This window comes from Psittacula echo (assembly GCF_963264785.1).
Source record: "Psittacula echo genome assembly, chromosome: 8".
Taxonomy (NCBI): Eukaryota; Metazoa; Chordata; class Aves; order Psittaciformes; family Psittacidae; genus Psittacula; species Psittacula echo.
The window spans coordinates 23,102,495-23,346,596 of NC_137744.1; the positions used below are offsets into that span (position 1 = coordinate 23,102,495).

The window sequence follows — 244,102 nt, forward strand, 5'->3', positions numbered from 1 at the left end:
TGGCTCCCTCAGCATCTCCAGGGTTTCCAGTCCAGGGAATTGTAACAGCTCATTTATCCCAGGGGGTTTAAATGGATGCTTTTCTGTGATGGAGCTATAGGCTCATGATTGCAGAGGTGCATTCAAGTCTCTAATTCAGTGTGCAGCATTGAAAATTGTAGAGATTTTAAATAATTCATCACTGGACTTCAATATATTCAGCCATTCAAATTGGGAATCTGGGATACTGTTCTGCAGAGAGTGAGTGTGTGCCATGAGCAGAGGTTAGCTCTGCCCCTGTGTCCATGCAGAGGGGTTCGGACAAATTAAGCCAGAGGAAGTGACTGGCAGCAAAAGATACAGGAAAATCTGTGGCACATAATAATGTTGTGAGAGCCTCCATGCAGCTGTGGGCTGGGTGATGCTGGTACATGGTCCAGCAGGATGCAGGCTAGGAGACTGAATTAGCAAGAAGCATCGCCTGGGATTGTGTGGTTAGAGCCAAATGCGTGGTCAAGGTAAAGTCTTTGGGCTCAAACCCATGAACTGCCGGTGCCTGGGGACTGTATCTGTCTGTTGCTCCCTGTTCTGTATGTGGATTGCAAACTACTGCATGCAGTGAGATGCTCTTGTTCTTTGTTGTGTCCTGCTGGTGACTGACACAAACACACCCATCAGCAGACATAGCAGCAGCAATGGACTCTGTCACAGTTGGTAGAGACCCGAGGTTCAGAAGGTTCCCAAACCCACTGCAGTGGTGCTGAGTCCCACTGCGAAAGGGGTGGCGGTTTAGAAATATGGACCCGTAGCCTCATTTTATAGCTACACAGTTTCTGATCAGGACCTGCCTCTCCTTTCTTGACCCAAAGGTAGACCTTGAGAAGATGCTCCAGCAGTGGGGAACTGGGAGGGAGCTACATGTAGAATCCACAGGCGATGGGCTCCGCTCAGTGTGTTGAAAGCTATCCCAGCCACAAAGTACACTGGAACCTTTCTTCCAAGTTATTTATTTAAATAATAAACAGGTTATTTATGGGAAATGCTGCTGTTCAGGAGGGGGTTGATTCTGCAGGGTCTCAACACCTATTCACCTCCACAGAAGCAGGAAGCACTCAGAACCTCTCCTAAGATCCCCACGCATTGCACAGGGTGGAAACCTTTAGTGTCCCTCTTAGTTTTATGCATTATAGTCACATTATAAAGAAGTCCTGCAGAACATTCAATTACTTAGTGCACAATTATAATCATATTTGTATATCTATAAGTAGGTCACCATTCTCTTAGGTTAATCAATTATAATGGCATTCACACCAGTTTCTCTCATAAATCACTGGCTTTTAGTGTATCCAGTGAGATAATGGAGGAAAACCATCTAATTTGGGTCTAACCAGAATGAAATGGGAACGTGCATAATTTGCTTCTACGAAGTGTATCTAATGTTCTCTACATCTGTATTTATTTGTGCTGTTTCATGCTGCATGTTGCCTAAGAGGCAAAAAAAACACAGAGGTTGCTGCACTTAAAACTAAATGACCCGGAGTAATACAATTTATCTGCATTTATTTTGCATTGTTCATCATGGCAGATATTTTAATAACCCACTTCTGATGGCTGATGCACTGATTACCAATCACACAGACATTTGAGGCCCAACAGCAAGACTGTTTGGTGTGCTGCAGGAATATTAGGGAGAGCTGTTTTGCCATGTAAAGCAAGCAGTTAAGTGGAGATGGAGGACTTTGCTCAGGCTGGAGGCCACAAAAGCTCTAGGACATAGCTGGATGCCACCAAATCGTGAACATCTGCTGAGCAACTGCCAGTGTCGCTGCTTTAATGCCTACATTAAAGGCACTTCTGCAGCTTTCAGGCAACTTGGTGAATGGGATAAATCATAACTGAACGGCTCCTCTTTTCTGCCCACTGGGTGCCATGGTGCTGTTGTCAGAGATGGGTGGAAGATCCCTGTGCCACCTTCAGTGGTGGCCTAGGGCTGGCTCAAGGGGAGTAGGATGTATGTGGGAAAGTACAGAGCAAGACCTAGACTAGTGCTACCAGATCTGGTTCATCCCAGTTTAACTGGAGAAACTGGAGAGGAGGGATATGGAGACATTAAGGGGCTTGGGATGCCTGCTTTGGCTGATGCAAGGCTTTGGCTGATGGGCCAACTAACCCCAGGGGGGCTGCAGGGGCTTGCCTTGTGTGGAGTTACTGAATCCTCTGGACATGAATTATTTGTTAGAGCTGTTCAGCCTGCAGAAGAGAAGCTGCGTCGAGACCTCAGAGCAGTTCCAGTGTCTGAAGGGGGCTACAAGGATGCTGGAGAGGGGCTCTTCATCAGGGACTGCAGTGATAGGACAAGGGGTGATGGGTTCAAACTGAAACAGCAGAAGTTCAGGTTAGATCTAAGGAAGAAGCTCTTTACTGTGAAGGTGGTGAGGCGCTGGCACAGGTCCTGCAGGGACGTGGAGCTTGCACCATTGCAGTGAGCCATATGGTGAGTACAGCTCAGCCTGGCTCCAGAGCAGAGCTGCTCCAGCCCTCGCAGCATCTCCATGGCCTCCTCTGCCCTCGCTCCAGCAGCTCCACGTCCCTCTTGTGCTGCTGCCCCAGAGCTGGATCAGGGCTGCAGGGGGGGTATCCCCAGAGCACAGCAGAGGGGTGGCAGTGAGATGCTGTTTTGGCAGCATCCCTCTTGCCCCCCCATGCTCAGTGTGGGTCACAGGAAGGGCCAGCACAGCCTCAGCTGCTCGGCTCCTCTCCAGAGAAGCATTTGTGAGGATTTATGTGTGTCAGGCTCCTATTTTAGGAGGGAAACGTGTCAGTAGATCATAAATGTTGCAAGTGATTTATGTTGGCTGGTTTGGGTACCTCAGCCCCAGGAGCAGACAAATTGTGGGTTTTATGTTTTATTTACACTTTCAGGGAATTTAGTGTCTTTGGAAAGCACTGGGCCTGCATCCCAGAGGGAAGCTGACTCCCAGTGGGATGGATAACCCCAGGCAGCTCCCCCTCACAGGGTGCTGTGGGAGGTGTTGAAAACCAACTTATTTCTTAAGTTATTTTATGTCTGAGTAGATGGTTTTAATCCATTTCTATTTGTATGGGAGTTGGGAAGTCCAACACATCTGCAGTGACAGCAGAGAGCACAATAGAGGGTTTAGCTGAGTTTTAGGTACGCAGAAGAGTTAAATTAATTAACAGTAATCTCTTTAAAACGTATGGCAGAGTAACACCAGTGTAGTCTGTCCAAAGGTTCTTTGGGACTTAATAGAGACCTGAGAGTCATTAATAATGTAATAACCCATGGTTAAGCTGATAGTATCAGCCAGTTGGCGGGTAGAGTTTGGATTTTGCGAAGAGGATCCTTTGTGTTTCCTGTGTGGAGTCTGTCTGCAAGAGGTGCTTAAAGTCCCTGAAATTCCCATGTGGATCACGGGTGTAATCACTATTATTGTATTATAATGCCTGCAGGCTTAGAGCAGGTACAGTTGCAAGGGACAACAGAGTGTTTTAAGAACAGATAGTTAACTCCTTAGCTTATAAGCACCTATCTAAGCTCTGTTCAATTAATGAAACACGACTGAAGCAAAACGGATTGGTACCAACCAAAGCACTGCACTTTAAGCTCCTCTAATTATGCAATAAGATAATGTCCACCAGAAATAATTTTTAATTAGCTTAATTTAGGCATAGAGGGGAAAAAACAGCATTATATTTCTAGTTCTGGAGCACCTAAAATGACCTCAAGGGACGGGGGGAGTGAAAATCAATTGAATGTTGTGCGTGTCCTCACGTCTGCTCTTCCCTGCAGGACGTCAGCAAATCCCTGTGGGTTTGGGCTCCTGGATTTGCTGGCAAGAGGTGGTTTGGGGGGGCTCTGGGTGCAGGGGGCACTGCACGGGGGTGCCCTTGGTTCTCCCCACCACTCATTTCCAGCCCCAACTGCCTGCAGTCTCTCTGGCTCCACTGTCAGGAGGTGGAAACATGCTGGCTAGAATAGGGACTTTTGTTCTGTTCCGGTTTGTTTTCCTCTTTCCTTTTCCCTATTCACACATGTAAAGGCCAAACCAGACCATTAAGTCCAACTAATCCTACATCCTGCATGACAAAGGCCATCCCGCCCATCCCCTAATTCCTCAATACCATGGCTGACCATGACCGTGTGATTATATCCCCTCCTGTAAACGTGCGGAGAGCCTCTGTGTGCTCCAGACACAGAGCAGGACCCCACTGAAAACACCCAGCCTTGATTTAAAGACTAAGCAGTGGATGATTTATCACATCCCTCATGAAACCACTCCAATGCATAATTACGCTTACAGTCAAATAAGTCATTTGGCCTGAAAGCATGGGGAGCCGTACACAAAGCGCCTGGTGTACAGTTGTGTTGGGTTATGAGGCAAGGGGTCCGACACCATCACTTTTATGTCTTTTCAGGGAAGAAACAAGGATATCTGAACCATTTGCACAACATAGAAGCTCTCCAGCCCTTGCCTGGAAAAGGCAGGAGGTTTGCTGGGGAAGCTGTGCAGAGAGGGAGCAATAAAGAAAAGAGGGTTTTACAATGCAAGGTCGAATGGGAAACTTTTATTGGAGGGGTTTGGCCAGCTCCTAATCCCATGGGGGAAAGGAGGAGGAATTTGAATGTGGTGTTTTTCCCTGTTGGAAGGTCAAAGTCATTCCACGCAACTGCAAAGCAACATAAGAGACATACACTTACTCCTCTGTGGTGGCTGTCAAAAATGGAGGAGTTTTGTAGTCCCAAACAGTACATTTCATCAAAGCCCTGCAGGTAAAAATGATCTGCTGGCTTGAAATGTATCTTAATGAGCAGAATGCAGCCAATGGAACAGGGTGCAGCTGAAAGTGACAGATGGGATCATTTAAAGTTTGATTCTTTGCATGAAAGAAAACAGTATTTGCTTTTCCTAAGTTATTTTTCCTGTGGTTGTTGGTGTTCTGCACAGTGTCACAGCCTCCCATTGGCAGTCCCTGGTCTCTGGCAGGTTAACTTATCCAGGGTCTCTCAAATGCAGAGTTAGAGGTTGCTCCTGGAACTCCTCAGCTCGCATAAACCCATGGAGCTCATCCAACATCCCATGGCAAATAGTGATTGTCTCCTTGGCCAAGAAACCTTTTGGTAGCTAAGGACTGGAAGCAAAGACATGACAGTTTATAACCCAATAGTGCTTTAAGCTTTTAGTTATTGGAGAGTGATGGCGAATTGTTCCCAAAAATGTGTAATGTGTTGGGGAAGTGCTTTTTGGTGGGGCAGGGTGAGTAATCCTGGGTTTAATGCTCGGCAGGTTCAAGCAGAACGTGTCCTGCATCAGGGTTCCCCATAGGGATGGCTGCAGCAGACTCTGCTTTGGGAGCTCTGTCTCTAAGGCTGGAATCTAAGCCTGAAGCTGTCCAGGGCCAGTCCTCTAAAAATGCAATCAGGCATCGGTCAGGCAGGTTGAGAGAGTGTTTGAAATGTTTGTTCCAGAGTGTTTTCAGACACAACTGCAGGAATTTATCACTGCTGTATCACTTGGGACCGAGGCAAGTCCATAAAAGCTCTATGCAGTTGAAGGATGCATTTCCCTATAGGAGATCTGCTGAATTGATGCTGAGAGGTGTCCTTAATGTGTAGGACCATATTGTTATGTGCTGCTTATCTTTAATGGCGGAAGATGAGCAGGAAAAGGAGTGCAATCGGCCCTGTGCATTAAACCAGCTGTCACTGCTGTAGTAAAAATTACCTGTGCAAAGAGAGGGTAATCTGGTGGTTGCACCACATCCAGGTACAACAGCACGTACAGACCACGGTAGTGGACCCTGCCACCCATGCTGGGGCAGGAACAGAAGCATTAACCCTCTCTCCTCTACCCACTTGTTTTCTGATGAGATCCATTAGCAGTTAACAAAGGTTCAAGAAACAAAAGGGGTGATCTGTAGGTTCTCTTGTTTAAGCAGTGTTGGACTAGATTTTACCATCTAAACAGCAAATGTTGCGCTGTGCAGCCCTCAGCCTGGAGGATGAAGAGCTCATGCTAGCATCGGATCACAGAATCATGGAATGGTTTGGGTTGAAGGGACCTTAAAGCTCCTCCAGCTCCAACCCCTGCCACGGACAGGGACCCCTTCCACTAGAGCAGCTTGCTCCAAGCCCCTGTGTCCAACCTGGCCTTGAACACTGCCAGGGATGGGGCAGCCACAGCTTCTCTGGGCACCCTGTGCCAGCGCCTCAGCACCCTCACAGGGAAGAGCTTCTGCCTTAGGTCTAACCTGAACTTCCCCTGTTTCAGTTTGAATCCGTCACCCCTTGTCCTACCGCTACAGCTCCTGATGAAGAGTCCCTCTCTGGTATCCAAATCTGCCCATTAGATGGGTGAGGGGAAACTGAGGCTGTGGTGGGGCTGCTGCTGGTCCCCAACCATCCCTTCCAGGGTTCTGCAGCATCCTAAACCTACTCTAAAGCAGTGAGCAGCAGGCTTGGACAACAGTGAGGCCAGTCCATGCTGCTCAGCCCTTCCTGGCTGAAGGGATGCTCTCATCACAGAGTGGGTACCTGTAAACCCGCCTCTCCTGTTCAAGGCAATGATGGATCCAGGCAGGAAACGTGAACTGCATGTGTACTCCCTGCCACGCAGCTCCGTGTCAGCTGGGAAGAGAAGAAAGGGATTGCAAGGAATTTCTTCAGCTGTATTCCAGCAGCAGATTAAAATAGCTGCTACTATTTTAATCTGGCAAAGTGGCAGCTAAGGCACATGCGGGACTGGCAGCGTCTCCCACAAAGCTGGGATTCAAAGAGCAGCCTGTGCCTTTAGTAATGCAAATGCTGGGCTGGCCCTCAGCCCTGGCCCCACACCAAGTCACCCCACGGCTAGAATTTAGGATCAGGAGACATAAAATCATACTGCCCTGTTCTTCCTTTACTCATCGTGAAGGGGTGTGATGCTGTTTCACTGGATGGCAAGATTGCTCCCTGAAGATCCATCAGCCCTGCTGCTCTGGAGCCTGTGGGAAGAAGCTGCCCTCCAAGCTTCTCTTATTATTATTACTGTTATTATGTTTCTTTTCACTTCGCCTTCATTTATTTTCATTCATTTTATAAAATGAGGTAATTGCGTAAACTCATCTGTGGAAATTTAAGACCTTTTCCTGTGATGTTCTGGGTTTTCTCCTGTATCTGATCCCCTCTCGCACAGGTGAATCCCACAAGACTGTTGCCTGAATTCAGCACCAATTTAAATAAGCAAATATTTATACAGCATCCCCGAGGTGCTGTGTACACAGGAGGACACCAAATTAAGTTAAATCGATATTAACTGCTCTAGGATTGAAGAAGGTCCAGGCAAAAGGATGGGACCAGTTTAACAAAATCTATTTAAAACCCAGTGTAATTAAACTGGAATAAGTTCACTGTGAAGGGCAGATTTCACCTTTCAGATTCCTTGAGTGTCTTTGGAGGAAATCCCACTGTGTTTGTTCCACGCAGGACTACAGGAAACATTATTTTCCTCTTGGTTTTAAGAAGATGCAAAAAATAGGTGTACTACTCATTTAACAGCCCTTCTCTAAGTTATCTAACTTAGCTTTTTACCTACCTTTAACTGGGCAAACGCTGCAGGCTTTGTTCTAAAGTAGGTCAGATATACCAGGTTTGCATCTTGGAATCGGACACAAAAAGTACCTTGGACCATATGGCCTACAGACCTGGCTTTGCTGGCTCACACCCTTTCTAATTCCTCTTAATCTGCTCATAAGCCCCCTCCAAAAGGGTGCTTCACACACCTCATCACTAATCTCTTTCAATGCCTGGTTGCCCTGTGGATCTAATGCCAGATGGCATTAATATACCCATCGCTGTAATTATTCAGACAAGCAAACAGGGGCAGGAGCAGTCTCAACTTCTTGCTTTTCCCGGTGATTCAGGGGCATACTTGAAAGGGCCCTTTCATCCCCATGGATCCTGTTCCCTGGAGTTGTCCCAGACTGTCCTCATCAAAAGGGAATTTGATGTTTCAGCAGTTTCTCAGCCAATTTCATGCTGGGATAAGAATCAGTGGTGATGGGACAGCATCATTTATCCCTGATTATTGCCCAGAAGCTTGGTACACATCCAGATGCCAGCCCCACACCGGGTCCTCGTGGAAAACCTTTCACAGGATTGCGCTCTTTGTGTGAAACGGGAATACTGCTGATACCTTGCAATCTGAAAGCAAGCCTGCCTTTTGTCTGGCTGCAACTGATGGTGAGCATCCAAGATATCCTGCAATGAACAGCCTGGGTGGATGGTTTCTGATGCCACGTGTTAGGTAGGAGGTGCTTCTGAAAGCTCCTTGCACCGTACAAGTACTGAGCAAGTACCTCCCACCAAGTCCATCTTCCCATATGTGATTTCTATGAAGTTTATTTAGCTATCCGTCAGCAGCAAAATGAAACTGTAATGGATTATCTTGCAGCGGATCCCTTGAGTTTCCAGGTATTTGGCTCAAGCTTTGAAATGTTGCCCAGTTTATCACACACAAAAAGAGCTCTGGGCAATGTATTCAGGAAGGTAAGATCGCTCCATCAGTTCAATAGCCGGAAAAACACAAAGGTGCTTTTGGACATCTCAGGTTCTCCAAGACCCTTTGTGTTATCCAGAGTGAGACTTCATGCTCCTATCAAGTGCTCTTGGTGTTAGGAGTGGGTGGCAGTGATGCCATAGTGACAAGAAGCAAGGCTTTGATGCCCACATTACAAAGAATATGCAAACTTATATAATTCCTTTGATTAGCTGCTCTCTGATATGTCAGGTCCATGAATAATCAAGCCTCATTTTCTAATTAGTTTTAGTCATCACCCTGCTGCTCCATGCCTTTGCTCATTTGCATACCCTTTCTCTAGTGAAGGGCCTTATTCTGTGTGGTGCTGGTGGGGCTTCTGCCCTCTCCCATCATAGCAGTTCTTTGGTACTTTGCTGGCCATTACCTTGCTCTCAGTCCTGCTTCTCCTCCCGTGCAGTGACCAGCTCATTCCTCTATGCTTTTACACTCAGTTTCTAAGCCCTGTTTCCCCAGGGAACTATCAAAGCCCTGGGTTTGCACATGTCTTATGGAAGTGGTAGAGCGAGGTACTTCTGGGACACAGGAGGACAAGGCTGGAGCTGCAGCGCCATCGCTTTGAGGACCCACAATGGGAAGAGTGGGTTTGAATGCTCTGGCCACAAACCTATTCAGCCGAGAGACAACTCCACAAAGGCAAGCTGCGGCAGTTGGGCTGGTGGCAGTTGCGTTTGCTATTTTAATGAATATGCTATTTTCACGACCCAGGAGGCTTTTCTGTAGTTATTTCATTTATCTTCTCCCCCTTCCTGCACAGGTACTATAAGAAGAACCACATTGTGAGGAGATACAGCAAAGGTGATGGCTCATTTGCATTTATTTTAATCAAGTTATTCTAATTGTGCTATTGTGCAAATATGGTTTCCCCTCTCATTTAAAGAGGATCTCATCCTCCCAGCAGCAGTCAGGGCTACCCCAGCCCTGGCCAGGGCTGCTTCAGCCCAGTCCTTCCTCTGCTGCTGCCGGTGCTCTGCAGAGCAGCAGACACTGGGAGCTTACTCTGGTTGAAATGACAAGAAACCTCAATCCTTTCAGTGAGCTGGAGGCATTAGTGCCTAAGAAAGCTCAGGTTTACACACTGACAGCCCGCTTACCTCCAAGCTGATGTGTGTTTTCTCTTTGATAGGGCTAAGCAGTCACCATTTACCAGTCAAATGCAGAGGTCAAATTCAGCTGCTGTGGAAACAAAGGTATTCAGAAAACATACAGGGATGTGAGGATCAGTCTTGCACAAAGAGCTAACAATAGTTTCCTAAAGCTGCAAAGATCAACTTAGGGTTTGAAGCACCAGGCATTGTATTGATTTGCCTCTGGGCAAATACCTGGTGCTTTCGCACGCAAACCCCAGCCTTTCTGAACGTTTCAGTGTGAAAATAAGGGGAGTCAGCCCGAGATGAGAACCTGCACCAGCTCAGCTGGACCCTGCTGTCGCATCCACAGCAACAGAAGGGGCTGGGACTGGAGACGCTGTGCTTGGGGGGGGGGGCAGCTGCAGAAGGGACCAGCTGGTGGGTGAGGATGCTGCGAGGTGGAAGAGGAGCAGTGATTTATATCAACGTGCTCATCCTCTGTGTCAGCACAGAAGGGTGCTGTGGGAATAGGGACTGTGTGTTTGGGGTGTGGGGGATACTCTGTGTTGGGAGGAAGGCAGAGGTTTTGTTGCACTGGCTTTACTCAGCGGTTTTGCTCAACCTCAACCCAAACCAGCTGCCACGCCAGCCACCGAAACTTGTTCATGCTGTAAAACCTTAACAGCTCTGTTCTGTCCCACTTTCATCTCATTCGGGGAGACTTTCATTTCTTTAGTGCCTGAGCGCATGTTTTGTGTCCCTGGATGAAAGCCAGGGAGCATCATTTACATACTGTGGGTGAGAAGGCAGCAGACTGGAGCCCATCACTCATCAGTGAAAGGATGATCATTGTTTAGCCCATTCCAAAGTAATGGCTCTGCTGGGAACATCAACCCAGTATGCATCATGTCTTTTATGGTATATATTAATTTAGTGTAGACATTAGGCCATCGTTATTTTCTCCTTTTAATTCCCATGTATTAGCATTCAGGATTGGTTTTAACCCAGCACACATCTTTGTCATTTCATAATGTAAAATAAATAACGCTGGAGGCAAACATCTCTATTTTTTTTATATCAACAACTGTGGGAAAGTGATGGGTATAAAGCACAGAAACATCTTTATAATTTTAAGGCTCAAGTTTCAGAACACAGCATTTTCATTAAATGGTGCAATCCATTCATTTTGGAGCTACGGATATAAACAGAAGCAAATTAACTCGGTAGCTCTCATGCCTAGAATCTCTGTGATAAAACCAGCTATTATTGGGAGTGTAAATGTTTACCAAATATTAGAGACAACCCTAAAAAAACCCTAGGAAAGACAGGATAGGCTGCTCAAGGATGAAAGCCATAAAGACATCTCCTCCCAGCACAGCATGTACTTGGTGAAATTGCCTACAGTGAATTGCTGTGAGAGGAGGAGAAAGAAGCTAATTCTTTATTTTTTTCCCCTTTTTTTATGATGGATAAAGGTCTAGGAAAGTGTTTTCAAATGATTCTCTTCGCTGTTTGCTGTGCGTATTAGAAAACACAGCTCTGGGTGGAATGGCCCATGGCAGGATGCAGCACGTCTGTGTAATGTCTGCAGCTGAGCACACCATTGAGTGCATCAGTTAAACTGGGGGCAGCCAAACCCCAACTCCTGGCACAGCTGCTTTACTTGGAAAGCCAGAAGGACACAACCTGCAGCACTGTGTCCAGCTCGGGATCCTCAGTACCGGAAAGACATGGACCTGTTGGAGAGGGTCTGGAGAAGGACCACAGAAGTGATCCGGGGCTGGAGCACCTCTGCTATGAGGAAAGGCTGAGGGAGTTGGGGTTGTTCAGCTGGAGACTGGGGGAGATCTTACTGTGGCCTTTCAGTTCTTAAAAGGGCCTATAAGAAAGATGGGGAGAGACTTTTTAGCAGGGCCTGTTGTGACAGGACAAGGGGTGATGGGTTTAAACTAAAAGAGGGAGATTTGATCTTAAAGGTCTTTTTCAACCTAATTGATTCTATGATTCAGGCTGGATCACAGGAAAAAATTCTTTACAGCAAGGGTGGTAAAACACTGGCACAGGCTGCTCGGACAGGTGGTGGATGCGCCATCCCAGGAGACATTCCAGGCCAGGCTGGATGTGTTTCTGGACAACCCCGTCTAGTTGAAGATGTCCCTGCTCACTGCAGGGGTTGGACTGGGTGAGCTTTGAAGGTTCCTTCCAACCCAAACCCTTCTGTGATTCTACGACACCAGGGATGGCTGAAAACCTCCTTTAGTCAGTAACCTCTAGTTTGCTTTTCTAAAGTCACTTGCAAGGCTGCAGCTCTCCCAGGCATCAACTGCCACAGCATCAGTTGCTCCCCAAGGGAAAAAGGCAAACCCCTGGCTCTCTTGCTGTGCTCTTGCTGGGTGGCACATGGTGAGCACAGCGGGGTGAGCACCAGTGTGACACTGGTGTGCCAGGCCTCATTGACAACACACCAGGAGCTGGAGGGCTAAATGTAATTTGCATATAAATATACAAATGACTTTAATCAGAGATAAGCCCATAGAGCCCTTGCTATTAGTATTTACAGAACACTTGCTTTGTGCAGAGGGGCTTCAAAATATGCTGAGACAGCACATGTGAACCACAGAATTATCAGGCTTGGAAGGGACCTTGAGGTCATCCAGTCCAACTGCTGCCAAGGCAGAGCCACCCAGAGCAGGTCACACAGGAACGTGTCCCATGGTGGGTTTGGGATGTCTCCAGAGAGGGAGACTCCACAACCCCCCTGAGCAGCCTGTTCAGTGCTCTGACACACTCAGTGCAAAGAAGTTCTTCCTTGTGTTGAGGTGAAACTTGTGGTGGTTTAGTTCATGGCCACTGCTCCTCATCCTATTGCTGGGCACCACAGAAGAGTCTGGCACCATCCTCCTGGCACCCGCCTCTGAGATGCTGATCTGCATTGATGGGATCTGCTCTGCTCCAGACTAACCAGGCCCAGCTCCCACCATCTCTCCTCATAAGAGAGATGCTCCAGACCCCTGAGCATCCCTGTGGCCTCCGCTGGACCCTCTCCAGTAGTTCCTTGCTTGTCTTGTACTGAGGAGCCCAGAACCGGACACAGTGCTCCGCAGGTGGCCTCAGCAGAGTTGAGCAAGGGGGCAGGATCACCTCCCTTGCCCTGCTGCCACACTGCTCCCAATGCACCCCATGTATTTGTCACCTGAATGAACTGAAACCTCTTGGGGTGTCAAGAAAAACACCTGATACACTCAACCCCCCAAACCCCGGTGCTGATGTGTGTGGAAAGCACAGCTTGGTGCATAGGACATCAGTGATCGTGGACAGTGCCATGAATGGAGCGTGCCTCAGCACCGCACGTCTGTCCTGGTCCACGGCTGGAGCGCGGGACTGTGCAGAGCCGGTCCCGGTCCATGGCTGGAGGGCAGGGCTCTGCAGAGCCGGTTCCGGTCCATGAGCGCGGGGCTCTGCGGAGCCGGTCCATGGCTGGAACGTGGGACTGCAGAGACGGTCCCGGTCCATAAGCGCGGGGCTGTGCAGAACCGGTTCCGGTCCGTGGCTGCAGCGCGGGGCTCTGCGGAGCCGGTCCCAGTCCCGCAGCACCGCACCCCCCACGTGCCGATCGCGCCACCGACACCGGAAAACCCCCGGTGTGGGCGTGGCCCGGCGCGGGGGGCGTGTCCGGGGCGTGCCGGCGCGGGGGCTGCCGGGAAGGGCCGGCGGCGGCGGCGGCGGGGCGATGGCGGCGGAGCGCGGCCGGGGCGGTCAGCGGCGGCGGCTGTGGCTGTGAGCGGTGGCGGCGATGCGCGGCGCTCCCGGCGAGCATGGAGGACCGGTCCCACAAGGTGCTGCTGGCGCTGGTGATGCTCTTCCTCTTCGCCGTGATTGTGCTGCAGTACGTGTGCCCGGGCACCGAGTGCCAGCTCCTGCGGCTCCGCGCGCTCAGCCCCGCCGCCGCCGCCGACCCGTACCGGGCGGAGGACGAGACGCCGGCGCGGTTTGTTCCCCGTTTCAATTTCTCCGCCGGAGACTTGCTGCGGCGGGTGGACTTCAATATCAAAGGGGACGACCTGATCGTGTTCCTGCACATCCAGAAGACGGGCGGCACCACGTTCGGCCGGCACTTGGTCCGCAACATCCAGCTGGAGCAGCCCTGCGAGTGCCGCGCCGGGCAGAAGAAGTGTACCTGCCACCGGCCCGGCAAGCGGGAGACATGGCTCTTCTCCCGCTTCTCCACCGGCTGGAGCTGCGGGCTGCACGCCGACTGGACCGAGCTCACCAACTGCGTGCCCTCCGTGGTGGACAGCAAGAAGGAGGTGCGGCTCCGGCCCTCCAGGTGAGGCCGTGCGGGGGGAACCGGGCCTTTCCCCCGAGGGGGGCTTCCCGTGGACCCTCCCTCCGCTCCCCCTGCGGCGGGACGGGCGATGGACACGGCTGGCGCGGTGGTGGCGGGGATGATGCTGCGGTGTGCGGGGTAGGACGTGAGCCCCGCAGGTACGGGGCTGCAGGGGCGGGGCGGCAGCCAGGGCACCCCCTGCTCTGCCGCGAATGAGGAGTTCTAAACGATGTCCCACGGGCTGTCGCGATTGTAACTGCAGGTGGGGAAAGACCCGAGTGACAGAGCCCGGTGACACCGGACAGGCCTGGCAGCCCCATGGCTCGGCGGCCCCCGGCTTTTGTCCGGCTCATCCAGAGGCGAGGGTCCTCCCGGACCCCTGCCGTCCGCCCCAGAGCTTCTCCATCTCCAGCAGGTACTGAGCTCCCCGGGTTTGCCGGGAATTAACATTGGTTTTGGGAGTGTTCATGAGCCTCTGCGTCTTGTTCCACTTGAAGTTTAGCTTACCTTGCAAAGTAAAGGTTAATCTTGTGGCTGAATTCCCTGCAACATTGGCATTGTCCTTCAGCCCTAACCTTGTTTACTTTGTGTTTGCGTTTTGGGTTGTAGTGACACCGCATCCCTGCACCTTGCTTTTGCAGTTACTGACCTCGCCCGGCCATAGCTGGGTGGTTGCCTGAATGCTGCCCCTGCCTTTCTAAAGCCCTTCCCCTGGGCAGCGAGAAGCCGCTGGCTCTGCTCCTGGAGCTGTTTGGTTACAGCCTGCCTTCAGTTGCAACAGAGCGAGCCGCTTGTCCGCGGCATTGCACGCAGAGGTACCCTGCAACAGAGGTTTAGTGTCTTTTCATACTGCTTCGCTGGGAAATGCGAAACTAGGATATCACTCCTACTGCACCGTTAGACTGATGGCAGGTCCCCTTACAATGAGGGGACTGTGATATATCATGCTATCTGAAGTCAAGTCTAAGCACAGATTCACTTGAAATAGGAAGCAATTTCTTTCTAGAATTCCTTTTATATAGTGTGACACTACACTGCCATCTAGTAGAAAAATGGTTCACGTCATTATCTGCCTGTAGCCCAGCAGCAGCGCTTGGAGACTTGGCTATTGTGATTCCTGCTCTTTTGTTTCCCTGACTGCTTCAAAATTTCATCATCTCCTTTTTGTGACATCCCATTTGCAAACATCGGGAAATGATTCCAGCCCCCTTTGGGTCTATTAGCTTCCTGTTTTCAGGCTGCCGAGCCTTGCAGGCTCCGGTGTTTATTTTACCTGTCCTATAAATATGTTGTTTGTCAGCAGAAATGGAAATTGCATAACGTGCACTCTCTTTGCGGAGCAGCTTCAGGTGATCCTTCTTTCTCTTCCCTCAGAGGTGGGCCTGGCCTGCAGAGTTGTAGCTGTGGAGCAGGGATTTCCTTCCTTCCCCAGGGACAGGTCATCTGTGTCTGTGCTCAGGCTTAGTTGTGTCTGGAAGAACGGGAGACTCCTTGTCCTGAACCCACCACCTTAGGCAGGAGGGAGCGCCCGGCTTGGAGAGCTGAGATTTCAGTCTGTACCTTTCGGCTTTGTGGTTTTTGGTGTGTGTTCTCAAAACCTGCTTTTCTGAGTCAAAATAGAAGAGCTGTGAGTACCTGTCCAGGAGTTCAGAGCAATGCTTCCTTGTCCAGCCGATGATGTATGTTGTCAAAGCCAGCTTCTGAGAGGTCACTGGGACTTGTGACTTGGGACTGAAGCCAGGAGAGAGGAAGCTGTGATTATTCTGTGTTCGGTAGAGGTCTGCTTTCCCAAAGGCTTCAGAATGATGTTATATTTTTAATAACCTAATTACACAGCTTGCTTGTTCTCCAAATAATGCCTTGACAAGCAGTTATTTGAACTGCAGCTTCTAAATGTTGAAAAGTACAGGAAGAGAAGAAGTTCTTAAATGCACAGTGGCCCTTCAAGTCTTCCTGCCCGTTGTCATACCTTGACTTTAATTTTGTGATCCTGATTCAGCAACATTCAGCTGACAACTAATTAATTAGAACCTATTCCTAGAGCCAGGCACAGGTGCTAATGTGGACAGAGAATAGATGCTTCCAGAGCAGGTGTGGGATGTAGGGGGTCTGAGTGGAGTAGCTGTGCGATGAGGAGGCCTGAGTGGAGACCAGTGGGGCCAGCCCCAGCTCCAGCAGTGGGGTTCTGGGAGGACCATGCTGTGTGTGTTGCTGTTGAGCTACACAATGCAGTCTGTAGGTACTGGCTTGGGGCTGTGTAGCCTTGTCTGATAATAGCCAAATCAGTGGTGGTTGTGCCAGCAAACTTTTTAGCTTGTACCTGTGTGTTTGCAGGAGTTTGCCTTGTGGGGCATGGAGAGCCTACTTGTCAGATTGCTGTTAGCTGGGGCCTTCTGTCTGATTGAGAGTTGAGCCTTTGTTAGGCTGGAGAATCCCCTGGCCTGGACCTTGTGATGCTCAGCACTAGGTACAGAGCATCACCTTGGTAGTATCTGGAGGATATGCTCATAAAGAACCCTGTTGCCTGCAGCATTTATCCTCCAGTTTGTGCTCTTCATCTCATCCCTGGTTTGGGTCTGTCTCTGTTTGGAAGTTGCAGGCTTGAAGGGCAGATTCCTTCACTGGAGCAGTAGAAACACTCAGGATGACTGTTGTGATACTTGTTTTGGATTTAACCTGGTGATGTTTTCCTGAATATGAAAGCATATAGGTTCCCAAAACTTGCTTTCCTTTGTAGTAGTGGCTTTTGTTCCTTATAAAACAGCTAAATAGTTCTCCCTCTCCTCCTTTAGTCCTTCCTTTCCTAGAGGGGCATGAATCTCCGAGTGTGGGGAGAGGGATTTATTGGTTTTGCCTCCTTGGGGCCCATCTGGGTGTACTGTATGCTCCCGTTCCTGCTTGTCTACTGTTGCACCAGTGCTGCTCACCCCTGGGCATCTAGAAGCCTTAGGAGAGAAGGTGCAGCATAGCTTATGCATTGATTGCTCTGGCTTTGCTGCTTGGGAGGTTGGTGGAATGTGCTGATGGTGGTGGCAGAAAGGAGAGGTTTGTCTGGGCTGCTTGGCATCAATGGTGAGAAAGGAGAAATGTGCCTTTTCCTAGTCATGAGTGACTGACTTGGGTCACTTGATTGATTGTGGAAGCCTCAAAGCTCTTGGCACACTAAACGGAGGCAGCGTCCAAAGGAATTGTGCATGAGAGCATCACAGAACCGAGGTTTCACTTGGCTCTGGCTAATTATTATGGGGAGTATCTACTGAACTTGTCTATAGCAATAAATCCAATGGCACCATTGCAAGAAACAAAAGGCCTTGGGGTTAGACTGGAAAATGTAATGAGACATGGGAGCAGATACAGATACTTACGTTCTGAAGTGGTGTCTTGCCTTTTAACCTTGTTGGGTGAGAGAGTTGGCTGTGGGTAAAGGTCCGGCTGTATTTGGGGTCCCCCCGGCTAGTGTTAAATGGAAGTGATGCTCTCTGTTGAGAGTTTGTGGAGGAGCCCCTGGAGCCAGGAGGTCTGAGAGTGGAAGAAATCTTATGCTGCTGGTACAGCCCTGTTGGACCAGGACCAGGGATGGTGCTTACTGGTTTTTGGGAGGTCTGATGCTGGCACCATGTTGTTGTAATGTGGGACAGAAGCCCCTGGTGATGCATGGGTGTTCTCGTCTTGTCCCTGCATGTTAGTTAAACTCTTCCAAGTTAAGCCTTATGAAAATCTGAAGAAAAGATGCATTAAGACATTTCCCGGCAAACTGGAAGCATTTACTGTGTGTGGCTCTGTTGGTTGAACAGGTTAAGCCTCATGCTTTTGGAAGCGTGGTGCTATTTGCATCTGCAGATCTCGTCTGCTGTATTGCTGAGATGAAGTTAGTTTTCCCCCCGCCAGCCCTCATAGTGTTCTGCTTTGTATCGATAGCTGCAGAGGTGCTGATAACACAACAGTGCTTTGGCTGCTGCTGAGCAGCACTCCCCAGCATTAAGCCACATCCAGCCTGGCCTTGAACACTGCCAGGGATGGGGCAGCCACAGCTTCTCTGGGCACCCTGTGCCAGCGCCTCAGCTCCCTCACAGGGAAGAGCTTCTGCCTAAGAGCTCATCTCAGTCCCCCTGCTGGCAGGTTAAAGCCATTCCCCTTGGCCTGGCCCTGTATATCCTTATAAAAAGCCCCTCTCTGGATTTTTGCAGGCAGGAGAGCTGCTGCACCCCAAGGCTTGAGGTGCATAATAAAGGCTTTGGCAGGAGGTGGACAATTTAAACCCTCTGGATGTGCTGGTGGAGCAGACACCATTTCCAAGGATGGAGTCCCCCAGCCTGGCCAGAGGGGATGCTCAGGGCAGGGAGGGCACTGTGACTGCTGCAGGGTGAGGGATGCAGTGGGAAAACCTAGAGAGCAAAAATAGGGGTGTTGAGGGGAAGGGCAGGGGATTATCTTCATGGATACAAATGGTTCCTTCACCTAACTCCATTACAGGGCCTGACCTTGAAAGTCTTGGTTCTGAACTTCAGCTCGTGGTTCTTTAAGTGTGGACGATAGGACTTGTAAAGCTCTTTAAATTGATATCGCTGCTTTTGCCGATAAAGTGTTGGACTTCTTAAAGGGATTAAAAAAAATCACTTTTCAAATTAGGTCTCTGCAGTTCTCCTTTAAATCTTTAATACAGCACAAATGAACTTTGGGTTATTTAAAAGTGTATGTTTCCTACTGCCTTTTACTTTGCATGTGGAGGATTTTTCCTGTGGGTAGAGAGATGTTAATTGTTGCAAGAATAAATCCCAGTGATCACAGTAGAGCAAGAAATGAGGGACAGACGTTATCCCTTGCACTGTTTATTCCCGCGCGTTGGTCCTCTCTAAAGAAGAGAGTGGGAATGCGAGCACCGTGGCATGGTGCTGTTGTACTGAGACGTGATTACCTTTTCTTCAAAAGGTGCCTTTCTGCTATGTCTTTTCTGGGAATTTATAAATATTAAAATGAACCTGTAAGTACATGCTTTAACTGCATCAAAATAGCCACAGATTGTGCCTTGTGATCCCTCTTTGTTGGTTTATAACCTTTAGTAAAGGTTATTAAAGACACTCAGAAGTCAGGCACTGCCAATAGGTGACTTCTTTTTGTTGAAAGGCAGGGTTTTAAGTTGAACAAGTTGAGCATCAGTTCCGAGGCGTATTAACTGACGTTAATTTGTACCTCATTTATTTAACCTGAATTGTCAGGAATCATGTTCTCTACTGATGTAAATGGTGGCAAAAAGGACTTATTAGTAGATTTGATTGCTTTTTAAATTTAACTAGCAGAGATGCGCTGGCATGCCTGAGAGAATCGGTCTGTTTCTTGTGAACAGTTCAGTGCCTAATGAATCACTTCAATGTACTTTTCTGAAGGAAAGCAGAGCAATTTAAATGTGCAATGCATTGATTTACCTCAAATGGATTAGGCCTCTGTGTGCAGTCCTTTGCATTAATTTCCTTTCTCCACAACTGTAATAATAAAGGCAGCGTTTCTGTTATGGCTTCAGCCCAAATTAGCTCCCGTAACTTGCTAGAAAGCAAAATAATTAATATGTGGCTGAAAATGGGCTGCAGGAATGGATCGTTCTGAGAGGACATGGGTCGCGGGAAGTGCCGCCGGGTTCAGGATGCTGCTGGGAGCTGTGCCGAGGGCAGGAGCATGGCTGGGACCCGGCAGTGGCTGGCTGCATGCCCTGTCCTCCCTCTACCTCTGATGGAGTGTGAGGAGGAGAAGAATGTGTCTGACCTACTGATGATTTATTTCTGGACTTTATTTGGAGGGGGAGGAAAAAGTCTTTGTGATTTGGGCAACTTTGGTTTTTTTTTTTTGTTAATTCTTTTTTTGGATGTAGCCAGGTTTGTGCATTAGGATGTCTGAGGAAACAACACTGAGGTCTGTAACTGCAGCAGATTCGAGCATCTTTTATCACTGTAGCAACTTTTCAGTCCCCTCTTCCTTTCCCTGTGACATCCAGTCTGCAGTGCTGGGCTGGCTCTGTCCTTGCAGAGCAGCCAGGACACAAAACTGGGTAATTCCTTATTTAACCACTTAGCCGCAGAAATGGCACCAGGCTTTGTTTCACTCTCTGGGTATTACTGTGGCCGAGCAGCCTTTTTTGGAATTACCCTTGTAGGCTTCTTACATACTTGTGAGGATTAATTTCCCTATCCCTTCTCAACCAGTGAATTCCCATCGCTGGGCAGCTGTCTGCCCAGATGTAAACCTGCAGGGAAGCCAAGCGATGGAGCATCCCCAGCCGCTGCCTTCCTCCCTCGGGAGCTCATTTCCCTGCTCCCAGTTTGGGGCTGCTTGCCTGATGGATGGAAGCAAAACTGACGAGGGCAGGGATGGCATTTTCACATGGGAGGATGAAGGCAGTACGGTGACGGGGATGGGGAGGCAGTGCTTCTCCTGCCTCCTTCCTCCTCTTCATCTTCCTTGGCAGCTGGGACCGGAGCGTGGATCATTGTTTGTGATTGATTTGCTGATGCTGGCAGTTGCACGCTGTGTTCTGGGGCTAACAGGGTAGCACCGAATTATTCAGGCGTTAGTGAAACGAATCACATTTGTGATGAGTAATAAGTAGCAGACTTTGGTATTTATGAATAATTAACACAGTAAAGTTTTTCTTGGACGTGAAGAAATGATTTAATTTCTACTGTGAACGCTCTGTAAAATTAATGAAAGATTAACTTTGCATTTGCTAATATGAGCCTGGGAAGCCAAAGCAATCTCTTTTTCTGTGTTTCAGTTTATACTGCTGATGTAAACAGGGAATGTGTGATTCCTTCAATGGATTTTCCCTGTGTGGGACCTGTGTTTAACAGAGTGGGATGTTTTCTGATGGAATAAAAGGTCTATTGGTAAACACTTCACTCGCTGACGTGAGTTTCCATCCACTCACATTATCTCTGAGTGGGTACCGAGTGTATGTGTATAACAAGAAAATGGCTATTAATGAGTGGCAATTAGGACCAGCTTTATTTTTCTTCTCTGACTCAGATTTCTTCCTCATAGTTTTAAAGAGAGAATCCATTTACGATATTGCTTATATACAGCTTGGAGTGTAATCTCCATTTATTTAGTCTTGGAGGAAAGAAAATCATTAGTCTTTAGAGACCTATAAATCATAAGATTCATTTGGGGTGAGACTCAAACCATGTTACTCCTTGGTTTTCAGCTGCTTATCCAGCTCTAAAGGAGCCAAACTTCTGATGTGATATAGCTAAATATATACAGCTATGAGGGAGATGATCTTGCAGCATTAAATGATTTTGCACATTTCCATGAAAGCATGAGGACAGCTCTGCCTTTTGTGAGATCCTTGTACCAAATGCTCCTCATTTCCCATAATCAAAAGGACTGTGAAGTTTTGATGCTTTTTCGAGCTCCAAGTTGCTGGATGAGCAGTTCTTCCTTCGCTCCATTTTGTGTTGGGTTATATGAAAACATTGGAGTCTGAGTTTGAACTGTTTCAGTAAATGCCCAAATCAAGTGACCAAAGCACTCGCAGTGACCGGTTTTCTCCAGCTTCCTTGCGTCCAAAGGAAAGCAACTGTTTTATTAACCCGTGTCTATTAAGGAAAACAGCATTTCCATGGTCAAAGCCGGAGAAGCTGCTTTTGAGAGTTGCTTTTTCAGGGTAACTGAGGGGAGAGCATTTCCTTTGGCCTGTGGGAAAGCTGCTCCCTGGAGCAATCCCAAGCCACTCGGAAGTTGGAAACTGGTTTAGTTTTGGTTTGGTTTTTGTCGTGTGGGTTCCGAGGAGGGTATTGGGAATGTGCTTTTGTGTCCTGCTGGAGAAACACGTACCAGGTACTGACTTCTTCCCTTCTTTGGCAGCAGCTAACTCATCCTGACAGGGGAGATGCTGCTGGAGTCGTCCTCCCACAGTACTCATTGCCCAGGGGGGGACTTAAATGGGGCTGGATGTGGGTGAAGGCATCTGTCTACGTGATGCTCCCAGAGGAGTGTCAGGCTTTGCTCTTCCTGGAACTGATGTCACCAAGTGTGGATGGTGAGGAAGATGCCTGTGTGGCTCCTGCCTCTCACTGAGCTGTTTGTTTTTCTGTGGGGGTGTTGAATTCAATCAGTACAGTGGTAGCATGGAGAAGTAAGACTAAAGTGCTCAAGGAAATGTCAGACATAACAGGATGCGTCTGCCTGATGATAGCTGAGTGACTTGCAAAAACATAAATGGCATTAAATTAGGCTTTAACTCCTTCAGTTCTTGTGTGCTGCAAATCAGTCCCTGGTAAGAGATAAAGCTTTAGTGCTGGCATGATCTCCCTGTGACATTTTCTCTTTTCCTAACTGTGCTTTTGTCAGGGCAGGTGTACCTATGTGAACAACGTTCCTTGTCTACAAGCATGGAGAAGTGCATTGGACCTGAGGTTTGGTACAATGCAGCTTTTGGGAAAATCTGCCCTAAATATTTAATGTATTTATTGGGACATTGAATTGAAGGTGCATAACTGAGAACAGGGCGGATATTTGTGGGGAAGGATTGGAAAAAGGTTGCCCATCACTAGGTTTAAGATGTGTGCAAACGATGTCTTGTCAAGCCTGAATTCTTATTGTATGAACAAAAGTACTTAAATCTATTGCTTAAGCATATACTTAGGGTGTTTAAATGTACTGCAAAGCACTTTGCAGAAGAGGGGTCAGTCTAATGGTGTGAGCACCTTTTGTTAGCCTGTGGTATGAAGTTTCCTGCTGTGCAGAGCTGGGATTTCATGTGTCTTTGCTTTTGATCGTGTTTTCCCTGCTCTACTTGTCCTTTCCTTACAACCTGGAACTAGTCAGTGCTGTAGCTGTGTGTGTGCTCCAACACGAGCAGAGGGTGTAGGGGCTGGAGACTTGCTGAGAGGTGAAAAATGAGATTCTCTGTTACAGGAACCCAAGACCTAGAGAGCAGCTTTGGGTAAGTTGATGCATCCCTGGGACAGTGTCTGTCCTGGCTCGTATGGCAGGTTTGGGTTGGGGACCTGGGGAACCAGAAGCAGCGTCTCTTTCAGACTGCATAACAGCCAGGCCTCTGCAGGAGAAGGCTGTGGGAACCAGTGAGTTTCCTGGGTGGGTTTGGTTTGGATGTAGGGAAAAAGGGGGGGTTAGATGTCTTTTCCACCAGCACTGGGAAAGCGAACCCAAAAGACCAGCGCCATCTGACCTGAATCTGGACCTCCCGTCGGACAATCCCCTTTATAAAATTGGTCAGTATATCAGGCAGCACAGAGGGAGAAACCCAAACACACAGAAAGGATTTAGGAATAGCAGAGCTCATGGTGAGATAAAAACTTCTCAGAACCCGGATTATGGAAGGATCTGGCTATTCCTAACCTATATAAGCAGATTCTCTGTTGACTGCAGTGGCTTGGCAGTCGCTGAGGATTTGATTGGGTGCTTAGCCCATCCTGCTGCTCTCCCACATACAGCTCGGGTCCGGAAATTGAGGTTTAAGGGTGATGACAACTTGTGTATTAAGTGTTGCAAATTATCTGTGCTTTGGAAACTGCAGATATGGGCTTTCGTAGGCAATCTAAGGCTCTCTTCTTTCTTGTCTGAAAGGCTGGTTTTGCTTTTCCTGCCATGGAATTAGCAGGACAGTTTTGCTTCTGCTTTTGCTCACCTATCACCTGAAGTGATGAAGGTGAATTGCTTCCTGCAGTAAACCTGTGTATTTGTGGCAGTGTGAAGTACAGGATCTTAATTTAGTTCTTCCCTTAAAGTATAAATATTTGATGTCCTATATAACATTCTATCAAGATAAGTGGAATTCTGGTCTCTTTACTCCTGTGATCAGAAGTCTTTAAAGGATACTTGTATGTCTCAGTACATACTGGAATCCCAGTACTTGCTGCCTACAACAGAGGGTCGGTTGGTTAAACCCAAGACCTAGCTTCTGGTGATGATGGATATTCAAACTGAAGTCTGCTCATTGACAGAAACTAAAAGAAGCTGTGAAGCAAGTTGCTCTCTTTGGCATAGCCAGACTGCTTCCTGGGGACTCTCACCTCTCAGCTTACCTAGAACCTGTTTCCTTAATGAGGACAGCTTTGGGGTGGAAACCTCATCTCCTCCCTGCAAGCACGGAGCAGGTAGAAGTCACTGGACATGTGAGCATTTGCAGATGGCTTTTTCTGTCTAGGGCTGCATCTCTTCCAGTGTGGCAAAGCGCTTTGGTTGTGGCAGGGAACTGACTTCATTTCCTATGGAGAGGGAAAGCGGGTGTCTGGGCTGTGATGCCAAGGCAGCAATTGCAGTTGTGGGCTGCCAGAAGTCATTGCCTTTTTGTATTTATGGGAGTTTGTGTTGGGCTCTGTTACAGGATTTGGGAGAAGCGCTGTCTTTTGAAAGTGGGTTGTGGTAGGATTTATAAATGCTGAAGAGCATTCCGTTTACCAAGGGCATGACCTGTGCTGGTGTAAGTGGTCCTAAAACGTGCAGTGTGCTAGCCAGTGGGAGCCAGTTTGGGATGTTTGGAGAAGGGGGGAGCAAAACAGGTTTTTTAGCTCCTATGGACAACACGCTTTTACTTTACAAGTTGTTTCTCATCTTCACTTGAGCAGCTGAGATGAAACATCCCTTTCTGTTGAGAACAAAAGCAGAAGCCTTCTTCACTTTAATGCAGGTACCGGGACTGGGATGTGCTGCAGCCACTCATTGCATGGCTTGGCTTTGGTCCCTGGCTGTGGTGTTGGAGTGCGCACTGCAGCTCAGGAAGGGGTTTGAAGTCCCTGGTCTAGACTGACGCCTGTCCCTGGCCCAGAGCAAGTGAACATCACTCCAGCAGCACCATCAGCTCTTCAGGGTCACCTCCAGCAGTCACAGAGAGGAATGGCAGGAGCCTGCCTCTTCCCTCCCCTGTTTAAAGACTGGGACTCTCTTACTGGTCTGTATTTTCTATAGGTGTTCTGTGTTAGCCAAGAGCAGCCTTTCTGCAAGCTCCGCTGCTCCGTGGGCTGGGAGTATGGTGAGGATGTGCCTAGCAGAGATTTTGTGGTGAAATCGGTTGTTGCTGCACTTGAACACTAACCTGAGGGGGTTTTTCCTCTCTCTGTCTTTAAACAAGCTATTTTTTTTCCCCACTAATGGAAAATTTCGACTTGTCCTCCACTTAACCACAGTTGAGGCTTTTTCCAGGAAAGCAGAATGAATCAGGAACCCTTCCCTCTTCTGCTGCTTTGTGTGCTAAGCTAATTGTGTTATTTTTATTGTGGGTTTTGATTGCATAAAGGCCCCCCTTCTGTCCCCACCAAACTGGCACTGTTTTCCAGATGAGAGGACAGACAAGATCAGGTGATGCTTCTACCTCCAGGGCTGTGTTATCCCCAGACCTTCAGAGTTTGGAAATCATGGATTTAGAAGATGATGAAGCTGAACAAGGGCAGACAGACACTTCCTGCAGCACAGCACTTTAGTATGGGCTGAGGGGTTTCCATTCAACTCACAGAACCCCAGCCCGGTTTGTGTTGGAAGGGACCTTAAAGCTCCTCCAGCTCCAACCCCTGCCACGGGCAGGGACCCCTTCCACTAGAGCAGCTTGCTCCAAGCCCCTGTGTCCAACCTGGCCTTGAACACTGCCAGGGATGGGGCAGCCACAGCTTCTCTGGGCACCCTGTGCCAGCGCCTCAGCACCCTCACAGGGAAGAGCTTCTGCCTAAGAGCTCATCTCAGTCTCCCCTCGGGCAGGTTCAAGCCATTCCCCTTGTCCTGTCCCTACAGGCCCTTATCCAAAGCCCCTCTCCAGGTTTCCTGCAGCCCCTTCAGGCACTGGAGCTGCTCTAAGGTCTCCCCTTAAGGAGCCCTCTGTTTTCTAGGCTGAACACAAATAATGTGTAGGATGAGCATGCAGGAGCACAAAGACAACTCAGATCTTACCGTCTGACGCAGGGAAAGGCAGCTGCCAGGCAGCCTCCTTGGTGCTGCTCAGCTCCCTTGCTGCTGCTCTCTTCTTGCAGCTCCAGCACTGGAGAAGTCCTAGAGGTTTGTTCTTGGTTGTTTCACCTTTCACATAGACTAGATCCTCTCTAGGTTGGTGTCTTGAAGCATAGCTTTGAAAATCAAATAGCAAATGACTGCACTCTAATGGATGTTACTGCACTAAACGTTGTATTATAGAAGTCACTGTGGTTAAGTGGAGTATCTCTGAAATCTTGGTAAAAACAAGATGTTTGTGTTCCCCTCTAATTTTTGTGGAGAGCCATTTAGATATTTTCCAGATTAGGGCATAATGGAACTGCTAGCTATAAATGTTCAGAGGAATCCATTACACATGGTGATTTAGTGGTTAGTCGCAATTACTTCGGAGCCACAGTGTCACATTTAACACCAGCCTTCAAAACCATGTATTGTTAAATCTGGGCGTCCTTCCTGCGAGATGCTCCTCCAGGCTCCCAGAGAAGGAAAAGACATTTTGTACAGCAAGATACAAAGGCAATTTGAGGAGACCGGCTGATGCTGGAGGAAGGACTCGGTGTAAGTAGAGGTAGCGAAGGATGGAGCTCGAGCAGGACAGTCCATATGCTGCCAGCCTGGGTCCTGCTCCTGCTTGGGACAGCAAAGAGCTGGTCTGGTCGAGATCTAGACTGGTGGTTTTGTTAGTGGAGATGTTCCTGCAGGTTCACTGAAGGCACCCTCAGCTCTAGAGCTGTAGCCCATAATTAGAGCCACTTCTGCATAACAGAAGTGTTAGCAGCGATTTTCGCTTACACATAGGCACCTGCTTTACCCACAGCCTGTGAGCAGAGGCTGGTACCCCTGTCTAGCTTCTAAACCACCACATTTTCCCTGCGATGCCTACCTGCTCGCTGTAGTTGGCTGCCCATTCCCATATCTGATCCAGTGGGAGCGATGTGCTGCACTTGAGCTGCACCTCCTGGGGTGGAAGTTACTGCTCTCGACTGAATGACCCGTGTTTTGCTGGGTTGTGTTTGCTGAGCAAAGGCTTTATGCCCTGCAGGGCTGTGTGTTTCCTTGTTCTCAGCTTGTGAGTTGAAAGCGAGTTCATCTTCAGGCTCCTGTAGCACTCTGCGTCACAGGTTTTTAAGCCCAGGGTGGAGGTTGTCAGAATGGAGTGTGTAAACCTGGGATTTAGAGGATGAGTGAGTAACTCCCATTAAATTTGTGTGTCTTTGGAGACTCAGAACAAGATTTGGATTGAGGGATGAGCACATGTGGTTGGACATCCCAGAGCTCCTCCGTTGTCTTTATTGTCTGAGCATATTTGTTTCTGCAGTGGTTGGTGTTAGAGGTGCCTGCAGGATACCTGGAAGTGCTTCACTGCCAATATTTTAATAGCCGTGATTTGATAATGCATTTAAAAAAGAACATTATTTGGGATTGCTGAGGCTGGGCCTTGGGTTGGTTTTCTTCTTGATACCTGGAGAAAATATTGGATTCTAGGTGAATGCAGACTTGAAGGTGTCAGTGCCCTGATCAATAGCTGAGTTTACCAGTAAAGCTTTGTAAAACATCTAGGAATTTATAGCTAATTCAGGTCAGGAACTCCCCCTTCTCACCAGCTGCTCAGAAATGGGAGCAGTTTAAAGCCTGTGTAACCCACAGATCATCTAACCCTTCCATCCCCTTTGGTTTAGAATGGTCCTTTCATTCCTGCGCGCAAGATAGGCTTTTAGAAGAGGTGATGTTGGAGGACTTCAATTTCGTGTTGAAATCAGAGTTTTCTGGGAGCTGCAGCATAGCAGCGAGGTTGCCGGGAGCTTGAACTGCCTGGGGAAGGAATCTGGACTTGTCTGTCGTGCCTCCGGCAGCTCATAATATCATAGAATCAACTGGGTTGGAAAAGACCTTTAAGATCATCAAATCCAACCATTCCCCAGCACTGCCAAGGTCACAGGGACCACCTGGACATTTTCAGTGCCCTCCAGATGCCTCCAGGAGCAAGCCAAGGGTGAGGGCACTGGAGCTGGTGCAGGGTCTTGTTTTAGCTGTCATCGTTAGCAACATGCTGGGCTTTGTTTTGGGGATGCGAGAGCATTTTGTGATCTCCAAAGCATTCTGTAGAGCAGCAGTGTATAGCAGTGATAGTGCATAAACCAGATCTGTAGTATTGCTTTCTCAGTGTATTTTCTTGATGTTTTCTTCGAAACTAATTCCTCTTGGCGTCTCGAATGAGCACATGCATCACTGCCAACATTTCCTTAAAATCAGATCTGGTACTTACAGTTTTTTACCATTGCTTTTAAAGGACTATTTTAACTTTTCCAGTAGGCTCTGTTCATCCCGCTCTGATGACTTCCCTGTGTAATTGCTTTAGTATTGCACTGCATTCTGCTTTCACGTTTTAATTGGCAATCAGATCATGCTTATGGTGGAGGAGAGAGGGAATGTCACTATGGAACTGGAGGCAGAGATTTGGACCACTGTGTTTTCATTTAATGGGGAAAGTACCTCATACTTCTCTATAAACTGTACCTCCCACAACAACAAATGCTGCCTGCTGAAATGAAGTCTGTCAGATGTATGATGCACACTTCAACTCTCTTTTTAAAGCGCAGTATATTGGGGCATTGATGGTGACTAGTGAAGACTTGGTGCTGTGCACAGCTGAGGAGGAGGGTTGGTGTGGGTACCACAGTAGGGATGTGGTCAGAGGAGCCTTTCCTCCTCTGGTTCCCAGTGGGTTGGGTGAGGAGGGTCTCACCTTGGCTAATGGGCTGTTCTGTGCCCTCTTCTGTGCCCATGGGCTTTGCATGGCAAACTGGTCAACCTGATATTAACACTGCAGTGAGATGAGTATGATCAAGATGATTTCAAGGTTAAAGCTTCTTCGCAGTGGGTTGGGATGCCCCCTCTGCACTTATATTCCCCAATGGATGCTTAGATGCAGCTTTCATGTATTTGTTTTGCACTGGGAGATGGCACAGTGTAGAGATGCACCTAAAACCAGGCAGCAAAACTGCCCATGCTTCTGCCAACTGCATAGAACCCCAGCCTGGTTTGTGTCGAAGGGACCTTAAAGCTCCTCCAGCTCCAACCCCTGCCACGGGCAGGGACCCCTTCCACTGGAGCAGCTTGCTCCAAGCCCCTGTGTCCAACCTGGCCTTGAACACTGCCAGGGATGGGGCAGCCACAGCTTCTCTGGGCACCCTGTGCCAGCGCCTCAGCACCCTCACAGGGAAGAGCTTCTGCCTAAGAGCTCATCTCAGTCTCCCCTCAGGCAGGTTCTTGCCCTGGGTCCTGTTTAAACCACCCAGCCAATTCTGTTAGCAGATGAACACTTCAGCTCTGCTCAGTTAATGTATAAATAGCTTTTGATACAGGAGTTTAGCCTGCGCAAATGCCATAATGTCTTGTCTGTGATGGTTCCTGCACTTAATATTTTAGGGTTCTTAGGGTATGGCACAGACTACTATTGATTGCTTCTCACAGGTGCCTGTAGTTAGCATAAAACAGGAATGCACAACTTGTGCTGTGAGCACTTATTTATAGATATCTTGGAGCATCCAAGGAGCCTTGGAGGGCACAGTTTGGGTCCTTCTGTGTGAGGATCTGTCCTCATGACATCCTAGTACCTGAATCAGGGAGGTCAGAGCAAATCCTCTAGTCCTTCCTCATCAGGAAGCACCTCTGGAGCTGGCTGCAGCGGAAAGGAGGCACAAAGGAACAGCAAAGCCACTTTTGCCTAACAACTGAGAGTCTCATCCTTCCCAGGCATTGTCACTTGGAGGTCACATTGATGCAAATATGCTGTGCCGTGTGCGGGGAGAGCATCCATCCTTCCTGCCACTTCCCCCTTTTGATATGCGTGCTGCACAGCCCTGGAATTCAACTTCATCAGAGGGAGGAATGTTTGTACCGAGATTGGCTGATGTATTTATTTTACCCAGCATTAATTTATAAACTCTGTCTCTACCTGGAGAAGTTTGAATAGCGTTAGAAACCCAGTGTATGGCAGATACTGATGGAATTTGATCTGGGAAGCTGGATGGAGAATTCAGATTGGAATTGCAAGGCTGCCTGTGGTCCTGTAGGAGCTGCAGTTGGGAACGTTGTGTCCCCTGGAATAATGCAGCCTAATTGGGATTTCATTTTTTATTTACTACAGGTATCCATGTTTTATTTGCTACAGGCATCCAAAACATGCTTAACACAGCATCTGTGTATGTCTTAATGGTTTACAGGTGGTAACAATAAAAGTGCTTTCTTAGAAAAAAAGCATAAATTTAGTTGCTAAGCTGTAGGATGTTTCATAAAACCATAGAATTATCCCCTAATGTGACCCATGGAAATGAAAATGGAATTCCCACCCAGCAGCTGGGATTGTGGATTTTCATATCTGTGATGCATAAGACTTTCAGCACACGTTAGGACCCAACTGATGAAACCATTCCCATGTGAATGTGTCCTGCGGGCCGATGTCTAAGACATGGTCAAGCTCCTTAGGGCCATCCTGCAAACACGAGCAGAGCTGCTGCTTGGAGAATTTCCTTGTGACGTTCAGAGTGCTGGGGTTTTCCTCCAAGGGCAGCTTAGGGAACAAACGGAGATCCTTTCCTGAAGTACTGATAAGGTTTGTGATTGGAATTGATTGCGATGCAGGCCTCTTTGAGGGCAAGGGGTGTTTGTATGGAATGCTAATTGTGTTTTTCTGTGTTACTCCCAGAGGTGCATTGCTTGGTGCAGCTGCCTCTAGGATTTTGGAATCTTTGGGGAAGGGACTGGTCTGATTTTGGTTGGTTTGCTTTCCTAGCTCTTCCCCACTATGTGCTAAAGGGGTCTTGTAACCTGACTGGATGCAGCTCATGGATGAAAGAAGGCAGCTAGAGGGAGAGAGGAAGAAGTGACGAGGTATTTCACGCTGCAGTTGAAGTGGATGATTTTGCTGACGGGTGAGGTGACAGGAGGCCATCTGCTTGCTCCTTTCCAGTTGACCTCAGCTTTGTTCTTGATGGGTTTCTCTTAGAGTCCATCAGAGTCATCAGAGGAGCATTTATGGAGAGGGAAGACCTTCCCTACAAACCAATTCACAGGAGGTTACTCCTTTGTCTTCTGCCTTGCCCTCCTTGTACCTGGTTGCTAAAGCCACTCTTGCATCATCTGTCGTTATCCCGGAGCAAACGTTAATGGACGCAGCGTGTCTGTACTGCTGACGCAGCCAGAGGGTCCTTGAAAGCAGGCAGTGACAGTGCAGAGCTGGCATTTTCCACTGGCTCTGCTCATTCATTAAGGTCACATGCTCCAGCTATTAGTTTGGCCATTGCTTTTCATCATTAAGCAGGCACTGAAACGCCAGGAAAGGGGACATGAGTCCTCCCCTCCACAGAGCATCACTGTGAGACCCTGGTGATGGTGGCAGGGTGCTGTTGAGCTGTGGGCAGGCCAGCCTGTTGATGGAGCAGTATCATTTCCTGTTCCAAATGAGAGAATTTGGTTTAGGTGGCAGGAAATCATAAGAAATTGATGCATGCTGGAGTGTTTGCTTGATCTTGCGAAGGGTCTGCTAAAGTAGAGGCTTGCAAGAGAGCAAGGTGTTCCTAGCCAAACTTGCAAGATGTGTGCTGGTGATGCTGAGAAGCAGGTTTTGGTATTTCAAAGCATGTAATCATTGCCTTGCTTTAAAAGAAAAAACTAAAGAGGGATTTAATCTAGACTTACTGCTCAAATCTGGGGTTGGAACTAGATGATCTTAAGGTCCTTTCCAACCCAAACTGTTCTATGATTGTATGATATTCCAGTGCAGGCTACGTCACCTCCGCGATTGTCTAGACAGGTTCCTCCGTGTCCCTGTGAAGCAAGCTCATTATTTATTTATAGCTATTTATTATAATAAATGTGATTGCCTGCAGTAAGATGCTAACTCGACTGAGTCATGTTTCAGATCACACAGCTGTGTTGGTTGGGTCTTCAGGATAAATAACACATTTGCAGCTGCACCATGGAGCAGCCTCTGACTCGCAGGGGGCTCCCATAGATGCTGTTCCTGGGAGAGGCACGAGGGGAGGAAATGCTCAGGTTTGGAGAGGAGGAGGTGTCCTTCAAGCCTTCACAGTGCCTGCCCTTGGATGATGTCCTTGTGGAGTGCAGGAGCTATGGAGCTTGCTGTCATTGCTGACTTCAGCAGAGCTAAGGAGGTATCCCAGGTGCTGCATTTAAATGCTTTTAATAGTTAGGAAGCATCCAGTCCGTATCCAGAACCAGAGGTTTTATGGATTTGGTGTGTCACCACAGGGATCATGTTCTCTGCCACAGGCCCACTGACTTTGGTAGAGTTATTTATGATTTGCCTGTGAGACTGTGATGAAAATTGGGGGGGGGGGGGGGTGTTGGTCTTTTGTTTTACCCTTTCCCTAGAGTTCTGTTGTGCAGAATGAGCTTGTCGGCACCCCAACAGCTCTGCTTTACTGGGAGACACCAGAAGCTTGCAGGTACCTGACTTCAGTCCCAACTGATGACTTCCTTTTTGACCAGTTACCCAAACCCTGGGGTCCTTTGAGAGGGCTGAGGGGACACTGACAGTGAAGCCAGAGATGTGTGTCCTGTCTTCAACACAGACCCAAGCCTTATGCAGAAGGCAACCTTTGTACACTGCCAAGGAACAGTGGACAGTTTATCTAGTGGTGTATTTTAGAATCCTGCCACTCAGAATGCATGCGTGGTGGATCTGTTTTGGTAAGGTTGATCTGATGGCAACATATGGCCAAAGCGGTTGAGCTTGGCTAGATGGATGTTTTCTTTCCTATAGAACCTAATTGGATGAAAGTGTGAAAGAACATTAAGTTAGGTGTTTTATGCAATTACTTGAAGGAGTTGAAGTTGGTTGTTCCCTGTAGCATTTGATAGAATACACGGAGGCCAGAAGGAATGAATAATTTACTTCTCGACTGTCAGCTGTGGTGGAAAGAGGAGGTGAAGCTGGATTTGTGATTTGCAGATCTGTTCATCAGCACCGGAACTTGTCAAAGCATCATTTCAGCTTGTGAATTTTAGTGAGGTGTTGACTCCAAAGGAAATCATGAAGGTTTGTGGAAGGAGAGCAAAACAGTGGTTTACAGCGAGTGCTTTAGAGCTTGATGCTTCTTTTTCTTAAGGAAGATTTCCTAGAACCTGCTGCTGTTCGGAAGTGAACGCGCTCTTGCTCCTGTAATGGCTGCCTCGTTGCAGAAGTTGAGGTTTAATCACGCACCATCAGATTCTATTTTCAAATTTAGAGTTAAAACAGCCTTTCAGGCTGAAGTTAACCCGCTCGCTTTCATTTCAGTGCACCGAGTGGCAGGTAGTGATTGTGCGTGCTGGGTTTCTCTCATTAACATGAATAGGTTGGTATTGCAGCCTCTGCCAGAGCACGAATAATTAAGGGGTGCTTCAAGTGTGACTTTAAACAAAGAAATAGAGATTCCAAGGAATTGCACGCAGTGGGGGGATGAGTGTCTTGCAGCAGAGACCAGGTAAATGACTGAGCGAGTCCAGATCAGCTGATAGTCAAACATAAAGCCTTTTCAAGCTTGTTAGCTAATCTCATCCATAAAACTAACTGCCTATTCTTCATGGATGTTAACCCGCTTATACTAATGTTTTAAGGTAAAAAGCCTACAAAAGGGGAGAAGTTACATTTGAAAAGGAATAATACATGAGCCTTTCTGCTGTAATTAAGCAGACCCATGGGCTGATTCAGACACGATGTTCCCTGTGTACAGCTGGTTATGATCAGTCACCGCTGTTGAATGTGGCTCACCTGCTGCATCCTAAGTGAGCTGTTGGGATGGAGACTTCCAGATTTCTATGCCAGCATGTGTATTTTACTGTTAAAAAAAGCAGTGGAGTCTTGGGATCCAGCTGTTCTTCCCATTGCTTTTGGAAGGGTACAACATGGAGGTGCTTGTGGACACCTCAAAGCACTCTTACGAGTGTTCTTGTATAAGGAGGGAAGCTGTTTTCGGCATGCTTTTCTTTAATGTTATGGCGGGGCTTGCTATGGGAGAAAGCCCAGATGTTGGCTCTCATAGGAATCAAGTCCCTGGCAGTGTTCAAGGCCAGGTTGGACACAGGGGCTTGGAGCAAGCTGCTCCAGTGGAAGGGGTCCCTGCCCGTGGCAGGGGTTGGAGCTGGAGAAGCTTTAAGGTCCCTTCCAACCCAAACCAGGCTGGGGTTCTATGCATGATTGGCTTCCTTGGGTTATGGATGTTGTGAGTAGATTAGAGGTGGGAGTCAACTCTTCTTAGCAAGACTAGGAGATGGCAGTCAGAAAAGTGTGGAAAGGGCCCTGAATCTGAAGCAAAACAGCTGGTTTGGTAGAGAAGCAGGGATGAAGGAATACATGGATGAAGGAATACATACATGGATGGAGGCACAGCTGAGGTTGCTGGCTAGGAGAAGGACCTTTCTTCTCAGCTTTCTGAGTGGGTATCAGCAGGGCAAGATGTCTTTGTCAAGGTCAAGGAATGTGCTGTAATTGAGTTGTGAGATGAGGGGCCCCTGGGTGGGAGCTGCTGCATGTGGCTGGGTAGAAAAGGCTGCTCTTGAAATGTGATGCAGAAGGAATCAGCAAACCTTTGATAGAGCCTGGCTGCCAGGATCTCCAGTGGTTTGTTAAAAGCGTATTTGATGAGTGCATAGAGATGAAGGGAAGATGGGGAGACAGATGGGAAGGCAGCTGGAGAGACAGGCGCTGCGAGCCTGGGAGAGAGGTGTGTGCAGGGCAAGGGGAGCACAGGGTGGCCAGGGGGTCACAGGCATGTGCTCTGCATTGTGGTGATGGACCTGGAGGACTGATGCGCTGCACTGCTGGAAGGAACAAAATCCCAAGTGCTTTTCTGCCTTAGAGGATGCAGGGAGCTTGTACAGAGAGCTGGGAGAAAGGCAAGGGCTACACAATGAGGAGAACTTGGCCCATTGCTGGTCTTCTGCTTGTTCCCTCCCACCGGTTTGCTGAATTCCAGGAGGGTTTTAACAAGGGAGGAAGGAGATACGGGATCATTTGCTTTGCAGCTGCTTTCTGGTAGCTGTGGCTGCAGTTGAGGTGGGTGGGTGCTGGGAGAAGGAGGATTTAACAGAGAGATGCTCCTTGGAAAGCCAAATCAACCTCCTGGGTGGAACCAGCTCTTCCTCCCCATGTCCTGCTTTCAACCTCTGATTAAACTTCTCTCATTTTCAGGAGGGGGCGACTTCTCAAAGAGGTTGATGGTGTGTTACTGACACCACTTGGAGTGGGTGTTTCTGCTGTTTCCTTTATCAGTGCTATTGAGATGGAGCTTTTCTGTGGTTTCCTTTCTGAAGGTCTGCATAGGAGTCGTAGGAGCAGGGGAATTGTTCACTGCTTTGCTGCTAGTTTACCCTGGTGCATCTTCATGCAATTGCTACTTGGCAGGATCTTCAATATGTATAATCTCTCAAAGAAGTATTCTTGAGTTGGAGGTGAAAAGCTGCAGTAGTAATTTGGGGGGATGCGTTTCTCCCTTCTGCATCCTTTTTTGTTGCTGCTGTTAAGATCAATGTTGAATAAGTGCTCTTTTGAAAAGATTGATGTTGAGGTGGCCAGAAACAGTCAACAGCAGACAGCAGTTGAAGCAGTCCTGACATGGCTGGGCAGAGGAAGGTGAGCATCCATCATGCTCTCAGTCCATTAGAAAGATAATGTTTGAGGAAATTAAAGCATGCTGCGGAGTTGCTCGGGGGTTCTTTCCCATGACCGTGCATATGTTCATGCTTTATTTGCAATTACTCTGCTGTTACATATGTTTGGCTCCTAGCAAGCACGTGAAAATCTAATATCAGGCTCAAACTGTGCCTCCTTTATTTATAAACAGCTTTTCTTTTACATGATGCTGATAGAGCATGCGGCAGAGACATCTTGTGATAGACTATTTCAGGATAAGGTGCCAAAAATGAAGAGGAAACATTTCATGTGATTAAACAACTGAGACGTTCTGACAGATGTTTGCCTGACAGAGTTTGCTGGAGAAGCAGTGCTGCTCAGATCCGGTTGGTGCTTGTATGTGGCTTTGTGCCTTGGATGCAGGAGAGGCATTCACAGCTGCTGGCTTGCGCAGCCCTATAGGACCCCTTCCCCTATCTGTGGGCTTCGTGGTGTGCATCAGACAGTGCCTCCGGGTGCATTTCATACAGTCACGGAATGGTTCGTGTTGGAAGGGACCTTAAAGCTCATCCAGTTCCGAACTTCCAGGGACACCTTCCACAAGAACCAGCCCAGCTCTCTCAGCCTGGCTCCAGCCCTCACAGCATCCCTATGGCCTCCACTGGACTCGCTCCAACAGCTCCACGTCCCTCTTGTGTTGTTGGATGCAGGACTGCAGGGGGGTCACCCCAGACTTGCTTTTGGATCTCTGGCTCGTGGTTCTGTGTTTCTTCTTGTACTTCAGGACATTCGTGCTGGTTTCAGTGAAGGCTTTTGACATACACCTTGCCAAAAGAAAATCACAGCGAAGGTCCTCTTGCCTTTGGCTTTATATCCGTCCACTTTAAATCGCAACCAGATGTTTCTGTGCTTTCAGGCAGTTTTTGTTGGGGCTTTGACAATTTTTGAGTATTAAGATAGCTTTAATTTGAAATTTGAATTCAAGATAATACAGCTGGGACTTGGAAAGGTGCAGTTGGTTATTGCTTATTCGCATAGAAGTGGTAGAAAGGCCCTAAATATTTTGAGTTTGTATTTAGAAAAGAGATAGAAATGCATTCAGACCTGTTCGAGCTGCTCTGTTGTGTATTTCTTTTTTTTCTCAGATTAGCAGAGCAGGATGGACCCTTTTGTGGTACGTAATCAAGTTGGAAACTTGTTTTGAGTCAGACTGTAAAGGTGTAATCCCCTTCAGGGATTATGGTGCGCTTTGCATATTGCCTCCAAGTGCTTATCTGAGGATTCAATGGATGCTTTAAGCCTGCTGCAATCTATAGCACTTTGGAAAGCATTCATTCATAAAAACAGGTTTTAACAGCAGCTTTGCGAAGACCTGAAGGAATGCAAGAATGAGGAACGTCATCAATTGTCCGGGAAGACATCGTGATTCTGGCATCTGCAGTGATGAAATATGACTGCACCTACCTCGTGTGCTGCACAGCTGGGGCTTAGCTCACCCCAGAAAGCAGCAGCAGGGTGATTTATTTCAAGAACAACTGTGAGCTCCTGAAGGTGCAGAACTTGGGCAGTTCTCACTCGAGTTTGCCCCCTTATATTGTGCAGATTTGGAAATAGGGTGAGTTTAGAACCAGAATACCCAGGGATTGCATCCCACGAGTGAGTCAAACAATGGAGTTTTCTCCTCCCCCAGCCTGTGCCTCCCTCTCCTCAGGAGCCCGAGCAGTATTAGCTCTCCATAGACTCCCGCTGCGTCCTTCTGTTAAGCCATCTCCCCGGCTCATTGCGTGCCCTGGCAGGAGTCAGTGCACCACTAAAAGAAGGAAGAAAGGGTGTATGTGTCATCCTGGAGTCTGCCAGCAACCTGAGCCTGGATTTTGCTGCAGGAGCACTAAGGTGAAGTCGTACACCAGCAGCGTGTGCCAGGGATGCTCCTGTCCAGGAGGCAGAGCTGTTCTCTTGTGGCCCTGTTAAGTTGCCAACTGCATTGACACAGCAGAGTTCAACGCGTGTGATGCTGCCTGCACATCTGCCCGGTCAGACTGCAGACCTGTTCAGCCCTGAAAGCAGATGTTTGGGGACAAGTATGAAAATTAATCCTGATCTTCTCCCTTCTTTGCTTGACAGAAGTCAGCAACCCAGTGTAAGCTGTAAGGCATTGCTGAAGTGCCTTTTGATACGTGTCTATTGGCAACTGTCTGATTTTCATCAATGGGACTCGATATTTTAGCAATGAATGGTGAGATTGTGAGTCCTTGCTTTCCTAGGCCAACTCTCTGCTTGTAAGCAGCTAGTTCTGTTGAGTAAACCAATCATGGTTTGCCAATAAATCTTATTTAGGTAACAAAAGGCAATGTGTTGCATTAAATCTATTTAGTCTTGTTTGCATGGGGTGGAAGGTAGTTCCTTCTACATCTTACTTGTGCTTAAGAGGATTAGATGTGGCTCTGCAAAGGTGCAGGCAGGATGATGGGGAGCCGGGAAGGTGGGACAGCATATGCTTGTAGCATTGCTTATGCCATAAGCATTGATATAAAAGAAGTCTCTGTCTTTATCCCGCTGTGCTTATGTTGAAGGAAGCACATTTGTTCCTTTGACTCGGTTGTGGGAGAATGCTAAATTATTGCTTCATCTTACAAAGGCATTTGGTGCTCAGAGGGGCGAGATAACATAAAGGCTAAACAAGTGTAAAAGATTTAAGCTTTTCTAATTTATGGCACAGTGCTCCCAGGGGGATATTGCTCACAAAGACCTGCAGCATCTTTTCCTATTGAATGAACAGATTAATGATGGCAAATTCTGCCGTGTTAGGGACGTGTGTGAGGCCACTCCTCGTGGTTGGCCGGAGGAAATACTTCAACTGGAAGAAGCCACCGTTTCCTTGCGGCTGCTTTGGATTCTGCTTTTCCAGTTGAGAGAGCAGGGTCTTTTTCGGGAATAGTTTTGGAAAATATTTAATTAAGCGGCTCTAATGAGGGACCGTTATAACTGCAGATGGAATTATTGTTATCATCATTTTAGCTGTTAACATTTTAAGGGCAGTTGTTCACAAACTGTTCAGTAATTAGGGCCCAATTCACTGTGGAAAAATCAGAGCTGAGCTGCTGCAGCAAGTGTAACATGGAAAGGAAGTCATCATTCCCGGGATGGGCAGTGGACACGTGGATGCATCGCTTTTCCATAACATTGACTGCCTTCGGTGCAGGCTACAGAGGTTGAGATCCTGGAGTGATGTGGGTTGCTGTGGTCTATGTGTGATAGGCTTCTTTGCCATCAGGAGTACAGTGAGATTATGTCACGGTCCTTTAATTGCACAGAGCAGAAGTTTGGGACAGAGCTATGGAAACTTGGTCTTGTGGCACAGCTGCTCTAATGGTCATAGTCTCCGGGAATTCTGTGAACGTAGTGGTGTCATTGCATTAATGGCCAGGTGAGCCTCTTAACCTCAGAGGAAATTAAACAGCAAGAGGAGGGGAAAAGCACAAGTTGCCTTTCTGTTCTTGGCGAGAAGCAGCACCTTACGCAGCGGGATGCAGATTGTTTCTAGTTAAGGAATGTCTTAAAATGCAGCTCTGCAGGGTTGCTCAGCTGCAGCTATAGTTAGAGCTGCGGCTATAGATAGCATTACATTTATTTAAGTGCTAATAAAGTGGAGTTTGGCTTTTCCTCCAAGAGTTACTTTAGAACAAGTCTGAGTTGTTGCGCAGCTTTGTGCACCTCAGGTTAAAGCTCCTTCACAGTACTTAGGCTGGGCAGGTTAATGTGGAGCTCTGTTGGTGTTCGATAAAGCAAGTGCTTTGCTTCTTCAGCATCCCCTTCCATGGCAGTGGGTTGGAACTAGATGAGCTTTAAGGTCCTTTGCAACCCAAGCCATTCTGTGATTAGAGCACAGGCTGTTGAGCAGTAAATCCTCTTTCTAAGCCAGGGACGTGATGAATGTACAGTGCTGGATGTGCAGAGGCCAGGTTAAGAGCTTTCACTCAAGAATGGGGCTTGGTGGCAGCACAGAAGGGGCTCTGGGAAATGTTTGATGCCACATCTAAGCCCTGAGACTCTTAACATTCCTGTATGTTCGCTTCAACTTAAGTAAATATCTTCTCAAATTGAATAACTTCTATTGGATCTGGGCAAGCCATTTCCTAGTTATCAAGTGGTTTGATCGTGGCAGGGAACATGGTAGGAAATCATTAGTGGCCTCAGAAGAGGTGCTGCCAAATGGCCATGGTAGTGATGGGATATCACAGCATCCCTATCCAGTGAGTCAGTGGGAAGATGTGGTCCTTTGTTCCCTTTTGGAAAGTGGGCCTAGGGGTTAGGGTCAGGGACCCTAGGCAGGTTTCTGGCTTAAGAGCTGGCTTCCCACAAGACCCTGCTGTTCTACAGAGCAGCTTTCCCATTTTACATGTAGCAACCATGGATAAAATAGAAATCTGGTGTGGCCCCATGTTGCAGCTGTGGGAAGAGCCAGGTAGTGAAGTGTGCTGTAGGTTTGGTCTGGAAAACGGTGTTTTTCTAAGGGCAAGGAAAGTTCATGTCTCATGCCACGAACAGGAGCTTGTGGTGTACCTTGGGCCACTGCAGAGACAGGATTAATGATGCCTTCGGAGACCTGTGAGCCAGCCAAGGGGCATGTGCTGGGGTATGGTGGAAGTTGGTACTGCTCTGCTTCCTCGCAGGCTCATTCCTGGCGCTGTACAACCTGGGTCAGTAGCATTTCCAGTCCAGGGAGTAGCTGTCCATATCCTGGAGCTAAAATCGTATTGCTTTGGCTTTGAGATGGAGCTGGGACAGGTAGAACGGCACCCCAGTGAGCACTGCATCTTCTCACTGAATGGGCAAACTGTTGTTCCTTGGGCATCCCTCAAGCAAAGGGTGGTCTGAAGGTGCTTTTGGGAGGGTTTGAACCTCAGCTCCTCAACAAAACATGATGAATCACGTACGTGCTCTGCCTCAGTTTCTCCCTCTTGTGCGTAGAAAGATCTGCTTTTTGCCTTCTCTGTGTCAGGTACAAGCAGACCTGCAGTGCTGAGATTGCAGCTCGGAGAAGCTGATGCCTATTCCCATTCTCACCCTGCTACCAAAGGAATTTATGATAACGAAAATATTTCTTGTGCAAAGTGCAGTACCATCGAGCAATAAACCCCTGTAATTGCTGCAGGAGTATTCCATATTAACCCAAACTATCAATTAGAGTTTGCATAGAGGTTTGCCAGATGAAAAAAGGTGGTGCTTTCATGTGAAAAAATATTCATTATCTTCTTTCAAACACACCTTAATTGCCAACATCAAAGTTATTAATTAAGCAATATGTCTTGCAAAACTGGATGGGCTTATCCAGTGTGTGTGCAGTGTGGTAGGAAAGGAGCCTTCCGGATCTAGCAAGGGAGAGCTGTTCAGGTGAATCTGTTCCGTATCCCTGTGTACTTGAGGCATTTGTATTTCTCTGCTGGCTGTGGTCTCCTGCCTTGGATAAAATTCAATTTTAAGAGTGCAGGTTGAGACCTGGAAATTGAATTTTTAGGCTGTGGTAACTCAGTCCTTGCTCAGAAACGGCTCTTCTGGATAATGTGGTTGGTCAGCATCATATCTAATTAGTGCAAGGAGAATCTCGCATCACCTCTCTTGTGTATCAGATGCTTGTTGTTTTCCTTTTGTTTTTACTTCCCCCTCCTTTGGAGATCAAGATGAGCTCGAGCTCTTCCCTGTGAGGGTGCTGAGGCGCTGGCACAGGGTGCCCAGAGAAGCTGTGGCTGCCCCATCCCTGGCAGTGCTCAAGGCCAGGTTGGACACAGGGGCTTGGAGCAAGCTGCTCCAGTGGAAGGGGTCCCTGCCCGTGGCAGGGGTTGGAGCTGGAGGAGCTTTAAGGTCCCTTCCAACACAGACCAGGCTGGGATTCTGTGGTTCGGTAACCAAAATGAACGGTGAAAGCTATCACAGGGAATAGTCCTCACGGTCCCAGGGTCCTCAGTACGGCAGCACTGGTGGGTCTCCAGCTCACGCTGTGCCAACTGCACCTTCTCCTCTGGGCACCTCAGTGCACCCTCAGAGGGCAGAAATTCCTCATGTGGTTAAAAGCCCTTTTTGTGCTTTACCCTGATTTTGTTACAGGTGTGAACTTGCCATGAAAACAGTGAATATCTTTTTTCCTCCCCTATATGCTTTTAGAGAGTATGAGGTTCTGTTTCCCACTAGCTCTGGAGGAAGCCATACCTCTAAAGCATTTTGCCTCTTCAATTTGCAAAGACATCTTTATTGTCCTTGGTGGATCATAAAGGCTGCTTTCCAGGGGGGATGTTTACTGTATAAGCTAATGAAGACATCATTGCTTTCCATGGCACCTCGTAGCTTGTTCTGCAGGAAGAGTGCTTGACTCCTTATGGCTGTATTTGAACTTCTTTAAGTGTGTGTTTCTGTGCGTTCCATTCAGGTTGTTAATGGTGAAGTTGAGGGATCAAAGGCAGCGCTGTGGAAGCTGGCAGGGCTTGCTTGCAGCGGGCAGGGAGGATGCCTGGGAGCTCCATTTACTCTCCAGGTTTTCTTCCAATATCGTGTGCATCACTTCAAATTAGACATTTAATAATGAAACCTTTTTCTGGGGGTGAGATTTCCTCTCCCTCATCTCAGTGCGAGGAGGAAGAGTGTTCCCAATTACACTTTTATGACTATAGATTTTCCACTTCGTGTTCTCAGGAGCAGGGAAACATGATTAATGTAGAAGATTGTCAAACAGCATTAATCACTGTTGATTTCTTATCGATTCCTGCCCTCCCCTGTACTCACAGAGCCGGTGTGCTTGCACTGGCCGCTCAACTTCTGTGCAGTGAATAAAACATTACACCTTTACTGATGCCCTCTGGCCCTGTGGTTTGGAGAGCCAGGGAGCTGCTCATCTGGGATTATTGGGAGCCTTTAGTCACAGCAGAGAAATAATGGGACGGCAGGATAAGCGTATTCCATTTGACGCCATTGCGTTGCTGTTACGTGCTCTCAACTATGCACGCAGGACAAGTGGTTTTACATCTAATGTGTGTCTTCAGCCAGGGTGGCCTTTGTGAGACAAAAATGACATAAGGTGAACAAACTGCTTATTAAGGTAAGACAATGAAGGCCCAATTTTAAAAGGTTAAGATGTACTAGAAAGTATCAGTGCATCCTCCAAGTCATTAATGCTATACAGAATGCACAGCGTGTGGTATTTTGAAAGGCCACTGTAACCTTTTCAAGCATGAAGCATGCTAAAAGGAATCTATTTCCTTACTGCTTTGAAAAGGGAAATCAGTCTTTAAAAGCTTCAGTTTTTATTTGTTTAAAAAGAAACCTTTCCTTGATGCAAAAAGAGAGGGAGGCTCCTTAAAGCGAAGTGAGCAGTGAGCTGTCTGCTGCAAAGGAGGAGTCCTGCACATCCGTAAGTGATGTTTGGTGTGAAATTTGGGGTTTTTTAAGAGAAAAACCATCTTACTGTTACGGTTTTTCCCCAAAGCCCTTACCTGGATTTTGAACTTGGCACAAGCTTGTTTTGTCTCTGTTCAAACCAGCAAAACGCGGTGGGTGGACAAGGGTTGTGGTGTGGGATCCCTGTGCATCCACGTGCAGCATTAGCAGTGAGGAGGAGACTGCAGAGCAGAGGAGCAGGAGGCAGCTTCAACCTGCTGCAAGTGATGTCCTGGGTTGTCATATCCCAAGTATTGGAATGGCAGATAGAGGTGAATGCGTTTGGAGGTCTTGTGTTCAGTTTGAGGGTGAAAAAAGGAGGGGAGAGGAGGAATCCAACAGGCAAGTTTTCAGGCAGACGAGCTGCAAAGACCTGCAAAAGGGTTTGTGTATTCCTGAAAGCTTGTCTGGTATTCTGAGTTAGATTGTTTGGTCTTACCTAAAGGCTGACAGCTCCCTGCAGAGCAAGCCTTGCTGTCCTGTGCTGTCATGCAGCAGCACCACTGCTCCTGCTCGACAGGTCACTGTGCCTCAGAACCCATCACTTCTCATTACCTGCCAGTGCCTGAGAGCAGAGCAGCCTTCCCTCTGCCCTGCGGATGCTGCAGCGCTGTGGCCAGCCCCTCAGTGCTTTGGGGGCACAGTAGTACCTGAACAGACAGCAAGTGGTTGGCCTGCTGCCCCACAGCAGGTCTGTTAAGGTGGGTTGGGCAGGACCATACTTTGTGCTGTGCGAGTCCAGTTGTGCCTCCTCTTGTTTGTATGGCACAACTTGAGGACTGTTTTCTGGGGGGTATTCCTGTGCCTGCTTTGTGTTTGCAACTCCATTTAACAGAGAAGGTTGTGAAGCCTCTTCAGACTCGAGGAAGCCCCCGAGTTGCCTTTTGCTCAAGTCAACTTGCCTGTTGGATGGCATCACTGGTTGAAGCAGCTGGGCTTTGCAGCAAGCATCTTGCTTCTGGTGCTGAGAAGGCCTTCACGAAACAAGTTAACCAGATGCAAGTTTTGATTTAAGCCCACTGGGAAGTATTCCTAAGAGACCATCTTGCCGTAAGTTAAATATGAACACTATGAAAGAACAATGTAAGTGCTGCTCGGAGTCTGTCCTTGGCATCTGTTAACTAAATGGCCTCTTCAAATACACACTACAGCTCCAGTTCCACTTAGCTGAGGCAAAGCTCCTAATTGCAAGGTGCTTTTTGCTCCTGACTCTTCAGCCTTTGACTCTTGCGGTGTCGGTGGAATTGAAGAGCAGGGCTTTACAGGCAGTGCTGCTGCTTGTGAATCCTGAAAGCTGCTCAGGAAAAGGAGAGGGTTTGTGTGTGGAGGGAAGAGATGAATTCAAATATTCTATCTTGTTTTGAACGCAGGGAAAGAAAGTCCTTATGTTAGGATGATCTCATTCAGCGAGCGTCTGAAGGCTGGGTGAGTGACGTGCCGTGTGCTGGGGGTTGCAGTACGTGTGGCATGGGAGCAGGCTGGTTTGCTTTCCTGAGGGGATAGGGGAGATTTTGGTCTCCCTAGGGTTTGTCCAAGTGTGGGGTTAGATTCACAAAGTGGGTTGTGCCGTTGTCACCCATGTGGCTCCTTCCAGACGTTGCAGCTCCATTGCCCACCTCAAGTTCCCATTTTCCTGAAAACCAATGGCAATTTCAGTGACCTATTTGGGACCCCTGTGGGATTGCTCCCGATGTGACACATTCAGTGATGGGATCGTAAAAGGGGAGTCTAGAACATGCAAGGAAAGGGACAAAGCAAGGATCTTGGCAGCTCACCAGCCTCACTATCTTTCTTGGCTGAGGCTTGCAAGCATCAAGTTGCACTCCTGTGTGGAGGAACAGTGGTTTAATGTTTGATAGTGATCAGATCAGGAGGAGAGCAGAGCACCAGGCATCCGACAGGTTGTCAAACCTGTCACTTCCCAGCCTTTTCTTCCCCTTGACAAGGTTAGCCACTGACTGACAAGGGTATTGCTTTGCCAGGATAGCAGCAGAGCCTTTAGGAGGAGGAAAAAACGCTTTCAGAAATGAGTTCAGCTGCTTTCCGCGTATCGGAACATCTCTGCGCAGAGCTGCATTCTCAGATGTGCCTTTGCAGTGACTTTGAGTCTTTTCCTTTCTCCAATTCCCCGTTACTGGAAAAACAAGAGCAGACAGCACCTTTTTCCCAGGCTGCAGTCTCTTGTTGTGCGAGACGTGGTTGAGCTGCAAGCAAGGGTCTGCAGCATCCTAGGTGATGACTTCTGGAGTGGGGTGAACATCTGCAGCCTGAGGTCTAGGTACACCCAGCCACGCAAATAACGCCTTTGGTGATGTTGGTGTTCCAGATGAGGAGACTTCAGGAAGGGATGAGTCTTGTGGCTGGACTGGAGAGGTTTCTCGCTTGATCCCTTCCTTCCCATGCCCCCCCATACCTCTCTCTGTCAGCATCCTAAAGGGGTGAAAGTGCCACGGTCTGTCCATGTGTTTGGTGTGTACAGTGCTGGCTGCTGTATTGGTAAAAACAGTTCTAGCTAAATAGGTATTTTAACACGCATTTGGTACTCCCTCACCGAGTGCTTGATTCTGTGTGCCCTCCATGTTTGCTGCCAAAGGAGAATCTCTTTTCCCAAACCATGGCCAACCTCAGTCCTATTAAGGCTGTAGGTTTCCAAACCCTTACTGGAGTCTGCATTCACTGTAGGAGTAGAAGGATGTTTGTTAATCCTTTCCCCATGATGCACTTTATACTACCTTGGGTCAGGTGTCGTTTTCTCACTTTTGAATCAAAATCATAAAGATGATCATCATGAGGCATAAAAAAGTTAACACACTCTTATCTGTTTTAATTTGGTTTGAATGATGCCATCTGCTTTTCTGCGGTGGGTAGTTGGAGGAGGAGGATGTACCAGTTGGGAACTGCAGAAACAAAACAATAGGGTATTTCTGGTGGCTGATGGATTGTTGTTTTATCTTTCTTGTTTCTTTTAAACATGCTCAGTCATGAGTGAGGAAGCAAAAATCAATGTTGGGGAGAAACAAACAAAGAAGAAGAATTGAATTATCAAATTAGTTTGGGTAAAGATCACAAGTGAAGAACTTGATAAAGCGGATGTTAAGTGAGCAAGCCTTGTCCCTGTAGGTCCTGTGTACGGAGTTCATGCATCAGCAGGTCAGAGCTCTGAGCTCTAATTGTAGTCTGGTTTCAATACCAAATTGCCAGGTAGTTGTAGCCATGTGTGCTGTTGTAAGATAGGTTAGCTGCACCGATTTCCCTTTGTGGGGTAGTTTATACTTGCACCCTTTGTTGGTTCCTTGGGAGGATGAAGGGATGAAGGCTGCTCACCTGCCCCTCTGCTGTGGGAAATGCTGCTGGGATGAAACTGATGTTACTGCCTACCCAAGTGAAATAACCAGCTTTGGAGGCTGAGAGGATACTGGGCTCTGGAAGGTGTTTGCCATGAAGCTGGGTAACGTCTTTGTGAGTGTGGAAAGCACAAACATTTCAGTGAGGGTCCTGGTGTCTCAGTGTTTCGGAACTAAAAGCTCCCATGTTCTTGATGACTAAATGATCTAAGAGACTTCAGTTAGGAAAAAGGAAAAAGCCATATTTCATCCTTTGACACGGTGTTGTATATCTGCTATATGTCTTCAGAATGTATGAAGACATTCTTTGACCTCCACAAATATCAGAGGTCCTTACAGTTGCTTTAAGGTCACTTGAATAACCCCATCGAATAATATGCTGGCATTGCCTTTGACAGATAGCCTGGAGATTTGCTCACTGAAGCCAGTCTTCAGAGCCACGGTGTCTTGGTAGCAAAGACTGTAATAAAATTGTTTGGTTCAAAACAGATCATTCTTCATTTTGACTCGTAATCAATAACTGTCTGTGGCTGGTGTCGCCTCGGACTCTGTCTCATGGCGACTTGGTGTGCAGTGAAGTCCTCTATGCTAATCTATTGCTATAAATAAAGATACTTCTCTGTGAGGACTTCTGCATCCTTCTTAGGCTGTAGAGAGCTAGGAGCTGAGAGAGGAGCCCTTGTTGTGTAGGGGCTAGATAGACATTGATTACTTTGATTCTGGATCTGCTTTTTCCGGAAGAGACACAGGGTTTAGTATATTTAGCTGTTCAAGATTACCGTGTCTTTGGCAAATGTCTTTGCGTTCCTCGAGGCTGAACAAACCAAGAGCCACAGGGTTTCTGGGAGATGTGCATGAAAGACAAGTTGTGACCAACCCATTTTGCTCATGATAGAGTAACAGTGTGCATGGGGCTTGTGCCCACAACCAGGGATCCTGAGTGGGTTGAGCCCCAGTGCCCATCTTTGGGTCAGTTCTTGGTGGGTGCACAGGGATGGGGTCTGGGAGGAGGGTAAGCCTGTAGCAGTGCTTCCTTGCCCCCTCTGCTTGACAGGACCATGTGTCACAGTGAAATGCTGGTTGGCGATGAGGCCTTATTTAGGGACGTGGTTAAGCAGCACAGGAGTCCGGCTGGTCCCACATGTCCCGGTTTAGGAGTGCAGATGCCAGGATGGAGCTGTGGGCAGAGCATCCTGGTTGAAACTTGAGGCTGGTGTGGAATTCTGCTGACTTAAAACTTGCTCTGCTCTGCTGGAGCGCTGGGATTGGGTTTTTAAAGGATTCTTGCAGAGGGATCTGTATCTGGGTGTCTGAGGGAAAGGCTGGTGGCACAGTGGGAGGATATTGAGTTACTTGGAGCTGCTGTGGGATGCAGTGTCTCTGGAGCAAGCAAGTCTATTTATATGAACAGCCGACGGTGGGTGTGTGAAAGCTCTGGGGCTTCTGCGCTAGGTGCTGTCTGTGCTGATGTGAAACAGCAGATGGGTGCTGGGGAGGTCAGAAATGCTCTGCGTTCCCAAACTGGGGCTGGACGTCCTACCTGTTGCATTTGCCATCACGTTACTAACTCCTGCTGCAGCACGTGCAGGATGAGGCATAGCTGCAGTATCTTTAACACCATGGTACCCCCTTGGAGATGCAGAGCCGTGATGAGCAGTAGGAAAAGGGATGCAGGGCTGTGGTGTGGGGGGGTTCCTGCAGCCGTGCTCCCTTAAAACTGTCTTAAAACTTCTGTCAGGGATTGCCCGGGAAGCAGAGGGGGTCGAACACAGCCCAGCAATGGGAGATGCCGTGTGCCAGCACGGTGGCTGTGCACGGCTGAGCTCCAGGAGAGCAGGGGGAGCAGCGCGTTGGTGGCTGCTGCTGGATGATGATGAATATGAAACAGGAGCAGGAGAACATGGATCTAACTCAGTGCCTGCCCACACTGCTTCAGACCATGCCTTACAGAGCATTTCTCTCAATCAGCTGAAGCTGCCTCTGCTCCACTGCTTTCCCCACTGCGGCTGGGTGGTGCACCAGGAGGGGACTCAATGCAGGGGGAAAACAGTGGAGCTGGGACAGTGTGGCCATGGAACTCCATTCCCTAGAGAGAGATGCTTCCTAAAGTGCGTCCACAGGGGCACAGCAAGACCATGGCACATTTTGAGTCAGAGGTGGCACTCTGAAACCAGCCGAGAGCAGGTTTTGGTTTTATACTGGCTTTTGCTGCTGTTGGAATGCTTCTTCCTTTATATGAATTGTCTTAGGATAGAGGAGAGGCTTCAGGCTGGTGTGTTGAGGTGTCCTGGCTCTGCACGGTTATTTTACAATGTGGGGTGATGGTCCAAAATGTGCAGCTTTGGAGTCTCTCTCCCTTTGGCTATCAGCTTAAATTGCATAGCTGGCAGTAAATGCTGCCAAAATGTCATGTAGATGAAGCAGCTTCCTAAGAGCTTTAGTGCCACCACCTTTCCCAACCCCTGCAATTACAGTTTAATTCAATATTTCATTGGAGTTTTCAAATAATTTTAAATTAATAGGGACCAGATTGTAGGGGGGAGAGCTGGCATCGCTCTCTGTTTGCTTACAGAGTCTTCTGCACTGCAGATACCCGATCAATACACACAGCTGGGAAACCAGGGTTGCTCCGAGGACAGTTGATTCCTGATATAGTGAGAAACCGGAGCCCAGCCAGAGCTTAAAAACAGGTCCCAAGGGAGCTGCAAGGAGGGGGTGTTACACATGGAGGGGGAGGTGAGGGGAGGGAAAGCAGAAAGAAAAGCGCTGTTTTAGTTCCCCCCTTCGTTTAGGAATGTCCTTAACAAGCAGCAAAGCAGTTGCCACAAAAACCCCTCTGCTGTGGTGCCTGGCTTCAGGCTTTGGAGTTGTTGTGAGCAGGCACATAGCAGTGTCTGGGGGACAGCTTCAGTTTGGGTGCTTGAGGTAGGCATGAGGTGTGCGGTTGGTTCTGTGTTTGGAGAAGTCCTTGTGCATCCACAGGAGCTGTGGGCAGCTTCCCCTCTTCCTCATCCACCACAATGGCTCTGTCCGGCTGTGACATCTTTAGCTTAAAAACCACCTCCTTGCCACGGGGGCTGTGTTCTTTCTGATACCAGGGGCTGGCTGGGATCTGGGTATGGCTTGAGGCTGGGTGGCCAGCTTCCCAGGCAGTCCTTGAGCAATGGGCAGGAAAAGGGTGGCAACAATCCCACCAACTCCTCCAGAGGCAGGATTTCACCCCTTTAGCTTAGAAGCAATCAGGTGAGGAAAGCACAGCGAGGATGGGCAGGCTTGCATCAGGCCTCTTACCTGTGTTAGGCTTGACTTAAACCACTGGGTTTAGCCATGGTTTAGATCAGCAAGCAGCAGCCCCAGTTTAAATAATTGACTGAATCTTGGGTTTTTTGCATTTTTATTTATTAAACCGATTCTCATGGGCTGACAGCCATAAAATATGGAAGAGTGGCTGGGTTGCATCAGGTTTGGTGTTCCTTCTTTCTTAGCTGGGAAATACTCAGGGTCCGTGCATACATACGAAGTTGTATAGATCTGTTATGTGTGTTAGGATTTGCAGTGTTCTTGATATATTAATTACTGTTGTTTTCCGTGTGACTTTGTCTCAAACTCTCTTTGGAAAGAAGCTGGAATTTGATTACCGTGCACGAAATAGCATTTTCAAAGCTCTATTGAAATATAATTATGCGGAGTGTATCAGATGCACACAAGAAATACTGTCCTTTGTGATAGGACCGCTCTGCTAATGAGAAAGCTTAGAACGTGAATAATTTGGACTGATGGCCTGTTTGTGCCATGCTGCTGTAAACCTGAGTAGTGGATTAGTAAATCTGAGAGAGCTGGGCTGGGGCAGCCTGGAGAAGAGAAGGCTCCTGAAGGGGAGACCTGAGAGCAGCTCCAGTGCCTAAAGGGGCTGCAGGAAACCTGGAGAGGGGCTTGGGACAAGGGCCTGTAGGGACAGGCCAAGGGGAATGGCTTGAACCTCCCAGAGGGGAGACTGAGATGAGCTCTTAGGTAGGTCCTTTCCAACACAAACCATTCTATGACTCTGTGATTTCGTTGTTCGTAAGCAAGAAAACCCAAACAAGTTCCCCGCTTCAGCTAATTCCAGGTAGTTCTTAAGTGTGAGAGGATGAAGCTGTTTTAAAAGCCTGGGTTTTTCAGTGATACGTCCCTGCAGGGTGCATCTGCTGAGCTCCTGCCTGCATGAGCTCACGTCAGTGGCTTGAATGATGTAAAACTTTTGTCACCAAACCTTTAATAAAGACATTTTCTCATTATCTTTTATGTACTAAAATTTGCAGTTATTGCATTCATGGTGGAGCCCCACTGGAACATTTGTTTCCCAGACCAAGCGCAGGCTTTTAACCGCTGAAAGTATTTCTAATAAATTCACTTTTGGGCAGCTGGGGGAAAAGCAAGCTTATATTAATGATTTGTTATCTTGCAAAGTCAGTTATGGAGACACCATCATCAAAATGTGTAAAAACAAACTGCATTTTGAGCTTTTACTAAGGGCAAGATGACAAATCAATGTTTCTTTAAGACTGAAAGACAGCACCTCTGGTTGTGAGAGTGAAGAACTGGCCATCTCTGGGCTGCTGTGGTTTCTGATACAGGAGGAAAATGCATAAAGTTCATTCAAAAGGGAGAATATTATGTTTTCATCCTATCTCTAAGCAGTTTCATTAACTTCTCACAATCTGTAGAAACAATAACTGTGACTTTGAGGTCAGAATTGGGTTTAACTTCTGTCGGAATAAGACAACTAGTTCTACGTTGATGTGGCTTGACATTAAGCCTGACATTGCCCATAGTATTCAGAAACCTGGCAATGTGATTAATGATTTAATGCTGACTTTACGTAGAAGCTTTCTTAATATTTAATCAAGTTAAACAGAGCTTCAGTCATTTCCTTTTATGGCTTCATTTTCCACCCTGACATGGGCACTTTGCAGGCAGTGGTGATGCAAGGCCAATGCGAGCTGGTGAAAGGGCACCTCTTGCTCCTGAGAGCTGCCAAGTCCTGGTCCTCCTGCAGTTTGATTGAGCAAATCTGATCTTTGATCTCCATCACCATTAGAGATGCCCCAGTTTGTGTGGCCCTTTCTGTGTCTGCTTTGCCTCATTGGTCCTTTCAGCTGCTCCTCCCTGGATGCTTCCTACCTTGATGGTACCTTTGTGATACCTTATTTGCACTGCAGCTGATCCATCCCCGTTTTCCCCCCTCATTCGCTCCATTTATTTGAGGTCTCTCATGACTACTCAAATCATAGAATCACGGAATGGTTTGGGTTGGAAAGGACTAAAGATCATCCAGTTTCAACCCGCTGCCATGGGCAGGGACACCTCAAATCCACATGAGATGTTTTAAATCAATCTTTTTCAAACTTCCAAGTTAGATGGAGTTTTATCCACTTTTATTGATTATTTATTGATTTTTATTCGCTTTTATTGATGGGTAGGAGTATTAAAACGTGCTGTTTACAGTTGTTAGCATTCCTGCTCTAAATTTGTTATTACACTTGCTGAACAGGCAGGCACACTCCGAGCTCACACTGTGGCTTAGCACACGTCCGTCTGCATGTATTTTTATGTTGGGATCGGCAAATGCCATGGCTCATGTTTACTATGAGCTGCTTATCTTGGATGGGCACCAAGCTGCATTTGCATGGAGGTTGGAATTTCATTAATACAGAAACGTGGGCTTAATTATTTGTTTCTAATTGATGCAAAGTCGTTAGTGTGCTAGATGCCTTTACAAAAGTGTTTAACAATTAGATTCTGCTGATTTCCTAAGCAAAGGAATGATGGGATCAGAGAGGTCACTGGAGTCACTTTTCAAGGGACGTGGGTGCCAAGCCCTATTTGTTCCAGCTACGTGAGGACTGTAGAGTACTCCTGTGCCATTGGTCCCAGTGCTGGGTGCCTGACTGAGTTTTAGGATGCTCATAAAAATCCACTGAGCTCCTTTTGACATTAGTTGGATCTAAGATAGCTTTTAATGTTTGTGGTTCATGCTAGGTGCCCAAAATGACTGGCCCTAGACAAGACTGAGGGGTTTGTGTGTTTGACAGGGATGGAGGCCAGGCTCCTCTGATGGCTTTCTTGGTGTCTGCTACATAGAATTCATGCGCTTGTCAATTAGGCAGCAGACTTTAAAACTTGACCTACAATTAGCACCGTAGAATCCCAGCCTGGTTTGCGTTGGAAGGGACCTTAAAGCTCCTCCAGCTCCAACCCCTGCCACTCGCAGGGACACCTTCCACTGGAGCAGCTTGCTCCAAGCCCCTGTGTCCAACCTGGCCTTGAACACTGCCAGGGATGGGGCAGCCACAGCTTCTCTGGGCACCCTGTGCCAGCACCTCAGCACTCTCATAGCATTATATATTATATAATGTATGTTATATATATTGCTTAACTTATGAGCAGCCAAAAAGTTCCCCGTTTGGAACTGATTCTTTGGTGGATATTCACATTTCAATATGAAACAGAATTTGAACTTGATTTTCCTCCCAGAGCTGCAGCTTGCAGTGGCCTTGGGGTAGCTGCTGTCTGAATGGATTCTCGCCTACATGGTGCAAAAAAGGTGTGTTTTTGAACTGAAGGCTCTCAGACAGTGGGGTGGACTTCCCTGGTATCCCCATGCTCACTGTGTTTGCATCCATACACCATGGCACAACAGGATGTAGCTGAGAAAAGAGCTGGAGCGGAGCATCAGATGCTTTAATATTCTACCTCTGACTGAAACAACCTCCCTGTGTGGGAGATAATAAACATTTCTTGTCTCTTAAGGGAAAAATCATGCACAGACAGAGACAAGCACATATAAATAATTTACAAAGCTGTAAAACACTGTAAATAACAAGCCTTCCTGAATAATGAATTAACCCAAGTGCTGATTCATAGGTAAATATCTCTTGTAAAGCAGAATTCTCATAGATTTTTACAGCTTAGTTAATATTCCCGTGTACTTTATTAAGGCTGTTCAGGTGAAGTGTCCTGGTAGTCACATATATCACTCTGGAAGTGAGACGGGGTGATTGCGGGCTGCAGTGCTGGCGGCAAGCCTGGCATCCCTCCGTACTGAGGATGCGGAGCCTTGCTGGGTCTGGGCTGCCTTTTGTTAGCTGGGCTTTTCTTTCCCTCTCAAGCAGGCAGGAGGAATTTTGATGTGGCCAAAGAATTGGAGAGTTACAGGGAGGAAGGAGTCTCAGAGAATCTCTTTTCTTTTTCCTAGTGATAAATAATGCATTTGTTCTACTTTGGCTGTGCTCGAGACATGGTGAGATTTCTCCATGCCTTCGAGGGCAGGGAAAGCAGCAGAGCTGCTGGGCTGGGATTGCTACCTGCCAATTCCCAGCCCTTCCATGAACACGGCATCCTTCCTGGCTGTGATGACTGCGTATCCTTAACCCCTCTTGTCAGCCACTCAGGAAGAAACTAGACGTGACATTTGCTTCCCTTGTGCTGCTTCATCCCCCTCTTGCCCCTCTTTCTCAGATGAGCCTTAAGAAATAAAAACAGTTGCTAAGCTACCGGATAGGGAACGTCGCAGTGGTTTTTTGCAGTCCTGGTATTAATGTGCTTTTCGGAGCACCAGGGAAGTGGGAAGGGCTCTCTCATAGCTTGAATTGTTTGTCAGTTAAAGCGCTGTACTCCTAATGCAGATGATATTGAATGTGTCAGTTTAATTTATGCCCATATAGATGGGGGCTTTTCTCCCTCCCCTTCCTGTTACTCCTGTTTAACGTAGGCTGATGGGGGGAAAAAAGAGTATTATCTGCTTTCTTTTTCATCTGTTTTGGGGCATGTCAGTTGTCAAACGTGTTGCTGCTTTGTTTTATTTCTGGTAGCTTAAATAATTGCTTTCATAAAAGATAACTAGATTTCTTTCATCTGGAAGTGCTTTAGTTGTAAATTGCATTTTCTGTTCAAGTATAGATGTCAACAGTGATTTTCAGCAGCAGTGTACAGGGAAGGTGTCTGTGGCAAGGGTGCATCTTTAAGGTTGAAGAGAATACTTTATGAATGAGATTTCTTCCAGGACAATGTGCGTGGGGTATCCACTGTGCTGCTCAGGTGATTTTAGGGTGTTTCCTTCTAAAGACATGGGCATTTTGTTCAATGTGCAAGGCTTTTGTATAAAAGAGGTCCCACACCAGTGTGACTCTAGAGCTGGGATATGCCAGCATGAAAAGTATTTCCACCCCTTAAATGCTCTCAACTCTCAATTCTGGCCTGCATTAAGCACCTTTCCCTGTAAGAGGAGAGTAGATCCTGACAGGTTCATTGCAGGAGAGGACACTCCTGCCCTTTCCTCTTCTAGGTAGCTGAGGATGGGATCATCGTAGAATGGTTTGTGTTGGAAGGGACCTGAAAGCTCCTCCAGCTCCAACTCTTGCCATGGGCAGGGACCCCTTCCACTGGAGCAGCTTGCTCCAAGCCCCTGTGTCCAACCTGGCCTTGAACACTGCCAGGGATGGGGCAGCCACAGCTTCTCTGGGCACCCTGTGCCAGCACCTCAGCACCCTCACAGGGAAGAGCTTCTGCCTAAGAGCTCGTCTCAGTCTCCCCTCGGGCAGGTTCAAGCCATTCCCCTTGGCCTGTCCCTACAGGCCCTTGTCCAAAGCCCCTCTCCGGGTTTCTTTTCGGTCCCCGTATTACATTATTCTATACCTGAGTTTAAATCTAGTTTCCATGAGCGTAGCTCTTCCATGTTAGCATTAAAGAAATGCATCTGATGTTAAAAACCAGCCAGTGTGGGGAGGGGCACGTTTTATATGGGTTATAGTGGAAGTAAATGTGAAGTAGCACGATATTCTGGGTTCCCATTTCCTTTGCCTGTCAGAACACCCCACGCAGCCCTTGCCGCTCCTGGGTGCTGTATTTAATTAAATGAGCCATCAATTCTGCTCTGCAGCGTGCTCACTGCCGCTGCTTCGTTCCTCCGTGCCCAGGGAACAAGGGAACACACTAATTGGTCACACACAGCTCTCCTCGTGCTGCCATCGGACCCCAATTAATGCAGCGAGTTGGTGCTCGCGCAGCGTTTCCCTTGTTGCCCTTCTGCCAGGAAGAAGCTGCTGGATCTTCATGCTTAAAAAGTCATCTAAAAAGTCTCAGCGAATTACTGGGTATGTCGCTTGAAGGAGGGGGGGCAGTGAGGCTCATGGGGAAGTGTAGGTTTTCATGTGTTAAAGATGTTTTTGCAGTCAGGCTGGCTGGAGGATGTCAGTGAAGCTCCGTGAGGCTTCAAGGCGCAGCAGTGGACATCATTTACAATGCAAAATGCGCCTTTTTTCTGTTTGAAAGACTGACAGAGCTGAATTTGGAGGAAAGAAAAGTGTGAAATGAGTTCTCTCACGTTTGTAGCTTGTTGATACTTAAGTTCTTCGTGTTTAAGGGAATATAAAAGTGCTGCTGTAGTGCTCTGCTTTTTTTTTTGCCCATGAAGCATTTTCCTTTATTCCTCTTGTTCTGTATAGAGGGATTTACTGGAGGCTGAGGAAAACTTTCTGTTGTAAGGAAAAGAGAAAGGATAACTACTGTGAAGACTTCCAAATTGCTGTGGAAAAACATAAGAGCAAAATACTATCTCATGAAAGGTTATGTATATAATATAACTATACATACAAATAAATATATATTATATATAACATACATTATATACAATATAATACTATATTATATATAATATAATATATAATATAAAATATTATATATAAATAGATAATATAAATATATTTTTATATAAGAGATAGAATGTATGATAAGAAATTATAGTAATTATAATATTCATTATTTTATATTATATATGTTTTATATTTTTATATATATATATGAATCAGAACTGTCAATTGGGTATATTTATATTTCCATATAAAGAATAATGTGCCGGGAGCTCAGCTGGGGTCTGACTTTGCCCCAGCCCCAGCTGTGTAAGACCCATCATGCAATGCTCCCCGGGAAGTGTCCCACAGAGATGGAAAAATGCAAACAGTAAAGACCAAGGCATTAGTGGAAAATCCTATTTAAAGCTTTGTTCCCATCACTCTCTATTTACTCACTGTCTGAGCAAAGAAGTAATCTTCTGTTTTCCAATGGAAGCACCGGACTGTGAGCAACTCTTCTGGCATTATCTCTTCCATGGAAAGCCTTTGAGGCCTTTTGCCTTCTCCCCTTGGGGATGTTCATGGTGGTTCCCTCTGCACAGTGGCTGCAGGTTGGGCTGAGAGATACCTGTTGTGGTTTAACCCCAGCCAGTAACTCAGCACCAACTGCCACTTGCTCATTCCCCTGCTTCCTCCCTACCCAGGCGGCATGAGGAGAGAAGCAAAAGAATGTAAACCCACGGTTGAGATAAGGACAGTTCAAAGTACAGCGTAATGCTGCTACTGCTACTACTACTAATAATGATAAGGGAGATAACGAGGAGGGAGAACATAAAACTAAAACGGGAAAGGGAAAACAAACCCTGACCAGCAGTGATGTCCAATAGATTTGCTCAGCACCCACTGACCGATGCCCAGCAGAACCCGAGTAGTGATCGGTGTCTTCCAGCTGACTCCCCCCAGTTTCTATGCTGGGCATGATGTACTGTGGTATGGAGCATCCCTTTGGATAGTGTGGGTCAGGTGTCCTGTCTCTACCCCCTCCCGGCTTCTTGTGCCCCTCCTCACTTGCAGAGCATGAGACTGAACAGTCCTTGATCAGGGCAAGTGGTACCAAACAGCAGCTGAACCCCTGATGTGTTACCAGTGTTGTTCCCAGATTGAAGCCAAGCACAGCACTGCGCCAGCTACTAGGGAGAACATTAACTCCATCCCAGCTGAACCTGTGGGAGGTGGTTCCAGATGACTCCTCATCATTACGGGTGCTCAGAGTTTGTATGAGCTCAAAGACTGGACAAATTCACCCTGGGATGCTGGGCTAGGGGGATCTTTGGCCTAAGCAAGTATCACAGTGCTTATATTTTATAGAGGCCTTGTGCTGAAACCAGCTGTGCTTCCCTGCATCCTGCTGTGGGAGAGGCAAGCTGTGCCTTCAGTGGTGTGCAGCTTCCCAGGCAAAGCCAGGGATAACAAGAGGTGCATTTGTGGTGTTTCAGCGATGCTCTGCGGTCGTGGTGGGGTCTGTCCCTGGCACATCCATCCCAACAGGATTTCATTGAGGATGCTGGTGCTGGGTTTACAAGCGTAGTGTGGAGCTCTTGCACAGTGCTTTTTGTCTGGAGTTCCAGTAGTTATGTTCCTGGAAAAGAGTGCATCCAAGTTCTTTGGCGGCGGTAAAGTAAGTTCAGAAACTTGCTGTGGTTTGAACTGGGTTGATGACAGAGCCAGGCTTCCATACCTTGTGATTTGATTCCCCTCAAGTGTATTGGAATTGAATGTCTTATAAGCAAAATCTGTTATTACTGCTGATGGATGAGAGGTTAAGAGACAAGGAAAGGCTGACAGCTAGAACTGAAAGGGTCAGCAATTGAGAGGTACAGTTGGGTGGAAAAGCTAAGTGTTGCTCTAGGCTTAAGCGTCAACAGGTCAGCAGGTCAAATGGTCTCACAAGATCCTTTAGCCCTGTCTTCTCTCATTTTCTGCTGGAGGTTGCTTCTGCCTCTAATGAGGGGCTTTGCTCCCTGGGTGAGCTCCGGTCTAGGCTCATTTCTGTACTGCGTGCTCTTGCCCTCTGAAGGTGATAAACAGCAAAAGTTACCTGTCAAGAACCTTAGCAACCAGAAGTAAAGATGAAAGGGGTGAAGAGAGGCAGGGTCTTTTCTTTGAGGCTTCAGACACTTTTTCAGCTCCGTGTGCTCTGAAATCTCCACTCTGATACCAGTTCAGCCAGTGCAAATGAGGAGCTGCTTCACATGCAGTTCATCCACCCTTGGTGCTCAAAGAGCTGTGGACTAAAGATGTAGCTATGGTGTTGCTGGGGCTGTTGTAGGTTGGGCATGTGCAAAAGCTGTTTGTGGCTTTTTGATGTCACTGGGGAATGGGCATGGGAGGATCAAGCTGTTGCAGGGGCAGCCATGAATACAGGACAGGGGCACAGACTGGAGGTCTTGGAGCCTCTTTCCAAAAGGAAGCAGAAGTATCCAAGTCATAGAATCACAGGGTGGTTTGTGTTGGATCTTAAAGCTCATCCAGTTCCAAACCCCTGTGCCCAACCTGGCCAGAGATGGGGCAGCCACAGCTTCTCTGGGCAAAGGCCCTCAGTTGAGTAATGTTTCCACAGAGGGCTGCATTTGACCCCGGGTGTTATGCTGTCTCCTGCTTCTTGTGTTAAATGAAACAAGTGGACATCACTTTGTTTGGTCTTTATCATGACAAAGAATGAGTTTTCATCTCTGTTCTTGTGGCTTCCACGTAGACTCTTCACCAGGAACTCACAGGGCAAATACTTTGCTGAAGTGTCAGAAAATCAGTGGCATAAGGTCCTGCTGCTTGGACACCCTGGCACTTGTCCTACAGAAGGGGGTATGTGGAATGGAAGGGGAGAAGGAGGGAGAGCACATCTCTTCACATCACTTCTTGATTCTGGCTTCAGAGCTTGATGGCTCCTTTCTCTCGATCATGGGATAATGAAGAACTGTGCTGGGAAGCAGCCTGATGTACAGATGTGCTGATAGATGTGACAATCCATGGGAACCCCCTACACCGGCTTTCCACATGGAGTTTATTAAAGTTAACCTTGTTTAATGACCTTATATTGCAACTGACTTTAGAAGGATTAATGTGTTGTCTGGAGCCTCCTCAGCATTGTTCTTTATCTGCAGAGAAGCAGATGCATCATCTGCTAGCAAGGCTCCAAACCTGAAGCTGAATGCTTATGAGTAGCGTATTGCTGTGGGGATGGGCTGGCCAGAAATACATTTTGGTTAGAAACGGAGAGGTTGAAATGTTCCTCAGAGCGAGCGGTTGTTCACAGCCTTCTGGGGAAGCAAATCCTGACTATTTCCAGGATAGAGCTTGATTGGTCTTAGGGGGCAGGGATGGAGCCACGCAGCTGCCTGGGAGAGAGCTCAGTATACGAGGCTGTTTCCAGGCTGGTGGCCCAGGCTTGCTACAGCATCCAGGGGCAGAATGAGAAAGAAACAGGAGGTTCTTAAGGACAATGAGGTAATTACCCCTTTAGTTGTGTATCATGGCTTGGCTTTGGATGCTGCTGAGGGCGAGTGTGGGAGGCAGCCCCAGCCAAGGGTGCTGCCTAGGGCTCTGCCTGCACCTCACAAACCCCACCAAGCCTCTTCTTTCCTAATCCAACAGTGGGTGCAAGGGGAAGCTGAGCAGAAAACTCATTTGAATACCACAATGAACCTGCTTCTGATTTGCATCATTTTTAAAGGAGTTTCTAAGACTTTCCCAAATCCTCTTGATGTTGTTCCTGACTTTTTTCACTAATTTGACACCCTGGGATGTTGTTTTACATTTCGGTTTAGTGTCTAATCACAGCAAATGATAGCTGGCTGTACGTGCTGGCTTTGCATTCTTGCATCTTGTTTATGTTCATCTGCACTAAGGGCCAGCACTCACCGTGGCTGCCCAATTTATTTCTCTCCACAGCAGCAGTGATTTCCAGTACTCCAGAGCTTCATTACCATCTGCAGGAAACTAAATCCAGGGTTATCTTATTTGAGCTTTATGACTTCTCGATGTACCACGTTATTTATTTATTGAAGGTTTATTAAACCTGTCCAAGAAAGCAGCCCTTCAGAAGTGTGTGATGTGCAGCTTAGGAAGAAAACTTTGAGATTTAAGGAGCTTGCATTATGAATGTCCCAAGTATTTGATTTCTGCCCTGAGATATATGGAGGAGTTGAGCTGTTGGAGCCAATGCCTTCATTCTTGATGTTAGTGGCGAGCATGTTTTCAGAGAGGGATGAGCACAGGTTTCTCCTAGTGGTTCTCCTTGGTGTTTTTGAGGTCTCCCTTCGACATTTGGATTTTACCCTGTTACCTCTCAAAACCTCCCTTTACTGATGATTAGAAGATAAAGATTTGTCCCCCCGCCATGGTTTGATCAATATCCATTTTACGAGTCACTCTTCCTGCAGGCAGCTTTTGGCTGGGGGTTTATTAACTGAAAGACTATTTCTTAATTCCAAACACACTTACGGTGATCAGAACAACACCTCCAGGTATGTTATAGGCTTGTTAGCACAACCTGTTGGTTTATGTTGTAAAACCTCTTCTTGGATAAAAATCCCCATGAGGTGGGTTTCTGCTGTAATTATTTCCTTCCAAAGGAGATGGTCCTGTGGCACTAGGCTTGCCTGGGAGAGCTGCAGGCTGGCAAGTGACTTTGAGAAAGCAAATTGAGATGAGGCTTCTGATTACAGGAGGTTTTCACCCATCCCTGGTGTCACAGAATCATAGTCACAGAATGGTTGGTGTTGGAGGGGACCTTCAAAGCTCATCCAGTTCCAACCCCCTGCGATGATCAGGGACATCTCCAACTCAACCAGGTTGCTCAGAACCACATCCAGCCTGGCCCTGGATGTCTCCAGGGACGGGGCATCCACCACCTCTGGGCAACCTGGGTCAGTGTTTTACCACCCTCATTGTAAAGCATTTTCTCCTCACATCCAGCCTCAATCTCCCTTTTTTAGTTTAAATCCATCACCCCTCATCCTGTCACAACAGGCCCTGCTGAAAGGTCCCTCCCCATCTTCCTTATAGGCTCCTTTTAAGAACTGAAAGGCTGCAATAGAGTCTCCCTGAAGCCCTCTCTTCTCCATCTGAACAACCCCAGCTTGAGGGCTGTTGTACGTAGATGTTTCCTTTCTTTCTCATAATCTATTAAGTAAATAGCAATTTGAGCACTGAATAATGCTGCTTTCAGAAGAAGCCTGCAGCATCTTCCTCCTCTGCAGGGAAAATGCTGTCAAATATTCCAGTGAATGAGTTTATTTTGGTGCTTTGGAAAATTACTTGGGCGGTGGCTGTTGGGGGGGTTGTGCTGGTGTGAATGGGTGTCTTGTGAAGCCTCTTGAGATGGCAGCACAGAGACTGATGCCCCTGTGTCTGGACAGCGGCTGTGGGAATGGTCCCACTCTCCTGTCACATCATCCTGGGCTGGAAACACAGGTGATTGGGAGGAGCTGGGGACAAACCTCCTAAGGAAGAGGGGGATGAGCAGCGTGCTTAGACCTCAGGGATGGGCTTTCACATCCCCATCTGGATGTATAGTTCCTGTTGGAGCTAGTGCATAGAATCCCAGGCTGGTTTGAGTTGGGAGGGAGCTTAAAGCTCCTCCAGCTCCAACCCCTGCCACGGGCAGGGACACCTTCCACTGGAGCAGCTTGCTCCAAGCCCCTGTGTCCAACCTGGCCTTGAGCACTGCCAGGGATGGGGCAGCCACAATAAGGTGTTGTGCTTGCGTTGCCTTGTTAGAGAAGCCCCCAGCTTCTTTCCTCTGTAAAATAACCAGCCATTTATGAAGGATTAGTGAGGGCTTTTAATTTAGCACAAATAATTGGATTAATTTGGAATTTGCTTCCTGTTGGGTTTAGGTTAGCCAGTACAAACAGCTGGAGCTCAACTTCAGCCTGCTCTGCGTGTATGAAGAGCCGGATGGAGCTGTTTCAGGGGCTGCCAGCCACTGCTGATCCAGCAACAACTGATTTGTGTGGGTCAATAGTGGGTGGTTAGGGATGATAAACACGTTGTTCCTTGAGGCATACAACCTCTGGGTGCACTTTCTCTTCATACCTAATCACTGATGATAATACGTATTTATATTACTCAGGTTCTGTAATATTTTCACGTTTGTCAGTTTGAACTCCTAAAGAGAAATGCCATGAATTTTGGTGGCATTAAGGATATTGCCCAGAAATTTGCTATTGGAGGGGATTGAAGGAGAGTGGGAGAAGTGCTGGATGTCGACGATTCCCATCATCCTGCCATGGCCCCGGATGTCAGAAGCAGGAGGGGATTTCTTTGCTGTGTGGGCACAGCCATCACCCCAGACATTACCATGCAGGAGCAGACAGGCTTGTTCCGTAGCACCGGAGACGTGGTGCGTTCATTAGCGGTCTGTTCATGGCTATCTCGTCTCTTTGCTGGAATCTTTCCTCTTCTAAAACTTACATCTGCTTGAAGGGACTTGTTGGGTCCTTTGTAGTACCACTGGGCTGCTAATTTTTTCCAAGCGGCTTCGAAGCGCTGCCTTGAACAGTCTTATTTGCAGTCAGCATTTGTCCTAGGGAGGGATTTGTACAATGGGCGCTTTGTAAAACCAGTCAGTGTGTGGAACATCTTAGGTTTCTTTAAATCTTTGTGATGCACCGCTTCATTTGGGTGGTTTTTTTTCCTCTTATCATTCCTGTTTAAGGGTTTGTGAACTGATCCCTTTATTTTCAGAAGAGAATACCAAATAAACAGTGATTAGCATGAAATATGACTCATGGCTTCCTAAAAGATGTGCTTTACAACTGGTAAACAGTTGTAATTGCTGTTAGATGAAAGTAGCAAATTGAATGCATTCTCGTAATAATTATGGAGATAGATAGATTATTCTTGCTCTCAAATCTAATTGGGATTAGTCTCATGTTCAGTTCCCCTTGTAGAGGATGATCTGTATGAAAGTTAAATGTAGTTAGAAATGTGTTTGTAAAAGCTTCTCTCCAAAGGCCGGGGAAGCCTCTGTGGTGTGTTTCTGCTGAGGGCAATGTATGGATATGTATGGAATGTAATATTCTAAGGATGTGGAGTGAGTGGTGTTACAGCTCTGCTGGGATGGTGCCGGGCTACTGAGGGCTTTGGTTGCAGAAGACCTTAAATGTGAGCCTCTGAAAAGTCGTGAAAGCTCTTCCATTTCTGCCAGAGACACAGCTGAGAAGGAGGGGTTGGGGGGGCATTTTGAGGATATCATCGTGGAATCCCAGCCTGGTTTGTGTTGGAAGGGACCTGAAAGCTCCTCCAGCTCCAACCCCTGCCACGGGCAGGGACCCCTTCCACTGGAGCAGCTTGCTCCAAGCCCCTGTGTCCAACCTGGCCTTGAGCACTGCCAGGGATGGGGCAGCCACAGCTTCTCTGGGCACCCTGTGCCAGCACCTCAGCACCCTCACAGGGAAGAGCTTCTGCCTAAGAGCTCATCTCAGTCTCCCCTCTGGCAGGTTCAAGCCATTCCCCTTGGCCTGTCCCTACAGGCCCTTGTCCCAAGCCCCTCTCCAGGTTTCCTGCAGCCCCTTTAGGTATTGGAAGACTAAATAAGAAACCTTAAAATGTAGTACTGAGTAATTCATTACAGAAAATGTGTATTTTTGTTAATGCAGCTGCATACTATTTCATAAATCATTGGTTCCTTTGAATCCAGTTAAATCTTGGGGAATAGCCTAAGGTACTCACACAGTGTGGGCATGCATCCATCAGCATCTCTGCGGTGGGGGGGGTCTGTCCAAGAGGTGTATTCAAGAGAAGCATTGGGTCTGTTCACACTTGGCCTTTGGGCAGGACTTGTGGCTTTTCAGAGCACGAGGGTTGGCTGGGGCTGGGATGCCCCATGCCACCCATGAGGGGATGTGCCATGGGTGGGCCTTTGGGTTACCTCCATCTCCCAGCGCTGGCAGCACCCAGCTTCTTGCTTTGCAGTGCCAGGCAGTGGCCGGAGGCTCTGCAGTCAGCTTCTTAACAAGGAAATGATTTTAAAAGAGCCAGTTTTGTAGCTAAACTTAGTACACTTGGATGTCATCCAGCAACCGCAGCAATAATGCAGGAAATACAACTGGTTTAAAGTACATTAAATCTGCAGGTTGGCTCATGGGAGCTGAGCCCTCGCAGACAAAGCATAGGTGAAAAGCACTAACTCGTGTTGTGTGTGTGTATGGGATGGTTCATCGTTTGCAAATAAACATCCAAGTGGGGGGAAACAAAGAGTAAAGCAAACCATCAAATTGCAATGTCACAGGAATGTGTTCTTGGCAAGAGCTCTTTCGGTTCTGAACTGGAATTCTTACTCAAATGTGAGCTGTAAAATATACCAAAGGAAAAGGGGAAAAAAAAAAAAGCCTGTTTTAGTTAAACAAAAGCAATGGATTCAGCATTTACTGGAGGCAGATTTTGAAGGGAAACTCAGCCTGAAACTAGCACAGGAATCCTAATTAGTGCGTTTTCCTAACAATAGCATCGTCTTTCCAAATGAGCAGAGGCACATAAATGAGGAGTTTTTCGCAGAGTGATGTGTTGGGTTTGAGGCACAGTTTGATGAATTGGCTGTTACAGTGTTCCCTAAAGTATGTCTTGATGTGGATTTCCAGATTTCGCCTTCTTAAGTACATGTATGACAATCCCTGAATGGTTTGGGTCGAAGGGGTACAGGGAAGAGCTTCTGCCTAAGAGCTCATCTCAGTCTCCCCTCGGGCAGGTTCAAGCCATTCCCCTTGCCCTGTCCCTACAGGCCCTTGTCCCAAGCCCCTCTCCAGGTTTCCTGCAGCCCCTTTAGGCACTGGAGCTGCTCTCAGGTCTCCCCTTCAGGAGCCTTCTCTTCTCCAGGCTGCCCCAGCCCAGCTCTCTCAGCCTGGCTCCAGAGCAGAGCTGCTCCAGCCCTCGCAGCAGCTCCATGGCCTCCTCTGCACTCGCTCCAGCAGCTCCATGTCCCTCTTGTGCTGCTGCCCCAGAGCTGGATCAGGGCTGCAGGGGGGGCCAATCCAGAGCGCAGCAGAGGGGCAGGATCCCCTCCCTGAGCTGCTGCTCATGCTCTGGGGATGCTGCACTGATGAGCACTGATTTACCTGAGTGTGCAAAAATAGCAGCAGCTGGGCTCAAAGTCGTAGCAGGCAGATGATTCATGTTTGGGAAGGTTATTTGTATCAGCATACATAATGTTTTTCATAGAGAAAACACCTCAGAGCCATTGGTCATTTCTGAATGTGGCTATTAATAGAGGTCTGAATGTATACTTTCTTAAAAACATCAACAAAAACCCCACCACTAACTCCCAAAGAAGCAACCCCTCAGCCCAGCTCCAACGTTGACAGGCTTGAGCTGAATGCAGTCTTTCAGATTGATTTAAGCAAACAGTGTGCAGCTTTGCTGTATGCTTTTCGTGGTGCTGAGATGGGGCACTGCTTTTTAATTAAACAGTGATGCAGCAGGAGAATAGATGGATATATTTCTAGGCCAGCTCAAACCGTGTAAATCTGCATCTTGTGCAGATTTAGGTGTCTTATTTTCAGTATCAACTGTGGGCTATTCTGGCGTTTATGGTTTTCTAAGTTTTCATAGAGCTGATGGGTCAGGATCAGAAATTGGGTCAACAAGGGGATGTCAGCAGTAGGCAGAGGCTGAAGACAAGGAGGTAGATGAAGCTTGCTCCTAGTTTAAGACTACTTGTTGCAGCCTGGGCTGTTGGTGGGGATTTGGAACACGTCAATACCAGCCAGGCTGTAGTCTTCTGTAGTATCCTGGTAGCCAAACTGGGGAGATGGATGGACTGTCAGGTGGAGAGGAGAGTTGTTAAAGGTTCTGTTTGAGTTGATGTTCACTGGGGGATGGATACAGGGACCGTTTCGCATCTCTGTGCTAATACGATGGAGATGTTTTGCATTGCCATGGTTATAGAGACGATGGAGGCGGGGAATGTTCTGTTCCTTTTGTCCTGGAGATCCAATTGCTTCAATTACCTTTGTCAGCTTTGCTAACAGGTACAGAGAGAACATTTGCTAGTTTGTCTGTTTGAAGTTAGGGAATTGTTTGGGAGCTGGGAACAAAGAGGGGGTTGGTAATGGTGGTGATGCATATCCCTCCTCCAGCTCCTTCTCACAGCCTTGGAGGGATAAAATCAAGCAGCAGAGACCCAGGCCGAGACTCTGCAACCCAGGAGGAGCAGGATCCCATCTTCAATGTGGGAATATGTACATTGACTTCTGGAGCAGTTTGCAGTGAGCAGATCCTGTGTCAAACTGCAGCTTTACACAGCTTTCATTAAGGCAGTGTGAAGTGCAAGTATGATGGCTATAAACTGACAGAAGGGAGATTTAGGTTAGATACAAGGCAGAAGTTCTTCCCTGTGAGGGTCCCCAGGTTGGACACAGGGGCTTGGAGCAAGCTGCTCCAGTGGAAGGTGTCCCTGCCCGTGGCAGGGGTTGGAGCTGGAGGAGCTTTAAGGTCCCTTCCGACACAAACCAGGCTGGGATTCTGTGCTTTTAAAAGGTTGTGATTTGTGCTTTGCCAGCCTTCAAATTCAGCTGCCTCAAAGGATGCTTAATCTGTCCTCTGCTATTAATAACTTCCCCAGTTGCAGCTGTTGCCTCTGTGGTTTCTGTGGGGTGACACAGGCTGGGGTTTGCTGCTGTTTCATTTTCTTTTTGGCCTGTGGTCACATTGTGGCAGGAGCAATGGTTATCAGCTAAGTGTAAGTAACATCCCTTCTTGCTCCAGACCCAATTTTCCAGGCGAAGACGATTGCCGTTGGTGGAGCTGGGGTTTGGAAAGGATGCTGGCGGATAGGCGCTGGCGTGGGTGCTATCTCAAAGAGCCTGTCTTGTCTGAATGTGCTCTACCTACCATAGGGATGAGGACAGGGGAGAGGTAGCTTCTCAGTGAAGGTATCTTGCTGATGCTTATGCAGATGCTGCTGCTGCAGTCTTTTAAGGCCTGAGTTTCTAACGTTTGTTCCAGGCACCAGAAAAATTTGGATAGAGCAGGACATGGGTGGAAGTGCTTGGACAGGTCCTTCAGCATGTTATTGGAAGTCTGGCTTTTCTGTTGATGGGTTTCCATGCAGGCAGGTGGTTGCTGAAGCAGAAGGGAAGGAAAAGAAGGGGTTGACTGCCTAACTGATGTTAGTTGCAAATTAGGGACCTCATTCTGTACGTTCAGCTTTGGGCTGGGCTTGACTTCTGCTTTTCTGACACAGCTTTTCTGTGTCCAGAAGGAGACCCCACAGCAGTGGTTTCCCATTAAAGCATTTTCATTTAGATAAAAAACAGTTTGCTTGCTTAAAAGTCAAGGTTTTGCTCCCTGTGGAGATGCCTGTTAACTGGTTACAAGATAATACATGGTGGAGGCGTGCTAAATAGCTGTAATACAGTAAATGCTGCGGCTGTAATTGAACCGCACCAAGAGTCACCTGCTTTAAAGTTATTAATGAGTTTGAACTATTTATAAAAGAAGGAATAGTGTGAAGAGGGAGGGCTTGTTTGGTGTTTGGTGTAAAGCCCTTTTAAGGTCTTGGAGCATGATTTGATGTTGTCTATTCTGACAATGCAAAGTCAACATGGGGCAGCACCATGGATCTGGCACTCAAGCTTCTGAGTAAAGCATCTGGCACCGGCAGAGCCCAGCATCCATCATCATCTGAGCATCCTTCTCTTCCTTCTCACTCTGTAGGAGGACACACAGCCTTTGGCCATCCCATGCCATGCTCAGATGGCCCCAGGTGGCTGGTGCAGGGTGGCCCTGTGTTCCAGTGGCTGTGGGAGCATCTCTGGTGTACGGGTGTGCTTCCACCTTTTGCAGCCTGAAGGAGTTGGGAGGGAGGCATTAAGAAATGCCTCTTCATGTCCAGAACTTACTGGTGACACTTGACCAAGAAAAGAATTAACAGGTAACAGTCGCATAGCGTAGGTCAGAGTTGGCTTCTGAATGGGAAAGCAAAGGGATGAAAGAACAGTGGTATGGATCAGATTCCAGGGGAATTAAATAGACTGCTGTCGGTGTTCTCAGATGTGGTTTGATCTTGAAGAACTAAAACAGATCTTCATCATTTTAAACCAATTTCATGCTCTGGCAGTTCTACCCAATTCTGTCACCTCAGCACCACGGGTCGCAAATGGGACCTGTGCAGAAGCTGAGGCATTACTGCACATACCCTTCCTGCACTCAGCCCCCTGCATTCTCCAGAGCTCTGAAGGCCAGAAGAAGTTTCTTTTGATGTCCCCAAACTTGAGACCTTAAATTGGGCCGTTTAAAAGATGGCAGTGTCTTATAAATGATGTATTGGAGCAAAAATAGAGACTGCTTGTCTGACTTCAGGGATTTAACTGTGAGGCTGTGACCTCTAGAGGCTAAAAATGAGCAAACATCTTTCCATCATTCTCCGCTCCGGCAGCAGTGTGTTCTGGGGGTGACACATTTCCATGGCATCTCGTGCGCTCTTGCTTCGCACGGTGATTCCTCTAGATCTGGAAATGTAATTATAGCACACTGTAGATTTTTCACTTCTGGCAAGATTATTAGCACTGGACAGCTTGTTGGCAGGGGTAGTTTTTATAACTGGTCTTAAACTAATGTCTTAAGTAATGGACATCTAGGCTCTGGAGTACTTGTGCCTGACTCAGTAATACTTGTGCCTAAAATACCGCATTGATTTGGGGGTTTGCACATGTGTATTTAAGTGCATGTTACGTTAGATTTCACTTTAACTCCTGCTACTGCAGTGGGGCTGTTTCTGGGATGCAGTCCCACGGCTGATGGCATTCCAGGATGGGGGAAGCAGAGAATAGCTTCTGTAGTCAAAAGCACCATGCCCAGCGTGGCTTAGCTGGGGAAAGAAGCCACTAGGTAATACACCCTAAATAAACCAGCAAAGTGGTCTTGATGGAGTTTGAAGCTCCTGGAGTTTGCAGTATAACATTGTGGAGTTTCTCAAGCGGTGTGTAGTTTAATGTCTGGATCTTTTCGGTTGTTTTCTCTCTGTTATCAAGGTGTAAATGGGACACCCCATGCTCACCCAGCAGTGAACAGAGGAATTGCTAAATAGGGTCACAGCCGCAGTGCTTCAGAGGAAGGTGTGGATAGACCATAGCCTAAACCAAGGAGGATAAGTCACAGGCAAGGTCTGAAAGCACATTCTTTGTTGCCAAGAACGTTGGATTTTAAGGCAATGCCAGAGATGCTGGTGATGCCCACCAGTGGCACATCCTCCTCTCAGACCTGCTGACATCCCTGCCTCCCCTCTGCCTGCAGTTCCACTGTAACCTTCACATGCTGCAAGGGGGAAAAGGATGTATTATTTTAGGGCTGTGGTTGCTCCTGGCTGACCTTGTTGCTGCCATTACCCAGTGTGCTAAGGACTGAGCATGATGCCTTTGAATGGACCCTGAGGCTGCATTCAGTCTGCTCTCTTTGCAAAGGGGAAGGTGATAGAAGGGACTCTGTGCCCTGGAGAAGCAGGGACTTAATTTTCAGTCGCTCTTCTGTTTCAGTGTGTGCAGCCCCTTTCCCTTGTGAGATGGGAAAGGACCTCTTCCTCCTAGGGGAGATCTGGGGTTCATAAGAAACCCAGTGTTATAGAAGCCCAGACTGGTTTGTTTTGGAGATTGTGACTCTGGGGTGTAGGGAGCAGGACTTGGGTGGCACAGCACACATCCTCCTTGAAACAAAGACTTCTCTTGCATAAGCAGTGCTGCGTTTGCCCTGTTGCTTCCTTGGGCCCCTGTTCTAGCAGATGGCTGTGCTTTATCATCTGGTAATTGTCTAGGAATGGTGGTGTTGATTTGGCGAGTGTTTTTTCTTCTCTTCCCTTGATTTATGCTCATGAACCTCTTTTGCTGTCTGTTTCTTCTCTTTGTTAATGATCTTAGCCTTTTGTTATCAGTCTATTTTAAGGCTTAAATTGTTCCGTGTGCCACGGTGGGAGTTTCACAGAGCATTGCAGCATGCTGCTATTTTCTCGACTCCCTTAGCTGAGATACAGAGCATGATCTTGCACTTCCATCTGCAGCCCCTGGCACGCTGGAGTGCAGGTCCCCTCCCCAGTGGGGCAAGCAGAGCTTTTCCAATGCAAGGGCTTGCTGCACAGTTTGCAGAGGGCTGCGTGGATCACAGGGGTGCTCTTGGAATAAGTGGGAATTATGGACTGAGCAGGTTTAGGAGAATTGGAACCCCCTAATGAACATCCCGATAGCTCTGTGATACTGTGTTGCCATAGAAACGTGGTTCCCACAGCACCTCATCCTCGGAGTTGTGCCAATACTCTCTCCTACTTCACCAAGTTGTAGAGCTGTTTCAAGCAGCTGAGAGCCCTTGGCTGGAGTGCCGTGGGGGTTTTCCATGCACGTTAGCAAAGCTAACACCCAGCTGGCCTGAAGTTAGCAGCCAACACAGGGGAAACCTCTGGGTGCTTCCACTATGGGGCACTGGGGCTTTTGGACAAGGGCTTGTAGGGACAGGCCAAGGGGAATGGCTTGAACCTGCCAGAGGGGAGACTGAGATGAGCTCTTAGGCAGAAGCTCTTCCCTGTGAGGGTGCTGAGGCGCTGGCCCAGGGTGCCCAGAGAAGCTGTGGCTGCCCCATCCCTGGCAGTGCTCAAGGCCAGGTTGGACACAGGGGCTTGGAGCAAGCTGCTCCAGTGGAAGGTGTCCCTGCCCGTGGCAGGGGTTGGAGCTGGAGGAGCTTTGAGGTCCCTTCAACACAAACCAGTCTGGGGTTCTGTGAGTGCAGGTGCAGTGCAGCGAGGGCTGGGACCCCCCTGGGTGTTGCTGGTCCCCCCTGAGTGCAAGGTGGGCTGCTCGTGATGTGGGCTTGTGGACGGCTCCTTTGGTTCCTGGGACTACAAGGGGCACAGCTCATCCATGGTCACGGTGACGCAGTGCCCATGACTCAGAGCATCAGTGGCTGTCATCATTATCGCTGTGTGCAGACAAGGCTGGGCATTTTCTCTGTGCAAGTGCACCTATGGAGAGATGCAGCTTTTAATTTTCCAGGCCGTGCTAAAGTCATGCTGTTTTCCCACACCCTTCCTTGCTTCCCTGCCTCCGTTCAGGCTCAGCACGAGCGATCGATGGAGGAAGCAGCATGCAGCCCCGTGACAAAGGGGAGCATCAGCAGTTTGTGAAACGTGCTCCAAGTGCGATATTCAGCCTCCCAAAATAAACCGGGAGGCAAAGCAGCGAGAGAGCACAGCCCCATCCATACATCTGAGGAGAATCAAACCGCTGCCTGGCGAGGCTGCGGAGGGGCTCAGCACCACAGGAGCGGTGCCGAGCACCCAGGGCGCCTCTTTCTTCCCGAAAACCAAAACAACCCCCCCATAGACCCCTATGCTACAGGGACTTAATTAAGCAGCAGCATGTGGTTCTTGAGCTTCTTGATGATAACCACGTGCCGGATGATGGGATGTAGCAGAGCTTTTCTCATGTCTGTACTAGTATTGTGCTGCGAGGATGAGACTGGCATTGAAAACAGTCCTCCTGGTTAACACAAGGAGTGGAGCGCGCTGGGTTCTTGTGTATGAAATTAAACATTGATGTAAAATGCTTGCAAGACAGGTAATTAATAACGTTAGAAACTAATTAACTGGAAGTCCCGTGTACCTGATGACGCCTACGTGAGCAGACTTGATGTGCACATCGCTCTGGATGTGGTGGAGAGGTCTTGGAGAAGTGTTCTCTTGTGGGCTTCTGCTCCCTGGGGACAGCCCGAAGCAGGGACTTGGTGCCATTCCAGGCTTGGGGTGACCCTCCTCTTCCTCACCTGGAAACGTGCAGGTGAGCAAACTAACAAATAAGTATGTGCTTCCGTGTTTTCCCATCCGAGAGACAGGGATCCAGTGGGAACCGGCAGCTGGGGATGAGGATGCAAGGCTCAGACTCAGCCTGTTAATGAGATGGTGCTGCCTCAGCCTGTGCTCCCTTGTGCCCAGACCACGTCGAGTGACGTCTGCCAGTGCCAAGCTCTGCCTCGAGTCTAATGAGCACTGAGCCCTTCCCCAGCACAGGGATTCTTCCACTTCTCCCATGTTCCTGCCTCCATCCAGCAGCAGCAGCACAAGGGTGGACACGGGTGTTCCGAGGTAGAGGTTTCAGTGACCCCTTGCCCTAACAGCACCCCGTAGTCCCCATAGTCTGTTCCTGGAGAGTTACTGCCTTGTTTCTCCATTGGGATCAGCACTGGTCAACTCGGGATGGATTTTGGGGGGAAGAAAAGCCTGAAGTTGGCAGCTCTGCAGTCCAGCTGTGCTGTGTCCCTTGCTATTTGGCAGCGTGGTTTAAAGACCAAGCCTAAAGGCTTGGATGTGGGCTTTTGGAGATGCTGTGGATTGGCAGTAGGGAGGTGGAGGGAATGGGCATCGTGCTCAGGCTGTGGGATTTGGGCACATTGCTGCAGGAGGGTGGCAGAAAGGGCTGTTCCCCACCATCCTGGCTGCAGGTCCAGTGTGTGGAACAAAGATGCTTCAGATGGAGGTGCTGCCTTTACTGCAATGCCCTTCAATCTGAGCACGTGGGAATCCATGATGTAAGAGAGCCAGAGACCTCAAATCAGTGAGACTATGGGGAAAAGCTTAAAGGGGGAAAAGTGTAAGAGCGAGTTGTGTGTCTGCTTGCCTGGTGTGGGATGCTCTTCCAGCCAGGGGGGTTACCACAGGCTCCAGTATGGAGCAACTGCTTGGAAGTGCTGTGGGTGAGACCCTTTGGTGCTTTGTCTTGCTCTTGTAGCAGAAATTATTACTAAATCAACCCCCTATTGAACTCTTATGTGAAATCCAGCACACAATAAAATGGTTTATTTATTCTTTTAACCCAGGCTCGCTGCAGTAGTGCTGGGTTTGTACATAAATGACGTGAAATGCAGTGCTGAGCCAGAGGCTCTGCAAACAGCCCGGCTCGCCCTGGCCTCTGCCGGTGGGTGAGCTGCCTCGGGCACACTGTGGTATGGGAGCAGGGTCGAGCTCTGTGTGTGGTGTCAGGACCAGAAGTGCTGTTGTGTCTCTGTCCCTTGTCACTGTGCTTCCTTCAGGAGCTCAGGATCTACCACAGTGCTAAACCCCCTTTCCCTTCCCAAGAGCATTCCTTGTCCGCTCTGGAATAGGAGAGCAAGATGCAAAGGGTTTGAAGAGTAAAATGCTACTTGGCAACACATCTTTGCCCACTTTGCAGGTGAAAAAGGCATGCTAAAAGAAGGAAAGCAAGTCACTGATGCTGCGTGCCGGGTTGGATGGGGCTGGGAGCAAGCTGCTTGAGTGGAAGGTGTCCCTGCCTGTGGCAGGGGTTTGGAACTGGATGAGTTCTAAGGTCCCTTCCAACCCAAACCACTCTGTGATGCTGTGATTCTGTGCCACTGCTCTGTTCATGGGCAGTCAGGGGCAATGGCCCCGTGATGGGTTCGAATAGCGGGAATGTCTGGAGCTGGTGGGACCAAGCTCAGACCCTGCACTGACGTGGATTCGGGTGGTTGTACAGAGCGCTGAGGACGGAGGCGTTGCCTGCAGCGTGGCACTTTGCTTGTCGGCACTGCATTAATTGTAGTTGTTTAATGTGGTGATTAGTGTTGTTTGTTCAGATGTCTAATGTAGCAATTAGCCTCGTCAGGGTGTTCACTGATAGGTTACGAGTGCTTTCTTCCTGCCAAGAAGTGCTCTGCATCTCCAGCCTCCCCTCCCGGCTCTCCTTGGGTGTGCAGTGCTCCTGCACCTCTCACAGGCGCAGAGCTGTGTTCATGCAAGGGGACCTGCTGGCAGAGGGATGCTGCTGGGCAGCCGTTCAGTCAGAACCCACGTTGTCCCTGGTGCTGTCTCCACATCAGCTCCTGGAGACCGTGTCATTGTCCTGGCAGTGCCCTGCATGGCTTGACCTGTGTTGGTTTGTCTGATGCTTTGGTTGAACCTCAGCCTCCCAGCAGGGATGAAGTGGGGCCACATGTGATGTGCCACATGTCCTTAGCTGCTGTGAAACCATCACGGATGTGTTATCTGGGATCATGTCCCTTGATTAAGACCCTAGGAAAGGAGGCGAAGTACATCCCCTGGTGTTGAGAAAGAAAGCTATTGATTTTCCTTCCAGTGAGTGAGATCGGTTTCTGGGGTTTGATGGATGACAAGTTGAAGTGTAACATAATCCCCAAGCTGTGAGGGTTTGGTGTCATCTTATTCCCAAAGCTATTATCTTTGGCAGGCTGCTGGTTATCGCTCCATAGTGCTGCCCTGCTCCAGTGGGGAGGGAAGCATCCCAACAGCAGCTTGGTAATGGGTTGTTTAATTAGCAGAACGCTCAAATGCAAGCATCAGATTAAAAGGCTGGGGCCGAGAAGTGCTGTGGCTCCCAGGGAAGGGAAGGATGCACTGGAGTACAGCTGCTTGCTGTCCTGGAGGCTGTTCTGGGCTGTAGCTGGTGCCGGGCAGTGATGCCTTTTGGCTGCACTTAGTTCTCCACATGAGCTGAAGATGGGGAGCACTGGGAGGCCCAGGGGAGAGTTTGTGGGTACTGAGCCCCTGCAGAGGCAGCTCTGTATTTGTGGCTCCTGCCATGTGGCTGATGCACATCTTCACTCAGGATGCTTTCTGTGGAAGAAGGCACCAGAGAGTTGCTTCCAAGCCGGGTGAACTCTGGTGGGGACAGTTTCCCCCAGTTCATTTGAAAAACAGACCCTTCAGGCAAAGTTGTTTCTCAGACCTGCTAGCTTTACCAGGAAAGGAGGTGAGCTTTTCCTGCTCGTGAAAGTAAAGTGAAGAAGAAAAACAGCTGCCGGCGGTAAGCTCGTGTCATGGGAAAGCAAAACGTAAAGGTGCAGGAGACGATGCTGCAGCGGATGTGTGCCAGGCATCCCTCCGTGTCCAGCAGGCCCGGGGAAAGGGTTGCTACCTCTTCACCTCCAAAAAGCACCATCCTTTGAGGAGGGTGAAGCAGTTCTGATGCTGACAAACCCACCAGGGACGTGCTGAGAGCTGCTGCCTGTCGGCTGGAGATTGACAGAGCCAGATCAGCTCCATGTTGGTTGCTGCTGCACGCCCAGAGGCTGGGAGCTTCAAAGTGAATTATGCAAGGGCTGCACATCCATGCCAGGAGGGTGGCTGATGAAGAAGCCTCCTTCCACCCCCTCTCTGGCAGCCCTTAAGGCAAGAGCCGAGCTGGCTGTAGAAGCACTAATTCAGCCCTGAGGGCAGCAGTGCTGTGGCCAGCAACAACAGCTTGGCTGGATATGCTTGAGTGGAAACACAGAAGTGTAAGAGACCAAGGGAAAACATGGCACACCAAGATGCGTTCTCACTGTTGTGTCAGGCTGCCTCTCCCTGAGGGGGTTTCTTGGTCTTCCTTCCCGTGCCTGCACATGTTCCCACGCGTGTGCCCATCCACCAATACTGTGTGCTGTTACTGCAAGGCTGCTCTTTCATCAGTCTGCTCTATAAAATCTCAGTGTTTCTCCTAAGGATGGGAGAAGCCTGTAAAGGGCATCTGAAGCAGGGGGTTCGGATGTCCTCCAGTGGTCTTTTGCCCTGGGCTGTTCCCAGGATGTTCATGGGATTGTAGGATCAACCAGGTTGGAAAAGCCCTTTCAGCTCATCCAGTCCAATCCTTATCCCAGCCCTGCCAAGGCCACCACTACCCCATGGCGCTGAGGCCTCGTCTCCATGGGCTGTGAACACTTGCAGGGACGGTGCCTGCAGCCCTGCCCTGGGCAGCCTGTTCCAATGCCTGAGCACCCTCTGGGGCAGGAATTGTTCCTCAGCTCCATCTAAACCTGCCCTGGTGCAGCTTGAGGCCGGTTCCTCTTGTCCCATCTCTTGTTCCTTGGGAGCAGAGCCCAGCCCCTCCTGGCTCCATCCTCCTGTCAGGCACTTGTAGGGAGCGATCAGGTCCCCCCTGAGCCTTCTCTTCTCCAGACTGAACCCCCCAGGTCCCTCAGCCCTTCCCCATCACACTGTGCTCCAGGCCCTGCACCAGCTCCGTTGCCCTTCTCTGGCCCCGCTCCAGCCCCTCAATGTCTCTCTCACAGTGAGGGGCCCAGAGCTGAACACAGTGGGATTGTCCTGCAGAACCAGGAGCAACAGGCTCCAGAAGCACTGCAGCGAACCCACATCTGCGGCGGTTCCCGGTGCACCCTGATAAGCTCTTTTGATTTCCTAGTGAATTATTTAAAATGCAGGACTGGCAAACAGAAGCCTGGCTGGGTTTGTTGTGTGCGCAGGCTAGATTAGAGCAGGAAGCTTCATTACAATGAGCTTAGAAGTCTTCAAAGGCTTTGGATGTATTTTCCCCTTCGTTGATAAGCAGTATTGATTTCAGCAGCCTGCGATGCCATGGCCACAGGAGTGTGATGCTCCTGCGGACCCAGAATTGGGCATTAGCACAGAGTTGTGCACTTACCGTTGAGCAAACTGGGTTGTTTCCCACAGGCTGTTAATTCACTTGGGGGAGAGAGAATTCAGGAAATGTTTAAAGGGGGGATTTATACTTTTCTATGCCAGGTAAGCCCATCAGAGCTGCTGCATCGCACTGCTGCCCCTCATGCTGGCTGCCAGAGTGCTGCTCACCTCAGTGCACAGTAAAGCAGGTTCTCTCAAACCTACTCCTATAAGAAAGCCCTCCCCACACACAGGGAGTGACCTTGTGGTCTCTGTGCTGGCAAAGATGCTGTCAGTAACATGCTGTTTCCAATGAGGTCTGTCTTCTTTTTAAAGCATAGCATGTTATCACATATTGTGGTGCTGCAAGGGCAGAGAAAGAATGTATTCCTTCTGGTAACTGGCCAACTAAATGCAGGATTTTGCTATTTGGGAAAATGGGTTGGGCATCCTGCTACTGAGATGGGCATCCTGCCTGGGTTGGGTGTCCAGGTATCAGTGACAGAAGAGAATATGATGGTCGAACAAGGGTTAGGAAAGATCATAGAATCCTAGAATGGTTTGTGCTGGAAGGGACCTTAAAGCTCCTCCAGCTCCAACCCTGCCACGGGCAGGGACACCTTCCACTGGAGCAGCTTGCTCCAAGCCCCTGCGTCCAACCTGGCCTTGAACACTGCCAGGGATGGGGCAGCCACAGCTTCTCTGGGCACCCTGGGCCAGCGCCTCAGCACCCTCACAGGGAAGAGCTTCTGCCTTAGATTTAACCTGAACTTCTCCTGTTTCAGTTTGAGCCCATCACCCTTTGCCCTATCACTACTGTCCCTGATGAAGAGTCTCTCTCTCTGGCATCCAAATGGGGAAGATGGGGAAGGAAGCGCTTCCCTGGCCTGCATGGGCTCTTGACATAATTAGGGCAGGCAGCTGGTGGTTTTGAGCTCATGGTACGGAATGAACCAGGCTGATCAAAGCAGTGGTTCTAAATGTTGCCATTATGCTGATTTATGTGCAAAGATCTCTCCTAATCAACTTTTCCCGTGTCGTATCAGTGATGCTCACCCAGATTCAGTGTTACAGCCAGGCACTGTTCAAGGCTGGAGTCTGTGTGCCTGGACACTAAGACAGACATCTCCTGTGGTCCACACATGTTGCCTCTGCTGCTTGCCCCCTTGTGCTTCTGTACTTTTATCAGAAGCAAAATAACAAGATAAAGGTTTTTAAAAGAGAGAATGTTCCGGTTTCTTTGCTGCAGAATTTGCTTCCATTTCGCTGTGATCCAGAAGTTGTCCAGAAAAATACGGCTAAAATAAGGAAGACCCAATAATACTGGGTCATAAATACCTGCTCATGCACATCTGGATGGTGTTTACTGCAGCATGGAGAGCTGTGGGAGCGTTGTCATATGGGTTATGATCTACCCAGAGCTGGGATTGCAGGAACATGTTGGGAGGTACCTGATGATCCTTTGTTAATGGGTCTGGCCAAGTTGAAATTCAGCCTCTTGTTTAATTGAGCTCTTGGACTATTCTCAGAGAGGTTTGAGTTCTAGGAGAATTTAAGCTTAAATTGCACTACAATTTGCATGAGTAATAATGTGTGTATGATGCTGCACGTAGCAGCAGCCATGACCTGAGCTCACAGGGAGCAGCTTCTCCCTGTGAAACAGGTTTGACTGAAACATTAAAATCACAAGAATGAGGGAGCTTTTTGTATCTTGAGCTTTTTGGATGTGCTTTGATCACATTGAATTTTTGGTTTCTTCCTTATTGTTCACTTCCAGAATGACAAAGACCCAAATGTTTTATAACTGGAAAGCCAGATGCCAAAAGCTGAAGCTATAAGAATATAAACCATTGTGAGTTGTGTCATAAAGCCCCATGAACGTCAATGCTGATTCCTGGAGGCTTGGTTTTCTTCTTACTTAAATCCAAATTAACCCCAGTTCAGCTGCTTTAAGCTGGCCCTGAATTGGGTTGTTTCAGTCCTGTGTGGGCTCTCATGCAGAGAGGTTTGAAAAGGCCACTCTCTTGGATGCAGTCATCTTCATCCCAGTCTCCCTGGCACTGATCTTGCCCTTCTGCCACTCAGAGATCCAGCTTTGGAGTTCCACCACTGGTTTTTGCTTAATTCAAAGTTGACCTCACCAGTGTGCGATCTGGAATGAGAAGCACAGGCACTTCATGGTCACTAAAGCTTTCATATTGTCCATAGCCTTTCTCAATGCTTTTAGCTTACCTTTGCACTCTTGTAACTTAGGTGCAGGTGGAGGGGATTAGTGACCTTTTCCTTCTCTCCCCTCAGCTGGTTTGCTCTTTGGAGTGGAGTTGTGAATAGTTCTGTTCTCGGTCTGCTAGTAAGTCTCAGCGAGAGGTGATGATTAAATAGAATTATGATGATGATTCAAGTGGTGACAGCAGACCCTGCGCATGATGGCAGAGATCTGTAGCAGCTGTTTTGTACCTGTAATGTGCTAAATCAAAAGAAATAATAAGGAGCAGTTGGCCAGGTTGGATGGGGCTTGGAGCAAGCTGCTCTAGTGGAAGACATCCCTGCCTGTGGCAGGGGTTTGGACCTGGATGAGCTTTAAGGTCCCTTGAACACAAACCAGGCTGTGGTTGTGTGATTTGAAGGTGAGCTGGCTGAAGCCAAGAGACCCTGAAGTCCTCGCAGCCTTTTGGTGCCCTTCAGATTGGCAGGAAAGAGGGAGGCTTGGGGAGCAGAGGTTCAGGTCAGGTTGCAGGGAGCTGAGGGACAATAACTGGTTACAGCCTCACCTTTAGAGAACTTTGTCTTCTGTTTCTGGCTGGTGTGTACCAAAGCCCCTGCTTCAAAGTCCATTCTTATTCACAAATGCTGACATGTTTGAATGAATGGTGCAGTGCAGTTGCTATAAATAAGTGGTGTCAATAAGAGGCTTTAGCACATGAAAGGCTCATTGATGGGAGCCAGCACTCATAATGGCTCTGCAGGTTCCTTCAGAAGGCTGTGGGACACAGGAGAAGAATCAGGCTTGTGATCTCTTGTGAGAACTTTTTGATCTTGGTGGTGGTGCTTGCTCTGTGCAGGATTGGAAAGAGGGAAAATAATAGAGAAACCGGTTATTATTCTTCTTGTGAAAGGATGGGGGAGGACCAGTGGAGGTGGCTCTAATAAACTGATGTTTTATGGGAACGTTTTTCTGTCTTAAGCTCTCTCCTGCGGCTGCAGGAACCCACAGCTGTCGATCCAAATCAGTCCTCTCAGCTATCTGCTTGGCACCCTGTGCCTGCAATCCTCTCTCTGCTTTTATCTGCACAAGTAAAGTAGCAGCAGCTATTCCAACCCCGTGCCCGCATCCCTCGCCTGTGGCTCTTGGGGGTAGATGTATGACACACCTCATACCAGAAGATAAATGTTCTAATAACAGATTCTGAGTGTCTGCCTCTCCGGGCATGGCAGGGAAGTTCTGAGTTTAATAAAAGCAGCACAGCCTCTGCCTTACTGTGGCCCTACTGAAACTTGGGAGGCTCAGTAGGAGAGTAGAGCACTGTGTTGGCTTTAGAGGGCCTCTGCGGAAAGGGTCCCACAGGAAGATGCTCTTCATGGGCACTTTTGCTGTCCCTTGGAGCTTCTTCCCGCTCTTGGTTGAGGGTGGCTATAGCTCAGCATCATTGCAGAATCAGACCTTACTTGGATCTGGATGCTGCAACTTGTCTGAGATGACTGGCTCGAACTGTGTGGCATGAAGGTGGACCTCACTTGGCCCTGTGCTTCAGGGCAGGCAGGTTTGGGGAGGGAAGGGACCAGCGCGTGGCATACGGGCTGGTTGCACAATATGCTGTGGGTGAAGCCAGGGGCCTGCTTTCAACCAGACATCCTTCCACAGGCATATCTTACTGATGTGTTTGTTGGGAATAAGTCAACTTCTATTGCTGGGAGCTCAAAGGAATTGGACAGATTGTCTCCAAAGGAGAAAGTCTCTTCCTGAGCAATCTCCCAGGCTTCTGTTGGGTTTTGGCTGGCTGCAGGTCTGTCCCCATGCCTGCAGAAGCACCAGAGGCTGCCTTAGCTAGAGAAACAAATAGCTTGTACAAGGCATTGGCTTGAATTTGGAGGATGTTTCCTGTGGGTACAATGAACTTCCTCCTACGTGCAGTTGATGAGGATGTAGTTTACTTTCATGTCTGTCACCAGGCCAGATGGAAGGCTTGATGGTGGTGCTTGGGCTCTCCAACTGGAAGGCAGGCGCTCCCGTACCTGCCATTTCTAGGGATACCCTCCTCCGTAAAAATGCTGTTGGCATAGAGACAGATTTCCTTAATGAGGAAACTGGTCCCTTCCCCAGGCTGGGTTCTATTCCTGGTTACACCAAAGCAATTTGGCTTCGAATTAAGGAGAGACCGGCTGTTTTGGGGCTTTGTGGCTTGGCTGTCAGCACTGTCCATGGATGGGTATAACGCGCCTCTCACCACTGCTGGATGATAGCGGGGAGCAGGCAGGCTCTTGTCCCTTCTCTATGGTGGCTGTGTTAGTTCTGTTTTTTCCTGGGCCACCATTGTACATCCTGCTTCACTATTGCTTGTGCTTATTTTTTCCCCTGGCTTTTATTTTCGAGTCACTGGGGCTATGATGATGGCTGTTTTCCTTCCCCCCGCTGTAATAATTGGTACTTCAGGAGCAGTGGAATAGGCAGCCCGGCCTTCCTGCTGGACTGCTTAATGCATTTTAATTTAATTAATTAAATTGGCCATTTTGGTTACGTCACAGCCAAGGCACAGGAAGCCAGGACCTGGAGTGGAGCAGGCTGATGCAGCTCGCAGCACTCAGCCTTTTAGTGCTATATAAAACCTTTTGTTAGAGGTACCTGGTTCTGGTTTTCCCCTCTGGAGTGGCTCCATTAAGGCTGTAGCTCCGTGGTGGGGCTGGGGCCGGTGTTCCTGTTCTGTACATTGGCTGTTTGCTTGTTCTTTTGACAGGCTCCTGAATGGAAAATGATCCTGCAGCAGTGATGGGTTCAGCTTTCAGAAGGTGATATTTGAGCTCAGCATCGCCAGTGCTGTGTTGCTGGATGCTGGGATCACAGGGATCTTGCATTTATAGAGTCGTGGGTTTGGGTTGGAAGGGACCCTAAAGCTCACCCAGCTCCAACCCCTGCCACAGGCAGGGACACCTTACACTGGAGCAGCTTGCTCCAAGCCCCTGTGTCCAACCTGGCCTTGAATACCCCAGCTTGCTGCAGGGTGAGGCGATGGAGAGCACAACATGTAGCTTGCGTAGTTTATTAAAGCTTTGAGATAAAGGATCAACCTTCAATTTAACTTTAAAATAGGATTCTCGAGAACTGTTGGGGCTGGATTCACCAAGTGATGCTGCATAATTCATTGCTGATTTTTATCACACCATTTAAGCATAATGGTGAGCGCAGGAGAGGCAGCTGCTGACACAACCTTCTCCTTCCCTCGCCCTGCTCACAGACAGCACCCCCAGGCAAGGCAGACCCCTGCAGTGGAGCCCAGCAGGGATGCAGTGTGGGGACATTGGTACCGAGTGGCTTTTGTGATGTAGCTCGAGCAGAGAGATGAAGGGAGGCTTCAAAATGATGGTATTGATGTCAGCCTTGCACCCTGCAGAGCAGAGGGCTGGGGTGCTCTGGGGTTGTCCAGAGAGGTATAAAATAGAGCTGGCATTAGCACATGATGGCCAAAGCATGGCCCTTGGTGCTGGCCATGTGCTGCTTCCTGTGAGGGCTGCAACTGATGGAGGTTTCTTACAAGGAAACTTCATAAATCCTTCATTTTACTGGTTTGCTTCCATGGCCTTGATCCTTTTGAGAGGTAGCGCTTCTCCTCAGACCCAGTGATACTCAGGTTGTGGTTTTCCCACGGTGAAACAGCTTTAAGAGGGAGTCAGTAATTCTTCAATCCAGGTTTCTTGCTTAGCCACGGGTTATCTGAAGCATTTCCAAAGTGGTTCACAGTAATTGTCTGGGGGTTTTAAAGTCTGCTTCTCCCTGGGAAATCCACACAAAAGGTTTTGTCTGTCTTAGAGCATCCCATAGACAGAGTTGGTGTCTCTCTGTGTGTTGTGCTGATGCTGTTGGTTGTTTCTGGAGGTGAGGGACTGCAATAGGGCCGCAGAGGAAAATACTTGATTGCTGTATTAAGTGTTTGTTCCCAACTCATTTAATAGAAGTTAATTGCGATCCGCCGTGATTTAACTTCAAAACCTAAATTGGCTCCGCTTGACGTGTTAAAAATAGGATTTCTAATTGTGATTGCATCTGGCAGAAATCCTTCTTCTGGAAGTCAAGTGAAGCTTCCTCCTACGCCAGAGGTGAGGCTGAGTCATGGAGAGGGGACAGGTTTCTATTTTAGATATGCAAGTAAGGCATTTTTGTGGCTCTGTCAGGTCCTCCCAGCTAACGCCACGGCCCAAGGTGAAACGCTATGGGTGAGAGGCAGCTTGTACAGAGGCAGGTCTAAAGAGATCCCAGCCTGGTTTGTGTTCGAAGGGACCTTAAAGCTCATCCAGTTCCAACCCCTGCCATGGGCAGGGACACCTTCCACTGGAGCAGCTTGCTACATGGAGCCCTGTAAATCCCTGTAGATTTTCCTGCATGGGAAGGGAATCTCTACCACTATTGGTGAAACTTTGTTTTCATAAACTGCTGGTTGTTCAATAGGGCATAGAACAGTCGGTATGAGGTAGTTATTTGCTCTACAAAATCATTTTGCTCCCTAGCTCAGATTTTACACGGCGCTTACTGCATTTCATTTAGTTCTCTAAGAAATGTGACACAGTAGATTAACTATTGATAGTGAAATATGGAGTTTCCTGTATGACTGTCATTTACCTTCCTTCATCCTCTCCCTTTAAACCCAGATGATCAAGTAGTGCCAAACGCTGTTGCTCCTACAAGGAAATAGGTTCTGAAATGCCTCAGCGAAGAGGAATTTGATCAGGATGTTCCATGCATTTCTGCTGTTTCCCATGTCTCCTCAAAGTCAGCGTCAAACTACTGATGTCTTTAATGGCTGGGAAGTATTTTGTTCAGCCCAGAGAGTAGCATCTCTCTTGGTGACTAAGCAGCAGCCAGCACCTTCAGCACAGAGATATATTGCTATCCTCAACATAAATGACTGTGTATTACAACAGTAATGCATAATTAACGTCATGGCAAGTAATTTATTGTGCAGCCGATCAGGAAATACTCACTTAAAGAGAAAGGAAAGGTAAATAGGTTGAGGAATCCTATCAGGAAATGTGGTTTGATTTATTTATTGATTGTGCATTTGCCATCAGTTCAGGACACGGGGCTGCAGCACTGCAGGAGGGCCCAGCCAGTGCTTGGGGGGACCAGCCAGCGATGGCATTTGTAGCCCAGGCACAGGACCATGAGCCTGGCTAGAGGAGAGGAGCCCAACCGACCTCAGCAGTTATTTTAGCACAGGAAACGTTTAAAGAGGAAAGGGAAATCAGTTGACCTTATCCCCATCTGGTTTTGGGCAGGGTGAGAGTCATCTCGTGCCCTGCAGCATTGGTCTGTGCTGTGTGAAGATGATGCAAAGGGTGAGGTGTGGGAGCTGTTGGGGCTTGCTGGACAGTGGAGAGGCACATTGTCCCGTTGCCCACCGTTGTCCCATGGTGTTGTCCCACCACCCACATCATGGTGCTATGGGGACCAGCTCCTTAAAAAAAGATATCCAAAGGGAATGTGAGAGTGGGATACAGAATCATGGAATCCCAGCCTGGTTTGGGTTGGAAGGGACCTCAAAGCTCCTCCAGCTCCAACCCCTGCCACGGGCAGGGACCCCTTCCACTAGAGCAGGTTGCTCCAAGCCCCTGTGTCCAACCTGGCCTTGAGCACTGCCAGTAATGGGGCAATCCAAATGGAGGAAACATCCAAGTGCAAACAAGTTACCTGTGTAAATCTCAGTGGAGCACTTGACTTGTAAAGCATTTGTTACCAGTAATGATGAAAAATCAATCAAGCAATGGGCCAGATCTTCCCCTGGCAACTGACTTCTGCAGTGATGCTGAATAAAAGGGGTAAAAGCTCTGTGCGTGTGACCTGAGCAAAATCACCAGCAATTACAGGCAACGATTTGGTGACTTTCCAGTGCTGTATTTGGAGTTTGTTTGAGCAGTGTCTTTTAGGAAAGCACGGGCAAAACCTGGGCTTCGTAACTCAATGTTACTCGTGGGAGAAGTGTTTCTTATGCTTTTTGGCATGGTGACAGGGAGAACCCAGCCTGCTCCTTGCAACGCTGCCTCCACAGATGACTTGGCAGCCCCATGCTGGAAAAGGGATGCCTCTTAGAGAGCAGGAAAGCTTCCTCTGGGATTTTAAGGTAAAGTGTGTCTTGGCAGCACTCTTCCGGCACTCACATCTCACTGAGGGTGGGTCCTTTTGCGCAGAAATCATCACAACTCAGTCAGGTCTAGGAGCAACCTTAAATAAAGGTGAAGGCTGAGAAAGCTGGGGTTGCCCAAAGAAGCTGTGGCTGCCCCATCCCTGGCAGTGTTCAAGGCCAGGTTGGACACAGGGGCTTGGAGCAAGCTGCTCCAGTGGAAGGGGTCCCTGCCTGTGGCAGGGGTTGGAGCTGGAGGAGCTTAAGGTTCTTTCCAACCCAAACCATTCTAGTATTCTATGATCTTTCCTAACCCCTGTTAGACATCATGTTCTTTTCCATCACTGGTTGTTATTTGCAGGAGGGTTATAGTCCTGGTTCAGCAGGTGAGTGCCTGACCGTGTACTAGTGGCTGCACATCCAGGATCTGGGCATTCACACGCCCTCCTGCTGCTGTCTGCCCCACACATTGCTCAACCTGAGCCCTGAGGTGAGGAAAGCCCACAATTCCTGCTGGGAATCGTCCTCATCAGCTCATTTCTCACAAGCCTCCAAGCTAGCAGTTTGAACGCGCTGTAGCTGAGCAAACCTCAGTGGTGCAGAGAGGTGGGAGTGTTTATTTTACATGGGTTTTTACTGGCATTCCCTCCTGGAGTGTGGCTCAGCATCAGTGTTGAGCTAAATGACCCCTGGGAGTGTAATTCCCAGTCCTTCCCCCGAGAGCTGGGTATCGTTATTTTGCTGTCTGCAGCTTGTGTTGACACAAGCCAGGGTGGGAGCAGTTGGGATCGTGCTGGTGACTTGCCGTTAGCTGGCCTGGAAAGTGGGGAACTATTGGGTTTTCAAGGCAGGAAGCTCTGAAGTTTGATTTCTGGTTTTTAGGGGCCCTTGCTTCCTCCTTAGAGGGCCAAGTGTAATTTCAGGTCTGCTTTGCTTGACCTTTCAGCTCAGAGAAAGGCAACCTTTATACATGATGCATGAGCAGAGTTCTTTGAAACCTGCAAGAAATGGTTTGTTCATTGAACATACAAACAAATTGCTTGCTCTGGCCTGGAATTTAAACTGATATTAAGCTCAGAGAACACCTATATTTAATTATGTATAAGGGCCAGAGAACAATTTATAACCTTAAAATGGTGTAATTAAAAGTGAAGCCCTTCCTATAGAAGGAATTTATCCTAATAAAAGCCTAGCTCTTTGCTCCCTGGAAAAGCAAAGAAGCGTTAAGTAAAGGCAAGCATTTTTAGCACAACAGGTTTCTTGGTTGTGTTTTAGGGCTGGCTTTGGGTCTGGTCATAACCATCTGCAGGAGGTGGTGTGGAAGTGTAGCAGGAATTGACTGTGTCCCCTATGTGGGGTTTTTGCCCTTGGGAGCACCCATGGTGGATCTCCTGGGACAGCTCTTGCCTTCAGCTGCTCCAGAGAACCCAGGCAGGAGACTAACCCGGAATGTTTTCCTTTAATGTTCTTTACATCCTGCTTTTATTAGTGCAAATCGTCTCAGGCTGGGGTGGGCACTGCCTGGGGGAGGAGTGGAACAGTTTCCTTTTGTCCTGTTTGAGGAGTTCAGAGGGATGGAGGCTTCTGAAATAATCACAGAACCGCAGCCTGGTTTGTGTTGGAAGGGACCTTAAAGCTCCTCCAGCTCCAACCCCTGCCACGGGCAGGGACACCTTCCACTGGAGCAGCTTGCTCCAAGCCCCTGTGTCCAACCTGGCCTTGAGCACTGCCAGGGATGGAGCAGCCACAGCTTCTGATATAAATACCTGCTTAGGTAATTCTTTTCAGCAGTCCTGGCCAAAGGATGATGCCTTGCTTTGCATTTCTTCCTTTAGCATTTCTTCCTTTAGCATTTCTTCCTTTAGCATTTCTTCCTTTAGCATTTCTTCCTTTAGCATTTCTTCCTTTAGCATTTCTTCCTTTAGCATTTCTTCCTTTAGCATTTCTTCCTTTAGCATTTCTTCCTTTAGCATTTCTTCCTTTAGCATTTCTTCCTTTAGCATTTCTTCCTTTAGCATTTCTTCCTTTAGCATTTCTTCCTTTAGCATTTCTTCCTTTAGCATTTCTTCCTTTAGCATTTCTTCCTTTAGCATTTCTTCCTTTAGCATTTCTTCCTTTAGCATTTCTTCCTTTAGCATTTCTTCCTTTAGCATTTCTTCCTTTAGCATTTCTTCCTTTAGCATTTCTTCCTTTAGCATTTCTTCCTTTAGCATTTCTTCCTTTAGCATTTCTTCCTTTAGCATTTCTTCCTTTAGCATTTCTTCCTTTAGCATTTCTTCCTTTAGCATTTCTTCCTTTAGCATTTCTTCCTTTAGCATTTCTTCCTTTAGCATTTCTTCCTTTAGCATTTCTTCCTTTAGCATTTCTTCCTTTAGCAGCCCATTTTGTCCTCCTTTGCCCCAAACCTTTGCAGTTCCAGGGAAGCGGTTGGAGCATAAAAAATTATGGACACAATCTAGTGATAGCCCTTTGCAAAGCTGCCTGTGAAATGCTGGACCGTAAAACCCTTCCCTGCTTTCAGAAGCAAGGCCGGGGTTATTAAACACAAAATATTGCACATTAAAGTAGCATTAATCAGTTTGACTGAGAAAACTGTCCCGGGGAATCTTGCAGAATCCACATCAGCAGCGAGGTTGTGGCTTTGTCCTTGACTTGCTCTGCTTTACTGTGTGCACAATTCCTCTGCGCTCTCAAGATGCTGCGAGCGCAGGCTCTTGGCTGGGGGAAACCAGTCAACGTGGAAAGGATTCAGGCTATTAAAAATGCGTTTAGGCAACAGTATTCAGTGAATACCTTAAAAAATAGTTAATATTCACATTTTCTCCTAATATTTTTTTTCCCCTGCCTTGTCAAATGCAGTTTATGCTTCTGGAGAAGCTGATTTTGCAGGGGAAAGCTCTGTAGTGCGAGGTCTGCCCCATGCCCAGAGCAAGAGGGATGGGTGATTCCAGAGCTGTTTGGCCTCAGGGTCTGTGCCAGGAGGATGTGGCTTTCCACAGAGGCTGCGGAGATGGCAAAATAAATGGGCTGTGTCGGAGAAGCCTGCCTCTGAAACAGGAATATCACACTGCTTGTGGTGTTGAAGCGCTTGCAGCTGCCTTTGGCTGGTGCCATTATGCTGCACGGGCAGAGGATTGCACATTGCTGTGGTTTCTGCAGGCTGCCGTGGGCTGTGCTCATGCATCAGCATGAGCACGGAGTTGGAGGCTGGGGTAAACTGGAAATGCTCTCTGGCCATCTCCTTTTGTAACTAGGGCCTTTTCAAGGCCAGGTTGAATGGGGCTTGGAGCAAGCTGCTCTAGTGGAAGGTGTCCCTGCCCATGGTAGGGGTTTGGAGCTGGAGGAGCTTTAAGGTCCAACCCAAACCATTCTATGAATCAGTGGTAACTCTTTGCTTGCAGCAGCGCCAGCTTCGAAGTCAAATCAAGTGGCCTTCAGGAATTGCTTTTGGAGGAATATCCACACGTGCACGTGGGCATCCCATGCTTGGACGGCTCGCTCATCACTTAACCATCATCAGACAGAAATCACCTCAACCCTTTTGCTTTGAGAGGTCCCTTTCTAAGGTAGTCAGGAAGCACTTAAGGAAAACCAACTGCAGCACATAAGACTCCCTAATCTTGGCAAAGCTCCAGTCAGGAATGTATTTCACAGGGACGATGCGCTCGGATGTCTGCAATGCAAATCGTGGCGGCTGGAGGGTGGCGGGAGGCGATGGAAATGGCCAGGCTCTGCTCAGCTAATTCCCGCTCTGAAGCGGGAGAGCTGTGCCTATAAATACAGGGAGCTGAGTGCTTTAAGGACCTGTATATCAGCTGCCATGGCATGGTTAACATTCACATAGGCAATAAACACCATTTGCTGAAGATTTGTTCAGCAGTTCTCATCATCAAATCCACTTACTTTAACAAATGTGATTGGTGCCCTGGTGAATGCATTGCTGGGAAAATGTGCTTTCCTTCTCAAAGCAAGTGGAAGAAATATCGGAGCCACTGGTGTTTATCAGTGCAATCCAGCAATAAAAACAACATTTGGGGGGAAACATGACACATGAGCATTAGCAGAATGCGTGTTTATAGTTTAACAGCTTCTGTGAAGGAATAATTCGAAATGTAGATTGTTAATGGCTTTCAAATGTCTTCTCTACCTTGCTTTTGGTTGCAAAGAAGCAGGTTTAAAAGAAGGGGCTAGCAGAGGTTTAGTCTACTTCATTACTGGTTGGAAAGCACTTAACTTGCTTTACAATACAACCTTCCTTTGATTCAGTGGTTCAGTTGTTCTTCCTCTCTCCTCCTTTCATTCTGTGCAGTCACTGTTTCCTTGTTTGTCTTAAGCTGTATCAGCTTCCATTTGATCCACTGAGATGTCTTGTTGGGTCTTTGGAAAAAGCCATTGTGGAATGCTGGGTGCTTTGGGTGGGAGAGGAGCGTTGCCTTTCCCTTTGCCATCCTCCTGGGCTGTTCGCTGGCACTGGGCAGCTCCCCCTGCTTGACGATTCAGCCTCATTAGAAACCAGAAGTAGTGGAAGAAGGTGGTGGTGGTGCTGAGTGCGGCATTGATCTTCCTGTTGTCAGTATCTGCTTGCAGTGACCCTTGGGGAGATGCTGAACCAGTGAATTCACATCTGAAGCGTGTCAGTTTTGAGAAGTGTATGATTTGATGAGGGGAAGAAACTAAGACAAAGCCATGTGAAGCTAATTCTGTCATCTTGCTAATAGTCACTTTTTCTTCTTGGCTGATATGAGCCAATAGGTTGGTTGAAGCCTCATTGGGCTGTTCAGTGTCTGGTAGACATTTGAGCAAAATCCTTCTCATTTTTAGACTTCTCCCCCAAAAAGCTTCAAAATTCAGATAGTTCCTGATGTTCTTTTGCTTTTCAAGGTTGACACTGAGCTGTGATGGGTTGGGGTGAAGTGCAGTAACGGTTGCGTAGGGTTTTTCCCATTTTAAGCCATGCGGACTTGAAGCAGCACAGGCGTGGATGTGATGCTGAAGGCACTGAGAAACATAATGAAAATAGAGGCAAATGGCAATTTGGGGGCTGAATTTCATGCTACGTCCTGCCCTTCCAGACTCCCACCCTGGGACACTGGGGGGGGGGGTGGTCAATAGCTGCTCTGTTAGATCCCTTCACCCACTGGAGCTCCGCAAAGACCTTTTCCCCTTTCTAAAACCTGCTGAGTAAATATTTGAATGCAAACATATTAAGCTCAATCCTCAGTGTTTAAATTAAAACTCGGGAGCCAGGCTTTCGAGAAGCTGAAATACCGTTAGGTTAAAGCTTAAGACCTTAAGGTTTTTTCCCTGAATTGATCCCACAAATCTCTCGTGTGCTTGGAGTTCTCTAGGAGCTCACAAAGTCCCATTGATTTTGCAAAGCTAAGCATGTGCTTAAGTGCTTTGCAGGATCAGAGCCAACCTTGGGGTTTCTTTATTTGCTTGTACCAGGCCTGTCAGAACCCCGTTTCAAGCTTTTCCTAGTGAGCAGGGAGCAGAACTCATCAACGTGTTCTTTAAGACAGCTCAGGTTCTGATTTCACATCAGTCAGGGAACTGAGGTTGTTTGGTGCATAATTGAATGTAAAGAGTTAGGAATGCTGTAAGGAACTATCTGTAAGGAACAATATATTGTCTTATATTTCTTTTATCTTGGAAGTATCAGTTCCCATATTTTCCTTAATTTTTAAAGGAGGAGGATGATTAAAAAACCAACACAAACCCCACAACAAGACAACCATGAAAAATACAAATTCTAGGCAGAATTTCTGTGTAGCGACATCCAGTCTGTCCTTTCCTAAGGGTGATTCCTTAGGGAAAAGTGAGGTTCCTCTCCCTGCTCAGATGAGAATCGCTCCCAAGGAGCGCAAAGCCCCCTGGAATTTGCAGTGGCTGGAGTAGCTGGAAAGCAGAATTCTCCATCAAGGTTGGAGGAGCTGCTCAGCTGGTGAGATTTGTGCTCAAGTATTATAAAACCATGTTTACAGAGTTCTTTTATGACAGTTACAGGAGGCTCGATCACATAAACTTATATGGGCAGCAAACAGGCTGGTGCTGAAATGAAGTTGTTATGGCTTTGTTTTGATTTCCACAAGGAAAAAGAATGAATGGGAAATGCGCCTTCCAGCTGCAGATAGAAGTCTTATTAAAAAGCAGAGCAAAGGCTGAATTGAAACTTGTTTGCTGCAGGGTAGGAATCACAGCTGTCCTCTTGCTGGGTCTTTATTGGGAGGGGGTTGTTTTCTCTTGGCTGGGGGACCAAGACCTTCAGGCAAAGCTTTGCAGAGCTTTTCCTTGTCTTGTCTGCAGTCCCTTGTCTGCTCTTGTGGGAGCTTTGTGTGTGGGATGGAGCCCAGCCTTCTGAAAAATTCTATCAACCCGGCCTCAAATACAAGCAAATCTGTACAAGAAAACTGGGGTGAGGATTCCTGGTGCTTACTGGAACTGGGAGCGCACTTAAGAGGGCTAAAAATGTGTGTTGAAAACACAGTATTTGTTATGCTAATCCATGTCTTTTTGTTTCTCTCCTAATGCTTTCTACCTGCAATTGATTTGGCAACGCTTGAAATGGCTGGATGCTGGGCATTTTCCATTCTTCATCACAACTCTTTGGGAAATTCCTACTTGAAGGTAAGGCCGTGTTTATCACAAGTACCTAGATCTGTGTCATTGGTCTAGCTGAGGTTTTACATTACATTTCTGGGAGGAAATTGCCAGCAATTGGAGCTGATCAGTCTATGGTGTATTCCATTCTGTCACCAAGGATTAGGGATCAGTGCTGCAAAATGCTCATCAGACAGGGTAGCATTGAACTTGGTGTGCCATGTTAGAGTCAAACACAGTATAATATACTCAGGAACCTGCCAAACATTGACAGCACTGAGGATCACCTCTTGACATTGATGTGGGGGTTTTAATGGTTCCTCTCTAGGAATTGAGATTGTGCTTGCTGTGATTCTTCTGCTGTGTGTGCTGGCTGAGACCACATGAGCAGGAACCGCTATGGGTGAGGAGGGTTTGTGTTGCAGTCTTCCTTCTCTCTGTTTTGGAGTTTATTTTTGTGGTGACTGTTTGGTGTCTAAAGCAAGAGAGTGTCAAAAAGCTGATACTTTTTATGAAATGAGGCTTAGGATAAGCCCTGCAGTTCAGATTTCATGTGTTTACTTCGTTAATGGTAGGAGGATCATAGTTTTGGGTCGCTCTTACTCTTTTACCTTTAACCCCATGGAGTTCATCCCAGAAAGTGGACACTGGGAATGCCGACCATCTCTTGTACTGATGTCCAAAACACATTGGGTCAGGATTTCAGGTGGGACTTGCCCCAGTGGTCCTGTTGTGCCCCAATTGCCCAGGGTTTGAAGCCTACCACCATGGAGAAGTGACTGAGCACCTGCATGAACTTGGCTTTCAAGGGATGTGTTCAATCCAGTGGGGATGCTTTGACACTTCCTCTCCCATTTATTTCCCTCAGGGGTACCTGGACCTTTTATTCTGTGACTGTGTTATTTTCCAGTACATTAAACCTTCTGTTCTGTGGCCTCCCTGCATCCCCTGTGGCTGCTCCTGGGCTGTAGCACCAGGCTGCGGTGCCGTACAGCGAGCCAGCCCATCGGCCTGACATCAACAAATGCACTGAGGACAATAAGGCAGCTCTTGCTTCAGCTATCCCTGTCGTACATGTGGTTGCATAAATGTGCTAGATTATGATTATCTCTGCCTCATAATTAGCAATTTGCATAACTGCTTGCTGTGAACAAGAAGTCCCATCAGTGTTATGAAGGATTTATTTAGCTGTCTGAATATATTTTTGTTATCCAGTGCAGAAAGAAAACAATCAAAATGGAAGCAGTCCCAAATGCTTGGTGTTATTTCTAACCCGCGCGCATAATTAACAGGAGTACTAATTGTTCAGCACCAGAAACTCATTTGTTTCTCTATAGACTGGAAGAACATTAATTCTCAGAGTGCTGCTCTCTCTTTCTCCCCATAGCCAGCGGTATCATAAGCTCTGCAGTCGGTTGTAACCAGATTATATTTGTTGTCTTTGCAGTGTAGCGTTTGCGATAGTCTTGTCTTTTCCCAAGCTCCTGTCTAAGTGGGGAAACGTATGTAAATGTTTGCAGTCAGGGCTGTGTTTCAGCCTCCCAACAATGGATCCTTGTATCTGCTGTTGTCACATGAAGCGAGGGCTCAGCCAAGGTACCAGTGATACCTCAGGTCCCTGCTCATTGCTGGAGCATCCCTAGAGAGTGCCAGGAGATGAAAGCTGCCTTTGCTGTCTGGCTGTTCATCTGCTCTTACACTCCTGGAGAGAAAATATATCCTTGGAAGAGGGACTTTGCATGTGTGGGTTTCATTTTGGAGCGCTGGATGCAAAGTTGATCTTGCCTGTGTGAAGGAGCAGACTGACCCCATTCCTAATCATAGAATAGTTTGGGTTGAAGGGACCTTAAAGCTCCTCCAGCTCCAACCCCTGCCACAGGCAGGGACCCCTTCCACTGGAGCAGCTTGCTCCAAGCCCCTGTGTCCAACCTGGCCTTGAACACTGCCAGGGATGGGGCAGCCACAGCTTCTCTGGGCACCCTGGGCCAGCGCCTCAGCACCCTCACAGGGAAGAGCTTCTGCCTAAGAGCTCATCTCAGTCTCCCTTCTGGCAGGTTAAAGCCATTCCCCTTGGCCTGTCCCTACAGGCCCTTGTCCCAAGCCCCTCTCCAGGTTTCCTGCAGCCCCTTTAGGCACTGGAGCTGCTCTCAGGTCTCCTCTTCAGGAGCCTTCTCTTCTCCAGGCTGCCCCAGCCCAGCTCTCTCAGCCTGGCTCCAGAGCAGAGCTGCTCCAGCCCTCGCAGCAGCTCCATGGCCTCCTGTGGACTCCCTCCAGCAGCTCCACGTCCCTCTTGTGCTGCTGCCCCAGAGCTGGACGCTGCTGGAGAATGCTGGAGCAGAGTAACTTGCTTGTCGAACATGGGTCATGTGGTGGCAAACATTTACCATGTCTATACCAAAAGATGCACTGCTGCTGGGGAAGCTCTGAAACACATGCCAGTGATATCATGAGGCCCAAGGTATGGGGTTGAGAGTGCTCTTAATGGCCCTAATGCATGCCCTAATGAAAGGGCAGAAGAGAGTCTTAAGTGAACTTGCTTGAAACAAGATGATACTGTGTAATCCAAGAGCCAAATGATTGAATATGCAATGAACCCAAAATCTCATTTAAAGAAGTGAATGTGCAGGCTTGCACCAACGTAATTAACGTGTTTTTATGAGGATCTTCCGTGCGCTGCTAATAAATATGAACTATTAAGGGGTTTTAATCTGATTCCCATTTATTAAGGTTGAGTGTGAGGCTATAAATAACGCTTGCTTAGAGGCATGAAGTGTGAGTGGGTCCTTCCCCATTCCTGGAGCCCAGGCTGTGCTTATTTGCAATGCTGATCAGCAACCAACTCAGCAAGGCATTTAGTTAATTCATCAGGCAGGGTTTCTGCCTGCCTGCAAGGAAGCTCTTCTGGAGCATTTGCACCACCATCCCTTCTGAAGCAAGGTCCTGCTTTGACTGCATGGGTTGAAACAGGTGGTTTAGGGCATAGTTGATGTTTCTCTGCTCAGTTGGAAATGTCAAACTGCTTGTGAAAGGGAAGAGAAGGCATGGAGATACTTTCTGCTGATGGATTCCAGTCTGCCTTGCACTAATCTGTCCCTCCGACCCTTCCCCAGCCGTCAGGTAATGTAAGTAATACATGCTCACAGAATCCCAGCCTGGTTTGGGTTGGAAGGGACCTTAAAGCTCCTCCAGTTCCAACCCCTGCCACGAACAGGGACGCCTTCCACTAGAGGAGGTTGCTCCAAGCCTCATCCGTGGGAAGAGTTGGGCATAAATGATTGGTGGGGAGGAGGAAAACATCCTCAGGACTCCTGTGCAAGGCTGAATGGTTTTAGTCCTGATTTTTCTCTCCTTTCATGGACCATTTTCTCCTATAAGCTTGGCTCCCCAAGCAGATGTGCTTACTGGAGGAGGGACGGGGGTTGCAGGTTGAGTGAGAACAACATGAAAGTTATTACTGGAGTGTTCCCTGTTTCCAGCTGGATATTTTCAACTCAGGAAAGGGAAGAAATGAGCACCTCTAGCATCCCAGCATAGCAATAGCTAGGGCAGGTAAGAAATGATTGTGCATTTCCTGCTGGAAAACTTAGCTTTTATTGAGGAGAAGATAAAAGCCAGGAATTGCAAAGAGGTTTTGCATCCTCTTTGCACTGCAGGAGGAGCTTGTTTAGTCCTGCACTGTTTGCCCCTTGTGTCCCAACAGAATCTCTCTCCCAGGGTGTCTGTGTGGCCCCTCATGCTCAGCTGCTGCAGTGGCTGGTGAGAAATGAGGTCCAAACGAGGGTCATTTGTCTAGAAAGAGGGAAATGCAGAGACGAGGTAGCTCTAGGAGTGCTTGGGGAGATGGCAGCATCGCTTCTTATCATGGCTGGAGGCTTTCCGAGCTTTCTGTCTCAAATGTTCACCTTCCCAATCCACAGCGGCTCCCTGAGGGAAAGAAGCCCTACATGACAAATAGTTTTGTCAAAACCCCAATTTTCCCTCAAAAGCGTTCTGAAGGAAACTCTTTACTAACATGCACCCTTGGTCTTACTTCTCCCTTATTTGCACAAGCGGGTTTGATTTATTTTGCCCTTTGATGTATCGTGCAGCTCCCATTGAAAGCGGCTGTGGTTGTGAAGAAGTCGTGGGAGTAACTCTTTGATGGCTCCCAAGATTGCATTAAGGAAGAGGGGTGACCCACAGTCTCAGGGACAGCCTGATGGGATTAAAGCTGGCAGAAATGAGTTTGTAAGCATCAATCTAAAGTACACAACGTCATGGGCACATTGCAGCTCTCACAATGGCCGTGTTCATGGGTGCGTTGTGCTTTTCACACTGGTTTCTATTCTGTTATGTGGCTGATGATAACTGATTGCAGAGAGGAGAGGCGAATGCCCTGATCTGATGAGCAGATGGGGGTTTTCTTCTGGAGGCTGCGCTCCTCAAAGCTTGGCAGCTTCATGTGCCTTCAGAATGTGCGCTGAGTGCCTGCGGCGTGGGTTTAGAGCACAGATCACTGCCTCTTCACCTTGTCTGGTGGGGTCTTAGGGGGTTTGCTGGTAAGAGCAATGGTGTGGCTGGTCCAGTGGGCAACAGGCTGCATGTGGACTCCTGCAAAAGGGCTGCAGGGAGGAACACGGGTGTTCATCTCTCACATGGCACCTCAGCATCCAGCTTCCAGCATTTGTCCTGCTTCCCACTGACAGGTGCCTACTGAATGCAGCCTCTGTCCCAGGCTAACGTTGCTGCCCAGGTGATGCTAACTGAAATGAATTAGCAGCACCTGTGGTGGTGTTTGCTGCTTTGTTATGTAGTCTAGAGTAAGAGCAGGTCAGTACTGCATTAGTTCTGGCTTGATGTGACCTATCTGAAGCCACCAGAGTAAATTCAGTTTGTGTTTATTTCTGTGCTGGAGTCTGTTCTTCACGGGCTTGACAAGGAATTCATCTTACCTTGGTTTTACTCTTGAAAGGAAGAACAGTGGAAGGACTTCGTCCTGGAAAGACTTTGTGCTGGCTTTCAAATGCTCCTTGTCTGATGTCTCTGAACAGCTTTGGCCTGGTGATGCTCTGCTAATCCATCTGATCATAATTCTCACAAAGTCATTTGCAGTCACTGCTCCCCTGCCTCCGATTCCCAGGAAGGGTTTCTGTGGCTGAGACAGTGCTGTAAATACTGCAGGTCTGAGCTGGGGTTTTTTGCTCCCCACATAATTCATGGACTTCAGTAATGTGCCATCCCCCGTGAAAGGGCATTTATAGAATTCACTCTCTAGTGCCTGATCCGCGACCTGCTGTAGTCAGCAAATGTCTTTCTGCTGACCCTATCTGGCTTTGGATCAGGCGATAGGGAGCATTTTGAGGGAAAGCTATCTGCTGCTTTCTAATGGCTGTATCATATGGCATGGATTTTTCCTGGTTAGAAAAGGATATAAAAGCTGTGATGTTAGAAACCGTAATACTTTGTTAATTGGATTGCATTAAAGCACGTTAATCAAACTGAAAGGGAACATTAAGTGGATTTTCACGTCTGCCAAAGAAGCACTCGGAGCCTTCTGCAAAGGCAAGGACCTATTTGGTGATGCTTGGGGACACACGAGTCAAACCAGCAATACCTTGCAAGTTGCTTTGCGGCTTTGTGCATGTGAGAATTACTGGTGAGATGCAGGATCCCCCCCGTGATCCCCAACCTTCCTGTATGCCGGACCAGCAGCCTCCAGAGACCGGAGTTCATCAAACCAGTTGAGGATTCAGATTGGTTGGGCTCCTTAAACATGAGATGCAAAAGAATCTTAATTTAAAGGAAAATCCTGGAGCCTGCCCTTCAGCTTTCCCAGGTTTAGAAGTGGTTTTTCCTGGGTCTCTCCTTGTATGGATGGCTTTTTCTCTCTCCCCAGGAAAATGCACCAGGCAGAAACAGCGAAGCCAAGCCTGTGAACGCATGGGCATCCTCACACGTGTGCCAGCATTGCAGGTTTATGAAATGAGGCTCATAGGTTTGAAGTCCACTTTTATGTAGAAATAAAGATGTCAAAAGACCTATGGGTCTTGTTCTAGGATGAAGGACCATGGATGAGATGATAAAGATGTTGCTTTGCCTATTAGGCTTCTCTTTTGGACATCTTTCTGCCCTCGGGGAAGCCTGTTGGCTGCACAGTTGTCACCAGCTGCTGGAGCACAGCAGTGTTTGTTTGCTGGGGTGAGTATCAGTGAACTATTTGCCATTTCAGTGGCAGATTCTCATTATGCAAAAGTGGGAACAGCCAAGGCAAGTGTTTAAAACTACTTGAGATTTAGACTGTATCATTAGAAAACACTGCCTGGGTCGTTGTTTGGGTGCAGCTTTGCTGCTACGACTTTGGCACATGCTCAGAAATCCTTCCTGATTGTAAACCTGGTGTAGGCCTTGACGTGCTATGGGACGTCCTGCTCCCCAGCACATGGAGTGCATCCCTCAGAGCCACAGCAAAGGGATTGAGCTGCAGCTTGATTTCCCCCGGTACAACCACCCCCAGGTAAACAGCCATTAATCACCCACCCAAATGAACTGGTCTGCAGTTGAAAGTGGTTCAATTCCTGACTGTGATTGTGATTTGCATTGCCAAGCAGCACCGAGGCTTTAACCAATCAATGTTCCATTTTCTTGTTCTGTTTCCATGTGCTGGTTGTCTCCCCAAAGGGAGGCTGGGTCTGATTGTTCGGAACCTCTTGCTACCCTGGGACCGCTCGTGTGACCTTGGCAGCTAATTGCTAGGGTTTATGTTTGATTCACAGGTTGCCTTGAGTTGTAGCTGGGTTGAAAGAAGCATTCTAGGAAGTGATGTATTGGAATGTGGTGTTAATTGACTAAAAGAACTCAAAGGTAGGTGATACGTCGGAAAACCAGCAAGTTTCTTGGCACATTTTTGCTTGCATTCAGCAGTGACAGGGAAATGAAATACCCACAGTTCTGATCAGACCTGGTAAGATCTGGTCACCCCATCCTTTAAGATGAGCAAGCAATTTCCATCTTCTCACATCTTATTTTTATTCATAAGCTGATAGGAGAGCAAAAGCTGTCATCTCCTGCCTCTTCTTGTTCAGCTTCTCAGCTCTGAATGATCCGGTCATTAATGGACCTACCTGAGTGAGGAACTGAAGAAAATACCATCATTTCTCAGCAGACTGTTCCTAGGCTGGCCTCATTCTGCCCCATCGAGGAGGATCTGGAGGGTGATGGGAGCATCATTCCCATTACCTGTAACTCTGGTCCTGGTGCAAAGGTGTGCCCCTCTCCAGCTTTCCTGCAGCCCCTTTAGGCACTGGAGCTGCTCTCAGGTCTCCCCTTCAGGAGCCTTCTCTTCTCCAGGCTGCCCCAGCCCAGCTCTCTCAGCCTGGCTCCAGAGCAGAGCTGCTCCAGCCCTTGAAGCATCTTCATGCAAAATAAGCAACAAAGCAATATGCTTGTCAAGTATCAACACCAGGGTTTATCAGCAAGGCAGTGTTGATGGTAATTCATCAAATTAGTGAAATCACTATGTAAAGATTGATTAATTTGGGTACTAATTTGAAGCCTAAGAGGGTGACTCTCCGGTTGGTATAGGTGGTCTGATGGGATTTCCGCTAAGTCAGTCAAACCTCTAATTGCAAGCTGGCTAAATCATATGGAAAGTAAATGACTGACACTTGGGCCCCTCCAGCAGAGCCAGGTGACACGTGTGGCACGGGAGGGCTGGGAAGGGCTCTCAAATGCCCTTCGGCTCATCACACAGTGTTTGCCCAGGAGTGAAGGCTGCTGAGCTGTGGAGCAGGTCTGAAGCAATGGCTCTCCCTTGTCTCTTGGGGGAGCATGGCTGCAGGTTGCTTGCTGGCATATTCCTGGTGATGTGAATGTGTTTGGTTTGATGAGAGAGGAACTAAAAGCCCTGCTGCAGTTTTAGGTTTGTCTGAGTGGTGCATAGCGCTGGATACAAGTTCTGTGAATGTAGCTGAAGGAAGAGGGGGGAGATAAAATGGGACTGTGGATGTCCCAGGGGAGGATGAGCTTACAGCATCCAAAGGGGGCCAGTCTGGACCTGCCTTTCCCAAATATTGCCATACAAGAGGCTATTCACAAGGTTGTGGGGCAGGTATGAATGAGCCATGGGGCACTCTGTGCTGTCGGAAATCATGCAGGTGCCCAGGGTATAAGCCCCAAAGTGGAGATATCCAACTATACAAGTGCTCCTCTTTGCAAGCGTAGACGGAAGCTGGTTTTGGGAAGCCAGCCTCGGTGTGTTAAGCTAGAGCTCGGTTTCTGAAAAGCCCGTTCCCTGCGGAGACCGATCGCATCCAAACGGCTGCTGCCGGGAAAACTCCGGATGAAAAGCTGAGAATTGCTTCCTCTAATGGGCTTTTTATCCAGCAAATCGTTTTGTTGCCTTATTTATGACTTCTTCCGTAACGCGGGAGCCTGGGATGAAAGGGCTGAAGGCTTCCTTCTATTTTTGTCTGCCAACTCCCTCTCGCTGGCACGGATTTGCAGGTTCTTTAGCAGGATGAAAGTTGGGGCTGAGCAGGCCTTCCTCGGAGTTGTTTCATTATGCTGTTGACACAAACACTAAATCCTGCTTCCCTTTGCTGCGTGCTGAAGGTCATTGCTGCAGTAGGATCGTAATGAGCCTCATAAGGCAGTGCCTCATCTCAGCAGAACTCTCCCAAATAAACCCCAACCACTTATTCTTGAAGCTGATCAGTCTGCAGATGCCGAAGGTGTTGTGTGAGCTTAGAGTCTTGCAGCTCATCGATGTTGGATGGTGCTTTGATCTTACGGCATTTGGGAGGTAGCAGGAGGGATAAGACAGTGGAATACCAGGAGGCAGGGTGTTAGGTAGGAAGGGCAAGACACAGCGGCTGAGTGACCACACTGCAAGCGATGCTCCTTGTGCGGTGCATCCTGGATATGGAATCAGAATCAACTGGGTGGGAAAAGAACTTTATGATCATCAAGTCCTGGCAGGAAGAGGTGGGTTCAAGCCCGCCCTGACCTGTGCTTACCTGCTGTGTATGAGGTGTGTGTGGAGGTGTCCTCCAGCACAGAGGCTGTGCCCACTCGCTTCCACAGGATGCAGTTCCCAAACAGAGAGAGAAGCTGGAAATGAGCCATTTAAATAAGTGTACCTGCTGCTTCTCCACCCTCCATCTGATCAGTTTTCAAATTAACACCTGCACGTTTAGATCCTATTTAAATAATAATTTCATGCTCTGCTTCCTCCTCTGGCCATTACAAATGGGGAGGGATAGCTCGGGAATACCCAAACTCTTTTCTTGTAGGGGGTTATTGTTGTTGCAGAGATTGACATCAAGATGTAGTTGTTTGTAAAAGTGTTAATTATGTTATTTCATAGATTAGATTGTGAGTTTGCTTCAAGTCAAAAGACAAAGAGATGGGGGAAAAAGCTACCTGGAATTTGGCATGAAAACAGCCAGCAGAAAATGGTTATCAGAGCCTTTAGTATAATCTAGACAAGCTATATAGTTATATAGATCAGAATGGGGGTTTTGGTTCTTTGGGTCAGAGTATGTGTGTTGGAAATGAACACAGCTTATTGGCTGTGGAGTACTCGATGGCATGTCCCCATGAGCAATGGTCCCCAGTGAGTGACCAGGCACCCCTTTGGATGGTGGCAGGGGTGTTGGCTTTCCATGCATTGCATTCCTCTTGTCATGGCTGCACCATGCCCTAAGTGTGCAGATAAAGAGCTTTCAAAGGCTCAGGGACTCGCTGGGCTCAGCTCTGTGTGTTTGCCTTTCCAGGCACAGCTCCTCTTCCCGGCTTCATGGCCTCTGTGTCCTCCCCTTGCTCACCAAATGAGGCTGAGCTGAAGAGACGCAGACATCTCAAGTCCAGCCTTGCCCCTAGGAGTGCCAAGTCCACCACTAACCCATGTCACTGAGGGCCTCATCTGTGTAACCCCAAAAGAGTTAATTCAGTCCTGCTCAGCGAACTGCAGGAGGATGAACTGCATGAGCTGTCATCAGAGTGTGGGCATTTTCCTTCGGATTTGTAAGCCAAAATGAGGATCAGGGGACCTTTATGGGGCTGTATTTAGGGCTGTATTTGCTGCTCGGCATAGTGCAAAAGAGGTTGCTGTGAGAGGCAAGGGAAGGCGCTCATCTGTGATACAGACAGCGTATGACAGCTGATTCAGCCCGAATGGGCCAGCCGAGCATGCAGTGTGTATCCTTGTACATCCTGCTCTGATTGCTGTTACAAATAGTCCTGGGTGAGCGGTGGTTGCTGACGATGCAGACACCCTACAGGGGAGGGAGCGACTGTGGAGCTGGTGCTGTGCAAAAGCCAATTACCAGGACTCGCTGTTTGTTCAGCAGGAGGGTCTTTCCAAAGCACGGGAGCAAGGAGGATTTGCAGCCTGAAAAACCTGCCTTATGCCCAGTTTTTGCTTTATTTCAAAACTGCATCTGCCTCGCTAGAGACCTGACTTTCTTCCTGTCCTCTTGACGTGCTAAGAGATACCTTAACTTCATAGGGCAGAAGTTCTTCCTCCATCACTGTTTGTTCTCCATCACTGCACCTGCCCACAGACATCGTTTGATGCTGTATGAGTGAAGGCATAGATGCTCCCTGCTCGGAGAGGTGGCGATGCTCCTGCTCGGAGCATCACAGCAGCTTGCTGCGGTGGGCTGGCTTTGCTTAAAGCTCACTTCTGTTAGTGGTCCCTGGTCGGTGAGCAGAGCACTAAGTCACAGTCTGACTGCAAAATGCCTGAGTGATCAGAGTACAGGGTTATTCCCGCTGCTCCCTGTTTGCCTCTGAAGCGGCAGTACAGTTTTGGCACTCAGAGCTAAGGCTGGTTTCACTGTGACTATGTATTACTGCCAAACTCATGTTCTTTGACATTAACTTGGCTAAATTTTTTATGATGATGTGAATTTGTCCCATGATGGGGCTTGGGGTAACCTGGTCTAGTGGAAGGTGCCCCATGGCAGGGGGTTGGAACTGGATGAGCTCTAAGGTCCCTTCCAACCCAAACCAGTCTGTGAGTCTATGATTTTGTACTACAGAGCAGCACACGAGCCTGCATGATGTGACCCATTCACGATTCAAGATTTTCTCCTTTATTTTCTTTGCATTTACTACTTAAATTGTCATCTGGGCAAAGTAAAAGTACATTTTCTATTGAGTTAGTTAATGAATGGCACATGTTGGTTCTGGAGCAATGCCTTAGAGTACCTGTGATGCCTTCTGGATGGGAAGGTGGCCACCAGCAGCTCCCTCCTGCTAGCACCACAAGCTCTGCAGGTCTGTGTGGTTTACAGCAAGGCTTTTAATTGCTACCAGCAGAGAAATGTTAAGGCAGTCAGAGGTGTAAAATTAGCTGAGGTTTGGTGCTGAGTTTTTGCATATTATACTTTATTATATATATATACTTTATTATATATTTATTATATATTATATATATGCAAGTTATACTTGGAATAAAGGGACGGCTTCTATCATTTGGTCTTTGGAAGAAGAATGGGCTGACACAAAGCAGCAGGCAGTTTTCTGGCCGCATGCTGCTTAATAACACATTCAATATTGATTAACTGTAGTTTTAAGCCCATTTGGACAATTCAGCCACTTGACTGAGGTGTTGAAACACAGTGGAAGAAATGTTAATAAATGTAGTTCCCTGCTTGATCAGGAGTTTAAATTTTAAAGTCCTATGTGTATGAATCGAGTTATTGTAGGCCCAGGGAGACACCAGTTTGATTTATGACCTTTTAATGTCCCAAATGCAATTAGCACTCCATCAGTATGCGGATACTATCATGGGGACCGATGACTTGAATGACTTCCAGTTATCCCTGTATCAGGAAGAGGTGTCACAGCTAATGGAATTCTCTCCGAAAAGTATTGATCCATTAGACAACACAATCCTTTGACTGTCCTTTGCCCAGTGAACTGTCAGGGAGAATGCATCTGGGGATGTCAAAATGTTCATCCTGTTTCTCATTGCAGTTCCTTCTCCTCTCTGGCACGTGGGATCACACACGTTGCAGGCTGCTCCTGCTAACACTCTGGGGTCTTTGGGGCATCCAAAGATGCGTGGCCCACCCCTCTGCCCAGGTTTGTGCAAGGCTGAGTGGATGGATCTCCTGAGTCCAGGTACTCGCATGGCCAAATCCAGGCTGAAAAGACAGCAACTGGGAGGATGTGGGGCGAAGGAGGTGGGTTTGCGAAAATCTGGGAATGCCGATGTTTAACTTGGCACCAGTGGTGTTCCCAATGGATTAGTGACAGCCAGAACCCCAGGCAGATATTTAAAACATCTCTTGGTGATAGCCCTCTGACCTTATGTTAAATAAACCTCTTCCCTGTGACCCTGCAGTGTGTTAAGGCACTGTTAATGCTCTTTTTTAACATGAGGATGTGGAGGATGCAGAGCCACAGGGCTTGGTCAGCACCACTGGGAGCAGGACTTCATGGTTCTGCTTTCCTTTCTTTACGGATGCACTTTGGGCTGTTTTCCTTTCATTTAATTACCTTGATGATAGCTGCAGCGTTTCCAGATGCTTTTAAAATCCATTTCCTCTCCCAGACAACCCCTGGAATGGCAGGAAATGTTAAAACAGCAGCAGAGAGAGGACCAGGGCGATGCACATGTGAAGCCAGGCTCACGGACAGCTTGTGCCTGCTCGGGTAGCACGGAAGTCTTTACTCTCCCCGTATCCGGAGCAAACGAAACCCGATGGGCTTCCCGAGGGGTGGTTGTTGTTCTGCCCTCTTCACACTGCACCAATTAATCCATGCTAAAAGGACTTACAATGAGCTTGTTATTCTGTGGGCTCGCAAAGTGGCGGCTCGCCAGGTTCGAGCTCGTTTCAGATGTTTCATAGATAGAAAGTTGATCACTTGGCAGCGGAGCCAGAACCCTGGAGACTCTGATGAGGCTGGAAAATGCTGTAGGATCCAGGAGCCTGGGGAAGGCCAGGTATTTATGAGGCAGGATAACTTTTAGCCCAACTAACAACAAACACATGGATACCTTCCCTAGCTCCAGATTATCTGAGCTCTGGTGTGGCTTCCCCTCTGCTAATGCAATGCTGTCCTCTTCCATCTCCTCATCAGTAGAGGCAGCGATAAGCAAATAGGAAGATAATCAGGGCCAGATTAGTTGTTGCTGTGCAAGATTATACTTCAAAGTGATGCAAATTCTGCTCTCCTCATTGAATCCAGTGCACGCGTAGGGCTGAATTTCCTTGCTTTATTGGCCTTGGCTGTAATAAATAAACCCAAGCTGAAAAATATATCTGGAGCCTATAAATATGGATTTGTTTGAGGCAAGATGCTTCCCGGGCAAACTTAGAAGCATCCTTTGGCAGTGATTTATGGGGACAGGCTTGAGCGTGATCCCAGGAGAATATTTTGCCATCAACATCTGCTGGCACCTTAAAGGACAACACAAAAGCTTGGCAAAGGGCGGTTGTGACCTAGGTCAGGAGGAGATTTTGGGGGGGTTTGCAGCTTTGGACACCCCTTTTGTTAATCAAATTAGGAAAAAATAAAAGCCTCCCAAGGGCCACTGCTTGGAGAGCAGGGGTTGGAGATCACCCTGTGCTCACAGCAGAGGCAGCATCAGAGCAGGCTCGCTGCAAATGCGTTCTGTGTAAAGCTTAAGGGGGGTTTGTCCAGGGGAGGAATATGGGCAGTAAAGTGCATGTGCAAGTCTGCAGGCTGCAGAGTCTCTTGGTAATAGCAAATGCTGTGCAAACCAGCCTGTTCCAGTGGCCCAAAGGTTATGCCAGAAAATCAGCAAGGCAGCAGCAAATGTAATGAATTCTGTAGTTGGGAACAGCAAAGGGAGAAGAGTTTGCTCTGGGTTTAATGCTCTCCTCCAGCTTTCAACCTTTTGGGTCTTCTGGATTGCCGTGTGCTTTATTCACCACTGGACTTAGGCAGTCTGAGTACGGTTGGTCAGGGTTTGAAGCAAGCTGCTCTAATGGAAGGTGTCCCTGTCCGTGGCAGGGGGTTAGGACTGGATGAGCTTTAAGGTCCCTTCCAACACAAACGAGGCTGGGATTCTGTGATGGGCTAAGTCAGGATTTGCAGACCTGGCAGGCAGAGATGCTTCTGGTTCTTCCGTCTTTGCAGAGCCCGCAGAGAGCCCCAGGAATGGGTGGAATCCCTGAAAATTCAGTGCTTTTTAACAGACTGTGACTTCCTTTATAAATGCTTTCACAGGCCCTTGGAGGATGGGAAACCTGCTCCTTTCTTTTCAACTTGCCTCTCTGGCTTGGGCTGCCCTTAGATGGTGATGCCAAAAAAGACCCCAAAAGAAACATGTGTTGGTTTGTGTGTTAGAGAGGCTCCCAGTTGGGGTGGGGTTTTAAAAACCCCATTTGATGCCTCGGTGCCATCAGGGAAGCTGAAGCCACTGCAGTTGTCCTTGGTTAGAATCATAGAACAGAGTTTGGGTTGGAAAGGACCTTCAAAGCTCATCCAGTCCAAACCCTGCAATGAGCAGGGACACGTTCAACCAGACCTGGTTGCCCAGAACCACATCCAGCCCGGCCTGGAATGTCTTCCAGGATGGGGCATCCACCACCTCTCTGGGCAACCAGAAACAAAGCTTCTCTTGTTGTAGTTTATACCATGATGTCTTTGGCAAGGATGTTGCAGTAGAAAAACTTTGATTGTTCTCAAGATGGAAGCGTTGCATGTGGAGACTGTCACTGGGCAAGTCCCAAGACCTAACGCCCCCATTTATCAGCAGAGGTGATATGCAGAGAGTGGAAATACAGTGAAATGGGCAGGTGCCCAATCGAGGAGGTCCCTGTGTTGGGATTTTTGAAGGAGAAATTGATTTCTTCACGTATTGAGCCCTTGCAAAGGCCAGGGTGGGTTGGCCAAGGTGATGTGTTCCCTTCCTGAGGGAGGCAGCAAGCATCACTGGTAGTATCTTGATGGACCCAAGCGTCTAAGCAACTGAGGATGGGAGTGCAGTGGAAGGTGGGATTAGAAATGAGTTGGTTTTCCATTTTTAAAAGCTTAGAATCATAGAATCATTAAATTAACGGGGTAAATGAGGGGTAAAGCTGAGTCCTGGTGTTCCACAGCTGAAGCAAGCCCAAGCTGAGTGTTGGACCCTGGGGATGCTCTGCTGTTCCTCACCATGGTGGAGCTCTCTTCAGAGGTCTCTGCCACAGCAGCACGTGGAGCGGTGCCAGGTCCAGCCATGGCCCCACCGCAGCATGGGCTGGTGGCAAGATGTGCGTTGCTGCGGGCTCTTCTCTGGCAGCAGATGGGCTTCTTGGTGCATAAATGCTCATCTCACACCTCGATGCTCAAATCAGCCTCACAGCAGGGCTCGGGAAGGTCCAGATGCGCTGCAGAATTAACCAGGGGTTTGGGGTTGGTGTTCCTGCAGGCTGGGCATGCAGGAGGCTTTGCGTTACCTGTTGGAAACGCTTGCATGTGCAGCTCGGGTCCCTCTGCCTCCTCGAGGGCCTATTTTGGGATGGGCTATTTTGGGATTGCAGCACAGGTGACGTGCCTGGGAAGAGCAGCGCTGCATCGCTGACCATCGCTGCGGTGCCACCTTGCTGCTCGCTGAAGGGAAGGGTTTAATGAGCCGCTGCGCTGTGATTGAGTGGAAGTTTGGGTGGTTTGGCCAGTTCTCAGCAGCTGACGGGGAGAAAGGGGGGGGAAAAACAACACCCCAAAACAAAACCCTGCTAGGAAGGAGGCCTGGATGGCCTGTTATATCCATTGCAGCCTTAGGTATAGGATGGGAGGATCAGTATACTAGTCTATATAATGAAGTCACCACTGTGGATACGTTGGCTTTCCAAAATGCTAATGATTAAGTAATTATTCCTTTTCTCCCTCCAGCATCCTGCCTATCGAGTAAGATACAGCAGTGGAGCGTTTGATTAGCACCCTCTGCGCTCAGCTCGGTTAAACCTCCTCTTTGAGGGCTGTTCCTAAAAAACGCTTCTAAATGGCAAGTTCTGTCTTACTCCAAATGATGTAAGGCCTTTTATTTAGCTGGGGTTTGTTATGTTTATGTGCAGCACAGAATGTGCTTTGCTTATTGAGGCTTTTATTTCCCTACAAACACACTGCAGCTGGATGAGCATCCCACACCCTGTCCTGTTGACTGGTGCGTGTTTATTCAAATATTACGTTTAGTTGGTGGCTCTTTAGCAGCAGAAACTAAGATGTTTCCCATTGCGTTCCCCTAAGTTGTCTCAGGCTAAGTGAAGTTTGCAAATGATGTGCTGGAATTCAATCCCAGTTACGTTAATAAGGAGAGAGCAATTGCAGAGGTGCTGCTGGGGTAGCGAGGACGTGGTGTGTTAGCAGCTGGCGTGGCACAGGGCAGAGGTTTGGGAGAGCCCTTGAGCATGCAGAGCTGCTCCCATCAGTGCTTGCAAGAACGTTTGTCCCTTTGCTTTATACTGAGATAACAGGAAAAGCTTGAAATAAAATGGCAAAGCAGCAGCTGGGTTGTTACTGCCTTGGCGAGGCAGCAGAGAGAGTATCCCAAAGGTGCGGGCATGGCAGCAAGCTGCATCTGAAGGAATCTTGGAAGCAGAGGGAGTATTTGGAGCCCTGTGCTTGGTGCAAGTTTGTGATGGGATTTCCCTCCCTCTTGCCCTGATGGGGGGTGGCTGCTGGGCACCAGGGGTCATCTCCCTCCTTCCCTGCAATCCCGAGTTACTCTTCTCCAATGACTCCATCAATGTGGCTCAAGCTGTTCTGGCTGCAAGTCCAAAGCCTGGCGAGTGTGTGTTTCCTGGAGCAGCGCAGGGAACCCATCCTGTCTGGTGCTCACCACTGCTCTCCGGTTGTGAGGTTTTAATTACGCCAGATCATTGCAGTAAATGGGACTTCAGGCTCAATTAGGGCTGTCAGAGCCCATTTTTCACTCACCTACTCTTGAGCCCGGCCTGTGTTGTTTGCAGTAATTGCCAAATCCACAGGAAAGATGAGCCATGCAGGAGATGGATGTCTGTGGCATTTCCCATTCTCACAGCCTCCTTCCACAGTGTCAGGAGTGCTTGATGCTGGGGAAAGGAAAATCATCAGAGAAATGTTTTGGCTGTTGAGAAGAGAAATACTTTGCCCAGAGTAGCAAGCATACAAAGTCTGGTCTTTGTGTGCATCAAGGCAGCTCCGTATGCAAAGTGCAAAAAGCTGGGTCTTAAAATCAGGCCATTTCCTGCAGTGTGAATGCAGTTTTGCAGGGCACAGGTCTGCTGCAGGGTCTTGGCAAGGGACATCTTTGCTGGACGCGTGCTTACTCCATGCCTTTCCTTCTCTCCAGCTTGCTCTATCTGTTGCTCTTCAAAGCAAAGTCAAGGAAGATGCCCAGAAAGCAAAAGATGCTGCCTTTGCTCTGCACACTCAGGCACAATCTGCCTTTGAAATGAATGGATATCTCTGCATGCAGTGACCTGGAAGAGGCTGGAGGTTTCTGTTTACCAGACTGGAGCTGCACTGGGGCAGCCTTCCTGCTGCCTTTGGCTTCTAGAGCATCATAGAGCCAGGGATGCACAGAGCATCTTCTGAAGCAAGCCCTGAGCCCACAGGGTGCAGGTACCTGCAGGGAGGCCCCTCTGCTCACCCCAGTGGGGTTCAGGGCTGTATCCAGACCCCCTGGCTGGGTGCAGAGCGACATGGAGAGGTTTCTTTGGGACAGCAGACAGCACACAATAGCAGTGTCCTGCGTTAACCTGCTCTGCACGGGGGTGCTTGGCTCTTTGTGACCAAACTCACCGGGGCTCTGCCACACTCCTTAGAAGGTTTCTCTCTCTTGTATAATAGAAGTTCATGGCCAGATAGGCCAAAGAAGTGTTTGAATCCAAGTCCATAACAGATGCTAAATGGTGTGGTGATGTCTGCTGCATCCCTCAGCCAAAAGTAGCAGGGAGCCGTGCTGGCTGTGTTGTTGAACCCCCTTTGAAGAGTAGAAAGGCTGTGGGTGTGTGTGTGCCAGTGTTTTTTCACTTAAATCCCAGAACAGAACAGAACCCAAGGAATGGCAGGGAAGGGGATAAAAGAGAGCTGAAACCAGCCTCTGAGTATGCAAAGTGCCTGTCCTTGTCTGCTCCCTGAGGGAACTGGGCTGTGGAAGGAAAGGAACAGGGGGTTTTGATGGCAAAGCCTCTTCCCAGGGAGCCTTTCCCAACCATCCATTTTGCCCACGCAGCTGCTGGGGCAGAGATGTGGCCCCATTGCTGAGCTGCCTGCATTGAAATGAGAGCTGGCTCTTAAAACAAGAGTATCCATATGGATCACTCTCTGCTCTGCTCCCCACTGATAGCAGCATTGGCTAATGGACCCAGCGGCGTCGGGCTGAGAGCCTGTTTACCCAGCCACTTCCCTCAACTCCAGCAATGGATCTTAATAACACTAAGCCCTGTGGATACTTAATAGCCTGCAATCTCTCCCCATCTTCTTAGTAAAACATGGGCACAGATGAAGGCTGTGCTGACTGGGTGAGGGAGAACCTGCTTCTCCCAGCATCAATGGTCTGGTCCCTGCTCCAGGCACTCTCCGGACAGGCAGCTGTGTTTTGCACCCGTCTAATGATGGGAAAAAGCAAGGAGAGGTGTGCAGAGTGGCATGGAGCTGCAGGGAGCCTGCTGTGGAGAGAGGAAAGCTTGTGCTCTGCTAGTGTTTGAAATGGCATCTCTAAAGTCTCCGGTAAAGTAGTAACCCGTCACTGCTGGCAGCATGAGTCAGTGGTCTCATACCAAGCCACCCTGTGTGTGATGTGGGATCCACAGCACCTCAGACGACCACAGTAACTGGGCACCAGCTCTGCAAGTGCAGTGGGAAGTGGGGAAAAAGACGTGGCTTTGATTCCTCTGTATATGTGGTGATAAACGACAAAGATCAGTTGTGTGGTGCTGCCTCAGTCTCCCCTTTGATGGAGATCAGGATCTGGAGAAGTGTGGAGTCAGTCAATGGCTTTAACCTGCCTGAGGGGAGACTGAGATGAGCTCTTAGGCAGAAGCTCTTCCCTGTGAGGGTGCTGAGGCGCTGGCCCAGGGTGCCCAGAGAAGCTGTGGCTGCCCCATCCCTGGCAGTGTTCAAGGCCAGGTTGGACACAGGGGCTTGGAGCAAGCTGCTCCAGTGGAAGGGGTCCCTGCCCGTGGCAGGGGTTGAAGCTGGAGGAGCTTTGAGGTCCCTTCCAACCCAAACCAGGCTGGGGTTCTATTCTATGAATGCATTTACAGATTTTAAATGCCTGGATGTCTGTGTCCTGTACAAACAGTGACCACGCCTCCAGCCACGCAGGGACACAGCATCCTCTGTCGCCTGTACCACAGTGGTGCTGGGTGCTTTGAATGGAGAACTTAGGAAGAGCTGTGCTGACCACCTCAGCCTGGCAGCCAGAAGAGCACTCTGCTATTAATTAACTCATCCTGCCAAGAGCAGGTATTGATTTGCCTTTACAGGAATTTCGATGAGGCTTGATTATGATTCCACAGAGGTAGGAAGGTTTCCTGCCCTCAGAAGGCTGGAGCAGGCATAATTATGAAATAATGGTGCTTGTTTTCATTTAAAGTAGTATTTTATTATTTGATGAATCTCTTGTTTGCACAGAGTCGACAGCGCGACTTCACAAATCACTTGTTTGCTGTCATGCCTTGATTTATAATTCTCCCTTCAGTTTTTAGAGGGGGGGTTTTCTTCCCAAGATAGGCATTCAGATCTCTGCAGAAGTAGGTCACAGCAGCTGCCTGCAGATGTTCCCCTGCCCCTCTCGCTCCAGCTCTCCATTGGTACATGGATTGATGCTACCTTTGTGCTGATGACCCAAGGCAGCACTCGTGGAAGGTGAACCAACCTCATAAATCTTTCACCGGCATCCTGCTGTGTGTTAAAGGCTTAGGCATAGTTTGGAATATTAATTAAAGACACTTAAATGGCTTTTTTCTTATGAACCATGTCCTTAGTGTCTCCTTATTCTGTGTTTGCCTTGCATGGTCCCATGGGTTTGGGGTAGTGTTGCTGGAGCAGTGCTCACTAAAGAGTGGTGATGGGGGGGTCCTCTCCTGCTACCCTGCTCCATTGGAACCTGCCATGGAGCTGGGGGGAGCAGTTACTTGCTTGAAGAAGGGAGGCAAAACCAGGGTAGAAGAGCACAAAGCCAAGGCGGGAGCTGGTCTGGCAACCAAAGTGCGAGGGGGGTCAGGTGTAGTGGAGAGATTTACACTGCTGTTTCCTCGGCACTAAGAGTTTTCCCTTAGGAGGTTTTTATGGAGAGGTGCAAAGAGCTGTTAAGTCATTAGTGCAGTTTCACAGTGTGGCGGCCTTATTCCTTGTTACCTCCTCTTTATAGCTTCTCCTTCTCACCAGAAGCTACTGGCCCAATAAATATTTGTCCTAGCTGTATTATCTGCATCCCAAATGCTTTCCTTGTCCTTTTGCATGTAACTTCAGGACACCACAGCACCTTCTTCTGCCTAATAGGGAGAGTCTGGGCTTCAGTCACCAACTGGTGCTGCTAGCATGTGCGTGACCTTGAATAAGGGCTGGGGAAATTTCCCCCCAGAAAAGCACTTTTATTCCTTCAGCTTTTAAACCCTTGATATCCAAGAGGCATCCTTGATGCAGGAGCTTCTAAAGCCCCCTCCCTGGTTCACAGCAGCAGCTCGTTGCCTTCCTTTTTTCTATTCCATTAACTCAGTGGTTTGCAGCCAACTCTCCTGTTAATTAGGTGCTAATTTATTATTCCAGCCAGCTGTTATTGCTGTGTAACATCCCCACCCCAGCCTGGCTCAGGTCTGGGTTCTGGGTGTTCTTCCAGCTATGGATCACTATGGACTGAGTGAGCGGCACCACCAGTGTACCACCTAAGCGATGCACCAAGGCTGCCCTGGCCGTGAAAGGGGAAATGAGGTCCCAAGGTTTCCTTTCCCAGCTGAGCATCGCACCAGTGCATGGACCCTTTCCAGGTAAACCATCCCCATGGTCAGCAACAGGACCTGCTTTTGGGGGGAGTTATGTCTTGTCAGTTGGTTTTAAAGAGAGGAGCAGTAACTGAAGCACGTGCCATCCCTCTCCCATGTGGACCCCTTCGTGTCCAGTAAAGCTGACAGTGTCAGAAGGATGGGGGACACTGGGGACACTGGACAGGGGGTTTTCACTCTATTCTTATAATATTTTTTCTTTAAATATTCATAAGAGCTTTTTTGCTTGAAAATCAAACTAGTAAAAGCACCTCAAAGAGAGGAGTCATTTCCCAGCTGGCTCTTGTTAGTGCATCTCCGAGTTACCAAACCCAATGTTTTTCTAGCTCCTTGCCCTTGCTCCAATTCATTAATTAGTGATATGAATTGGTTGTATTAATTGCAGGCTCATACTTATAAAGGAGGCTGAGTGCAAGAATGAGCTTCATAAGCTCTCTGTGGGTGAGTAGGGTTTTGTGAATTGTGGGGTGCCCTGGAGAGGTGTGTTACCCGCCTGGTAATGAATGCACTGGATGCCTCATACAATCTGGAGGTGAAATACTGGTTTTAATGGTGTGTGGGTGAACAGGGATGGGGCTGCTGTGCTGGTGTCTTCCAGCTCGGTGGATGTCATCCACTTCTTACTATTGTGTTGAGGACATTGCTGATGCTCAGCATCCCAGTGTGCTGCAACACTCCAAAGGCTTTGCCTGTATTGGTGCAAAGCAGCATGCCATGGTGAGCTCTTGGGTGGCTTGAGGGCTCTGCAGAAGATGGTAAGTCTCCTGACTCCATGTAATTGCCCCGGGAGATGTCTGTGTGGCTCCTTCTAAGCTATATTAGATAAAGAGTGTGCATCAGCCCTGGTTTTCTGCCCTAATGCGAAGAGCAAATCTGTTGCTGCCCACCCAGAGGGCCCCAGCTCAGTCCCTGGTTCCTTAGTCAAAGCAGCAGCCTCTCTGCAGCACTGCAGTGGTGAGAACGTGTTGTCTGGAGGCATCAGTCCTGTCACTTGAGGGCATTAGCACAGAATCGTTGAGCCCCACAGAGACTCAGCCTTAGCAAGGTGGTTGAGGTCATTGTACAGCCAGACGTGCTGAGGCTTCAAGACAGGCTGGCACTTGACGTGAAGGTATGAGGATGTGTTGTGTACTTGAGGCTGTCTTTCAGATCTTTTGCATATAATACAGTCACTTAAGAGACTCTCTTGAGGTCAATGAGAGCAAAGCATTGCCATCAAGGAGGAGAGCTCATTTCTCTGGGGACGAGTGCGTGGGGAGGAAGGTCACTACTTGGTGGCAGAAAAGGCTGAAGCTGCAGATTAGCAATAGATGGTTTGACAAAGGAACTGGAGTCAGTAATCTGATTGTGTTTGTTCGCACTGTGGTCAGTTGGCTCCCCTGTGGTACCCCAAGCCTCATAGGAGCAAGTGAGCATCCTTTGCAATTCATATAGCAACAGCTTCCAAGATGTCAGCCAAGCAGGGAGCTGTGGAAGAGGGAGTTCGGGTGCAGCTCCCTGCTGGGTTCCTGCAGGGCAGTGCCAGGGTGGGCAGTCACACAGCCCAGACTCATATAAACCTACTGAATCCCAAGGATGCTTAGAGATCGAGTAGTGTCAGCGTAATTGGGGAATCTTTAGATTTGGGAATTGCCAGGCATTGTCAGCTCTTGCAAAATACCAAGCTGGTTGGTGATTTTCTTTTCCCTCTGCCTCATTTCAAAGCTGGAAGTGTCACTAAGTATTAATGGAATATTTTGGACTAGATAAGCCATCAAAGCAGGACCATATAGTCCAGTCCCATTTGGAGCATGGGCTCTCCCGTCATTGCTCCTTTCCTACCATGGGAAGCTGCCCCGTTCCCGCCATGTTTATAGCTTTCCATGGTACAGTTGCCCTCAGCTCAGTGCAGAAGCAGCCAAGTTAGTGGTGAGATGGTGCTGCTCCCACCCATGAGGCAGGAGAAACACACTTGGCTGGAAAACACAGTGCTGGGCAATCCCGAGGAGTGTTTGTTCTTATAATAGAATCATGGAATGGTTTGGGTTGGAAGGGACCTTAAAGCTCCTCCAGCTCCAACCCCTGCCACGGGCAAGGACCCCTTCCACTGGAGCAGCTTGCTCCAAGCCCCTGTGTCCAACCTGGCCTTGAACACTGCCAGGGATGTTCTGCACCGGGCCCTCAGGGCATCTTGAGGATGGAGCTGGGGCATCCAAGGCAGCAGCTCTGGGCTATCTCAGCCCCCACTTCCGTTAGTGCTGTGTTTATCCAGTGCAGGTGCCAGACACCTGTTTATATTCAGTGTGAGGGAGAAACGCTGTCAAATGACCAAATTACCTCCAGTGGCCAGAGCACGCTGCATATAGCACACAGCAGGGGACAAGTGTTAGCTACCAACCTGGCTCTGCTGCACATCAACACGAGCAGGAGCCAGCTCAATATTTACTTTGTGCCCCCGGGGTCTAAGTGCTTTCCCCAGTGGCAGGGCAGGATTTGATCACCCAGCTCCTGCTCTGCCCCCCTTGCAGGAGAGACCCCCAAATGTTGTACCTCTAAACTGATGAACCTGTGCAATTGGCAGCTGGTCTAAAGGGCCATTAATGCGTGTAGACAAAAGAACTGCACCAAAGAACAGTTTTTCATCTATAGTTCTTCCCTGTGAGGGTGCTGAGGCGCTGGCACAGGGTGCCCAGAGAAGCTGTGGCTGCCCCATCCCTGGCAGTGTTCAAGGCCAGGTTGGACACACGGGCTTGGAACAAGCTGCTCCAGTGGAAGGGGTCCCTGCCCATGGCAGGGGTTGGAGCTCGATGAGCTTTAAGGTCCCTTCCAACACAAACCAGGCTGGGGTTCTGTGATTCTATGTGCACATGGAGATATCCTGGTGAGGCTTGAAGAGCTGTATTAAGGGGAAAAAAAAGCCTCTAATTTTGCAGTAGCATTTAGCTGATGAAATGTAAAGATGCACTGGGCTGATTAGTGATTCTGGTAATGTAATTAATGCCTCTGTTCTTTCATACATGCAGAGCTGGAGGTCGAGCTGAGCGCTGAGTGAAAATCTGCCCTGAATGTGCAGTTCAGTGAGCTCAAAGTTATTGCTCCCTAGTTATGATTCCTGCAGTAATTCCAAATTAAAGTTGATATCCTTGTAAACGAAAAGCAGGGCATGCTTATGAATTGCAGGGGCTGGGGAATTTGCTCGCAGGATGAGAATGTTAACGCAGCCCAACCACCGTGGGCTGGGCAGGGAGGCACTGGCAGCAGAGAACACATTGATGGGTGTCACTTCTACGTGCAGGGCAGGTGGAAGAGCCTGTCTGAAGACATCTCCACTTCTCTGGCTGCTGCAGGCACCCGGCTCCATGTCGTTCTGCTGTTAACATCGTCTTCCCAGCTCAGCCATCATAAACCATTAACACAGTTCCTAGTTTGAAACCCAAGGTGAGCTCAGCTTTGCATGCAGCGTGATTCTGGCACACCTCACATGAAACTTTTCTCCTTTGCTTAGTTTTCTTCGTCCCCCATTATTAACAGACATTATCAAAACAGTAGTGACACGGGATTTGCTGCCATTAGTTTACCATAGATAACAGCATGGAATATTCTTTCTGTTTTGATTCAATAGTGCATGACAAGGGAATCCAATTTGTTCAGATTTAGATGACATGCCTCCAATTATGTAATTCCATTAGGAGGTGCCTGCAGCCAAGTCTGTGCTCACAGTCTCAGCAGACATAACTCTAATGGGACGTGTTGCAATATCGCTGTGTGGTGAGCACAACTTTGATAGAGAGCATGACCTGTCTCTCCCAGTTGTGTTTGTGGGAATGTGGAAGATGAAAAATGGCCTTGCTGTACTTAGGGCTCTAATCTGGCAATCAGTTATGTCACTACAGGAACAAAGCTTTGCAATGAAAGGTGAATTTGTAATGGCTATAGATTTTATGTATTCAAAATCAGACAGTAAATGCAGCACTTTGAATATGATCTTATAGTTGATTCTATAAATGGAAGATATACTGGTTGCAGTTCTTCCTCTTGAACACCACCTCAGATTCCCATATACTTGGGAATGTTGGATATTTATGAGAATATAAAGCAGGGATGAAATCGTAAGACTAAATCTTAGCACAGTTACAACTTGCTTTAAATTATTAATCTTTAGGAAGCATGATAAAAACTTCTGCTATGCAAATTCCACAGGGCTGGGGTTGGTGCACGTACACATTACCGTACAGCTATCTAAATAATGCCCTTGAAATAACTGGGTAATGGTGATGCAGAATTACAGTTCCTGCAGGCAGGAAGAGGCAATTCTAGTGGCAGATCTGTCTCTCCAAGAAGCAGGATGTAACATCACTCAGATATAAAGCCGTTTAGATGCAAACCAGAGGATTTCTGCAACACATGTAGGTAACATAGACAGGGCTTAGTTGGGTCCAGCTGTCCAGGGCCTGGATGGGGATGTATTTTTGGTAGAAGATGCTCAGACCTTGTAGAAACTGCAGAAATTGAAATGCATTTAATAGCTATAAAAAGGTCAAAGCTCTGACAACCATAAGGTGTCTCTTGCTCAGTCTTGCCTTGACTGGTTTGGACCTGCAGGCAAGTCCATTGCACACGACTGGGATGTGAGCTGTACAACTGACCTCTGTTGGCCAGTACTAACAAAGATACTAAATACTAGGCAGATAGTATTTAAATGCATAGCTTTTATTAAGAATAAAAGCTCCCTGGTCCTCACTCTGGGAAAGTGTGAGTGATAGCATCTCTCCTTTAAGTCTTTTCCAGTTCTCACATGAATATATGGAAGAATTCAGTAATATTCTAGGTTAGAAAATGGGCATGCATATATATACATATATCTTTAAAATCTATATTCTCTGACTTTCTTTCCCCTTATTTATTTTGAGAGAGGAAGCCAGCAACCGATTTCAGTGTATGATGCATCCGATATCATCTTTCACATAAACAGAAAAAATATGCTTCCTCCATTGGTGTGATGAGACCAGGATGCATTTAAGTGTCCAGAGACAGTATCATTTTGTTTAAAATCATGGGAAGAGAAGCCCAGTCTCAATATGTTGAAACGACTTAGGGGGGTGCTGCTGTTTTAATGACAGGATGGCAGAGATGTAGCTGAAGATGCTGCTGCCCGATCCCTAGTCTATATCACCACTGTTGGGAGCCCACGCTGTTCCTGTCCCTGTCCTTGCTTGGATGTGGTGCCAGGAGACCCTGCTCAGGTGGCATTTGGCTGTGTGTTAATCTGGCCCCTTGGTGGATGGCTCAGCCTGCAGATACAACAGAATAGATCAGCCTCAGGTTCAATACCCAGTGTAATTTCATGGGAATGAATTGTTCAGATAAATTGGGTAGAGCATAGTTTCTTAATGTGCTCAATGGGAAGAGGCAGTGCCGCCTGGGTTTGATTGGATTTTGTGCAATCTGGGGAGGAATTAGATTGGTTTAGATTAACCCCTCTAGGAATGGACACTGAGGAGGAGGCTGCTGTCACTCAGGTGATTTTCAGGTTTATTTATCACAGCAATCCAGCTGCTGGTATAACTGAGAGCAGAGCCTGTGCCGCTGCAATGCACTTCATGCTCTGGAGCACCCCTTTGCTGAGCTCAAATGAGAAAGCATTGATCTGCCGCAAACCAGGCTGCGTACCCCAGCAGTGGGCTGGTGATTTGGCTTCTCTCCCTGGTATCCAAATATCCAGGCAGGCTTCCCTGTGTGTTCAGGGGCTCGCTGGAAAGGGTTTGTGAAGGCACCCATGCTCTCCAAGGCAAGTTCTGCCCCTGGGCCCTGCCAGCTCTACAAGCCCCCTGTTTGGCTCCCTGTAGGAGGAGGTTCCCCAGATGGGCTCAGAGGACCACCATAGGTCTCACCAACTTCACCTCTGGATGCCAACATGTCGCTGGATTAAGTGACAGCAAGCAAATCTGCATGCAAGAGCCAGAGCCCATGTGGCAAAAGCTTTTCTGGCCAGCAAGGCGAGCCAAGCATCACCGGCTGTCTGCAAAGCTGGCACCAGCCCCTCCACCTCTGAAGCTTGACTCCTGGACACGTTTCAAAGCAAAGTGGGAAAAGTTTGGGGTCCACAGGGGCGGTGCCTTGGCCCTTGCAGCATCTTCCCTTGTCTGTCTTTGCAGGAATACTTTGACATGTAGTGATGTGTGATCATTTATATGTAAGGACATGGAGTGATAGGACAAGGGGGAATGGCTTCAAGCTCAAAGAATGGAAACTTAGATTAGACATGAAGAAGAAGCTCTTCCCTGTGAGGCGCTGGCACAGGGTGCCCAGAGAAGCTGTGGCTGCCCCATCCCTGGCAGTGCTCAAGGCCAGGTTGGACACAGGGGCTTGGAGCAAGCTGCTCCAGTGGAAGGGGTCCCTGCCCGTGGCAGGGGTTGGAGCTGGAGGAGCTTTAAGGTCCCTTCAGCACAAACCAGGCTGGGGTTCTGTGATGTGACGTCCCAGGGGTGTCTGCACAAGGGTGAATCGTGAGAGCTGAGCTGGTGTTACCAGCGCTGTGCCCACATGGGGGCACGATGAGGGGGTGCCTGTCCTCACAGCCCTCGCTGGAAGCCAGCCTGGTGCTGACGCTGGAGGAGAGGGTTATTACTCAGTACTACGAGCGGTGAGAGGAAACGTTCAGCCTATTACACTCTGGGACACCTTCCCAGAAAGCATTTCCTTGCAGTAATTACAGCACTGATGCCATAAGCCCCGGCAGTGGCTCTCCTTTGCAGTGCTGGAGATGAATGGAGCAGAGCATCAGAAAGCTCCCTGAGGTTCAGTTTGACCATAGCCTGTTAACTCAGAAGCCTGTTCACCGGAGGCACCGTGTGCTCCTCAGCCTGACGTGGCCACACACAGCAGGACGTCAGCCCAAAGCTCGCCATGTTCACTGCTGGAACTCCAGGGATGATGCTGCATCTGAGTCACTCGGAAGGGACCGATCGCTGCTCGGGTCGGGCTCGAAATCAGTCAGCGGGTGCTGAGCAGTTGTATTGGGCATCACTGCTGGTCAGTGTTTGTTTTCCTTTCCCCTTTTAGTTTTATATTCTCTCTCCTTGTTATTTCCTTTATAATTATTATTAGTAGTATCATATTGTACTTCAGTTATTAAGCTGTTCTTATCTCAACTTGTGGGGTTTACACTCCTTTGATTCTCTCCCCATCCTGCTCAGGGAGGGGGAAGCAGGGGCTGAGCGAGTGGCTGCTGGTGCTGAGCTACCGTCTGGGTTAAACCACGACAGTGCCAAATACACCAGAGGGGAAGAGGAGGAAATCTGGGGAGCTATAACTGATAGGAGTGGGATTCGCTGGGGAAGACAGTGATAAATCCTTCACTGAGATGGAGCAAGGTCACCTCTTCGCTCCCTCAAGTAGGACAGTTCCTCCTCATCCACCTTTCATCCTTTTTCCAAGGCTGATGCTTTCCTACCTCATATCTGCCCTGCTTTTGGGGTGTGTAAGTGGAGCTCTGTTTTGTTTCCTCCTTGGAAGCACACTCTGCATTTGCCTGGGGGGTAACTTGCACTGCGTTTCTCCTCCCAAAGCTGTGCAGGTTGCAGCAGTTCGATGGGACGGGGAGATGCAGTAGAGGCAGGACTTGCTGATTGCTGAACTGTAAATTTGAGCTGGAAAATGTGGCTGTACTGTAAAATTCAGGACACCATCTGTTTCATTGCTTGCTTGCAGTAACATTTGTACTTGATAATTAAAATGTCACACACATTTTTAGCCAGAATAATCCATGGAGGAGTAGAACTGTGTCTCCTGAAGATCATTCAGGAGATGCTCACAGATAGGAGCGATGCTGTTTTGAAGCATCTCTCAATGCTCATAGGGAAGTTTTGCTGCTTTTTAGAATCATTTCTGATTTTGAGGAGGAGGTTACAGTGATGGAGCAATGGGAGATTTTGGAAGGAGCTGTGAATCTTTGAGAATAACCCTGGATATAATGTGATTAATTTTGCTTTAGGTTGGCTGGGCTGGTGGTGCCTCTCCTGGATTCCTTATGGCAGTGGTAGGTTAGCTTTGGCTTGAAATCCATAAACACATATTATGTCCTAGCTGACACCTGTGCTGGACGCGTTGTCACTCACCCCCAGGAAAGCATCCGATGAGGTTTTGCCAGGTCAGTCTCTGGTTTCCAGGCACATCACATGCTTGGACTGTGCAAATGGTCCTCCAAGCACAATGCAATGGACACATCCCTGCATTGGTTCAGGGTTGTGTAAGAGGCGAAAGTGTCATTTTCCAGAAGTGTGGCTTTCTGAGGGCATCAGCCTAACAAATTCAGAGTAGGTGACACGTGCTTTTGCTAAATGTATGAGGAGGCACTATTGGACATGGGAAACGGGAGGTTTGGCCTATCTTTAATGTTTGCAAAGCCTGGCATGCTTACCTGATGTGAAACCCCTCCCAGCTGAGTTTTGATGCAACAAATGCGTCTGTGGGGTTTTATTAGAAATGCTCTGTGCTATTCCATGAGCACTTTAAATCCAGTTATGTCAGCTGCGTGTGAATGAGGTTTTTAAAGCCCTGGTCTGCTGGGAGACATTTGAAGCTCGCAGCTTTATGGCGCATCAGTGTGTGCTATCAGTCAAGATTAAAGATGAGGTCTGTGGAGGAACTGCAGTGAGCACTTGAGAAACTTCAGTGAGTGCTTTCTGAGCTGTCTGCTGCCCTAAATCAAACATTTAAGGGCATCCCCCATCCATGCAGACCTTCTTGTACCTGAGAGCTCAAGGCATGTCGTTACAGGGCCAGGTCCTGTGCTCCTGCCAGGAGACTGCGTTGTAATGTGGGAGGGAGGGTTTGAAATACTCTGATTGTCTGCTCAGGAATTACAGTTTTGTTCCCTGGAGTAGGAAAGTGAGTTTAAATCATGAACGCCACGAGCCTCAGTGATGATTACGGGAATGTTTGCGAGTGACTTAATCAGTAGAGTTTGTCTGAGTGGCCCATTTTAATATTATTGCACTGATTAAGTTTTCTTAGCTAATGTGTTTCATTTCCAATTCAATTAAATGAGAATCCCCTACCATTACATGATATTACTGAAGTGCCCTGGTGGGGCCGGAGCACACTCGGTGTTTTCAATTGATACAGATTTCTTCATTATACAGTCTCATGGTGCTGAATGAAATCAGTGAAAGCTGAAATTAAAATTGCACCAAGTTGCAGCTGTAAATACGGTGCCTGCTCCTCGGTCCCTCTTTTAGCAGTCGCTGAGAAGGTTTTAGTATCAGTTCATTCATTGCATCTCAAAGACGTTTTCAACAGATGACTCCCTTTGACAAACTCTTAGCCTGGGAAGGATCTTCCTTGGGTTTCTGTGTGCCCAATGACTGTGATAAGCAAAATAGAAGTTGCGTTAATGTGCCTTTTTTGTATGCTGTATATCCTCACTTCAGCTTCTGAAAGCACTTTTGTGCAGCCTATCATGGGATATATTAACCTGCATATGGGAGATTATCTGCAGAAAGCTTGTGAAAGAATTAACATCACATGTTTTCATGTGAGCCAAACCTCCTCCTTTTATGTATTATGGAAGAGAATTGATTGAGCTCTGATATAGTAACAAGTGATTTTATAAAGACCTCTCTGGAGTTAATTCCACGATGCAGAGCTCTTGGAGCTGATGATCTGATTTCTCCAGCGCTGAGGTGGGATGTTCAATAGAGCACACTTTCTTACGTGAAAGAGCTGGGAGGGGTCTTACTGCAGTTCAAGCAGCGATTAGGAAATTGCGGAGTGCTCAGGAAACGCAGTAAATCACAGCTCCTAAACACGCATTCATACCTTCAGACAACAGACAAATGTGCATGTCACACAGAGCCGGGAGCCCTCTGCACCCTTGTGCTTCTACATCCTAATAACAACAAAACCTGCAGGTGAAGTGCACAGGGTTCAGCAATCTGCTTCTTGGGCACCCTTCGGGTGGCTGCTGGTCCCCAGCCCCAGGGGCATGGGGCAGGGTCGGTGCAGCAGCCCCAGCCTCATGTTTCTGTTCCATGCTGCTCCCCATGGCTGTGCATCAGCTCGTGCCCTCTGCTCACGTGCTCAGGGCACACAGAGCCTATCTGAAGGACTGGGTTCATTGCATTATTAAAAGCATTTTCAGCTGGTCAGAGGGTACGTGGCTCAGCTCATTTAAGACATAGCTAAAATATACATGGGTAGAAGGAGAAAGCTTTTTTCTTTAATCCTAAATATATGGGTTTTATAAACAAGACCCTGGGTTTTTTAATTTTTTATATATATATAAAATAAATATTTTAGCATAGTTATTCTGGCTCCGTAAGTGCAATGAAAATGTTAGCCTTGGCATATCAATCGTGCTTTACAGATGACTGTAATTTCCTGAATGTCAAAACTCCAAATTTTTCTACTAAGCAAACTTTTCAGTGGCAAAATAGATTGCCTCTATAATATATCACTGTGTGCAGGGAAAAATGAAATCTTTATGTACTGTATTATGAATCAATGAGGCATTAAGATTCTTGGAAGGGTGAGTGGACTCTGGAAAATGAAAAACTGCCACTATTCCCTCTCTGTAAACCGCTGCTTATGGAGTGTAGGCTTTGCAAACCTCTATCTTCTCTGCCACAGAAATATCAGTTACAAGTTGAAACCAATTCCTACAATGGCATTTAGCTAGGGTAAATACTGTTGTAAATATCTGATGTAGAGCAACATCCTGTGGTTATTCACCAGCTCTTCTGCAGTGGCCTCCTTTGGGCTTTGGGAGGTCTGCCATGCTTTGTAATGAATCCGTTAGAGCTCTGCAAAAGGGGAGGTGCTGTCCTGTGCCAAGGACGGAGACACTTCATGGAATCCCAGCCTGGTTTGTGTTGGAAGGGACCTTAAAGCTCCTCCAGTTCCAACCCCTGCCACGGGCAGGGACCCCTTCCACTGGAGCAGCTTGCTCCAAGCCCCTGTGTCCAACCTGGCCTTGAACACTGCCAGGGATGGGGCAGCCACAGCTTCTCTGGGCACCCTGTGCCAGCGCCTCAGCACCCTCACAGGGAAGAGCTTCTGCCTAAGAGCTCATCTCAGTCTCCCCTCTGGCAGGTTCAAGCCATTCCCCTTGGCCTGTCCCTACAGGCCCTTGCCCAAAGCCCCTCTCCAGGTTTCTTCTAGGCCCCCTTTAGGCACTGGAAGACTGTTAATAGGGTCTCCCCTGAGACCTTAGAGCAGTCTTGCTAGGGGATAATTGCCCTTTAGCAGGAAAAGCACTTTTCAAAGCCATTACCTTGCATGCTGCTGAGGCCAGCATCACAAATCCAGCATCACCTCATTATCTAGCAGTATGGAAACCTAACGTGCTCTTATGCTTCTCTGCCACCTTCTCTCTCCTGTCCTTGGCTTTCACCTCCTGTGTGCAGCTCATTCACTACCCTCCATCAGGTTACCTCTGTCACGTAGTTATCCTAATGAGGTGGGAAGCTCTGCTGCTCTGGGTAGGTTGTGGTGGGAGACTGATGTTTCCAAAGGGCAGTTGAGTCTTACTCCCAGCAGGCTGGGTGGGTGGGATGGGTCTGGACCCCTCTTCGCAGCGCTGCCACCCCTTCCCATCCCAGACTCCAAGCTGGAGGCGGCGGATCGGGGACTGGCTTCAGGGGCTGAGTCACTTCTGTTTGCTGAGTCTAAAAACAGAAACTTGCTTCTCTTTTTATGCACCACTAAAAAAAACCCCAGTAAGTAAAAAGGGCACTGTTGTGCTGAATTGGTTTTGAGCAGGAGCATCCTGCGGAGATCTTAATAATACAGGCAATTATGAAATTAATGCCACTCTGGCGAAGCTGCAGGGCAGCTTTCCCCTCTGCAGGCACTGCTGTGGACAATTAGTTTGGGTGTGAGGGTGGCTGGGAGCATCTGCCTGTGTGAGGCTGCAGGGTTGGTACTTGTTTAAAGCCTTGTTTTCATCATCTTTGTGTGCGTGTGCCCTGCCTGCACATACATGAACGTGTACCTTGAGCTGCAGAATCTCAAAGCGTTGCCATCCTCTGTGCCTGAGAAATGCTGCTTTTTTTGCACATCTCTCCTATTTGATTGTTTCATGGGCAAGGATGGGCTGCGGAAATTGCCGTTCTTGAACAATCCAGCTCCTTTTTATAGGTTCCTCTGGCACTTTTCTCCTGCTGCCGTTACTATGGGTAGGCTGCTGGCTTCCTACCCCCACCATTAGTGTTTCTAGACAAAACATCTCTGTGATTCATTGGGTGCTGATAGAAGTGAAAACATAATGATTACTTAGAGGAAATGTAAATTTACGTTTGCCAACGACTTTAATTCACAGTTCTGAAATACTTATCTCCTCCCAGGCCCTTGCATGAAGCTAATGCATGACTTAGATGAGACATTAGGCAGAAGCTCTTCCCTGTGAGGGTGCTGAGGCGCTGGCACAGGGTGCCCAGAGAAGCTGTGGCTGCCCCATCCCTGGCAGTGTTCAAGGCCAGGTTGGACACAGGGGCTTGGAGCAAGCTGCTCCAGTGGAAGGTGTCCCTGCCCGTGGCAGGGGGAAGCCCATGGGTGATGCTTCTTAGCTGCTGCTGGTGCCATGCACATCACTGCTGCAAAGCATCTGGGGCTGATCTGGAGGAGATGCAAACACTCGATTCCCAGCACTGCATCACTGAGCTTGCCAGATATTTTGTCCTCATCTCTGTGGACTGTGCTGCGGAAGCAGCTCTCGGCAGGGAAGATGTATTCCCATTTCAGGGGGCTTCCAAGCATGCAGGGTTGAGGCTGGAGGGGCTGTCACAAGATGCTCACCCCTGTCCTTTTAATTGTGTCTCTAGGTGACAAAGTTCATTAAGAATTAGGGTGAGTCACAGGGTTTAAATGAGCACTTTGCCACTCTCTGAGCCATCTCCAAACAGATGCCTGCCTCCAGCAAATAAGGCAGCAGGGATATTTCTCTTGGAGCAACGATTTGTGGTATTAGAAAATCATATTCTCAGTGGGCCACTCTTGATGGTGTTTAACCTCAGCTACTGAAAGCGGAGCCTCCCAACACCCGGTGTGGTGCAGTGGAGTTTGACTTCTCATAGGGATGCGGTGGGCATGATGGATCGGCAGGGAGAACCCTCTGCCTGAGGGTAAAACCCATGGGCAGCTTCGGAGCCATGCGGGGGGGGGGTTCTAAGAGCAGAGCAAGAAATGTGATTCGTGCCCTCCATGTTCCCGACCTTCCATGATTGTTCATGACTTTGCTGTCAAATTACACAGAGCAGGGATGTTCCGTGAGCAGTGTGGGATGCAGGAGGAATGCAGGAGCCTGCCTGCAGCAGAGGTTCAGTTCAGTGCTGGAGTGGTGCAGGAGGAAGGGATGAGATCTAGGATGTGGGCATGGGACTGCTGTGTAGGGGGAGCTTCCTGTGGTCAATGAGCTGTGTGAGAGAAGTCCCAAAAACCCCACTGATTGCTCAGCTTTTAAAAGAATGACTCTGACTGCTCCTTTGTGAGTGCCCTGCCCGTGGCAGGGGGTTAGAAATCGATGATCTTAAGGTCCTTTCTAACCAACCCATTCTGTGATTCTAAATGAACCCAGTGGGGGTTTATTCAGTGGCATGAGTGGTTTATGGGCAGGGTGGGAAGGACACAGCCTTGGAACACAAGGAATTCCTTGTGCTGCTCGCTGGTTCTGGTGCCTTGTTCCTGGTGCTGAAGCACCAACCCTGTGATTACTTTTCAGTAATCCTTAATCCTTTGCATCACATGCAGAATCTCTGCTGCAGGCGTGTAGTTCCTTTTGTTGGCTTTTCTGCTGGATGTGGTACATATCTGCTCTGTGCCTTTGCCCCTGCCCCCTCAGAGAGGACTTTCCAAATGTCCATCTTCACCAGGAGCATAACTTGGTTTCACAGAGTTAATGTAATGCAATTGCCCTGTTAATGTACCACAGGGTCCCTGGGACTGAGGGGAAAAAAGTCCCCCAGAATAGGAAACACTCCCCCATCTCCACCCAAAGAGATGGGGACACTTGTGTAAAATTGCCTCTCATTCACTGCTCAAGCCTGTCTGTGACACAGACCATCCTAGCCAGGCTTGCCATCTGGATGGGCTTCACCTAGCTACAAGCCAGCTGAATGGGTAGCCTTAACTTTGCTGTGTGAGAGAGACTGCCCCAGTATGCTCCCTGGAGGACACATCCCTGTGTTTTCCCAAAGCTCTGTTTTGGGTTGGTTTGGGGATGGAGGTTGGGATGTTCCGGTGGCTGTGATGCTCCTGTGCTGTAGGATTCTCACCCCCTGTAGCCTCAAAGGCCCTTCTTGCTAGAGCTCATTTCTCAGTAGGAATGGGAAGAGGTCCCTCAGTCCCTCACCTCCTGATCCATACGCTAATGGATGTGACGGATGCTCAGCTGTCAGCTCCTTACCTCATAGCTCCATCAAGCCAGGCTCAGGTTTCCAGGCTGAAGGCATGGCAGGGTCTGACCTCCAGCCTCTGTCCCCCGGCAGGGATCAATACTGCTCAGCTTCGGCAGCAGCAGGAGCTTGGAACCAAAGGGGCTCAGCGCTGAGCTGAAGCCAGCCCCAGCTGTGGTGTTCAAGGGAATGGTACCTGTTTGAACCCCACAGTCGGTGGTTGGAGCCCCTCCATTGGGGTTCAGGTGCTCTGGGAGCGCACACAAGAGTTAAAGCCACCAGACAAGAGTTTCCTACTGAGCCCATTGCCACTGGCATGCAGCCCATGGCTCTCAGGCCTGGGGGATTGCCCAGAGAAGCTGTGGCTGCCCCATCCCTGGCCGTGTTCGAGGTTCAGGGTTGTTGCTGCTTTGCAGTCCTGCTTTGCACAGCCAGGGCAGTTGGGTTGGGATGAGATGTGTTCTTACCTTGAGAGGTTCTGACCCATTCTGGTGCCTAAGCAAAGTTCATTTCAGCACCCGACGGGCCTCCTGAGCACCCATGTGGGTGGCTGCGCATCCTTTCCTGGCAGCTTCTCTGGGCTCTGAAGTCTCTGCCTTTCCTCCGTGCTGCCATGCCCTGGGGTTTCACACTGCCTCCCTTTGACTTCAGTTTATATGTATTTTGTTTTCTTTAATGTTGCTGGTTTAAAAGCTTGCTACAAGGATGCTTTTAGAAAAAAATCATTAAACTCAAAGAAAAGCTTCTGATTCATCCCCTGTGCTGGGCGGGGGGGGGGGGGGCTGGCACGGATGCACTGTGTGACCACAGAGTTACCCTTCAAAGCAAGCAGATGGCTCAGGGTCAATAAACCCCTCAGAGAAATTCACAAAGGACTTTGAGGTTCTGGTTTGCTTCATGGGTTCTCTATGGGCTGAGCAGGAGGGAGAGAAGGGATTTCTCTGAGCTGAGGAACTGGGCAGCTAAAAGCAGGTCTGGCCACTGACAGCCGCACGTTTCTTGGTCCCTTTCAACAAAAACCATCTTATCTTAGCAAAAGTCATCTCATGGCCAAAATGTCAGGCAGGGGCCTTGTGCTGTCCCCCCAGCCCAGTGTGTGCTGCTCCCATGTGAGGTCTGTGGATGCTGCCATGGGGCAGCACCACTTGTGCAGGAGGAAGAGGATAGAGCATCTTTATGACCACATTGGGTATGAAATGCCCTGGGACCAGCTATGGGGCACTTGCATGGCAGCAGCACCATCCCAGAGATGGTGCCTGTGCTGGGTGAGTCAGAGGGAGCTGAGCCAGAGGGATCTGGGTGAAACGTGGCCTTCCTGGTGGTGCTGGTGGGCCAGGTGGATGCAGCATGAGGGCTGGCATTGCCACAGCTGTGGGGAGGCCGAGGATGTCTCTCCTCTCTCCACCCCTGGCTTGTAGCACATCACGCTGCCTGTCCCTGCCATTTCCCTTCTCCCACCCGTGGGTAGAGCATGAAGAGAGCGCTGCTTTCACACCCCAGCAGATGACGTGAGCCATTAGTTTGGTGTTTATCTGAGGGGAGCTTCTGACCTTTCCCGAGCTCCCCAGTGGTAACGGATCGTGCACAGATAATTCACAGCTCCCAGCAACGCTCTGGCTTCAACCTTGCAGCGAGGTGATAAATGGAGGGGGTGATGCAGCAGCATGGGAGGATGCGGCGTGGGGAGCAGGCTCTGCGCTGTGGGACTGTTTGGTTCACACCTTCCTCGGGGAATAGCTGCACACAAGGAGGTACCAAAGCAAGTGATTGTCACACCAGCTCGCATGGCTCCAGGGTCAACCTGCTTTCTGAGTTGCCCCCGAGCTCCTTTTGTTCTCTGCTTCACAGGCATGGAGCTCGACTTTATTGGAGAACCTGTGTTTCTGGTAAGTGCAGCTCTTTAAGTTGGAGGGATGATTCACAGTCAAGTTTGAGTGCTACCTGCAAACATGTTGTTTCAGGCTCTGAAGCACAAGCTTCAAGGAATGGGCAGGAGCTCAACACCCCCTTGTTAAGACAGCAGAAAGAACAAGCTGTTAGGTACAGAGCTAAAAATAATTGCAAAGCTTTGAGTCTTCCTCCCAGTTGCAGCAGGAGGATGCTCGAAGTGCTGATGGCCGAATCCATCGCTGGCACAGCTCCGACTGGACGATGCATTAAAGCTTTGGTGACTTTCTGAAGCTTAGTTCAGATAATCACAGAGTATTGTGGCTGCTTTCCTGGAGCCACCCTGGTTTCTAACTTGGATGAGAGTGTCTCGGGGCAAACCCAAAAGCTGATGTTCCCGAAAGGGATGGCACCTTCTTTGGTAGCATTTTAACACGGCAACTGAAGAAGGGGAGAAGTGGACACAAAATAGCTGAGACTGGCCCAGCAGTGACAAACCATCTCTTTGTAAGTCATGTCTTGAAAGCGGGATTCATGTGGGGGGAAATGGCATGGTATAAATCACAGCCGCAAGCCTGTTTGCAGGGAGCCGTGCTCCAGTCAGGCTGAATCTGGGTTCCATCTAGTCTGAGGCATCCCATACGCATCTCTGCTGATGGCCTGGCTTCCTGAGCGTGGGGTGCTGGAGGGAGCCCAGATACCTCCACGCTCACTGCAGGATCCAGTGAGCATCTTTACTCAGGCTCCTCTGCCTCAACCGCAGCTTTCTTCCCTGACAGGCTCTGATGGAGATATCTGCCTGGCTGAGGCCGCCGGCCACCTGGGGTGATGGTGATCCATTACCACGCAGCTTCTTCTGCCAGCACACAAGTTTTTAGTCATCCTTTAGTTTTTACAGCAGCAGCCAAGGGAGGCGCTTTGTCACTGCCTGTGACCTGAGTGCACAAAGGCACAGTGGCTGGAGAGTTTGAGCTATAATAAAATGCTCACTGTATCGATCTTGGCTCAGGATTTGTTTCCCTTCTTGCATTAACTCCCCATTGATTTCTGTGATGACCTTAGAGCATATGGTCTGGTTGGCCTTCTCCCTCAGCCGGCAGCATTCCCATGCCTGCATCCCACTTCCCTCCCAGCCTCACCGAACTGCTGATGGGCCAGGTAACCAAGTGCTCTGGGGTAAGCAGAGCTTTTGTCTCCTTGGTCATCAGAGGTTTGTTGATACCTGTTAGTTGCAGTAAATAGTATAGAGGTTGGTGCTGTATGGCATTAACTTGTTATAGCTTGAGGGCTGGGTCATTATTTTAGTGAAGTATCCCAATAAACTAGATCCAAGGGTGAAGAGTCCTGGCAGGAGTTCAAGAAGGGGCTTGGGTTTGCCCTGGAGATGCTCTGTTTCCCCATGTTGGGGGCCCCAATGAGGCTGTGTCGTTGCTGCATCAAAAGAGCCTCCTGCACAAGCATGACTGGGGACAGCAACTGGTTGGGGTGATGGTGCTTGTGGAAAGTCCTTTCCCTTTGCCTGGTTGGGTTCTCCAACGCTGCTGAGATGAGGCAAAGCAAAACTCTTCCCATCTCTGCAAGGGACAGTGTGAGGTTGGCAGCTGCCAATTGTACATGTGATGTGAAAGCGAGCTTTGTCCTTGCTCCCTCTCAACTCCAGCTCTCAATGGGAAAAAGAACCTTTCTGTGGGTCATGGTGGGGCTTTGGCTCCCGTTTCCTGTATGGATCTGTGGCCAAAACTGTTGGACCGGGCGGATGCAGTGGCAGCAGCACCTGCGTGAGCATAGCAACAGGGATAGTGCTGACTGCAGTATCCAAGCTCTCCAAGCACGAGGAGCCGTTGTGTCCGGCTGCTGACACGGTACTGAGCTCCTTGGCTTTGTTTGGTCTTGCAAGTTTATTGTACTTTCTACTTGTTTAATTATTTATGAGCTTGGATGCTGTAAATGGGAAGAGGGATGGCTGCTCTCCAGCCTTCCTTTCTCCTGTGCTGCTGGATGCATTTGGTGCTTGTGCTTCTCCTTTTAGTCCACCCAGAGACAATTTTCTGTAGAACATTGACATCTAGTGGCTTTTCTGCTAAAGGAAACAAGAGGGAACAAAAGCCTGGCTGCACGGTGGCTGGTTGTGATGCCACTTGGGAAAGCAAATGAATGTCCCTTCTCCTCCTTATGCAGCACCGAGGATGTGGCAGTACCACCCTTGGGGCTTGGGGCTCCTGAGGTCCTCATCCCAGAGGATCAGCCTTCCCTGGCAGGACAATTTGCTTATTGAGTTACTTAGATTCTGTTTACTTAGGCAGATGGCTGGTATCCTGCCATCATTATATCCAGCATCATCACTGAGGTCGTGGTCATATTAAAGGAGGTGCAAAACCGATGCTCAGTGGGTATGGCTTTAGTCCCACCCACTGGTGGCAATACAACGTTTGGTGGTGGATATTAACATGCGACACAGAGGGACCTCTTAATGCTGTAAGGTTGAGCTTGCAGCTTTTCCAGCTGCAATGCCTGATGGGCTTCCCTGCAGCAGCAAGGGCCATTTTTCTGTTGCACCAAAAGCCAGCACCTCCCTTTGAAATGTTTTCTCTAACAAAATACCGTAACACATCCCTTAATATCCTGTTAGTCGCTAATCTCTCCTCTCTCGTTGATGCAGTCCCTATGTCAGGTGAAGGCAGGAGGGTAAGATGGGATTTTCCAGGGCTTTTCCAAGACCCTCATTTCAGTGCAAGAGGGCTGGGGTTTGGGGCACATCCCATTTATCTGGCCTGCAAAAGGAAATGGCTTGTAGGAAATGTCTTCCTCCTGGATGTAAGTGCTGCTCTGGGGCTCGTGCTGCTGAGACCCACGGCTGCTCACTGGAACATGAGCAGCCTTTTGCAGACTACATAAACTTGCCAGTGCAGCTCTGTTGTACAAGGAGAGTAAAAAGGCAGAGCTATCCATGCCCTGCTCATGCTGGGGCTTATATCCTGAGAGAGTGTGGATCATTTTCCCAAGGTCTGGGGAGAGCATCAGTTGAGGCATAGGCAGCAGCATGGGCAGCCCAGCACTGAGCTGGTTCCTTTCTCTCAGGTTCCATTCTGTAGAGGCAAAGCCCCTTAAGCAGACACAGATGTGTGCAGGTAGGTAACCCCCTTCCCACTCCCCTCAGGCAGTTTGTTCTGCCATCTTTCCCTCTGCAGTGGTGAGCACACTGCAGCAGGGCTCCTGCAAGCCTCTTAAGTGCATCTCCAGGTTTCTATTGATTCTGAATGTTAATGCCCTGTGTGCTGGAGACACATGGGACTAATCGCTCTGCTTTCCTTTCCCTGTGGCAGGAATTTCTACTACATCACCATCCTGCGTGACCCGGTCTCCCGGTACCTGAGCGAATGGCGCCACGTCCAGCGAGGAGCCACGTGGAAGGCATCCCTGCACGTGTGCGATGGCCGGTCCCCCACCACCGAGGAGCTGCCCAGCTGCTACACAGGGGACGACTGGTCGGGCTGCTCCCTGCAGGAGTTCATGGATTGCCCTTACAACCTCGCCAACAACCGCCAGGTCCGCATGCTCTCCGACCTCAGCCTGGTGGGATGCTACAACCTGTCAGTGATGCCCGAGGAGCAGAGAAACAAGGTTCTGCTGGACAGTGCCAAGGAGAACCTGAAGCGCATGGCCTTCTTCGGCCTGACGGAGTTTCAGCGCAAGACTCAGTATCTCTTTGAGAAGACTTTCAACATGAACTTCATCTCGCCGTTCACGCAGTACAATAGCACAAGGGCCTCCAGCGTGGAGATAGACGAGCAGACTCAGCGGCGCATCGAGGCTCTCAATTTTTTAGACATGGAATTGTACGACTATGCAAAAGACCTGTTTTTGCAGCGGTACCAGTACATGCGGCAGAAGGAGCACCAGGAAGCGCGGCGGAAACGCCAGGAGCAGCGCAAGATCCTGCGGGCCAAGCAAGCGCTCCTGAGGGAGCAAGGCGAGAACAGCTCCAGCACTGACTACATTGGGAATGTGGAGCGGTGGCGGCGGTAGTTGGGGGGCACGCGCCAGGCACTGGAAATGAAGCAGAACCTGCCCCAAGCCGCCCATGGGACACGACACAGTGATGCTTCTCGAGGGTTTGAAGCAAAAAAGAAGGTTAAAAACGTTGCCTTTGCAGTTGCCTTTGTTGTACTGTACGTGGAACACTTAACCTTAGTGTGTAACTGAACTGTCCTTTTTAGGTTTCGGTGGCAGGAGCCAAGCAGGCTCATCGGAAATGGTTGCTTGGACGTTTATTTAGAAGAAAAGGGAATAAAAAGAAAATCCTGACGTGAGTTCTGGGTACAAAATGGGATGCTGGAAAATGTGTGTGATGCTCGGCTGAAATCTCTCTGGAAAGCAAACTCATTTCCTAATAGCGAGCATTTAGCATACTCTCACAACACAGTATATGAGCAAAAGCTGTTCCCTTTGATTTTATCTTCATTTTGTTTGAATAATATGCTTTCAAGGGCACCAATTGCTTCTCATATTTACCAAGTTAATGAATGGACAGTGAAGGGGACAATAATGATCTAGAGAAAATATTGACTAGTTTTCTGTATAATATTGGCTTTTAAAAGGAATAGAAGTAATTTCTCTAGTTATATAAATATTGGAAATTTTAAACTTTTTCTACCTACTGCTGTTTAGAGTTTTAAGCTTGGTCTATCTTATATTAATAATAACAAAGACATACATGCTTTTCGGAACTCAATGCCAATGTTAAAGACACTGTTCCCAGCAGCTTTCAGGGCAGTTTGATTTTAACCATTCTGGAAAACTTACAGCATATTTTCATGTTCGTTTCATAAAGCCTCTTCCAAATTCAAACGCTATGGCAGTGTCTCATTTTAAGTCTTTCTTACCCATTAGAATCCATAATGCTGAATTTCTCATTCCTTAATAATTGGTGGTATAAACTAGATGAAATTATGTTGCGGCTATTTGTGTAGTGTCTCTAAAAAGTCATAAACCTCTCCAATCCCAGCAATATTCCGAAGAGAATTGCTCAATGAGGGAAGTAGATTTACACTTGAATTAGGATTTACTTCCAGTAAATCTTTGCTACACCAGATAAGAACAGGGCTTTTTCTTTTTTTCCCTACGCTCTTAAGCCCTTCTTAGCGATGAGAGGCGAGTGATGACTAAAAATGATGGAAACCAGTTTTACCATAGCCATAATTAGACAGGGTGAGAAGGTTGCACGGGGATGCAGCAGCTTCCTACCCCTGAGCAGGCTTTGCTTGGGGCACAGGGTGCAGAGCTGGAGGTGGACCCGCAGCCCTTCAGCCTCACCAAGATGGAGCGGGAGAGGAGAAGGGGCCGGAGGTATGAGGGGCTCCTATAAATCTCTATGCAAAAAACACAAGGAAGAAAACCTCTGTGAGGCTTGTGCTCTGCATTCAGCAAGTTCAGACATTCTGTAGTAGCCTGCAACGCTCCTCAGCTTGGCACTAACTGGCGATCTTGGTGCGGGCACATGGGGATGGAGACACCCCAGCAGGGCACTCCTTATCCCGACGCACACGATGCTTACAAGGCTCACTTGCACTATTGCCTTTTGCCTGTAATATCCTATACACCAAGAGGGATGGGGGGGGGCATAAAATGAGGCAGAAGGCTTTAAAAACACCTTCACGGCTCCACGGCTCAGTTATCTGGCAGTGGTTTCATATCTGATGTTGTGTTGTGACCTGGGAGGCAGCGATGCTGCTGGGGGCAAGCGAAGAGCAAAGCAGCAGCAAACCAATACCCTGCGTTAACAGCTTGGAAAAGAGAAATAACTTCATGTACAGCAATTTCTATTTAATTTTTTTCTTAGGTGAGAACTGCAGTTGCCAATATGATGTCTGGGTTGTACTTTGGTTTTCAAAAGGGGGAAGCAAATCGCTGTTCAAATGGAAAGGCACTGCTGTAAACAGGATGAACAAGCTGGAGGGCCTGTTGCAGAAGGTGCGTTTTGGTTTTACGCTGTGGTGTGCATGGTTTACAGAGACTAGTTGCATTTTCTTTGTGTATACTGTTTATTGTATATAGGGGATGTATGAATATAAGGATACCATTTTGTCAGAACCATATCAGATTCTACTGATTTCCACTGTAGACGCTGTCTTACTGTGTAGATTTACAGGCCGATCCACTGACTTTGATTGTGTAATTTAACAATAGACCTGATAAATAAAATTTAACTACAGACTCGTGATTTTCATGTGATTATTTCCTTATCTGACAACACAGAACCATAGAATCAACCAGGTTGGAAAAGCCCTTTCAACTCCTCCAGTCCAACCGTTCCCAGCCCTGCCAAGGCCACCACTAACCCATGGCACTGAGGCCTCGTCTCCACGGTGTGTGAACCCTTGCAGGGACGGTGCCTGCAGCCCTGCCCTGGGCAGCCTGTTCCAATGCCTGAGCACCCTCTGGGGCAGGAATTGTTCCTCAGCTCCATCTACACCTGCCCTGGTGCAGCCTGAGGCCGGTTCCTCTTGTCCCATCCCTTGTTCCTTGGGAGCAGAGCCCAGCCCCTCCTGGCTCCATCCTCCTGTCAGGCACTTGTAGGGAGCGATCAGGTCCCCCCTGAGCCTCCATTACCTGGTATTCCTGGCTGAAATTTAACAGAGGAGATGTATCAGCTTGCCTACTCCTTCCCTCAGTGATTGCTGAAACAGCAATTGCACCGGTACCTGTCACATCTTATCCAGGCTCTGATCACTTTGGATAATGTGTGAATTAGAAAGATGACATCACAAAGCCCATTAGTTGTTTTTTTACTCAAAAATAACATAACTGGAAGCAAGCACGTATTACAGCATTACTAATACCATGCTATATAAAGAGGTTGCGAAGTTCATCGACAAAGTGGACGGAGCAATGACAAACCAAGTTGTGATCCCAGGAAAGGTCGGATGCGGGCTCTGTGCCTGCACAAACCCTTCCTGAGCAAACAGCACAACGGCTGAACTCTTCCCTATGGAGTTCAGTTCTGGATTTCCTCAAGCAATCTCTGTGTTCCAGGCTCATCAGGGAAGAATGTAATCCCCTTTAAACCATTCCTGGAGTTCAGAGTCAACTCAATGCCATGGTGCTGATATTGCTGCTCTGCTGCCTCTAGAGACTGAGTGACGTGTTCAGAGCTGAAATCGAATTTGGGTCTAAGCTCACAGAGGATCCATCAGCCAAATTACCCCTGGGCTGTGCCCAGAAACGCTGTCATGTGGTTGAGCTCTGCGCGGCTGCATTAGGCCAGGCAGGTGAGGTTCTATCGCTGCTCGTTTGGGGAGCAGTGAAGAGCTGAAACAATATATATGCAAAGCAGTGTTAATACTTGCAGGGGACTGAGTGTTCATTTGCAGAATGGCTGCCATCCCTTGGTATTCCCAGCTTGTGGAATTTGTATCTTCTTTGTATGACTGCAATAAGGTTTCCACTTGCAATTCGATATAAACCGCTATATAAACTGTATAAAGTACAGAGGTTTTCCTGATGGGCATTCATGGATCAGGGGCAGCAAACCATTGCTGGCACAACATTCACTCGAGCCCGGGGTCTCACCATGGCACATGTTTGGTGGCCAGTGGCACAGCTTTAAATTTGCCACTGAAAAGTATATTTTCTGGTAAGTGAAGTTTGGGAATGATGAGAGCTCTAATGAAAAGGGATATAGAGTTCAAGGGATATAGAGGCCAAATGATTTAGGCCAGTTTCCCAGGGAAGGAAGGATGCTCCTGGCTTTTGAAGCGGGGTTTCCACTGCCATCCTCATAGCAGGAGCCTCAAGGGGCCTCTCTTCCCCCATTGCAGTCGATGCCTGGTGCTTGGAACAGCAACAGCTCTGTAATGTTATTAGGTGAAACACGTGGGAAGTATTATTTTGTGTGATATAAGCAGGTGGATAAGGGGGTAACACCACGCAGGAGATGTGTGCTCCACGGGGGGAAACTCGGAATATCCCCTCTGGGCATGGCAAGCTGGGAAGCGTATTAATAGACATCATTACATTAGAATAATTGCTGTGGAATCAGCAAGTGTGTTCATAATCTTCAATGCCTGAGAAATCTCACACAGTTTCAAAATAATTAAAAGTGGGATTAATCTAGATGCCAGACAAGGCCTGCCTAATTGCTAATGAATGGAGCTGTCGGAATGGCTGCAGCACCCTCAGCAGCATCAGCAACCCCAAACTCAACCCTGGCAAGGTCCCCCCAGGTCCAAAGGGAACGCCTCGGCCAGTCCAATCCAACCAACCCGGGGCTGTCAACAAAGGCCCCACGCCCTGCCCCTCGCCCAGGAATTCCTTGTCCTGCTCAATCCTATGGGACGCACCTGATGCCTGCACTTGGCCCTGCCCGCCCCTGCCTGCACCAAGCAGGATCAGACCCGCAGCGGGACAGATCCTGAGCTGATGGGCAGCGCCCGCAGCCCATGGGATTTCCCTCTGGCTGCCCCGGGAAGAGGCATTTGGGATCCTGAGCCTCCGGCGTGGAGCGACCTCGTGGAGCCCATTGGGAGGCAGGAGGGAACCTGCACTGGAGCCGGGTCGGGGCTGAATCCAGCTGGGAACTGAGGAGCACGGAGCCGCTCGCTCAGCCCCTGTGCCCTGCGGGAGGGATGGGAGGAGAACGGGAAGAGTGGGAAACACAAATGGTTGGGAGAGAACAGTTTAATAAGTGAAGGGCAGCAGAATGCTGCTGCTACTAATAGTAATGACAGTGATAATAACAGCAGTTTAATAAAGTACAATGAATACTAATAATAGAAATAACATAGAATGGAATACTAATAATAATAACGGCAGGTCAATGGAATACAACTACTAATAGTAATAACAACAATAATATCTAAAGTAAAATAATACTGCTACTACCTACTAATGTACAGTGAAATACTAGCACTACTAATAACAACAGAATACCAAGAATAAGAACAACATAATACTATTCCTACTACAATCTAATACTAACAATAACAGCAACAACTTCGAAGGCAACGACAACAACAACAAGGGGAATAACAGTGGGAGAGGATCTAAAACTACAACAGGGCTGCTGCACTCTGGTGTTCCTCGCAGTTCTGGGTGGAGGAGCTCAGCCCGAGGGTGGTTGTTTCTGCTGGCGGCAATGGATCTTCGCATGGGAGCTCCTGCCCTGAGCGGTGCTGAAGGCCCTGGAAGCTGGAAAACACGCGGGGGTTTGTGATTCCTTTTGACAGTCCCAGCACCACCTCCAGCCAAGCTCCCGCTTCTCTTTCGGCGAGGGGCCTAGAGCCCCGCCACAGCCCCGCCCCGCGGCAGGCTGCTGCGTGCGCATGCGCCGGAGCCAGGGCTGTAACGGCAGGCGTGCCCTTGGCGGCGGGGCCTGGCGCGGGGCGACCGTTGGGCCCTGCACGCGGCATCGACAGTGGCGGGAGAGCGGGAGCTGGGCCTGGGGGGGAGTTGGAGCCTCCTGAGCGGCCGGAGCGGGCTGGGGGAGGCTGCAGAGCTGAAGCCTGAGAGGAGAAGGAGGCTGCTCTTCCGCAGCCATGCCGGCGCCTGGGCTGCCTCTGCTCCAAGCTGGCCCTCTCGGCTCTCTGCCTGTCCTGGCTCCTCTGCTGCGCCCTTGGCCAGCGGTCAGCACAGCTGAAGGGCCGGGTCTGGCCTGTTCCATGGTGCAACACTGCGCCGCTGTGGCCACCCGCTTCGCTGCTGCGCTGTGAGACAAGCTGTGGGCCGGCTCCATCAGCCAGGACGTGCCTGCGCTGGGGCTGCTGCACTCTCCGGTGGCCACGGGCTGCATCACGTTGGCCTTTCAGAGCCTGGCCCGCCCCTGGCTGGTGGAGGAGTTGGTGACTGGGTTGACGTTCTGAGTGTCCTGCAGTCTCCATTGCCCAGCCTGGAGTCCTCCAGGGCCAGCGGCTGCTCTCTGAAGCCACAGTCAGCTTTTGCTCCGCCCTTGCAGGCTGCCCAGTTCATGGGACACCCCAGCCAAGAGGAGCTGGTTTGTATGTCATGCTCCTGCTGCTTTCTTGGGGTGTGTGGGATATCAAAAGGGCTGCAGCCCCTCACTGGCCATAGAGAAAACACTTCCCAGCACATACACGGGGTTGGTGGAGGTCTGCTCAGGAAGGCCACGCTACAGCAGGCAGTAGAAGAACTCGGGTCCATACCAGGAGCTGTGGAGGACGGCAGCAGCCAGAGAGAAGCCGACAGCCAGCTCCAGGCTGACCAAGAGCCCTGTGGGGCAGAAGAGTGATGCAGGGCAGGACGGGGTGGATGCTGCCAGCCCCAGGTCTTCTCCGGGCTGAAGGGGCTGTTCTGCGAGCCCCACAGGCTGCCCCCCAGCAGTTTCTCCTTGCTCCCATGGGCAGGGTGAGACACAAGATTCCTCAGCAATCCCGGGGAGCACTGAGGCTGGTGCCTGTGCCACTGCAGAGCCCAGAGCCGGGCAGCAGTGCACACCAGCAGCCTGGGCTTGCGGGCCCGGGCAGATGGAGCAGGCATCCGGCACATCCCAGCCCCTGCCAGGGCACAGGGCACCTCTGGGGAAACTCCCTGCAGGCAGGAACAGCGGCCACATCTCCCATCCAGCACGTAACCCCTCCTGCTGCTGTGTTGTGGCCTTTTTCAGATTCTGTGAGTGGGATGGGAGGAGTGGGAAACCCAGAGAGCTGGGAAAAGAACAGTTTAAGAAGTACAAAAGAATGATAATACTAATAAATAGTGTATGATGGAGTATACTAATAGCAATACAAAATGTACAATGGAATACTACTAATAACTAGAGGCCAGCGTAATGGTACCTAAATTACAACATACTACTACTACTGATATACAGCAGAATACTACTACTACTACTAACCACTAAAGCACAAGACAATTCTACTACTAATAATAATAACTGAAGGACAAGGTAATTCTATTCCTACTATAATGAAATACTGCTACTAGCAACAACAACAAGAGCAGCAGCATGGAGCTCAGCCTGAGAGTGGTTGTTTTTGCTTAGGGTTATGGATCTTCATGTGGGAGTTCCTGCCCTGAGTGGTGCTGAACGCCCTGGAAGTTAGAAAACATGCGGGGATTTGTGATTCCTCTTGACAATCCCAGCACCACCCTCAAGCCAAGCTCCCGAGTTTCAGATTTGGTGGGATTTGGGCAGGTCGGTGTTCAAACAAAGCACATGGCCGGGGTGGAAGCTGGTTGTAAAGTGCAGGAAGGCCGAGGGGGATCCTGAGCTCCGCCTCCCTGCTCGGGACTTTCCATTTTAGCCCAAATCGGTGTTTCCAGAAGCAGCTAAATCCAAGTCCCCTTTGGCACCCAGGGCAGGGGAATCCACTCCGGTCACCGCCGCCACGGGGCTGCTCTGGAGCCTGGCGCCGGTTCTGCTGCTCTGGTGTCACGTTGTGGTGTGGCAGAACACGGCGCTTCTTGTTGGGGCTGCAAAGGGTCTGTAAACCAGAGAGAGCTTAGTGCTTTATTCCTTCTTTTTCCTCCTCTTCCCAGAAGGTGGAGGAGAGCTGAAGGGCAAAAAGAGCTGGGAAGGGCCGGGCCCATGGGGATGTGTTACATCCAGCACAGAGCCCAACTGTCAGCCTGAGCCTGCCCCAGTGAGCTCCCCTGAACACCAATGAGCCCAAAAATGCTTTAATGGGATGGTGAGGACGGGCACCTCGGCAGAAAACCGCGAGGATTGGGAGTGCTGGGAGCGGGGTCGCCTTTCCTGCCCCAAAGTTGCAAGTGGGGAATAACTGAGCACCTTCTCTTCAGCCTCCTCCACCTCCTGCAGCAGCCTCTTGGTCTCCCCTCCCATCAGTGGAAATCAGTTGCAGCCAAACTGGATCTTCTTAAACGTGTAACAGCGTTCAGTGCATTCAGACACAGTCTTAGCTAGAATCTGTTGTGAGCAAACCAGAAGCAATCTGTAAGGGCGACGCTGGAAGCAAACCCTGAAGGCACACACATACAACACATCCATCCAGCAGCTTTACCTCCTTCTGTAGCTGGTGGAAATTGTTCTTGTATTGGCAAAACGCTTTGTCAAAGAGCTGCTGCTCCAGCAGGGTGCACGTGTCCGTACCTGGGAATGACCCACAAGGTATAAATGAGATCACCGCAGGCAGAGAGATGTCAGCACAGCTCCTCACGGCCCTATCGATATCTCTGCTCCTTCAGAGAGCAAGTGCCCAAGCCCAGAGCCCCACGCTGGAGGTTACCTGAGTGATGGTACCCAGCCAGAGGATGGTGTTGAGTTGGCTGGGGACCCCCCTGGCGCAGCAGCTCCAGAGCCTCCTGTGGAAGTGAATGGAAAAAGATGTTACTCAGCCCCAACAGCGCTTGGTGACAGCAGCTCCAGGATCCCCTTGGCCATGGGAAGGTGGGGGAATGATCCACGCACCGAGGTAGGCCTGTGCTCCACCAGCCTTTAACGCGATTGAGCCAAGAGCCCAGATTGCAGCGCATGGAGCATAGACCTGGGAGCGCCTCCAGCTCGCGCCAGGGACACGAAGGCCATTCCAGAGCATTATTAATGATGCCCCAAGAGCCGCTCTTACCAGGATATCACCGTGCACCTCATGCAGGCAGTGCAGGGCACACTCGATGTTGTTCTGGCACATGGCACATTGCTGGAGCTGGCCAAATCGAGGAGCTCGGTCCCTGCAAGCACAACAGGAACAGCAGAAAGTTGGGGCTCTGTCCAAACAAGGGGCAACTGGAGATGGGAGGAAAACAGACCTAGTGCAGCAGATGGATTGTGCAAAGGCAAGAGTCTGCCCCTGGGTCGGGGCCATGCCAAGCACAGCCACAGGCTGGGGGTGACTGGTGGAGCAGCCCTGAGGAGAAGGACTTGGCACAGGTTGCCCAGAGGAGCTGTGGCTCCTTCCCTCTAATGCGAAGCTCAGGAATAGCAGGAAGAGAATCCAATGTCCACAAAGCTGCTGTGAAACCCTGGACTTTTGGAACCCTCGTATCTCAGGGGGGTTTTGGAAGAAAAGCATTAAAGAAACTTTTATCAGGTGTTGATGGGTCCCACACCAATGATTCCTTCTCCTCTTTCTACTCCAAATGTGATTAATCCCAGAGCTCTGGGATCTCTGCCTGGTACTGGGAGCTGATGATGTGCCTGCACTAAGGAGAAAGTGAGGAAGGCAAGTGGTGAAGAAATGGCCCCACACAGTCCATGGCACTCGAAGCGACCACATGCTAACCCTCGTAGCTGAAGCAGGATCACCAGAGCCTGCTGTTCAGGACCATGTCCAGACTGGGACAGGAAAGGGGTTCCACTGCTGGCCCATGTACCCCAGCAGCCATGGGCAGCTGCTCGGCTGGGGAGGACGTCTGCTTTGGTGTGCACAGTGCAGGGGTTGGGCCTCTGGAGATCCCTCAGGCCGGTGGCTATGCTGCAGGGGGGCCCTGCTGTGGGTTGGCACCCGGTGACTGGGGATTCCCTGTGCAGCTGTGTCTCCCCACAGTGCATCCCACTTGCTTTCCATAGGGAGCGGTGGCAGAGCTGACAGGAGCTGTTGGGCTTGGGAGCTGGGGATCTGCCTTAAGCAGCAGGATGCCTGTGCCGGCAGGGCAAGGTCCCACGGGCTGTTTAAAGAGGGTGCTGGGGAAGAGGGGCCTCGCAAACAGGCCATGACCTGTGTGCCCGACCAGCCCATCCATGTCCTAGTATGGGACCTGCTGGACACCCTCAAGTCACAGCGATCGTTCTGACCTGTTCAGGGACCTGCACCAACAGTGTCACCGATCAACCCCCTTATTGCAAGTATTCAGGTCTCTGGAGACTTAGACAAAACAGACAAAATACAAGATCTGAAACAGTGATGTATTCATTGTACAGAACACACTAGGACAGTGGCAGTGACAGCTCAGGGCCCACGTGCTAAGAGCAATGCCCCATGTCCCCAGTGGCCACGGCTGGGCCGCAGCTCAGCTCCTGGCCCCAGCCCCAGAGAGGAGATGGCCGTGTCACTGTGCTGTCACTGTGACGCTGGGATACGGGTGCCTGGTGGGCACAAAGCTGGGCTGCTCCGGGAACCTGGGTACTGCTGGGCAGGAGCAGGGAGAGCGGCACTCTCGCCGTGTCGTGTCCCCGCCGTGCTGGGGAAGGGCCCCACCGCGGGACAGGGGGGTCTGTGCTCACAGAGCCCCTCACACCCGGTTGGTTCTGAACAGAGCTGCAGACATGCAGGCAGAAGAGGTGCAGAGCTTCCACCCTCTGCTCTGGAAGCGCCTGGCACAGGCTTCTGCCGAGGCGCAAGGGCACAAGGAGCTGCTGCAGTGTCGGGTAGGTGGGTAGGGAGTGCTGAGTTCAGAGGGAGATGGCTGAGCTTTGAAGGCAGCTCTTGAAGGGAGCTGCAGAGGAGACCCTGATGTGTGTTGGCACTCCATGACTGGGGGTGTCCTGTGCCACCGTGGCTCCCTGCAGTGCATCCCACTTGCTTTCCAGAGGGAGCAGTGGGCAGAGCTGACAGAAGCTGTTCAGCGGCAGACTGAGGCCAAGAAGGTACCGGGGACAGGAGGGAGCGGGGCTCCACTGCCTCCGAGCGGGCACAGCGTGGGCTCCTGACCGGGCACTGTGCTTGTCCAGCTGCTCAGGCTCAGGATCCAGCTCTTTCTGAAGAGATGGGAACACCTCCAAGGGCCAGCAGCTTTGAGCACAAGGAGGAATAAGTTCACTTCTTGGCTGTGGTGAGTTGTGCTGGGGGTTCAGGTGCTGGCGGTGCCAGTGCCAGCCCCAGCACAGCCTGGGCACCTCCCTGTGGCCAGCCGGCGGGTTGCTGAGCTGGCCTAGGTCTCTTCTCACCCCTACAACTCCATGGTGTCAGTGGCAGGGGGAAGGTGGAGCAGGCAGACGATACAAAGCCGTCACTGCTGGAGGAGATGGTGGCTGTGCGGCTGGTAGGACACAGTGGGCCTTGGGGAGGGAAGGGTCTGCCCTGTGCTGGGGCATGGGGGCACTGAGCTCAGTGGGGACAAGGGAGGGCTCTAAGCCCCCACACCTCATCCTCTCGCGCGCCCCAACGCACGTCCCTGTCTGCCCTGGCTGTAGGATGAGCAGTTGGCGACATGGAGGAGCAAGATCACTTCTTGGCTGGGGTGAGTTGCCCTGGGGGCTCGGGGGCCAGGGCTCTGCCTTAAGCAGCGGGATGCCTGTGCTGGCAGTGCAGGGTCCTACGGGCTGTTTAAAGAGGGTGGTGGGAAAGAGCTGAGTCCAGTTTGGCCTCTGCTCTGCCTGAGCCCTCTCCCGTCCCACAGGAGACTTTGTCTGTTCCTCCTCGTGCTGATGGTGGCCATCTTCTTCCTGGTCCTGCTGAAGAGGGACACCCTTAACTGGGTCCTGCCACCGAAACTGGCCCTTGGGAGCCCCCTGGCGAGGCCCTGGTTCTTTTGATATCAAACTACAAAGAGAATAAAGACATCTGCGGCTGTAGGAGATGTGTGTCTCCTTGTCGGTGGAGATCCAGATGCAGAGCAAGAGCTTTACAAACCCCAGCGGTCTTCTTTCCATTTAGGCATGTTAGCTGGAGTCTGCCTGATGTGTCACACACATTGCGTGTCACATACACTGCAGGTCACACACATTGCATGTCACACATTGCAGGTCACACACATTTAAGGTGAGTCATTCTGTCAGCCTCTGCAGGCTGCAGAACAGCCTCTCCTTGAGGATGAATACAATCCCTGTATCTGTACACTCAGCTGTTAATGCTGCAAACGAAGTACAATGTGTTTCAGAGTATTGCATCACTCCTGTCACTAGAGCAAGCAGCTCAAGCAGGCTGCCAAGCAGGAGAGGAAAGAAACCATTAGTTTTATGTTACTGGTTCCTACCCAGGTTTCTGAGCAGGGGTGGTTGCCTGCTGGAACAAGTCACCAAGGGGAGCAGGGCTCCCTCCGGTCCCTGCTGTCCCCGAAGGGAGGTTGGCTACTGCTCTGCCAGGGATGCTTTTGACAGGCAAAGTTGATGTACTCAGTACAAGTGCAACCGGCTGAACCGCAGTGGGAGCCCACCACGTGCAGGGAGCCGGTGGAGACGATCTGAGCATCTCAGCCACCCTTAACAGTTGTGGCATGATCTTAAGGTCTTGCTGTTAAAGCAAGTTCTGAATACTCACGGGTCATAGAATCATAGACTGGTTTGGGTTGGAAAGGACCTCATGGCTGCAGGCGGTGGAGAGGGGGAGCTCTCACATCGCTGACTTGAAGCCATTGACTTCCCAGCACAGTCATGCTTTTGGCCTTAGAATAAATGCAAAGATTTAAACCAAACCAAACTACAAGGGGAAAAAAAGAGATATTGAAAGGATTCAGATGCGCTGGGCCAATTCTGCTTGGTATTCAGAACCAATAGGGGAGAAATTAGGAACCTTGACGTTTAACATCCGTGACAATTTAAGCTTTAATTGAGGTGATATAATGCAAATCACTTTCTCTGGGGTTTAACAGCTTTTCCATTCTCTTGCTTCACGGCTACTTGGAAATGTGAGCTCCTTGACTCTGTGACTACTTAGACCACTAAAAGAGCTATTTACTCACACATCAGTTTGCAGGCAGCCTTCTGCTTGTGGAGGCTGCCTGCTCCCTACGCCTGTGGGGGGAGATGCACCATTAATAACGTTGTTTGAGTGTCTCAGCTCTCCTTGACCGAGAAATTCCTTCTCTCTCAGACCTAATGAAAAGTTTGGACTTTTTAATCTATTTTCTTATATTAGATGAAGAAAATAACCTTATTATTCTAATGGGTAGCTCAGTCCCTGTGGAAGAGATGGCTAAATGAAAAAATCATAGGTGAAATATAGGCCAGAGCTGCTATTACAGCAGAGTCTTCCTGACCTTTTAAGTTTTGGTTCAGAAGCAAGGGAAATGAGACTGTGAGGATGCAGAACGCAGCAGCCGAGCGTGCAGCACCCGTGCTGTGCAAAAGAAGAGAATTCCTACATTTTCTCTGGAAGTTTTAAGTGCCTGCTCTATTACTCAGTCTATTTTAGCCTGCATATGTTCGGTGCATGAAGTTTAAGGTGTGAGTTCAGTCGTACTCTGGACTGTACACACTAGAGGGAGCTATGGAAAAACCAATCCCCAGGCTCCTGCCTGCTCCTGCCCTCTCCCCGGGGAAAATGGGTGTCATTGAGGAGCAAATCCTGAAAATAGCTGTTTGGGGATGTCGGAGGAACAATTTGGTTGAAAGTAAAGCGCACTGCTTGAATACACTGATGGTGGTCAAAGTTTTAGGTGGGAAAAAAGGCTTTTATTTCAATCACATCAAAATCACAGCATCCCAGACTGGTTTGTGTTGAAGGCACCTTAAAGCTCCTCCAGCTCCAACCCCTGCCACGAGCAGGGACCCCTTCCACTGGAGCAGCTTGCTCCAAGCCCCTGTGTCCAACCTGGCCTTGAGCACTGCCAGGGATGGGGCAGCCACAGCTTCTCTGGGCACCCTGTGCCAGCGCCTCAGCACCCTCACAGGGAAGAGCTTCTGCCTTAGATCTAACCTGAGCTTCCCCTGTTCAACCACCTCCATTTTCCTGACCACCATGAGCCTTGTTTATAAAAGCTGACTTATGATGACAGAGAATCTTTTTTCCCCTCCTCTGGGAGCTAGTATTAGGAGCTGGAGATCTAATCCCCATGCACTGGAGGAGCCTTGAGGAGGTTTTGCATGGTGAGGCCAGGATGTGCTGTACCGGTGCTCTGAGGGCTGTGTTATCGCTGCTTACGCTGGTGGCAAAGAGCGAGGCAGTGATCAGAACAAGGCTGAAATCAGTGCAGAGGTGTGAGAACTGCCCCTGTGCTGTTATTAATGGTCTTTACAGTGCTGCATATGTGAGGCCTGGCTGATAACAGGCGCAGGCTGTTTGCTGTGCTGTGTTACAGCACAAGGGCACCATTGTTGCAGTGTGGAGCTGTCTGTGCTGCAGCTCGGGTGAGGGCTGCTTCTGTCTGCAAGGAAACATCATGTCCTGTAAGGCAGAGATGTTTCCTTCGCGATGACAGGGGAAGGGAAGCTGAGCAGTGCTCTTGTCAAGTGCTGTTCCACTGATAGAACACAGGACAAAAGTTTTCTGCCATCAAACAGGGTTATCCTCAGCAAAGAGCAAACAACATCTATTTATTTATCACCTCTCTCCAATGGCTCTATTGTACCCACAGCTGTGGAACATTTCAAAGGGGTGTGGGCCTGACACTGCAGTTCCCCAAAAGACCTGTCACTGGGGATAAAGGAGTCCAGTAACAGGCTGGGAGAGGGGAGCAGGCTCTGGCTATTCAGCCAGGGAGGCTTCCCAGGATTTCAGCTGAGCCCTGGCACTGCAGCGGGTGGGATGCTCTACCTGTTGCATGTCGAGCCTAGGTGGTGTGAGGAGTAGCAATGCTTCCCAGCCTCTGCCACAGCCATTAGTGCACCTCCTGTAAAGCACAGGGGGAAAAGTCTGGCTGAGTAATGCTTGGAGAAAGCATCTGTGGTTTGGTACGGTAGGGAGCACACGGGCTGGGCTGCCCAGGAGTGAGTCCAGAGCAGATTTACCTTCTAATGAAGCCTGAATTGCTCTTCTGCCTGGAGCAGTGACACTGGAGGAAGCAATGGAGACCTGTTTGGGAAGGGGAGATCCCTCCTGAGCATCAGTCACAACTCGAGTCCACCCAAAGAGGTTTATTTACCTCGGAGATGGAGACATCATTCCAAGGTGAACTGAGAAGCACACCAGACACAGCATCTGTCCACGCTGTGATCTGCAGGGAAAGGTCTCCAGAGGGGGATGAAGCTGGTTCTGTTTGGAGGTGATGCCATGGTTTGGAGGGACACACCAGGGACAGCTTGCACTGGGGCTCCCCTGCATGGGGAAGTACTTCTTGGATGCATCTCAGGCTGTCCGAAGGCAGAGCTAAGCACTGAGGGACACAGCCGTGTCCTGTGTGTAAACTGCTGTACTTGGTTTCGTTAGAAGCAAAGGCAGCAAAGCTGGTAGGAGCTGCAGCAACTGAAAGTAGAAACTCTGCTTTCTATGTCTCCCGTAGGAAGGCTTCCCATGGAGCCCAGGAGCAGCAGCTGCTCTCCCAGTTTACACCACACAAACAGGCTGCATTGTTTCCTGATCTGCCCTTTTCCCCGCAGCGGATACTGGATGGGCAGCCAGTGAGAAACAGCAGGGGAAGCCCAGCCTGGCAACGTGCTGCTGTCTCGGGGTGCATTGCAAGGGGCAGAGCGTGCAGGGGGGGTGCTGGCAAGAGGGGGGTCCCAAGGGAGCCTCATGTGCATGGGAAATGCCCCATGAGCTGGGCAAGAACCAAGCAGCCAGGTTGGCTCTGCATGGCTGGCACGAGCGCTGCATCAAAAGGGACTTTTATCCCTCAAGTCATCAAACATGACTGTGCTAATGTGAGGGAGCAGACAGCTGAGTAGGCAGGGGCCATTTTAACAGTGCGGTAACAGCTTTTTGTTTCTTAACCAGGATCATACCTGCAAATGGCTGAACCGATCTCTGCGCCTCGGGCTCCTCTGTGTCAGGTGCTCAAGGAGCGATTGCTTCCTCCGCTGATCCTTCTGCAATAGGCGCTGGGGTTTGAGAGCTTCCTCAAGCCCCTTTACCCTCCCACTGCTCCCCTGGTGTAGCAAAGCAAAGGGGCTTCTGCCAGGGCTCTGTGGGGCTCTGCTCTGCCCTCGGGTGACCTGAATGCCTGAGCACCAGCGGGTTATTAGCCCTGGCTGGAGGCAGAGGCTGTGCCAACACGCGGGTTCCTCTGGCGCATCACTCGGTGATTACAGCTTGACTCAGCCTCGCAGTGCTTCTGCTCTTCCCATCCAAGCCTCTCCTGGGAGCCGGAGGTTCTGGCAGGCACTTCTCCAGTGCAAGGCAGTGTCACTGGGGACTGGGGTTCATTCACCACCCCTGTCTCATGTGTGCCCAGACTGGCTGCAGGCTCCGGCCATCCGGGGCGAGAGGAGCCAGTGCCAGGAGCGGGTGAATCAGCTCCCTGCTATGTGCTGGGCTTGGGTGGGGTTCCTCACAAAATGCCAGTTCACTTCCAGAGAAACATAAATCAGGCCGTCGAGACAAGCTCCAGCCCCGCAGATCCCAGCCGAACAGCCAGGATGGGGCTCACAGCTAATTAAAAAGGGAAAGTCGAGGGCATGTGAAAGCAAAACCCAGCTGTCTGTAACAATTATCCCAGGAGCAGAAACTTTCCCTCCGCACTCGGCTGATGACAAACAGGGGCGCAGCCACCCCCGGGAGCTCGGGCCCCTCCTGCCTCCCCTCCCTTTGAAGCTCAGTTTCCTTCCCCTCGGCAGTGAGGGACGTGACTGGGGACAGCGTGTTCATCCCATGCTGGTGCTCGGGCTCTCTGCGGGGCTGCTCTGTGTCCCCCCTGCACAGCAGCTCCTCTGGGGCTGCTCAGGAGAGGAGGGTGACACAACCTGCCTTGCTCCATTCACCTCTGTGTGGGTGACTTGTGTGGGTTGGGGGACACAGGAACACTGTGGATGGAGGGAGGGACCGAGTGTTGCCCTGTGAGTATCCCACCTCATCGGTCTACAACGCAAAGCTCCCAAACCCTCTTGTTTAAAAACAGCCGGACCTCCCTTCCCTGCTCCCACAAATGGAAAGCTTCTCCTCCTGCCCTCTTGTTGCTGATCCAAGTCAGCTCATTTAAAGGCCTGAATACCCAATGGCTGGGGTCTTGTTTGCTGCATCTACCTGATGCTCCCAGCCACCCACAGCCCACTGCAAGCCCTTGCTCCCCTCTGGTGTTTCTACCTTTGACATTACATTCCTTCTGCAAGCCCCGAGCACAAAGCTGTCCTCCCCACGCACTCAGGCGCTCCCTTTCCCTAACCCAGCTCTGCAGTGCAGAGTTATGAATAAGAAATCACAACATCGCGTTCAGCCCGCACCATCATATCTGTCACTGTCACCACCACGCGGGGCTCTGCTTCTGCCACCTCTCAGTGCCTCTTTGCTGCAGCAGCTGTTCCCAGAGGGGAGGAAAGGTGGGAGATCCCTCCCTACCTGCCGGAAGCAGGGAGCGCTGATTTCCCTTCGGGGTGGGGCAGTTTGATAGTGTCATTCCTGGTTATTAAAAACTGCTATTTGTGAACATTCGGCTGCTAAAAATAAAGGATTTCTCATACTCCACTGGGATTTCTCTTATGGAAGGTGTCAAACTGATCCTGGCTTGTCAGCCTTTTCTGTAAAACGTCATTTCTTAAGCAGTGCTCAAGGCCTCTGTCTCTGCTTACCCTTTGGTAACACGTGTAAGGTTAATACTCAGCAGTGGCTGTTGAAAGCAGCCTCTGCTTGAGCAGGGTTAGGTTTTGACGACTCATTCTCAGCATTCCCCATAGCAGGCACAGTCAGAAGTGCAGGAACACAGTGAAGGGACCTCCCGCAGCAAACACCGGGTCTTGTGCTACGAGGGGAAGTGATGTGCAGAGGTGGAACCCCCTGCCCGGTGCATGGGGGAGTTCAGCACAAAACCTTCTAAAGAGAGCTTTGCAGCAAGAAAACGCAACACAACAGCAAGTTAGAGCTGGAGGCAGGACTTTATGGTGGGGTCCTTCCTTCCCTTGGGGCTTGTCGCAGCAGGCATGGAAGCTTTAACGGGTTGCTTCTCCCCAGAGGGCAGCAGAGGGGCAGAATCCCTTCCCTCAAATCTGCAGCGTTGTGCAAATCCCAGACCAAGTTACCCAAGCTCGGGCACTCCAGGCCGCATCCTGTGCGTGCTGCAAGCAGATCACACGCTTCTAGAGCGGGCAGCCAGGTGGAGATGTAAAGCACCATCCCCATAGAGCCTGCCCCGCACCAAACACTGGCCATGGCATGAGTCAAAATGAGGGACACCAGCAAATAATAGACTTCACCTGCAGAAGAGCACTAATTTGCAGCTGTAAATCACCTTTCATCTGCAGATCATAGAGGCGTCTCCAGCAGTGATTAACGCCACCCTGCAGCATCCCTGCCCCATCACCAGTGCAGGGCCATGGTTATTGCACCCGCTGGCATGCAGCCACGTGTCCTAGCAGGCACCTGCAGGAGGGACCTGGCTCAGAGGGCTGGTCCTGCTCCACTTTCCATGGCCACGGGCACCAAGGTATCCCCAGCGTGCGCAGTTTGGGGTCTGCTCCCACAGCAGGTAAGGACGGGCCATGAAGGGGTGGGGGAGCAGAACCCTCTCTGAATCCAATCCACTGGTGCCTTGGGGTTTATTTGGTGTTTTCTATGTGGACATCACTATTTGGCTCAAAGCAAACTGGAGTGCGGAAGGTTAAGCCCCTCCAGCAGCAAAGAGCCCTGGAAGGATTGTTAGTAAAGAATGGCAGGAAATTTTCTAATTCCTAAAGTTGTGTTATATGTAAGTGTGTACATGTGTATTTAAAAATATGTATTTACAGAATATTTTCAAAGAAGCCAGAGTTCTTTAACCTCAGTAGTTCTCTATCTAAAGAAAGAGACAGACACCAAGCACTTGTTGACTCAGGCATGGAGCCCAGAAGATAGGTTTGCAAGGATCCATGTGTGGGGTTGTTCCTATCCCAGCCTCAGTCCCTTCCTTCCCTGAGGTGAGGTGTCTTTCCTATGTAAAATGAAATAAGGTTTTCTGGGAAGAATTTGAGTGTGAAAGGGAAACGTGAGGAGTGGCATGATCAGAATTCCCTGCCAGCTGTAGGGGTGCCACACTTGACTTCCCTCCCCCTGGACTGGGGATGTACAGCACACACCCTGCAGCACACCAGCGCCTGAAGGACACAACGTGAGACTCTGGGCTACAAAACTTGTCTGGTTTCAGTTTTCAGTGAGCAAAATCAAGCAGAAGTCACTGGGCTGCGTGTGGGAATTGAGATGTAAGACTGTGACACAGAGGAGAGGGGAAGCAGGCTGCAGAACGTCTGTCACCAGTGCTGAAATCCTGCGTGCGATCCCTTTGCACGGCTGAAAACAGCTCTGCAAGGTGCTGAGGGACAGTGCAAGCCAGCCCCTGGCACCGCGCAGCTCCCAGCACTGCTTTACTGTCACACCAGGAGCGTTGCTGCACCAAGAAATTACAACTGGACTCTGCTGCTTTGTCCGTGTTACAAGCAGGTAAATTAAAGGTTAGGGAGATTGTAATTTGCTTCAGGACATAGGGAATGCTGGCGCAGGAGTGGGCTCTGCAAGCCCCAGCTGCCGGTGCCTTGCTCCAACTGCTGCATGGAGTGGGATTTGTTTCCCTCATTAAAAATAACCTTGTTTATAACCTCTGCTTCATGATTCAGCTCTGCTGCAGTCAACAACTGATCACCATCAGAGCAGGGAGCATCACGTTTCAGGAGGAAGGTGCAATGGGCCGTGGCAGCTCAGGGATGCTCCTCGAAAAGGGCAGTTTGGCTGAGGAAATGAGGGTGCATTGACAAAGGGCTGCTCTTTTTGAAGAGGAGCTCTCCTGTCTGAGATCACTGTGCCAGATCCTGACCTGCCTGGAGCTCCTGCTGTGCAAATCCCCACCCATGGCTTCTGTCCCACCGCATCACCATGAACATGGCCCTGTGCAGGCCCAAAGGTACAGACAAACGTGGTTTTCCTGGTTCCTCTCCTCCTTCTTGCCTGTAGGTCAGAGCATCAGACATGCATTGCTCCTGATGGGGCGACCCAGAGCCCTACCAGTGGCACAGCTACTGGTTTTACGTCTAAAGCAAGGCTCATTGCCAAAAGAAATCTCCTACAGAGTCCCCCAGGCTTTGATTCCCGGCACTGTGGTGCGATGTGTCTCACGAGCAGCACGGCTCTCCTGCCTTTTAAGGGCCATGTTGTCAGGGTTTGCTCACTGCTGTAGTGTCTTGCCTGCAAAAATCGGGATTGCAGCTGCAGTCCTCAACCCATTTAGTGACTGGGAAGCAGAGGTGCAAAATGAGCATGACCAGCACTTTCCAAAAGCAGCTGGTGAGAGCTTTAAACTGACAGAGGGGGAATTGAGATATAAAGATGGAACTGGATGAGCTTTAAGGTCCCTGCAACCCAAACCAGTCTGGGATTCTGTGACTTTTGGCTAGCACTGGAGTAAGGTTTTGCTTTCAGGTGCATCAGCAACTGCTGGCCCAAGTGGTGTGCCCATGGCCACACAGATCATCGGTAGCAGAAACCTAAACAGAAGCGAAAGCGAAACCCCTGAGACACAGTCTGGTGATGCAAATTTGAGCTCACCCTTCCTGTTTTAGGAGCTAATCCTTTGTCCTTGCAGCTAAGAGGAATTTTCCATAAAAGGGATATTCTTTCAAACACATCACTGTGTTTAATGTTTAACAGGGGGATCATTACGGTTTTATTAGCAGTGTGTAATGCTTTTTGGTGTTCAGCTGACTTTGTAAACATGAACGGATTGATCTCAGCCACGCTGGTAACTAGGCAGAGAGGTGATGTGCTCTGTGGTTGTCAGCACAGGGTGCAGACATGAGGCTCCTGCTTCGCTGCTCTGACCACCGACACCGGCGTTTCCATTAGTGCTGCTGTCGGGGAGGAACACTGTGCGCAGTGAGCATCCTGCTGCTGGCTGAGCTCACAACGTAGCAAATGTCACCGAACCCCATAAAACGCTGATTTACAAATGTTAAATACAGGATTGGCTGTGTTTTCCTCAGTCATCCGGTAGTTGCTGGTTGTTTTCAGCTCACCCCAACAAAACGCCTGGTTAAATGGTGTGCATTTGTGGGAATTAGGTGCTAAAGTCAGCAACAAGCAGCCAAAGGCTGTGAGGGGTTTTAAAGGCCGCGTTGGCAAAGAGTGACTCCCGAAGACCGCCCGCCAGGAAATTAGCTCCTCGTTTGCAGTATGCAGAACATGTACGCGCTCCATGATTTACTCGCTCATCTGCTCCACATTGCGCCTGTTCTCCCTCGCCACTGTCCTGGCGGATGCGATTGTCTCCTGCAAAACAGGAGTGAAAATGAGCGCTGCAGCGTGGCAGAGCCGGGCCACTACCCAGGTAAGGGCGGCCGAGCCCGGCAGGGACCCGGCCCCTCTGCGGGCAGTGGTGACAGGAGCGCTGGAGATGGAGGGGACCCATGGGGTGGGTGCTTTGAGGACACAGGGGATGCTGTTGGGGGGATGCAATGGGCGCTTGTGGCATGGAGGAGACACAACCCCTTGGTGAGGGGTTGCAGTGAGGGGATGTGGTGGTGGCTTTGGGGACTGGGTGTAGGTGTGATGGCAACTTTAGGGGCAGCGGGGACACAGTGCTTGGATGTGATGGTGGCTTTGGGGACAGCGGGGAGGTGTGACTGTGGTTTTGGGGACACAGTGCTTGGGTGTGATGGTGACTCTGGGGACAGGGAGGCCTCGGGGGGGGAGGCTGTGCGATGCTGTCTTTGGGTTCCTCGGCCGGTGCCCGTGTCCCGGCGGTGCCCAGCTGCGGGACAAGCCTCCCGGCAGCCCTGCGGGGCGATACGGCCCAGCAGACCCCCCAGCGGGGCCCGTGCGCGGCGCTGCACCGGCGGCGGGTGCGCGGGGCCCGGCGGGTCGGGTCGGGCCCGGCCCGTTGCCATGGCAGCAGCCAGGCGGCGCGGCGGCGCGCGCGGCCGGCGGGGCGCGGCGCGGGCCCGGAGCGTACCATGTGCGCCCGGCGGCGGGAGGCGGCGGAGGGGCCACGACGGCGGCGGCTGCTGCTGCCCTGCTAGCTCCGCCACGGCGGGACCGGCGACCGGGAGCCGCGGCGTCAATGTAACGGCTGCGGCGGGGCGGCGGGAAGGGGAAAGGGGGGGGAGCCGTCGCTGAGTGGCATTTCCACGCCGCGCGTGGCCGCGGGGAAGGGGGGGGGAGAGGGCGGAGGGCGGGCGGGAGGCGTTAAAATGGCGGCGCGCAGCCGGCCCCCGCGCTAAACCGGCCCCCGTGGTTCGCCCCGTGCCGCCGCGCGTGGCACGGTGCGGCCGCCCGCTGCCTGCTGCTGCTGCTGCTACCGCCGCCGCCGCCGCTGCTGCTGAGGTAAGGCCGGGGCCGGCTGTGGGGCGCCGGGGCTGGCTGCGGGGCGGGCAGGGGCAGGAATGTCTGTGCTGGTGGCGGCGGCGGCTGGGGCTCGGCGGCCGCTGGCGGTTGTCCCGGGGCTGCCGGCGCGGCTCCCTGGCGGCTCTTCGCTCCTTTGTCTGGCGGTGGCGGCCCGGCCGCGGCCCCGCTCCACCGGCGGCGGGACTGGCTGCGGGGGGCGGCCGGAGCGGCGCGGTGCGAGGGTGTCGCTTCGGTCTTAAACCCCCCCAAAACTGAGAGGGAGAAGCCGCTGCCAAAGTAATCCTGGCCGCCGAGCGTGCCTCGGGCGCTGCCTGCGCCTCGCAGCGTAGGGGAATGCCTGCTCGGAGCAGGGTGGAAGCGGAGTTGTGCCGCTGGAAAGGGTGCGCGGAGGGGCCGGGGGGGGTCCTTCTTTATTTATTTTTTATTTCTTTCTTTTTTTTTTTTGGCCTCTCATGAAGACATGCGCATTTGTTCAGTCTTGCCACCGCACTAGAGTCTGCCTAGAAACAAAGAACACAGCCTGGCGAAGTTGATGTAGGCTCCCAAAGTGGCTGGCTTCCCCCCCCCCCCCCCCCCCGCCTTTTCGTTGACTTATGCCATAGTTAAAAACCCGGAGATAATTCCTTGAGTTATTCCCCAATGGCTGCGGATGGAAACCCCTCCATACACAGTATCCACCACCCCCTTCTCCCCCTCGCCCCTGCCAGCCCTGGTTACGCGTTTGGGAAGGTGCAGCCATGCTCGCTCGGGCAAGTTCCGCCGGCCCCCAGCCCCGCGGGGTGACAGCTCTCAGGAGGTGTTGCTTTCCGAAGGGGAGCCACCCCCTTGCTGAATCATCCTGGAGCCATGGCCGGACGGCTCGGCCGCCGCTCGGGGAACACGATATTCCCCTCTCGAGCATGAGGTGGTGGCGAGGCGAGGCGCAAAGAAGAGACCTGTTTGCATTCGGCTCAGGCGCGGCGCACGCTCGCAGGGAGAAACCTTTCCCTTTCATGGCAGCAGGAGCTGCGGGTGCAGTTCGGAGCTCAAAGACAAGACGTGCGCTGCTGTAAGGAACATCCCCTGCCTTTGAGGTAGTGAAACTCCAGTTCGACTGCCTGAGCCGGCAGCTTTGGTTCCTCTGAGGACTCCTTTCTTGCATGGATGGGCTTCGTGCAAGATCACCTGGCTTGGGAATTCATCTTGCTCAGTGGTGGCTCTTAGCAGTAATCTTGGGATACGCGTCTGTGTCCATGCTGTTTGCCTAAAACTAGTTTGCGCTGTCCTGGTGAAAGTCATTGCCTTTGTTACTGCAAGGAAATAATGACTTTACCTTTTTGGGTCAGATGCTGAAGTGCTGCCAGGTATCCTGCCTTTATTCAAAGCATGCCAAAACGTATGGGAAAGGAGGGAGAGGTGGGATGAGCCCTTTTGAGCTGGAGTGTATCAGGCAAGACTAAATTGCAGCAGTTGTTGGACACGTAACGAGATCCTGTAATTAGTTGTAGTCTATACCGTGCTGAAACTATCGAGTGTCTGAGCTGGAGCAGGCTGAATTAAGCTGGTTCTTCTGGGATTATGCAGAGGCAGAAGTAATGCAGTTAAAGTTTCCATACAGCAGCTTCCATGGGGTTGCAGAGATGTTTTCCCCCTCTGGGTCCTCCTTGCGGGTATTTTGCTTTTAAGGTAGTACATGGAGGCTGCAGTGGTGCTGCTGTCCACGTTGGAGAAATACCTTACATGGCACAGGCCTTGGGGCTGTATTTACTAATGAAGGTCCAAATCGTGCACCTCAGCTCCTGAAGGAAGGACTTGAGGTTCAGGTTTGTGCAGATCTGATGGATTTAAAGGACTCTGGCTTTAAAACTTCCCTGCCCCCTCGCTGTCTGTACCCCCAAAATGATGTGTGTTAATGGTCTGGTGCCCCACTCCTGCAGTGGGGCAGGGTCCCCACGGGGCTCTGTTTTGCTGTGGGGCTGTACTCATGTGTGGCAGTCACACACAGGCAGACCCAGGAGGCTGTGCAGTTACGGTGTGTGGGCACCAGCCCTTCATCGGGTGCTAATTTCCCTTGGTGTGTGCATGTGTGTGTATATATATATATAGACATGGTACATATTTAAATGATGTGATTTTAAAGTAGTGATGGCCCAGAAAAGTTTGAGAGCTATTTCAGAGCGTTTCTCTCTGAAAGACAATGGACTGTGCAGAAGCTTCTAGGTATTATGGGCTGTGCTTACAACAGGAGAGAGTACAGTCAGCCCTCTCGAAAGGCAGCTGAGTTTTCCTGGTTCAGCATGTATGCCGCTCTGTGCCTATGGCAGGCCTGGTTCTATCTTCAGCTGGTTTGGGATACACTGGCAGGGGCCCAAAGCAGCCCTGGTGGTCTGTAAGGAAATGAGCCCCTCAGTGCTGTAACCTTGGGGTTCTCAGCCTCCTTGCAGCATCTGCCCAGGTCAGAAGTCAAGGTGCCACATCCTGCCTACCACTGATGGGAGTGAGGGGTCCCCTTGGAGAAGGAGGCTGCCCTCCCAGGGAAGGTGACTGAGCAGTGGGGCTGCTGGGCAGTTGTCCAGCTGAGGTGTTGGGGTGTCGCATCCACATAGAGGATTTTGTAGTGGGTTTTGTGCCCGGTTCCCCTTCACAAGCGGTGGTGACCTCCTCTGCTGCCTCCTTCCCTGCTGGGGAATGGCTGGCAGGAGGCTTAAATGATATTCTTGGATTTTTACTGACCTAGAAGTTTTCTCTTGGGCTTGCCCCAAGATGAATGCTTGTGCTGCTGCCAGAGAGATTTTGAGAGGCTGTTCTGTGCCTTTAAGGGAATCTCAAAGTGGGGGTTAAAAACTTGTGGCTCAAAGCGGGGGAGGTTGGATTTCATTTGCAGCACAGCTCACAAATCAGTTCTGAAGCTGGTGCTGTGGTGGAAAATGTGGCCCTGCTTCTAGCCGTTCCCTTCAGTCTCTTCCTCATCCTTGTGAAGCAAGAACAGTCTTGCAGAAAACAAACCGGCACTACTCATTTTAGCCATCCCTGCTTTCTCAGTTCACTTCTCCATATGGCCATAGGAGCAGTTGTGTTGGCACAAGGACCTGGCATGCAGGGGCAGGACAGGATGAGGCTGGACTGCTGCTTGTATTAGCAGCACTGGCTTATGCTGAGTTAAACTGGTGGCGAAACTGCACTGCTAGCGTCTTGCAAATGGCTCTTTCTTCATGCACGAGTCAAACCAGGGCTTTCCTAGTCCCCAATACCCACTGCTTAGTCAAGAGCCTGAGAGCAGAGGGAGATGTTCTTTGTGGCCAGTGCAGGCGCAGGTGATGATGATGAATCCGCAGTCAGGGTTTGGTGACTGATGCCTCAGCAGGACCCCCCTCCTGCCGTGCTGGTGCTGAGAGCTTGGCTTTGGCAACTCACTGCGTGACTCAGGCGTGTTGGGAAAGAGGGTGCAGCCTCCAGAGGAGGAGGCGATTCTGACCATGAGCATACTAGAAGTCACGTGTGGGAACTAAGCTGAGTACTAGAAACACGAGGCTGCTCGTTTGGGGGGAGGCTGTGCACTGAAAGTGGAGTTTGCTTAGATCTGTTTCCAGAGGCAGTCACAGGAGCTGTGGCCCTCTGCTGTGCTCTGAAAGCAGAGTCTGGATGTCCAGCCAAAGAACAGCTGTCACTGCAGACAGGCATGGTGGCACCCTGCATTTGGGTTACCCACATCCAGCTTCCCAGCACCTAGCAGGCAAAACATGAGGAAAGTCTTCAGCGACAGGAGAGAAATGCTCAGCTGGGGAATGGTGGCAGTGGTGGGGAGAGGATGTCTTCATTGAACAGTGTGTGTTTGCTCTGAAAATCCTTTAAAAGCTCTGAAGCTCAGGCTTGCTTGAGCTGCTCTTTGCCAGATGTAATACTTGGGGTAGAAGCATCAATTCAGTGTGGACAAGTTGATGCAGGAGTTGTTCCCTCTTAGGTGATAGGGAACCAGTTGCCCATGTGTAATGCACTGGTTTGCTTGTTCAACTGGTTGGGTTTTTTTGGGTTGAGCTTCTTTTTAATCAGTGTAGTGCAGAGCTGTGGGCAGTACATACATCCTTCTCTAGGGCAGTGCCTGATCTGTCACACGGTTTAAGCACAGACTTGTCTCTCTTGCTGAAGCGCAGCCTTTAAGCCGGAGCATTTATTAGAACAAAAGACTTGTAATTCTCTGTTCACCTTTAATGCAGCATCACAGGTACTTTGTGCGTGTGTCTGCTCCTGGAACAGTTCCTCCTTGTGCCCCCTAAGCATAGAAACTGTGTACATGCATCCTTTAGGTTTGTTTTCTGTAAGTTCCTCTGTGGGTGCAGATTGCTGCTCCTTGATGGATGATTTACCTGAGCTTGTGCTTGCGGTGCTCTTGCAGTCAGGCATCTCTTGCTTGCTAAGCCGTTGTGTGTTGTTTTAAAAGGAGTGTATCCTCCCCTTTTTCCATGCCATCTTCCAGGAAGGTTTGTCTACCCAGAGCGATGTTATCTTCTCCCATTTTAAATGGTATCAGCAGATACTTACTTTTTCCCTTCTCCCATCCTAATGGTAAGTACCGAGCTGTCTTGGATTACTCACACGGAGCAAATCTGTGGCTTGGCCTCCAAATTACATGTCTGTACTCAGCAAGGGTGAGGTCCCCTCTCTGGAGCCCAAGTAAAGATGCCAGGATCTTACTCCGTGTAAAAGCACATTGACTGTATGGAGCTGAAAACCTGGTGGCCGTTTAGGTCTGAGGGCTTCTGAATGCATAAAATCAGAGCGACTGCGTCTGTGTAATCCAATCTGCTCGTGAAAGCCTTGCAGAGGGCTGCGTGCTGCAGACATAAGCTGTGTCAATAAGAACTCTATTCACCCTGGAAAACAGCCTCGTGATCAGCTTTGACTGGCGGCTTCCTAAGGGAGGGCCTTTCCTGAGAGAGCTCCAGTTTTTGTCGGCACTTCTGACTGCCTTTTGGACTCCCACTTACTGTTCTTTCCTTCCCTTATGTGCCGGGAGGGTGCTGGGGCAGAGCACTATAATGGGAATGTGGGGGGAGTTTCCTTCCTTGCAGCGCAACCCCTCTGCCAAAGCAGTACTTAGGAACACGGAGGCAAAGGGATTTCAGAGAACAAGAGGTAGGACTGTAGGTTGCTCTGTGATGGGGTGCACCTGGAGCGTGCTTGGGATTCTTTCCTGTAGAACAGTGATACAAAACCCCTGTCCTTGGAAAAGTCTTGGGTGGTAATGGACAATATATGCATGTTAATGGGCTTTCTCCCCGTGGTTTTGCAGATGTGTGTGTTACCCAGCACTGGTGTTGGTGCCGTTCCACTCTCAGCAATGCTGGCACAAAGCCGTACCAACAGCTGTCATTTCCTGGTTGTTACTATTGAATAAAACTCAAACAAGTCAGAACTCTTATTCCGCTTTCTGAAGTGTTCTGCACCATTTTTCTTGGAGGAAAAATCTGCTTGAGCTGCTAAAAATGATGCTTATGAGCTTTTCTGAAAGCAGGGTTTAATCAATATATCTGGTTCTGAGCTGCTGTTCAGCGCACAGTGTTTGTGCAAATGGCGTTTCCTGTTGCATTACAAGGGCGACACTCAGGGTTTGCTCTGCTCAGGTCTTACCCCCTTCTCTCCGGCGCTGAGTTACCAAGAAGGACACTGGACTGTCACTTTTGGGTGATTCTTTGTTCCTGTGGGTCTCTTGGTCTGTCTGTCCCTTCCGTTTTAAAGCTTCAGCTCCGTGCTCAGGTGATGAGTTGAAAATGAGCTCATCTCTTTGTCTTTCTGGGTTATTCCTGTAGCCGCAAATGAAAGCTCAGGAATATAATTGGGATGTAATATGCACAAACTCAAAAAAACCCACCCCAAAACCCAGCCCAACAGAAAATGAAGTCATGCAAAGCTGTTATTTGAGAGAAATGCAATTATGCTTTGAGCCAATTGAGGCTTGACTTGATTTCCCAGGGTTTGCTGGTGATGAGGCAGTAAAACCAGAATTAACTCTTGATGTACGCCTGTCCTGAGCCAGGAATTTGGCTGCTGAAACCCCAGGAAGCCACACAAAACAGTGGAATCCCCTCGCAGGAGGCCCTGTGCTGTTTGCAGTGGGTGAGTCCTGCAGTCCCATTGCCTTGTCTCTCCCCAGCTGATTCCCTGCGATGAAGCCCTGACGATGAAGCCCTGACGTTGCTGCGGGAGCTTTAATACCCGTCTGTGAGTGGTTTAGGTGGGATCGGCCCCTGGGCAGAGCCGGGAGGCCAGGGATGGGGCAGGAAATGCTGGTTTCTCTGCTGCTGCTCCTGAAGCAGGGAGGCCACTGCTGGGTGATGTGGTTTTACTTCCTGTTCCCGAGCTGTTTGGGTCAGAAGTAGCGGTGTTTTTCCATATTAAGATGTTTGGCTTCATTCTGAAGGCAGCAATAAATGTCACACCATGCACAATGCGCTGCTTATGTTTCGGAGGCTCTTTATGGCTGCCTTTGACTTTTAATTTGGATGGTGAAACCTTTAGTAGTACTTTTTCTGCTGCATAGATCTGCTTCTCAAGGCAAACAAAGGTTTTATTTTCTCCTTCTGGTTTGGAAAGAGCCTATGAATGAATGCTAGGGAGGGACTCTTCATCAGGGCCTATAGTGACGGGACAGGGGGTGACATGTTCAAGCTGCAGTAGGGGAAGTTCAGGTTAGATCTAAGGCAGAAGCTCTTCCCTGTGAGGGTGCTGAGGCGCTGGCACAGGGTGCCCAGAGAAACTGTGGCTGCCCCATCCCTGGCAGTGTTCAAGGCCAGGTTGGACACAGGGGCTTGGAGCAAGCTGCTCCAGTGGAAGGGGTCCCTGCCCGTGGCAGGGGTTGGAGCTGGAGGAGCTTTAAGGTCCCTTCCAACCCAAACCAGTCTGGGATTCTATGAAATAGCGCACAGGCCTGTAGCTGAGCAGGAGGGAGCTGGCAGGTCTGACTTGGGGATGCAGGGACACCTCAGCCTGCTTCTGCACTCCTTGATCCCTTGGAGATAATGCTACAGGAGTTCATTGAGATGCTGGGACTTAGTTCGTTAATGTTTGGGAAGCGATCTTTTGGTGGAAGGCTCTGGGACTGCAGGGCAGGGTGGTGCTGGTTGTGCTGTGCAGGGCTGTGATGCCAGGAGGGATGCATGTGGGTTGATGGACCGGTCATTACAGCGGCCCTAAAGGCTGGAGTGGTGAGCTGCCGAGTGTCCCTGCCTTGCTGATGGGGAAGCCTGCCCTGTAAAGGAGACCCAGCTCATGCAGAGGAGCATCATGGCCTGCTGGGAGCCATGGCTGGCTGCAGGGCTGCTGCTGGAGCTGTTCTCCAGAGCACTCAGAACACAGCATGCAGAATGTCACCGCAGGCTCTGAGATCCAAAACCAGTGGAGAAGAGGGGACTGGGCTCTTCCCCGGCTGTGTGGGGCAGCAAAAACATTTCTCTTTCCCAGATCTGGCCAAACCTCTTGATCAGTGCTGTTCACTCCTGATCAAGCCACTTGGTTGTAGGATGTCCTCCCCTGGCTACAGCCAGCAGGTCAGGATGGAGGGATCTCTATAGCCACACCAGATATCAGTGGGATCCTTTTAAATACAATCTGAACGCCTGAAAATAAATGCTGGTCCAGGGGGGGTGTATTGCACCTTCAGATATAGTGGCGTTATTTCTGAGGTACAAAAAGAAACATTAGCATGGATCCATCCATAGGGATACAGGTGGTCTGTCCTTTCTCCGTAGCCTCTGGGTGCTGGGTGTATAGCACTTGACCTCTGGATCCACAAACTGATGCCTCTGTTCTGGGTGACCAAGGCCCCCATGAATTGGGCTTGCCTTGGGTACTCAGCAAAGCACTCAGTGCCCTTTGTTAAGCACAGGCCTGGTAAGGAGCTGACGTTGGTTGTGCTCTAGGCACGGTCTGGCTGATGCAGCAGCACCTTTCGCAGGATGCTGGAGGAATCTGTGCTGCAGGTCATGTCAGCAAAGCCAACCAGAGTGGGATGAATGGTGAGCCCCTGCCCTCCTGCTTACCTGCAGTGAGGTGACCCCCATGCTGAGGCAGAGCCATTGGCTACTCCAGCTCCCAGGGCATCCCTCCCCTTGAGGGCATCACGAGGAGCTGAGCCTGCTGTTTCATGCCCTTCACATGGGTTTTGCAGCTGAAAGATGCTCTCTCTGTCCTCCCTGCACTGTCCTTATTCCTCTACTGTGTGCTTGGGCTCGCAAGTGCTAGTCCTGGCTGAGGGATTGGGCAGGAATGAGGCCTGGGCCCCACAGGCTGGTGGAAATGGTGGTGAAAAGAGAAGCTGGAGCATGCCCAAGGCTGAGGAGAGCATCTGCAAGGCTGAGACTGAGCTGGTTGCTGACAGCTCCAAGTAACCAGCTAGTTCAATGAAATGCTACTATAGCTGTGTACTGGTTAATAAGAGTAATGCTTAATCCAGCCACTGCATAAGGCCATGTAGCAAGGCAGATGCTTTTTACAAGCAGTAACTCCCTTCTTGAAACTAAAAGATTGGACAGTTTTGTTGAGCTGATCCTGTGCAATGGTAATTCACTGCAAAGTACACTTCAGACAACTGCCTGCTGGTTCCTGCTCTGCAGGCTTGGGGATGTATTGTCCTTCCCAGTGGGGGGACCAGGAGAGCAAATGGGGAAGGCTGGAGCTGGGGGCTGCAGCGCAGCCAAGCACTCCAGATCTGGGGCTGCCAGGAAGGGATGTGCAGTTTGTCATGTGCAGTTCGTTTGCTTTCTGTCAGTAAAATATAGATGTGAACAGGTGTGAGAAGCTTTTAGTATGAACATTGCTGATGTTCAGCAACAGACATGTGGCTGGTGACCTGCTTGACTCATGGATTTCTTTTGAGCATCCTCAGATACTTCTTTGGCAATAGAATCCCAGACTGGTTTGTGTTGGAAGGAACCTTAAAGCTCATCCAGGCTGGCTGCCATTAGGATGCAGAAACTTGCTCAGAGTTACACAGCAGTCACCTAAAGGAAAGAAAGGAAGGCAGCATGCTTGTTAAACTAACATTACAAATGGGCTTTTTACCTGTTTTTAAAGACATCTGGTACAACACGACTGCTGAGGGAGAGAAGTCCATTATGGGGATTGTTGGCTACATGTAACATCTTCGTGATAGGCAGACAGTGAAGCTGACTCCAAATGGGAGCGATGCAGGGAGGAAGGTAAAAACCTTAATATGCTGAATACTAGAAGAGTGAATTTAAATTCATCTAATGTCTGTAATCTGTGTGTTATTAGCTGTAATCTGCTTCCAGGAAGCATGCAGACTTGCCTTTCTTTCTCCCCTCTCTCCACAGAACTGCATTAATAAGAACAGAGTGTTTCTTCTGACCTCTGCATTTAGACTCTGAGCTCCTAAGAGCACCAGTTTCTCTTCTGTATTTCTGGTTAGCATCTGCAGGTAGTGAAAAGCTGCCACAAGTAAATAGCAATGCTGGAGGCATGTTACTGCAGTTCCAGGTCACTCAGCAAGGCTCTAATGCTGCCTGATGCTTACTGGAGAGTGGAACTGGGGCTACAGTTACTGAGTGTATGGGTGTTTTTAGGATGGTCTTAAGCCTGTGTGTTGCCAAAATGGTTCTCAGTGGGGTGATCCCAGCAGAAAACCTGCAAGCTGGGAGAGGGTTTGGATGCTGTGGGTTTGGGTATACATCTTTCTGGGGGTGTACTGCAGGGGAGATAAAAAGGCAGTAGTATGGGTGGACTTGATGGATTGTTGTTCGCTGGATTGTGGAGATAGAGGTGAGACTGGCCTTAGGACTGTTTGAGTCTTCAGGATGGGGGGAGAGTACTGCAGCAGCATCCAGCACCTCTGGGTGGGAGGTTCTCACAGCTGACTCCACGCATCGACCTGTACTGAAGGGCAGAGCCTGTGCACACGCGTTTGCTTTGGTTCCTGCACAGGTGTGATGCTGCTCATCCTGGAGATTCAGGCACCCAAAACGAGAGAGAGAATTAAAGCATGAGATCTGCTTGCTCCTGACCTGAATCCCCTAATCATAGCCTGGCGTAAGTGAAGGTCTTAGGCTGGGTTGAGTAGAGGGCATCTCCACACAAGAAAATGTTTATCTGCCCTCCCTGTCCCAGAATTAGAGCTTACTCGTGATGAAACACAGTTGTAAGGGTTAAACCTGCCTTGTGCTGGACCTGCTGTGTGTGACTCTGCTTCCCTTGCTGCAGGCACTGGTGAGGATAGGTGAGTGCTCCTGGAGCTCCCTGTCCCCAGGACACCTCCCCTGGGTGACAGGAGCACATCCTGGTGAGTCTGAGCCTTTTACAACTGCTCCTTCATTTGGTGGACTTGGATTAGAGCCTTAGTTGGATTTAATTTAGAGTCTGTGCTGTTACTTTCTGTTCTTCAGTCAGGAGGCAGCTCTTGCAGCAGTGCGGCTGCTTTCACTGAGCTTGGAGCTTGCTTTTGGCCGTGATGCCCTCCTAACCCCAAGCCAGTGGTAATCCCTCTCTTTCAGCATCATGTTCCCTTCAGTCCAGGTTGTAAGACTGCAGCAAGTGATGTAAGTCCAGCTGGGTTTTTTTTTCCAAACAGGTGGCTAAGATGAAAAGTCAGTTTTGGATAAAAGAAAAGGAACTTATTCCACTTTGGGTGGCTCCAGAACGAAGGAAAGGGAATTGTCAGCACAAATTTGCATGGGGGTGAAGGGAAGTGCATTTGTTTTTTAGTGGAAAGCTGCATAGTTTATTTATTAGATGAGAGGTAGAGATGCTTCAGCTGAGGGGTGGAGATGAAAAGGCAAACAAGGGGGGAGCAGGCCTTGTCTTTGTAAAGCAGTGCTTCAGGTTTTCTTTGAACAGTCTGGAAATTCAGGTTAGTCACTGTAAAAGTGAATAAATAATGTCTATGGAAAGCACAGCCCAGCTCGCACACAGAGACATTAAAATACTTGATAAAAGGACTTTAAAAGCATACTGGGCTCAAATCCTTGGTCGTGTAAACTAAGGGAGCATCTCTGGTGTTTCTGTTACTGGAGGACCTGGCTGCTGTCTTGGTTTTCCTCTCTTTTCCTTCCTGTCCCCGCCTCCCATGATGTGAAAGGTGTGTCTGTGTGGAGGGTTTGTTGCAGCACATAGTCAAGGGCTGTTGTGGAGCTCAGAGCACTTGATCCAGAGGCTCCTCCCAGCTCGATGGAGGTTGGTTTGTACAGCTCCCATGCACCAGGAGAGCATTGGTTCAGCATCCTGTCAGATACAGATAATGGAGGTTTGAGCATCCCCCACAAACACAGCACCATGAGAGGTCTTTGAGAGCCAGAAACACCGTGTGGTGGTTCCTAGAGGTTGAATTCACAGCTCACTGCCTTGGGATAAGCTGATAACAGATTAGTTGCTAATATCTCACTTGTGTGTTGATATTTCCACTGCTGTTACTGATACGTGACTGGGGGTCGGGGTTTTTGGGTCACACGGTGGAGTGCATGAGCCAGATCCATTCGGTCTTGATACCCTGTTTATATGATGTGTTTGGGGAAGATAGGAGGAGTTGTTGCCCGTCTATCTCCAACCTGTGACTCCTGCATGTTGGCCACATGAGGACAGCAAGGAACAGGACGAGTGTGCTGTACTGAAGAGCCACAAACTAGCTCTCACTTTGAGCGTACCATTGCAGTAAGTCTCTGGGCTGTGCCTGGTTAGGGTGCTGTTGGAGGGTGATGTAGTAGCTGGTTGAAGCCCTCCATGTTCAATTGGTGTCTTCTGTTTCTGCTAAGGAATGAATAAGCACTCAGGGCCAGGTTGGATGGGGCTTGGAGCAACCTGGTCTGGTGGAAGGTGTCCCTGCCCGTGGCAGGGGTTGGAACATAGAATTAACCAGGTTGGAAAAGACCTTTAAGATCATCGGGTCCAACCTTTACCCAGGACTGCCAAGGCCACCACTAAACCATGTCACTGTGAGCTTTGAGGTCCCTTCCAACCCAGACTATTTGTCCTGGTTTTGTCTGTGTTAATGAGTTAATTCTCATCCTAGTAGCTGTGTGTGCAGTGCTGTGTTTGGCTTCAGTGAGAATGATGCTGGTAACACACCGATGGTTTTGTTGTTGCTCGGCAGCACTCACCCTGATCAAGGACTGTTCAGTCTCTCGTGCTCTGCCAGTAAGGAGGGGCACAAGAAGCTGGGAGGAAGCAGAGACAGGACACCTGAGCCACACTATCCAAAGGGATGCTCCATACTGCAAGTCATGCCCAGATATAAACTGGAGGGAGTTACCTGGAAGGGACCAGTTGCTGTTCAGGTTGGGCTGGGCATCGGTCAGTGGGTGCTGAGCAGTTGGATTGGGCATAACTGCTGGTCAGTGTTTGTTTTCCCTTTCTCCTTTTAGTTTTATTTTGTCCCTCTTTGTTATCTCCCTTATCATTATTGTTATTATTATTAGCAGCATTATACTGTGCTTTAGTTATTAAGCTGTCTTATCTCAACCTGTGGGGTTTACATTCCTTTGATTCTCTCCCCATTCCACCCAGAGGAGGGTAGCGGGGGGTGAGTGAGCAGCTGAGGATGCTGAGCTACCAGCTGGGATAAACCATGACCCTCTTCTATTCCAATGCTTGGATGAAGCTGATGTATCAGACATGGCTGTGGCTTTGGTGAGAGGCCAGGGCTGCATCTGAGGAAGCTTTGGGGACTGTTGATTGAAGGTTCCTGTCCTGGCGGGTGAGCTCTAGGGTAGGGTTTACCTTGCGGAGCATAAAGCGTGTGTTCCGTGTTTGCTTTGTGGCTCATGAGCATACGTGTGTGTTTGAAGTCCCTGCAGTTCAGAGGGAGCCTCACGAGCCTCGTGTGATCAAAAGAGGCTCCTGGCTCTGCAGGCTGAAGGGGAGGCTGAGCATAGACAGGCCCGTGGTGGAGTCTGTGTGTTCGCTGTGCCCTTAAGGTAAAGGATTAAGCTTGCAGAAGAGGAACGAGGTCAGGTCTAGACCGAGGAGCAGACTCTGGAATCCAGCCAAGAGTGTAAGTGAGGTTTTTCCTGTAGCAGCATCCTCAATGTGGCACTTGTGTTGACTTAGCCGAAAGGAGGCTGACATCTGTAGGTCAGGCCTGATTAAAAGGGAAGGAGGGTGGAGAACAGCTCTGTGGAATAAAGAGGATTTAGAGATAACGGTGGGCGGAGATGCCTGGCCCTGAACTTGGCAGAATTTGGCTTGGCCTTGGGAATCTCCGCCTGTCTGGCAGCAGGGACCTCCTGATCCCCAGGTTCTTGTCAGCCTCTGCAGCGCTGTGGCTGCTGCTCCCTTCTTCCCCACTTCATGGGTGTCTTCTGACCAATCCCTTAAGCTCTCTTCTGCTGCTGCTCAAGGGAAGCCTTTACACGAACCTCTGGCCTGCTGTGAAAACCCTACCATGAGGGCAGCAACCACCCTCCACCTTGTGTGTGACAGGGTTCAGTGTGCGAGTTGCTTGCTGGATGCAGATGAAGGGTGCTGTGGTGCTGAGCTGCGCTGTGGTGCTGAGTGTTACATGCTTAAGGCTGCTTCAGAAAATGTTTCTGTGCTCATTTTGACCTCTCTTGTGTCTTCCTGCCCAAATGCAGCTGTGGTGGTGGCTGAGGATGCTGGAGACTTTCTCTTTGCTGAGAGAGGAGGATGATGGCACTTGAGAAGCTCTGTAGAGCCCCGTGTTGTGTTCAGAGCTGGCTCACGAACACCAGCTGCTGCTTTACTTCCCCACTGAGCATGCTGCTCTCTCAAGTGCTTTGTCACTGAGGATCATCTGTGGTGAGTGACCTGAGGCGCAGGGGTGAGGTGACACTGCAGGCAGTCCTATGAAGGAGTGTGCTGCTGCAGGAGTCAGGAATGCAACTTCTCTGTTCCTCTTCCTTAGAGTCCTTCAGGGGCTGTTCTGATTTTTCCACGATGGTTCCTTTTAGTGGAAAAAGGGTTTATTTGATTAGATGAAAACTTCTGTGGTAAAAATCTGACAGAAGAAGAGCACTTGGCTTCTCCCTGAAGCAATAGTTTTAGTTTCTAAATGAAAAACTTTCCTAGCAAGATAAAAATAGAGAATTACTTTATGGGGAAAGTACTCATTTGCCTACTGACTCTGCTGGGCAGCCTTCAGCCGTGAGGAAGGAGGAAGATCGCCCTCAGCTCCCCTGGACCACGATTAGCCCTGGTGGCTCCCCAGTGAGGCATCCAGAGCTACACTGGAGCTGTGCTTTGAACCTCTGAATTTAAGGTATGTGTGAATCCTCATGAAAACTTGCTGTTTCAATGCTGCTTCCCTCCCTGTAGGACCTGTTGCACCATGAAGCATGTCCAGTGGTGCATGGGTGAGGTTCTTCATGTTCCTGTGCTTGGTCCAGCGAAGGAGCACTGAGAGCTGTGATGACTGCTCACATCAACCCATTACTAACTATTGTACTGAGGGCAATAGTAGCATAAGCACCAGTGCCCTTACATAGAGTCCTGGGCCTCTCTTTCAGAACACTGGCAATTATTTGGTGATTTTGTAGAAAATAGATTAACTTGGCTCTCATTGTAGTCCCTAAATTCATCTCCAGCTGTGATAAGAGCCAGGATTGAAGCCTGAGTCCCCTAAAATAAAATGCAGGTAATTACCCCACTCCATCATGTGCCTGTACTCAGCTAACAAAGGCAGCGCCTTCAGCAGACAGGCCCTGCTCACAAGTGATGCCAAGCCTTGGAGCTGCCTGCATGGCAGTGTGTGCTTGCTCAGAGCCTGCAGTCCTTGTCTGCATCCCTCTTCAGCTGCTTAATCCCTCGGTACTGCTGCCTTTCTCCAGTCAAGAGACTTCTGGCACCAGTGTGTGTGTTAAGCTTCAGTGATGGTTTGTGTTACGGCAATGGCTGTGGGGTGCCGCCAAGGTCAGAGTCTGCTATAGAACTCTGCTGTGCTGCCCCTGGCAGGTCAGGGGACGTGTTGGACATTGCTGCTTGCCACCTCTGCATTGGCTTGGGTTTAGAGGCTGGGGCAAGGCAGTGTGAGTGCAGAGCAGGGTGATTCCTGAGCAGGGCAGGCTGCTGTGAAGCTTCCCTGCCTGGCCACTGACCTCAGGTAGGTCACTTAAAGCTGGTTTTCTGCAAAGGGACAGCTTGGGTTAAAGTTTCTTGATGTTTGAGTCCTTTGCAGTATCATGATGTTGGACAGTTTCAAATATCATTTTTCTTCCCTGTGCCATACCTCAGTTTGACTGTTGCCCTGCAGTGACACAGGAGTTAGTAAACAGGGGAGAAAAACAGTCCTTAGTCTGAGTCTAAGCATTGGCTGTAGCCTGTAGGAATGTGTCTGCAGTTCAAAAACCATAAGGCCTTATTTTCAGCCCCTGCCATCTCTTTAGATCCAGGCTGCTTCCCGAAAGCCACATTGGCTGGTGCTGTAATTCAGAGGCTGTGTGTGCAGGCAGTGCTGGGTGCTTGAATGCAATCCTTGCACAAAACCTCATCTGTATGTAGATACCAGCACGTGAACAGTGGTGGCTGTGTGAGTGGATAAGCGGGTCAGGACCCCTGAAAATAGAACCATATTGATGTTGTTAGCAAAAGCTGGGGAGCATGTTTTCCTTGGAAATTGTTATTCAATACTGTCCTTGGTTCCTTTTGAATTAAACATAGCGTTAAGAATTGGTTTGCTGGAATTCTGACTGTTATGGAAGATTGGATGTTGGGTGGTTGCTGTGAGCAGCCAAAGAAGCAGGCATGACCCGAGCAGCCAGCAGATGCAGAGGCATTGGCAGCATTGGCAGCAGGGAAATCAAAGACAAGAGGACCCGTGGAAGAAATATGTACAAGGTAAAACTTGCACAGCCAGCCCTTATGCAGCAAATAAAGCAAGGTCTTGCTGACCTTGGCAGCTGTACAGGGCAGCCTCTGCATGAGAATGACTTGTGCTTAATATGCTAGAGAAATTATTCAGGGACAAATATCCCTGTTTGCTGCAGCGCTGGGGATGCTGTCTTCTCCCATCTGCACTTGCAACACGAAGCATTGCAGACAGGGTAAGAGGAGCAACTCGCCCTCCTCAAGCACTTCCAGTTCTCCTTGCTGTGGCCTGGAGAAGGAAATCTGGTACTGTCCTCACAGCAAAGCTGGACCCTGCAGTGCCGTAGAGCAGGTGGCTGTGAGGGCTGGTAGTGCCAGGGTATAAAGGCAGTGTAACGGAGGTCTTCCTTATTTCGTCCCTGCAGCCTGTGTCTGCTAATGGAGGTGTGCTCGGCTCGGGGCGCAGAGGAGTGCTGTGCTCCCCATTCTGTGCTCTGCTGAGGCCCTGCAGACTGCTTAGACGCTGGTAAAGCTCTGCTTTCCCTACAGACCCATGCCGGCGCCTGTGTACAGCTCCGGGGCAGCCTGAGCCCCCTCACCCGCTGCGCAGCGTGGGCCGGAGCTGTGACACCGCCTGTGCATGGGGGCCCCCCCAGGCAGGGGGAATCGGGACAGATGGATGGGAGCTGGCTACAGGCTCAGCTCCCCACGTCCTGGGGCCAGGCCAGGGCCTGCTCTGCGCCTGCGCGTCCTTGCACTGGTGCTGCTTACTAACCCTTGCTGCTTACTACTGCTGCTCTACATGGGGTGTCCTTTCTCAGCCCCATCAACACCTGTGTTCAAGAGCACAGCTATCTTGCGAGTGGGGTGTCTGTGTGGGGAGAGGGGCAGGGACAGCGTGTGCTGCTGTTGATCATGGGAAGTGTAATTAATGCAGGTATAAAGTGTTAAATGTTAAATTGAAATGGGAGATGTAGAAGCAGTCGATGGATCAATTCCAAGGCTGGGATGGAATGCTCAGGCTTTCAGACAATAACCAGATTTCCGATAAAATCTCCATTGTGTGTAATTAAAGGGGTTGAAATATGAAATCGAGTGTTAAGGGAGTGATACTTAGATGATGTTGAAAGAACAAAGATCCAGACAGAAGAGTCTTCCTGTCTGCAGGCACAGCCCTTGGCTGAGCAGAAATGATGTGGAGCTCAGGGGCTGTACCCAACTAGAGACTGAAACCACAGAAATGGTGGGAAAACCAGGAAAACCTATGCTGCAGTGCTGAGCATCGGCCTGAATGGAGAAGAGGCCATCTGGACCTGATAGCTCCCTTTAGTCTGATAGCACTTCCAAGACCTTGGTCTGTACATGTGCACAGACATCTACACCCAAGTCAGCCTTCCAGAGGAGTGATGACAGCCTCTTAAAGATGACACCAGTGGGAAGCGCTGCCACAGAGAACACTTCCCAAGAGTTAAAACTGCTCTTTGCCAGCTGCCACCATGTTTCACTGATACCCCAGCTAGTCAGTGAAGAGCCAAGACATGCAACTGATGTTTTGTTAAGGAGTGGAGTTAAGGAGAGAAGTAAGGCTGGGCTCAGCACTGCTGCTGGTGAGATGCGTGGGGTGTCCTAAGGCATTTCCAGGACATTTCTTTGAAGTTCCTGGTTTTCCCTTGCCCTGTAATCCATAAAGAAATAAGCAGAAAAGGCTCCAGAGTAGCAGCTCCCCAGTTTAACTGGCCTGCGAGTAATGACACCAAACAAGGCTTGCTCTAAGGGCAGCATCAGGCTTTGCTCTTCCAGTCAGCTTGATTTTCTGATGCTGGGAGCTGTGCGGGAGGCTGTAGGAAGCATCCATTCCCCAAACACGTATCTTTGCTCTCATCCCTAAAGGGATAACTCAGAATATGGGGCAGACGTAGTATTTACTGTGGGCACTCCACCTGTCAAGGTAACATTACTAAGGGGTGGAGGGTAAAAACCACTTCTGTGCTAAGTGAGATGAATGGACTGGCTCATAGCTCTGGGCTAACCATGTCCTGTACCTGTGATGGGATTCTCTGGGAAGGCATAGCTGTGAGGCTCTCCAGAGCGTTGGAAGCTGAGTGTTTGAAGAGTAAGTTCTCATTTTGGTGTATAATCCCCGTGGCAGCCTCTGCTGTGTGGTTTCAATGCTGCTGGTAACATAACCCCTCCAGGCAGCCCCTTGGATGTGCCCTGTGCCTGGGGTGGTTACTGCAAGCCCTGCCTTAGCCATGGCTGAGCAGGGCTCTTGCAGAGTGAAGTGGGGAGCGAGCACGGAACTCTCTGCGCAGGAGACTCTTGGCCCTTCTATCTAAAGGTCTCTGCAGTTTCCACCATGGTGTAGCTGAGGGAACCTGAGCTTTGGAGAAGTGCCTTTGTGCTGCAGCCTGTAGAGGAGCCGCTCCATTACCAAAGCCTGAACGGGGGTTACTTACGTAGCAGTGAAGGTTGCGGGTGAGACTTGCTGCATTGAGCTCCAGAAAGGGTTGGGAACTGTGGCATTTCAACCCAGACCAGTGTGAGATTCTATGGACAGTGAGCAGGGAAACCACAGCAGGCTCAGGAAGTTCCCAGAATTAAACAGTGGGAATGTGGAGGGCATTTGGATGGGAGATGGTGCATGTTTGCCTTGGGTGCTCTTGGGCACCTGTGGGTGCTACTGGCTCCTTGTCTCCAACTGGAACGGGGAGGTCGTTCTTCCTTTCCTGCTGCTCAGGGGCCTTGTCCTCTCTGCTCTCACCTGCCTGTGGATGGGAGCAGAGGGAGGACTCACAGGCCATGTACCACTGTGGAACATCGTGTTTGAAGACTTCCATGCTGAAGGGCCAGTCCAGCCTCCCAAGACTGCCTCTCAAGGAGGATTTTCTTGCCCTCCCTGACCGATTGAGCAGGGTCCTGATCCCAGTCTGCTGGGTTGTTTCCACCTGCATCTTCAACACAAGTAGGAGACCTGCAACTCTGGGCAGCACGGAGGGGTGAAAGGTGCTGTACACCCTGGCCTGCACACTTCGCCCTACTTAGCCTTCCTAGAGAGAATATGGAGGAGCAGAGATGCTGGTCTCCAGTCTTGGATGCCTTGATGCTCCCTATGCTGTATCCTCACCAGCTACTCCATTGGGTTGACTCTGTCCTTGTGGATTTGCCGGAGAAGCTCTCTGCAGTCTCCTTCCTATCATGCAGAGTTGGCTGCTCCTTGAGCACTGGTGTGTGCGTGATGGCTGTGTCGGGTCCCAGTCCTGTTTTTCCTGACCTGGATGCATGGAACAGCTTGTTCCCTGCTGTCTGTTAACCCTTGCAAGGACAGTTTGTCTTGTTTGTTCCACGCTGCTGTGCTTGCAGGGTCAGCTCTGCCTCAAGGCTTAGGGCAGAGCCAGAGGGAGTTAACTGCTGAGTGATGATGGCTCTCCCCAGCTGAAGATCTGCTCTCATGAGCTATTTAAGCCTCTGTTTCTTGGTGCCAATCAGATTAGCTGGTGCCAGGAAACAGACCACTGCCTGCTTGCTCCTGAATGCACCCTTTTTCCTCCTTACCTGTTTATCCCAGTGGAGCTGCTTCCTGCTCCGCCTCTGTTCTGTTCTTTTGCTTTGTTCCTTCCTTTTCATTTTCACAGTCTTACCCTGGCCCATCTCTTCTCTCCCCCAGGCTGTCTTGCTGGGGTTTCACATCCAGCCTTAACAACACAGTAAATCCAGTTCCCTGCTGGAATACCACTGCCTGCTCCGCTGTGCCCTGCATCAGGCTTTTCTTGCTCCTGACTGCCTCCACAACGCTTACCGCATTGTAACTCTGATTCCCTTCAGTGTGAAGAAGTAGAGATACCTGCACGTCAGTGGAGGCATTGAATGTGCTTATCTTCCCAGGGGAGAAAGGGGCACAAGCTGGGAGGGAAGCTGGGAAGCTGCAGTCCCTTCCCTAGGCTGTGTGTGTGTGCCCCAGGCACTGCTCTGCTCTCCTCCCCAATGGACCCTTCTACTCATGGCTGATTTCAGCAGTGGATTCGTTGTACAAATAAGCTCAAAACCCCCTCAAGCCCCCAGGACCAAGCGTTCCAGCCTGGCCACGTGTGCCAGAACAGGCCCATCCCCTGCCTCTTGCAAGGCCCCACCTTTATCCTTATTCTAAAAATACAGTGCAAGGACATTCCTTCCTAGTTACTCTGTTCTGTTATTCTGACCTCATTCCACTTCCCTAATAGAAAACTTCACTGCTCTCCTCTATTAGTGGTGAAAACAAACAAGACCGTTGGACTTCCTCTGGAAAAAATGCATCTGTATCACAGGGAATTGCAGGGAGCCAAATTTCCACTGCGGAGTTGGTGCTGCATGCACATGTTCCCTTGCATGCATCTGGTAAACAAAGCTGTCTTCACACTTAGGACAACTTCAACCAGTTTATCCTTTATATGTGCACTGCTTCCCCTTCCTGATCTGGAATAAAGTGCTCCTGTGCTGGTAGCTGGGGTTGCAAGAAGAGCTGCTCCTTTCCAGCCTCCCCAGGCAAAGTATATTTTGAGGCTTGTGGATGTTCTTGTAGGTGGGAATGAGAGCCAGTGATGGATTGCTAAACCACAGTGTAAATTCTCTTCCTTGGACACCTCTGATTGCCTCCCCTGCACTCTGCTCCTGATCATCCTCCTTCAAACATCCTTCTTGTGCTCTTAACAGCAGTCAGTTAAAACAGACTCCACTTGCCATCCATCCGCTCTTCCCTCTGCCACCTGCCAGGCTCCTGCCCTTGGCTGGGGGGGTTCAGAGTGCACGCTCCAGGCTTGAGGGATTATATCCCTGCTTGGGTTTTTTTCAAGCCAGCTTGGACAGGTACCCAGCCAGGCTGCCCATGAGTGGCTGGGGGCTGCGGGGTGGTGGCAGGAAGGACAGGGATGTGGAAAGCACTATTCCTGTGCCCTGGGTAGCTCAGCCCGCCTTCTGAGGCTGCTGGCTTTGATTTGGGTCAGTTTCGTGCTGCGTTGGATGCTGTCTGGAGAAAAGCATGCCACGGGCCTTAAGTGGGGAAATTGGAAGTGATTCAGGTCATTGAGACTTCCACAGGGGAGAGGAGTTGGAGGCAGTCACTCTGCAGATGCAGGGAGGCGAGGAGAGAATTGAAGATCTGAGGACGTCAGTTGGTGTCCGTGACTCAGGCATCTCGGGGACAGCAGAGGATGTTCAGTCCCTGGAAAGCTGATTCATCCGCCTGGCAGTGAGATGAAGAGCAGTGAATAACAGATCCTGGGGTGTGTGGAAGGCAGGAGGGGCAACACATAGCTCTGAACAGCTTGGGAAGTACCTTGAGGGTGACTTTGACTTCCCCCCCATGCCTTTCCAGGGCTTGGCTGTGTGGGCTCCTCTCAGTGTGCATCCCAACCCCTCTGTGTCCCACCGGGGCACCAAGCACACAGCTCCTGGTCACTGTGACCAAAGTGTGGTGCCAGAAGTGGCCCTTACACTTTGCAGGAGCCTCTTGGCTGGGTGCTTCCCTGCAAGCACTGCACTAGTGCTTATACAGCCTTCACCATAGTTGTTTCTTAATGCCTGATTGGTGTTCCTGTGTTTTATCACTGAGGGATAGGGAAGTAGCAGTCCCTGTTTGCAGAGGGATTAAGCAGCTTGTGACTTGTGACACCTATGGCTGTATTGGGGTTTGAGCTGAGAGTCCCAGCCTTGCACTTACAGACTAGAGCATCTTTCCTGTCCAGCTGGTGACCTGTGGTGACTGCCTGTATGAGGATAATGCCTTTAGGGCTTGGGCTGAGGCTGCTCTGGATTTTCACTGGCATATGGAAGTGGACAGTATGTTCTCAGTTGTTGCTGTGTTTGCTTTTCCTGCTTTCCTGCGTGTTTTAACTCCTTTCCTTTAATGCTGGAAGAAATTATGCTAAATAAATGGGATGCTTTTGTTCCAAGTCTTTCAGTCTCCTTCAGCCATTGCAGATTTGATTTATGGCTTAAGGATGCTGTTAGAATCTGAGTTGAGGAGTAAATCAAGTTCCCTTTTCCCAAGTCCTGAATCATTTCACAGATGCTTCTTGAGTACCTTTGTGTGTGGGATGCCCTTCTGCGTACCCATAAGTGATAGGTGTGTTTACACATTGTGTAATTCAGATGGATTTGAACGTAGCAGCATGAGGACTTTGGAGGCCTGCCCTGTGCAAAGGGGAGAATTCCTGTCTGGCCCAGAGTGATGGCTTTGTGATGTCTGCATTGTGTTCTGGTGCTCTGTGTTTGTACCAGACTGGTTTGCTGCCAACTTACTTATGGCTTATCCCAGCACTCCCGACAAAGAGTGCTAAAAGAAAAACCACTTCTGTTTGCTGTGAGTTCTTCCAGCTGAGAATTCAAACCACTGTGTAAATTAATGTCCTCTTTCTGCAGGCCTATGGTCACCAGGTAGGACAGCTCACACGTGAGTGCATAAACTACAGTGGGTGCCTTGGAGCACGTTTGTGCTTTAAGGAGATGGAGGATGGGACTGGAATGGAATTGCCTTCCTGTTGCAGAAAACATGACCCCGTGAGCTCTGTGATGGAGAGTCCTGGAGTGGAGTCTCCGCAGGCACAAGTACGTGTGCATGGGCAGACACCTCTGAAGCTCTGACCTAGGCAGGTCTCCTCTGCTTGACACCTCCCCAAGCCTCAGGCTTCCTCTGCAGCACATGAATGGCTGAGCTGGGCTCCTGTTCCAGGGTTTCTTTGCTTACTGGAGTACAGTGCCTGGCTGGAGGGCTAGCACTGTGCTTGGAGCTCGAGAGAGCCTCAGGTCATTCCTACCAGCAGGATCCCAGGAAGGGCAGTTGGGTAAAGGCATTCCCTCCCCTCAGCCTGCCCAAACACACTTGTCTCATTGGCAGGGACCTTGGGGGTGTCTTGAACACTGAGCAGGATAATCAGATAGGTTGTGGATACATCTGCTTGATCCTGTTTCTTAGGATTACGTGGTGGGGAACAAGCCTTAATGAGTGAGCCTTGGCCTCTCCTGTCTCCTCTGAATTTGTGTGACTCAATTGAGCTCTCTTTGTGTGAGACAGCTCTTTTTGTGCTCAGGGATGGCAGCATCCACCTCTGAAGCTGGCTGTGCTTTGTGCGGGGTTGGGATTAGCTGACCTCCAGACATCACTGCCAACTTGGGGTTTCTTTCCCTTTGTGCTTGCAGCTGGTATAATTGTGGTCCTCACCCCTCCCAGCAGTGCTGGCGCTGCAGAGGGTTTGAGCACTGCTTCGCAGCAGCACAGAAGCTGCTTCTGCTCCTCAGAGGCAGTGCTGCTTCCAGGGCAGCTGCCCTGCTCCAGCACAGGCCCTGAGCCTCGGCACCAGGAAGCTGCCTCCTGTAGGAACTGAAAGGGATGCGTCAGGCAGGTCCCAGTAAAATCCCAGACTGGTTTGGATTGAAGGGAGCTTAAAGCTCCTCCAGCTCCAACCCCTGCCACGGGCAGGGACCCCTTCCACTGGAGCAGCTTGCTCCAAGCCCCTGTGTCCAACCTGGCCTTGAACACTGCCAGGGATGGGGCAGCCACAGCTTCTCTGGGCACCCTGGGCCAGCGCCTCAGCACCCTCACAGGGAAGAGCTTCTGCCTGAGAGCTCATCTCAGTCTCCCCTCAGGCAGGTTCAAGCCATTCCCCTTGGCCTGTCCCTACATCCCTCATCCAAAGCCTCTCTCCAGGTTTCTCGGAAAGGGGTTTTGTCCTCTGACTGCTCCCAAATAAGCTGATGGCAGGAACTCAAAAGCCCAAAAGAACAGAAGTGTTTGTGTGTGGTTGTTCTGACAAAGCTATTCAGGGAAACAAGGGGAGTTCCCTTTGAAGCACCTTTGAAGCACCCGCCACATGCAGCCCATGGAAAGGGATTTGTTCTGCTGAGGCACGTGTGGGCGCAGCACAGCAGCTTCAGTGGCTGTGCTCAAAGACAAACAAAAAGCTCCTTGAATTGCAATGGTTTTGTAGTGCAGTTTTGGCTTTGAACCCCCCAGCACATAGTGGCAAATAGTTCCCAGCCCTCTGCCTGTGGAAGCTTTCGGGGAAGAGCTCGTCCTGCAGGAGGGGAGGGGAGTTCTTTGAACTTTGATGGCCAGGAGGTGGTTGGGATGTGAAGGATGAAGAAGGAAACCAGACTGTAAAGGTTTCAGGCAGCTGAGGGGATAGGAGCAATCGCAGTCCTCAGTGAGGAATGGCCGATTTCATAATGAAAGGGGTTTTTTTTTCTACTATTTCCTTAAACTTGGCATTTATTTTTCCTGTGATTGTGCTGCAGGGTGTAAATGTGGTGAATTGCGTGTATGCAAGGGAGGATAAAGTTCCCCATGTGGGTTTGTACTTTGTGTTTCCCTGCAGTGAAGGGCTTCCTTCCCTCACAGGGCTTCAGTTTCTCTTTTTCCCCTTTCCACGCTCTTCCCCCCACTATTCCCCAGCTGCCACCTCTCCAGGTAGGAAAGGTGCCTGGGCCATTCCAGGGCAGTGCAGAGCCATGGGGAGCACCCAGAGGTGAGTGATGGAGGATCCATCTTCCCAAGGGCAGCATCACTGCTGACCCTGCAGAGCATCTCCACAGCCATCTTCTGGGGTGCCACCAAGGCTGGTGGGCTCCCTGCGAGGTGGGACACGGTGTCCCATCTGAGGAGCAGGAGGGGTTTTCCTGTGCTGGTCTCCCCATAGAGGTCACCCGCAGGAACCCACACTGCAGAGCTGCTCCATGAGTGAGTTGGGGAAGAAGGATGAGCACCAGTAGCTCCTTCAGCACAGATGAGAGGTATTCACATGCCCGACCTGGTGCCACTGCTGCAGTGGGTTTGTGTCCTGCCAGCGAGGCTTCTCCATTGCAGCAGCACCAGGGGGTTGTTCTAGTTGCACATGTGGCTGCTGGGTTCTGCCATCCTCTATGAACAGAGTCAGCTCGGGGCTGAGTTGACTCTGGCATATGGTGTGATCCATGTGTAATCATGGTAATTCCTGGCCTCCATTAGACCTTGGACAGAACCTTGCCATGCATGGCCATGGTGGGGGAAACCTGCTCCTTTACTGAGTAACTGCAGAAGGAGGTTTATTTTCTCCTGGCTGTAAAGGTCTACCTTAAGTAAACTGTTCCCTGAGGGAGAAAGTGTCCAGGTACAGAATGTTCACAAAGGAAATATTTAAAGTGCTGCTGTGTCCCCAAAGTGTTTGCTTTCAAGTATGAGGGCCAGAGCAAAAAATAGAATATTAGTTTCTAATTTGAAAGCAAAAATAACCTCTTGCAGGCAGCAGAAAATTAATTGACCTTCTTTGGGCTCGATACTGCAGCCCATGAAGTGCACAAGAGAGGAGGAGCTGCGGAGGAGATGCCGTGTCCCCAGTGCGCAGCCTGCATGGGGCAGGGCAGGAGCTGGCAGGCCAGCGCCAGAGGAACTGGGGTCTCCAGGCTGGTTTGTGTGATTCAGGGTAAGAGCCTTGCTAATGGGACTTCAGCAGTGCCGGATCAATGCCTGGACCTAGTGGTATTTCTGTGTGGGGCGTTTTGCTGTTGAACAGCACTTCTGAAGCAGTTCCAAGCTTCTCTGTGATCCCATCATGGCAGCACTTCACTTGCCATGGGCTTTTCAAAGGCCCAGAATGAGCTGCTCTGATGTCAGCCAGCTGAACTGATGCCATTGTGTTCCTGGCTCTGTGGGTCCTAGATGAAGGTGTGTTCTCGTGTGTTCAGGAGAAAGGAAGGACTGAGGAAGATGCTTAGACTTGGTTTTCCATTGGAATGTGTCAATGCTGTTGGATGGTGGTGGTGTTCTAAAGACTTTTGTTTCTCTTTCAGAACAAAATAGTTCAATGTGCTATTTACATTGTTCCTGTTTCTCTTTGCCATGCAGTGTTTCCAGGAACATAGCATTTATCTGGAACACTGTTTGATAATGGAAGCATCTCACTGCTGTTGGAGTGTCCTCCAGTCTGGGTTATTGAGGAGGGGTGGTGGGTACACCAAGCTGTTCTGAACCCATTCAGGTGCCATGAAGAGCCAAGGTTATAGAATCATCTCAAGGCTGCAAGGACTGATAAGTGTCACTTGTGCTGCACCTGAATTTAATGCTTTAAGGAAAGGCCATAAAAAAGGCTTCTCTTGGCTCTGACAATATCTGGATACTCAGGACACATTTCTGGTTCGGGAGTGGGATGCAGATTGTACCCAAAGTGGTGGAAGACTCGAGGTGTGAATTTTTTGTCTGCCCATCCAGGCTGGCTGGCTCTAACCTGCACACCTGCGTAAAATGCAGCAGCCCAGCAGTACCGGGCTGAGCTTGGACTCAGGGTGAGACCTCAGTTCCTCTGCCATGTGCTGGTTCATACTGAGGAGGGGAGCGTGGACAGCATCACATATGCTGAAGAAAGGGTATGTCTGGAACTTGACTTCAGGAAAGCTCCAGTGTTCCTTTACTGTTCACACTGTCCCTGCTCACCCCAGGTGAAGGAAAGGGAATAGGTGCAGATGTCACTCACCAGGGCTGTCAGTCAGGGCAGCAGCACTTGTGCTTCTCGTCCAAGTGGTCATGACCTGGAAATACTTGAGAAACAACAAGTGAGGATCCCCCCCACCCTGCTGCTGAGCCAGGCTTTTCTCCTCAAACCCCAAACTCTTAAATAGCATCATTTACACTTGGGAGCCGCTTGAATCCACCCTGTCACATAAATTACCATCTCTGAACTCGGCTGTCAGGAAGCATCCTCACCAGTTGACATCCATGAGGGGTGTCAGTGGAAGAGGACTGGTTCTGTGGCAAGCAGGAGGAATTCAAGCAGCAAGTGAACATGTTTGTCCTCACGTTACCGCAGGTGGCGAGGGCATCTTAGGTCCGCTGCAGGCAGCCCTGCTGTGACCTCTGCTCCTCACGCTGCCCATATTCCCTTCACTAGCTGCGGGGCTGGCTCTGCCATGTGGAGCAAGCCCCGTGCTCCTGCATCTCAGGCAGTTACAGCCTGGCCCAGCAAGTGACGCTGGAGCAGGGACTCAGGGATATTACAGTTTCCTTACAGGGATAAAGCCACAGGCTTTTCTCTCTGCTGTGCTGCTCGCTCTGGCTTTGATGCTGCTGCCATTGAAATGAGATTGGGCCCATCTGGTAGTGGAAGAGATGAGCTGTGCTGGATGGATCTGCCTTTCTGGGAGGGGTTCAAAAGGCAGCACCTACCCTTTGTTGTATTTCCTGCACGCTAACGAAGTCTGTGTTCTCTGGAGCTACTTTTTATCCTTGCAGTATGTTGGGTTTGGCATGGATGCTTTCATCCCTCCTGTTTGATATAAGTGGGAGGACAAAGTGATGAAAATGCCAGTGTCCCATCATCCTGCTGTCATCTGCCCCATCCCCATTACCCTGCCTGTCCCCTAGAAAAGGATAACCAAGGGAATTGTAAGGATGCATCATGGTGGGAATAGCTACAGTTGTTTGCTGCCAGGAGTTGAAACGTGGAGAACTGAAGCTTGGCAGTGTCAGTGGGTTCCTGTTTGTGTTGTCCTGTCATGGTGCAGCAGCAGCATACAGCTTTGGGGTGATGGCAGCCCTGTGTGTGTGTGTGTCAGCTTCGCCCGTAGCCACATGGAGAGGGGATTTGAAGCAGTCCAAACACTCTGCTTGTTGACTTGCAGAAAAGCCCAGCTTGTGCTCCTCTGGGCTGAAATGCAGTGACTGCTGCCTGTGCTTGCTGCCCTCCCAGCACTGGCAAACCTCTGAAGCAGATTCCTTTATTTAGGCCCTCATTCAACAAAGCACTTAAGTACATGCTTGGTGAAGGCTTTCTTCTTTCCATTGATCTGTCAGCATGCTCAGAGTTAAGCATGTGCTGAAGCACTCTCCTGAGCACACAGCAAAGCAGTGATGGGGCAGCATGTGCTGGGCTGTCTGCCTGGGCAGGCTGCAGGGTTGAGGGCCCTGGCATTAAAAACTTACTCATTTATTTGGCTCCCTCCAGTACAAAAGCCCTTGTCCCAGGGTCTGAGATAAGTCTGTCCTGCTACAGGAGGGTGGGTTGTTTCCATAGCACAGGATATGCCTCTTGTCTCGCTCTTGCACATTGATCAGAGGAGTGTGTCCTGCAGGATGTGGGGCAGAGGGGGCTGTTTCCGTCAGCAGGACAGAGGCAAGTCTTTCTTCAGTCCTCTGTTTTCCCTCCCTCTAAGAGTTGTAAAAGAAACCAACCATGTTACATGTATCTGAATATCTTAATGTTTGTAGTTCAGTGTTTTGTAGGACTCATTCCATCGATCTTCCGTTAAAACCATTCCCTTCATCTTGAGGACTGAGCAGCCTAGAGCAGGCATGTACCAGTGTGTGTGTGCACGCGTATGCTCCTGAGCTACATCAACGAGAGCAGAATGAACGCTGGTCCTTGGGATTTCTCCAGGTTGGGAAGTGAATGGCCGATGTTCCTATGCTACATCTTGGTGTAAGTGTGTGTGACCCTCGGAGTCCGAGCTGTGGAACAGGCACTTAATCCCCAAGATGGTTGTATTTCAGCCTGCTCGGAGCAGCTTCTAGGGAGCATTCTTTCTAATCCCCACCCAGAGCTGACCTGTTCTAGCTTGTTTTGAGGAGCTGCACCCAGCCAGGCCCTCGCTCCCTGCAGAAGGTTTCCACACATCTTTTCCTGCTTGCCGAGCTGACTTGGACAGGGAGCCCACACATCAATAGAATGGATGGGGTTTGCCCCAGTTGCAGGACTGGAATTGATTTAGAGCATCTCTGTTCCTCACAAAGCCCAGAAGACACAAGCATGGCGAGATGTGCTTTTTTTCCCCCTTCCCTTTGAAGTTTGAAACACACTCAGCAAATCTGATGTTCGCAGTCTCTGTTTCCCACCTGATGTGCAGAAACGCAAAGGTCCTTCCAGAAGCACGGGTCACACCAACCATTGTGCTGATGCTGCGGGTAGATTGCGAGGCCCTGGGCAGGTTTTGTTGTGAACTTGACTCTGATGAGCCTGGAAAACACAACAGGGCTTTAACGAATGTTGGTTGGAATGTGAAATAATTTGATCTGTGAATCAAACGGCCTCTGTGCCCCACCCCCTGCTGCTGCTGACAGCCTCTTCCCACACTTCCTCGGGAGCATTGTTTCCATTGTTTCCAGCTCCAGTAATCTTCGGTTACTGATCAGTGTAATTGCAATAACACACCAATAATAAAGGAGGAATTTAAGCTTCCTTTTCTTGTAGTTGAAGGCTCTTCTCCTGCGAGAGCTTCGAGTCTTTAATAGCAGTCACACGAGCAGCATCCTGTGCCTGTGGAGTGTTGGCAAAACTGGGTGGCCGTGCTTTCGGGAGATAAAAGGGATGGATTTTGGGAGATGGGAAACAGTCCAATCCTATCAAGCAGCATTGGTACTGCTAATATTAGAATGGGAAGCTCTAGGGACAGCTTAACATTTTAGTGGATGCCAAGGAAGCCTTGACTAGGGATGCACTGGGAGTTGCTTGTTGTATAACACGAGTTGCTGGAGTCAAGAGGAATTTGAGTTGCCTTTGGTCTGGTGGAAAACTACAGCTGGGAGCAGCGAGTTAATGCTTTCCGTGTGTGTGTGTAGCTGAGGTGTACCTGGTGCGTTTGCTTTTAGTGTTGTAGGCGCTGCATCCATAGGAGAGCGACCGTGAGACCAGTCTTCATGTGCCAGCCCGTGCTCTGCCCCGGTGATGGGTGAGCTCAGTAGCCGTGGGGCTGAGCCGCAGCAGCTCCTGCTTTGTCTCCCAGAAAGCCACCGGCTGCTTTTCCTGCCTGAGCGTTTCCTACAGCAGGGGAGGGGCCCATGGGGAGGACGGGACCTCCATTAAAAGAGATTAAAGAGCAAAACGCCCTTCCCCGCTCCGCGCGGGCTGACTGCGGGGCCGGGCCGCGCCGCGCCGCTGGGGCTTCTCGGTGCCAGCCTGCGCCGCTATGAAACAGCCTCCGCTGTTGGTCGGCCGCCCGTGCCTACTGCTACAACGGTAAACGCCATTGGCCGCTTCCTCCTCGCAGGCGCCGCTGGGTGCGGGGGATGCCCCCCGGTAGCGCAATGGCGGCCGGGCAGCCCCGCGCCCCTCGGGCGGAGGGGGGCATCAGGGCAAGGGGGGGCATCAGCCGCGGCGGCTCCCGCCTCATTCTGTTTCTGTTTTCCCCGCAGGTTGCTGAAAAGTGCCTTTCCTGAAGCCGCCGCTGCTTGGATCGCTGCCTCGGGCCCTCTGCCCCGCGCCCCCCGCTCTGTTTAACCGGCGTCGCTTGCGGTCCGTGCCCCGACGGCAGCGCCTCCAGCCTCCCCGCGGGTTTCGGTTCTGCTCCACATTTACACGCAGCTCGCTCAGCCATTTTAATTCGGTTTTAGTTTGCTCCTGCCCCCGAGTATGTAGCAAATATTGAAAAGAAAAAGGGAAAAAAACCCCACAAAACGAAAGAAATCAGACGTCCTTTTGCTCGTTTTGATGCTCGTGAACCGTAATTTTTAGAAGCAAGAAATAGAAGGAAAAAATACCCCCAGAAAACGAAGTTTTCTCCCCAAGGACCGAGACCATTCCACAAACTGAAGTGCTGCCAACAGCATATGCTTTTTGCAAGAATAATTGAAACCATTAACTGGAGAGCACAGAATCCGTTTGAAAGTCTGCCAGTTCTTTGCAAGTAACTCCGGCAGTGGCACAAAATCTAACACTTGTATTTTAACTTCTACAATTGCACTTTTAGGAGCTGGCCTCTCATTTGATTTTCAGTTGTTCTGATAAGATTTCTATTTTATGATTGGCTTTATGTTTAATTCTTGTTTCGAGAAACACGATTTGACTTAAATGAAAACCTAAGTGCTGATGAATAGGAGTTCTACCAAAGCAACAAGTTAGTTATTTCTTCGCGTTTAACTTGAATTCACTTTTTTACCCTTTTTTTAAACAAACAAGAAGAAACTCAAGCAGCTCAGCAGTACCTGGTGCCCCCAGGAAGGGTGCCCTCGCTTGCTTGGTCACTTTTGGTTTTTACTATGGCTGTAAACGTTTCCCTGGTGCGGGATACGAAGTGGCTGACGTTAGAAGTGTGTCGGGAGTTTCAGAGAGGAACTTGTTCTCGGTCTGATGCAGAGTGCAAGTTCGCCCATCCATCACGGAGTTGCCACGTGGAAAACGGTCGAGTTATTGCCTGCTTTGACTCCCTAAAGGTGAGGACTGACGCATGCATTACCTGAGCTCTCTTGCTCTTCCTTCCCTCTGGAATGGCTCGGCGTGCTGGGGCGCGGGGTGTGCACAAGCACTCTTTGTTGCTGTTCCTGCAGGGAGGATGCTGCTGGTGTGGGATGTAGTTGCTGAGATCCAGGGTACAGTCAGTGCCCTGATGCATCGCAGGAGAAGAAGGGTTTACCCACCATTTCCAATGGCAGCTCACGTCTGATAAAGCTGTTCCCAAAGTGGAGATCGTGGGCATTGAGTGAAACTGAGATGAGGGAAGCAGAGAACTCAGTGCTGTAATTTATGTCTAGAGCACATGGGCAGTGCATTTGATGCCGGGCTCTGAAATGTGCTTTTAATGAGCAGAAACGAGAGCAGCATTTTAAGATAATGAATCAGCTTCATGTGCATTTCCTGGAGATGGAGTTGCAGATGCGCTCAGACACTGGCCCGTGGATGGGAAACAGCCAAAATATTTGGAGAGCGCTGCTCCAAGAAAAATGGGTGTTGGGAAAAGGCTTTCTGTAAGGGACATGTGAATGCCGTGGTTCTGCTAGGCCTGGCCGAGTCACAGCCCAGCCTTTTGCTAGCACTCATCTCTGTGGAGCTGATTTTGCAGGCAGTGAATGGCTCTTGGTTGCTTTGTCACTGTTGGAGCTCCAGGGGTGACTTTCAGAAGTGACCAAGTGCCTGGGGGCTGAGTTGGGGCAGGGGGATAGGGGCTCGCAGGAGGAGGTGGCATCTCTGTTTGGGGCTGCCTCACCATGGTGCTCAGGAAAGGAGCATCCACTTTGTGCTGTTTCGATGGGGTTTTTCGCCTTTTTCTCTAGAGTGTGGGTTATCAAAGATGCTTTCAATAGGATGGTCAAACCCCTGGCACAGTATGGCTGGATCACCGGTTGCTTCAGAGAGCTCCTGATGTGACGCTCACTGTTTTGATGAGTGTTTAACCTGTTTGAGGTTCTAGAAGGAATCTAGTACGTTTTACAAGCTTCAGAGCTTTCTCTTGAACTTCAGCTGTTGCTTGAAGAGATCTGGGTTTATTGTCATGAACGTAACGAGTACCAGAAATGGTGGAATTACATATGCCCAGGTTCAGACTGGGGCTGATCCAGTCTAACGCTGGTTTACCTGTTTTATTACTGTTTGGCTTCTTTGTATTTTCACTTCTGTTCCCTTTTACCAAGAAGCTCATGCTTCCTGTTTGCGTTTGGTTTTGCTCTTTTTAATCTGATTATATGCAGCGAGGCTTAGTTACAGAGTGACTTTCAAATGTTCATTTGCATTGCTGTTTGCTGACAACGAGAGGCAAAACTATTTCTATTGGAGGGACATAAAGTCATGTCCTTTGTGCCCTTGAAACTCCTGAATTGTAGCCAGTGGCACTGCAGACAGTTTGAATGGAGAGATTAACACGTTTCCATTCGATAGCATTTCTTTGGGAAGTGGAAGGAGTGCTGTTCTGCTGTGTGGAGTGGTACCCTGCCCTGCGCAGGGCTTGCCTGATGGTTGCAGCATCCTGGGGAGCATTAAGTCAGTGGGCAGCTGGGATCAAATCCCACCCACTGGCATAGCAAACAGGTTTCCCACTTCAGCAGTGGGGAATGGGATGGGGAATACAGTGTTGAGAAAGCAAAGAAAAAAACCCAGTCAAGGAGTCGGGTCTGATCGGCAGCTCAGCGTGTTTCCTGTGTAACTGCCTGTTAAGTAATGTTCTTGTGGCAGCAGCTTCCTCTTGACGCAGCAGCAGATGCCCAGTTTGTGCTACTGAAGTGGCCTGAATCTTCCAGGGAACAGATTTTCCAGATTCTTTCAGGCTTAGGAAAGCCTTGTGGGGAGCCAGCAGCTCTGGCTTAGGGAAGTACACTGGGAGGAGAGCTCAGACTCTCCTCCCATGATGGGGCTGTTCCGACATCCCACTTCTCAGCCAAGAAGTGGGTCTCGCAGCACCTCCTTCCTTCAGGCCCGTGGATCCAGTAGCTCCCACTGGGCAGAGCCCTGGTTGTGCTGTGCCACAGAGCAGTGCAGTCCCCTGCGTGTGTGCACACACCGTGTTTCCCAGTGGAGATAACCACCCTGGTGACTAACCTCTCCAACAAAGGCCTTTCTGTCCTTGGGCTGCACTGGGCTGGCAGAGCCATGTTTGCAGTGGCATTGAGAGACTTGTGGGCATAACAGTGGCCTCCCTTCTGGTAACCAGGGAGATGTAGTGACAGGAAAAGGGGTGATGGGTTCAAACGCAAATAGGGGAAGTTCAGGTTGAAGATAAGGCAGAAGCTCTTCCCTGTGAGGGTGCTGAGGCGCTGGCACAGGGTGCCCAGAGAAGCTGTGGCTGCCCCATCCCTGGCAGTGTTCAAGGCCAGGTTGGACACAGGGGCTTGGAGCAAGCTGCTCCAGTGGAAGGTTGTCCCTGCCCGTGGCAGGGGTTGGAGCTGGAGGAGCTTTAAGGTCCCTTCAGCCCAAACCGCTCTGTGATTCTGTGTTACGTTCTCAGACCCGTTAAGAAGAGGCTTTTCCTGCCCATCCTGTGGGTGTCTCTGTGTTTCCCTGTGGAAGGCTCGGTAGCTGCTCAGTGCTCTTTTCATCTCCTCACACTCTGCAGTAGCAGAACATCTGTGTTGCTCCCTTGGAGACAGGATATAGGATGCTTGCAGCTAATAAGTTTTCCTTTCCCAGTTGTCTCGCAGTGCCCAGGGCTTTGTTCAGAGGTTGCTTATCTGCATCCATTGTGTAGTGCTGGTGCTTGTTTTCTTTCTCACAGACCTCTTAAGCCTGAACAATGCCTTCCTACAGGAACCTTTGATAACCCAGCCCACAATGGCTTCACCTCCCTGGTCAGGTCACGCACAGCTTCTGTAGTCACTGCATCTTACTTTTGCCTTCTGTTCCCTCTGTGTCATGGAGCAGTTTTGCCTCTGGTGCGGTGCTGGGAGCAGTGATGCTTCCAGGAGCAGACTGCTGCAGTGTGGGTTGTTTGATGGGTGAATGTGTGCTGCCTGTAAGCTTGTAAAGAACACATGGGGGTTCTGAAGGTGGTGGTGGGGCTTCACTGATGCTCAGGTGGGGTCACCAGGACATGCTCTGTAGGAGCACTGTATGGTTGTGCAGTGAAATACTAGAGCTTGATAAGGGGGGAAGTCCAGGGCTGGATCTTGCTGTCCTGAGCTGTGGCTCTTCAAAGGGGGAGCTTGCATATTTGTAGGCAGCAGAAGGAACCTTTCTCAAGCAGATTGATTGAAGCTTAAAAATAGTTCCTTGTGAGGAGCTGTTCACAGATTGGAGTCAGATGCCAGGAGAGCTCTCACTGTGCTCGTGCTTCCCCTCGTTACTCTGGAGGAGCAGTGCTGTCTGCAGTAACCCATGTGAATGGCAGGGCAAGCTGCACTGCCTGCAGGAGGGCAGCCCAGGGGCACAGGAGCCTGCCACCCACCCAGCAGTGGCCACAGGGGCTGCTCGTGCTCTGTGGTGCTCCTGACAGGTCCCAGGCACCTCTGAGACCTTCTGCAGTGGTGGCCCTTGGGGTCATTCATCAGCTGCTTTCCCAGGCTTGGTGTGCACCATTCCATGCAGAGCTTTTGGCCATGGGTTGCTGGCTCATGGCGCTTGGTACAAGGCTTGTGATGGGCTGTCCACAAGCACTCAAGTCATAAACCTTCCTGTGCAGGCTGGATGAGGCCAGCATGGTGTGACCCTGTCTGACTCCTCAGCAAATCTTTAGCTTTGTTCTTCTCTTTCTAAAGCTGCCAGGAAGGAGCATAGCATTCTCTTTGGTCCCTGGAAGCACTAATGGAGCGGTGAGCTGAGAGATGGGGCATTAGGAGATAGCGCACTGTGCTATAAAAGCGTGTGGGTAATGCACACTTGGGTGATCCCAGAGGCCTTGGTTTGTTCTGCTCACTGGTTGGGTATTGCACTGTGGACTCACAGCTTAAATACAAAGTGTCCAAGCCCAGCTTGGTGAGGTGTGGTGGGGTTTGGGTTTATGCTTTGATTTGCTTTATGAATGTAGGTGTTTCCACATGCAGATCAAAGGCGTGAAGGGCATTCTGAAAGACAGAAAATCATGGCCATTCCAGGGCTCTGGATTTTGATCTTGAAAGGTCTAATTTAAAAGACATCCTAAAGCTATTGCATGTTTCAAAGCAGTTCTGTGTGTGTATATATATATATCTATATAAAGGGTGGATTGTCTGAACAGGCGTGAAATCAGGAGTTAAAAGTACAGTTTTGTCTGAATTGTCTGTCTTCTAAAAGAAGTGTTATTATCTGGTAGTGGTATTCACAGTCCCACAGCAACTGAGGAAGTTCACTGTGCTTGGACAGTAAATGTCCATAGGTTCCATAGGAAACCATAGGATCTCGAAGCTGGGGTACCTAAGGCTATTCCTTACTCTTTCCTTATTTCCTTCTATATCTATTCTATATCTATATTCCTTCTATATCTATTCCTTCTTACTATTTCCTTCCTGCTGGTTTGTACCTGGTTTATGCTGACTTCACCAGAATTCTTTCTATTGCTGGTTTGCAACCAAATCTTCTAGATTTAAATAAACTCCAAGCACGGAAACAACTGAACCACCCACCAGACCTCACACACGATTACGCTTTTACAGGGGAAGAAGAAAGCAAACCAAGCCAGAGAGGTATTTTTGGAGGCATTATAACTGCGTGTCTCAGCTCAGTGTAATGGGGCTGCAAATGCACCAACCGAGTAGTGTTGGGCCAGGTCACCTCTGTGAGACACCTTCACTTCTTTGGTCACTCACCTGCATAGGTGATGAGAAGTGGATTTGCAGCAGTTTCTGTCTTGGCTCGTGCTTGTGTGTGTCCTACAGCACATCCTAAGTGCTTTTCATAACTACTGAGTCAAACATCTGAAAGCAGGAGAAATGTTTTTAGACTCAGTTTTATTGATAAGAACTGTGGCTCTTGTATTTGAGCGGTACATCAGGGAGGGCAGGAGAGCTATTGAGGCACATCCCTTGCCTACAGCAAGCTCCATGTTGTCACTGCGTCATTTAGTTGGAACACGTGCTCTGTGTGCTCTGCAGTGGCTCCAAAAGGTTTGTGGCACTTTGTGGGATGGAGACTATGGATGGAGGAGCACACCTGGAGGTGCCTGGGGCTGAGCATCTCCGAGGCCTGCCCTGGTGTCTGGGCTGCAGATGCTCTCAGTTGAGGTCCCTCGGTTACTCGGGTGATGTGTGACCTCCCCAGGCATCTTCAGCTTTCCAAGGAGTTGTGCTGCTGCCCCAGAGCTGGATCAGGGCTGCAGGAGGGGTCTTCCCAGAGCACAGCAGAGGGGCAGGATCCCCTCCCTGAGCTGCTGCTCACGCTCTGGGGGTGCACCCAGCACATGGGGGGGTTCTGGGCTCAAGCGCTCTCTGAAGCCGGGTCATGGGGAGCTTCTCTTCACCCAACACCCCCAGCCCTTCTCAGGCTGCTCCATCCAGTCTCCCCCATCCTCTGGGGTGCTGGGGATTGCCCTGACCCATGGGTCTCTCTGATATCCCACTAGTTTTGCTTTATTTATTGGTGACTTTTTGACAGCTGAAAGGTGCCATCGGACCCCTGGTGAGTCTTGCTGTCCTGGTTTAATGCTTTGCTGTCCCCTGCTTCTCTGTGGCAGGTCACTGCCTCTGCAGCAGGGTTAGCTGACCCCATCTGAGTGCCCACACAGGAGCAGATGCCTTTGCTGTTACCCCGTGTTTTGGGGTGCCAGCTGCATGCCTGGGATCCCTGGGTCAGGTTCAGCACCACTGGTCTTGCCTTTCTTCCTGCAGCTCCTGAGCTCATTACAGCTCTCTCTTGGGCCCCAGACTCGTGTGCATGTTCCCTGGAAAGAGTTGGACACCAGAGCTGCAGCCACAGATTGCTCCTGACGCTGCGTGTTGGAGGCAGCCTCCATGGGAGACAGGCCAAGCAGTTCAGCACTGGGGTTCCTGACAGCCTCTCCTCTCCTCACCAGCCAGCCCTGGCCATGCAGGGCTTCTGCTCCAGCCCCAGCCTTCTGTCTGTGCATGAGCAAACCACCATCCCCACTGGATGCAGCCAGCAGTATTTACGTTATTAATACCAGCCAAGAGTAACCTTGGGTTTCTGGTTGGGAAGATGATGGTAAATTGCTGACTGCTGCTCACGCTTGCCTAAAAAAGCAGGAGAGAGATTCTTTGGGGATGTGCCTCTAAACCCTTGTGAGCTGCTGCGTGTGCTTAAGCAGATGCATTCTGAAACCTTTTATGGGCATATTGCAGCGCTGCAGGGCTGTGGCAGCCACCTCCTGCTCTCCAGGCTGGCTTCCCTGTGCCAGAGCAGAGCCCTCCAGACCCAGGTTCCACTCTGCAGAATACTTAAGCCTCATTTTAAGCCCTGTAGAATTCCTGTGGGCAGCAGAGAGCTCCTCGTGCTGGAGGTTTAGAGAGAGGGAAATGGTCTCCTTGGCCGTTCTCCAGAGGGGAGGAATGCCTGGAGAGGTTTCCTTTCTGCCACTGTTGTCTCTCCAGTTTGGGGGAGTTTCTTTGCTTCCCAGCTTGGATGTGCCAGCACAGGCTTTGTGCCTGTGATCAGTGTGAGTGCAGCTTGGTGTCTGCGAGCCCCAGGGGTTCCCCTGCAGGGGAGGAGGAGGAGGATGGGTGCTGAAGCCCAGCTAACAAGCTATGGTAGTGCTCACGCTTCCCTCCTGTGGCTCTGAGTCAGAGGCTGGCCAGGGCAGCACTGCAGGTGTGTGTTGGTACAGTGAGCAGTGACACCTCAGCACGGACAGATCCACCTCGGGAAGGAGGTTCAAGCTTTGCATCTTCCAGCCGTGATCTGGACCGGTGGCTACCACTGGGATTCGATGAGGTGCTCATAACCTGCAAGTCCGTATCCCTGGAAAGAGTTTGGGGTAAAGAGGATGCTTGTGAACATGAGCCACACTTGGCCATGGTGCCCTGTGCTACTGCTGTGGCACTGAAGCTGCTCCAGACACTGCTCTTGCTCATGATTGCATTAGCAGAGGCAGCTGAGGGGAAGGCAGTGGAAGATGCCTTCAAGGAGAATGACTCTGAATGGGCTCGTGGAGCTGGTGGATTTCGTCAGCAGGGTAGCATCACTCGAGGTAATCCCTTTGCTGACAGCAGCTTTCTGCCTCTTGGTCACCCACCTGAAGCAGGGTGCAGTAACACGCGTTCGTGCAAGTGAGCTGCTTGAAGCTTCAGAACAGATACAAGCAGGACGTATCAGGCTTGGTGGAGAGCCCATCGCCTGACAGCTGCCACAAAGCACTGCCACAGTGGTGGGTTTCCAAGTGAGGAGCTGAGCTCTTTGCAGATCTGCCCCTGTAAATGTTGTTCTGCTGGTATTAAAATGCTGTGAGGCACTTGGGTGGGTGTTGCCCCATCCAGGCACGGTTTTACTTATGACTTACTAATGTTTTATTGCTGTTCGTAAAACAGCCGAGCAGAGAGCCAGGCACTGACACCTTCCCTTGTTCTGTGTAGCCTCTTATGCCATGTCTGATTGTGGCCTTTTGATTAGAGCAAAGGCCAGGGATCTGGGAAACCAGCTTTCAAAGCCTGTGATGATGCAAGCTGCTTCAAAGTGGTGTAATATCAGTCTCTGCCTAATTGCGCTTTCTGACCTCGCAGGAGCAGCACAAAGGGAATGTGTTTGAAAGCTGAGTAAAGCTGAGCTGCTGTAGTAACAAGACTCGGGGTGTTGTAGACAGATGTCCCAGCTGAGTAAGCATTTCAAGCCCTGGCTCCTCTAAATTAGTTTAGATTCATTTATGGTGATGATGGTGTTCAAGGCCAGGTTGAACGGGGCTTGGAGCAAGCTGCTCCAGTGGAAGGTGTCCCTGCCCGTGGCAGGGGTTGGAGCTGGAGGAGCTTTAAGGTCCGTTGAATCCAAACCAGCCTGTGATGAGTTCTGAAGCTCAGCTGTCTGTTACAGAAGCCCCTCTCCTGTAATGGCAGTGAAAGTATTCAACTTACAGTAAAACCTTTCTGCTGTCCCTGCAGTAGAGGATACATAGCACACAAGTATTGCTGCTCTTGGGAGCCTGGGTGCTTTACTTCTGCTTCTCTGGGTAGTGTTTGGCCTTGGGTTTGGGTTTCAGTGACATGGTTGCTCTGTGTCCCCCCCAGCAGAGGCTGTGATGCTGGAGCGATGGATTTTTAACCTCTAACTCTACATTTTCACCTCCTGTGCCAGCACCCAGGCAATGCCCTGTGCTGTTCTCTGTGTTCATGAGCTCCAAGCGGGAAGCTGGAGGTGCCTTTCTGCATCATTTAGCTTAAAGCTGTGGGACGGTGCCTGTTCCTGAGAGGGGATGGTTGGGTTGCTGGGATGCAAGTGTGCTCAGCCCGAGCACTCACCCAGGTTTGCAGTGCAGTGTGAGAGCAGATGGCCTGCTTACAGTGCAGGGTATTATTAGATCCATGATCGGTGCTAATAAGGTCAGTGGTGGTGGGGGAGGTCAGTGGCTGACCTCGTTTGGAAGGTGGCAGTCTGTGCTCTGAGGGGGAAGCTCTTCTCTCATAGCAGTGGGATGTGCATGTGCAAAACAAGCTGCTCTCTGTATTAACCTGGCCACACAGGAGAAAGAAGCACTCGGTGCTCCTGCTGCGGGGTGCTGGGGACGCTGCTGGCCCGAGCCCTGGCTGAGGTGGGTGCACAGAGCACCATTAGAAAGTGGAAACAAATTCCGCTCAAGTGAGCAGTCCCAGGAGTGGACCTAGGAGCAGCTTAGCCTCTCCTAGAACGTGTGTGGTATCCCACAGCATTGCCACTCAGGTGACTGGTAGGTGATGTGCACTGAGTTTTATCTGCCTCTAAACGTATGAACGTACTCTGCATGAACACAGTGCTTACTTTTAGCTGGTCTCTCCTACCGTGGTGTCAAAAAAAGTCCTAAAACAGCTACTACAGACTGGAGTGTTTGAATCAGCCGAGTTTTGCTGATTAGGGATGACTACATCTCTGCCGAGAAGAACCCTCACTGGGTTCTGAGCAGGATTTAATCCTTTAGCCCAAACTGTGCTGCTTTAATGCTATTTTGTCTCCTTATGTCTGCTTTGAGAGAGCAGCTCTGAGTGTGTATGGAGAGAAGCCAGCCCTCAGACAGAGGGGGGCTGTGTGGTACCTGGCTGGGTCGGAGGAGCAGGCTGGGGCAGCACTGACACAGCGTGGTTACAGCCTGCCCGAGAGCACGGCCCTCATTAGATGGTGCTTCCCTAAGTCCGTATTATCCACAGGGGTACGGCTGGTGCTGGGCACGGTCACACGGGGATTAGGTCCTTAAAGAGCCCCGACTCAAGGGCTGAGTTTGCAAACAAAACCTCAGTGTGTAATCCCCCTGACCGGCCTTTCCCCTTGTGCTGGCAGCTCCTGGAGGTTCAGCGTGTGAGTGAAGCTGCTTTGCTCATGTGCTGGCTCCTGCAGCTCTGTGCTGTGTGTGGTGCTCGGGCTCTGCTCCTGAGGTTCCTTCGCTGGGATGCTGCAGGTACTGAGCACCAGGAGGAGGTGAGCACCTCGAAGGGTTGGACACTGCAGCCCATGCAGCAGGGCTGGAGTAGCCAGGGCAGGGGGGTGTTGAAAGCTGGGCATGTAGGTGAACTTTCAAGGACTGGGAGGACCATCCAGGTAGGGTAGAGGTGATGGTGTTTGAGGTGTTTTCTTCCCCATGAGGGAATCCTGTTTCATGGAACAGCGGATTTCCAAGACAGAGAGTTGTCTTTGGAGGATGTTGCTCCTTCCCAAACACACACTGCAGAGTAAGGCATTAAAGATGCTCCTGCTGCAGGAGCCCTCCTAAATCTTGCTCCCGTGGCACAAGACTTGCAGCTTATCCTAATGCCCTTGTTTCTCCTTTCTGCTCTGTTTCCTCCTCCCCTCCAGGCTTATCTGTCCCTGAGCCCTCCTGCAGCTCCTGTCCTCTCTGTCCCTGACGTTAGGTGTGATGTCTGCAGTGACTGAACACGGCAGCCTGGATAGTCTTTGCCCTCCTCCTCTCCTGTTGCTTCAGCAGTGATTGTTATTTCTCAGAGCATCCGGTGCACTTGCAGATGAAGTAGTTAGGTACTCATCATGGTTCCTTCTCTGCAGGCGCCAGCTCCCTGCTGTGTCAGCCTGTAGAGCCTCCATGCACGCTGGGCTGGGAGCTGGAGCAAGGCACTAGGAGCAGAACCATCAGAGTTGGTAAAGGCAGGACAGGGATGTCTGAAACCTTCACCGAGCTGTGAGAGACAACCCTCAGGGAGAGAGGTGGACAGGACTCCGGGGAGGAGCAGAGCAGCTCCCAGGGCCCTGGAGTTCAGGGATGCAGCAAGGACCCCTGCCACCATCGCTGTCAGCTTCATCAGCGTAGGGTACCCTGCAGCACCAGCACAGCCTCCGTGCCAGCTCCGTGGCATGCTGCTGTCACCAGAGCCCACTCACACTGCTCCTGAGCCACCCTTGGGAGTGTTGAGGAGCAGGGGGAGCGCCTTTGGGAGCTGAGAGGCAAATGGGCAGGACAGCTTATAGCTGGTGCTGCAGAGGCAGGAGTGCACACAGCAGCAAGGCCAGGGCAGCACGGGGTGGCTGGTGTGCAGGTTGGGGTTGCAGGGGTTTGTCCACCAAGTCTGGTGTGTTTTGGCTGAAAACTCTTCAGACTGGGACCGTCCTATTCTGTGTTTGGGTGGTAATCTGAGCATTTGTATTCCCACAGCCCCAAATCCCCTGCTGTGGCCTTGTGTGATGAAGCACGGATTGAATTAAGAGGATTTTGAGTGTTTTGTGTTTCGCTGCATGGGTTTTTGAAGAGTCCACATTAATGTAAAATCTGAAGAGGTCTTTACTGGGAATAGAACTCCCATTAGCTAGGACAGAAACACCGCTGAGAATTGGTTTTTGATGTTGTGATGGTGCTAACTCTCAGGTCGAAGCATCCTTTCAGAGTTCAGCCCGGCCCCAGGAGAGGGGTTAGCACTTCCCTTCATTTTCCTTCTCTTTGTATCGGAGGCACTTGCACAGAAGCTTGTGTAGGGATTTCCACCAGGGCCTTACCACAAGCCCATCCATCTCTGTTGGAGTGAGAGCATTTTTGCCCAGCCGGGTGTTCACTGCCCTGGGCACTCATAGTCTTGCATTCCAGACTTGCTAATGACACTGGAGCCTCTTTGCAGCTCTGGCTGCAGATGTCCTCAGGAAAGGTCACTCTTCCTTGCAGCAGGAAATCTCTCCTCGCCCGGAATGGGCCCAGCTCACCTAAAAGCAGCTGCGCGTTTGCATCGTCCTGGCTGTGCCTGACCAGGGCAGTGGAAGGTTTGGTGGGTTTTGGTGGTGTTTCCATTTTAGGAAGGGATTGTGCTGTGTCTGAAGGTATCTCCTGTCAGTGGCAGTAGCAAAATGCATGAGGCAGGTGCCTGTCTCAGGAAGTCACGTTGTTGAGGTTGCTTTCTCATGGAAAACAGCCTTTAAAAGCTAATCCTGTCATTCCTCCCCATCTGCAAGGTGGAGCATCAGGCAGACTGTGCTGCCCCATCGAGCGGGACCAGGACAAACAGCTTGGAGCAGAAGCTGAGGGCAGGAGTTTGGAAAGGGAAGGAAAACCCCCCAGGAATGTGATCAGTTTGCTTTGTGTGACGGAAGCCCAACTAAGCCACCGTGTCCGCATGGATATACTTTAGTTGCTTCTACCTCCCCCAGCTTTTCTGTTGTGCTCTCAAACCCAAGTGAGTGAACCTGGCAGTGATTAAAAACTCCCCAAAGCCAAGCAAATGAAAGAAAAGTCCTGACAAGTTCCGTTCCTGTTGTTCTGCTGGGCAGGCAGACGGACACATGCATGCACACACATGACACATTCTTTTCTTTGCTGTTCTGGCACTTCCACCAGTGCCACTCACAGAGTATGTAGGTCAGGGCAAAAGCTGCATCCTGCAGGAGAAAGTGAATCCGTGCACCCTGTAAGGCTGTACAGCCTTTCAGTGTCCTGTCCTACAGCTTTTGGTACAGGAGAAGGAACAGATCCAATCTGCAGCTACATGGAATTAACCTTTCAGTGTCCAAAATCATGGTTTCTGCAGAATGCTGGATCAGTGAATCCCCATTGATGGCATTATGTAGGGAAAACAGACTGTTCTTGCTAGATTTTGGGGTCTTTGGCCTGTACATAGAATCCTAGACTAGTCTGAGTTGGAAAGGAGCTTAAAGCTCCTCCAGCTCCAACCCCTGCCACGGGCAGGGACCCCTTCCACTGGAGCAGCTTGCTCCAAGCCCCTGTGTCCAGCCTGGCCTTGAACACTGCCAGGGATGGGGCAGCCACAGCTTCTCTGGGCACCCTGTGCCAGCGCCTCAGCACCCTCACAGGGAAGAGCTTCTGCCTAAGAGCTCATCTCAGTCTCCCCTCTGGTAGGTTAAAGCCATTCCCCTTCTCCTGTCCCTACAGGCCCTTGTCTAAAGCCCCTCTCCAGGTTTCTTTTAGCCCCTTCAGACACTGGAAACTGCTCTGAGGTCTCCACGCGGCTTCTCTTCTCCAGGCTGAACAGCCCCAATGTTCTCAGCCTGTCTCCATATGGGAGCTGCTCCAGCCCCTGATCATCCTCATGGCCTCTTCTGGACTTGCTCCAACAGCTCCGTGTCCTTCTTATGTTGGGGACACCAGAACTGCACACATCACACACACAACATCACAGCAGTGACTCTGAAGTTTGGGTCTCTAGGTCAGTGCGGAGTGCAGGGTGAGCAGAGCCTCCTTGAGCAGGCTGCTCCGTGTTACATGCAGTGGCCTGGGAAGGGTTTATTCTCTGATCGTACGTACTTAGGAACAAGAGCATGGATCTGCTTTGGCTGGGTGAGATGGGGAGTGTGGGTCTGGGTACAGACTGGGAGCACAGGGGTCTATGAGGGGTGTTGTAACTACAACTTGTACAAGTTTTGCTCTGGCTGAGGCTGTTTTAGTAAATCCGTCGTAAATTAACAGGATTTCAGATGCTGGCACAGAATTTGGCTCCCTGTCCCTTAAGCTGGCTGCTGCCTGGTGCTAGTGACCAGAGCACGTGCACTGCAGTTACACGTGTCTCAGTGAGCAGTGTGAGCCCAGACCTGTGCAGCTGCCGCCTTCTCCTCTTGCCCACAGCGGTGGCAGTGCCTCAGCTCTGGCACCGTGGGCCCCTGTGTTTACCCCATGGCACCAGCGTCCCATGGCTGCTGCAGCTTGCTGTGCTGGTCACGGCCTCAGCAGCACCACACATGCACTGCCTTCACCTCCCTCTCACTCGAGATGGTAGCAAAGACCAGCACGGATCCGCTTTGTACTGCCAGGCTCTGCTTGAAGAGCACTTCTGAAGGGGTTTGTTTCAAAGGAAAATCCCCTCTGTGCCTGTGCCTTCAATGTGCAGAGGTTGTACCAAACACCCGCTGAAGCAGATCAGTGCAGGAGCTGCCTGAGGTGGAATGTTTGCCTAGGGCAAGGCAGGCTTTGCTTTTTGTTGGGATTTTCCTTTCTTCCTTTCTCTTCAAGCCTCCTAGATGGAGGGCTGGGATTCAGCTTGCTTGGCCTGCGTGCCCTCTTTGGAAGCCAGAGCCCATGTGAGATGTGTGGTCCTTGCCTGCTGTGCTCAGAGTTCTCTTAAAGGTGTTTTTTGTATCTACACCTTTAATCCTTTGACCAGCAGCAAGTTCATTATTACCAGGGATGTGAAATCTGAGGCCTGGCATGGACCAGAAAGATTTAGGGACCTTTCTTGGAGATGAGTGTGAGCACATGGAGTTGGTGGCACGCAGTCAGCCCTGTTCCTGGTACCCTGGTAGCATCTCCACAAAGGTGGAGTGAAGGGGAGGTGGGATGCTCTGCACAAACCTGCCCGCATGTGTGCTTGGAACAGGAGCATGAGGACAAAGCTTGGGCTTTGGTGAACCTGAGGGGCACCGCTGTGGAAGAAGGTGGTTGAAGGGGTGAGCTTTGGTGTGCAAGGGGAAGAGATGAATGGGATGTAGTGAAGAGAGTCAAGCAATGGGATGGAGAGGAGAAGTAGGAGCTGAGGACCCCCCTCAATGTGCTGGGCTGCATCCCCAGAGCATCCTGTGCATCAGACTGTGGGCTTTAACAAACATCTGGGAGCAAATCTTGTGGTGGCAACTGAGGGCATCACCCTCCTGTATCACTGCATCTGCCTCCTCCCGTGCACTCACCTCCTCTGGTGGCTTAAGGTAACGCACAGTGAGGCCGTCGTGTCCTGTTGTGACACACCTCGGTGTTGCCAGGGTGAGGGTGGGAGGCCGTGGGGTGCTCAGCAGAGCCCGGCACCATCCCTCCCTGCCCAGGGCACTGCTGGTTGCCCCCTGGCAGCCCCTCCGAGCTGAGGCTGAAGCACATCCTGCACAGTTATTTTTTCCAGACTGAGGATTCTCTGGGAATTGTCAGCCCAGATGGAATTAATATTTATTTTTTTTAAGGTTTTTTTTTCATTGTTTTTTTGAAAACCAGGAGTCTCTTTGTGCCCAGGAAGCTGCTGCCTTCTGAGCAAAGCACCACCACAAACAAAACTGGGGCTAATCCTCACAATTGGTGCATTCTGCCAAGTGCTAAAATAGCTTTTCTGTTGCACTTTCATTTTGCTTCATTGGGTTGATGTTTTCAGAGCCTGCTTTGCCCTGCCCAGGGCAGGAGGGAGGGTTTGGGTTGGGTGCTCAGTTCTCAATCCCTGTGCTTCCCTGTTTGTGAACCCCAGGGATGGGGCTCTGGAGGTGTCACACGTCCGGTGTTTGTAGTCACGAGCATGGTGCTTCAACATTCGCTCTCCTGGGCTTTAATGTACTCTGCTGGGTCCTGTGTATGTGTGGTTTGCCTGCTGCTGTTGCCATGTTCAGCACACACTGCAGGCAGAGGAGGGGCAGAAGCAGCCACTCTCCAGCTGACCTTGGCAGCGGCAGGCAGGCAGGGAAAGTTGTAGAATTGGATTAGGGGATTTGCAGTGAAAAAGGAGTTTAGGGCCCAGGAGAAACTCCACTCAGTGTCTGTGGGAGCTGGGCTGGTGTAACAGCAACGGAAGAGGCAGGATTGAGGGGAGATGGAAGGTGGAAGACATGACAAGCTTTATTCTGTTAGTTTTCTGTGGGGTTTTGGGTGGTTTTAATACAGTGCTTGTGCAGTATTGCTCAGCAGCTGGCATGAGAGGTTTGTGGTTGGCACACACAGGCATGGCGTTGGGTTTTTTCCTCTGTCTTCCAGGTGGAATCCATTTCTTTACTCACAGATAGTCCCACACTGAAACACTCACCCACAGGAGTATGATCACTGTAGGATGCCACCTGCCCTGTGTCCTGCTCTGCTGCAGGCAGTGATCCCAGGGCTGGACATGCTCTGCAGTGAGCTCCTTCAGAGCTGTTATGGATCAGCTGCTTCAGCAGGGCCGTGCCCAGGGTGTCTCTAAAGCTGATTTCACTTGGAGAGAGCCTCTCTTTGCTACTGTATTAAAGAAACCTATTTTATTGTGCTCTTAACGTTCCTGAACCTGGGAGAGCAGTGGAATAATACTTGGAAGACATTGAAAATGATCAGTTCGGAGCTCTAAATTGAGCCTATTTCTATGCTGGTTTAACCTCATGTCAAAACCCATGGTGGTAACAGACTGATGTAGCTCACAGAACGCAGCCTGATCAGAATGGATCAGTGGGTACAAAAGCGAAAAGCTTGATGAAGTCATTATTCCACTCCTGTGGAATGGGATTACTGCTCATTGCAAGCAGGAATCTCTTACATAAACACGTTTTCCTGCTCTGTGGCTCTGTAGCTCATGAAAAACATACTTTGATAGTGCCATACTCTATTAATATGTATTTCTTAGACTTGGTAAAGACTGGCCACTGCTTGGAGCAAGCAAAATGTGTTCCAGTAACCAGAATGTGAAAATCAATCCCTGTTTTCCATTGAGTGTAGCAGAGCATACCACTGGTCTGAATGAAGAGAGCTTGGCAGGAGAACAGAGCTTCAGAGAGCTGTCAAGATGTAAAAGCATAATGAAGGAGCTACAGGGCTTTTCCCCAACTGCATAACTGCTCTGAGTCTGTAAGACCCTTACAGTCTAACAAAGAGCTTGGAATGGAAACCCTGATGGAAGGAGGATGCCACAAAGGGAGACGAGGCTGTAGGAGTGCTGCTGTCTCTGCTTTGGTTTTTTCTGCTGCTCTGGCTTGAGCTGTGTAACAGAACCCAGCTTGAGAGAGGATTTGAGGCTGCGGGCTGTAAGAGAGTCCTAGATAAGCTTCTCTGAATCCCGGCGGAGTGCATCTGATCTGGAGAACCCCCTGTCCAAAGGCTTTGCAGGTTTATACACACTGTTTGACAGGACCTGCATCTGCGGTAGGATTTGTGCACACTGTGCAGCTGTGTGTTCCCAGCACTTGCAGCTCGCAACTGTCTCTTGGTGGGAGGGAAGCAATGTTATGTGCTTAGGATGCTCTTTAAATATGCTGGTGAAACTGTGCCTGTCGCCTGCTTGTGCTGCTGCTGCTGACCTGTGCCGCTGTGCATAGGTAGATGACCATTGCCCTGTCAGTGTGGTCTTGTGTCGCAGCGCTTGGTGCTTTCCAGTCCTGTGATGGAGGAAGGGGCATCAGCACAGCCAGAGCCAGCAGCACACCGGGGACAGGCTCTCCAGCCCTGTCTGTGTCTATGGAGAGGTTGGCTGGGCTGGCAGAGGTGGTGTTGCAGGCCAGTGTTGGCTCAGCAGTCCCTCAGCTCGCCGTGGGCAGCTTCTTTCTGCACTTGAGCACAGCAGAAATGATGCTGACATTTCTGTTCCCCCTGTCCTTCCTCCCAGCTCCCTGCAGGGCACAAACGTCCCAGCAGAGCAGTCACCCCGTGAAGCAGGGAGCCTGGGGAGCAGCTCTGGTGTCCTAGAGTCAGGGATTTTGGTCTCTGCTTCCCATTCCTTTTGCATCCAGCTCAGTGGACACTGAGGTAGACTCTGCCTGGGCTGAAGTGCCTGTATTGACCTGCCTGGTTTTTAGGTTGCGGAGGAATGTAACTTATTTTTAAAGCTCATACACCTGCAGTTATTGTTACCTGCTGGTTGACGTCCCAGGGCTCTGCCCCACTGCTGCAGGAAGACAACTGGGCAGACTGGAACTGTGCAGATGGCTTGCTCTAGGGGCTTCCACTTCACGTGCCACTGAGCTTTGCTTTGAGCTCCTGGTTCAAAAGAACCCCAAATTCTTGTTGTAGCTGCCAAAAGTCACCTGCTTTCACTTGAAATCATGCATAACCTGGAGACATTCCAGGCCAGGCTGGATGTGGTTCTGGGCAACCTGATCTAGTTGAAGATGTCTCTGCTCATTGGAAGGGTTGGACTGGATGAGCTTTGAAGGTGCCTTCCAACCCAAACCATTCTATAACATCAAGGTTCCCTCATTTCAAGTCAAAATCAAGTCTAGGCTTGCTCAGAAAAGGTTTGACCCAACATTCATTGAAACCATGAAATCCAGTTGCTGTTTCAGTGACAAGTCTTTGGAGCACTTGTAGCCCTGGGATCGTGCAATGAATACTCTGGTTTTTCCACTGAAGCTGTGTAGAAAGGCAGGTCAGACTCTTGTCCTCTGTACCCTGACAAGAGACATGGCCCTGCTGCCCTGCACAGCACTGGGTCAGAGCTGACATGCTGCTGCTGCCGCTCAGAGCATCACTCGGAACAGCTCTCAGGTGACTGCAGGGAGCTGAGCTTGGCCGCAGTAACACCAGGGCTGGTTCCCGCAGCTCCCATCTGCCTGCACAGCCTCAGGGGGGTGGCTCCTTGGACCCGGAGGTGGGGAGTTCAAAGAAGAGCCTCTGTGAGTGGGGATGGGCAGTGGAGAGCGCCAGGCCCTGAGTAAGCAGAGCCAGCCCATCTCCGAATGTGCCTCCCCGTGAGCTCCTCTGGGGAGGTGGAAATCTGCTGCTTCATGCAGGGAGAAGTTGTGTTGGCAAGCTGTGTTCTGGTGCCTGCCTTTGTGCACAACATGGAAATCCTTTCCTGCCTGGTCTCTTCTAATTCTTTTTGCTGTCAGTCATTGCACGTCATCAGTGGCTGTGGAGAAGACGGCACAGTTGGGGCACAGGCCCACTGCAGCGTGTGAAAAGCAGCATTAGCTTAAAGCTTTGCACATGAGAGCTGCTGGTGATTGACAGGACACACAGTGCAGTCATTGAAACCAGAAACGTGTCTGCTCTGGAACCTCTTCCGGGTGTCCAGGATTAAAGAGCCCATAAGGAACAGCAGTGCTGGTGCACTTTGGTGTGTGCTGGGAGCCTTGTCCAGCAGGCAGCAAGAAGAGGACTTGTGCAGCATGCTGAGGGCAGGCTCCCCCAGCCTGGCACAGCACCCAGCCTGCTCTGAGCCGCATCCCTCCAGGTTGAGATGCAGATGACGCAGTGCAACCCAGCAGACTCCAAGCAGCCAAGTGTAATGCAGGTCTTTCCACTGGATTTGTGTGTGCCATGAGTGTTGCACTTGAAGCAGCTGGCTTTGTGGCACTGCTGTCACCTTAGCTGATGTCAGATGCCAGCCACTTACAGTATGCGCCATCACAGCATGACTGGAGTTGGCACCACAGAGTCAATCACATGCCAGCAGCCTACTGTAAGGGTGGGGAGTGTGTGGGAAGATGGGGGGGGAGAGACTCTTATAGAATATTTTAATGATTTCTTTTTAATAGCCATGTTTCAAGCCTTGGGAAGCGCTGTCCATATGCTTTTCCCTCCTGTCTGTAGTTGGCAAAGCAGCTGATGAATATTGTCCTTCAGACTCCTTCCATTTTGCTAGCAGCTAGGAATACGGCTATATTTAGCATGTTACCAGGGCCAGCAGCAGAGGCTGTTGCTGGGTGGTGATTCCCTGCCTGCAGGTTCACGTGCTACCCGGGACAGAGGGTGGGAATGTGCCCTTCCTGGAGGCAATGTTTGGGCTAAACCAACAGCACCAAACTCGTCTGCTTACAGCAGGATGCTGCACTGGTCCCAGCAGGCTCAGCACACCGTGTGCTGGCACAGGTCAGGCTCCGAGCACTGTTCCCCTTCCTGACAAATGCAAAGATCCACTTAGGTGCTGGGATGATGCTTTTGGGTACCACACTCTCTGCTTGATCTCTGCAGGGACTGGGACTGTCCTGTGCCCTGTGCTGGAGCCACAGCGAGTCACTGCAGCCAGACTGTGCCTTTTAGCATGAAGATGCTCAATCTGAGGGTTAGGGGCCTGATTCCTGCTGTATGTTCCCATATTGCGTCCTAGGTCACCAAGGTATAAAACAGAATTGTCCTCGTTTGTCCCCAGCCCAGTATTCCCACAGCAGATTTGCTGCCCATTCCCTGTTGTTTCCCTGCTGTGTTGCAGCTGGTACTGAGAAGCGAATAATGGCAGTTCTTTGTCCTTCTGGCGGCTTGCACAGAGCTGAAACTGGTCTTGAGGAGCGTACATGTTGCTGAGGAGTACTGAGAACTGTGGGTGTTGTGATGGAAGTGTAGAAGCAGGGATCTCCCCCACCAGTGCTGGAGTTCAAGGGATACCAGAGGTGCCCATCACTTTAGAGCGAGACCTCTTGGAAGTTGTTTTGTAGCTGGATGTCTGAACTGGGAAGACCCTGTGTTCACACCATCAGTTCCTAAAATTCCTTGTCTGAGAGATGAAGAGCCTTCTGTGGTGTTGGTGAGCAACCCACCTCAGCTGTGGCTCCTAACCTGTCCTGGTGAAAGAGTGGTTGATGATGCTCAGGATCAAAATGATGATGAGGAGGAGCTGGGCTGAAGGTGTGGGTTTGCATCTGAGTGATTCAGCTTTCCTGGAGCCCTGGCAGGCTGACGACAGCCGTGCTGCACTTCGCATGCTCTGCAGCAGCATCTGCACAGGGCTCAGGTCCTCCAGACACAGCTCCTCGCTGAAACCAGTAGCACTCCAGCACCAGCAGCAGTGGTTTCTGCTCACAGCTCTGCAGCACCAAGGTCGTGCTTTATGGGCACTTCTTGTTGGTAATAAACACGTCGTGTTTGCAGAACCCCGTGTTGGAATTAAACAAACTCTGCCTTGATTAAAATGTAGAACAAAGCTTCCCAGCAAGCTGGGGTGGAAGTGACATGCGGAATCTCAGTTGGAATAACAGTCCTTTTCCAGCTGAAGAAGGGCCTGTAAAAACCAATAGCTCTTTTTTTCATCTTCTCCTTTCCTGCAGTGCAGAAACATCCACACACATTTATTCCAAATTTGGTAGAAATTAGAGTTTTCCCAACCTAAAGCCTTTGTGCCAGGGTTAACCAGGAGGGATTTCTAAGGCTGATGTGTTAAGCCCTTGAAGACTGGAGCTGAGAACAGAGCAGCTGCATGGCCATGGCCACCCCGCTGCACTGCAGCAGTGGTGGAGGTGGGATGCTGCAGAATGCTCTGAGCCTGGATGCTGGATCTTGGTGGGTCCCAGGGGATGGGAAGGGCTTTAGGGGGACCTGGAAAAGCTGCCATGAGAATGACCCAAACCTCCCCAGTGCTGCTGAGTCTTCTCTTCCCCGGTTAATGCAGGTTTTTTACCTTGTAGTAGAGTCTGAGCAGCCACCAGCTGCGTGGTGCCGCTTTACACAGACGTGAGGATGTGTGTGGTGATGCAGCCGGGGCAGTGCTGGAGGCAGTTCGTTTCTCACTGTCTGATGTCAGGTCTGGTGTTGGGAGGGAGGGAAACAACCCACACAAGAAATGCAATTTTGGGTGTTTTTTCTGGAACTGTTGCCACTGGTTTCTGAAAACATTGGTATTCATGTTAAGACTGGGGATTCTACAACAATGACATCAGGAAGCCCAACTAGTGTTTAGCTTGATAGCACTGGGTTAGTCTTACTTCAGGAGAAGTCATGTTGTTCTTCACTTAAGCCTATAGAAGAATCACTGAAGAGGAGCAGCAGCCATCAAACTGCCTCAGCTCAGATGCTTGTGTTGGTGCAGTAACTCTGACAACCCATAACTAAGCCTGTGTGCCTGCCCCGTGTGTCCCATGCACTGAAATGCTGTTTCCTTGTGTTTTCCAGGGCCGGTGTACCCGCGAGAACTGCAAATATCTCCATCCTCCCCCCCACTTGAAAACACAGCTCGAAATAAACGGCCGCAACAACCTGATCCAGCAGAAGACAGCCGCAGCCATGTTCGCTCAGCAGATGCAGTTCATGCTTCCAGGTGCCCAGCTACAGCCCATTGTGAGTTCCAGCAGTGAGTTTGAGGTCACACTGCTCCATGCGTCCTTCTTGTTTGCTCATAAGGCCCCAGCCTTGGGCAGTTGTCACGCAGCATCTTCTGGAGGGATGTCTGATGCTACCATGGCATCTTCTTGCTCACAGCTCCTTTCCTCTGGTTACTAAGGAGCTGTGAGGTTCACAGTATCACAGTATCACAGTATGTTAGAGATTGGAAGGGACCTCAAAAGATCGTCTAGTCCAATCCCCCTGCCGGAGCAGGAACACCTAGATAAGGTTACACAGGAATGTGTCCAGGCGGGTTTTGAATGTCTCCAGAGAAGGAGACTCCACAACCCCCCTGGGCAGCCTGTTCCAGTCTCAAGTTTAAGTGGAACCTCTTGTGTTCCAGTTTGTACCCATTGTTCAGGGCGGGTGGAAGGAAAGGATGTTTGACCAGTTAATTCACATGCATCCCAGAAGTCGTGAGTGGCTCAATTCCAATTGATCCTATTTTGGGTATCTGTTTTACATTGGGGTGAGGATGCTGGAGTTCTTCCAAGAAGCCAGCTGACTCCCTTGGACTAGATGCATTGTACTGCTGAGCTGAAATTGGGGAAGATGAATCCTACCCAGACCTTAATACTTTTTTCTATGCCTGGGAGTGAGACCCATTTCACTGCAGACATCCCAGCAGAGAGCTGTGTTAATGTCACAGCCCTGGCACTTGTCTTTCACAGCAATGCTGTTCTATGCTAGCAGCAGGAGAGATTTGCTTCTCTTCAGGTCGGAAGGGAAGCCTGTGGGAGATGGGTGTTTGCAGAGTAGGTGATTCAGAAAAGCCTTCGCTGCCTGTCTCTGGTTTTGCTTATCAGAACAGGTTTTGAGGCTGGAGAACCCTGTTACACCAGGGAGAGGGTGGCTTAGCTCTGTTGGTTGGTGTATTGGGCGGGGGGGCGGGGTGTGACATTTATCAGCTGAGTTTGGGTCTTCCATGATGTGTACTTCAAGAAATGTCAGAGGTCTTGCAGCAGCTCTTTGGTGCTGACATAAATAACTGCATGTTTCCAACCAAGAGCTTGAGGAGGAGCTCTCCAGTTAAAGCTGGGGCTCAGTATCTTTCCTGGGGCAGTGTGCACTGAAGGTGCAGTTGTTGGGTGAGGTTCCTTGTGCTGTGCCACAGGAGGTCTGGCTGCATCCTGAGAGGACACTAACAGCCTGAAGGTATAACAGCTTGTGCACCAGCCTGTGCTTTCTTAGGGGTGTCCCAACAACAGTTGCTTAAGCTCTTATCTGCTGGGATCTTTACACCTCTTTTTTTGAGCTCCAGAGTACGTGCACATCAGAGAGAAATCCTGAATTCCCACAAACTGGTAGCACTCGTTTCCTCGTCCTGTTCCAGAAGCAAACCCTTCCTGTTTGGGGTTTTCCTCTGTGGGGAATTCCAAGCGGACACTCTTTGGCTGTGGCGATTCAAAACATCTTTGGGATTTCCTCTTTGGAAAGTTCCCATCTTCCCATTTTGCAATCTTGCAGGTCCAGTTCACGCCTGCAGTTTCACTCCTGCCTTTTAAATTGCCTCTGAGACTGAGTCTGGTTCATGCTCTCATTGCAGAGGTAACTTGTCTGATGAGAAAGGTCCCTGGTTTCTGCACTGTGCCACGAGGGAGACATGGGCAAAGGAGAGAAGTAAAACCTTTGTTCTACAGTGACTGCTCCCTTCTTGCTTTCCCACACTTGGCTGAGGGTAAACCAGCTCTGGGTCTGACTCCTGCTGCCCAACTGGCTCCACACCACTTTCAGGACAAACAAGAGGTTGCTCTTCCAACTGCCTTTGATTCCCAAAGATGCTGCTGGTGGAAACAGGCTCTGAGAAGGTTTTTCCCCTCTAAATGAGCAGGGTGGGGCCTCCTCCTGGCTACATAGGAGAGTCTTCAAAGCAGGAAGCATTGTATCAGATGCAGCAGCAGAACAAATCCCATGTGATCAGAAAGCTGATCAACTGGATGCCTGCTTTAGTGGGACGCGTGCCAGGGACGAGATTGGGAACAGCGAGCTTGGGAACAGCGTGCTCAAAGAGCACCAAGCAGTAGCTGAACGCTTGGATGTTTTAGAGGGCATTTTCACCACTGACGTGACTGAGTTAAACCAAGCCACCACCCAAACCCCACAGCAGCACCCGGCACAGCAGCGTGTCACCACCTTCCTGAGCTGGCACCGAGCGTGTGTGTCTGTGAGCTTGCACCTGAACATCCACCGCCAGCCCTTCTCACATCACCAGCAAGAGCTGATGGTGCTGCTGCCGCAGGAGCCAGCACCCTGCTGATGGTGCTTAGTGAAGGTGGTGCTGGCACAGAACCCGCTGGGTGTGAGCTGGTGTTTGCTGCTGTGAGCTCATTCCTCTAAGGTCTCAGGTTGCTCTCTGGTGTTCCTGCTGACCGTTTGTGCAGTCACATGAATGGTGCCTGAGATGCAGTTTTAAACAGACTGCTTCGTCCAGCACTTCCAAACCAGGCTGCCAAGGGCACGAGGCACAGTATTTGCTCAGCATGGTGTATTTGTCTGGCAGAGACCTTGAAGAGGCCTCAAGGATGGTGCCAAGTAGAAAGACTCCAGTAAAGTTTTGACTTTGGGAAGTCCAAATTCACCTTGACTGCTGGTTGAGCTGTGCTGGAAGCTGTCTGGGCTGGTTGTACCTCGGTCTGTTGACTCTGTAAAAGCCAGGTTGAAGGTAGATAGAGCTGGGCTCTGGCATTGGTACAAGAGCCATTTTGGTCAGTGCTCTGTCTGGTTTCTCAGATACTGCCTCAAAAGTGCTGCACCCTGGGCCTGTTACCCTCTCCATTCTGCTTTATCCCTTTGCAGCAGTGTGGGACAGACCTTTGGAGCTGGCCATGGAGATGCTTCAGCACAAGCTTCAAACTGACCCGGTGGAGCAGGGCAGTGGCTGCTGTGTGTGGTGCTGACATTAGCTGTGCCTGAGCAGGCTGTTGGGTACAGCACAGTGGTGGTGCCTCCACTCCTGCCTGCAGCTGCCTCTGCTGCTCCCTGGGGTGTTGTTCCCCCCATCTTTGTTTTCAAGCTCTTCATGATCTTCATTACAAGGGAGATACTGAGGTGCTGGAGCGAGGCGAGAGAAGGGCACCGGGGCTGGTGCAGGGCCTGGAGCACAGTGTGATGGGGAAGGGCTGAGGGACCTGGGGGGTTCAGTCTGGAGAAGAGAAGGCTCAGGGGGGACCTGATGGCTGCCTACAACTGCCTGACAGGAGGATGGAGCCAGGAGGGGCTGGGCTCTGCTCCCAAGGAACAAGGGGTGGGACAAGAGGAACCGGCCTCAAGCTGCACCAGGGCAGGTTTAGATGGAGCTGAGGAACAATTCCTGCCCCAGAGGGTGCTCAGGCATTGGAACAGGCTGCCCAGGGCAGGGCTGCAGGCACCGTCCCTGCAAGTGTTCACAGCCCGTGGAGACGAGGCCTCAGTGCCATGGGTCAGTGGTGGCCTTGGCAGTGCTGGGGTAAGGGTTGGACTGGATGAGCTGAAAGGGCTTTTCCAATCTTGGTCTTGACAGCTGTGATCAGCCATGTCCCTGCAGACACCCCAGCCTGTAACCCAGCTGTGTCCCCTCTGGGGCAGCAGAACCCTGCTGTCACCCCTTGGTGCTGATGGAGGGGTTGAAGCACAGAGTGAACAACTAGCTTGGGCAGTGATGCTTGGAACAAGTGCTGAAGCAGATTTCAGCAGGTGCTTGGGGCATGCATTTGTTCCATGCAGTGAAAACCCATCCATCTCTCAGGCTCTAGTCAAAGACACGCTAGAAATGAACAAACACATGTGCCCTGGCCCACCTGGGAGCTGGTGTCTGCCAAGAGACAGTGCTGTGGGGCATTAACACCTGACTTTACAGCAGCTCATAAAGGAGAGATCTTTTGAGGTGGGAGTGCGTCTTTGTGATCTGGTTGAGGAAGCAAGCATCTGTGGCAGTAGGTAGCTGATGCTTTGGCTGGTTGGTTTCACTCTGGCGTGCTCAGCCTTCATGCTAGAGGGTTGTTTCACAGCCAGCCCCATGCAGTTGCATTGGAGGGAACACAGGTTTCTTTCTTTTACTGACCAGCATCAATTGTGCTTGCAATCATCCTTGTCAGTGTGAGATCTTTATCTTCTACATCTCTATCACCAGACTGTAATAAAAGCTTCCACTGGGCTGGTGTTTTTGTGCTTTCCACGTATAGCTGCTTAGCAGCACCCTGTCTGCCCTCCTTCAGGCCATCAACACCTTTGCATTTATGCCGTGTCTCTCATTTTCAGGCTTTCCCTTTGGAGGGTCTGAGGTAACTGGGAATCAACACATCCTGGCTGAGGCAGTGCTTGCGTTGGGCACTACACCAGCCTTTCTCTTCTCACCCATGCTGTGTTTGCTCTCCAGCTTTAGCACACTTTCTGCTGAGCAAATTGAATGCAGCTTCTGGTTTGTTAACAAAATCAGCTGTGCCATGGTCTGTCTTGATACTTAGGAAGACAAGCTCTATAGCTCTAAACATCCCCCTTTCCTCCTTACAGCTCCTAACTCCTTATCCAGGCTCCTTCTGTATTAGGTCCTGGAAAAACATAGAGTAGATTTGCCCATGTATTTGTGCAAGCCACACGTGCTGCAAGGTGTGCTACAGGTACATAAAAGAAGGGCTGACATGTCAGCCCGAGCATAACCCTGTACAGACTGGCTGGGCTGGAGAAGCTCCTTAAAACATCATTTACAGTTCAAATGGTGACAGAAGCTCAGCAGATGCCACTGTAATTGCTGGTACATGCACAAAAGAAACCAGTCCAATGGAAGTGTTCGTGGAGTCACTGTGTTTGAAGATTCTGGCAGAGCTTTTCCAGCAGCAGAAGGTGTAACATGTCTGGGAGCCACAGCGAACTGAAAGAGGGAAGAGAATTAGTTCATAAAGGGTCATGAACTGGAGGATCTCTGGGTATAATGGTTAAAATCTCCCATCAGCTGAAGCAGGTTTTACCTTGGACTCCAAAGAAGGGAAATTGGGAATCTTTGCCAGGGAGAGGATTATTCTGCTACATGGAATACATTGGAATGCTCAGCACTGCTGATTCAGGAGGCTGTCTCCTTGCTGAGGCATAGAAAGAGGGACATATGCTGGCAGTGACCTGTCATCCCCTCTCCCATCAGCTCAGGAGCTGTTTGCTGTCACTCTGACCTTAGGAAGAGGCCATCATTAAGCTAAAAAGAGATCGGAACAGCTTGGCTGCTGTTCCTGTGGGCTGGCTGCTTTCAGATCGCAACAAGCAGGGTATGAAGGGATGAAGATGCACACATTGTCCATGTCTGGTTTCTTTTAGAAGCCCCCCCGACTAAAAGTACCAAAATAAAAGCAAGGAGGGGATGATGTGTGTGGCCAGAAAACCCACCGCAGGCAATTTTGTACACACACTTGTGTTTATTGCCAAGTAGAGGCTGTAGTTCCTGAGGACAGCATCACCTGTGCCTGCAGACAGGAGCAGCTTTAACTGTAACCCAGAGCTGGCAGTGGAGCCTGGAGGAGAGAAGGCTCTAGGAAGACCTTAAGAGCGGCCACAGTGCCTAAAAGGGCTCCAGGAAACCTGGAGAGGGGCTTTGGACAAGGGTCTGTAAGGACAGGCCAAGGGGAATGGCTTTAACCTGCCAGAGGGGAGACTGAGATGAGCTCTTAGGCAGAAGCTCTTCCCTGTGAGGGTGCTGAGGCGCTGGCCCAGGGTGCCCAGAGAAGCTGTGGCTGCCCCATCCCTGGCAGTGTTCAAGGCCAGGTTGGACACAGGGGCTTGGAGCAAGCTGCTCCAGTGGAAGGGGTCCCTGCCCGTGGCAGGGGTTGGAGCTGGAGGAGCTTTAAGGTCCCTTCCAACCCAAACCAGTCTGGGGTTCTGTGAAGTAGTGGATGGGGTTACCTCCTTCCAGGTTGTGCAGCTACAGTTTACGTTGGGGCACCCGTATGGGGACAGCTTTGCAGTGTAGACATCCAGAAGCTGAGACATTTGTTTGGGAATGAGAAGTCTGTTTAATTTGGGCCTGCCGTAATTGCTGGCATGAAATCCTTAATTGTGTCATTAAACTGTAAAGATCATCAATATGCTTTGATCTGACAAATAAAGATGCCTTGTGTTCCTATGAGTCACTATCTGTGAGTCAGGAGGAGCGAATGGATCACAAGGAAACAGTGGTAAATGAAGAGATTGGAGAGCCCAGCATCTCATACTGCAAATCAAATTGTCTAAAAGGATTGATTTGATGCAAGGCTTTGGTGGGTAATCCAAGACACAGCTTTTTAACTAATGTTCTACTTAGTTATTTTAACTAATGTTAACTAATGTTTTTCTTCTTTCCATCCCCAGACAACGTTTCCTGTGACTCCATCGCTTGCAACAAGCCCCACGATGGCTTTTAGTCCCTACCTGAGTCATGTTTCTCCTGGGATGGGATTGGTTCCTGCAGAGCTGTTACCAAATACTCCTGTCCTGGTTTCTGGAAATCCTACTGTTACAGTACCAGGAGGCTCTGCTGGGCAGAAACTGATGCGTACGGATAAACTGGAGGTATTTGGATGTCTGATGTGATGCTGCTGATGGGAATAAACAGGACGTGTGGTCCCAGCTGCTGCTCTCTGCTAGAATGACTTGATGCAGCACAGTGCAGAGTTTAACCTGCGGTTTTCCTAACACAGGGCTGCTCCTCTATGCTTGAGCAGATTCTCATGCAGGGCCTGATCCCAAATCCTTGAAAGTCACTGGGAATTTGGAAAGACTCTTGTGATTGCAGTGGGCGTTGGAGCAGGCTGAGATTGTTGTTTTCTGTGCTTTAAAAATGCAAGTGGATGGTTTGCCCTTTCACTGAGCTGAGTGGGAGCCGTTTTGGAAGTACCAGACACTTCCCTTGTCTACAGGTGGCTTTTCTGAGCTTATACAAAAAGCTTTCAGCATTGCACTGTTGGGAGCTGCGAGCATGGGGCACTGGAAAGATGTCTCTCCCACCCCACACTTGGCTGGGCTTGCTGGGACTTAGTGTTGGAGGAGTTGCACATCTTTCAAACCTTAAGCAGAGGCTCTGCAGGACAGGAAAGGCTGAGGACCTGAATTCAGAGATCCCTGCAGGTGTAAATTGTAACACAGGGAAGGGTATTATTTCAAAGCATGTTGGTTTGTGTTGTGTTCTTTCTGTCCCCTTCCTGACAGCTCACCTTTCTCCACACTCAGTCTTATAGTGCACAGATACATAACCTACACCACCAGCTGTAGTCCTCAGCAATTCCCCTCAGTTCCTCAGACAAGGAAACCTTTTTCTCTGCTTTTGATGCTTCGGTGGTCATAACTTAGGAGGCTCTTCCGGATATTCATAAAGCCAGCAGTTCTGGCAACACCTCCCAAGCACACTGCAGTGTGATCAGATGCACTGTCAGTAATGCCACTGTTTTATTGTGGAGGGCAAGTGAGATCGTTTATGTGAAAGAGGCTACTCCTATTTAGGAACACGTACTCGTTGCAAATAGCAGCAGCATGGAACATTTAGAATGAAAGGGTCTACCCAGGAGCGTGCTCCATAAGAAACACATAACCCAGGTGTTAAACACAAGTGGCAGAGTTGTAACATTTAAGCTTTAGAGGCAGGGAAGAAATCCTGAGCTCCAGAAGTTTTGGTAAAACAACGTTGACTTCCTGAGGTGGTTTTCCATTCTGTACAAGTTCTGTATTTCCCTTGTGCTTGGTAATAGGCCCTGATAATGTTGTGGGGCTTTACATACCCTGAAGCAGTTGCGAGTAGCACCAGTTGTGGCTGTGACTGTTGGTCTATGTGCTGCCTAAGCATGGGTGTAGAATACACACGTGGCTTAATGTGGCCAATTGAACTGATACTCCGTGTTTCAAACACTGACTGAGGAGTAAGTTAATGTTCACTGTGACTTCCTTTGAAGGTGTGTCGGGAGTTCCAGCGTGGGAATTGCACGCGTGGTGAGAACGATTGCCGCTACGCTCACCCCATAGATATCGCAATGATAGACACAAATGAAAACACTGTCACAGTCTGCATGGATTACATCAAAGGGCGATGCTCTAGGGAGAAATGCAAGTACTTTCATCCCCCTGCACACCTGCAAGCCAAAATCAAGGCAGCTCAACACCAGGTGAACCAGACAGCTGCAGCTGCAATGGTAAGCATGAGTTCTTCTCAAGCTGTATTAACATCACTGAGAGATTTCAGTTGTGTCACATGTGGTGTTTGGGGGAAAACAGAGTGCTTTGTGAATGGCTGACTGAGAACATGTGCAGTATGAATCCCATCTCTTCATCCCTTCTATGTGCTCACCATAGCACGAAGCCCAGAGTGACACAGTGCAGCCTGTCAGTTAGAGACATGGTGGCAAGCCCTGTGGGCAAGTCATGACATGACATGAACACAACACTTGGAACCAGCATCTTCCCTGGCTACGTTGTAGGTGTCAGTTCAGCTTTTTCAGTACACAAGGAAAGCAAAGACCTCTCATCCCATAATACATCTTTCGCAGGGAGATCCTGACCTGTTGAAGTCGGTAGCTTAAAAGCAGACAAGGTGTCAGTTGTTTGAGGTTAGCAAACTTGTGCCAGGTACCTTAGTGAAGTTACAAGGCTCCAACTAAGAGTGACCTCCTGACCCATTTGATAGTTGGGACCTGGTAAAGATGGTCCCACCTGCATTTTAATGTGAATTGTGATTTCTCTAACACCTACAATTGGGAAAATGAGTCAAGGAAGACTGACCACATAAAATTCCCAGCTGAAGCCAGTGTTTGCCATTGTGTTGAGTTTGGTTTAATAGCACCTATTTCTTCCAGCAGTGGGAGAGCTGGGATATTCAGTGTGGGGAGGGAAGAAGAGGCCCAGGAGCATCTTACCCACATGTATAAATTCCTCGTGGGGGAGGTAAAGACGACAGAGACAGACTCTTCTCTGTAGTGCCCAGTGAAAGGACAAGAGGCAATGGGCACAAAGGGGAATTCAGGAAATTCCATTTAAACTTCTTTACCATGAAGGTGGTCAAGCACTGCAACAGGCTGCTCCATCCTTGGAGATACTCAGAACCTGCCTGGCTGCAGCCCTGAGCAGGCTGCTGTAGTTGACCCGGCTTTGAACAAAGTGTTGGTCTGGATGGTCTCTAGGAGTCCCTTCCAGCGTCACCTGTTCTGTCATTATGGTTTTATAGACAGCTGTTATTAAAAAGGTTCTTGTCTCCTTTTGGATGTAGGTCACTAAAAGTTTTCTAAATCCCTCTTTTTTGAAGGCAGTAAAAAAGGAGGTTGCTTTGCGTTCATGGTGAAGCAGAATGCAAACCCAGGATGATTCTAGGAATTAAACAACTGCTCTCCTTGTAGCAGAAGTGTGACCTGGAATGTAATTTGGAGAGCCCATTTATACTCAGAATTTATTTGTCCTGCAGTTTATTTATGAGATTTCTTACTATTTTTATGACTGTTGAAACAAGAGCCCAGGTCTTGTTGACAAAGAACCTTCTGAAATGAAACTCTTTGTGTTCTTCACAATGGAATCTTTACTTTTTCACTCATTATGTAGGGCACTGCTACTTGACCAAAGCCAGCACATGTTTTATTCATGCTTCTGGCTTCTGTTAAAAATGTGATTAACCTTGTTTGTATGCTGCTAACTAGAACCTTTAAAATATTTATTGATGGCTTGTTGCATCACCCCTGCTACCAAAACAGCTTACATTATTCATTGAGTTTTCAAGGTTTGATGCTTTTACTGTACCTGTTGAGGAGTAAGACTTTAATAAGGGGAAGAATGGTGCCTGCGTGTCTTGGATCAAAAAACATATGCCAGAAAAATGGGTGTTCCTCCTGAAATAGATTTGAAATTACTTCAAATCCAAAGTCAGAAGTGACTTCTGAGGAGCCCAGTCCTGCATTTACGTGACATGCACAAGTAGTAGCTTTACTCTTGCTTGGCTGAAGTCAGATGGACTGGGTCAGGCTCAGTCCCCAGTTTAGGATGGCACTTAAGCATGTGCTTGAACCTTCTTTCTTGACTGGTGGTCGTGCCCTTGCCACGAGCCCTCCTGCTGACCTCTGCATGGTGCGGAGCTGCAGAACTAGGGCTGCAAGTCCACTTGTAGGTGCTGATCCCCAAGTGCTCCTTACTCACTGCACCAGGCGGTGGAGCAGCTCTGGAGCACGTGTCCCACAGTGACATTTCTTTACTTCTAAAACTTACTCAAAACAGAGAAGCTGTGGCTGCCCCATCCCTGGCAGTGTTCAAGGCCAGGTTGGACACAGGGGCTTGGAGCAAGCTGCTCCAGTGGAAGGGATCCCTGCCCGTGGCAGGGGTTGGAGCTGGAGGAGTTTTAAGGTCTCTTCCAATCATCTGGAACCTCACCAGTGAGCCACGACTGTTGGTAAATGATGGAGAGCGGCTTTGCAAGCTCATCCGCCATCTCCCTCATCACCCTGGGATGGATCCCATCTGGTCCCATGGATTTATAAATGTTCCAACACAAACCAAGCTGTGGTTCCATGAAAACAGCTGTTCCATGTCTTCTTCATACATTGTATAATGCATTCACTTGTTTGTTTGTTTGTCTTCTCTTTGCCTCCCCAAACGTTGCTCTCTCTTGACACCTCTGCTTGCTGGTTTGGTCCCTGTGCTTGTCTTCCTCCCCAGCCCATTGCCACTGTGTGCTCTCTGCCTGCTGATTAACCTTCAGCCAACTGTCACATCAGCAGCTGTGGAATTAAAGCTGTAGATGACATAAGAGCCTCTCACTTCTCACTGCTTATAGCTGGCACAGAAGCAGCCCCAAAGCCAGCACAGGCAGTGACCTGGATCTTGCCTCTCTGCCCTCCCCAAGAGCCACCTCTCGGAGCAGACTGGGAAAGCCCTTTAGCTCCCTTCCCCTCCTGATCTGCCCACTGAACAAAAGCCCATCAGATAAGTTACTTTTACTAGTCTTCCTGTTCTGAAGCATCTGAAGGTTTGCCACTGCCTTGCTGGAGTCTGTCACCTCCTCTGAACCCTTCAGGAAGGCTGCGCCAGAGGAGGACTCACAGCGGTGATAAGAGCCGTGTATAATCTTCAGAGGAAGCTGCTCAGCTTGGTTCTGCTGCATGCCGGGGAGTGGGGGCTGCCTCTGCCCTCTCGCAGGTCATTTTGTATTGTTGTGCCTTGGACTGAAGCAGCCAGATGGAGACCCAGCCCCTCTTCCCTACATGCAAAGGGGTGGAAGTGGGATCTGCTCCCAGGAGATAGTGATGGGAGGATAACTCTGAGGTTATTGAATTGTTTGTTACAAACATGTAATCCAGGCCTTGTCTTGCGGAAGAGTAACAAGAGAGGGTTGGTAACCAGCATGGGGGGAGTTCTGACTTCCATCCCTGGCAGCGTTCAAGGCCAGGTTGGACACAGGGGCTTGGAGCAAGCTGCTCTAGTGGAAGGTGTCCCTGCCCGTGGCAGGGGTTGGAACTGGGTGAGCTTTAAGCTCCCTTCCATCACAAACCAGGCTGTGATTCCATGATGTTGATGGACTGTTGTGCCTTGATGTCCCTACGGCCAGGTGCTGTTTGTGTGCTCCCTCTGACTGCTGTGCTGGGCTCAGGATTGTCCTGTAGAAAGCCAATACATCTCAGTAAGGTCTCAAAGCCTTCAGTTGTTCTGCTTTTGGCACTGCCATTAGGGGATAATGGGGTTTTTGGGGTGACTGACAGCCTTTGGCCAAGAAGCAAGGACTCAGAAGTCATTATGTGCCTGCCTGGCACAGTTGCTTTGCTATAATTAGCAGGGTTTTTTCTGGGGCAGGTTTTGGAAGCATCTGAAAAGGAATGCTTAGCAATCGGGCACCGTACAGAGCGTGGATTTAAGCAGCAAGTTCTTCACTCACTGTAAACCTGTAAAACACCTCTGATGTATGTGGAGCTACTCCAGGCTCTGCAAGCTGCAGCTCCGCCTATTGCCTGGAGGAACATTCATGTGGCTGCCATTACGTAGATGAGATGTAGACAGAGTCAGATTTAACATAGTTGTCAGTGAGGGCTTACCTAGAAATGGGAACTCTTAGATCTGTACCTTAAAGACCTCATCCTAAAATGGGGATCTTAAGCAAAAGACTTCCGTGTCTCAATCTGATGTTGTCTCATGTTTGAGTGGTGTCGTTTGATACTATCCAGAAGAAATCTGGGAAGATGAAGCCCTTCTGCTGGCACTGATGCCTAGTAGCATTAGCAGAGGATGCGTGCATGTCTGAGGGCAGTTTTGCAAATGCAGTTTCTTCTTCTCATTTTCTTCTTTTAAATATTAAACCTATCCAAAACTCACCATGTGAATGGAGATAGGATGGAGTAACGTTTGCCTGGAAGTCTCTTGCTTAGCATTCCGTAGATGAGCAGTCTCCTATAGCAAATTAAAGTGAAACCTGTGTCTAGATGGTGGGAAGCTTTCACTTACATTCTGTTGTGTGTTGAGCTTCATAACACTTGAAAATCCCTTTGCTTGTGTCCTTCCATCTGAATACTGTGTGTTTGCAGCCTCAGCCCTTCACTAGCTAAACCTCCTCCATGCCTGCCCTTCACTGTCACCTCTTAATAAGAAAACCCAGAAAACAGGAGGGAGAACTCTATTTCAGCCATGGCTTTGCTCCATGATACAGAACAAGTAGGCAGAAGTAACCTGATTGTGCATGACTTCCACGTGCATAAGGCTCCCTGACGTCAGTGGGAGTGTTATGTGCACAAGGGCTGCAGGGCAGAATTAAAAAGGACCCTTTTCTGTCACAGTGTGCAGAAAAAAACGTGCTTTCTACTCGGGTACAATAAAAAGCTGTAAATCATTAGAAGCATTCCTGTCTCCTGAAAACCTGACATACTGCTTTGCTGTTGAGACATGCTTGGGTGAATGATGAGTAACTGAGAAAAGTTCCTGAGTTGGGTTAGTGCTTTTTTTACCAGCTCTGAACAGGTTTGACAGGCTGGAAGAAGCTCGGTGGTGTGATAGAGCAAAAAGAGGAGAGCTGTCAATGGCTTTTGCAGTGTTAGTAACAAGCGAGCAGCACTGAACTGGTGGAGGCCACCTTCTAGGAAGTGGAAGCAGGTCCAAATGAGCTGATGCTGAGCTGTGCCACTGGTGTGAGCAGTGGAGGATCAGGCCTGTTCTTAACCATGTTGCTCAGCCTCTCTACTAACAAGTGGAAATGCATTTTACTATGAATGTAACATTACACGTGTAACTGGCAGCACCTAGTGCTTTACCACCCGGACACAGGGTTGGCTGCACGCTTCCACACATGCACACATACATGTAAGCAGGAGTTGAAAGGACAACCATCCCTTTTTCAATGGCATTTGTTGCTCAGGCTGGTCTTCTTGGGTTTAAATCTATTGTACTTCTCTTACCTGGTACGTTTTTAAATGCTTGTTGCCTGCAACTGCTCCTCATACTATCCTGTCCAGGTGATCACCTCTCCCCTGCCTTCTCCTCACTCTTTTTCTCCCTGTGTGCCCAAGTCAGTCCTGCTGAAGAGTTTCCTTAGCACCCCTCCTCCTCCTGGACTCTGCCCCTCCTGGGGCATTTACTAACTGCTTACCTAGTGAATAGATTCCACCTACCACTTCCACTGTGACTTAGCTGCTCTTGTCTTTCCCGTCTCACTAAGTTGACACAGTTGCAGGTGATATGCAGCTAGCCCCCCTGATGATTTAATGCATGTTTGATCTACATCTGGACCCCTTGTTTCACTCCACTTGTGTTTACTGACTCCCTTATCCACAGGCCCTGCCGCCTGGTGCACTTCAACCTTTACCAAAGAGGCCAGCACTTGAAAAAAACAATGGTGCCACCACAGTCTTTAACCCAAGCGTTTTCCACTACCAACAGGCTCTAGCCAACATGCAGTTGCAACAGCCTGCATTCATCCCTACAGGTAAGTGCCTCCCAGCATCATAGTTGTCTTTTTGATGACCTAGGCGTTGAGCTCATAAGCAGATTTGTAAGAGTCCTTAGCGCAAGAGTATCGGTGTGTAGTTTTCATGTTAAAAATGGATGAAAAGTTCATGTTTGTTGTTTGACTTTTCCTCTCCCCCCCCCCCCCACTACAGTTTAGAGCTTTTTACTTTACAGAGCCCTTCTTAGCCCTTTTGGTTATGGTTTTGGGTTTTTTTCAACTAAGAGAAATGTCTGCATGTTTCTGGAATTCATACTTTCTGTTTCTCCTCCTTACGGTTCAGCTGGTTAATCCCAAATTAATTCTTTGACTCCTGCCTAGCACCCTTATGGACTCATGTTAAAATGTCTTGTGGACCTCTATGCCTGCTCACTTAAAGCTGCAGGTATCTTTCTGAGCTTCTATCTCAGTGACCTACGTATGCCAGCAGCCATGGTGCTTATAGAGGGAACAGTTCCTCTTCAGTCAATACAAATGACATAATCCTCTTTAAAGGCATATATTTCCCTCGTGCTTGGCTTTTGAGCAGTACGATAGCCTGAGCTTTTTAAAAGCAATTTAACTCCCAGCTCTCATTGTGCCTTTAAGGTCTCAGAGTAAAATTGAAAGATGCAGTTCAGTCATTCACACAGGAGTGGAAATGTGGAGGTGGCAGTGTGACTGCTGACTAGCCGGTTAACCTCTGCTCACTGCAGCCAAGTGGCAGACAAAACCTGCTTAGGGTAGGAACTAGTGTAAGTGGCTGAATGAGGAATATACCAGAGTTGATAGCTCGTTCTTTAGTATCATTATGATCCTTGCAGAGCATGATAAGACCATGCTCAGCCCATGTGTTTAATGCTGTATTCACTTGGCAGATTGTATTTTAAAAATACCCAGTGTGTTTGTCTGGGCTGCCCCTCAGGCTGAGCACAGTGGACCTGCACCTTGTCCTTGCTGCTTCTGAGGGTCAGGGGAAAAGCCTTAGATATAGTCCTATGGTGAGACCAAATTGTGTCTGGTGTGAGTCTAGAGAGCCAGGACCTAAACCCTGTGCTCATGTGGCTTTTCTGTTACGAGAGCACTTGGGGACACTCAAAACTCAGCAGCTGCCAAGATGTTCTTCCAAGAAAGTGGAGCCTTGTATGGAAGGACGGAGGGATGCAAGCAGTAGCCTCCCTCCTTGTTCTCTGCAAAGTGCTCTTGGAGGGGATGGGCTGAGCTGACCTTTGGCAGATCTGTTAGGTGCCAAATGAGATGCTTCTCTGGGAAACACTCACACCTTTGGGAGTGCCAAGCCCCTCGCTGGCTGCACACTCCTCTTCCTCGAGGTCACAGAGTTGTCATAAGGACACGCACCATCGATCAGGCTTTACCCAGCACTCCCCCTGCTCTTGTCTCATGGCAATGAAATTAATGCAGGGCTGATGCGTACAGGTCTGTGTGCTGTCTGGGGACGTGAGTGCTGGGCAGAGCAGCACATTTCCAATCAGAGCCTGGATCTCTGATGAATTGATGTTACGCATCCCCATTTTCCCTTATGCATCACACTGCAGATGTGGTCTCAGCCTTTGCAGGGCTCTGGAAAGCGAAGCAAGGAAGTGGCACATAGCAGCTCACACCGTGGGGAGGGGAAGCAAAGTGAGCTGCTGCTTTTCCTGGTGTCTCCTGCTCAGTTATTGAGAGATCAGTCCCATGAAGGGAGAGGGGGAGTCAGGGTGTCTGTTGAAAATGACATCATCACTACAATTGTTTCAAGGCCAGAACAAAACTGCCTCTTTCAGCTTAAACTGGAGACTTTGAAACCCCAGTCCCTGCTTGCAGGAGTGAATTGCTTTTGGAAAGTCGGTTTTAACATGAGTGTGACGTTCCTCTAAGGGCAATTTGTTTTCTGCTGACATGATCAGAAAGAAATCGACATAGCTGATACCAAAAAACCCCCAAACAGCCCTGCTTTGTAGGATAGATGAATCTTTTAATACCAGGCTGGGAGGAGAAAGCTATTCTCCCCAGAAATGCGAGAATTAATTTGGTTTGCTGTGATCTCTTAAAACTGAGTTTAAACTACTGTACCGATATGCAGAATCTGTTTGCATGTGCTTAAATACTGACTGCTGCAAAGAGAATACCTGCTTTTTAGTTAAAGTGATATCTAACACTGAAGCTTCACTAATGAAATATCCCTTTTGTTCATCTTTCCACGCTTCAATGCATGGTGTGCAGGGTCAGTTCTGTGCATGACACCCACTGCAAGCGTTGGTAGGTTTCTCTACACAAACTTCTCCACTTTTCCTAATCTGAAAGAGACTGCGAGTTAGTATGTGTCAGTGAGAACCTGGGTGCCTGAGTGGTGTGACTGGCTATCCGCTGTCTTCTTTGAGGCTTAAATGGTTGTATCCCTTTTAATTTCTGTGCAGTGCAGTGTTTCGTGTGACTAATAAGAGAATCCAAGGTGATGTGTTCCCACCCCTGTATAGTTCTACAGCAGAGACAAAAACTTGTCACTTAAATGTCTTTACAAGCCATTGAGTCATCCAGCAAAAGGAAATGGCGAAGGGAGGATCCTGTTGGTTTAGGTTCTGTATTGGGCATCAGGTGGATTAGAGCTTGGAATTGTGATTGTCTTTCTGAGGCTATTTTAAGAGACTGGCTTAATGAAGGTGCTAAGGAGGAACATATCTGGGGTCAGCCCCTCTGCCAGAGCAGGGCTTAGACCATGGACTGGCTGAAGACTCCTCTCTCTAGTGCAGTGTCAGGTGTGCAAGCATCAGGGACCATGAGGAGGTGCTGCTGCTGGTACACATAGGATGCAGTGAGGCGGCAGGGCTGAGTACGTGCTCATGAGTGCTGCAGGGATCCACTATGTTCAGGCTCAGCATCTAGGTCTTACTGGGAACACGTGCAGGTCTTTGAGGGACCTTCCCCTCTGCAGCTGCTGGGCAGAGCAGCGTGGGTGAAAGCTGAGCTTTCATCCTCCAACCAAGGTTATACAAGAGTACCAGCATCCAGGCGTGTCTGCTTCAGCCAGAGGGATAGGGGCATGAGCAGGAGGCCTGGGAAGGGTGCAGGGCTTTTGAGGAGCAGGTCTGAAAGCTTTGGCAGGAATGGCTAAGCACTCTGCTCTTGAACCCTGTAGTGCAGGGAGGACACACCGCTTGCATGGCAGGGAGCTGAGCCCCTCAGACACCCCGGGGCCATGGCTGCTGGAGTGTCGGGGAAGGCCGATCTGCTTCCCTGCCGCATGGCTGAGGGGATGGACGGGCCTTCCCACGAGCTCCCCAGCCCCACAGATTCCCCCTGGGTTTGGGGGATGCCCGTGTGTACCCCAGAGCATCACTCCAGCCCCGTGCTCTGCGGCACAAGCAGCTTCAGGAGGCTGCCAAGCTCCCTGCTGCCACGTTGTCCTTTGGATGCTCCTTCTGCAAATTGTAGCTGTTCAGATGCATTTTGTGTATTTTTCCCTCTCGGTCCCTTCCCCTCTCCATCCATCCCCCCCTCCCCTTCCCTGCAAGAGGGGCGTTTTGCCAAATCCCCTAGGATTAGGGTGGGAAGGAAGCACGCTGTGTCCACAGAGAGCTCACTCCGGCTGCCCGCCGCTCGTGTGCCGTGCTCCAGCTCTGTCCCGGCCCGGAACATCGTCACTGCTAGAGCGGGGCGGCAGACCCGGGGAGGGGGCTGCTGCCAAGTGCATCATGTACCTGTGGTGGCTGGCGGGGACGGGGAGGGGAGGGAAGGGGACGAGCTTTCCCAGGCGGGCGGGAGGGTGCGCTTGCCAAAACGTCCCCAGCCAGAGGACCGCGCACTGGCTGCGTCTAACTCCCCACGGGTGCGAGCTGACGTGGGCTTTTGCTAGCACACCCGCCCTCTCCCCCCTTTGGAAATGTGTCCCCTCGGAGTCTAATACATCATTGTTCTGCTTATAAATGTACTAAGTGTTGAGAATGTTTTGGTTTTTTCCTTAATTATAATTGTAATTGGCTTTTCCCCTTCTCTCTTGTTTATTTTTTTTCCCAACGCTGTCTTGCTTTGCACTGTGATTGCATGCTGCGCCCCGATGTGTCCTTCATGACGATGTCACATGGCTTGTTGCTGTGATTCCTGCCACGCCCCCAAATCCACCACATGTTGCCATGGTTACCTAAACCAACCAAAACAAACAAACAAACAAAACTATATATCTATATATATGCGCTCCACCCTCCCGTATGTCGCTTCCATGGTTCCCCTCCGAAAGTGCCCATGATGCACGGTGCTACGCCCACCACTGTGTCTGCAGCAACAACTCCTGCCACCAGCGTCCCCTTCGCTGCAACAGCTACCGCCAATCAGGTTTGGCCCTTTCAATGGCTTTCTTTCACGTGTTCAGATCTCGAGGACCGGGCGAGGGCCGGATCCTGTGCGGGGTCCGGAGCGCCCGGCTCGGCGCAGGCTCGGGCGTGCGTGTGCGTGTGAGAGTGTGTGCGTGAGAGGGGATCGGTGAGGGGGCACCGGCCGGGCCTGCCATGGGCCGCAGCAGGGATGGGCGATGGGCAGGGTTGGAGATGCTTCTCCAAAACCGAGCACACACCTCAGCCCGGGTCCTGGAAACCAGGCTGCAAAACTCCCAGCGTGGTCGCACAAGAGCTGCAGCGCTTCTGCTTCCAGTCTCAAGCAGAAATACCACCCTGAGCATCCTTCCCAGTGGTATTTTGGCATGTCCTGTCCTGGCTGGAAAGTGGAAGTGGAAACACAAGGTGGCCTCTCCCCAGCGCGAGATTGGACTCTAAAAACTACCCCAAAACCCCCACAATTGGAGGTGAGGCTCTCAAATCTGAAGCTCAGTTACCCCAGCAGCACATCACCCATCCCTGCAGAGCTGCCTGTGGATGTGCAGTACGTGCTGTTGTAGCACTGTCATAAGTGTTCAGGATTCCATGCATGTCTGCCGAGCCATGATTCTCTCCAAAACTTTCCTCTGAGGATACTGAGTTGTGATGGCTGCTTCCGCACCAGTCCTGAACTGTATATCCACAACCCGTCCTAGTGATGCTTCCTGACAATTTGGTGTGCCATAACTTCTCCCAGTTAGACCAGAGGCATTTCAAACACTTGGGGTTTTTTATTCCCCCCCCTCCAGTGCTAATCTTAGCTTTTTGATTTGTCATGCTCTCAGGTTTAGAGCTATTGCAAAGAAAACGGGGTGTCACTTTGTTCTGTAGGGGCTGTTAGCTGTGCCAAACGTCAGCAGTATCTCAGGGGGCATCCTCTAGTCTTCTGCTAGTGCAAGGGCGTGAGGCTTCCAGTCAGTTTGGCCTGCATAAGTCCTAGGCAGTGTTTTGCTGCTCGCAGTACAGCTCACTGGTCTTTTTCTGTGCTTTGTTGTTATGTTCAGGTAGAGCAGGTCTTACTCCTACATGTACTGGTGGTGAGAAGAGAGCAGAAATTCCTGCGCACTGTTGCTCTGTGGCTGTATGAGTCCTGGTTCAGCCAGATGGTTTCAGGGCATTTCTGTCTTACGTGTAGTCTATGGAGTTAAAATCCGGGTACAATCACTGCCTACTGCATGAGGCATCAGTGGTGGTGCAGCTACGTTGTACTTAATGTGAGGCAGAGTAAAGACATCTTGGGAATGGATCCTGTTTTGTAAGACACTGATGTACTTGCTAACCTGATACTGAAGACAGAATGAGCAGCTGGATCTCAAGACAATGTTTTAATGTGTTGTGTTCTTTGTTTTTTCTCTGCTGTAGATATCCCAGTTATCAGTAGATGAACTGAGTAGCAGCATGTTTGTTTCACAGATGTAGAAGTTCCCGATAGAACAGTAAGTTCCTTTTTGGTATTTCTCTTTATGGTGGATTGCTTTGTCCAAGGGCATCCCCAAGCAGGGGGCTGGCTGGGGCAGAGGGACCCCAGTGCCTTCACACTCCGCCAGCTCAACAGAAACTGAGCTGCTGCAGCACAGACATGGACCAGCCCTATGGGTTATAACAAGCAGTGTTTCCTTGCGTTTAAAATACCTGGTTTGAGGTGTTGGCAGCCTCCTTTCTTGCATCCCCCTGAGTCTGAAGCTGTGTTTACAGGTTACTCTTACTCTGCATGGCTCCCAGCTGCCTGCAGAGGCCTCAGGGATTTGTGCTGTTGATGGCAAACTGCTGTGGTAATGAGTCAGCTGAAAAGGTGTAACTTCTCTCCTGCTGTTGGTGGCAGATTTCCTTTCCTGGGGTAAGCAGGATTGGGTCAGCAGCAGCAGCTGTGCATCTGCAAGGCTGGCACGGACTGAGCAGAGGTCTGCTGCTCAGCTCAGCTGCACTGGGGGCCTGGCTGACAGTGGGTTTCTTCAGAGGTCCTTGTGTGTGTTTAAGACCAGGATGAATGCCACAAGCAACATAACCTTCACCCTACCTGCAGATCCTGGGCTTCCCTCGTCTGCTGGTTTTCTGTGAGTGGGAATGGTGGAGGAGTTTGTCCTTCCCTTTGACTTACAGAGTATTGTTTCACAGCCGTAGCAGCAGTGTCATTTTTCCATTGCTTTTCTTTGTGAGTGTTTGCTGATGTTCATGAGAGAAAATCCCTTGAGGGTTTCAGTTCATCACAGGATTTTTTTTTACTCCAAGAGGGTAAAGAGCAGTTCAGCCAATTCAACAAGAGGTCACCAGAGTTTCCCCAGTGCAGGCCACTTAGTATACACAGACCTACAACCCATTTCTTCCTTAAGTCACATATAACAGGCAAGTACTTACATGATGGCAGTTAATTTGGTAAGCAGCTTATTAATGGTATCTTTAACAGTCAGCAGAAGTTACTCATCTTGATAGCGGATCTTTACTTCTGCTGACCTTAATAAAGCACCATATGTGTGCTAACTTTGGCCATGAACCCCTGTCCACGTAGGGGTGAACGCCAAGCTCTCTCCATTAGCAAAGATGTTCTGAATGACGAGGGCTAAGGAGGTCCTGGTAGCCAGGCTGGCCAGCCAAGCTGCAGGAGACAAGCACTGGGTCCCTCAGGGGAGGCTTTTCACAAGTACATCCCAAGAGAGGCCATTTGCTCCCAGAGGAGGATCCCTTGAGCACGAGGTTTCTGTGGCTGTGATTTGTGTCTAGGCCTCTGGGTCACAGCTCTTTAGGATCAGATTTTCTTTTACAATCTGTGGTGCTCTCTGAAGGGAACAGGAGCTAACAGGGGCCGGGGATGCCTTTGGCCCCCTCCTTAGTCCCTCCTACCATCTTCTCCAAAAATAAGCCTTATTATTCACCCACCTCCCTCTGTCACTAATTGCCTTGTCAGTGTGTGTGGAGCGTGCTGGAAATGGAAAGCCCTAAGTGCAGATTAGAGAAGATGCCAAGAATGTTATCATCCATTTCACCCCACATCAGCAAACTAAGGGAATAACATGTTTTCTCTCTGCACCATACTAATGGCAACCCCTTGGATGTGAATGTATCTTAGTAGAGTGGCTTTTATTCCAATATAGATGCGTGTCTCTAACTTCTCACTCTTTCTGTGTTGTTTTTTTTTCCCCTTGCAGCAGATCATGTTGAAATTCTGAACAGTAAAATTATGGAGCACCAGGACTTCTTGGTGGGAAGCTGCGCATGGCCTTTCTGTATATATCCCCTCTTCCCTCTCTTGTTCTCTACCACCTCTACAGTAAGCCTGTTGCAGCCTACATGTTAACCAAAAACTGAGCAATGGGAATGTCAAAAAAAAAACAGAAAAGACAAAAAAAAAAGCACTATAGAAACACTTAACAAACAGCGCTCTGATATACGAGATATACCAGTAGGAAATTATAATAGACTTTTGTAACACATAACTTTAACACACTTAATCATTTTCTGACTACCATCCTGAGAAGTGCAGCTGCACAGCGGACTGTTGGTTTACTGTATACTATCGATGGATAAATGTTTGTCTTGTTTTTAAAGTGTTATCTTCCTGTTTTGTTTACATCATAGTCTATTGATTTGTTTGGAAGTGTACATCATTATCAAGTATATTCAGTACCATCTTTTCATTATTGTTATGTCTTAAGTTTTCATATTCTGTAGGTTTTATGGGGTTTTGTTTGGTTTTGTTTTTTTTTTTTTACTAAAAATGTTATTGTGGGAAACAGGAATTACGTGCTGGAAAAACACGACACAGGAATGTTCTGCCCTTTGCTGGAGTTTGCTGTTAGCGCCAGCTAAAGATGCTCATGTTAAATGCTCCTTCTAAGCATTTAAAATTTGCCTTCAGATAGTGTCCAAACTTGTAGTACAAGGGATGCGAAAGGACAGCTGTCATTTTAGTCCAGCTCAGGGTATTTCTTTCAATACAATGAGCTGATTCTGGAAACCTTTTGGGGAAACCCACATGTAAAATCCCAGGTTCGGGAATGATTGGCTCAGATGGTGGTAAGCATCAAGGGATTTCTGCAGTTCTGTTGTCCATGGAAGTGCATTCTCAGCTGCAAACTGCGCACAATCTCTCATGGTGCAGTCAAAGCAAAAGTAAAAGGTGTGAGGTGAGACAGCTTCAGTTGGGCAAAGACTCGTTGTGTTGGAGAGGAGCTGGAGTGGGCCGTGGCCATGACTTAGCCCAGGCTGGGTAATGCCGTGCCCATGGCTTATCTTCACTGAGCACACTGAAACATTTCAGCCTGAAAACTGAGGTGGCTCTCCTTGAAATGCTGTCAGCATGCACCAGTTCTTTAGTCACCATTTTCCATAAGTGGGTGATTTTTTTTCCCTGTGATCTCTGGCCCTCTAAAGCAAACACAGCAGTGACAAAGCAGGAGAAAAGTCAGCATAAGCTTCCTACCGTAGATAAATATTCATCTTAATGGAGCTCCTGTAGGTCAGTGGATTTATTTTGGCACCTTCTACTTGATCAAGAGCAATGTTTGCCTAACAACAAGGGCTAGTTCTCAATACCTCCTTTTCTGACACACAAATAAACTGATTTCCAGCCCATGCACCCTGGACAGCCCAGCCTGTTACGCTGTATTGCTGAACAATCTGGCTGCAGAATGCATTTTGGTTGAGGATACAACCACATTCATCCCTGTCATAGCTCTACCATATCGTTGGCATTATGGAAGAGATGGATTTGCTGCTGTAAATCCACAAACTCCATAGGAGGAGAAAGAAAATGGTGATTGAAACCAAGCAAGAGGCCAGCTCCCAGCATCCGGAGGGCTGGCCAGCCCAAGCTTGTGGTGGTCCTGTGGGGTGCCAAATTCTGTCAACCAAGTTTTCTTTTCTTTTCCAAGCTCCTTGGCCTTGGTTAAAGACTTTCCTTGCCCCCTCTTCTCCAGTGTGAGCACAGATAGTTTGCTAGATGTGTATCTCCAGGGATCGGAAGTGATGGAGGGGCATGTAGGGCACAGCTGGTGTGTCCCAGAGCAGGCTCTGACCATCTGCCCATGGAAAGCCATTCATAGCAAGAACTTTGGAAGAGCCCAGCTCAAAAAGGCCTTCAGCAGGCTTTGAAGCAAACCCTGAGAGAGGGGAAGAAACTATCCCCACCCAAGAGCTCCTTTATGAGCCCCACGTTTGGACAGTCACTTGTCCGTAGCTGTTCCCCTGCCATCCGCATCCCCAAGCAGCAGCGTTGTCTGAAATCAGTGACTCCCCTTTGTGTTGGCAACCACATCCCTGTTCTTTTCACCACTGAGTTTCTGTTTCCCAAAAACCATAACATTGTTAGTGGAAAAAGTGGATTTGAGTACTTCCTGTTTGAAATTATTTGTGTATCAAACAAATGGGTTTTGCACAACCTGTGCCAGTGCCTCAACAAAGAACAGAACTGATCTTCTTAAGCCAGAAAGGATGCATTCAAGCTTGTATGGCTTTATGAGTTCAAGGAGGTTGGAATTTTTTCAGTGCTAAAAGGATTTTTGTATATCTTGACACTTCGATGTAACCTCCTCTTTTATTTATCGACTTCAACATCTGGCATAGATGTGCATAGAATGTAAACCTAGAATACAGCTGTTTCCCTGTCACATTTAAAGCACTGAAAAAAAAAAAGAAGAAAAGAAAGAAAAGTGTTTAAGGATTATTTTTTATTACAGAGGTCCAATGAGGGATGTTCAGGGTAGTTATTAGGTGCCACAACAGTTTTTATATTGCTGGCAAATTTAGAGTTAATTTGTAAATGAGTTTAAGGAGAGAAAAGCTTGAAGCACTAAACTTCACCAAATTCAAAACAATCTCGGCAACGATGCCGCTTTGAGGTAGCACTATTTAAACTAGTTGTGCAATGAACTTGCTCTAATTTTCTTTGTTCAAGAAAGAAAAGAAAAAAAAACCAGTCGCCAGACTATAAATTTCCTAAATAGACTCTTACAAAGTCACCGAGCTAGTTAGTGACTCTAAACAAATGTCATAAAAGCATGAATATCATCCTTTATTTGACAAGAGATGTATGTAAGTTTGTTTAAATCGATATAATTTTAGTGACATTTTTATAAGCTTCCCACTTTCCATGAACCTATATTTTTTATTTATCCAAAGTGATTTCTCTTTGTCCATTTCTCTCAGCCTTATGCAAACAATATGCAAGAAATGCTGAAACTTGGATAAAACGGGTCATGCAGAGGGAAAATGAAAGCTGAGATGGATCATTTTCACGGGAAAAGGTTGTTAGTAGTTTCAATACAAAGTACTACTACTAAACTGTAACATAAGCAGACAATAAAAGAGGGATTTAAAATAAAATGGATTCATAAAACTATTAAGATTATTTTTGTTAAATACAGTGCTTTTAGTAATTTGGAACATGGTTTCACAATCAGCCCTGGGGGGTGTTTTTGAGTTGGAGATTTCGAGCTGATGATTTTTGGACTGTGTATTTTTGCATCGCAACGTCCTAGAAGCCAGGCCCCTTCCCCGAGCACTCCGCAGCACCGGGTCCTCTCTTGCCAGCCCATCCTCGCCGTCTCCCACTGCGCTCGGAGCGTTCCCCAATGGAAGCACCCCAGATCCCGGCGTTGGGGCCCTCCCGGATGCCGATGGCCGGCGCTGGATGTGGGTATGTGTCTGGTGGATGCAGCTGGCCGGAGGAGGAGGCGCGTGTGCCCGGTGAGATGTCCTCTCCTCCCTGGGGTGGGAGAGCAGCTCTAGGGCACGCGGGTCGTTGGGAACCTGGAGTCCTCGTTTGCTTTCGCCCTTGTACATTTCACAGACATGGAAATTGAAAAAGGTGAAATTTATGAGGAAAATGGAATTTCCCATTCCTGTTGAATGGATTTAGTTTGATATTGACCTGATTTTACCATGTGCCTGTTGAAGGCCTTAGAGTATATACTGTATGTTAAAGACTGTAATAACTTTAAAGAAAAATAGTTGATAGTCTAATCCAAATGTAAATAGAGCTACACCACATTGTTACTAGGCTACAATGCATTCATTCATTCCTTCATGTCATCTCTCTTCGTTTCTCTGCCATTAGTTTTTAAGGTTTTCATCATTGCTCTCTTTTTTTCGATCTCTTTAGGAACTAATGAATTTAATTTTGAAGGAGAGGTAGAGAAAGTTTAAGATTTTTAAGACATGTATTCAGCCCATTTAGTTCTGTCCTAACCCCACACCGAAGCATGGTAAGGTATAGAATACAGTCCATAACTAGTTTGTATAGTTTACAGTTTAAGAACAAAATTAACTTTGTATGTAACTCCTACAATGATAGATTCATTGTTAACTAATTATATTAAGTTGTTGTTGCTATGGCAACAAAACTACAACATGGCTACCTTTGTATACATTATTTGTGAGATTTTCACATGTAAATGAGAAGTGATGTGTAACAGTATGAGCTTGTTCAAGGTACAGTTCGATACTGTCAGAGAAAGAGATGATGGAGTATTTTTAAAATCCCAAAGTCCCATGTGAACGCTGAATCCGTGGCTCCGAGGGTCACTCTTTCAGTCCAGAAGTTTACAACACATGGATTTAGAGTCAGGTTTTATAGCTTGTAGAAATTGTTGTGTGGCAAGGGTTATTCCACAGTATTTTCACTTCCAAAACCACCACAAGCCTGGATTTACCACATAGGGACCGGTCTTTGCTTTCATTTCAGCTCCATTCACACGGTGGCAACTCCGAGTTAATCCGTTTCAGTACTGTAGCTCCGCCTGCAATCTTCCTCTCTCCCGAATCTGAGCACTCACACGATGCGTTACGATCAGGGCTAACGAATTAAGCATAGAACTATTTTAATACTAATTTATATTAGCAAAAACTGTACATAAGAAAACCAAAATATTGTGGAATGACCCCGTAACAGTGTTGAAGATACCAATATGCTGCAGTTAAACTGATTCAGTTCGTGTACGAATGTGTGAGACACACCTTTTTTGCACTTATGTACATAGTCCACGAAAGAAATCCTTGGAACTTATTTTGAATATAAAAAAGTCTGTAATAATACAGGAAAAGTTTGTAAAAGAGATAGGTATTACTAAGGCTTTGAAAAGGAGGAGTTTTTTGCTATAAAACTTATCTGAAAGCATGATGTTGCTTTGCTGTTGTAAAAGCTTTGTAGTTTGCCATAGCTTATTATACAGCAGACTGCTACCAGGTCAGCTCCAACCTGCAGCACAGAGAAATGGGGAACAGTGCTTAATTAAATAGTAAGGTCACTAGCAAAGATTTGAATTCCTCTTTTCATCAGCCCGCATTCCCAAACACACCCCAGGGCATGCTTCTGATGGGTTGTGATGGGTGAATCCTGTTAGGACTGGTAGGTCCGTGGTGGCACACAAGCCTTTTTCCTAGCACCTAATCCCGTTTCTGGTGGAAGTGTTTGTCTGTTAGAGGTGACTGTCACTGCAGAGAGTGTTTTAAATCCCAGAGGGAGTTTGGAATGTCACAACTTACTCATTTCTTTCTTTTTATTTAACTTTATGGGGCAAGGTCACAAATCGAAGGGGCTGATGAGCAGCGGATGGACAGGGGTGGCTGTGCATGGCCTTGGGCCACTTTCCTCTGCTGTACAACAGTAGTGGTGTTTGTTTGGGAGCACCACGTGGCTGTGCTGCTCGGTGCTGCCAGGTGGGTGTTGGAGCAGGGAGGTGGAGGCTGATGGTGGCATCGTGGCCAGCTTCATGCTCGGAGGTTGACAAGCCCCGTTGTGTTGGCCACCAAAGGAAAGCACAGCCGTGGTCCCCCAGCTTTGCTGTGCAGCCTCTTGGTTCCCTTTCCACTGTGTTGTGGTACTGCTGGGGCTTTGCAGTACCGGGGGATTGTGGAGGAGCTGAAGTGCCTGTGTTGACCCATTTCTTTTCATTGGAATAAATACGCTCCAGCAGGCTGGAGCAGCTCTGCTCTGGAGCCAGGCTGAGAGAGCGGGGCTGGGGCAGCCTGGAGAAGAGAAGGCTCCTGAAGGGGAGACCTGAGAGCAGCTCCAGTGCCTAAAGGGGCTGCAGGAAACCTGGAGAGGGGCTTGGGACAAGGGCCTGTAGGGACAGGCCAAGGGGAATGGCTTGAACCTGCCCGAGGGGAGACTGAGATGAGCTCTTAGGCAGAAGCTCTTCCCTGTGAGGGTGCTGAGGCGCTGGCCCAGGGTGCCCAGAGAAGCTGTGGCTGCCCCATCCCTGGCAGTGTTCAAGGCCAGGTTGGACACAGGGGCTTGGGTTGGAACTGGATGAGCTTTAAGGTCCTTTCAGCCCCAACCAGTCTGGGATTCTGTGATCTTTTCCACAAACCCCAAGCCCTGCTGCAGGGTTGGGGCTGAGGTGTCCCTGCCAGGAGCTGCTCTTTGGCCACCACTGCCAGCATCTCAGAGGTTCCAACTCCTCCTCATGTCAGCAAGTGCCCAACCAGCCCATGTGGTCCCAGGGGGCTGGTTAAGGTGGGGGTTGCTGAATCAGAGCCATAGCATCGTATGGTCCCAGTGTCTCTAAGGTGTGAAATCAGATGTTGCTTTTCTTCATGGGTGTTACAATAACCTAAGTTTTAATACAAAATAGCCAGCTAATTCTAATCTCCATGCTATCAAGGCTTCACTTTGCTGTAATCGATTTCCATAACCAAGTTCTTTCTCGTTTCCAGGATTGTGGGAGAAAAATCCTTTGCACTATGTGAAATGAATTGTAGGTGGTCAAACCTTTGCGTTGGGGATGAGCATGATCATGACAAAACCACCTCTAAAATCTTTGCTAGTGATCTTTACTGACATCCTGTATCATCAGAAATAACTCTATTTGCCTCTCAAATGAGCTATTTAAACATGCAAAAATAACACAACTATTAAATAAAAGGAAGTTATTTTTCCAAACACACAACAGAGAGAATTACCTGACACCGAATTATAAGGTTCCAGTTCTTTATTACTGTACACAGATGCTATTTGATAGTGGTGGAAGCCAAATGATTTTGTTGCCATGGCTTTTGTATCCTAGCAGATGAGGGGATGATAAGACCATTCATAGATTGGATTCTGGGATTTTGTTGTTTTCTTTCCAATTAGCTTTGCTTTAAGTCTGTCTTCATTTTAAACCATTCAGATGAACCGAGACTCCCCCCACTTTATTCTATCACCTGACAACAGATCACTGGTTCTTTTCTTCTAGAGAATTGTATTTTAGGCAATCACTAAAAGAGAGAACGTTCTCCTAAATTGTCCGGTTTGAATCGCAATATATAAAAGCATTTATACTGTGTAAAGTAGATCTTGACGTACCTTCTTTTCATAGGCATTTCTGGTAAAACCAAGTAAGGGAAACATTAGCTATCAATTTAATGGTATAGTTTAGAGAATATATACAAATACTACAGTTAGCCCTGTGGAATTGTCAGAAGTTAAAGTCTCCTCAGACCCGGGTGTAGGCTAATGCAGTGTTCCAGTTCCATAACACCATAGTTCATTCCCTCAACTGCTACAACAGGGTGTACGCTTTGAGTTTCTTTTTCTTTTGGCCACGTTATATTGCTGTAGTGCTTGTACGTGCTTTAGAACTGTGCATAATGCTACTCATTTTAGTATGTTACTTCTCTATTGTTATTGGTTTATTTTTGGATCTTTTAATAAAGTGTATAAAATCCTTGGTTATGTTTTTTATGGATCCAGACCTACGCGTTAATAGGAGTTTACTTTCAGAAACATTCCCAGTTTATGAGTCCCAAACTTCAAAGGTTCTGATGTAAAAAAGGAATAATGGATAACGGATGGATTGGAGTCAGTGTTATATCAAAGTGTAGAACAACGGAATAAATCTCTTGCCAGAAATACACCCTCGGTAGTTTGGATTCTGTAGCCGGTGCCGCCTCCTTGCCGGGCGCACTCGGCCTCTCCTGGGAGGTTCCTGACCCGAGCGAGACGTTTGTATTTTAGCCAAATAAAAAGGAAAACTTCCCAGGCGCTGCCTTTTGGTTTGTCTCGTGCCTCAGGCCCGCTGTGACGTGCTGGCTTTGGATGGGCCGTGCGTCCTTTCCAGCCCTGGCGGCGACGAGAGGGGAGAGGAGGTAACCATGAAGAGTAAACTGAGCATCGTCCCAAGGCGGCAGCTGTTGTAGCGCAGTGATGTGCGGATCAACTCTTCTCTTCCAGTGTTTGTGTCAGACACGTTCTGAACGTCCCAGTGCAGCAATCCCACAGGCAGATCCCGCCTGGAATCCCCCAGTTCTCGTCCAAGGGCACAGCTCAGCCCCAGGCTGCGCTCTAGGGCTGGGGATGCTTCTCACCATCCATGGCTAAGCTTGGGCCAGACTCCTGGAAGAGAAAAGTGCTTCTTGCCGGGTTGGTTTGTCCCTTCTGTAGTGAAGCATAGGTTAGAGGTAAGACACTGCCACCTCGGTCACCACCTGCTGTAAAGGGGCTTTAACCTTAGACTGGCTTGAGATCATCACTGGCTCCCTAAAAGCTTTTAGCAGCTGCTCTCACACTGGGTCCAGCTGGAGGCAGCAGGGCCAGGCTGCAGCATCGCTCATCTCACCAGCAACAGAAGACATCAGGAACCCCCTGGAGATGTGAGTAACCAGCTCCACAAACCTCTGTGCATGGCCTGGCTCCCACCAGGGCCACGCAGGGGACACAGGGTGATGGGGAGCTCGGTGCATGAGGAGGGGGCTGATGCCAATGCAGGGTGAGCGCAGCACAGGAGGGATCATGGGCCGTTTTCCCAAAGGAGTTCAAGAGTTGAGAATGGGGGGATTCGGAGTTGGGAAGTGATTATTTTGGGGGATGCTGCCCACTGGAGCTGCTGGGGGCAGCCGGGGTGTGTTAGTGCTGTGCTGAGGCACAGGAGGAGGCTGTGCAGGTACTGCTCCTCCCCTCCATCCTTGGCAGGACGAGGCTTTGGCTTTGAGAACGTTACCCTAACTGCTCCTTTTCCATCCTTGTGCTGCCCTGGCTTCTCCTGCAGGGTAATTGACTCCGTTTGTGTGTCAAGGCCACTTAGAGCTTTGTCCTAGAAATGCCTCCTGATGGCACAATTAAATGTCTGAAGTGTTTCTGAACTCAAAAACCCCAGGGGGAACTGAAACCTTGCCAGACAATGGCTGCATGGAAGGATGGGATCCTTCCCCAGCGCTTCCTCATGAGTTTCCATCGCCTGCCTCCCTCTGGTCCATGCTCTCTGTGGAAGGGGATGGGGTCTTGCAGGGTGGGCTCGGACACACCAGCTCCACTTGGGAGAAGCATCCCCACAGGGTCAGGGGTGGGAGTCCCACAGCAGCCCCTAAATTCATGGGTAGCCCTTTAACAAGAGATGTTAAATTGGGTTTCAAGGCCAAATGGCATCCTTGGGCCAAGGATGGGGGATTTTACCTGGGATCTGTGCAGAAGACACAGGAGTAGCTGCTGCAAAGCGCTGCATGGGATGGAGGCTCTGATTAAAGGCTCTGATGCTGTATTTGTGGCATGCGTCACATGGAAATGTCACAGGATCCGACCTCTCTTCCTCTCCACTGGGACACATTTGTGTAGGAAACCCAAGTTTGATAGAAAATCCTCATTTAGCTCTTTGGCTGTTGAAGCTTCAGTGGGAAATACAAGGGAAAACCAGCTCTTTTTGAAGGCTTGCTCCATATTCAGCTGAGCCTCTGTGGTCCAAAGCCAGTTTTCATTCAATCTGGACTCAGTGCTGGATGAAGAGATCACTTTGATCTATTTATTATGAGACAAAGGAGAATGGAGAAGTGTTTGGCTAATCCCGGGTGACTTGTGGATCTCCAGCACCCTCCCCAGCACCAGCAGCCCATTAACCCTTCCCCGAAGGGGCTGCACCGGAGTGCAGGGCAGCATGAGTAACAGCCCCTGCTCTGAGCTGTGGCTGCAGACGATGGACCAATGTGCCCCTTCCAGCTCCTGCCTCCAACACAGCAGCACATCCCAGAAATGGATCCCTGGGAATGGCCTGGGAAGGCTCTGAGGTGTCTGTGAACAGGAGAACCTGCACAGAGACAGATAAAGCCGCAGCCTCAAGGCCACGGGGATGGGCTTAGAGGAGCCCCATGCACCCAGCAAGGCAGCGCTGGTGGCTCCCAGCCAGGCTGGGCTCAGGTGGGAGATGCTGCAGATGCCTTTGCTCCTCCCTCCTCATTCCGCCTGTGTCAGGGTGGCTCTGCAGCCGCCTGCTCCGTCCTCTCCCTGGCACTTCCCACTGCCCTTGCCCTGGATCCGGAGGTGTGGATCCAGCCCCGAGGCGATGGCACCGGGACAGCGGCTCCCGCAGGAGCCCACGGTGCGATGCTGTTGCACCGCTGGTCTCCTCACAGCTGCGGCTGCCTTTCCCAGGGGTATTCTCCATGGTTCATGGGAATTGTTTGCTTGTAAACGTTATCTGTGCCTTCCCAAGGGAGCTGCTGCCTCCCCTCCGCAGCCATCGCATGCTCAGCTTGTGTGTGCAATGGATGCTGTGCACTGGCACCCGAACGCTGGTGCTAGCACCGGGCTGTCAGGGGGCACTGGGGGCTGTTTTGGGGGCTGTGCCTGCGCCAAAGCAAAGGCAAATCCTTTGCAAAGCTTCTGGAAAGCTCTTGTTGAAGTCAAACACTGTTTGTGTCCCCTGTAGGAACATGGCCTGAAGGAAAGGCACCGACCACTGCACCCTGCCCGAGGGTCCCGCTCTGTGGCGAGGGTGCGGGGACACAGGACATAGCCCATGAAACCATCGCTGCTCCTGGAGCAGTGGCAGCGCTGAGGTGGGGACAGGTGAAGGTAAATCCCTGTGTGTGAGGGGGTGAGGAGATGGGGAGGTGGGAATTCACACCGGGCCATGGACGGGTGCTGCTGCAAAGAACCATGGAATCAAATGGGTTGGAAAAGCCCTTTCAGCTCCTCCAGTCCAACCGTTCCCAGCCCTGCCAAGGCCACCACTGACCCATGGCACTGAGGCCTCGTCTCCACGGGCTGTGAACACTTGCAGGGACGGTGCCTGCAGCCCTGCCCTGGGCAGCCTGTTCCAATGCCTGAGCACCCTCTGGGGCAGGAATTGTTCCTCAGCTCCATCTAAACCTGCCCTGGTGCAGCCTGAGGCCGGTTCCTCTTGTCCCACCCCTTGTTCCTTGGGAGCAGAGCCCAGCCCCTCCTGGCTCCATCCTCCTCTCAGGCAGTTGTAGGGAGCCATCAGGTCCCCCCTGAGCCTTCTCTTCTCCAGACTGAGCCCCCCAGGTCCCTCAGCCCTTCCCCATCACACTGTGCTCCAGGCCCTGCACCAGCTCCGTTGCCCTTCTCTGGCCCCGCTCCAGCCCCTCAATGTCTCTCTTGCAGTGAGGGGCTCAGAGCTGAACACAGGATTCGAGGTGCAGCCTCACCAGTGCCCAGTGCAGGGGCACAGTCGCTGCCCTGGCCCTGCTGCCACACTGGTGCTGATACACACCAGGATGCTGGGGGCTGCCTGGGCATAAACTGCTCATGTTCAGCTCCGTCACTCAGCACTGCAGCATAAATCAAGGGGATTCTGGAGAGGGTGACAGGAACAAACCGGGGCTCTGGGCTGGGCAGGCTGAGGCCTTGGAAGACTTTAACTCCCCACAGCACACAGGGTGGAGGCTATGGCCGGCTTTCGGCTGGGCACAGGCAGCCCATGCTGTGGGAGGTGAGCTGCAGTTCCCCTCTTGGCCCTCGCCCCTCTGCCAGCTTCAATGATGGGAAATCCTTTAAGCTTGCGCATTAGTGCTGTATTTAGGTCTGTGCTGTATTAGGGCTCGGGGTGGAGCAGAGCCTCGTTTCTCACTTAATAAAGAGTGTTCTAAAGGCCCCTGTCCTCATGGGCCTGGCTCCACGAGCAGGGTGGGTGCTGTGGAGGGAAGGGTGCTGGGCTGGCTCCTCAGCCTGCCAGACCCCTGCCTGCAGCCACCCTGCGCTCCCACCCTGACACCGGGCGCTTGGTGCCAGGACACAGGGATGGGTCTGCCTCGATAGCCCCGCACATGGGGTTGTGCATCCAAGGCACCACCGGCCTCTGTGCACAGGCATGGGGCTGGCGGGGGCCCCATCCCGCTGGCAGTGACTGGGTCATCAGATGGAGATGGGGATAATGAGTCAGGAAGGGCACCAGCAGCCAGCGAGCCCTCACTGCCAGACCTGGCTCAGGGCTGCAGCACGGGCAGGAGGGGCAGTGAGGCCATGGAGCTGCTGCGAGGGCTGGAGCAGCTCTGCTCTGGAGCCAGGCTGAGAGAGCTGGGCTGGGGCAGCCTGGACAAGAGAAGGCTCCTGAAGGGGAGACCTGAGAGCAGCTCCAGTGCCTAAAGGGGCTGCAGGAAACCTGGAGAGGGGCTTGGGACAAGGGCCTGCAGGGACAGGACAAGGGGAATGGCTTGAACCTGCCCGAGGGGAGACTGAGATGAGCTCTTAGGCAGAAGCTCTTCCCTGTGAGGGTGCTGAGGCGCTGGCAGAGGGTGCCCAGAGAAGCTGTGGCTGCCCCATCCCTGGCAGTGTTCAAGGCCAGGTTGGACACAGGGGCTTGGAGCAAGCTGCTCCAGTGGAAGGTGTCCCTGCCTGTGGCAGGGGTTGGAGCTGGAGGAGCTTTAAGGTCCCTTCAACACAAACCAGGCTGGGGTTCTGTGAAGTAGCAATGGGATTTCTCACTTGACACCAGTGGTGGGAGCTGCCTTTCAGAATCTCATGTCCTGGCCTAGTGCAGTGCTAATGGAGGGTGCTGATGCTTTTCCCTTGTGGCCATTGACCAGGAAAGAGATATTGCTGGGAGAGAAACCTCAGCTCAGCACCAATGTCAAGCACAGGGTGAGGACCCTCAGCCACTGCGTCTGTTCCGGCTGTGTCATCCCTTCCCAGAGCACTGCCTAATGGAGGATCATTTCCTTTCTAGGGACCATGCAAAGAGTGGTATCAACAGGCAGAATATGGGAAGAGCTCCTGTTTAAGTGATTGGAGCATCGTGGTGGCACAAGGGATGAAGTTGAGGTGTTTGGCAATGACAGAGCCAGGCTAAAAAGAAAAGAATGAATGAGAGCCTTGCAGGATTGTGAGAGGATGGGCAAGAATTCGATGTGGGATTAAATACTGGAGGGAAGATTAGAAAAGCAAAAAGCAGGAGATGAGCAAAGCCTGAGAGATGAGGCAGATGGACTGGATCAAGGGGAGCTGCCAGCTTGGGATGAGCCCGGTGCTCTCATAGCTCCACATCCGCACACTGGAGCTGCCTCTGGGCACAGGGCAGGGGCAGGAGCATCCTCTCCCCAGCAGTGGCAGAGCTGCTGGTGCCACCATTCCCATGGCCACACATGGATGAGGAGTGGCCCCTTGGTGTGAGCTCTGCCTCTCTGTGCAGGGGCAGCACGGCCCTGGCAGAGCCCCGTTTGCTTTCCCAGTCATTGGGTTGATCTCTCCAGAATGAGGGAATTCTCTGAGAGGCCGAAGTGCAGAGGAGAAAAGGAAACCCCATGGAATGGTAACAGTGAATGGGAACTCTCCTGTTAGACACCAGTTTGAAATGGCTTTGTTTCCATAAACCCTCAAAAGCTATCCTGGCAGTGCGTTTACCTTTCCCTGCCTTTCTTTCCACATGGGGTTTAAAGCAACAGGTTTGGTTTATGGAATCATAGAATCAGCAAGGTTGGAAAGGCCCTTTAAGATCATCCAGTCCAGCCTTTCTGTGATCGCTGCGGCTTCTGCCTTGAAGGAGCTGCATTTCCAGGTTTCCTCCACCCCAGCGAGCAGGAGGTGCTTCCACGTGGCACGGGGTACATCAGCTCGGAGTGTGGGGAGCAATGAGGAGATGGCTCAATACATGGACAGCAGCATCCTCACACAGAGCAGTGACCTGCTCCCCGGCATGGGATGCTGATCCTGCAGCAGGAGAACAGCAGTGAGGGGATAACCAGGCCACAGGCGGTGAGCATGGCAGAGTGGCACGACAGCATCTCCCCTGCAGTGCTGCTCGTCAGCAACAACCAGCTCCTGGGATAAGCTTTTCCCAGTGGTTGGTACCATGTTTGCGGATGTCAACAAAACCCGGATGCTTCTGCTCCCAGGAATGCCAACAAACTCCTCGTTGGATCAATCAGAATGCAGCGCAGCCCCCCCTTCTGTCCCAGAGTCAGTAATTGCTCTGGAAATGTCCTTTCGCTTCTCTGCGGTGCCAGGATGCCTCTTGTTGCTACTGAAATAAAGGCTGAAAGCTAAAGGGTGGCTCTTAGGGAAGAAATGGGAAAGAGATTTCTGGGAAAGGTCCTCGGAATTTGCCTCTGAGTCATCTCTGTCCTGGCAGGAAAAGGTGGCAAAGAGAAGTCTCTGTGCAGGTCACGGTGCCCAAACCAGCACCAGGACTGGGACCCTGGGCTGGGTGAACACATCCAGCCCCTACGCTGTATCTCAGTGTCACATGGAGCTGAGATCCAGAGCTGTCATTACGGTTACACGGCTGGCACAATGAGCCCTCCTTGAAGGAGCTGCATGGGAGAGCCCCAGGGAGCCAGTCCCAACCCTGCCCTGCCACCCGGCACTCCATCAGGCACAACGAGTGGATCGGCAGCACCACTGGAAGAGGCGAAGGAGAAAGGACTCTCGCTTTTAAGCTGGTTTTGCTTCTGTTTATGCAAGTGATGTCCCAGCTAGATGGTAACTGAGGTGAAACCAAGCCCAGCAGCCTGCTGCAGGCTTCCTGGCACAGCACGGCTGCTTTATAGCCTGGGTGAGCACTGAATCACAGCAGGGAGCAGGTCACTGGTGACACAGCAATGGGCAGCCTGCACCAGGCAGCCCCAGGCCTGGCTGGGGTGGGAGGCTTTGGCTGGGGGTGCAGTCCCACACTGGCATCTGTAGGCGATGCTCCAGACTCCTCACTCCATCCAGAGCTTGGGGATGCTCCTGTCACCTGTGCCTGCCTCAGCACCAGGCAGGATCCATCTCCTGCACTGATGAGATGGGGATCGCAGTTATTCCTGGCCCTTGCTCGTGCCATTTGCCCATTCCCGAACATCCCTGCGGGAGCTGTGTCTTAGCAGGTTCATTTAATAAGAGTGTTCTTTATTGCTGCTGCTGTGGGCATGACACAGAGCAGCTGAGTCCATGAGCAGTGCAGAGCTGCTCTGCAGTAATCAGATCGTGCCCAGATGCTCATTTATCATAGAACCACAGCCCGGTTTGGGCTGAAGGGACCTTAAAGCTCATCCTGGCAGGAGCCAGCGGCAGCAGAGATGAGCCAGACTCTGACCTGGGACGTGCTGCACCTCATGGGGAGGACAAGGGAGCGGCATCGGGGCGGTGCTGGTAGGAGGTGCCAGGCTCAGAGCTGGGCCATTTATCGCAGGAGCAGCAATTCCCATCTGGAGCTTCCGAACCTTTTCCATCACCAGCTCCTGCTGGGGCTCCAGGTCGTGGCTCAGTGAAAGAGCTGTGCAGTGCTTAGTGAAGGGAAGGACTCAGCTGAAGGGTGATGAATGAAGTCAGGTGCACTTTGAGATCGGCCTTTTGGGGTTTGTTCAGCTGCAGACACGTGCGGCCAGGGATAAAGTGCTGGGAAATGGGTCTCCAGCAATACAGAGTGGCACTGATATGCACATGGAGGGAAAGCATCCAGGTTCCCAACCCTGCACCCGCTTCTTGTGCTCTGTCTCAGCACGGAGTTAAACCGCACGAACCCGTGTTTGTTTGCCTTCCCCTTGCCCCATCGCTGTGCTCTTTGCCCCATTCCTCTCCCTTAGTCATTCCTCCACCCACGGCAAACACAATGGACCAGCAGCGCTCCAAAGGCAGGCACACAATGGACCTAAGTGACCGTGTAATCCCATTACTGTCACCCTCATCCTCCCGTGCCCCTTTCCTCCCCCCACCTTTGTCACTGTCACTGATTGTGTCACGGTTAAATTTAGATGGGAAGCTCTGATCGCGTTTGAGCCTGGGTGCACCGGGCACTTTGCATCTACTCATGACTTATAATGGGTTGAAGTAGGAGGCAGCCTGTCAACGCTCACCTTCTCACATTGTGATTCACCAGCACAGGCGTGCCTCCCATCCCTACCTCATACAGCAATTCACTTGACAGATCCGTTTCCGAGGCAATGGCAGAGGCAGAGGGGTCATTGCTTACAGAGAGCAGGGACTCAAGCTCGCTGTAACTTAGGTTTAGGTAAGCACGCGATCGGGTCAGGTCTAAGTGACCAATATGACTTTGCCCCATCCCTGGCAGTGTTCAAGGCCAGGTTGGACACAGGGGCTTGGAGCAAGCTGCTCCAGTGGAAGGGGTCCCTGCCCGTGGCAGGGGTTGGAGCTGGAGGAGCTTTAAGGTCCCTTCGACACAAACCAAGCTGGAATTCTATGGTTTTTAGGCAGAAACCAGCCCTTTATTCTCTCTCGTTTCCTCTTAACGGGGAACCCAT

General features: G+C 49.8%; 2 protein-coding genes across 11 annotated transcripts; both read left to right on the forward strand.

The window, feature by feature from the left end:
* Positions 1-13,458: 13,458 nt before the first annotated feature.
* On the forward strand, positions 13,459-134,600 carry HS6ST2 (heparan sulfate 6-O-sulfotransferase 2; the record flags this gene model as incomplete). Its single annotated transcript, XM_080624795.1, has 4 exons — positions 13,459-13,970; positions 131,744-132,551; positions 132,638-132,726; positions 134,260-134,600. The coding sequence occupies 2 exons, from the start codon at positions 13,459-13,461 to the stop codon at positions 132,444-132,446; spliced, it is 1,215 nt and encodes a 404-aa protein (XP_080480921.1). The 3' UTR covers positions 132,447-132,551; positions 132,638-132,726; positions 134,260-134,600.
* Positions 134,601-154,016: 19,416 nt separating this feature from the next.
* MBNL3 (muscleblind like splicing regulator 3) lies at positions 154,017-231,097 on the forward strand. 10 transcript variants are annotated; one of them, XM_080624584.1, is made up of 9 exons: positions 154,017-154,102; positions 184,251-185,267; positions 206,276-206,440; positions 212,795-212,995; positions 214,369-214,605; positions 220,202-220,352; positions 224,587-224,681; positions 226,082-226,155; positions 227,863-227,998. In XM_080624584.1, the coding sequence occupies exons 2-8, from the start codon at positions 185,094-185,096 to the stop codon at positions 226,136-226,138; spliced, it is 1,080 nt and encodes a 359-aa protein (XP_080480710.1). In that variant the 5' UTR covers positions 154,017-154,102; positions 184,251-185,093; the 3' UTR covers positions 226,139-226,155; positions 227,863-227,998. The 10 variants fall into 10 exon arrangements, 7 of the variants coding, with proteins under 7 accessions (XP_080480710.1, XP_080480709.1, XP_080480714.1 ...); XM_080624583.1 differs by lacking the exon at positions 154,017-154,102 and adding an exon at positions 154,224-154,363; XM_080624588.1 differs by lacking the exon at positions 154,017-154,102 and adding an exon at positions 154,224-154,363 and having other exon boundaries at positions 220,307-220,352.
* Positions 231,098-244,102: the final 13,005 nt, after the last annotated feature.

Bases quoted from the DNA above. Each gene is read 5' to 3' on its own strand.
- MBNL3 (XM_080624584.1), top strand. From the start codon at position 185,094: ATGGCTGTAAACGTTTCCCTGGTGCGGGATACGAAGTGGCTGACGTTA. The intron at 185,268-206,275 runs GTGAGGACTGAC...TGTGTTTTCCAG, and splicing joins CCTGCTTTGACTCCCTAAAG to GGCCGGTGTACCCGCGAGAA. The intron at 212,996-214,368 runs GTATTTGGATGT...CTTCCTTTGAAG, and splicing joins TGCGTACGGATAAACTGGAG to GTGTGTCGGGAGTTCCAGCG.